The sequence below is a fragment of the Xiphophorus couchianus genome, chromosome 9, assembly GCF_001444195.1.
Source record: "Xiphophorus couchianus chromosome 9, X_couchianus-1.0, whole genome shotgun sequence".
NCBI classification, from domain to species: domain Eukaryota; kingdom Metazoa; phylum Chordata; class Actinopteri; order Cyprinodontiformes; family Poeciliidae; genus Xiphophorus; species Xiphophorus couchianus.
Genome location: NC_040236.1, coordinates 15,367,263 through 15,574,045, shown reverse-complemented (window position 1 = coordinate 15,574,045; position 206,783 = coordinate 15,367,263). Strand labels below are relative to the sequence as shown.

The following is a 206,783-nucleotide window of genomic DNA, read 5'->3' as shown; positions in this document are numbered from 1 at the left end:
CAGACATGTCCTTAGGTTGGGAAAGGAAACAAGAGTACCTGGAGAGAATCCACACAAAGAACATGCAAGATTAATGCAAAAAGATCTTAGGCCCAGGACCAAGACATCAGTGCAACCAACTGTTCCATGGTGGAGACAATAAAAATGATAAGACGAAGGATAAGAATAATTTATGGGCATTTTTGAAAAAAATAAATAAAAATCTGAATTATTCAGATCCTGTGGTTCCTAAGTTATGTTTTCTCAACATATTTATATTTGAAAATTTATTTGATTAAATACAACAAAATGAAGCATTTGCATCTTAAGCTGTCTGTTTAAAATATGTAAACTATTAACTAATTAATAAATAAATTGATAATGAGAGCAAAACTCATGATACGACTATTATTACAGCCACCAAGAGCATTGTTATTATTATTAATAGTATTAGTAGTTGTTATATTTAGTTAAAGCTTTTTATTATTATTATTATTATTATTATTATTAATAATAATAATAATAATAATAATAATAATAAAGTGTTTTTATTACTGTTCCGTAGCCTCAGTACTGGTGCTAACTCGTGTATCCAGCAGAGGGCAATGTGGTTTCATTTATTGAAAACATTCCGTCGCCGACATTTACACAGTTAAATAAATATTTTTAGTGTTTGACAGAGATTTAGAGAAGATGTAAAAGCAGGCTGCGAGTTTAGACTATTAAATTATATATATTTTTTTATATAATTTCTGCCCCGCTCTCTGTGACTGTGGCAGCACCCACTCTCACTGTGGACGTGGTCAGTTGGCGTGTCCCGACTTGGAGTGACGGATCAGCAGACCTATGATTCCCCCCTCGACGCTTTTGCTCTTTTTTTTTTGTTTGTTTTTTTTGCACTGGCCCATTTTCTGACAAACTGTAACGTTAACTTTTTTTTTCCTACACTGTGACCTGCTTACACCTCCAACGGCAGACGTGCAGACGACAGCCGGCTTTCAACATGTCTGTGGCGGGTTTGAAGAAGCAGTTTTATAAAGCCAGTCAGGTTTGTGAAACTTTTCCAACCGTTACCGTTAGCAGCTAGCCGAACGCATGTAGCATTCTGAGCTAACAAACAAAGTGAGGCTAACGTCCGCTTCGTTTATGTTACGGTGGATGTTTTTGACAACTTGTTTTAGTGGGTGAAAATGTTTAAAGTACTTTTCATTTGCTCTCTTTATTTTACCGTAAATTTAATAAAAGCCACTTATACGTCAATTGGACCCAATTAACTGGTTAATAACGCGTTAAAAATGTGGAGTCTGCCCTGTAAATGTATATATATTGTTTACAAAATGCAACAATTTAGATTATGTAGGTAAGCAAACTGTGAGGAATCTTGGACGTGTTTGCTGAAGGAAGAGTCGTGTTGTAAAAAGAGAAAACAACATCATAAAAAAGCAGCGTAACTCTTAAGGGCTGATCCAAGGAAATGTGGTTTTATGACCTCTTTTTAAGTAGTAAAACATTTTCTCGAATGTATCATCATATTCAAAACACAAATATCCCATTTTCAATGATGTTTAGTATGTCTGACTGGAAAAAAACAACTTGATTTTCCTTCCATTACACATGAAAATCTACGTTAGTTTTCTTGTCTCAGTTTTAATGTGAATGTTTTTAATTTGGGGCATCTCTCCCAGTCATGGGAGGAGACTGTTTAAAAAGATTTTTTTTGTGTCTTTCCTCCCTACCCCTGCTGATCTAAGCAGGAAAGACATTTGGTTTCTGCCCCAGCTTCCTGTCAGGAACAAAACCCGATCCCTGTAGTTAAGGGGAAATATTGTGATTTAGCTGTCGTGTAGGACAGGGCCTGCTGTAGTGAAAATGATTAGCAGAAAAAGAGATAAAGTAGGTCCGTGCATGAGAATTGTTCCAAGGGATGGATGCAGCGAAGGGAAGGTGGACAGTGTGTGCTTTCTCTTTATTTCACTGCATTGCAGCGGCTTTTCTTGCCAAAACTCCGTGCAAGGCAATAACACTCCACATAGCTCAGATTTTATTCACAGGAGGAAAGTTGGCTGTGGAAATTATATATATGCTTACAGGTTGTTTTGTTTATTTTTTTGTCTTTCACTGTCTCTGCATTTTTTTAAACAATAAATATCAAACCTGAAATGTCTCTCAAGGGTGATATAATAATATACAGGTAGAAAATTCTAATAAATAAATCAGTGACAGGGAAATATACTGGTTAAACACAAGAAGTGATTTTTCACAGAAAATGAAATTGTTGATATACATAAAGCTTAGACAAGAGTATTTTTGTATGGCAGGCTTTAAGATTTAACAGTAAATCATTTTGGTTTCTCAGACATAATGATTCTAATGTTAACCTGAGCAAAACTGTAATTTCTGTTGCATTACATTGAATTTCCTTGTATAAATGTATGGATTAACGACATGATGAGTTGCAAAAGAGTGGCACACACATTGCAATTTCTGTATTCTTTTGTATTGTGTGATGTCGATCATTCTAAGAGCTAAACCACTGTTCAATCTGAAAGGATTAGACTAGATTAGTGGGTGGTGTGTGGATCTGATTTGGGATTAAGTTGGTTTGCAGGAATGATATTTGTAACATAATCCTCAGATTGCTTTTTATTGTCTTTAATCATTCCTGACAGGTGCAGGATATAGTGTGACGGCATGCTACAGATGCAGGGCAGCCATGATGATAGGGATTTGCAGATTATGCAAATGTTGAGAATATTGAAGAGGTCTTTCCGTTACGTTTTGTGTTCTTATATATAGATTTTTTTTGAACATCCTACAAATCAATTGAAACACCTTTGTTTTTTTGGGTTTTTTACATTGTTAAGTTTGCTTCTTAAATCTGTTATTACCTGACATGAGTAATTTGCCAGTGTTCCAACCTTTAAATTCATCACTGATGTGTTTAACTTGACGACACTGTGGAAAGTTTACTAGTGACAAATCCATTCTTTGTGTGCTAAAACATGAGAGTCTTAAATAGAGCAACAGCGTAGGATGAATAAAAGGTCCTAAAAAACTGTTTGTGGGCATTTTTGTGCAACTACAACAGTCCAGCCTATAGAAATTGGTTATCTGGAACTTTTTTGATTTCGCAATTTTGACAAAAATCTTAGAAATTTAGTGTGCTTTAAGATTCAATTCATGATATTTCTAAATATAATCCAGTGTAACTAATTGCGTTCAGAAACCGTCTAATTATTAAATAATCCAATTGTATAATTTAATCTCATAATAACTCAGCTGAAGAAGTTGACAGTACAAGTGGGACATTTTCTCAAATAGACAACTATTAAGTGCACTCTACAAATCTGGCCTTTATATACGAGTTAGAAGAAGATTTACATTTTAGAGTTAACCACAATCCATATAAAGGACACAGACAGAAATTGTTTTGACCATCTGAGACTAAGATTAAACCTTTTGGTCATCAGGCAAAATGCTTCATGCCACAAAGCAAGTTACCCTGCACACCATCCCCTCTGTGAAACGTTGTTATGCTGAGTGAGTGCTTCTGCAGGAACAGTAAGAGAGATGAAGCTGATTAGAGGAGGGAAACCTGTGAGAGGCAGTAAATGACACGAAGGCTGGATGGATGTTCACCTAAACAAAAAGCTAGAGCTGCAATTGATTGACATTCCAAAAAATTACATTATTTTTTGTTTGTAACGCAACTAGGGGTGGCCATTTATTGTATTGTTTTGCTTTATTGTGATAAATTCGTTGTCATGATAAGAGTTTTGATTTATCTTTGTCACAATAAATTCCAATTCATGATATTTATAAACCACAGTTTTGCCACAGTTTGTTCAATGTATGCATTGCCAATAAGTTTGAAAATATGATTACCATGTGCAGTTTAGTGACACAAATCAAACTTTTTGATAGTGTCATAACGAAGCACATTACAAATGGAAATGTTTTTCAAGAGTATTATTTATGTTTTTGGGGCTATGATTGCTGACACACAGTCATAGTCATGCAGTTACCTAAAAAAAATATAATAAATAGTTTTTATCGTGGCTTGTATGACAATATTACTGTCATAAAACTTCCTAGTCCATATCGCCCACTTCTAAATGTGACCAAATATAGAAAACCTTTTCAGGTGTCAATAAGAAACCTCAAGACGACTGGCTGGGAATCAAAACATTTTTCATTAGTTTAAGAAATCTGATTTATGCAGATGGAAAGCCTTATAGATTTTCTGATTCTGAAAAAGTAAAGAATGCTTTAGCTTGAAATTACTCAATTTTTATTTGAGCATTTACAATTCACATCAGCAAAATTGATGGGATGTACAGTAGTGTATCTATTCTTTTTTTTCAGAATGTATAAAAAAGCATAATGTTGGAAAGTATGTACCTTTCTCAATATTATTTGTAATCCACATTGACTAGTTGTTTGGAGTTGTTCCTTCCTCTTTGCAAACTGAAGAGATCATTAATGATTTATCCTTCTTCCTAGAAGGGTGTTAAAATCCATCCATCCATCCATCCATTGTCTGTTCACCCTTGTCCCTAATGGGGTCGGGAGGGTTGCTGGTGCCTATCTCCAGCTACGTTCCAGGCGGGAGGCGGGGTACACCCTGGACAGGTCGCCAGCCTGTCGCAGGGCAACACAAAGACATACAGGACAAACAACCATTCACACACACACACACACCTAGGGAGAATTTAGATAGACCAATTAACCTAACAGTCATGTTTTTGGACTGTGGGAGGAAGCCGGAGTACCCGGAGAGAACCCACGCATGCACAGGGAGAACATGCAAACTCCATGCAGAAAGACCCCGGCCGGGAATCGAACCCAGGACCTTCTTGCTGCAAGGCAACAGTACTACCAACTGCGCCACTGTGCAGCCGGGTGTTAAAATGTGAAATTTAAATGTGTTGCTCCCAAACCAATGAGTGGAGATGGAAAGGTCAACTTGGTTAATTTGTGTATTTACTGATGAGCAAATTTCCTCATGGGGTGAGACATTTTTACCTCTTGGGTCCACTGACTGTAAATGTCCTCCACAGAGATAACGTTGAGACAGATACAGCCTCAGTTTCTTATCAACACATTGGTCAAAACAATGGTGCCGTCCATAGTTATAGCTCTGGCTGAAACAGGAGACTTTTCAGAGAGCAGAAAATGACCTGGTTTCACAGCACATGAAAAATACCACAATAACTACATCTTATTTTCCACTAGCGGAATGACCCTGACTTAAACATTTTAGAAGGCTGATGTTTTCACCAGAGTGCGGGAAGCCTACCGAAGGAGTGGACGTCAGCTTTCTATCAACCTGAAAATGCTGGTGTGTGTGGACACACCAGAGCTTTTTAACATGTAGTCAGCTGAGTAATTTCCTCCTGACATCTAGTTTTCTCAGGTGGTATGTTGGCAGAGCTCTATCATTTTTAGCATCGACTTTAAAAGTGATTTTATTTCACCCCTCCTGCACTGCTGTCTTGTTTTCATATTCTGCACTCCAAACTCCTCGTTTTGCATATCATAACTTCAACATGGATAGCATAATGCATGCTGTAGTTATTTCCTTAGTTTGACGTTTGTGAGCTTTAAACCACTGAAGGTGTTTTGGTTTTCCTGGTGTGTCAGTTCTCTCTGTAGAAATCAGCTTTGCAGGCTTTGTCAACTGAAAAAAGAAACAAAATTTGATCAAACCTTTGTGATAAGGGAGAAGTATTTGGACTTATGAAGTTATAAAGATGACAAAAGATTCCTGTTAGACACTAATCTCTCTTTGCAGCTCTTTGGTTTGTTTATACCAAAACGCCAACAATAGAACTTTTGTGCTGCATACTTTTATGGCTTTTGTTTGCATATGAGTAATAATTTAACTCAGTTTCCCCTGCAGCTTCACTATCTGACTGAATCCCTCAGGTCTCAGGTCATGTGCTGCCTGCCTGAGATACATAAATGGTGCAGATTGAAAATATCAGCATAGGGCACTCTTGTTTGAAAAATATTTAAAAAATTTAAGGTGGAAGAAATGTTAAATAACTATGTTAAACTATGTGACCAAAGCTGAAAGTTTTAAATATCGTATTTGTTCAGTTAGCACACAGAGGTCACAACTTTGAGTTACATAGTAGATGAATAAGCCAAATGTTTTTCTCTCTTTAAAAGATCATTAAATTAAACCTAAGAACATGAACATTACTTCTTAAACTATGAATTGGATGTTTACATTAAACTATTCTATACTAGAGTTTGTTCACATCTTAAAATACTGCATGGTAGATCCTATTGAAAACATTTCCTTCAAGGAAAACATTATTTAAATCCAAATGGAGCTTAAACAGTTTTTCTTTATATATATATTTTTACCAACAGGTAAGGGTATGTTTTTATTTTATTTTTGCCTGTTTTACATTTACTCTAGTGCTATGGAAAATGTAAACCACATTGTGCAGAGTACGTGTTGTTCAGAGTTAGATTTCCTGTTCACAGCCTCAGCTTGACTTTAGTATTTGTACAGCTTGAATTGTTTCCTGCAGGAGAGGAAATTTTAATGTTAACCCTGGTGTTCTAAAAAGAGTAAAACAGATCTGTTTCAAGCTGTTGTTTGTGTGTTTTGCACTGTTTTAAAATGTATTGTGATGTAGATTTATTGCAGAAAGTGATGCAAACTACAAGGGGTATTTCGGGGTGGATTTTTGCTGAACAGATCTGAAATTTAAAACAAAAGAGTGATGCGTCAGGGGAAATTTGGACACAGTTGTCTGTAGCTGAGGCTTTTATTTCTGTTTCAGACTACAAGATGTTTTAGAATGTAATTAAAGAGAATCATAAGAGAGTGCCTGTAAGATGCTACTTGTTAGAGATAAAAGTATTTAAGTTAACTGGTTAAAGACTCCTTTTATCTTTTTTTTTACACAAGTCATTTTGTTTCATGGGTTTTGCTACACCGATAAAAGGTTTCACACATTGAACTGTGCATCACTGATGCAAATGTTGCAAAGCCACTATTTGGATATTCATAATGCACTTCCACCTTTTTTCCTCTCAGATCAAATACCGCATATGTGGTATTACTAAATTTGCACTTTGTTTTGTCACGTCTCATCCTTTCTTTCCTGTCACTCTTTCTTTCTGTCCTCCAATCTCTCCCCTGTAGATGGTAAGTGAGAAAGTTGGTGGGGCAGAAGGAACCAAACTAGATGATGACTTCAGAGACCTGGAACGGGTATGAGATAAAGTATACGTCAAAGTTGTGGAACTGAATGATTTTACATAGTACACAAGCGAAAATAGGACATTCAATGCAAATGTTGCTGGTTGATGCAGTTTTATTATTTCTTTGGTTGTTAAAGTTTAGGCTTTTGACAAAATGGAAAAGTCCATAAAGTATAATTGTCAACTGGACTGAAAATGTAAAAAAAAAAAAAAAATAGGCCAACAGGACTTTTTGCATTAAACACAATTTCTACCTTGTTAACAGACACTTTGCTCCTTTGCTCATAACTGTTGGGTTTTCCATTGTAAGCCAGACACAACAAGCAGTTTAGGGACATAATAGTGGAAAAGATTCTGAAACATTTGGTGATTTTCTTCCCAGATATCCAGCGTGTTCTGGAAAAAAAAAAAAACTTCTTAGAAAAAATAACTTTGGAGGTCATGTATCACTGCAAACATTACTCTTGTTAGTAGTATAACTAGCATTTGGATACATCTAAGTAAAGATTATTTCCTTATCTCCTTGTCGAATTTGGCAAATTACAGATGCAACATGATGTTTTACCTGCTGTGTTTTACAGAAAGTTGATGTGACCAGTAAAGCAGTAACGGAGGTGATCTCCAAAACATCGGAGTACCTTCAGCCCAACCCAGGTTCGAAAACAAAACCGCTGCCATTGATCTATCTATGCAATTGTAACACTTCTATTGAAGTAATTTCCTCTTTATTTTACCTCTATAGCATCACGGGCCAAACTGTCCATGTTGAACACCATGTCAAAGATTCGTGGTCAGGTGAAGAACCCAGGCTATCCTCAGGCTGAAGGCCTGCTAGGAGAGTGCATGGCCAAGTATGGAAGGGAACTCGGAGAAGACACTAACTTTGGTGAGATGTGTAGATGTCCTTGTTTTTGGTTGTAAATTCTCAGCAGTATTTAATTATAACTTCCATAGTGTACCAAATAGATGCATCTGGTTGTTAAATGTTAATTTACGAGTTGCATGGGAGCTATTCACACAATGTAAATCAGGTTCTTTTTGTCTATTCTAACAATTTCACATACATGCCTTGGAGATTTATTTATTTATTTACACCTTAAAGGTTTAACTGAGTGTTTGTCATATAATATTACAAATTATGTTTGACTCTTAAATGTCTTTGTGATCCAGGCGCTGCTCTAGTGGATGTAGGAGAGGCCATGAAACGGTTAGCAGAAGTGAAGGACTCTCTAGACATCGATGTTAAACAGAACTTTATTGATCCATTACAAAGTTTGTGTGACAAGGACCTTAGAGAGATTCAGGTAAAAATATGCTTTTGATAAGAAATATTACATTTAAAAAGTTCTTTTGACAAAAAGCACAGGCAACTAACCTGTAACTGTGACCCCATTCAGCACCATCTGAAGAAGCTTGAAGGCCGTCGGCTGGATTACGACTACAAGAAGAAGCGTCAGGGCAAGATTCCAGATGAGGAAGTTCGACAGGCCCTGGAGAAGTTTCATGAGTCAAAGGAAGTAGCTGAGACCAGCATGTACAACTTGCTGGAGACTGATGTAAGCATTTCCCACAGTTAAACCGTCTGGTTTTATTTTTAATACAACAGAGTTTGTAACCTAATCCAGAGGTTCAGTTGTTTGTTTTTTTTCTGAGCTTTTTTATTTACCCATTTTAGTTATCCTTCTACTCAAGTTCCTCAAATTACTGTGGAAGGAAATAAAATAGTTGTTGAAGTAGCAGAGTTCTGGCTTCTCACAGAAATGTTTATATCATTATGTTGTTTACTTATTGTACTTTGGTATTTACTGCGGATAATTTACCAGGTTCACGGAAAACTGAACTTTATTTATGTCATCAAATCATTTGCTACTCTGAAAGTTTGTATTTTTCTTTCTCTCCTTTATGGTGTTTTGTCAAACACACCCACAGGACAAACATAAACTCTGCTCATTAGATCAATAAAACTCAACCAAACACACCCACTCTGCATATGGAGTAACTATAGTATTTAGTGGTTTACCTGTGATCATTTTACCTATCAGGCAGTGTCACAACACTTGGAAGAGTCAGATACTAAAGACTTGTAAATGGCTGAATTTAAGGAGTCCATACATGTGATGGTATATATCATGTCTTTTGTTTAGTCTTCAAATCAGTCATTTAAGATTGGGTTTTTGTTTATACAGAGTCTCAATTCATACAACATTAATTTTCACCAAATCAATACTATCTGTATGCTTGAAAATTTGGTAGCTTTAAAGTGCAGCCAAATAACACATTACAATTTATGCCCTACTTTAGTGTTCTGATTTTTGTCCTACATGACTAACTCTGCAGTGGGTTTGGGGTCGATTTCCTTTTTTTTTATTATTATTAAGCCTCCTAAAAATATACAGAAGTATACAGCACCACAGTGGCGCAGTTGGTATAGCTGTTGCCTTGCAGCAAGAAGGTCTTGGGTTCGATTCCCGGCCAGGGGTCTTTCTGCTTGGAGTTTGCATGTTCTCTCCGTGCATGCGTGGGTTCTCTCCGGGACGTTAGCTGTAGATAGGCACCAGCACCCCTTCCGACCCCACTAAGGGACAAGGGTGTACAGAAAATGGATGGATGGATGGATCATCCATCTTTGAATGGATGCTCTGAACAGAACATCCTGCAGGCTGGTAACCTTCCATCTAAGGGTCCAGTCCAAACATACACCTGTAGCTCTAGGGAGATTTAGTTATATTTCTGTAGTCACCAAGTCTTCAAAACAAGCTGTATCTGCACTTCTCTTTCTTCCTACGTTTTACCCAGCACAGCTTCTCTTGGTCTTTCATGCTGTAGAAATCTGACTTCCTCAAATGTTGCTTCTGCTAGCGTTTAGCTCGTTGACTTTTTTTCCTCTTAATTCAACCAGCAAACTTTCCAGCTAATGACAACGTTGGCAATACAAAATGCACCTATGAGTGTGTTTACCATAAAATCACAAACGTTACACCAGGGGTGCCCAAAGTCGGTCCTCGAGGGCCGGCATCCTGCACGTTTTAGTTCTCTCCCTGGTAGTACCAACAACCTTTTCAGCATGCCAATGTTCTTCTTAGGCCTTCTAATGAGCCATCATTTGATCCAGGTGCGTTAAACCAGGGAGAGAACTAAAACATGCAGGATGCCGGCCCTCGAGGACCCACTTTGGGCACCACCGCGTTACACCAATAACAGAAATTAGGATACCAGTTTAGTCAGAGAGATTCAACGGAATTCTTTGAAAATGCTGTGATTGGAACTCTAATTTCAGCTTTCTTTCTGTCAGGGAGTGGGAATGTCTAACAACGTCTGTATTAGTAATTCTGTTTGCTAAAAGTTAAGTTTTGATCTTCAGACTTCCTATGATGTTATCCTAAGCTCTTAAAAACTGGAGCATATTTTGTTGTAATTAGTAGTGTAATAGTTTGAATGACATTCAAAAAAATGCATCATTTTTGGTTTCATCACTTTGTACTACATAATTGATATTCTAACATTCGCAGAAAGTGGCTCTCCAGACCCATAGCTCCTCCGACGAATGGAAATAATCATAGGCCTGCCATTGCATGTTAGTTTTGGCTATTAATATTCCGGTTTGCAGCGTTTGTTACGTAAACACTTCTCCCTATGCAAAGAAAAAACACCCAAATAAAATAGCTGTGCAAGTTAACATTAGCTTACATTTGTCTGGATCTAATTTAGTTCTGAATGTGGGAAGATACTTTTGCTTTTGAACCTATTGTTTTCATGTTTGGTCTGTTTATCTCTTAAAATGACTTATGCTATTTCATAAACTTGGCAACAGGAGTCTGCGTGTCTTTTATGACATGTTTGTTTGTGTGTGCAGATAGAGCAGGTGAGCCAGCTTTCATCTCTCGTTGAGTCTCAACTTCAGTATCACAAACAAGCCGTCCAAGTGCTGGAGGAGCTCTCAGATAAACTGCAAGAGAGGTTGGTGCAGAAATCAAATCAAAAGATGCACAAATCCAAAACAACACTTTTTCTTCAAGTGACTGTCGTCTCTGCTCTGAGACGCTACAAATCTGTACAGTGGATTTAAGCTAATTCATTTATAAGGATTGTTTCCAATGTCTTTTTAAACAGGATGATTGAAGCTCAGTCTCGGCCAAGACGAGAGTACACACCTAAACCCAAACCTATCTTTGACTTCGGCGAGAACAACCACTCCAACGGAGGTTATACATCTTCAATGGCGCCCCCTCCCTCCCGCAACTCTGGTAAGACGCAGATTACAAAATCAATAAATTCATTACCCGCTTCAGATTTCAAAACCTCTGTGAAATGTGACTGGTTAGATCTGTAACAAGATCTGCTTTCCCGAAGTTCCAGCAATAACAAGGCATCCAGCTGTTTCTATAAAATAAAAGAGATGGTTGCGTCAGAGCATTGTGCCTTTAATAAAAATCCCTGAAATCTTACAGGAACACTCTGTGTGTTGCCAACATGATTGCTCAACAACTGCAGCTAATAAGTACCATGAGGCCAAAAGAAAATAGAGAAATTCCTCTCGCCTTTTTTTCTTTTACTCTTCTAGTCTGATGAAGGCTTTTCTGAGCGTTTGACTTTTTGGATGCTGCAGTGACATCACTTAGCTGTTGACCAATGTCAGTGTGAGCAGTTGGTGACTCTGTCCCACCCTGTTATCTGGCTGGCCTTTCTTCCACTGACCTTGTTCCTCTTTCCTGTGACATCAGCAGAACGGTCCTTTCTCTTTGCAACATTGTCCTTTCGGAAGCTAGGATTGTGTGAGTCACCGACTATGTGTCCAAGTTGCAGCCTTGGAATGGTGCATGAGTGTGTGTGTGTAGGGGTGCATGTGTATGAGTGAGATTCTCATTAGATTTTCAGGAAATAGATGCTTGTTATCAGTGGTGTGTATTCTTTGTGTCTTGTTTAGCAAGTGTGTGGTTTTGCTTTAATCTCTCGTCCTATCCTGTAGATGCCAAACTACACTAAAACAAGGTGTGATTTTTATTACATTTTATAAATCTAATTACGTATTTTTGTTCTATTAATGTTAACTCTTAATTTTAAAAATATTGCTGTCTGATTTTAGGATATTTCGGGGAGGAAAAACGGTTAAAATTTACCAAAGATCTCTTCTTACTCATTTGCCGCTGCTTAGTTTTGAATCTAATATATTAATGCTGCATTGCCATTTTTATCTGAATATTTGTCCTCTGTTTTTATAACATCAGAGCTGTGACACAGACTGCTCTTCCACCCACTTTGTGTAGCCGAGCATATAAAAATAAGGCGTTTAATATAAATAATAATTTATGACAGAAAGGCTACCTGAGTCTACTCTGTAGTCAAAATTAATGATTGAAAGGATTAACCAGCCAACACATAACACTACATCAGAGCTTTTCTCTTCCCAAATATAATGTTGGATACATTTATTTAGTTTGAATGCAGCTCGTTGAAGTGGATGTTTTCCAAAATGATGCACTTGTGAGCAAATAATAATAAAACAGAGTCAGTGATGATCACTCAGTTTTTTTGTATCCTGTAATTTTTGGTAGTTTGGTTTATTTGTTGCTCAAAGAGTTACGGTAGTGTAAAAAGAGACATATTCCTATCTTTGAGCTGTTTCTGAGAAACTCGTTTCATTTTACTGTTCATGTGGGGGGCGGGGGGGAAACTGGTTTTGTTTGTAATTTTTAAAGAAATGTTGGAATTGACCAAAATGTGTAAATGAGGACTTTACAAAATTGGTGAAAAGAATTATGATTGCACAAGTTTAGGAAAATGTGTAATGTTATTGTTCAAAATTGCGATGACAATTTTGATTGCAAGGCAGATGTTTCTCCCTCCTCTAATCATCATTTCTTTACCACTCTTTAAACTTTTGCATGCTGGTCACCAAGCTCTAGATCAGCTGTGGACAATAAAAGATTTTCCTAGTGGCAAAATGCATTATTAACAAGAAGAGTTTGAATGCACAGTGCCTAAAATGTTGTAGCTCAAATGCAGTACCCAGATTATGACATTGCATATACTGAAAATGCGATAATAATAATCATAATCATGATAAACAAGAATTGCAGTGATCCGACTGTTTTTGTTTCCATGTCAGCTACAGATTTGCTCTATTTCCCCAGTTCCTCTGAGCAAACCTATCTGCTGCCACAACAGGATTAAATTTCTCCCTCAAAATTTGGAGCTAAAGTTTAGCTCTGCTGTGGTGTTTTGTAACCTACTGTTGACATCGTGTCAGAAAGCTACTCCAAAGAAGGCCATATTGCAGACAGGCTGTTTGTTCGTTGACGCCAGACAGCTGAAAAACTCGACCTCTTGGTTAAAACTTTAAATTTAATCTTGCCAAAATACACATCTATTTCTACATATGACAATTGTATTATTTGTATATGTAGGTTTTAGCATCTAATTGTGTTACAACTGTGAGTTGTTAGCCTTAGTTTCACATTAAAATGAGTCAAAATATAATCAGCAGCCACACAGGACCGTGATGTTCTTAGCCTGGTATCCTGTTCAATAGAGCTGCACAGTATACTGTTTTACAGTTGTCATATAAACATCAGGCTTTGTAATATTCTAATCACAAGGCAATATTTGGGAGGATATTATGAGCCTCAGGCATTCGCATGCCCTCTTATTGGTAATACATTTGGCAGGGATTTAAACCTCTCGTAATTCCTATACGTTGTTGACCTTACATAGCTGATATGCTGAAGCTCTTGGAGAACAGTGGGAACATTGTCTAGTTGTAACCATAAGTCATACATTATGCTAAATAATTTCCAGATGTTTTTTTAAGTCCAACTGTGCAAGAATGATGTCATTAATGTTTAATCAGAAAATTTGTTTTGATCTCATTAGTAACTTCAATGTTAATGCAAATGTTTAAACCTGGAAACTCTCTAAGTTCCATGTTTGACATATTTTTAAGACTCCACCTGTGTTTGCGTTTGGTTTTGTGTTTTATCTGAAGCAAAGCATGACTTAATGGGGTTGTAACTTAGTGACTTGCATGCTGAAAGATGAACCGTCATATCTAACAATGTATTAACTTTTCCCATTTAGGATCAAATATTTACAAATGTTTTCAAAGCTGATCCCATTTTTCTTTTTTTTTTTTTTAAATTGATGAGCTAAGACACCCATAATACTGTCCAACATGTTTGGTATTGCAAATGTGTGTTAACACCTCCCTAAAGTTGTCTGTATTCTCTTGCACAAAGTGTTATTTTTCTGCCCCTGTGAGCTGATACTGTATTGAGTGAATGAGTGAGTGACCAAACTCTCCCCATCTCTAGCCTGCCCGGCAGCATGTTGCGTGAACGTGATACAATGAGAAAATTGTTCAGCTGCAAAAAAAAGCCTAGTTTGTCTGTGTGTAAATTGCTGCTGATCTGCGTGAGGTCACAGAGACGAGCGAGAGAAAGTGAAGAGAACAGCAGCAGAAATCTGGTTTTCAGGGATGTTTATGCTCAGAGATTCTTCCTGGCAGATCTCCTTAACTTGTTTTAAAGCTGTGTTAATGTTACACAAACATCAAAGGTTTAAATATCCTGCTAAAGACGTGGTGTGTGACTCAATTCTTTCATAACTGGATCTGCTTTGGAACCCTTGTTTTTCTCTGTAATTCTCATCTTTTCTTCTTTCCCGTCCCTACCAGCCCCAGAGCAGCCGAGCTGTAAGGCCCTGTACGACTTCGAGCCAGAGAATGAGGGAGAGCTGGGCTTCCACGAAGGCGACATCATCATCCTGACCAATCAAATCGATGAAAACTGGTATGAAGGCATGCTAAATGGCCAGTCGGGATTCTTCCCTCTCAACTACGTGGATGTCCTCGTTCCATTGCCACACTAAAACAACGGAAGCGCTAAGAGAAGTTGAGACGTGTAAACAGTGTGGTGAAGAAGACAAGTGGAAGACATGAGACAGTCTACCAGGGTTTCATTTTCACTTTGAGCTTCCTCGCCATCACCAGGAGTGAGCACTTTTTGTAAACACAAGATCTGGATGTGATGTCAAAGCAGAACACCAACCTTTTCCACAGAAAAGTAAAAAGCAGCCAGACTATGACTGAGACAAAACATTTTTATCGTGCATCTGACCGTAAACAAGAATTTCCTGGGGACAAACTGTTGACAAATAGATGAGCAATACATTTTTCATCACAAATAGGTGACAGAAATGATTTTAAGTTCCCTTATTACCATAAGTGGATTCACAGATCCTTGTTGTTATTTTTGTGTTACTGCAGTCTCTGTGACACAGGTGGGTGATCAGCCTAACAGTAGAGTAGCTTTATAGCTCAAACTTCACAGTGACTCTCATGAGAACTTGACTGAATAGTATCATTGCAAAACAGAAAATATTTGTGATTCCATCAGAGTACTGCAGTGCAAGCCTTGACGCCACCTTCTGGCCTGACAGAAAATTACTTTCACCTCCACTAAATTGATATTACCCATGAATAGATACTATTGCAGTAGCTGTGTTACAAAAAGAAGCTTATTGGCAAATAATCACATTTGGACTGTTTTAAAATCTTGGCCTTACTTAATTTTTTTTTTTTTTATTTGTTCGTTTCAAGTGACTGTTCAGCAGCTAACATATTTAACAGTAGTTACCTTTATTTTCAGTGTTTCCGTTGCGATGCCTTCACCATTTTCAGGAATCTGACTGGTTGACGCCGCGTGCAAGGAAATGTAATTGCACCTTGGGCTTCAGATGAGATTAACATGTTACAGACATTCTCTATGATTATACACAGACCCAAAGGTAAATGCAGAGGTTGCACCTTTTTGTCAGTTTGTTTAAATAAGGAGGCAGAGCCAAAAAGTCTGTAAACATGCAATAAAAACATTAATTTTAGTGTAAATGGTTGCTTTGCCAATAATCTTATAACACAGGCATGTATTTATGTAGTTTTTGACCTTCTTGTCGAAGCATGTTCAACTTTTTTTTTCTCTTTTTAAGGCCTTTTTGAGCCCTGTTCTTGGCACCACGTAACATAATGCAGTGCCTGAATACATGACGCTGCTGGCAGCGAGCTAGTCTTTTATATTCACCACTAACTGTCCTGCTTTTGCTGTCTGTCCTCATGCCTCAGAGAATGTGAATCCGATCATAGTCTGAACCTGTTATTCTGTACGTTGGACATGATAGATGTGTTATTGTCTCTGGCTGACTGTTCAAACAGGGCTGGCTTCTTGTTCTGAACTGTCCAGATCCGCCGGTGAAATCTTATCCAACATTCACAGCTCAGTGTGTGAGAATGAGGAATATTTAAAAGGGAAAACATCGAGGGAATTGGCATGATTTTAAACCGTTGTCCGATTGGATGAATTTAAGCCACAATTGGCTGCCAAACGATTTATCTCTGAATTGTAAAGGTGGAGTTCTAATTGTGAATGTCAGTTCTGTGCTTTTTAATCATTTTCAGTGTTTTGTGTCTTATTTTGTCCCTTTCATCTCTACTCAGCTGCCTGACTCTTCCATCTCTGTGTGTGGTCCTCATTCAATACGTTTACATGCTACGTCTCAATGTTTGTATGTAGTTCAAGGCTAACGGACATGAAAGGTGCTGTAATGATAACATTATTAGTCAAGAGTCCAACATGCATGTGATAGTGCCTTTGGAGAGCAAAAGGGGAACTAAGAGCAACCAAATCTTACCTGTTTACTCAGAAATTGTAATGAATTGTATTGCTTTTATTTCTACCCATTGGCACTTTTATGTGTGCATGCGTGCACGTTTCTGCACACTGATGACACTACAGACAATTTCCTGGACATGTTCAGACTGATCAAATATTTCATCAGTAGCTCCATGGAAACTGTTTTCTATCTTTTTAATATATTCAAATCTTTTTTTCTTTTTTAAGTCACACTTAATTTCTTAAAGGGCTATGTAATTGTTTAACCAGTCTTACATTCTCCTTAAACTGCAATAAATGAATCTCTATAGTGTTATTTTTTATATAAGAGACCTTAAAACATTTCAAATAATCATTGCATGTACACCTATATTACACCTTGTATGTACCCTAGATTTAATTTACATTTTGTTACGGATACAGATTTTACCTGCAATTTTTTTTTATCACCACAATATTTGTATGTGCTTCCTTCTTATTTTCTGTTTACCAACTTCTTACAGAAAATAAAAGACAAAAAAAAGTAAATGTTGAATATTTATATGTTTGAATCAAGTCAAGAGGAAAGTATCAAGTATTTAATTTTGGATTCAGACATTAATAGTTGTTAGCATAAGTATTCAAATCCCTTAAACAGAATTATCTTGTCATGCTCCAACTACAAATATTAATCTATTTTCAGATTTTATTTTAGCGAGCAACAAAACATGCATTTGGATTTTTGTGTTAAACTTTCAAGTAATTAAAAACAAAAAAGTATTGCAATTACATGTGCAAGATATTTGGGGTATTTTGCTGCCTGATTTACACATATAGAGACATTTTTGGCCATACTTTACAAAATAATTCAATCTGCAAACATTAGTTTTTACATGTTGCTACAGTCTGCACCTACTGAATTTAGGTATATAATTTGGTTCATGAGCGTAATTTGATTCAAACCATTTCTTTGTAGCCCTGTCTGTTTAAAGTTACCCTGTTTGAAGTTAGTCGGTCTCAGATGCTTTGTTGCCTCTTGAAATGACCTTTTAAACACAGTTCATCTTCCCAGCAACTCTGCTTGGCTTTCGTGTTTATGAATCCCCACAGCATGATGTTGCCACTATGTTTCAGAGAACAGCGCCGCCTTCCACTTTTACAGCCGGTGTCATTTAACGCCCTACATGGTTTGTGGTAAACTGCAAATAAGATTTGATTATGCCATCAACGTTTTAGATCCCTGAAGCTCTTCCACAGTTGCGATGGTTATTTGAGCTGTTTCTCTACATAATTCTCTACTACCCCAGCCTGTGAGTTTAGATGTGATGTCCATGTCTCTGAATGTTTAAAGTTCTGTACTCTTTCCACTTTATAACACAATTTTCGTTTGTACTGCTCTGTTCCTTTGTTATTGCACTGGGTTTTAATTAGGCACATCATAGTATAAAGTCTTTATTACAAATGTAAAACATTTCTGGATTTAGTTTGGAAAAATCTGAAAATTATGTATTTTTCTTCCACTTTGTAATTATGCTCTACTTTAAGTCAGTCAATACCATAAAAATTCTCTTCAAATGCATTGACGTTTTAGGCTGTGACTAACGTAGTAAGTCACAGCGTAATACTAACGTAATAAACTTCAAGTATGAGAACATTGTAACAATACATATACAAAATGAACAAACAAACAGTAAGTCATGTTTAAATGGTTCCAGTGTGTATATTTTAATCCTTAGTGGGTCACCAATCAGCAGGCTTAAGGCATAGCTCTGTCCGCATACATGTAAACCACGTAGTCAACAGTTAGTAATAAATACAGTACAGTTCAAGAGGAAGCAAATATCTGTCTTAGCAAAGAGTGCTCATGTTCCACACAACCTGATAAGAAGACGTTCACGATACAGTGCACCTAACACACAAACACGTCTGTTTTATTGAACTAGAGGATGCAATCGTGCCACAACCCTTAAATATGAGTTCAGGAGTACAAAAGGGATCTACTGCAGAGTAGTGTTTAGGTCAGACACCGATACCATTGCATACATTGTTGGTGTATGTTTCACTATTCACTGCGTACCCACAACTACTATCCCCATTGAGTCTATAAAGGCAATTACAAGACATTTAACAGTGCTAATCATCCATATCTTAATATCTGAGCATATGTTCAGATAAAGTCACAGGTCAGTACGTAGGTCCATTTTTGACAAGCTGAAGGTCTACTGTCCATAGAGTGTCCAGTTAAATTTTTTATTTTTATTGGATCGTGTTTGATTCGATTTTTATTTTTATCCTTATAAAATGCAGCTCAACCACAAACAGCAGCTACGTTCACATATCTAGCACCCGTCCGGTCCCGGAAGTGTGTTTAATGCTATATAAAAATTGTCACTCAAGCATGAGATCATCCAAGACATCTTTGTATTTTTCAAGCAGAATTTAACTTCAAATCGGTCAAGTCAGTGACGGCATTTGAAATGCAGCGGCTCTAGACGGAGGGCAATCGCGTCACACGTGCAGATCAGACCTCAGTGCGTGGTGCTCAGCTGACTATAGACATGCTCTAAGATCTGCGAGTAGGCCTGGTCTTTGGGGGCGTGGCAACTCAGAGAGCCCTGCAGAAACAGACTCATTATCAAACAGACTCTTGGATAAAGAGTTACTGGCAATTGTTTGATTTCTATATGCATTACCTTAACCTTGTCCAGCATGGTTGTCTCAGGACACCAGTACTGGTTGAACTGGACCAGATCGGGCGCCGTCCTGTAGTAATCAACCAGAAGCATCTGCGGAAATTTAAAAAAAATTAAAAATCATGAATCCCCTTAACTGTGACTTGGTGCACCTAAAATTAAATCATACAGTTTTGGCTTTATATGTATGGGTCGGCATCAACAGTACCATCTCATTGAGAACGTCGCTGGTGAGAAAGTTGTCCTGTACGTAAGTGACTTCCACAGCGACAGGGATGCCGTAGTCATTAGGCCTTTGCTACAAACAGGAGGGGAAACGATTTTGAAACACATGAGCAAAAATGTCTTTATCTTTCTGAATGAACATACCAAGACTCACATGGCAAACCACAAAACAAGAAGGTGAGAAGTGAAAGTTAGTTTCCGACCTCAGGTGGCGGTACGACCCAGAACGGCGTTATTGTGGATGCCACGCCTTGGTTTCCGTGGTAATACGGCCCTGCAAAAGGTTAAATTCAATTTAAGATTTTTAAGTTTAACTCAAGTAAAAACAAGAATGCTTATACAGGAATAAACTCACTTTCATTCACTCTTTTGCTGCAAAATTAATCACAAGTCCATACAGGAAACCAGTTTCACAGCAGCGTTAAAAATAGATATTTGCATATACTGTGTACAAAGAAACATCTTTTTCTCTCTGCCTGTCTGGCATTAGAGCTGCTTAAGCATTTCCTGTTTTAGATCAGTTAGAATGATCAAAATAATTGAATATCATGAGAGTTTTATACTACTCTCAAATTCAGACATTTAGATGTATTTGCTCAGTATTTTTGCAGAAATGCCTTTTATACTGTGACTTAGGCACAGATCTTTTCAGCTGTGCCCACAAATGACTGAGGTCGGGGGTTTATCATGATAACTCCAAATCATCCACATGTGTCCTTTCGCCACTTTGTAGCCAATTTGGAGGAGTGATTGAACTCATTTTTAAGTTTTAATTTCCACGCTGATGCCATAATATTTTTGTCCTAGATCAGGGAACACGCTTGATGGGCTCTGCAGTCACTGTTAAATCAGATCAACAACCGGCCATGTTCCCGTTGAACTACACCACATCTAAAGTGGTTACTGACCACAGATGATGCCCAAACAGGGCTGGAAGCCGTTGTTGGAGCCCTGCAGCCTCAGCTGGTGATCCATCTGGGAGTCGATGTCCTGCAGGGACGGCAGGGCGGGACCTCGCGGGTGACTGTGGTACCAGCCCACCAATGACAACCCACGCATGAACAGGTTCTGACAGATCTGAAAACAAAGGCAAGCGTCCTTTTTATTAACTTGAGAGCACATGGTAAAACAGCTGCCTCTTAATTGACTTTCAAGTTTATAAAAGGAGGAAACTTAACTATTAAAAAAGAACAAATCTGCAAAAGTAACTTTTTTCTCCTCAAGGATACGGTATACATTCCTGCTCCAAAAGTTTTTGGAGCAGGAATGTATACCAAAAACTTTCCAAAAAGATTTTGGCATTTTTCTGTTCTGTTAATTACCCCACTTTTTGGCCCAATATCCCACTTGGAGACCAGTCGCTGTGTTAACATTCAGCAATGTGTGCAGTGGTTTGACAAGAGTGCATGTTGAAAAATAATGTTTGCTGATGTCTCACCTCCTCTTCAACAGCTGACGCGGTGTCTCTGTCTGCCAGCCTGGTTCGACAGGGGAAAGCCCTTAGGACTGTCAGCACTACAAAACAGAGACATTGTTTACACAAAGTTTGACCTTCTGCCATAAATTTTTTCCGAGTATCATCAGGCTCACATTGTGTGTTTGTGTCCCATCGCCCTCCGAGGTACCCTACCACCTCACTGGTGGTCAGGTGACAGTGGAAGTCCTGCAGAAATGCAAACAAATATCTGACTTTGCCACTTAGCGTCTCACTAATCCATATGCTGCTCAGAAGAATCTGAAAACTGACCATTAGCAGCAGAACATTACTGGAGACGGCTACGTTGAATGGCTGGAATCTGTTGATGGCCGAGAACGCCGACAGCTCCACAAGCGTGTGTGGATCTCTGTGGATGTTGCAAAGTGTGCATCACATCGCAATTATATGTACTGCATATATATATATACATATATGAAAAATACTACTGTAATGCAGGCAGTACCTGGCTGCATCCCTGGTGCCTAAGCTGCAATATCTGACGGGAATCCTCTCCCTGTCAGCTCGACGTGAAACCATTACGTCTGTAACAAAATGAAGATGTTAACAGCTTTTAATGGAGATCAGATAGGAGAAGATATGAGAAGAGAAGAGACCATGCAAACCAGGTTTGTTGTTCTTGTTCTTCTCATCGGCCTGCACGGCTGCCTTCCCTTCCTCCTCATCCTCGTCATCATCTTCCTCACTCACCATGCTCTGCAATCATTAGAAATGCAAGGCAAAACAAATGAATAAATGAATTACATTATGTGTAAATATTGCTACTTATGTACTGCTTGTGTGTTACTTTTTCCACAACCCCCCAGCCTCCTAAAACCTGCATTGCCATCTAAAAAAAGAAATCCCCCAATAAAGATGAATAAAAAGCTTTTGAATAAATTAAACTAGTATGTAGGTAGAATGATCTTACACAGAAAAATTAAATCATTCAGTGGGTGAAAAAAAAATGATATCATGCTAAGAAAAAGATATGCTTAACAAAACCTCTTTGACATAGTAGGAGATTTAAATACATATTTTATTGAAGTTGTAAGGTTATCAACACAGAGATGATTCTTGCTTTTAAGAATGTCTTCCCAACTGAATAAGTTGAATTAAATTTTTGTTTAGGTTTTCTTTTGTAACTTATTATTTTAAAAACTTTGTCCACATTTGTCATGTCACTTCTACAGCAGATTGTTGCAATAGCTGAAACTATCAACTCTAAAACTGTTCAGAAACACTTAAACCCAAATGTGGATTCAGATGTTTGATTTCAACTCTAGAGTTTTAGAGACCCTTGTCTCTCCTTACCATGTCTGCGCTGGGTTGATACTTGTGCAGCCAGGTGGTCTTGTACTGAGCCAGCTTCTGCCCCCGGTAGCGCACGGACGCCCAGCCGCAGCCGGACTTCTTGGCCGGGTTCACCAGACGCTTACAGTGTGTCGCCCAGGCGCTGGGGGAGTTGAAGATCTGACCCGTCTCCACCCATCGGATCTTGCCATCGTTCAGCAGATCCCCAACAAAATTCTTGCCCTGAAGAAGAGGGAGATGATGAGATTACATCCATGGCTATATTCTTCACTCTAAAGCGATGATGTGTGTTATTACCAAGTAGTGGATGGCCAACACGCCGTCTCCAGGCTCCACCAGCCCGTCCTTCAGCAGGACTCTCAGGGTGATGCCCCTCCGTGTCAGCAGGGAGCCCCTTCCAGAGCTGGACCGAAACTCTGCCTCCTCGCCTCCACTCAGCTCCTCCTCATCCTCCTCGCCTCCATCCTCCACCACCTGCGGGGAACCTGGTGGTTCTGATCCTGAGGACACAGACAGAAACAGTTCAACCCAGAAAATGTGCTCAGGTCACATGTAAAAGCAAAAGCAAGCATCATGGCTTGTTATGAAGCATGAATACTTTTAAAAATTATTCATAAGCTGATAGTAGGAAATTCTTATATATCAAAGTTAAATTATGAGTAATGATCCATTGTTGTATTGAGTATGACTTCAGTGTAATGGCAGCCTCCATCACTGCACTGCCGTATGCTGCTACATAAATAGCACACTTAAGGCAACCCCAAGAGTCGCTGTTAATCTGCAGATGATCTAAATGGGCATTTTATTAATTACAGCTAAACTGTGCTGGCATTTATTGTTTCCACTTCCCATTACAGGGCAAGGCTCTGTCCGCAGGAAGAGGCCTGTATGTACGCCGCTTCTGCTCCCCCCCCCTTCTGTTAATTTCTCTCAGAATCACAATTAAAAGCCCTCTTTCATTATTCTCACCCATGCCTGTGAAAGCGACGGAGAGCGCCTTTAAATCCAGCTCGGTCCAAAAGCCGCTTTCTCCCCGGACACTTGAAGCTGGAGCTCTCCGGGGGCAGCCTTTCACTGAGACACTTCGCCTCACTAGCTCCGGCTATTATTCAAAAACATAAAATGAAGGCGTCTGTGGCTCTGCAGTGTAGTTTCCTTGTTGTGTTGCTTTAATGTCAGTTCCCCTCCCCTTTCTTTCTCCCTCTCCCCGTCCTTGTCACTCTCCCTGGTTCTTCTGAACTGAACGTGCTGGTCTGACGTGCAGCCGAGCCATTATTTACCTCTCCGTTACCATTGCTAAAAAACCAAGCATCAACTTATATGTGGTGGTGCTGAATAACTATTTTGAAGAGCGGTGAGAACAAAACCGACAGGTTTAGCGGTAAATCTGCGTTTCCTGCGGAAAAATCAAGAGACTCGCGCACGTGAAACGGCCGCTATTTGTATTTTTCCCGACGAGAAAAGCGCGTCTAAGCCGCTCTAAGGCGTCTCGGTGCTCACAAGCACAAGGCAATATGTCGACATTATGATTTCTACGTGGTTAAATGACAAGCCTCACCCGTGTTACAACGTTACACGGTGCTTTCCTTCGTCAACACTGAAATGTGTCTTTCTTTTATCTCCGAAAAAGAAGCACATTTACCGGGAACCAGCCTGCGGAGGGCAGCAAACCTCCAGCGCAGCGTCTTCCCCGGCTTCACTTCCTACCATACCCCCATCTACTGGTAGCACAGGTGAAGTCGGCCATGGCTGCTGTTACGGTGCCTTGAAATGGTTTTCGTCCCCTTGAAGCCTTTGAACATTTGTCACATTTTGACAAAATGCCAACTGAAAATAACATTTCACATACTCGTACAGGCAAATGGACCAGATGTTGAGTTGCTAGTTATGGTGGGTTATTCAATGTCTATTTAGTAAATATGCACATAAGTAATAGAAAACTTAACTGCAAACTTCTTTTTGGTGAAATCAGTTATTTTAGCAGAAACAAATCATCGGGGAAAAACCTTGTCCTTATACTTTGGTTATTTGGGACGCAAGTTGCCTCTCTCTAAAGATTACTTCTTTTTTTCTTTTTTTTTTTAATTTAAGGAGTACAAAAGTTTCTCATAAAAACCCAAAGGAACAAGAACTTTAACGTGTTGTTTACTTTTGCCGATGATTGCAAGATCAAACTATCATTAGGCCTGTTGGGACAAATCAGTAAACGGGACAGGAAAAACCCGCTGGGTGGATTTTTTAAACTGAACTGGTTGTTGTTATTGTCATTTCTGTCCTTGTTAACTGGTTTACAGGAGTGCTAGAAGCTTGAATTTAAAACTTCCAGTTACGAACCCCCTGCTTTTATTTGACCTAATTTAAAGAGCTGCCTCACCGATGACAAAAACGTGTTTATCTTAATAAAACTAAGTAAACTAAGTTACGTTAGATTTTAACGTAAAAATGGGTAAGTCTGTTCTGCAAGGCTTGGAATAAATGTAAGATTGTCACTATTGGCAGAATTAAACTCATCAATGTGGAAAACATGCCTCCCTTCACACTTGAGAACAATCCTATTACTGTAACCAATGCGGTCGGCCAGTTCACTGGGTAAATTACCCTGTTTTTCTTTCATCTTTAAACTAACTGCTGGCAAAGAGGAGCAACTCACACTTTCTCTTTTCACCGACAAGTACCTTTACTTGCCAGATCACAGTTTGAAATGCAAAGTAAGAATTGCTATGAACAAGTGTGTGTGTGTGTGTGTGTGTGTGTGTGTGTGTGTGTGTGTGTGTGTGTGTGTGTGTGTGTGTGTATAACCTATATATATACATATATAGTACAGACCAAACGTTTGGACACACCTTTCTAATTCAATGGGTTTTCTTTATTTTCATGACTATTTATAAGGCAAGAAATCCCACTTATTAACCTGACAGGGCACATTATGAAGTGAAAACCATTTCAGGTGACGACCTCCTGAAGCTCATCAAAAATATGCAGAGTGTGTGCAAAGCAGTAATCACAGCAAAAGGTTGATACTTTGAAGAAACTAGAATATAAGGGGTATTTTCAGTTGTTTTACACTTTTTTGTTTAGTGCATATTTCTACATGTGTTATTCATAGTTTTGATGCCTTCAGTGTGAATCTACAATGTCAATAGTCATGAAAATAAAGGAAACTCATTGAATTAAAAGGTGTGTCCAAACTTTTGGTCTGTACTGTGTATATATATATATATATATATATATATATATATATATATATATATATATATATATATGTAGGTGTTTACTTCTGTTGTCCCCTTTGATTCAAAACAATACAAAATCAAATATTCACTGGAATTAAAGGGCATCTTTCTATTAGTACATTTTGAGATTAACACAAACACGGACCTGTACAAATCTGAATATTTTTCCAATTTATTAATTAAATCAGTGTTTTGTTTTTTTTAAAGTTACGTAAAGTTATGCTTTTCCTCTAATACAACATTAATTGACACTTTACAAAGTTTTATTTAGTGTATTTATTAGTGTAAAAAGACATTAAATAACAGCACATCAAAAGCAATGATAAGATATAATGTATAAAGAGAGTCCGTTTTCCGCATCGGATATGACGTCACTACTCGAGAGTCGTCTCCTTATAGCTGATTGGTCAAGCGCAGTGATACTTTGTGAAGGTGGCGGGAGCGACAGTGTATTCATGAAGTGAAAACATTCCTCTTTTCCTTTGGATGGTGTTTAGCTCCTGTATGCGGTGTTTCATAATGAGCAGGTTGCGTTCAGCAGTAGTTAAAGGCAAAAAAGGCCGAATGGAGACGGTGGAAACAACTATCCAAACCCGGAAGAAGTCAAAAACACCAATGAGAAAAGGTACCTCGATGATTTGATAATAATAGTAACAACACAAACCAGGTATTCAACGTGACATCCACACAAACTGTTATTCAGCCTTCAGAGTTTGGTGTCGCTTGCAATAGTACGGGCATATCCTGCAAATAGTGGATAATAGACAAAAAAATTAAACAAAAAAACACCGGACTGAACTTTGATTTGTGCCCGAGGCTGCCTCATCTTCACAACATCTTGACATTGGGGAACCCGTGTTGTCTTCAAATCTGACCTTTTCCTAGAAAAAACACCCGCTTTACTCTGATCGTCTTCCTTTGTTAATTTACAGTGTTAAAGATTAGATACAGACTCTTGTGAACTTTTAAGGTGAATATTGCTGCATGATTTAATAACTTAAAATCAGCAAGAGATGACTGGACTGCCGAGCCTGGAATCATATCATAGTGTCATAATTGACCTTATGTACAAAATCTAGAGATTTTGATGGTGAATTGAATTTGCTGGTAATATGTTTTGTTTGATTATTATGTTTTTGTTTGTTTGTTTGATTTCTCCATCCCACCAGAACCAACCGTAACTTCATTCCCACCATCTTTATACCACACATTCTCTGATCCTGCTGAAGTTGTGTTTCTGCGCTCTCATCTCCTGCGCTGGTATGACAAAGACAAGAGAGAGCTGCCATGGAGGACTCTGGTAAATAATTCTTACTGGAAAATGTTATAATCTAAATATAATATTTAACATATGTTTAACTACTGTTCAGTATATGTTTATGGCACCTAACAAGAAGTCATTTATTTTGGTTGTTGTTATTCAGTCACAAATATTAATAAGATAAAATGTATTTATTTTAAGTATGCTATCAGTGCAACATTATATATATAAAAAAGAGCTGCTCCACAATATGTTTTTTTTTTTTTTGCTAATCTTGCTACTTGATTATTTGCTTTCATTAAGTATCACTTTTTTCACGTTATATTACTGTTAGACTGCTTGAGGGGTCCTGGGTTATAAAACTATGTGTAAATATTGATCATTTAGTACATGTTTGCTTTAGCATGTTGGTTTTAATTAAACTAGCTCTAAATAATGACACCATTAATTTTAAAATTATTTGTCCAGATTTCGTTTTTCTTGGATCATGTTGTTTTATTCTTTAAGATTTGTAAATTCAGTTAAGCAGCTTTAATCTCAAAGTTGCCCTATCTAACTGGCTTCATATTGTAGGCTTTGACAGAATCAGACATCAACATTAGGACATACGCAGGTATGAAAATGGATGCGTTCAAGAAAATATGAAAGTTTAAAAACCAGTGTACTACACTTTCTTTAATTACTATAATTGTTGAACTATAATTTTTTCTGCTTTGGGTTTATTTCTACAGTATGGGTTTCAGAAATAATGCTTCAGCAGACTCAAGTTGCCACAGTGAAAGACTACTATAACAGATGGATGAAGGTGGGTATTTTAAACTAATAAAATACTTTTGGAAGTTTAATATAAATGCTGTATATTTTGCGCTCCAGAGGTGGCCCACAGTGCAGGATGTCGCAGCTGCTACAATAGAGGTAATCATTTTAATCAGTAGAGCTGGCGCATGCAGAGCTGGTGATTTTTACATTTAATGCATTCATTTTATTGTGATACAGGAGGTAAACCAGATGTGGGCAGGCCTCGGCTACTATTCCCGTGGAAGAAGGCTGCATGAAGGAGCACAGAAGGTTTGTCCACAATCAGATATTTGAATGCTTCTCCTAATGTATTTACTTTTCCAGTAACTTTGGAAAAGTACCCAGAACCCTTTTCCAGTTACTCGATCACATTGTGATGATTTTGTTTTATTTGTTGTTTTTCCTCAGGTGGTCTTGGAGCTGGAGGGACAGATGCCTCAGACTGTGGACGACTTGCTGAAACAGTTGCCTGGTGTGGGACGCTACACGGCGTCCGCGATTGGATCTATTGCTCTGGGCCAGGTTGGTCAGGACAAAGGAGTATCTGCACATCAAGCTTCATGAGTTCCTGTGGGTCAATGCTATTAAAGCTACACTGACATGTGACCTTTTATTTCAACAGTATACCAAAGAACATCACACATAAGACATGGAATATAAGCCTAAAGGCTGCCTTTCTGCTTTAATTGTTTATGTGTCTCATTTATGGGCAGCAAATACATTTCAAAATGAAGCAGTGTTTAAAAAAACATTGTTTACGAAAAGGCTTATAAGGAGGCTGTTATATGAAGAACTAAATATTTTACTTTAGTGACACTGGCCTCCTTCTATTCTTTCTTAGAATAAACCAAAACATATATGTTGATGTTAATGTGACTGTAATGTGACTGTAATAACGGTTTAGTCAAAATAACAATAAATAAAAAAAAGTAAATTCTTAGAACCGTTCAAACCTTGTCCTTTCATTTTGATTTGATCTGAGCAGTGATGTAGCAGTCAGTGCTGTTCATTTGCACCCATTTGCATCCATTCCATCTTTAATCTTAGAATTAAAGATATTAATTAGACCTAATTAGACTTGATATTCAGCAATATTTGTTTGACATAGAAAACTATCACCTTCAAGTGTAAACCACCACAGAAATTATAGAATTGTCACTAGAATAAGTTCAATTTGATAGAAGCTTTATCATTTACCAGCAATACCTGGTATGATCTGTGTCACTCAGGTAACTGGCGCCGTGGATGGGAACGTGATTCGGGTTCTGTGTCGCCTGAGGGCCATAGGGGCCGATAGCACAAGTCCTGCAGTAACGGAGGCTCTTTGGTGAGATTTAAATTCACAGATCAAATAATCAGAGACTACTTATGTAGAGAACCCAGTGTCATCTCGTGGTTCCTTCAGGCATCTTGCCAATTTGCTGGTGGATCCAGAGAGACCTGGAGACTTCAATCAGGCCATGATGGAGCTTGGAGCTCGAGTCTGCACCCCCAAAGGCCCGCTGTGCAGCCAGTGTCCCGTCCAGTCTCACTGCCGCTCATATCACAGGGTTGGCTCACTGTTTCAGATGGGCTCAGGCAGAAAGTCTGTAAAGTATTAATTGTTTATATATTATGTGTTGATGCAGGTTCATGTCAAACAGGAGCAAAATGCTAAGAAGCTTTTGGGAAAGCTGGACATGCCTGATATTGAGGACTGTAGTAAGTCTCCTCTGCTATCCATCTGACCTCTTGGACACAAGTTTAATCATCATAATGAACCAAACTTCCCTTTACTCTTCTCCTTCTTCCTCAGTGAACAGTGGCACTTGTTCCTTGTGTCCCTCTGAGCCGTGGGACTATCAGCTGGGCGTTCAGAACTTCCCAAGGAAGCCGGCCAAGAAAGCTCCTCGGGTGGAACGGACACTGACGTGCGTGGTGACTAGGCCAGGAGAAGCAGGTGGTGAGGAGTACCTGCTTGTGCAAAGACCAAACAAAGGTCGGTGCTGCACGATTTTGACGTTGATTAACAAACCGTTGAATATAGTGAGTGACACTTAAATCTGGCGCCCAGATTTTACCTCCCTGTGTCGTCTACAGGTCCACTAAACACCCCGATTAGTGGATGAATGCAACATTAACCAGTGGCGTTTGTGTTTGCAGGTTTGCTAGCAGGTTTATGGGAGTTTCCAAGTCTTCTGCTGCAGGAGGACAATGAGGTGAAACAGAAGAGGGCGCTGTGTGAAGAAGTCAACAGAATACTGAGGAGCTGTTTGAATGAACATCTTCTCCAGTATGTAGGAGAGGTAAGCTTGATTTTTACCACCAAGGTTTAATACAACTCTCTGTTCAACGGGAGCTTTTTGTGCAGCTGTCCTCTCCTCACTGTCCACCTGCAGGTGGTGCACATCTTCTCCCACATTCACCAGACCTATGTTGTTTATAGCACATGCTTAAATGACAGGGATGTTACACAACAGATGCCAAATGAAAAGCAACAATGGCTCACCAGACCTGGTCTGCAGGACGCTGCTGTGTCCACTGGGCTGAAGAAGGTTTGTGATTTGACTGAATTGATGGCCAGTCACTGAAGGGCTGTTGTGGATTCAGTTTTGATTTATTTATATTTTGGTTGTTTAGGTTTTCAGTCACAATGTGGCAATGTTCTTCTTCCAAAATCACGATTATAATAATGGTCACGCTAAAATATTCAGTGTGACATAGGAAAATATGCTTCAACTGCTCATAACCGAAGCAGAAGTAAAACAGGAAATTTTACTTTGGCAGGCTTGATTAAAATATTAGAAGCTTGTGCTTATTTTATTTATTTATAAAAAGAATATTTTGGTGATTGTTATTTTTGGCTTGTATTCTGTGTAAACCACATGAGAGTGGTAATATACCCTTTTTTGGCAGATTGTGAAGCTCTTTGATACTGCAGACAGTTTAAAGGAAAAAACCTCAAAGGTAAGTTACTCAAATGTATTTTCACATTGATTTCTGCCTAAATCTTTGACTTTTAAATTTGTGGGAATTTTGTTTTTCAAAGCGTTTCTTACAACCTTATTGACTATTTACAACAAAACATTTAAAGGGTTTGTGATCGCGCTTCAGAAAGTTGGCAATTTACTTTTCAGGCTCAGTTTAACTTCTATTTAGCCAGAGGAACAGAAGCTGCCTAGTTTTTCACCCTCACTTATTACATAAGTACCTATCACCTAATTTGCTTAAATCCAATAAATATTCAGGTTTATACAGCTTGGTGTTGGAAAATACACATTAGAAGGACAAAATCACTTACCAAGTAAATGTGCACATTCAGAAGTCACCCATTTAGTAAACAAGTGATCCTGTGTGAACTTTAAAGGTTTGTTATAGGAACATTAGTGGACAAATGGTATCATGAAGACAGCAGACAGTTCAGAGATAAAGTCAGAGAGACGTTCAAAGTAGGGTTGGGTCTTTAAACTGTCTCAAGCTTTGAAAATTTGAGCACTGTTTAATTAATCTTTTGAAAATAGAAAAAGCCGTAACATACAGCCAGAGCTACAGTAGAAAGGTTTTAATCAAATTGAATACACTTTGTAGAGTAGTCTAAAGTCTGGACCTTAAACCAATTGAAGATGTATAATTTTTCTCCCACTTAATAGTTAGATTGTTAGTTTATCACACAAAGTCCCAAAGTAATATTACATTGAAGGTTCCGGTTATAATGTAACAAAAATAGAAAAGCATTTTAAAGTATGACCATTTTTTGCAAAATATTGTCTGTGCATACTATCAAGCATTTATGGATGTACTGTAGCATGGTTTGTTTGGATTGAAATACTATTAAAGATTTGTAGATCAAAGGCAAATATTTGTGAATCATCGAACGCCATCTCTGCTTGCCTCCTTTAGGATGGAAAAAGACGGAAGCCTGAAGGACTAAAACATGACAGGTCACAGAAAACAAAAAAAAGTAGACTGACTGCAGCTGATGGTGGAGGCAGACAGCTCTCACTTAGTTCCTTCTTCAAGACAGTGAAAGAGGAAAGTAGTTAGTTCCTAAAGTTGTCCGCGTTGACTTTAAATGTGCATGTTTTTTCATGCTGAATCTCCTTTCCTGTATCTTTCCTGTATTAAATCAGAGCCCAGACAGAGGTCAAGGTTTTGAGCTTTTATTATATCATCTGTTAAATGCATATTGTTAAAGGAATTGATGTATGTCAGATGTTTTTATTACACATTTCTACTCTCTTTTTACACACAAACACAGACCATGTTTAGTATTTTTTAGCTGTGTAAAAGATAATCTCATTCCTCCAATTATAATAAAAGTTTTGAACATTAAAATGCAAGTTGTCTGGTAAACATCAATTGTCATTTTTTCTTTTTTTCTAGAGAATTTTTTTTTTTTACTACAAATCCTTTAGTGACCTTTCTGGCAAATATAGCAATAATAAATTAGAATATTATTGAAAAGTTAATTGATGCCATCAAATTAATTGAAAACCTCAGTAATTAGACTCTTTGCACTCAGAATGATTTTAAGCCCTTTCTTATATTTGCTAATTTTGATGACCATTGTTTTACAGCTAAAGAAAACCCAAAATTCATATTGTTTTATGCTGAGGTGGGTCACACTATAGACTGGTCACTAGCTGCAATCCATAATGATCCAAATTAACTGAAACAAACACTTAAAAAAGATGTGTAATGGATGTTATGCGTTAATATGAGCAGTTAGTTTAATGAAGTTTAAAAATGGCTAATAAATTAATCTTTATGTGATGTCCTAACATTGAGATATTGTCGTATTAGTTTGAAGGAAACGGCGCCCTCCAGTGCGCAGAAAATACAATTAACTACTGACAGGAAGAAACGCACAGGAAGTGATGTCATCGCTTATATCTCTCAAAGTAAAATTAGAAGAACCTGTTTTGGAGAACACCTCCAAAGTTTTCCGTTCACAAAACTTTAAGATAGGGTTTTAGTACATATATCCCACTTGAAAAAATTCCTGCTCTTTTTTTAAGCGCCCTGTAGGTTTTTTTTTTTTTTTTTTCCCCCGGTGATTACACAAAAACTTGGAGCAGCGTCCAAAGGTTGCCGAGCGCTGTCATCAAGGGCCGATAATTAAACCCGGTTTGCAAAGTGAGTGTATGTTTAAATTCAAGACGTATTGTGAATTCCTCACCCTTAGTAACCCGTGTTCCTGTGTTGTAGATGGATTCAGCATGGAACCGTGTCCTGTCTGTGCACCGGTGGATTTTGGAGAATGGAGGTATAATGATTTCTATCTATCCAAGTTCCAACCTACTTTCCCATCCAGTTATTTTTGCGTATGCATGTTTTGCAGCAGAGGACATGAGTAAAAAGGACATGTCTGAGTGGGACTTGGGCGCTGCAGCTGTGCTCTCCGGATTGACCAGCCGCACAAGGAACTTTTTGTGGCTTGCCACATGATTTGCCTTCATGACTGATATTATATCAGTTTTCCCTAATGGCAGTGTGAGAAACAGGAAGCCATTAACTTCCCCGACGAAAGTCGTTCTTGTTTTTCAGTGCATTTTTTGAATGTGTTGCCAATAGTACATTATTGGAAGTATGGTGGCTTGAAAACGTCCCTATACCCCTGTTAAAGTAGGAGATTGGTTATGAGGTCACTGTGTAATTTTGAAATATGTGGCACAGAATGTTACACTTGTGTAATTCAATCGATAAAACAATACCTTTTTTAGATGGAAAAAAAAAATTATAAAGGTCCTAAAGCCCAGTTTTAGCTGTGTGCACATCCTCAGATTAAAACATTCATGAAGCATCATTTGAATCAGCTGCTTTATTTAGTGTTCTTTGGTCGGAGTCTATACGCATCATGCATTTTGACTTTAAAATATTTGCCCACATTGACTTGTAAACGTTTTCCAAATCTATTATACCCACAGCCCTCATCATGCGACTCCACAAATTTTCAGAATAATTTAGTTGTAAGTTTAAGTAACCTTTCGGAAGTTTGGATGTTTGTTTTGGTGGCTATGTACAGCAGGCAAGAGGCGGGTCACACCCTAGACAGTACATCACAGAGCAGATATTACTATATTTGTGTTAATTGATTTTTGTTTTTTTGCAGCAATTGCTTTTCAGTTTTAAATATATAGTCATGTAAAGGAATCAGTTTTCCATTTTCTGTAAAACTGCTTCCTTCACTGTGTTGAAAGCTGTTGAAGTGGATTGTTATACATCTGTGTGCCTTGGTGTTCTGACTTGTGCCTTTTTCGTCCTCCAGACAAGAGGACGGACCCCTGGCCCCTGGTGTACTCCCCTGTCCCGGTGACTCTCATCTTCCTGGGTTACCTCTGTATGATCTGGGCCGGTTCTCATCTGATGAAAAACCGGAAGCCTTTTGAGCTCAAAATAGTTCTCATCGTTTATAACTTTGCCATGGTTGGCTTCTCTGCATACATGTTCTACGAGGTGTGTGTTATTTTGTCTCCCGTTAGAGGACAAATCTAGTTATTAAAGACAAAGGCAGTAATGAAAATATCACTCTGTTCAAACATTTCCAGTTATCTTACTTAAGTTTTGCCTCCACTTTGAAGTCTGTGTTTTATATGATTTAGGAAAATTAGAATGCATGTTGACGGTTTTTTGAGTGTCATCTGCTTGTAGACTATTACTCTGTGCAGGTTCATTTTAAATTCTCTCTGAGCACAAACTTTTGTTTTAAATTTAGTGCTGTTTAGAAATTTAGAATTTCATATTCCACTTAGATTTCAGTTAAAATAAAATTTTTATTCAACATAATGCATAATTTCAAACTAGATCCCAAAAGCCATTAGTCAATGCATAAAAGAAATCATTCTAAAAGTGTAGGGACTTAAAGTAACATTTAATGTCTCAAATGGAAACAAGTAACAAAAGGTAGAATGGTTTAGAGCTCACTGAGACTCTCATGAAGACAGAGATTGTGTTAAAATATTAAACTTCATGAAGTTTGCACAGTAAATCTGAAAACTGATCAGTGATCTCTAGCCTTTTCTGCCTTTGTAATTTTTTGCAGCTTTGCAGCACCTATTTTAGGCTCTGTCTGTTGCAAGGTACACAGAGCAGCTCAGTTTTATTGAAAAAAGTAACAGTTGATTTTTTTTATTAGCTGATAATTACAGTATGTGTTGATAGTAAAAGCCTCCCTGTGTTGAAGTTGCTGATATTGGAAAATAGAGGTTTCATCACAGTTTATCTACAGTATGTGCCCATCCGGTGAGGTTTCAATTTCTAGAACAGGTCTTATGATAAGTCTTGTCACTAGTAAATAAGTAAACCAAAGAGGTTTTGCGATTCTGCTATTTGAAGTCATTTGAATTAAAACTGGAACTTTCTGGTCAGTGGAGGAACATGAATGAACCACATACTAAGAGCAAAATTGTCTGTAGTTAAGCATGGGGTTGGCTCAATGGTTTTCTGGGGATGCTTTGCTTCCTGTGACATTGGAATCCTGTAGCACATGGGGGACAAGATGGATTTAATAAAGCATCATGGAATTCTGGGACAAGAAGGTTTAATGAAGCTTTGGCATCATTAAACTATCAGACAGGGGACAGTGGTCCCAAACATATCTCAGTCCGCCAACGCTTGGCTTCAGAAAAAGTCCTACAGGAGCCATCATTGTAGACTGACTTGAACTTTTCAGTGGGATTTAAAAAAATGATGATTCATAAATCCAAGATTATTACTGAACTGGAGGTCTTTACCCAGGAGCAGTGGGTAACTATTGCTAAGTATGTCATGAAGTATGTAAATATTGTTGAGGCTGCTGAGAGCATTGGAAGTTGCATTTTGTGTTTAATATGAAGAAAATACTGGTGATAATTGTGTTGACCTATTTTAAATGGTTCTTGTCTGATTTGTTGATTGCAAACAGCTGCTACTCTTTTATTGCCAATAAGTCTTACTTGTAGAGGGTGATGAAAAATGTTCTTTGCAACTGTTCTGGCTCCAGTTCCTTGAAGCTAATTGCAGAATCTGTGTTAAATTAAAAAAACAACAACACTTGAGTGAATTTCATTGGTCAGGGATGCACAGATGCTTATTTTTAGACGAACTAAAACAGGACAGAAAATTTATCAGTAAACAACTTTAAAAAAAATATCAAATCACTTAATCTCCCATCTCAATCTCTTGACTGTTTTCAGTTCCTGGTCACATCGTGGCTCTCAAACTACAGCCTGCTCTGTCAGCCTGTGGATTACAGCAATAGCCCACTGCCCTTGAGGGTAAGGGTTCATATTTTAGTCCAGCAGAGCATTAGAAAGACACAGTGACTGTCAGTAACATGTTTTTTTTTGTTTTTTTTTCTGCAGATGGCCAGGGTTTGTTGGTGGTTTTTCTTTTCTAAGATCATAGAGCTCCTTGACACGGTACTTTGTTTCTTCCCATTTTGCTTTATCCCATTTGTTTTATTGAGTTTGAGTGCAGTTGTGACTGGTTTTACACCCTGTGTTCCTGTGGAGCAGCTCTTCTTCATCTTGAGGAAGAAGAATAGTCAGCTGACCTTCCTTCATGTTTACCATCATGGCAGCATGATCTTCAACTGGTGGGCAGGAGTAAAGTATGTGGCTGGAGGACAATGTAAGTGAGGTTTGAATCCATATTATATTTTAATAGGATTCGCATGATTGGCCAACACAAAGTTGGAAATAATTGTGAAGCCAGCCCTTACCAGGCTTGGATATTTAATTTGATGTTATACGGTTACTCTTTGGGTTTTTTCAATCTCACCTACACATTTTGCTTATTTTCTTCAATTGTTGGGGTTTGTGTTTGTTTTTCTGCCCCACACTCCACAGCTTTCTTCATCGGCCTTGTCAACACCTTCGTCCACATCGTCATGTACACTTATTACTGTCTGTCTGCATTCGGTCCTCACATGCAGAAGCACCTTTGGTGGAAGAAATACCTCACTATGCTGCAGCTGGTTGGTTGCTTCAGAACTTTCTGGCTGTTGCTTCTGTCAGAGGTACGATCACAAAATGCGTCATTTAATCTGATCTGTATCCCCATTTGCCATTGCAGCTGCAGTTCCTGCTCTTCTTCCTTCACACCGGCTACAACCTGATCACCGAGTGCAACTTCCCAGACTCCATGAACATAGTGGTGTTTGGTTATGTTCTTACCCTCATAATGCTCTTTTGTAACTTCTACTATCAGAAATACGTCCTCAAGAAGAAGCAGAAATGAGGCAACATCAAACTCAGTTCTTTTTTTGGGAAGCTATGTCATTACCCAGAGTTTTCCAGAAGACAGCTGCAGTATTATCCCGTCCACTAGAGGGCACAACCAGCTCACAAGTCTTAAGGTTTTTTTTCTGAACAGACTCATAAACGATGTGAACTGTTTCAATTCTCCTCTGTGTGATTTTATTTTCTTAAATGACACTCAAATGGTTGTTGTAAACAAACTGTACATTTTATACACATAATAATAATAATAATATTATTAATAATGATAATCATTATAATTGGAGGTGTGGTTGTCTCTGCAGTATTACAGGACTAATGAGCCAGAAACCTCCATCCAAAATAAATTCAAACACAGGAAGAAAACATTTAACACTTACAGAAATGCAACTTTTTTGTCACTGATAAAAACATCACAGCAAAATGATATATTTTACACTTCAGTCCACAAATAATGGAGGCTGTAAATTAAAGAGAAAAATGTGGTTCAAATGGTGAACAACACATCTCATGTTATTTGAAATTCATACCTTGAACTGAAGACAATCTGGTTCTGTTGTAATTAGTTTCAGTAAAGGATGAGAACTTTGCTCAAATACATTTCCAGAACATGATATGAAAAACTGTATGTAAACATTGTACATTTAAAATTTCTGCCTTGAGTTGTGAGATCTATTCATCATATCTGTTCACTTTGATTTTGCCGATGCAGCTGAATTTGAGATGGGGCAGGGGCAGAAGAAATACGTGCATTTTATTTTGCTGTACATTGTCAAGTTTTCTTCCCCACAATAAATTGGCTGAAATGAAACCTCAGATATATCCCGATCTAAAGCGACCTCAAATTGGAAAAAATGATCTACCAATATTTCACTTAAACTAACTTTTCACATTACAATTTGTCAGTTATGATGTTTGTTCATCATTTTGTACATGTTTTTTTTTTATCATGTAAATCATTCAAAGAATTTCCTTGTTGCTGAAATGTGCTATACAAATAAACTTGACTTGAGCTGCCTTTAAAAAAGTTTCTACAGCAAGATTTATTTCACAAATTAACCTAAATTTGCTTTAATCATTTATATGGAGATGAATGACAGTTACATTGCCTGCAAAAGTATCAATACCCCATGAACTTTTCTGCTGAGCTGTCATGAGGACACCGGCATCCTCATGGACCCACTGGATTACGTGTCTTGGAGGTGACGGTTAAAGGGTTAACCCTCCTGTTATGTTGCGGGTCAAATTGACCCGTTTTAGTTGGAAGTATTTTTTTTGCGTGAACCTTTTTCTATTTGTCTTAATAGGTGCACTGTACATATAAATTGAAAATTTATTCATTTTACACATTTGTAAACCCCCCCTGCGTCTACGTTTTACACAGATACTGTTCGGTCAAATTGACTGCCGGGTCAAGAAAACTAACCTTTATGTGATAGACCAACACAGAGTAGTGCATAATTGGGAAGGACAAGAAAAATCTATATTTTCTTTACAACCAAAAATGCATTTCTAACCTGGCTATCTGAATCAATAATTTGTAGAATCACCTTTTGATACAACAACAACTGCAAGTCTTTTGTTGGTATGATTGTCACAGTTTTCAAATATCAACAAGGAAACCTTTGTCCAATATTTCTTGTGCAATAATCCAAGCTCAGTCTGATTTGAGTGTCTGTGAACAGTAGCAATTGTTACCACAGGTTCTCAGTTAGATATAGATCTGGATTTTGACTAGGCCATTGTAAGACACAAATATGGCTTGACCTAAACCATTCCCTGGCAGCTCCGACTGCATGTTAGGGTCATTGTCCTGCTGGTTGGTGAGCCTTTGCTCCAGTTTCAAATTTTTTGCAAACTTTACCAGTTTTTCTTATGCTCTATTTAGGTCCCACAATCTTCCCATTAACTCTGACAAATATTCCTGGCTATGATGAGTAAGATTACAAGCACACCATGATGCTGCCACAACCATGTTTCACGGTAAAGATGATGTCTTTTGAGATGTGCACGGTACGGTGTTAGTTTTCTGCTACAATGTCTATAGCAGAAAAGTTAAATTTGGTCTCAAAGTCTTCTGCATGTTTAGATCTGGACTTTCTGGGATATGGGAGAAATCTTTTTGTTAGGTGAGTGAGAATTAAGGAGTTGAAGACAAACTTCCTTTTCAGTTCCAAACATTAAAACATAAAACATTAACAGTTATGCACTAATTTGTGTCGGTCTTTGACAGATTTGACAAAATGCGGAAAAGTTAAAGGGGTATGTAAAGCTTTTGTAGGCATCTATGCCTAATTGCAAGTTATGTTTTTATACCTTTAAATAAGGCAGTGCATCAAGTATCATTTTTATAGGCTGTAATGTTTGTTTAGTTCAGTTGGTCACTGTCTGGTGGATATGTCAGAATGACCTTAGAAGAGGTTTTGTTTTCAGTTTTGGGGAAAGAAACAAGGGCTGAAGATGAAGATGCGCTTGGTGAGTTGTGCAGCGTAGCGCAACAACAACTCATAGATTGGATCTATGTTTCCGTGTAGACCGACGACATGTGGCTCAAGTTGCGGTCGAAGCTGCCCACCTGAAAGAAAATGCTGTCGTCGGTGCTGGAGGAATACTGGCACCCTGAGCCCCCCTGCAGCTCCTGGGTCCCGCCGAATCCTGGTGTAGATGTTTACAATATAACACTTTAAGAGCACATTTTCACTCCTGGTATGAAGATTAGTGGAAAAAATATAATTTTTTTTTTACCTGTAGGTCCAGTGTTGTTGGTGGGCAGGTGAAAGCCATTGTGCTGATGGGAGGAGTAGTTATGAGCATCTCCTGGGACGTGGACACCGCTGACCGTCTGCTCCATCCTGTAGGAGTCTCCAAAATGGAAGCAGCTCTGAAAGCTGGCTTGGTATTCTAAGAAATGAAGGCGGGATGTGGAGGAGAGGAAAGAAAATTATAGAAGCCACACTTGATCAGCTGCCACCAGCATTCACTGTACCTCTGATTGGTTCTAATGTCTGCCCCATCCGGCTCAAACCTAATGTGGATCTCACATTATGACAATGCTATATTTGTGCTCTGCTAACTCTGCCAGCCTTATACTGTGCTGCATTTGTCCCCGCAGCCTCAGCTCATACTCGGAATCAACCGCAGGAGTCTTGATAATGGGAAAGAAGCCTTTCCTGGAGCACTTTTACGCAACTCCCCGACCGCAGCGTGGTTACAGAGGCAGCCGTGTGGAGATCTTTACAGGAAAAACAGTGTTTAGGACATTTGGGGGAAAAGGCTCGAGAGTGACAGCTGAGACGGCCGAATGCATGAACCAGCAGTTTGTTGGCCAATCCAGCGATGGTAATAGGGTTCCGGCATGTGGTTCTCTCAACTCTAATCTTTTTTTTTTTTTTTACCTTAACAGTGCTCTGACAGACACAACTTCCTCTCAATAAGGGCCTTTGATGTGGATCTACTGATGTGATTTGCATTTGAAAATCATTGCTGTGTTCACAATTTTAGCTATCTTGTCCGCTAACCCTGTTATAGCACGGATAGCATTAAAAAACAACGGAATTTCTGTAACAAATTCATAATCTTTTTGTTAGCTTTACCGTCAGTGGCAGGTTGCTGATGGTGATAATGTGGGTAGGGCTTGTGGTGAGGATGAGCATGTTGTTTCTCCTGTGAAAGAGGAGGTGGAGTTCCTGTTGCCTTCATGCCAGGAGACAGGAGGGGGCCTGACAGCCTGCTGAGACAAAAACAAAAACACAGAGGACATCAAACCACTGATGTCCTCTGATCTGCAACTGCATAATTCCTGAGAGTCTCAGAAATCTCCAATAAAATGCTTTGTGCCTTTATGACATCTTAGCCAAACCAGGAGCTACATGTTGGACTGAGTACACCTCATGATTTGACAAACCTAGCAGAACAGTTCCTGATCCAAACACACTCACAGGGAAGTAAGCTGTGCAAGCATGTGGAAATTTAGGTTACCCACACATAATCCTATTTCTACCAAGTATTATGGTCTTTAGGTCAACAAACATCATTTAAGAGAACACACACACACACACACACACCCCACCCCCCCCGCACACACTCCAACACACACACACACACACACACACACACACACACACACACACACACACACAATTATGACTGCAGTAGTCATGATTTCTAGATTCATGTCTCCAAGAGCGTATTAAACAAAATCAACAATATTCCCTGGTAAAAAAAAATCTATCGGAGGCAATCCAAGTCAAAGGGAGAAAAGCCCAGACCGTGCTGGAAGCGGAAATGTTTTTTTTTTTTTTAGAGGAATTGCAAAAAATAATAATAATAATCTAATTCAGTTATGTTCAAAAAAGTGAAAATAATGCAAATATGAATTACACACCGTGACATATTTCCACTGTTTATTTCCGTTCACTCCATAATTTCTCCATGGTGTTTTGGTTTGGTGAGTTTTTGGGCAATTCAGCACTGTGATAAAATGGTCATAAAACCAGGTCTGGGTACTTTTGGCTGTACACAGAGGTGACAAATCCTGCTGGAAAAAGAAATCGGCATCTCCATAAAATCTGTCAGCAAAGTATAGTATAGAGTGCTTTAAAGTCTCCTGGTGGATGCCAGTGCTGACTTTGGACTTGATAAAATACAGTGGACCAACTCCAGCAGATGACATGGCTCTAAGGCCTCTGGCATCATATCGGGGTCAACAGTGGCTTAGCACAAGAAGTGCGACAGTTTCAGCTCATATGCTGGAAACATCTCTGTATGGTGACCAATTGAAGCATTTACTACTGCTGCAGTCTAATCCTTGGGAATTTCACAAATTTTTGAATGTACTTTGCTTCAAAATCCATTTAAGGCTGCTGTTATCACTATTTGTCAGTTTTTTTAAACAATTTTTCTTCCACATAACTTTCCATTTGTATCCGTGGTTACAGCACTTTGTGACACCCAGCTTCTTTGTCAGACATTTTTTGTCTTTGATAAAGTCTTCCCTATGATGGTACAGGCCATAATCTAACACTTATGTATTAAAAATTATCATTTAATCTGTACCACGAGTTTCACATTTTAAATTGAATTACTTAAGAAAAAATAATCTTTCCATATTTTACACTAAACTTTTAAAAACCATTCTAAACATGGCATAAGTTTGAAGATTACTGTGTAAGCATCAGCTATAAAATCTTATTTATCAAGTCATTGTAAAATATTTTTCATTTTACAAATTAAGTAAAATGAAAAATATTTCTAAAACTAAAGAGTACATCTTTATTGACAGATTTTCATAGGTACTAATTTGTATCTACAAGCCTAAAAAAACCCAACCTTGCATACTCTGAGGATGCTGCGGTATCAGTCGTGCAAAACAAAGTTTGCCTACAACTCAGAACAATCAACTAAATAAGTTGATGTTAAACAGTTGACATTCAGTTAATGAAATAAGCTCAAGTCCAGACTCGGAGGTAATAGACGTGCCTTTAAAATGAGTAAATTCAGCAGCTACTTACGACTGCATATCAGGAATGCCAACACATAAACTGCTGCCGTGTTACTACGTGCCGCAACGCTGCAGAGGCATATGGTTTGCAGTAAGCTCTGTACGAACGTGATGACAGAGCGTTGCTCCAGGCGGCTGAGCCCTCAGATGACTGTTCATTCGCTGGCCTGGCTGGAGCCCACTGCATGACCTACTGCTCTGTGCACGAAGGCCGTCCCACCCAGCACTCAGGCGCTGGCAGGGGTCTGAGCAGGACATTTGGATGGTGAAGGGGGAGGGTAGTGTCAAACTGCAGGAGAAGCAACTTTACGTCTTCGCTGCCAATACTGGATCTATTTTTAACAGCCGGAAAATTTAGCTTGAGGCTCACCGTATTTACCTTCTATCAATAGAGATCTTTGTAAACCTGTAAATATTTTTAGGAAAGGTCGTGGCTATTTTCTAAGGTCACGCTTTTGCTCCTTTATGTTGTCAGTTTTTTAAGACCTGTAGATTTAATGAAAGATCAATCAGGCATCCAGCTAGACAAATGCAATTACATTTCCTTTAATTTAATTTTTAACTCAGTTTCACAACATAATTAGGTAGTTATTCTAAGTATAAATTTGACATGTAGAAACTGTATTGTTAGTATGGTCCATTAAATAATTTCTATCAAATAATGAAGTCTATTTTCATTCTTTAACTAATTTAGGTCAAAGTTGTGATTAAATTAAAATACTTCATTAGAATGATTTTATTATAAAAAAATTTGTTTTACTGCAGCATCTCAGAAATGCTGTTTGAAGATGGTTAAGAGACTGACATTATCCACAGTGAAACAAATCCTTTAATGACATGGGCTACCAGGCAGCTCAGCAAAGAAGAAGCCATTTGTCTGAAGCATCACAAAAAGCTAGATTCCACTTTGCTAATGCACACTGGGACAAAGATGTTATTTCTGGAGACTTGTCCTGTTATATGATTAAACTAAAATTGAGCTGTTTGGCCGTAATGACCTTTACATTCAGAGGGGAAAAAAGGGAAAGCGTCTAATCCTAAGAAAACAATCCCCACTGTGGAGAATAGAGATGGCGGCATCATGTTGCATGAGTGTTTTACTGCAAGAGGGAGTTGAGCACCTCATAAGATATCATCATAAGGAAAGAATACTGGGCTGACACATTTAAGCAACGTCTTGAGAATAGCCAGAAAGTTAAAGCTTGGGCACAAATGGGTTTTCCAACTTGACAATTACCAAATATTAGCTACAAAGTGATTTAAAGGCAACAAAATTAATGCTTTGCTGTGTACCTCCCAAAGCCCTGTATATTCAGGCATAACTAAAAAGGTTTATATGAGCAAATCAACCAACAAACCTGACTCAGTTCTATCAGGAGGAGTAGGGCAAAACTCAAGCTATTTACTGTGAGAAGCTTGTTGAAGGATAGCTAAAACATTTCATCAAAACTTTACAGTTTAAAAAGCAAGTCAAGAAAATATACACAAACCTCAGAATTTTACAAAAGTTAGAAAATGAGACAATTTATCTTGCTTTCAGCAAATAATAGGAATAAGAAAATATATTTAGATTTGATGTCTGACATTTTTTGGATACAATATTTGTTAAAATACGGTGGGAACTATGTATGTTTACATATCTTTTTGTATAAATGATCAATGAAAATCTAACAAACCTTACAGAATTTCTACTTATATAATTTTGCCACAAATATTTGGAGAGGTTAGCTATTCTGTTTGACAGAAACTAAAACTGGTTACAGCACTGGCAACTCAAAATGTTTTTCATACAAAGCACAGTTGCGGAGAATTTAAACAATTTGCTTTCCTTTTGCTTTCCAAAAGTTAAAATGACATCAGGAAACATTACATTTGACTTCTTGTGCATCACAAACTGAGGATGCTTGTGTGGCAACTTGTCCGACTGCAGCCCAGAAGAAGCTAGCTGTTAGCAATCTTTACTAATTCATGTGTTGGCACAGTCCCAGAGTACAGCCATGTGTTCCTGCAGAGAGCAGTGTTCCCCTGGGAGCTGCTGTCAGCGCAAACTCAGGAAACAGTTATACTGTTCATATTTTTACAAGCTGCCTCTATGTGCAGCTAAAGTGAATCACAAGCTAATCACTGCCAGCTGCTCCGTGCCCTGATTTTGCTTGTTTGGCTGGCCTAAAAACATTTCAGGCTCCAGGTATGAGGAAAATCTTTTATGTGTCACATTCATCTAGCGCCTCAAATTCATTCTCACTGATCGTCCTGTACAACTCTGTTTTGTTTTTTTCTACACTCCACTCCAGTCCTCTTGGGATGACAAAGCAATCTGATTACTGGCCTTAGGATTTGTTCAATCTGGAGTTGGCAGATGAATGAAATGGAAAATATTGCATTTGATGGCCAATATTTCATAAAAGCAGAGAAAGTCCAGAGTACGAAACGTCTAATGCATGGCTGCTACACCTTTTCTAGGTCAACGTTTTATAATTTTCCAGGCACAAATTGGCAAATTTCTCAATCTGTGAGTCATTGTTTATGTTAATCAAAAAAATAATAATTCTCAGAATTATACAAACTTCTACAGTATTCGGGAAAAAAAAAGGAAAAACAACAATAGGACCGATGGACATTTGAAAGACAGATTGACATGGATGGGTGGACTGCGGATTAACGATGTATTGGTTGATGGATACAGATATTTTCCTTGTGTTATTTAAAAAATTAGCACACTGGTTTGAGGAAATGTTATTTAGATGTTCAAAAATGTAACATATTCCGAATGGGGAAAAAATAAACATTGAAAATCCAAACATTTCCTTTGTATCTTGTGTTCCTGTATCTGTATCCAAACCTATAAAAAACAAAAACCAAAGTCCTCACTTTCCACACTTTTCAAGCCTGTGCAGAAACCCTGACAATGGCCTGCTACCTGTGTGCTCAGCTCAAGAGTGCAAATGGGGACAAATACTGAAGACTTTAAAACTTTAAAACTAAACGAAACATCCCCCTAAGCACATTCTACACCTCTGTTCATTAGATTTTCTCAGCAAAATAAGAAAAAAAGCCAGAACACTTGTATTTCGTTATCCAGGTGCAGACATCTAAACTGCTGTTCATAAACATCACAAAGAGTCTCATTAAAAGGAAGCCTGAAGATTCATGAACTGTTCTGCACTGCTCCTCGTTCGTCTTCGTTCACTTGCAGCTAACCTAACTGTCCCTCTAGGGACTTGGGATCAGACCTCAATCTCCCTCTCATGTCCTTCTTTGTAGCCAGCCTTTAAGCCCCGCTGATGGATGACAAAGGCTTCTTTGGCACATATTGTTGGGAGCATTTCTGTTTCTGGTTAGAGAATTAAAACACTGCCTTGGAGAAGACAATGGGATTCTGCCTGAAACTAAGCTAAAGCTAAGCCAATCCTACAGGACTGAAGAATAGAAGAATGTCCTGAGCTCCATCAGGTTTCTGGTTATAGTTACAGAGAAAGAGTGTCAAAGTATCCATCTTTAATAATTTCCACTATTTCAAAAAGCTGCCAGTAAGCCGCCTGAGTCTTTCTTGAGTAAGCTTTCTGCATAGTTAATTGAATCTGGAATCTGGTAGTATTTTGATGTATATAAATAGATTTAAGCAGAAATTCATTGAGCTGAATATTTTACCTATTAGCATTATGCTTTTGCAGTAACTAGGGCATAACAAGCTAATAATATCAGATTAATTTAGTTAAAGCTGCTCCGTCAGCTGCAGTTTTGTAAATGTTATCTTAATAAGACTGATGGATGTTTTCTTCGTGCTGTTTTTTCTGACAATATTTCTTCAAGCCAGCCAATTTGTCATTTCTTATAGGGGATGGGAAAAGAGTAAAAAGTATTCTTTCTGTCAGCTGTTTGTCAGTGTCCAACAGGAATAAACACTAGGTGGTGCTAGACTGCATGCCCTTTTCTCTGGAAAAAAGTGCCCTTTTGGAATTTTATTTTATTTTTTTACAGTGTCTAGTGTCTTTATAAGCACGTCATAGCTGCCATGTCTCTTTTATTTCTGCTCCCATAAGATTGTTTAAAGGAGTTTTGAGTATAATGTTTTTCTTTGGTTGCTCTTGTATTACTTTACAATAAGTAGAACACAAATGTACATTGTACCTTAAAAAAGGCATGTTTACTTGAAAACTGCTATAAACATATGAATTTGTTTTGTTTTCTAGTCTTTTATTTCTACAGGTTTTGAAAACATGGCTTAAAAACCTCGTTATATCTTGATCCCAGGAACAAACCTGGCATTAACTGCAGACCACAAAATGAGCGACAGACCACATACTGCCATTAGTGACCTCGAAAAATGTTTTCCATTTTGGTTTGTAATGCTGAATCTCCTTTTCAGGATCTTTGTGAAGATAATGGCTGGAAAACAGGCAGTGAAGGCTTATAAAGGACTCCCTTCAGAAAAGGGACTTAATGTAGCTCTATGCTGCCACTTTAATTCAATTAGCCCGTGTCAGTCACTGCCTAGGTATCAAACCGCCTCAGACTAATATTTACAGAGGGGCTCTAATATCAATACGCAGGTGAAGGTAGTTCCCCCCGTCCTCTCCATCCTGCAATTATATAACCACATATGGCTGCAGCAGTGAATCACAACATTTACCACCGATCTCTTCAACAGCCGGCCCAATGATTGGCCCACGCCGACTGCCAAATCCATTCTGACCAGCGTAATCTTAATATTAGCCTTAGAAAAATGACTCTTGTATTGACTAAGTAAAACTGTCTAAATGAGTCATTTGAGCCAGAGTAAACACATTTAACCAGGAGGTCAGAGGCTGCCACACAAGAGGCAGGTTAAGTTTGATAATTTTCTCAAAATGTTTAATGTCCTCCAAAACCTTTTGGGAAAAACAAGTGCCGGGGCTGATATTGACCTTGGCAGCAGGCCAAATACCCGAGGCTTTATATGTACATCAATGCTCCATCTTCTGACAAATGTAAGTAGACGTCTTATGCAGGTCGCTCGCTTTTCAACTCCTCAACCCGCCCACCATCCATGCTGTGTGATCATGAGATAAGAACGACATAGCGTGTGTGTGTGTTATGGGTTAAATATCTAGATCTGACTAAATCTGGTAATGTGGAAATTGCTGCAATCTTGTCAGCACATCTGAAATATGTGCACGATAAAAAACAGACACCAAGATCCAAGTGAACAAGTTAGATTACCTACTTGGGGATTTAGGTTAAACGTGAGAATAAAGGTGGCTTCTCCCACACAAACATGACCATGATCACATGTTCCTCATCAAGAAACCCAAAACAACAAGACCAAAGTCTCAAATCCAATATGTCACTCCTCCTGTGTAACTCAGTATCCTCTTACTCAGGTCCTTCTCACTGTCCTCGCAATGGTAATTGTGCATGCTGTTGAGAAAAGAGCTGCAGAAACCGCAACGTAATTTTGACAGCGTTCTCCTCCTACTTTCAAAGCTTGAAACAACACACCACCTTCCAGATGCTTCCAGGCTGTTCCAAGTTTTACGCCACGCCTGCCTCACCACGATGGTTATACTGGATGCTAAGAGGTCTGCTGTCGCCCACAATCACAAGCGGTCTTGCGTGTTTCCTGGACTACTACACGTAAACTCACCTTCCACATGCAACTACACACATGTAAGTGCAAACAATACACATGTAAGAAAAAGATTGAACCTGAGACACTCAAAGTGTGGATCACTTAAGTTAAAGAAACAACAGGTTTGTGAAGCAATGTCTTTTGCAAGATATTTTACAACCCAAACCCAGCGTTTCCCAATATTTTTGAAAAAAAAAAAGTTTTCTCTCTGGTTTCTTTGTGCAGTTCACGCTCAGCTCTCTGAAAACACCTGGGTTCCATTATTCTGCTCTCTGGGGAAATCATCATCTCTAATAGGAAACATGCTGAGTAAAACAGGTACAAGAGAAAGGAGGGTGGAGCACCCTTCTGCATCATAGTTGAACTTCTGCAGGTTTTTTGTATTATCTGCGTAATGTAAAGCAGAACAAATGATCTGAATCAAAGCTGGAATAACAATATTACACATATAGTTATTGTTCACTTTATTAGGTACACTTTTCTACTTCTGGAATGGGCCTTCTTTTGTCTTTAGTGCCGCCCTAATTTGTTGTGGGAAAAATGCAATAAGGTTTGGAAAAGTTTCCTCAGAGATTATGGTCCTTATTTACATGATGGCATCACAAAGATGCTGGAGATTTATCAGCAGCACATGTATGCTGTGAATCTCCTGCTCATCCATATCCCAAATATGCTCTATTGGATTGAGAGCTGGAAGGATGAGGCCATTAAATTACAGTGCACTACTTGTCATGTTCAAGGAACCAGTTTGAGATGATCTGACTTTTCTAACATGCTGCACAATCCTGTTGGAAGTAGCCATCAGAAGATGAAGATAAAGGCATGGCAAGCAGCAATAATCAGGTAGGTTGTGGTATTTCAAAATACTCAATTGGTCCCAAGAGGCTCAAAAGTGTGTTAAGAAAATATCTGTTACACCATAATACCACTTCCATCAGCCTAAACCGGGTGAATCCATGCTCTTATGTTGTTTACACACCTAGTGTTATCTGCTTTAGGGTGTGCTGTGAAATGAGAGATTGTATTTGACATGCCTTTGTTATACTGAGTAGTTTTTTTGTCTTTTTATCATCTCGAACAAGTCAACCCATTCTCCTGTGACAGGAACAAAGCATTTAATTCCGCAACAACAGGGTATTTTGTCGTTTTTACAGTTCTGTTGACCTAAGACAGGGGTGTCAAACTCCAGTCCTCAGGGGCCGCTGTCCTGCAACTTTTAGATGTGCCTCTGCTGCACCACACCTGAATAGAATAATTAGGTCATTAGCAAGGCTCTGGAGAACTGATCTACACAAGGAGGAGGTAATTAAGCCATTTCATTAAAGTGTTTTGTACCTGTGGCACATCTAAAAACTGCAGGACACCGGCCCTTGAGGACTGGAGTTTGACACCTGTGACCTAAGAGATATGACATCTGTGACTGTAAATCCAAGAAGGTCAACAGTTTCTGAAATACCCAGACCAGCCTGCATACCACTAACAGCTGATTAAATCATTTATATTCTGAAGCTTAGTTTGAACTTCTGCCAGTCATCTTGTCAGTAATTCAACATACTGCCTTGTGATTGGCTGGCTGCTGGCTTAGTTGTGTTTATGATCAATTGAACAGATGTACCTAATAAAGTGGCTTGTATGTATAGGAATGTTCCAATACCTTTTTGAAACAAAACCCATATGCTTCTATTTTAGACTATGACAAAGACCCATCACCGTTTGTGATACTGTAATAAAATGCAAGTTATTGTTTTATTTAATGTCATTTAACTGAGCTTGATGAATAGCAGCATTATGGCCAAATAAAGATGAATACCTGCAGGAGAACAGAACAATATGCACCGTATGGCAGGATTATCCAGAAAGGCACAGCTGAGGAAAAACCAGATGATACGTCACAGTGCTTGACAGTTCACTCTCATGCAAGCATAAATTGGGTCCGCCCCAAAACAGAGCTGGTCGTGCGTCAACGCTGACCTTGTGGTGACCAGAGCTACCCCTCTTCCCAGGAGGGGTGTTCTTAGAGGTTATGAACTTTGTTTCCAGGACAAAAGCCAAGCGGTTGTCTCAGCAGGACCACGAGGCTTTGGCCCAACGTGCTCCAAGCGGGTTCGGCCTGGATTCAGGATGAGTAATATGTGAAAGACAAAGGAAGGGCGAAAAGTGTAGCGATGGCGGGAGTTTACAAAGTGTTGCTGATCCTACGTATTCTTGAGGCTATTTGCAGGCAGATAGCCTCACAAATGATGCAAGGCTGTTGTGTAATAAACTATTGCGGACACAAACTACAGAGCAGGTTCAGGGCAAAATAGGTCTTTGCGACCCAAAAGGATTTGAATGCACACAGTGGACAACTGCACCAGAGGTATGCATGTTAATGGTCATTTTAAGAATTTGAAATCTAGTCAATTTTTAAATATATTGAGTCCTACTACTTGTGTTTGAGCTTCAGTTCCATTTTGTCAATTCGTAATTGTTTATATGCAGATTAGATATAACGACATTAAAATTAAAATGTTTTTTATCCTTGCGGCTGTAAGCAGCCATCAAGTATTTATAATAGGAGCAGAGGCGACGTCACACTGTGTGCAAGAGACAACAGTTATTACAGGCAGTGTTTTACTACTTTAAAGCAAGTTAGAACCTATAACTTAGCATAACTTGCTGTAACCAAGTTATGCTATTACTTGGTTATGTCATAGTCAAGTAACTATGTGACCTTTAGTTGTTAAAAAAATGTGTATATCTCAAGCATGACTTTAAACTATTTTTAGGAAGGGTGGAGTCAGATGTAGTTTGTAGACTGAGCTGTACAGCAGCCTTGCTTTTCACCAGGTGTTTGCTAATTGCTACGGCTAGTCTGGAGGAGATGAATAGGGGAGGCAGGAAGAAGTTGTGTGTGGAAATAGGTGACGCTTTGTGGGAGTGATCACTCAGCCATGGCTGCTATGGGAAATTCAAGGAAAAAATCAAGGCAACAGTTCAGGTAAGTTTTGAGGAGGGAATAGAATAACTTTATATAAAACTCAGACAAAGTCAGTTTTACATAGAACTGACATCAAGCAAAACAAATTGAGTTGGACTATTAGTTGTCGCTTCACTATTGAACTGTAACTGAGTTAGCTGGTGGGAGATCAGATTTTCAGGAAGTGTGTCGCTACATGAAATGATTTGGACTTCATACAATCTTGGACTGTCTATGACAAAGCAGGTTTCTTTTTTGATGTTGCCTGCATGTATGTTCAAAGGTTTGACTCAATTTGACTTTTCTTTTTTTTTTCTTCGCAATGTGACTAGTTTTAGTACATGGAAAATGAGTCAGTTTTGGTCATATGACAGGATACTGACGAGATTATGTTTTTTTGTATATTTTTCCCCTCATTATTCAGGACAAGCTCAGTTTTTTAACAGATTAATGTTTGTGCTTCCCACCCCGATGACACATTTATAATTCTCTAATCCCTTACAGTGACCCATATTGAGCGAGTGTGACGCATTTCTACATCTACAAGCTGTTTGTTTCGCATCCAGCGGGACGTGAGGGGGCGAGGACTCACCCATCCCTTGCGCCATCCAGGGATGCCAGAGGGGACAGGTGATGAGGGCTGCCGAGGTCCCGATCCAGCCGGTGCTGTCGGGAGGGCAGGTCTGTGACGGAGGCAGGGTTGGGGGCATGGGAGAGGAGCTCCACCGAGGCGCTCTGATGGGGGTTGCTGGAGCCAGCGTACAGGCCTGAAAGACAAACAAAGCTAATTCAGTAAACGTGCCAGATAAACTCCAGGGTTCTGCACACAGTCTTTTCCTTTGAGCAAATTAAAAGCCATTTCATGGTTACAGGGTTTTGTTTTGACAACCTACATCCAATCACTGTGCTTTGTAGAAGAAAATGTTCTTTGTTTGTGCTGTTTGTAATTTAAGGTACATTGTTTGTGCTGCCACAGGAACTTGGCCTGGTTAAGCTTTTTCTTACACATTATCCAATAATCAGCTAAATTAGAACATATGTTCGAACAGTGAGCATGAAAAGTAGAACTTTGTAAAAGTTACCAAACGAAAATGTCAAAATGTTTCATTTAGAAACGCTCTGTTTTAAGGTTATTTAATTTATAGTTTTTGGCACAGTAGTGTTAGGGGGAACCGTTATTTCATTCCCAGGCTCCATGGTGCCAGCTTTTCTTCTATTTCAAGAGGAAAAGTGTTGTTAAGTGCAAATCATTCCACAAGCTTTAAACTGTCAATATCAAATTTCTCTTGATATTTTTCTCCCGTAAACGACTCTTGCCCAGTTTCAAAATCCCAAGGTGACATCTTGAAATCTTCTTGTTTGCTCTGGCTAGAAATTTCAAGCCCGAAGGTGTTGAGTTTGAAGGATAAAACATAGAAGCTGGAACCATCAAGTTTTGGCCATTTGTGTCTCAGCATATTTTCTCCAAAATTGCTTTTCATTTCTTACCGCTTTGTGCATACGTCTAAGATTTACACAGACAATTCTTCCTACAAATCTGCTCCGCTGCTTCTAAGCTTTCAAAAACAATAATTTTCCAGCAGTTCAATTTCATCAACTTAGAAGAAGTGTTCCTCTAGAGGCCCATTCGGCCCAGAACTTCCCATTCCTGACAACAAATCTAGTTAGCATTGAATCAACTTGATCAATTCTTTCTCTCCTGTGACTGTAAATCTACTGTGATTTCTTTCATGGCAGTCAGTAAGTGAGCAGTAACTGTCTGGAATAGTTAAACTGCAACAGAAATTGAAGCAAAGGAGAAGATGAAGGGAAGAAAAAAAACGCTCTTGGTTTTTGCAGACAGATCTGATACTACACATGATTCATTAATAATAAGTCACAAACCTTCAACGTTTTTACCTCTAGACTCATCAATTGTTTTCACACGGGCAAAAGATTTGACAAATAAAATCTCTAATTGCCAAAGTTTAATAATTTTTTGTTTTTTAGTTGAGCAAAGAACCATTTACTATGCAAGTTTTTCAAGGAGCGTTGAACATATGCCACCGTGTGCGACTAAGAGTTAGACTTCACATCTTTTTCGTCAATTCATACAAAGCAGACAAAACAATATGATTATTTTTTTCAAAGTCTTTTGAAAATAACTCAAATGCATTGTAGGCATATATACTTTGTAACTGCATTCCATTTGTTTAGTCATTATCCTGCTGGAAGATGAGCCTTGATACCAGTTTCATTCTTGTGCAGCCTCAAACAGCTTTCTTCCTTGTTTTTATTTCTTTTCGTCTGCTCATCAGCTATGAACAGCTTCACTGTCCCTGCAGAAGAACAGCATCCCCACAGCATAATGGTGCCACTGTCCAGGTGTTACCAGGTTGATGCATATTGTGGGCTTTCACCTTACGCCCTGGACATATTGTTGAACTATGTGGACAAACTTCAGAAACCTTCGCAGAAAAGATGCCCTTACAGTGAGATTGCATCACTCAAAAGTGAATAATATTAACTAAAAAGATGAGTTTTGAGGGCGATGTTGCACTGAATTTTATTTCAGGGTATCAGAGTAAAGGGGCCATAGCAAGTATGCATGCCACACTTTTCAGATTCATAAAAAAAAATCCATGAATACCTTTCCTCACATTCCAAAATCATGTCAGCCCAATAAAATACATAGACGCCGTATACTGATGCAAGTCTCTGCAGCTATACAATCAGAATATGCCAACCTCTATTCTCAGCTCTGATAAGTCGACGCAGGTATATCAGGGAACACCATAATCATCCCCTATAAAGCACAGAGGGGTTTCTCGTAAGCCCCTCTGCAGACATGTAAATAGGTGCAGACTTATAATCAGCTAACAGGAAAGCACGTTTAACTCTTACTGGAACCATGACTCACTTTCTGCCCTGCAAATGTTAATGACTGGATACCTGCCAACCCTGCCCCATTTCTTTCATGCTTCCTATAAGCCATCAAACAAAGTGAAACTCATGTAAATTGGAATCCTCAATCCAAACCACAAGGCTGCAACATCTTTGCTGCACTAAGTAGTGCCTAATTTGGTGCTTGCTTACGAGGAAGCCCCTTGGAGGCCTTTAAACCTGTTAAAGCATGAGAACGAGCAGCATCAACCTAAAGACGACGGAAAGGAGCAGCAGTTTAAGAGCCAAAACTCTGTTTGACATTCAGGGAAAAGTTGACCGTTCACTGATGTCAGAGCAGATCCAGCAGCAATAACCGAAAACAATAGGGAGCCTGGACGAACTACAAGCAGAAAACAGGGACAGATGTGTCCATAAACGGAAGCTGCGGGGCATCTCTTTTGTGTCTCCTAGATTGCTGTAATCCATTTATTTCTCTTGCTCACTCAGTCCACTGTGATGTTCGCTTTTAAAGGGAGCCAAATATGTCAAGCAGAAAAATGGACATTTAAAGACCTTACAAGCCTACATAAACCTCCTGTTTGCAGTCTTTTGCACTACATGATAAGCAGCAAGGATAACGTGACTGCAATGAAACACAAATCAAGCTCAACTGTGACGTTGCAACATTTTCTTTTTAAGACTTAAGCACGGTGTAAATACTCAACTGTTGATCGGAAATAATATGTAAGTAATTGAAAGCACTGTAAGCATTTTACAAATCAAGCAGCTGATTCCAAACCCTTCATACTTTTCTTTATAAAACATTTCTAAAGAGTATTTTATTTTATTTCCATTTTACAATTTTACAGCCATTTGTGTTGTGCTATAAAATACATTGAAATGCGCTGCTATCATTAGTCTTCATGAGCCCCAGTGTCACTGTTGCAGGTCAACTGGCCACAAATATTTGATTTGATTGGAAGAAATGAAAGAATGTTTTCATTCATGACAAGAAGTTGACAAGAATATAAAACATTTGGTTGGGGGATAGGGCTGCACAGTGGCGCAGTTGGTAGCACTGTTGCCTTGCAGCAAGAAGGTCCTGGGTTCGATTCCCGGCCGGGGTCTTTCTGCATGGAGTTTGCATGTTCTCCCTGTGCATGCGTGGGTTCTCTCCGGGTACTCCGGCTTCCTCCCACAGTCCAAAAACATGACTGTCAGGTCAATTGGTTTCTCTAAATTCTCCCTAGGTGTGAGTGTGTGTGTGCATGGTTGTTTGTCCTGTATGTCTCTGTGTTGCCCTGCGACAGACTGGCGACCTGTCCAGGGTGTACCCCGCCTCTCGCCCGGAACGTAGCTGGAGATGGGCACCAGCAACCCTCCCGACCCCATTGGGGACAAGGGTGAACAGAAAATGGATGGATGGATGGATGGTTGGGGGATCAAGTTTTAGTCTTTGACAAGGATTGCATGTTGTCCCGGACTAAACATTGCATGGCAGGCACTTAATAAATCTGTCTAGATTCAGTGGCTGTAGAGAAAGTGAGGATGGTTGCAATTGAAGAAGCTGTCAATTGTCAGTCAAACTCTGCAAACACAGAACACCGTGTAAGTGCCTTTGCTGCCCAGTTATTCAAGTCGGAATTTGGAGAACCTTCAGCAATCAGTTTAAAGTATGCAGATTTTAGTCAAACATCAGGAAGAAGAAAGATTGAATGCAGTTATAAACAAAGACATGGAGTACTCCGTGGTACAAATGCAGAGCAACTCAGTTTTCCTCTCAGAGGCTGATTTTTTTGGACAACATTTCAACATTTATTGCATTCTCCACAGAAATGAACTCCTTGTCATACAGCTGACTGGTTGGGATCAATCACAATGCAGAAAACAAGTAAAAGTACAGCGACAGGGAGATGGCAAAGTGACCTGATGTCTGTTCTTGTCAGGCTCCATGGAAAGCTTCTGTAAATAAACTTCTTTTTCTCAGTTCTGATGACAGGAAAATAAAGAAAGAGCATGTTTAACCATCTCTAATGATGGCACATCTTCTAACTAGACAATAAAAAGTGTGTTAAAATTCATTTAATTAATAATTTTAAAATGCTTCATTAAAAGCAACAAATAATCAGGGATTTGTTTCCTTAGCATGAGTTAGTGCCTTCATAGGCAAGGTGTTACTCTGCCGTCTGCGTACCTGTGAAGATGTCTGGACAGAGTGCAGGGGAACGAACATCTTTGCCGTTGTAGATCTGATGCGAGGAGCTGGAGCTCTGCAGCTGCTGCATGGAGAGACAGTCGCTAAGGACATCCTGCTCCAGGTGCGGGCAGGGCCGCAGCTGAGGAACACAACAGGAAATGATTACAAAAATTATAGATATTATATCATATTTCACAAATTAAAGGTTACACATTCTTTTAAAAAAAATTCTTTAGTTTCACCAGAATGAGATTGTGTTGTTAATGTTGATAAATGATTGAGAAAATAAATGTGTGTTGTCTGTATTGAAAAGAAAAAGGAAAGGCAATTTCCTTTATTCTTGATGTCCTTGACTATTTATGGGTAATTGATCTCGGTTTTAACCACAGATTTTTTTTTGTTATCTTTCATTGCTTACCTTAACTGTGGTTACTGACAACACATCACAGCAGAAAATGTTATCACAGTACTCAATATAACACAAAATTAGCTGCTTTAATTCTGCTTTTGTCTTATTTTGACATCGTATTTTACTGTATCTAAAAACACATTTTACATGGGTATAGGTGTGAATAATTGAAGAGAGGTTAATGAAACATCCCTCCCTGCCCTGTACACAAAGTCTACTGTTTATGATGCGAACCCATTTTCAAAAGCATGTGATTACTGGGATGAAGGGTATTAAATGTGGGTACAGAATACAATACGTTCGTGGTGGCGGTTGGAAAGTCTATTGGTGACCTCAAGAGGTCAAACAACTGTTAACTGAACTAATCAGAAAACTTCAAGCATTTGGGATACTGTGATATATAAATCTTCATCGCTGCAGAATGCAGAGCGTAGCATGAAGTTAAGAAACATCACTTTTCCGTCTTCCTGTGACACCAGAGCATCATTTGTTTTTGTAGAAGTGTGGTATTTATGGCATTTAAGTGGCAACTCCCAAACTGTAGAATTGTCCAAAAAAAGCTTGCTGTGGTACGAGACGTGTGGAACAGCATTGCTGGAGCAGAATTTACTCATAGCCATGTGTATTCCTACTGCATTGCATACAAAACAGATATGAGAATATATACCTGGGAAGCTTTGGAAAACACAGAACTGTGCATCAGCTGACTAGTATTATCTGTATCAACATGCTGTGTTGAATGAAAAATATTTGATAACTTCAACCTAACCTGTATCGTTTTATTAGAAAGCTCTTTTCTAAATATTTTGTAATTTCGATGCAATTAAAAATAGTTTTCAACACATGCTGGAGCAAATGCTTTCAGGTGGGCAGATATAATGAAGTTTGTGAAGCAATTTCTTAAAAAAAGAGAAAAATTTAAACCACCAAGTCTCATCATTGTCTATCGTTAACTCCAGTTTCTGCTCCACTACAAAAATCAGTTCCACATTTTGATTTTGTGGCTGGAAGCATCCTTTATCTGCATCATTAAGACCTCTACTCTAAACGATTTGTTTATCCGACAGAAACCATCGACAAGGAGCCAAGTGGGCAGTAATTTTATATCTGCTTTTTGTTAGATCTTTGGTGTTCCCATAAGAGATTTCATAACATTTTAAATATGGTTTATCTTAACAGTTTTACAGCTGGCATCCTCCATGTTTGGTTTCATTCTGTGTGTCAGTAAATGTGTACACATGGGTCCTCCTGGGGATTATTATGAGTGTCCTGCAAACCATTCATCACGTGTAATTGAGGCTCTGTTTTCTCCACAGCGACACTCTCAACAGTTTGCTTTTCTGGGCCAACTCCAACAGTGGAGTAAGAGCGTTTGTTTGACATTTGTCCATAACATCTAGGCCGCTGGGGCATTCTGCACTACAGCTTATTAACAACGCTACAAGCACACATGTGTTTCCCCTTTTACGACGTAAAGCAGAGGAACACATCATCCAGCCTGCCGCTATCCAACCCTCTCCACAACAATGAGCTCTTTCTCTCTGTTATTTAGCCACTTCCAGGCAGGGAAAGAATGAACTTTCAGAACATAAATGCGATGAAACGTGGTCGACCTGATCTATTGAGAGGGGAAATTATTTCCAAAGACACTTAACCTGTAGAAAAAGCCCATCTAAACAGGACCAAGTGATTCAACATTTCATCAGAATTTGTGGACTGCACTTAAGTTGGTTTCCTGGTATGACCGTGACTTTTAAGAACAATTCATTCATCGGGGTGGTCATTCACAAAGCCTTCCTTGACTAGTTTGGATCTGTGTGTGTTTTGTTGGAATATCCAACTCTGTCCAAAGTTCAAATATCTGACCCAAATTCTCAGCCAAAGACGGATGGAAATTGGTGATGGTGTTTAAGAACAGGCCAGAAACCACCAAGGCTCAAGGCTAAGCGGGAAGATGTTGCGACACCTCTGTCCACAGTGAAGCAAATTTTATATCAGTGCAGTGGGACAATTAAGAAATAAGGCCCTGCTCCAAAATTTAGGAGCTTTACTTAAATAAGTAGCTGAGCAACTGTCATGCATTTAGAGGCAGCGTCAACTTCATCTTGAAACTAAAGTTTTGTGGATGAAACTTGGACAAAATTGAATATTAAAAAAAGGGCAATGATCCCATTGGGGATGTCCAGCCTTTTTATTCCATTAAGCATCGGGATGATCACTCACAACCTCAAACCCACTGGAAGTTTGTTGACTATGTTCAAAAGTTTCTTTGCCTGGAAACAAACCAATTTAAATGATCGATGCAAATTCTAAAAAGAGGAACTACCAAATATCAAAACACAATTATGCCTGTTTATGTCTAACAGAGGTACATAGTTTCTCTAGAACTTGTTTTGTAAAAATTTTTCTAACATTATCTGTGGTATATGCACATATTTGAGATTGTGTACATTGAAAAAAGTTTTCAAAATTTTTTAAAATCATTGAAGTTGTTCTTCAACTTCAAATGCATAGCTAAAATCACAAAATTCTGATTTTATTCATGTTCAGACACCACTCTGTCTATGTAGCAGCAAACCTTCCAGAATTATCTTTGCTTTGCACTTTTCTCTATTGGTCTGTTTGTGAGATGCTTCTACTACTTTACTAAAGATCTAATTGCATCTAACTGTGAAAATTAGATTCACAGAAATATAATTTTCTGTGAATCTTTTCTGTTTTTCTGGTCTTACTCTAAAGCAGGAGTTTTCAACTCCAGGTCTTGAGGACCAGTGTCCTGCAACTTTTAGGTACGAGGTCATAATCAGAACTTGACTGCAGAGGAAAATCAGCCATTTGATTCAGGTGTGTGGGACCATTAGAGTTGCAGGACTCCAGCCCCTGAGGCCTGGATATGAGGACTTCTGCTCTAAAGGGTGAATGTCCAACTGAAATCCAAAATAACTACAAGAGGGGATAATGTCAAGGTCTGATTTGATTCAAAGAATATATATGTCATTTAATATCTCCATAAAACAGAAGTTGTATCAGAATTTTAAAAACTAAGATCAATAATTGGCCAAATTTGAATAAATGTTATAAATGATGTCACTTAATGTTCATCTGAGGAAAGCATTTGAGCTCAAAACATCACCATAGGGCCATTAAATCGGCAGATGTTGAGCTGTCGACAAAGGTCTTGTAAGTGACTAAGTATGGGAGAGAGAGAGACCGCCATTGTGTTTTTGTAGCACTAAATCTATAATCAATCATTCTCATACAGCAACCAGACTTTATAGCTTATATAGAGTCACTAAAACGACCATGAAAGTTGTAACTATAGCAAACAAATTCACCAACGCAGACTTTAATTTATTTCTGCTTTCAAAGAAATAAAAGGGAGACAAGAGAGACCAGCTGCAGCTGAAGTGTTGTCTGGACATAATTAATTAGGATACTTTGAGAACCAAATTATCAACAAGTAATTCTAAAACAGAGCATACGTATGCTAATGTTAGCTTACCTCTCCATGTGTTTAGAAACAAAGGAATTAAGCATTAGTATGTTAACTCAGGTTGGAACAAAATATCTGTGGTTGTCAAGAGAAATGGAGATGCAAATATCACTGATGTGTGAATATACACAATACTACAGAAATGTAGAGCGTTTATTTAACTAAAATTTAAAGCCACCCATGTGGTAATTATTTGAGTAATTTTAATATTGCAACAGATTAGGACACTGTCGATAAATTCCTGACGTTTTCTATCAGGGACGAGAAAACCTGATTGGAATACCGTTAAAATAATCCTGGTAATCCAATGGAATTTTATGTTCTCATAACATCACAAAACCACCAGAGGCTTCTTAGATCGAGTCATCCACTCTGACTGAGTCACCTGGTTCAAAGGGCTTTGGTCGTCCAGGTAGCCAGAAAGCCGGAATGAGTAAGAGTTTCTATGTGGAGGATCCAGCAGATTTACAGGATTACCACTAACCCTGCAGCAGCCTGACCACGTCAGCTAGATTCTCGAATCAAAGAGGCCATAAAGAAGTGACTATTTCCACTTTATTTAAACTGCATGTGACAACTCACAGGAAATTTGCTCGTATAAACTTTGATGACTTTCAAACCACAAGAACGCAAATTCCTCTCAGCTGGTGATCGGATGACTGCATCATGAAGCCACGATTCCTAACCCTAACCTATGAGATCATTATTAATGTTACAAATGAGCTTTATGTACAGCCTGCTTTGTTTAATGGCTCATCAAAAATGTTGGGAATCTTTACAGTAATTAGTTTTACCATTATCAAAGCAATTTTAGATTTATGGTAAAAATAAATATACCATACATTGACTATCAAATCAGAATGTGATAACTTTCTCTCTAATTGTACCAACAACATTTCACTGTTTGTAGACGTCATGTTTGATTAATTATTGTGCATTTTCTTGAAAAGAATGCACAACAAAATTAGGTGTGTTGTGATTACAAATAGTAGACTCTGAATCAGATATTGCAAAATGCAATACACTACCTATTGTAGTTCAAAATTGGTAACCCCGAAAAATTTAGCTTTAAAACAATCTCTTAATTTTACTAACACATTTCTAGTGAATGGGAATATTATTAATGTTTTGGAGTAGCTCAGATAGTCATCCAAATCTGTTAAATAACTGGCAGGAGGCCTTGCAACCTTAAACCCTCGGAGCTCATCGCCAAGACAAAACACTGAAATACCAGTCAAACATGTAATATGGTTGTAAGCCATTGCAATAATGTTTTCATTTTTGTGATGTCAAAACAGATTTTCCCCCCAATTAATGCAAATGTTATTAATAATTTTTGACATGCCATCGAATAAAATGTAAATAAAACTAATAATCCCTTTGAACAAAATTTAGACTTTTTTCCAATCATGCAATTATCTTTTGAGAGACGCCTGTCTAATTTCCTACTAGAATAAAACTTCTTGGTTAAATTAATATCATTTTAAATCTAAATCGGCAGAGGAATAATTTTGGGGTGAAGTACATGATTCCATCTCACTACTCGGATATACATACTTGTTCTGGTTTACCCACAATGAAAGACTCTTACCTTCTTATGCACCTGCTGCTCTTTGGCTGAGTGGATTTTGACGTGTTTGCGTAGAGAACTGGGATCCGTGTAGCGCTTGGTGCAGCCCGAGATCTGACAGGCATATGGTTTCTAAAGGAACAGAAAAAATATTTAACATCACAATATTTTTCCAAATCTTATACATTTAGATATATTTTTGTTTAAAACATAAATATATAGGTAAAAAGGAAAGAAAGCTACAGGAAAATTTAAGAACTGAAATTCTAGAAATACATTAAAATAGTAAAAATGTAATTTGTTAGAGAAAATGTAGAGTCCTACCTTTTAGCTGAGACAGACACACAAGTTGAAGAAAAAAGAAGGCGAAGAAACAGAATGAAAAGAAAAGATCATCAGGTGAGGAGATTTTAACACAAGAAAATCCTCCTTTAAACTTCACTTCTAGCCATATGTATGCACATTTTCCACTGTGCTCTTTTCTCTCACTCTGACGTTACAAATCCATACTGTCCTAGATCACACAAATGATGTTACAAAAATAGTAATGTACACACACTTAAAGATGTAAAAGCTCGAGTGAGTATGTCAGGAGACGATCCGCTGTGGATAATTAACTTAATTAGCAAAAAAGAGAAAGCTCTGGAAACATTTCCATAACACATTTTGTTGATCAATGGAGAGTTTTGTCAAGCTGAAGCTATGGTGTTTTAGGTAAAAGATACCAAATAAGCAGCGCTAAACAGAATAAGCAAAAAAAACAAACGAACAAACAAAAAAAACGTGCAATCAATTGCCCTTGGGCTCTATTTAAGTGATGATTTTGCATGTGCTACTAGCTGTTCTCGTGGCAAGTGTCACTAGAGCAGAGAGGTTGTAGAGGAAAATAGTTTTATAGTTTTTAAATGTCCCAAATCATTGACTAGCAATGTCTCCTGTTTGCCACAGACATTTTTGCATGTCAGTTTGCGCCTGCTTTCAAACGTGCTAGATAAGGACGCAAAAATAGCACCTTAAATTCGGTTCAGGTTTAGTGAATCGTTTTAGGAGTGGCCTATAAAAATAAAACTCACAATAACACCAAATTTATACTCAAATTTCCTTTTGTCATTTTAAAGGCAAACTGGGAAAACTGTAATTAGCTCTGCCTCTAGCAGTTCCATTCACCTTCACTTTGATGTTTACTAAGCCAAGTTACACTTCATTTAGAGTGCAGAAACACGAGTAGAGTAAATAATCCAGTACAAATTTTGAGTAAGGTAAGAGTCATTAAAGCATAAGAGTGACGCGTTTTTGGCTGCAGCATGCTCACTGATGACTTTAGACGTGAGCTGGTGTGAAGTCATCGGCATCTGGGTCCATCTGTTAACAGTATCATTTGGTCAATTGGGAAAATGTGGGTGGTGGAAGAAAATCTACAACTAATTTAAAAAAAACCCACAAGTCAGCATTAATTTTTCTTTTTCTTTGAGAGTTCTGAATGATTTAATAGGAAAAAAGTGGGAGCGGCAAAACTTGCAAAATAAACATGTACGGATGACTAATAAAAATCTTTCCTGAATTTTATTTTAGCATTAAAATGCAAATGAAGGGTGAGCCGACACCCTCCACAACAAAACCACTGTTTCTGTACAACATAAATGCATTTTGTTTGAAAAGCAAATATGATTCCCTGCTCTTTTTAATTCTTCTATATTCCCATCACACTATTGTTCAACTACCTCATATTTCATTTTATTTCACAGAGTAGGTATGAGTAAATAATTTGCACTATTTTGTGCATCTGATGCTGCAGCATAGTTGGATATCCAGCTAAACCAGGCTTTTTGGACTTTTAAAAAAAATGAACTTAATTGCTAGCTAAATATTGTAGCAACACCCCAATAACAAAGTAACATCAAGCTCAGCAACTGTATGCTGAAGCTCTGTCTGCACTGATGAAGAGCTGCCCACCTTGACATGCTGAATGCCTTAAATAGCTGAATTTTCTGGTGATATTTTAAGTGTATTTAAGTGCATCAACCCAAATCAATTTAACGTAACATTCAGTTAGAAAAACAACAAAGTGACCATTAATATAAAGCCATAGCTAGCAATCAGGCTGTTATATTGGTCACTTTGTGGCTAATGTGCAGTGCATCATAGTCTACATACAGGAGGAGGGATGGCACTGCTTGGATGACAAGTTTAAGTTGTATTCCAACTCCAATCTGACTCTGAAATTTAAGCCTATTCCACTGGATTAGTCCATGTTGTGCATTAGTTAGAACATTTTATTTATTTCTTTTTAAACTAAAAATATTTTTGCTAAAGTGTGATAAAAAACCTGCAATTTTTTGTAAAATACAGAGAAAACTAATGGGGCATTCATCTTATAGGGAGGAAAAACAAATATACCAGAAATATAGTGGAAGCAAAGCAGCTAATTTACTCCATGGCTATGTTGGCATGAGAATGCCGGTCAAGCCAGCTATAAGTTGGTGGCGGTACAGCCACCTAATGGGTGGCAGCGATGAATGACTCAACCGTTCCACTTCCATACTGTATGCTCTGAAGAAACAAGCAGACCTCTGTTTTTTATTGCATCCTGAATCCAAGTCCTCTTCAGTGGGAGCCGCAGCCTGTGCTAATGGTGATGATTATTAAAGGACCTGCAGCATGTCTCTACTGAAGTAGGGAGTAAGAAATGTCCCACAGTCTCATTGATTTATGAGAAATTACACTCTGTCAAAATGTAGAAATAGGCAGAGAAGTTTGGCAGTAGATTTTGAATGTAGTAAAATTAAATGACTAAAGTTTAATCATCCTGCAAACACATACTCGGGGAATATTTATTGCTACTTACACCACAAATAATTTTTTGACTTTTTAATATGACCTAATTCAGCTTGAGTTTCACAGACAGACAAAAGGAGCCTGTATCTGGGCGACTGCACACGACTTTTCAGTGTGTGTCAAGAAACCGGCCACCCAGGTGATTTTTCAGCAGGTCAAACATGAATTTAAGAATATTTTCTGACCGTGTCCAGGTGAGTGCGCTGGTGCTTGGCTCGGTCACTAGAGTTGCTGAATGCCTTCTGGCAGCCAGGGTGCTGGCAGAGGTACGGCTTCTCGCCCGTGTGGCTCCTCAGGTGGATCTTCAGGTTCTCCAGACGGGAAAATGCTTTGTTACAGCCCTCAAACTGTGGGAGGAGGAGAGACCGCTTACAAAGAGAAAACAGGGGGAAACAAACCAAAGTATGTGCCTGAGTGATTCAGAAATAAGTAATTCCTCCCTTTTACTTATTTTGGAGCTTCTAATAAGGATAGTGTTCATTCTGCAAGATATATTGACTGATTAAAAAAGACTGGAGGTGCAACTGTGAGCACTTCTTTCCACATCTTTTGAAAGCATCTGCCAATCCAAGACACTTTGTGAAAACCACTGAGCACCTGTGCTCCCAGCCTGTCATGTTAATTGCAGGGGAAACTGGAGCACGCCATACAGTACGGAGTCGTTTATGTTGGCGTAATGCATAGCAGGAGATAAGTATTCTGCAGTGTATAGTCCATTACTGACAAGTGACAGTGACTGTAAACAAGCTCATATCTGACCCTGCTTGGCTCATTCGATCCCAAGCACTCACCCAATGAGCACCACAGATTTGTTAACGTGTGAATCATTCATGAGACTTCTCATGTATCCACTTCTGGGCTTGTAAAGAAAATGGAAAATGTAACACACAAAAACAAATTGTGGAGGGTGAAAGTAGCTTTCGCTGTCAAGACTCTCTACGGGGAGTGTCATGTTAGGAGTGATAAAGTTTTTAGGTGGAAATAACACAGGAGGCTCCACTTAATATAACTTTTGAAACGTACAGGAGCCTCTTAATAAATTAACCCTCTGATGCATGAATTATAAAAGTACAAAAAAAACCTTCAATGACTTTATTCTTGAGTGCAGGGATTTACAAATGTGTCCAACCTGCAACCTGAGCACAAAAAACAAAATGTATGAACTTAATGTTGGCTCTTTAAGCACCGACTTCAACTGCTGTCCACACATTGTGAATCTCCAAACACTTGAATGGGCTTTGCTGCACAATCCTCTCAAAAATCTGATTATCCCTGTTGCTTGAGCAACTTTTGCTACCTCACGCTTTCTTTCCCCTCAACTTTCCATTAATGTGCTTGGATACAGCACTCTGTGAACTTTCACCCTCTTGACCTCAGAGACTAAAAACATAACATTTCTGTATTAAAATGTTTGCGTTTTCTAAGAAACTGAACTTTTGGTGTCATCAGCTGTAGGTTATAATCACTGACATGGAAAAAAATTGACACTTATTAATTACTATAATAATATACATATGTAAATCCATTTACTGAGTAAATACCTTCATTGGTCCACTCTTGTTATCCCTCTAAAGACGAATTTGTCTATTGGAAAATATTGACAATTAGCATGTGAAAATGAAGGGAGCAATCTCCCCATTGCTCTTTTAAAGGTAAATAGCCAACTGTAGTGAGTATCTGATCAAATATCTTGACAGATTAAGCAGCTGACATCAGCTTGTCGTGCCACCAGTGTTACTTTATAAAGATAAAAACAACAGAGGTTTAATATTCTGTGTAGAATACATAAATAAAATAAATATAACTGTAAAGATGTTCTATTTCATATGACAAAAATAAAGCACGAAGAACAGTATCCATCAGGCCAACATTTAAAAATGCATTGGTAGGTTGAACTCAGTAAATGTAAAGTTGACATCTTGCTGCTAAAGCTCACGTCTTTTTCGTCCGTTCTCGCCTGACCTTTAGTTAGGCCAACTGACAACAGGTCAGGTTGCAGCTAAGGACAGAGCAGCAGCACTCTAGCTCTCTCTTAGCTCAGCACTCATCCCCGGCCTCCTTCATTCACTCAGGCAGTGCAGGTTGGGCCTTCTATTCACCAAGGCTCCATTTAAGAAAGACGAAACCCAAGCCCGTCATGGTAGAACCGTCTTAGGTGACAGCACTCATTTGTGGGTTTCTGAATGCAGCGGTGTGGCTCAGTAAGAGAGTCTTAATCTGTCCAAACCAAGCAGTGTGTCACACAGCTCCACAAAGAGTTTGTAAGATCTCTGAGTTAATAAGTTTGGAAACAAAACTTTCATTCAAGATAATCAAAACGACGCTTTCACCTCTCCACGCCTGCTGCCAAAAAAAAAAAAAAACAACTAAAAAAGGTGCATGCAAAAAGCTTTTTTAGGTTAATTTTACTCAAACAAACATTAATGTACCCAAACACAGTACAGTATGAGGACTTGTTAGTGCTTCCAAACAGAAATAAGCTTGACATTTTTAAATCCTGTCCAAGTCCTGTTGGACATTAATGTTGCCAGGGCTTGACGTTTTGCTGCAATAGAACACAAGTCCTCAGAGTGCAATTCACATCTGCAGCTAAGCCAAATACATAATCTATGTGCATATTAATACATAGGCTTTTAGTACATAAAAGCCTAAATGTGGAGCTCAAAAGGCAAGTCTACACAGTAAAACAAAATAGTTAGAATAAGTGTGTAGGATCTGATCTCATAGACAAACACAAAATGCTGGTCTGTCAGGGAATTTAAAAAATATGTATAAGTATTTGCCTTCAGCCTCTTAGTCAATAATTTGTCAAGCTACTTTTCACTGCAAGTATTTGTCCATTCTTCTCTTGAAAATAGTAAGTCAGATTCCTCAACTGTGAGGAACATTTGTTTTCCTACTTTAGCTCTGGTTGTGTTTAGGTTTGTCATTCAGTCTTTGTTGGTCAAAAAGTTGTTGTTTTTTTACGATCCATCTTCCCATTAGCTCTTATCAGTTTCCCCTCGCTGCTAGGAAGGCATCGCCTCAGCATGATGCTGCCACCACCATTTTGTGGTCAGGGTGTTCAACGCTTTGAATATAGTTTTTATAACATAACAGTTTTATAACCTTGTTTCATTAGGTTTGAAATGGGGCTTACAGGTGAAGGGTTGTAAATTAGCATTAAAAAACTTTTTAGTACTTTTGTACTTGGAAAACATATCTAAAACAATGTATAATTTTCCTTGAACTTCGCAGTTTTATACAAGTTTGTGTTGAAACTAAGACGTTTTTACTTATAATGTGACAAAGTGAAAAAAAAAGGTTCATAAATATTTTTGCAAGGCATCGTAAAATGTGTCTGGAAGACTATGAGGCTGAGAATTAAGTTTTGGAAAACAAACCAAGCTCACATTTAGGCACCAAAATTCCATATTCATGGAAATTTGTTTTCACTGAAACAAATTTGAGGATAAATTAGTTAGAGGTCCATGGAGGAAAACCATGTTACTCACGTAAAGCGTATTATTGATCTGAGGATAAAATTTGTAGAGAGACCATCCAAGCATGAAGTTTTCCTGGCGAGTAAAACAAAAAACCTCATAAGGCACCAGCATCTTCAGGAATAGACGTTACCCAGAAACTCAGCAGAAAAATAAATCTATGCTAAAGTAAACCATTTCAATGCAGCCAATCTGCTGGTTTAAATTACTTCTTTCAGAAAGTGTGCTGACTGTCAACTTCATTTTGGAGATTTGCTGTATTACAGTGCTGGTAAAATGAAATATGCCACTCCTGCTGGTAATGAGAGAAGAAAAGAGTGTGTAATAAGAGTCTCCGTCAGACCGAAACATATGTGGTCCCATTTTGTCAGCCAAGACAGTTATGTGTTGTTTTTTTTTCACCCGACTACACTAATCAAAGTTACAGCTATAATGATGATAAAAGCCTCTTAAGATAACATGTGTACACCAAGAAGCATAAACTGTGTCAGTAAGGTGGTACACCATTCATAAGAAGCTGACTCAAATCTACCCTGCACAGAAAGCACCGCACGGTTGAAAGTGGTATAAACAAAGTTAGTGTTTGACGAATGACTGGTTTTACCTTTGATATTACCTATAAAAACAGTTTAAATTGTGCTAATCACATTAATTGCTTTAAGCATGTTTAGTTTTCCTCTCTGAAAACCCTCCGTCCAGGGTAAACCAGAAGGCAGCCACACGAGGGGAGTGGCACCGGCACTCTTGAGGGCTTTCAGCCCCATTTGACTCCGTCCTTAGACCTGAGTGGGTCGCTCAGCGGCTCTGTAAACATTGGGGATGACAGCGGGGTCTCGACGTGGCTGAAGGGAGCACGAGCGAGGGTTAAAAGCCCGGGACAAGCGGCTGATCACAACAGACAGATTATGGACTCTGCGTTCAGAGCAGAGGTGGTGCGTCACGCCTCAGGCCTTCATGGGAAATTACTCTTGACTGGCAGGGAAAAGACCAAACAGTGTCAGGAGTAAAAGGCAGCAGTGTAGGACTCGGCTCGCAGGCAGCGGCTCATTAGCAACCTGCTGGAGCTGCGGCTGATGGGAACAAACCAGCCGTTGTGGACAGCTGCTGGGTGGAATACAGCTGCTGACATGTTTAACGAAAATCTGATGTAAAGTCTAAATGAGTGACGCAAGAAGACATGTACACGAAGAGGATCAGAAGACATAAAGAGGCTCATCTGTTGAAAAGTAATATTTGCGCAATGAAGTGGTTGCTACTATCGTTGAATACATTTGTTTATATTTTCAATTCGGGTTCCTAAATGTTCCCTTTCTACTTGCTGGTTGCAACAGATTTAAGGTATTCACTTGGTGTCCCCTTCAACTTAAATATATTTCTGTGTCCCCTTGATGCTGGAAGACTGAACTTGGATTTGGGAAAAGATTCACAACCAACTAAATAAAGTTTCGAGTCGAGAAGTCAGCAGGATTCTTTCACTGGAGTGCTAATTTATTTTTACAACATTCTACAAAGCTGCAGTCTCTTTGTTTGTTGAAACTGTCTCTATGTCATGACAACATGGTATGAGACAAACAATCTGTGAAAAAAAAATCAAGCTCCTCTGCCTCCTCCAAGTGCCCAAATCTGTATTATTACTTCAAGAGCCTTTTTTTTTTTTTACCCCTCCAGGGGGTCTTTTGTGGGCTCTAGTGTCCCTTATATGATAGTAGGCTGACAGGAAACGGGGAAGGAGAGGGGGGAAGACATGCGGCAAATATCGTCGGGTCCGGGAGTCAAACCCGCGACGGCCGCGTCGAGGACTCAAGGCCTCCAAATACGGGTCGCGCTAACCACTACGCCACCACGGCACGCCCTTCAAGAGCCTTTTAAGTGGATATTTTCTTGGATCTCGGAAATTCTGACTTTTAGTACAAAATAAATTAAGAAAGTTATCAAATTTGATTTAAAAAAACAGAATATATACCGTATAGATAGCACTGTGTAATAACTGGGTGATACAAAACATTTAATTTGCAATTCTGACAGTTTTATCTTAATAAACCAACAGCAACCTCTGTTATTGAATCTCTGCTTTAATGGATAAATTGTGTTATGCAGCTGATCAGAGCTGGCTAATTAATTAGCAAAATAGTTAGCAAATAAAAAGTGTCAAAGACTGCAGCAATGATATTATTAGTTTAGGTTGTTCAATAATGACATACAGGGAAAACACAGTAAATGGCTGCAGATTTCACAGTGTTTTAATGTGACAGTCATCCTCAGTCTGAAAGCTGGCAAAGTGATCTGACCAACTACATTCAATTATTCGAAGGGGCATCTTGATTTGCAATTAAGTTACAATCACTCATGTTCTAAAGGTCTAAGATAGAGGAAATACATTCTCTAAGCTTATCAGAAAAATCCTAGACTCTTTACAGGAAAGCAACACAGAAATAGAAAAGTTTTCAATCAGCCAACAATATATAAACTGCCACAGCTCAAATTAGGATGTATAACAGTTTAAGTAAAAAATAATAAAAAAAAAGGTTTGGAAGAAAGAGTTGGTTTATCAAGAGGAAAACCACCAACACTTCAGGATCTGTACAGAGGGGAGGAGGTGCAGCACAGTGCCCCAGATACAGATGAGAAGAACATGTGTGTTTAATCTTCCTGCTTCCAAATGCCCTGTGGCAACCACAGCAAAGTGCAGAAAAACGTAAATGAATGAAATTATATCCATATGATCTGAGACGAGCTAAGGAGAGACGAGTTTCTCATGCACTTTGTTAGGATGTAATATTAAAAGCAGCTTAGGTAAAACATTTGCATTACATAGTTTACACATATCATTTGATTTCCACTCCACATCAAGACCTTTAAGCAATCAGCCTTGTCTGCTGCGGATACGCCTTTAATTAGAAACAAAAATATTATTGGGCATATTATTTTGATACGTCAAAAAGGAAGGAATTGCTTTATACACAATTGTTTTCCACATTTATGGAGCCTATTTTCTTCTGTTATCCATCTTTGTTATTTGTGAGTAAGAATGATCACAATTCTCCAAGAAAAAAAAGGTTGATGAAAACAGGAAAGGAGTGTTGTCCAGATGCACACAGTGCAAGAACTCAGCCGATAAATTGGTAGGAGGAAGTCATCATTTAAATGACCAAAGAAATTGCTGTTAACAGCCTGTTTGCACTCATGCCTGAACTGTTTTTTGGTCAAATTAAAAACTATGTTGATGGCACAACAGGAAACAGTCCTATGATGACTAAATGGGGCTCACATAATGACCCAGCTGAGCTGTTTTGTTCTTCCCAGAGGCTGTTAGTAGATGATTGAGGAGGAAGGATCTTAACCTTGCGTTTCTGCAGCAAAGACTTGTCAAAGTGGTAACAATATGCTGAGGGTTTATGGAACCACTTCACCTTAAATGATTCAGACTGCCCAGAACCCCTGTCCAAAATAGCGTACACCTGTGCAGCCCTGCATCAAATTAGAGAGCTAAAATGTAATTTTCTTTCAAATGGGCTACCTGGGGTTTACAGGTTCACCAGATTATGGGAAAAAGGAACGCAGTGTTACATTCTCAAGTAAAAAAAAAAACACAATTACACAGTTTAGTATTTTGCTGTTTTAGAATAAATCCAACTCTCCCTCTGATCACACAGACATGGTTTGATTTGAATTTTTATTTTATAACTACTTCTTGAAAAAAGTAGGCATATTTTACAGATGGCTAAACTAAATTTAACTAAACTAAACTAAATTAAACCAGATGAGTTAACTAAAAGTGGAGTTGATGCATAAACACACATAGAATTGTCATTTCTATAAATGTATATTTTTCTATTTCTATTTCTAAATATCTTGACAATATTTCTGTTTTTTCTTCCCCTTAAGTCTAAATTATGAACTCTGACACCACCTAAATTGACTCAGCAGTTATGTGAAATTTACAGTGCACAAAGCAAAAGTACATCCTGCTATATAATTGTTTCTTTCAACACTAATTCAAATCGTCACCTTACTAAAATAACGTTCTAAGTCATTTTTTGCCAAAAGTGATTTTTGCAAAACATAAATAAACAAATAAATAAATGTAAAAATAACCTCTTCTTTGTGCCAAAAACTTATCTAGGTTAAAAAAAAAAGCTGTAACTATTTTAGGAAGGTGACAAAATGCAAATAGAGTTTTTGTGGGAAAAATTTTATCCAGTTTTTAAAAGAGTCATCACCATGGCTGCGTTTTTCGAAGAAATCCTGCAAACAATGGTTCTGTCATTCTCTCTTTGCCAGGACTGTATGCTGAAAATGAAATGAGTAAAACTTCAAATGCAAAGAAGAGTCAATACCTTAGCCCTTTTTTCACCACAAACAGGTGCACCATGGCTACTCCAGATTTTTAATTAGAGTTTCTTCTAGGCTTGTTGCAATAAGCAATAAATCAGTTAATTGCATGATAAAGTAAAATGAGGTCAATAATTCCCATTTGCATAATTTATAACCTTTCTCTTTTCTCTTTTTGCATAAAAGACTGGAGGACAAAAGTCTTCTCTTTGGTTCATTGGTCTCTGCTTTTTACAGAGACTTTATAATTCATTTTGTTTGTCGTTTCTGTTGTTTTGTTTATTTATTTTGGATATTCAAAATGTCTTCCAGTTTGTTTCAGTGTTAAATATCCATTAGAATTAAAAGTTTATTGACCTTTAAGAATTTGTCCTTGCATCATTTTGTCATTATCATTATACAACTTGAACAGCGTCTCAAAACAACAATATTACTGGTTATTGCAGTAAATTTTGGGAATATTTATCATCCAGCAAATTTGTTACAGTGGCACGCTCAAAATATTAGTCAAAAATTATTTTAACCATTCACAGCAACTGATTAAAATGTAACACAAAGGATCCAAGGCCACAGCCATAAGCAGCCACTGAGGCATTAATTATAAACCCGTTCAAGAAATCCAAACCCGCCTCGAAAAAAGAAACACCAGAGCTTACGCAATGAAAATCCTAAACATGATCTGCGTTCCAAGCCGGCGTCTGGACTGGTGTTACTGGCAGTCAATGCAGGATCCTGCTGCGTTCTTTGACACCAGCGCTCATGTCTATTCAGCGCCTTTCACTCACACCTGCCGCCATTTTCACTGTCGCTTTCTCCAGCCGTCTCCCTTTCACCCCCTTCAACCTATAAACTCCTCTTGTTCTGCTGCAGAATGAGGTGCATGTCTCCATTTCATTTTAGGGCCATTGTTGGGATGATGGATGCTATTTCATACGCAGCCAGCAAAGAAAATAATAACATACTTAATTGATCTACTTTATCTTCTGCTAATCCGCTTTACCAAAGAATGCGTAATCAGATTTGCCTGATTGGCATGTGGTTTGAGTTGATTTGTTGTTGGAACCATCATCAGTTTCTTTCCTTAGAAAGTACATTTGGTTTTTGCCAATAAACGGGGGAAAACTGGCATCTGTGGATATTGCTACAGGACTGGAAAGATTTAAACTATTCCTGCTCTAACTAACACTAAACCGCAGCATCTGCTAGGACAACCAGTAGCTATTTTCTAACTGCATGAATGTGTTTATAGTTTCTTTACTTAAAATATGAATTCTTTCAGAGGCCAGAGAACTATTGCTGCACATAATCACATTTTACTTCCATTTATACGCACCCTCTCACCTGCAGTGTACTTTTGTTATTTCAGCTGATAAAATGGATGTATTTTTTTATTTTTTTAAAATCTTGCCTACTGACTGTACATTTTTGTAACAAACCCAAAGTGATCCCATATCAATCAGATCTGGTAGGTAAGGAAATAAAACTATTCGCTCTCTAAACAGTTTCGGAGTTGACACAGCTGTTTAGGTTTAATGCCTGCTGCAGCAACTCTATAACTCTGACGTGGCAACAAATAAACACTGCAGAAGCCCAGCGAGTTGCCAAGCCAAATACCTTCATGCCAACAGCTCTGACATTTAGACAGAAAACATGCCTGCAAAATTAAACAATAGGTCAACACGGCGTTATGATCAACACCAGCTCAGGAACTCAAGGAGAGTGGAGGAGAAGAAAGTGCATTTATGCAACCACTCTGGACCGGGACCAGACCACAAGGACTTGTGCCAAAAAAATGTGGTGCAACTGCGATGCCATGGTGCCCTCTCGATTTGTTCAGTCCTCGGTGTGCCAAAGTTGTGTTCTTTTCTGCTCTCTGCGGATTTCAGGGCCCAGTTTGCAGTTCTGTGGATATGGCTGGTTGAAACATATCAGACTGTGCCGAACGTTTACTGTGTCGAGTCGAATCACAGCTCATGCGCTCTCAGCAGGCCCATCACCATTAATTTACATTTCAATAAATCAGATTACCACATTTCTGTGCATAGATATCTGTTCTTATTTAATAATGCAGTCTCCATTTACAAGTCAGTGTCTTCTGACCTACAAGAAAACTAATATATACAGAATTGCAGAAAGGTTTAAACCACAACTGAGTCCTTCATACTTTGTTTCCAAGGAGTCATATTTCTGTGTCTTCTTTTAAAGTGGTCTCTCCAAACTGATCTCTAAGCTTGCAAAAGAAAAGGTTTTTCTTTGGGTTTTGACTTGTGTTTTTTTGCTCATTTTCTCTTAAGCTCAACAGTATGTTGTGGAGTATGGGCTGTACTTAAAAAGATTAGGAAACTCGATAAATAGAGGGCCAAAGAAGAGTTGTTGGGTAAGATCAGCTTATAGAAGATAAACAGAATCTGAAAGTAATTTCTTCATTAAGTGGAAAAAATCCAGCAAAGGCTGGACAAAAGACATAACAGTTTTTTTTGTTGTTTTTTTTATTATTCTACTGAGTTTGAGAAAATTGTTGCCAAATCTTTTTCTCTTTGTGAAGCCCCTTGTTGGTGGTATTTGATTTTTGCATTTCATAGATCTGAAGAAACTGTCTCTGTGACAGATTGCTTGTAACAAAGCCTCAAGAAAAATTAGAAAATTATTTGGAAATGTTTCTGAAGACAAGATATCGGTTGCCGGCTGGTGACCGGAAACTCAAAAACTCAAAAATCCAATTTTTATATTTTTTTCCCAATCAGCAAACGCACCATAAGTAAGCATTAACAGATCACTTAGCCACAACAGTATTGAGTGTAGAACTTGTGACTGAGGTAACCAGGCTCAACATTCTCTATTTCTATCAGTGAGGTGTTGGAGGATGCAAAACAAAATGTAAAGAATTGTATTTTCTACTGAGGTGATGATAACTAACACAGTGTTAGACAGATGCTGCAAAGTATCTCATTTTACATATGAAATATTTCCTATAAAACAAAATATATTATCTGTAATATTAGTCCAATCCTTGTACAGTCTGATCCTACATAATCTGTCAGTTGGAAAGCTTAAATAAAAACATTTTCCCCTGAATATTTACAATTCATTTTCTAGTAGAACTGTACTTTGAGTCATGTATGACTTACATTCCAGCGTTGGCTTCATTTCTGGAAAATAATACAAGTAATACAAAGATATTTTCTTTGTTTTGTCTCACACAATCGCTTTACGGCAGTGGGAAAGACTGCTGCTATGGGAAGCTGGTAGAGCTTTTGCAAAAATAAGAGGATATGCTTTGACTTACAAGTCTTTTACTTTTACTGCAATCCTGCCTGGATAACAAAGCCAATCTGGTACTAAACACTGCATAAACCTTCTCACATCGATGTAAAACGGATTCCAAAGCTGAACAGATTGAACGTGAAACAGATGTGTTTGAAAGTGAACAGAAAGCAGAGAAACAGACACGAAGAACATTGGGACGTTAAAACTCCATGGGGGCGGCGGTAAGGCCCATCTTAAATATCTCTGTAGTGCCAGTTCTGCTGGGGTCACACAATCATAAAGGGAGGCAATAAGAAACTGGATCATTTTGTGTGCTGTGTCCTTGTGTGCCCCACTATGATGGTTTTAGTTGTATTTCTTCTCTAAATTCATCTAAGCTCCCTTTCATCATCGATCAGTGAATTAGATGAGATTTCAGTGTGATCTCACCGCTTTAATAAACATTATGTGCTATATGAGACCACAATACGTGGAATTCATCACTGATCCTTACATTCAAATCTATCTTAGGTCTCACTATGTCAAGGAGGAGCTGCAGACCAAACTGTAAACACACAAATCTCAGTCTCACCTTATGGAAAGTTTGATTCAAACTCTCGGTTCATAAATTAAAAATGCATCTCAGGCCTCCATCAATGCATACCAACTCGCTCATCATGCGTAACGGCTTGTGATGAATTCTGGCCAGAAAAATGTAATTTCTGCGATGACATCAGAGGAGCTGGATTGGCCGTCTGGCTCCTCTTCTTTCAGCCTTCACATCTCCTTGCAAACATTCAAATTAAATCCGGCACACCGACCGCAAAACACAGCAGTACATAATTTAAACCTGACACCCTAAACGTAAACACGTCTTTCGCTACGTAATTTACCCATACTTCCCTCTGTGTTTATTTTGTACGGTAGCGGCTCTGTTCTCACATACTTTAGCCTCAGCTCTGGGTTTGCCTGCTGTGGTGTGGTGTGCAGCTGGCTGGGTGTAAGGATACCGCTGTCCTTGGATTATGCTGTGACCCAAAGTCTAAAGTAGTCCCAGTTGTGTCGCTTGCATTTGCATGTTTGGTTGAAGGTTTTACGGGTAGTCTTCGCTCTGGATTCGGATGTCTGCAATGGCCTCTGCAACACTAACAACTTTGGAAGCGCTGCAGATAAATTCCACACTTGCACAGAACCAGCTAACTGCTGGTAAACGTTCAAGCTATTTGCAAAGGGATTGTTCTCAGCATAAACACAGCATGTAATGTGGGAGTTAGTAGCAGCATCATAGGAAAGAAAAACTGTAGCTGTATTTGACTAATAATATCCTACAGAGCAGGGCTGTAATTATGAGTTGGTCACAAGTGTATTTTCCCCCACCGCTAACAAATATGATCTATGACAGAAAGCACTACAAGTGAGACCCAATAAACCCTGTTGCCTTAAAAAAAATAACTGTGGAGTAATGTACAAGTTGGCTCAAGACTTCATTTTCTCTTTTATTCTGTCTACTACTGTAAATGTCAAATTTTTCTATTTTTAGATCTTGAAAATAACATTTGAAGAGAACTTTGACACTGATTGTTAGTCAAGTTTCCGATATTGTTAGGAAGTCAATGGAATAGGGGTATGATGGAAAACGCAAGCAGAATCAACTAACAATAGGTTGCTTTTATGCACTTGTTAGTATTATTTTTTGCTGAAGACAATGCTCCAGACCTCAACTTTGGAAACAACAGCCGTTAGCAGTACAGACAAAAAAAAAAAAGTTGGAACATCTGAGCAATGCCAGGAGGAAGAGATAGTCACATTAACGACATTAACAACATCAAAAAACATTGCTAAAAACTCTCCTAATCAGGTGCAGCATGTGCTTCCTTTGGGACATCTTCAGCTTATGTGGGAACTCTAACAGAAACAGACTCAGGACTAACCAAGACAAAAAAAAAACTCAGAAAAATGGCTCCACAACTGTTATAGCATCTAGCACAGACTGGCTTTAATGTCATAGTTTCAAATAAGGCTGCATCAGTCTGGATAACTATACAATGACAATGCTGTGTGACTTTGCTTTAGATTTTTAGTCATAAGCAAGTGTCAATGAACTGATTTATTTTTAATTGCAAGCTTAAAGATAGTGACTTCTACTAGTACTTCTAAACAGTTAGTATAGAATGTCTGTAATGCCAAAATCATTTGTTGCAACGTAGAGTACAATGCTCCAGGATGAGAACCACCCGGTGGTGTATTTCCTCAAGTCATAATGAAAGTTATTTGTGCTTATTGTTTCATCATTATGTCACTGTAAAGCGCTTCTAGCAATGTTATACTATAAGATTAATTACATGCTGATATCAACTCTCATTTTTTTATTGTTCATGTTTTAGTCAGGGTGCATACTTGTTTTATTTTCCCTTATTTTCAATATAAGGGAAATGTGCTCAGAAAATAATTGCAAAGACAAAGTGAATGTCAGAAAGAGGTGCATTTGTATTCAGATGTTCCACTGTTTTTGGAAATGTAAGATTAACTTTGACATTTCCTCACTTGCGTGAGATGTATGAACAGGATCTCTAATACCTCAATATTAAACTTATGAGTAATTTTGGTGATGTTTGTGTGATTATAGGAGTACATTTACTTGGGTATGTGTATGCTTATGACTTGTGTGTTGTATGCAACTTTTTTTCCTAACTTATGCTGCTTAGCATAAGTTAGGCTTATGCTAACTTATTGCTTTCGCCATGCTTACTGATAGCTTTCCGGCTATGTTTGTAGGTTCTTTTAGCAGCTCACCTGGAGAACCTGGACACTCGCTATGGCTCTATATTTGATTTTTGAATACATAATGTTGTTCATAAATCCTTTTAGGATTTTTAATAAGGTATACCAAAAAGATTTTGGTGTATTTTGACATTCAGATATCCCGCTTTATTGAAGAACCTGTGTTTTTTAACCCTGCCTAGCCTCCTGATCAACTGGGAGAACCAACACAGCCACCCTGTGGTTTCAAGTCTCTTATGTATTAGTAAACTGATCTGGCTCAGCAGAAAGGTTAAACTGATTAAGGCTTTGGATGGGACACAAAAATGACACAAGCGTTTTGTAATGTGCATCGAGCCACTGCTCTGGGTCGTCAGGTTTCCAATACCAGGGCGTGATTAAATGCAGAGGAAATGGGCAAACTCAAAATACTGCATTCCAGACAAATGCAATTAAAGTGTATCGCATGTAGCAAATCCTGAATGCTTTGATACCTGCTTATGTGGTTAGAAGCAAGGTAGCTCCAGCTCAACATCTGCAGCTACGCTTTAATACAACTAAACATTTTTAAAATGCTCCATTTCTTATGCCTTGAAAAAATTAAATGTGAAGTTTTAACGAACAACCATTAAAATTTAATAACCACATGGAGATTACCTAAGTCAAAGCGTAAATATCCAACAATAATGATATCTATAATTCTGGTCTACATTTGCTAATAGGGAGTGGAACTGTTTATTAGTTACTTATCATGAAAGTCGATAAAATATAACAGTCTTTACATAAAACTAATTTGATTGATATAAACAAAACCAATATACAATATTTTTCCCCCACTCTGCGGACAACATTTCAGAGTATTGAGGTATTCTTTACGATTTATATTACATTTAGAATCGATTGATAAATAATTAAAATAGTAGTTGGGTAATTACTGACACACTCAGCATTAAAGTTAGAGTTGCTGTCATTTTACTCTTTTAATATGCCTAATAGCAACATTTGGACAAAAAAACATGCAATAATTTGTGCTCAATCTACAACATCCAGGTAGGATCTTTTTTTTTTTTCCATTTAAAAAATTATAAATGTGCTTAATGCAACGTTGAGGCCTTTTCTCAATGTTGGTGAAAATAAAAATTACTCAGAAATACCTTAAGAATCTTCTATTGTTGTGATCTTTAGGTTGTTTAAACTTTTTATTTCGGTTATTGTCTCTTTAAATTTCTTTATTATTTGTTCATATTTATGTGTGGTTCTTTCAGTGTATTACATGTATTATAGTTCAGTTGTTCTTATTGTTTGTGTTTTGGATTTTTTTTCTTCTTTTTGTTTCTGTTGTATTTAGGTTTCCTTTCTCCTTCCTTTTCTTCGTTTTGCACCTCACCCTTTCATTCTGCTCCCTGTCCCAGCTGTTATTCATCTCCTCATTTGCCTCTACTTGCTCCTTTCCCAGCTGCATGTAATCACCTGTCGTTAACTCCTCCAGTTCTTTGTCATTTCCATTCCCTCTGCAATATACAGCTTTTTCCGTTGCACTCCATCAACTTTCCATGTTCCCCATTACACCTGGTTCGTCATCACAAGTTATTTGTTAAATTTTTCATTACAACAGCATTTTCGTCTTTGTGCGGTCTGCACTTTGGTCCTCCTTTAATCCTGCAGCGTGACATTTATGTTACTAAAGAGTTTCTTCCCTCACTTATATGCCTTTATATAACACATTGAAAGGCCTGATGGGATTAAAACTATTCGCTGAAATGCAATCTTTAGGAAACCTATTACAAAATCACACATTTTTCTGTGGTGCTGCCTTTGATCCTTGTACACCAGTAATCCAAGTCAAAAGGTATTTAAAGAAACCTGAAGGCTAAACCTGCACATTTACAGTCAAGAATTTGTGAAATGAAAATGACTAATCTCTGCATAGTCAGTACGCATTTAAGTCAGGATAAAACAGTAAAAATAACAACTGTCTGTAATTACAGAGTGCAAACTTGGTAAGAGAGCTGGATCAGCAAAATTACTGGAAAAAAATTATCTGGTGGACCGGTTCACATATATCGGACCTCCCAAGAGGTGAGTGACAAAGAAACTCTCTAGTTTCTTCACCTTGTTTGCATTTTGTAGTTTCAACACATGTTTTTATGACTCAAACGGTTTGCTTTGACACCCATTTATCAGCTCACACCAGTGCCCAAACCAAAGGTGGCAGCAGTGACAAAATCTCCATCCATCACTGTGCTGTGCCTGGATTGTTAGGTGCATTTAAAGATACATGTAAGTTAGCTAAAATTACAAAACTCAGAAACAAATCCGAACAAATTGAGATCAACAAGAGAAACATTCTCAGGACTTGATTTTGAGACATGCTTACCCTGCTACCTAAAATATCAGAGGACTAATCGGTTCTCTGACATTTTCTTTTTAATTTGAAGATCAGATCGAGATGGTGCCTAGTAGATGAACAAAAAACATTTAAGATCACAAAGAATCTTTTCATAACATGACCTCTGCTGTTCACAAAATCCAGCCAAGACTCTTTCATCTTTTTCAGCAGTCCTTGTCCGAGCTTATCCTTTGCTTGCAAAAAGCAACCTCAATGATTTCAAACTACAATATTAAATTGTGGCTGCATGAGGATGGTTGTAATCCCTTTCAAATTCTGTGTTAACAGAAAGCTTTTTGGAAAAGAAATCACTTTTTCATTCAAGCAAGTTTTTAATTATAAGCATAACACTAACAATGAGGAGGCGAGGGATCAAGGCATCAGGGCTCTAATACTTGATTACATTTCTGCAAAAGACTGACTGGAAAACTTTCTGAACCTGACAGGAAGTTGGCTCGGCCTGCTCAGCTGAACATAAGCAACATTCATTAATTCAGAGGTTTTGTGGCAGAGTTACTCCACCAGCGGTTTCATCACATGAACTGTAACATATGGACAGTTTTGAGTTACTAATAGCAAGATGAATGGACAGCAGTTCAGTCATGGAGACAGCAGACAGCTACAGAATGGGATTATAGGTTTAAAATTAAGAAGAAATAAGGTCGTGTACCAACTTGATGAATTAATTTGCCCGGGGGAAATGACTGACAAAACTTATGTTGAAATTTATTTAACGAGGAGCAGAAGGCCTTAAGTGCTAAAAGTTGATCCCTGCCAGGTTCTTTTTTTGGTCCTGATTAGCTCTTTGCATCTGAGCCAATACTGCAAGTTTTACAGGCAACTTAATATGAATTGTTTTTTTACCTCTTACATGCTGAATCAATGCCTTTCCTAGGTATTGTCTCTGATTAATGTAAATGAGCCATAAACAGACCTCTTTATTCCTACGACGCTGAACGATACAGTGCAGAAACCATATCAGGCATTTCTAATGCACAACATTTTGTATTTGGTTTCCAGCAGTGCCAAAGCATATTTTAATATCTGAATAATATTAGGGGGAAAAAAATATCACACAAGCCCCCTTTAGGATTAGTACGTCACAGCATGTTGCCTTGTGCAACTGTTTTTGTTAAGAAGGACGAAGCAGACAATCAGAGGCTCAAACTTGTTAATATCACCTTCACTCTGCACCCACACCCAGAGCCCAGCTCTAGTTTCAGCCCAGGGTCCAGAGGAAAAGTTTGCACATGTGCTGAACCACACTTTTAATTAGCTAATGGAACTCCCTGTTTTATCTCCTGCACCTGAGCTGATTGCTCACAAAAGAGTCCATTTACCCCTGAAAACTCACACACACACCCCCACACACGCCGCAACCTGGCAGCTGTCTATGACTCTGACATCAAAGAAAATTTCACCACTCTCTTCCAAAAATCAGTCCAGTAAATCTAAATATATATGTTAACAGCTTTTACATCAGTGGAAACCCCCTCCCCTCCAAAAAAAACAGAAATTCAGTGATTAATGCTTATTTTTCCAGGACGGCTGAACATCCAGCTTTCCCCAGCAAGTGCCTTGGGATGCATGTGTGTGTCAGAGAGCACATGCTTTAGTGTTTGTTTGTATACACACATGTACAGTCTGTTCTTGTACTAATGCTCATTAGGCTGCAGGTCATGGCTAGGCCTCATTATTTGTTTTTATCAAGTATAAGAACCCTCCAGATATGTTTTCAACTCCAGAAAAAAGGTGTGTTAGAAGTCTTAAAATAAATGTACCTTGTGTAGAATAATTTCACACAAGAAAACAATTTGGAAAATGGAACCTGACTAGATTTATTAAGAAAATAACCCAGGGTGGCATCCTGTCAGAGAGCAACACAAACACTGAAAAGAGAATCTGTCAATTGTCCCCTGAAGGATTTTTTACTGCTTTTTTCACATCTACATTCAAGAGGAAATGGGCCCTATAAAATATATGGCCATAAACAAAGAATTGGTAAGGATGCTGAAGCTGGTGTCTAAGTCCTAGTTTTCTAATTGGTTAGAAAACCAATTAAATTAAATTAAAGGACTATTTCATTATTTTATTGAGGAATCTGGTCTTCACCTAGCTCAACGTTTAAAATACTCAGATTGAGCAAAGCGGATTATTCTACAGTAAAGTAATACTCTTTAGAACACAGTTTATAATTAATGACACCTTTGACTATTTGTGAAACATAAAGATTGCGTTAGGTGATTTATTTTTGGATCTACAATAACCCTGAACTTCTGATGTGTCAAAGGAATGCAAAACGACTGTCTAGAACAAATGACTGGAAGTGGATACAAGCTTATTTTCTCAGTAGAAGTAATAGGTACAGAGGGGAAAATGGTAGGGGATAAAAAAAAAAAGACTCTTACAACCAGAGACCTCCTCCATACCTCTTATGTATGGAGGAAGTCCTATGGTCCTGTGGGCCTGTTTGTCTTATTCTTGTGAACCTTGCAGAGTGCATAGAATCATTGCCTCTAAAATAGCAGGATGTTTAAATAATTTTAAAAAAAGTGCTGGACTTTGGAAATAAGCAGAAAAAATGTCTACTTTCTTGCATGACCATTTTGGTTTCCGGCCGTAGATTCTACAAAAGACTTGAGCAATGAGATGAAGAGAGAATGTAGAGAATCCAGAGAGATAGCAGTAGACTGTCATCTCTTTGACAAAAAATGTTTTGGATTAATCTTGAAGTTGTTCTTACTCTGTGATATATTACAGAACCGTCCTGTTACTTGACATCAACCATATTTCTGTACTACACCTGAAATTGAAAACACAAATGTAAAGACAAGCTGTATTTTCTTTCGATGCAAGACAAACCAAATAAAGAGCGTGGCGCAGCACTTTTGCCTGAAGTCATGTTCCCATGTAAGTCCTCGCACAGACTCTCATCCTCCCTGCTTTAGGAAGATATTTTCCGAACTCTACAGCTCACGGTCGCAGCCTTCAGACACAACAGATCCTACGGGCTGGCCTCTGACAAAGCAGAGCAATATCAAAGTCCGAGACCATGACAGGGTTCCTCCTCCTGTATATATTTTTAATATTTATGCAGACACATAAAAAAAATTTAATAAACTAAACTAACAAGTGAATTAGGTATGAAACACAACAGGATATTGCTGAGAGATTATGTTGTTTCCTTTTGGGCCACATGTCCCTCGGTGCTGGCCTCTGCACAACAAGCCAGGACCAGCTTTAATTGGTGGGGGAGTGGGAACCAAACTAACTTTCATAAGAGTCAGCAGAGGTTTTCGTGACCCTCAAAATTGAACATCTACACATGGAAGGACCTGGTGTATAATTTTGAATGGGTAAGTCCTTAAAATACTATCCAGGTACGGAGTGTGACAGGCCCACTCGGGGTTCAAAGCACGGCTCATATGTTGTGATAATGACTTTTTCTTGCCAAGACACAGCGTGAAGCAAATGCTGTCCAGCTGGATGAGGAAAAGGGAGATAGAGTATATACTGTTTGCAGCGAGGCCGAGAGGAGAGAGAGGTGTGTTATGTTTGGATGTCAGCGGAGCCCTGCTTCATGAGTGCCTGCTGGAAGCTGCCGCTGGAAAGATAATAAAAGGATTAGACCTGTTTTTTCTGTAGAGCTGGGTCCTAAAACAGAATGTCTCAACTGTTTCCTCTACACGAATAGCTCAAATACTCAAATGCCTGAGTCTATTGCATGAGCACAACAAAAATAAGAGGCATCAGGGCTAGTGGCAAAAGGTCCAGGAACCCAGACAAAAAAATAAGGGATTTTGGGAAGTTTTGAGCTAAGACACAAATACATACAGACGCTTTTGGTTTCATATGTGCAGAATATTTGCTGAAAGTGTTAGTCTAAGCTTACTGAAGTGGGGTTATGTTTAAAAGACACAAGCAGTTAATATCTTACTTACAGCCGCTAACTCTCATAGCATTTTCATTCTGTATCCATGCAGGTTAATTTGTCCACGAGTCTGTCTGAGAGGGACTAAAACCACTTCAACCATCCTAAATCAACTACAATCTCAAAATCATCATCAGGATGAGGTTATTTTCAGAACCTGCAGTCAAAAATTTGGACATCCCTCACCATGAAATACCAGTGGAGGAGGTGCGCCACCACTAAGCTTCCTGTGTGCAACATGAACTGAGAACACAACATGGATGTAAATTGATGAAATACTAATGCATGCAGAACAGTTTATATAAACTAATATAATAATTTTGCCTTTTATTTCAAACACAACTGCTTTACATAGGCTTGAAACCACGGTCCCCCATTATATAAATCTTCTATTGTGGACCTCATGCAAGGAATCCTAAAATGTTCAGCACTTTAAATACAAGCAAAGTTGATGTACACTATATTTGAGATATTGTATTAATCAACATTTTTCTTAGACGAGCACCAGCTTCATCTTCCTCTCACAGTTCATAGAGGTCAGTGGTTTGTCTTTGCCTCCTGAAGCAGATCAATAACATTGATGGATCGATTGCAGCCCATTCTGTGTTGGAACCTTTCAGATGATCTTGAGGGATATCAACATGTGTAACTGTTCTAATTGCAAACATTTTACAGTAAGTGTTTTGCATAGGAAGGTCATTAGTGGTCTACCATCTCCATTCCCATGTAAATAATGATTATATAATCTGTGAATAACTGTTCAAAACAAACATGAAGACAGTTTCAATGTTGATAAAGATGCCATTCACATTATCAGTAACATAATGGAGTTATTTGAAGATGCTAGCAATCTCCATTGGCTTGGCCTTATTTAGACTGTCGTTATATGTTACTAATGGTATCAAACAGTCTTGACTGAGAGACTTGTTTACTACAGGTAAAATATTAATTCCTTATAACCTCTCAAGAGAAGTCTACTTAAAATATTCAGAACTTTGCAAACAAACGTTTTTGTTTTTTAAATAAATTTCTTGGCCTCTGTGTTTATCTTTTGAAATGTTCTTTCCTTCTTGGTGCATTGCAATCCTACATAGTGTGCCAGCATCAATCCTCCGGACTGTGAAACTCAAAGCAAACAATGACCCCATTTTAGCTTTCTCAGTTTGTGCATTTATGCGCATGCAAGAAGGGTGATCGAGAGGTTAAGGTGTGTTGCAGAATTTTCAGTGTCTCGTGTCTCAGACAGAGTCCAGAGGTTTGTCCACAATGAGCCAAATTGTTCTGAACTTCACATATGGCAAACATCCCCAAAACAGTGTCACACCCTGGAGTGTGTATGCAGGATATATCCACGCATTGCACATTTGTGATTTGACAGCACTCATGGAAAAGATACATCTGCAACAATAATAGGTCAGAAAACCAAAACAAAAAAATAAATAGCAAGCCATGAAATACTACTTAATTGGAAAGTCAAACTACCTAAGAGGACATTTAGAAAAAAATTGTAATCAGTCAGAGATTCTGAATACAGAAAAATCTGTTTTCCAGCTGGTTAAATGTATCAATATTAAGGAATACAATATATATATATATATATATATATATATATATATATATATATATATATATATATATTTAATAAATAAATACTTTTTTGAGTCTACTGCAAATCAGGCAAAGGTTAGTGGCACAGATTTAATTGGGCTTATTTTAGGGGTTTCAACTTCCTTACACACCAACGGGCCCCTATTTTAGTCCAACATATATACATTTTCCATGCAAGAAATACATGAACGTTACACAAAGTAGCCAGACAATAAATAAAGATAAATCATAATGTAAGATCCTCTGCAGTGCTCCGTAAATGAGTGAGCAGCTGATGTAGGCCAAGGCGCCATGATTATGGGTAGTAGACTGGACTGTTGCTGCTGGCCATTTTGGTACCCTAAACATAAATGCTTTGTGGTGCTCCCATCCCAAACTGGCCTTAAATGCACAAAAACATGCAACATATTCTATAGTCATTTATCTCCCAAAAATGAAGTGTTAAAAACACAAAGTCCTGATCTAAAATATTTTTGAAATTACTTTAGCAGCAAACTGTCAGTTCAGTGGACCCCCGGTATCTGCAGGTGTTAGGAACCTTAACCGCCTGCAAAAAGCTGAAATTTGTGATTACCGAAGACTTGTCCAAAACCACATAAAACACCCTGGTTTAGTAGTTCAAACTACCAAATATGCCTTTGTATCCATCAATGTCCACAGCAGAAACTATCTTAGCACAACCAGAGAAGCTAACATCCTTGGGCTTCCTTACATTTGCTCTTGAAGGTATACTGCCAATTAGCACCATGGAAAATAAATGGAGCTCCTGAATTTGGCTGCTTTGCAGACAACAGACAATAGTGTGCCAAGTAGCATTGTGCCAAGATACGTCAGCTTCCAAAGCTGTGTGTTCTTTCAAACATTCTAGATGTGCTCTACCAAAAGATCTGCAAACAGGCAAATTTTTTGTGAATGAGTTTGAGTTACATTCCACAGAAAAATCCACTAATAGATAAACTCTGACTGTTAAATCGAAAAGAGGCAGAGGTCCACTGTAGTTCTTTTCAGTATGAATTTATCAGCCTCTTTTATTCTTTTGGAGGAATATTCCCACATTGTTTTTACCTATATTATTTCAGTTCCTTGAAGGTTGTATGCATTTATTTTGGTACAGCAGTTTTCTGGAATTGCAAACATCCAACACCAATGAAATGCAGAAACTGCTGCTGCAACAGAGGCGATCGCCCTGAAAATTCCCAACTATTTTACCCAAGGAAGCACCAGGTCTGTTAATTTTCAATAGAATATAGTTGAAAATTAATACTAGAAGATTTAAAACTATTTGATAAACATACAAGAACTCTCTATTTACCAGGTTAGTATGTTTAGGAGTTTTCTACCTTAAGCTGACAAGAGCTTAAAATGAAAAACATCATATTGAGCAAGATGGGCAAATATTGCAGACCATCTCTCTGCGGCTCCCTTTAACCAGATTACTACATTTCTACTCATGTGTGGCTCGGATTTGAAGCCAATTCATCTCATACTTGTGAGACAGCTAAAAATTTAAAGCTCCCATTTAAACGGATCAAGTGTAGGCATTGTTTGGTTATGTTTCCCATATGTATTGGATTTTCAGAATCTGAATCTGTTCTCAGAAAAACAGCAGAACACTTGTGAAAATAAACAAGACTTCAGCCCTACACAAATTGTGGACTAATAGTGTGTTTGGAACAAATCTGTCCAAAGGTTGAAGGAATTTTCCATTTGTAAACGTACATGGAGGGAGTGACAGCTTCATGCTGATCTGTAAGAGCACGTGTGGAACTGGAGCTCTACCAATAAAAAAATAGACTCTCAAATCTATTTATTTTTACGGAGTGGACGGAGTTAACCATACAGCAGCCCGTGTAATTGTACTTTTTTGTGGGAAAAATTATGTTTGACTATAATGTTTTTAATAAAAAATGCAACCTCACTGTGCTCTGATAAATAAATCCATTTCTATTTTTTTAATCTACAGTTACATAATTGGTGTGTATTTTTCCTATAAATACAGTTGTTTGTTTTTTTTTCTTTTTTAAAAAAAACAGTGTTCTGAATACATCGGCCTCAAAAACCAAAAAAATATATTTAAGAAAATATGAAAGGTGACAATGAGGGAACACTGTTATTTTAAACATATTGGTTGAACGTATGAAAAACGGCGAGTGACTGAGGGTCACTGCGCGTAACAGAAACCCTGTAAATTCTAGACACTAACAGGTACCATAGAATTGCACAAAAATCCGTGAGGGACGACGGAGTCCCAGGTCGAAATTCCGTGAAAGAGGTGTTTGGAGCCTCGTGCTGGAAGCCTGTTGAAAGGCTGTTTACATCGTTTTTAACTGCGTGACTGTGAGCGTGAGAGGGAATAAAAATAGCAACAGGTATTTCGTTCCATATAACACAGTAGGAGTGTAACAGGTAAACCTTTTATGGATGCAAAAGCAAGAACCCCCCCACTTGATGACTTTGTGTTTCTGTGTTTGATATGATGTAAAGCACTTCGAAATGCCTTGCTGCTGAAATGTGCTATACCAGCGTTTCCCAATTCCGGTCCTCAGGCCTCCCTGCCCTGCATGTTTTAGGTGTTTCCCTTCTGCTACACACCTGGATTGAATATATGGGTGATCAACAGGTTTCTGCAGCACTTGATGGTCATGCAATCATTTGAATCAGCTGCTCTGGAATAGAGGCACATCTAAAACATGCAGAGCAGGGGGGCCTGAGGACCGGAATTGGGAAACGATGTGCTATACAAATAAAATTTGATTGATTGATTGATTGATTGATTGAACGTCAGACCACCATTTCTGCAGAATGGTAATTGATTGGTTTTTTTGGTGACTCACCATGCACTTGTTGGGTTTCTCTCCCGAGTGGACCCTCATATGAATCAACAGCTTGTAACGGGCATTGAAGGGCTTGTAGCGGCGAATGCAGCCGGCCCAGAAACAGGTAAAGTCCTCTCCTTTGCGTTGGTCAATGTGGACTTTCTCAATGTGCCTAACGAGCTCCTCCTGCTGCTCATAAGCAGCGCTGCAGTCGATCCAGCGACACACCTGCTTATCCGTTTGCACTCCTCCTCTGACGTCTTCGCGCTCCGAGGCTGTGTGGGTGGCAGGGGGGCCTCCGGAGGTTTGTTTTAATGCCAGAGAGGAAGCTTGTGTTGTCTGCTGACTCTGGTGCTGTAGCGGCCCCCCATGATTGGGGCCCGGGTATTGGTGCAGGTGATAAGGAGGAGGCATGGCAGATCGAGATGGGTGGGGAGTGTGACGGTGGTGCCCAGTGTGACCACTTAGGTGATGATGGTGGTGATAGTGGTGCTGGAAGAGTTCATCTTCACTTGGAGAGAAGTCATCAAGAGGTTCCTGCTTGAGAGCTGCCCCACATCTTTGACCTCCATCCAACAGGCAACTAGCATCAGAACTGGAGCTCAATGTCCCCGACATAAGGGCCCCACTCATCAGTAGTCCCAACCCATCCAAGCCTCTCTCTTCACTTTCCTCTGCTGTTCCTCCAGACCCAAGCCCCCGCAGCATGGGGACCTGCTCCTCGCAAAGCCCCAGGCTCTGCCCTAGGCCTGTCTCCGGCTCCACTAATGACGCCGAAGAAGAGGATGATGAGGAGGAGGCGGACAGGGACAGGAGGCAGGTGGCAGGTGAGGACAGTTGACAGCTCTCCTGTAGTGATGACTGCTGGGGGCTGCTGTGACGTGGGGGATTCCGGGGGGCCTCCCGCTGGCAGCAGATAGAGGGTGGGGATGTAGAAGAAGAGGAGGAGGACGACGAAGACAAGCCGGCGCTACTAGCGTTGCTGGGGGAGAGGTTAGCGAGGAATCCGTTGACGCAAGCAACCATCGACATCTGGGAGGAGGAGCAGATGGCTGCGGTGATATTGATCTCGTTGGAGGTCGTGCCAGTGGCTGATGGTGAACCCGTTGGGGCGACGCTGCTGGTGCCAGCAGCGACAGTAGACTGTGAGGCCAGGGAAAGGCAGCGTCTCTTCATATCGCTAGCGCTGAGCAGACGCGCTGAATGATGGGAGCCAGTTGGGGACAAAGCAAGTGGGGAGGAGCCATCTCCATTATTAAAAGGTTGCACCGCGTCTCCTGACACAGCACTACCTGCACAGCTCACCGTGCATACGCCTTTACCGTTAGTGCTAGCATGCAGGGCCGCAGCTATATCGTCTCGCGATGTCTCCAAAGCTTGATCTGCCCTACAGGCCGGAAACGCAGCCTGAGACTGGCCTTGAACACTGGAGGTCTTGTGTCCGATTGAGTTCTCCTGTTTAATCGGGTAAGGGGCAGAGGAGCGAGCCATGCTGGCACCAGGCGGGGCTCTCTGGAAGGCAGCGGTGCTTCTGTAAGGGAGAGGCAATATGAGTTGTACTAGTTTTATTTCCATTGACAGACAGACTGATTCATTCTTCTCAAAATGTTTCAGACAAACCTTATGTTCACCATGGCGGAGTTACAAATGAAACAAAACTGCAAAGTTATGTTACAAATCATGGAGAACAGCCTATCTATGATCCAGAGTTGTTTTATGAATAACTGAAATAGGATCTTCTTGTAGTGAGAGGATATGAATGAGCATTTAAGACAAAGAAGAGTGAGACGGGGGAGGTTAGGGTGGCTTCTGAGACTGAGAGGCCACTGGCTAGTGTGTCCATCTGACAGGCTTTGATGACACAAAGGGGTTAAACCCAACCCAGCATTGGGGATAAATAAGGAGTCACCTGTTTTGGTGGCATAATTGCACCCTATGAAGGGTCGCCGTTTACAATACTGTGTATTATGGTGGGAATCTTTGCCCTCCTCAATGGATAGCCCGGGTCATGTTTCTCCATGCGTTGCTGTGATCTCCGACATAATCATTCCTGTCAGCTGGCTCATTATGGATTTTGTCCAAAGCCCCTGAGTGATGTGAGAAGAGCTCGCTTTTCTCCTGTCTGTCTCTATCGTTATCGTCTTTGTCCCTTCCCCTGAGTTTCTGAGTTTACCAGGGAAGGAAAAGAAAAAAAAGAGCTAACGCTAGTCAGGACTGGAGAGAAGAACTGGGAGACCATGTCATCAGTGTCTTTAATAAAAGAATTGGTCACCTCTCTTTTTATTCAAAAGCACCTTTACCTGTTTGGCTCTATAGATGATATTGAGAGACAATATGAAAGAATAGAATGTTGGTGTATAGGCAACAAATATGTTAAAGCTGCTATCAAGAAATCTACTATGATATTCTTCAAAACATTAAAGATTTGCATTTCGATTAATTGCATTTATGTAAATAATGTATGTATGATCACTTGTGTCAACATAATTTATCTGCATTTTATCAGAAATACTATGTTCATATTTTAAAAAAGCAAGCAGTTGTGACAGTTTTACCTGCTTTCATGGTGCGGGCCATCCTGCAGAAGGAGGTCGGATGCTGGTCTGCTGCAGTGGAGGCTCGGGGGGTAGAGTCCTTCTGAGTGGCCCCCCGCTGGCAGTGGCAGACTTTGCCCACATCGCATTAGGGTGCCCTCTGCATCACTCAGCTCAGAGCTGCCATCCTTCTCTGAGCAGTAGGCCCCATTAACTGGAAGACAAACAAGAACAAAACAGCTAAACAGTCTGCTTCAGATCTGATCAGAGTGTATGTTCACTATTTAGATAAGGACACTATTCATCCCTGAAATGTGCTGACATCACAGTTCCCTTTCTGCAAAGCAAACCAGCGACTCTGTGTCACTGTAAAATAATAATAATTAAAAAAAATCTGCTTATATTGCAGCCAGCAGATGACTGAGCAACATCTGTTGATATTGCAGATATAAGCAATATAAGCAGCTATTGCTCAGTCATCTCCTGGCTTTGCTGGAAGAACAATGAGTTTGAACTTGGAGTCGTGCCTTCAGTGGTATGTTGAAATCTTATTATACTGTGTAGGACCTCTTGAGGAATAAATGTTGGCTGTCATTTCAGTAACCCTGAGTGATCTATGGAGTGCTTTCTGGCAAAGTGCAACCTATATAGTAGTAATAATCATGCCGAATAGATTAATCACTCCCATCACTGGAGTACTTTAGGGATTTTTATTCCAAACTGCAATATTTTCATTTTGGATAAATAAATGTAGTTTGTGAAAATTCTCCTACCAGTAAGCGTGACATAATTGCACAATTTATAAATGCTGACCAATTTGTGTACAATGTCTTGCATAATTGCTCGTATCATTTTACGTTTTTTACACTTTGTCACATTGTGACCTCAAACTTCAGTGTATGTCTTTAAGATTTTACAAAATAGAACAACACAAAGCAGAGAATGATTGTAAGACAGAAAATTGAATAGGTTTCAAAGTGTGGTATACATTTTCTTAAGCTTCCTAAGTCAAAACATTGCAAAACCATATTTTGCTTCAGTTATACCTGCAGGTCTTCTGTGATGTGCTCTAACAGCTCTTTGTGAATCTAGAGACTAAAATAGCTGCAATATTTGTCTTCACAAAATAGCTCAAGTTCAGTCAGATTGGGTGGAGAACATCAACAAAAATCAGTTTTCAAATCTTGTGACAACCTTTTAATTGGAGTTTGGTCTGGACTGTTTAACACATAATTATACATAATTTAAGCTATTCCATTGTACCTCTAGCTGTACATTTGCAGTTGATGTTCTGCTCAAACAACACTGATTTTCCTGCAGCCTCTTGCAGGTTTTCCTTCAGCATTGCCCTGAATTCTTCTTCTTATCAGTCCTAAACAACTTTGCTGTTCCTACAGAAGATGAGATTGATACTGCCACTGCCATGTTTCTGTGGGTATATCATGTTCAGAATGATGGGTCTTATAAGATTTCTGCCAAACATCGAGTTTTGCAGGTGGGCCAAATAGACCAGTTTTGTTCTCATCTGACCAGAGCATATTCTTTTCTTTAAAGGTTTTTTTTTTGGCTCTAGCGGCCTTTATTTGAAAATGTTAAGGGAGGAAAGTAAGTAAAGAGAGATAAGGAAGACATACAGCAAAGGTCACCAGGCCAGGCATCGAACCTGCGACTAAGGCCTCCTTATGTGGGTTTTGCTTAACCCCTGCGCCATCAGAGCACTTTCTTCAATAGTTTTCCTGTCAACAGATTCCCTCATTGGAGATGTGAAGCGCCTAGAGTTACTGTGAGCCTCTTGGCTCCTTCTTCGATTAATGTTGTCTTTAATGTTGTCTGTTTAGGTGGACGGCCCTTAGTCAGTAGGTTTGCTGTAGTTGTTCCATTTGTTCAGGTGACAGACTAAAGTGCACTATGAGATCTTCAGACATTAGGATGCAACGTTTTCGCAACCTGATCCTTGACGTGTCTGATGCGTTTCTTGGTCTTCATAATGCAGATTGTTATTAATGTTCCATACAAAACATTTGGGTTTAACAAGAAATTAACTTACTCACAGATATGCTCTCTTTACTACTTTGGAGTCTTTTTATAGACAATTTTGAAAACAATGTGTCTATTTTCATTCCAATTAACAATTATGACTTATTTTGCTCTGGTAAAATTTAAAAGAAATTACTTCAGACATTTTGTGAAAACAAAGGATTCACTAGTTAGATTATCTTAATATCGAACCTGTCTATTAATATTAGAACTATTTGCTTTAAAGATAAATAGATTTAAGTCATGTCTGCGATAAGAATTAAAACAATTACACAAATGTGGGATTTGAGAATGTTGCATTGTTGACTTTGAAAGTAATTCCATTACATGTTTTATTATTCCTAAAGGAAGATTTTGGATTATAGTATCCAAAACCTAAGACAAGATACGAAAAGTGTGTGAGGATGAAAAGGTTTAGTGTGTGCGCGTATTCATGTGTGTGTGTTTGAAAATGCTTGTGACCGGTAAGTCGATATCCCCACACATTCATGTGCAGACACGGGCCACACGTTCCCCGCTTCAATTTTTAACTCAATTTCACAAATTTAATTTTCTCTTAACAATATTATTCACAATGTTATCCCACAGCATGAGCCTATATTGATAAAGTAACTCAAACGCCATGTAGGTGAAAGAAAACAGCAGAAAAAGTACTGGAGAATAATTTAAAAAGTGGGATAAGAAACAACAATGGATTAAATGCATGTTTGTGGATTACTTTAGCAAAAACACAAGCATATGAAAAAAAAGAGTCAACAACTAGAATTGCATGTTTTGCAACGCAAGAAGAAAATGGAAAAATCAATAAAAGAAACATAAAAAAATAACAAAAATAAAACAGGCAGGGAGGGAATGTTTTTAAATTTAGGAAAAAGGTTAGAAAAATTAACAAAAAAGGAGAAAATAAGAACATATGTGGTCATGTTCCTCTAGAATTTTACAAACATATTCTTCATTTATTCTGTCCACATTCTCCTCGGCATTTGTCTTGTCATGGTTCAAAGCAGAAACACAAAGAGGCAGAGAGGAAGCATGAGCTACGCAAACAGTTCACCATCGCCTGGGGACTGCAGCAACACCGCTGGTTTCACTCAGAGCCGTTAACAGAGGACTTTCAGCCCTCGTCTGTTTTTAAGCAATAAAAATTGTTCTGCTTGGCAAATTCTCAGTGTTCTCATTTTTTTTCCTTCCCCCATTCTCCTTTTGGCTCGATATTTGCCATTTATGTACAAGTTTATTTCTGTATAAAGGTTTCAAGACATGCCCATGAGAAGCCAAGTTTTTCTTCCTTCTTTAATAGTCAGGAACAATCAATAAAGCGGGGCAAAGGGTACATGAATTAGGTTGAAGATCACTGATATTAGCAGCTGCGTTTCATAATTACACATTTACTGCTTGCATATAAAGTAAATAAAAAAGCAACCAAATAAAAATGCCAACATGAAAAGTGGTTCATCTGACTGCCAGGTGGTCAATGAGGCCTGAACTGAAAGCTATCATTATCTCACAACAAACTATAGTTGTCTCACCTAAAGCACTGCTTCAAAATATGTAGGGCATTTCTGGCTGTAGAATATAACTTTGATGTTTTGCCAGAGTAAGTTTCTTTTAAGGAACAAAAATATGAATAAATCCATTTGAATAATTTAGAATATCGCCAATGTTAAGAGAGATTTGACAGGTAATTATGAAGAAGAGGGTGATAATATGAAAGAGGATTGGGTTCATCCATTCATATATAAGTCACAGACATCGAGAGGTGATCCACCTCTTTCTAATAGACGCGAAGGGGCGACCAAAACTGGTATGACGCTTGCCACTTGTTGCTAATTTAATTAGTTTCCATTTATTTTTAGTATAGAAGTAATTTAAAGAGCATTCTGAAGTTAGCAATGCTAACAAGAGTGCAGTAGCCACTATTACTTTTGGAAAAGTTTCCCTTTTTTTGCCTCTATATATTTCTGCATAAAGGCTTCAAGACGTTGAGTAAAACTTTAAGGACGGTGTAAGAAAGAAAACTGACCTTCTGTTATCAAGAGGTCAACTGCTCAAAAAATCTGACTTGGTGAGAAAGCACGCCACATTATCTGCATCATTGAATGAAACCGCTGCTGTCTTTTCCTGCATAAGTTTGTACCTTAGATTAACGTTTCTCAACACTGGTCCTCACGCCTTTATGTGCTTCCTTTCTGCCAAAACCCAGACATACGTTATTGGCTGATAAACAGGCATAAAAAGCACTAGATGGCATGCAGAAGATAAAGCAATCATTTGAGTCAGATGTGAGAGAACATAGACGTAACTAAAACATAAGGATTGTGGCTATGAGGACCAGAGCTCAATCATTCAATCAAGTCTATTTGTGTCGCATATTTTAGCAATGAGGCAGTTCACTTTGAACCACCTTCTTTCATTATTGTTTTTATGATTTAAAGTATGCTTTGAATAATAAAAACACAAAAACAAATAAAACACATAAAAGTAAATAAAAACACATAAAAGTCATCAACAATTGAAACATTACATTTTGCCAAGTTGAGAGACATTCAGATAAATTCAACTTGTCTTTTTATTAGTGTTTAGACTCAAGTTCTGATATACTCAATCAACTTTTAATTTTTTAAAGAAACCCTGATCATCCATGTAATTTCTCTGATTAAAAAAAAACAAAAAAAAACTTTGTTAGAAATATGGAGTTTTGTTTGTCACATTAGCTTGGGAGCATCTATGTTTCTGCAACAAGCTTAGCATTGAGATGCTGTTTTAAACTAGAATAGCTTTGATGATAGGCTAACTCCCTTTTGCAAAACTTTAACGCAGTGACAGTCTTTTCCAGTCTCCCATCGGATTGTTTTGTGCAGCAAAAGTTAAACCCCAGTGGGCCAAGACAAGCAGCTTTGTCATTTATAGCTGTTGTTTTCAGAAGCTTCTTGTGTCAGATTTAAAGGCAAACCAGGAACACAAGACAAAAGTGCCAGCTCAAGACTTTGGTATGGAAAAAAAAGGAAATTAATTGTGTTAACATTTTTAACTTAAAGTCCCGACCCTACTTTTTATTTATCTTTTTATCACAACAACTATGTAGAGAAGCAATGAAAATATTAAAAGGATTTATTTAGTATTTATAGGTTTATATAAAATTTTTTTGTGAGCTGCTTTGGAAAGACTATCACTCCAGAGGTAAAACCGTTTTACACCGCTTAATACGACAGTCTTTATTTTAGGGTCCAACATTTATTTTAATGCCAAAACTATATGTACTCAGATTATCCATCATAAAGACACTTTCTGAGTGTTTAGGGCTTTAAAGTCAGAGTGGTAAATGAGTGTTAAAGGTCTCGATTCCTTCCCTTTTGCTGAAAGTCAGCGCCACAGTGATTTAAGGCTTTGCTACATTAACGAAATCAGTCACGCTCCGATGGAGGAAATGGCATATGGTGGCTTGGATGGGACCCAAAAAGAAAATTCAGTTTATATTGAATGTGCCATGGTAATTCAGTGCTGAGCATTTCATTGTGTGTTGGAGCTTGGTTTGATCAGGAGGTGGAGGGAGCATCAGAGGCCAAGAAGAAATGTGAGACAGGCAGCAGGACTGACAGGTGAAGGGTGTTCGACCAGATGAAAGATTGAGGGACTTCTTTTGGAGATCAAAAGATTGTTTTCTTTAGTTTGCACTTTTTGGGTGGGCTGCTGAGCATGACCACTTTGAATTTATCAAACTTCAGATTGCTTTTTGGCTGTAGGTTGGGATGTTTTTCATATTATGCTATGGGAAAACCTGAGTAATAATAATTTAAAAAATCTCTCTCAGTCATCCATTCATATTATACCATTGAGAAACTTCAGTGAGTAATGTTTTGATGTTAGGATACCTGCTTTGTTATGCTTTTTAATATCAAACAAAAAAAATAACTGGAATCAGCTGATTTTAAGTTTGAATAGGTTGAATGGTGAATTAAAAACTCAAAAATTAAAAACTTTAAAACCCTAGTTTCACTGGCAAAGCGTGGGTAATATTTCTCAATACACCTGCACAGGAACTCCTTCTCTCTCAGTCCATTTCCTGTCAAAACTCTGTGAATAAATGCCATACTGTGTTTTTCATCCCAGTTTATCAATTTGGAAAGTTTTCAAGTCACAAATTATACAACAGTTACAAACAAGCTGGTTGACAAGCTTTTTCAAAAATAAAGAGATCTGCTGACATTTTTGTTTCAGATATTTATATTAAAATTGTGAGAATGTTGTGTTTTTACTGCAGATTATTCTAGCCCACACCTAATTGGGAATCAGCCTCCACACTCGGATCGGTTTCATTTCTAACACCAACATATACAAATCACCAATTTCATGCTATATGACAAAACTACTACTTCTTAGTCAAAACTGAGCCAGAAAAAAAAAATTGCTTTTGGTTCAAATGGTTGTAATTCTGCTGATAGAAACTGAATTTAGCAGCATCCAGAAACTGCTAAGCACATCAGAACAAGCATGGTGGGATGGGGCAACAACATACACATTTGCAAGCATTCAGGCTCAATTAGGAAAAAAGTATTTAAGGGCGTGGAAAACAGGGACGCAGGATGCAGAAAGAAGAATGGTGAAAAGAAGATGCGGGACAGTGCCAGAAACACTGGGGGCAAGTGTTTCTTTCGTTAAAGGTAGACTGTATACAGATGTGCTGGCTCATCCTCACAAAGAGCCACTGATGTTGGCAATGCCAGCTAAAAACGCACACACAAATAAGGACTCTATTGTGCGAAATGCAGCCCTAAAAAGAAATGTAGCTCATTTCAGAGCAGGCAAGACACAGTGTTCCTAACATGATAGCTATTAACACCCTGTTACTTCTAAAGTGGTATCTTCCGCTCCATAAATGTCATCACATGGTATCAATTTCTCACTCTGGCTCCTCTTCTGTATAATTAAAGCACCACGTTCCAAGCATCAGAAAAGGATGACAGTAAGCCGAGGAGTTCAGGAGGAGACCTGAGATTAAACCTGCTTTGTGTTTCCACGTATACTTGAAACCAGATATTTACATACGCTGTAAAACAACAAAAAAGAGTTAATAAATGTTTCAAGTCAGTTTGGATTACTCAACTTTTTATTTGCTAAATGCCAAAATAATGAGAAAGAAACTTTTTTTCCCCAATGATGGAAGTTTATATGCTTAATATTTGGTGAATTATTTTTTAACGATATGAAATGGGACTGATGTTGTTGAAGATTATGGTTAATTTAGAAGACCTATTATGTCTGTGCTTGGTCTTCTTAATCAGTGTCTTGAAATGACCCCCACAAACATGATGCTGCCATCCCAATGCCTCTGAGTTGGGAAGGAGGGCAAACGCCCCCATTCTCCTCCAAATGTAAAATTGGTCATTATGGACTTATACTTCAGTTAAAGTTTCATCAGACATGAGAATTCAACTAAATTTAGGCCTTATCCCATGCATACACTGGTAAACTGTATTACGGGTTTTATTTTGTTCATACAGTAATAATTTCCTCCCAGATTGACCCCTCTGTCCAAGCTATAGGACACTTTTCTTCCACTGTGAGTAGACAAACATGGCACTGTCCTAGAAGGTTCAGCAATGTCTTTACAAGCTCTTTTTTTTGTTCTGGGATTAATTCACATAATTAACATCAGAACACAGGAATGATCTATTTTCTGTGTGATTTGACTGCTGGATATTCACTTGGTGTTTATACTTCTGCATACTTGTTTGAATAGATTAACGTAGCATCTCCTGTGATGTGGAACCCAACCATAAACCAGATATGTAGAGGCTTGATCCTCTCTTTCTGATATTCTGCCTGATTCCTTGAAATATTCCCCACATTGTGACACAAAGAATCAATTTGTTTGAGGTATTCCCATAAGTGACATCCACAGGCGTGCCTCAATCTACCTAAAATTTGTGAATTAGGAAGCTTACAAATCCATAATTTAGTGTGTGTGTTGACTGCTGATGAAGAAAGTAAGATAAAAAATATTTTTTTAAAATATTGTCTTTTTTTTCTGGCATTTTGGAAATTGACATAAGGTTGACAATCCTAACTGACCTAAAACCTGGAAAAGGTTAGTCCGATTTAATGTCAAACAGACAACATGTGGCGTAGGCCATGTGTCTTTTTACGCAGCACATGCAAATTTCTGATTCAGCTGCATGCTACATCGGAAGAAATGTATTAAACCAGCACATTCACATGAATAAAGCAATGTATCCGTTTATGTATATCATTGGATAAACATGGCTATTTGAGGATTTGTTTGAGGACGTGTTTGATTATTTCTCTGGCACAGGTAGTGGTCCAGTCAACCTCTTACATGCCTGATCTGATGCAGTCCATTCATCACACTTGAATGTTTTTGTAAAAATAAAAGAAAACATCAAGTGGGAGAGCAGCGCACAACGTTATGAAACTCAATCCATCAGGTCAGTGAGTAGAAATGTCTTCTTAATCCTTGTTCTGCTGATTAATGCAGCTACTATGACCATAGGAAGCTGAGAAATGAGGCAAAACGCAGAAACAATGAATGCATACCTGAAAATTGTGACAATGAGAGCCCCACTCAGGACTGTAGAGGAAAGTTTGGGGTTACTTAGACTGCAATTACAGAGATCGCAAGGCACACTTTGCATAACTGCATTCATTTCACATCGGAGATTACTGCCAGGGAGGCTGAGTTGTAATTGTACACCTATTCCCGCTGCCTCAAGGGCTGATGATCAGAATCGAAAACGAGTTCGGCTGTGTTGTGCCTTGGCTAAAAAGTCTCCCTGACCTCAGTGACTAATAAATGACTAATAAAGAGCAGACATGTGTCTCCAATCTAGGAGAACTAAACCCCCTGTGGAACGGCATAGCTATTATCCCGAGATATTTTGTTATGACTGCATTACCATACAAAGCATTCCAATCCATACAATACTGAAGAGCCCCAACCGCATCCTCCTATTGTTATATGTTGCTGTCTCCCTCAATGAGGCTTTCCTATTCTCAGTCTTTCTGCTGTAATTATTTCCCCACCGACAGAGCATCCCACCATCTGATCAACAGATGCTCTGGACAGCATTATTAAGTGTAATTGGTGGTAATCTGGAGCGATTTTTTATTTTGGTGACACATCATTTTCTATAATTCTTGCCTCTCCCTTTTAAGTCACCTAAGCGTTGTGTTAAGTGCCAGAGTGAGACCGCACTTGTGCCAGCGCTTAATGCGTTCAAGTCTTTGGAGACATGCAGGCCCCAATGAAAAGCAGATGTGAAGATGGATGGATGCTTTAAGAGGAGTAAAGGGGAGCGATCGGAGGTGTGCAGCACTGTACAGAGGGTCGGCGCGGGGGCGTAGGGGGCTGTTAGTCAGTACGTCGGGAGAGTGATGCATACATCTGAACTCAAGGTACAACGAGCTGCCAGAACCGCAAGACGGATGCCTCTGGAAATCCTGGGTGACACTTCAAATGGCCCCACTTTGGCTCCATAAATCAAAACATTCAGCACTTAAAAACTGATAATAAAGATCATTTTATTCCTGTCTGCTCCCAACAACAACATCTGCCACAGTTCTTTTCTCCCATCAAGAGACAGGTCAACACGCATATGAGTGTGGCTGCAAGGACTTTGTCTCGGGATGACATGGTTTGTGCGTCTTGTCCAGTGCAGATGTTATGCATTAGCTCCTAAAGCCTTCCCCGGCTTCTCTGAATCTCATAACTCATGTCTATATTTGTGTCTGCGGCATAGTCCCGGAACTTATTTGTTTGCTTAGTAATGGATGTACGATTAAAACCCGAGGGCACGAGTAAATGAAAAATAACAACGTCTAGGGAAAAAGTGCCTCCTAAAGCAGGTGCAGAGAGCGAGAAGACGGGGGAAAGAAAACTACAATATTACTGCTGAAGCACAAAGATATGAGTGTTTTTGTAACGGGGTTATATGCCTGAGAACACATGAGAATTTTCATAAGGATTAAATTAATTTGTTGTGGCTGAATCTCTCTGCTCAGAAGCTTGCATGTCAATTCGTCCTTGTTTTCTCATGGTCTGCTTGGTCATATATTACAGTGACCTTTAAAAGTATTCATGTCACAATATGTCACATTACAACCACAAATGTCACTGCAGTATTGTGAAGTAGAAGAAATTTAATTGATGGTTTTCAAAATTATTAACAAATAAAAACTTAAAAGAGTGGTATGCTTTTGTATTCAGCCTTCACTACTTGTTGTACAGCTAAATGGAGAGGTTAGGCTGGGGGATACCATAGACATGTGTTATGCTGGTCATAAATCTCTAAATGCAAATTGTTTTGTGGGAAAAAATAACATCCCTAACTGTCTCAATCCTTATGATTAGATATGGCAGTGGCAGCATTATGCTTATCTTCAGTAGGAACAGGAAATATAGTTGATTTACTCAGGGCAATCCTGGAAGAAAACCAGTAAGAAGCTGCAAAAAACCTGAGACTTGGGTAGAGAGAGAACCCTATGTAAATATATAGCCAGAGCCACAATAGAAGAGTTTCCAATAAAGTATGCTTTTGTTGTCCTAGTCAAAGTCAATAAAAAGTCCAGACTTAATCCAGGTTAAAAACTGATGCCAACCCTTCAAAATTGCTGCTCTCACACTTTTCATCCACTCTGAGTGAGACTATGCTACTTTGCAGAGAGGAATGGGCAGAAATTTCACTCTCTAAATATAGAGTTGCTAGTGATATACTCTGAAAGAATTGCATTTAAATGGGGAAACATAAATGCACCCCACACTTTTTAGATTTTCATTTTGTTGTTATAGCTCATAAAATTCCAACATGATACATTACAGTTTGTGGTTGTAGTGTGATGAAATGTAGAAAGATTCAAGGGAGGGAATACTTTTGAAAGGTGCTGTAATATCCACATTTCTGCAGCCAAATATACAGACTCAAGCTCAATATACACAATTATCACCAAAATTCACATTTACGATTCCTCTGACAAGAGCAAAAACTGTTGGCTAAAACGCAATATGACTTATTAGAAAGTGAGAACAGACATACAAACAGTCCTCTATGTGGAAATGACTGGTCCACACCCAACAGCCCCAGTTTGGAGATACACTGATGAGCACAGTGTAACAAATAATCTCTCCTGCCTTTTACAGAATGGGAGCACCTGATGGGAAACAGGAGTCCAACATTAAACAAGGGTCTTCAAATGGAGAAGTGCAAACCACAGTCAGGAACGCAAACAGATAGTTGGAAGTAATAAACCAATCCACCACCAACTCCACTGATCCACCCCAGCCAGCCCACTCCGGTGCCAGACTCTAAGCCCACCACATCCTAAGACCAGCACCTTTAACAGAGCTAAGAGAGAGGGGAATACTGGCAGCCAAAACACAAACACAGCGGAGAAAGTGTCACTGGGTAGAGGTGGAGATCTTTCTCTTTTCTGCACAGCCTGAAAGTGAATTTCGTAGTAAAATGTTACAAAAAGCTGCAAACCAATCACTTTACTGATTAACATAATTAAAACTTTACCCTAGTGCTTGTCACCCCCTGGTGGTGGCACCTTGACAGTGTTGGTGCTTCAAAGTCTATTGAAATTGATGGTAAGTTTTAATGCTTTATTTCTAACTGCAGGCCTTTAGGTGCAATAAGAGGATCATACTGTAAATAAATAGAGAATGTGTTTCTTTAAAACACCTCAATAAAATTTTCATCTGAAATGCTTATTATGCACATAGAGTGGCTTTGAAATTACACACCCTTGTTAAAATGCAAGATTTTTGTAATGTCAAAAAATGAGGCCATCATAAATTTTAAACCTACTTCCACTTATAATGTATTGTCTACAATTCAACAGTAGAACAAAAAGAAAATGTAAAAGGAAGTTGCAATGACCTGGTTGCATAAATTTGCACATTGTTGAACTAATATTTTGCTGAAACAACTTTTGATTCATTTGCTACTTTCAGTCTTATGGAGTTCACACTTGAGAATTATATTGAATCTGACTAATTCGAAATAACATTCTACTTTCCTAGTAGGATTTCTGTTTTCTGGAAGTTACAACACATCTGAAGTATATCATGCAAAGCTATCAGTCTGGAGAAGAATACCAAAGGTTACAAAGTATATTCTTTATAGATCATCACACCATGAAGACAGCCATTTATGACTAAATAAAATATGGGACACTAGAGACAGTGCAACTTGATGCTTCTCCAAAAATCTTTAAAAAGACAAGCATGGAAATGGGTTAAGAAGGCTGCAGAGAACCTGACAGTAACACAGATGAAGCAGCAGGAATTTAAAACAAGGACGTTTTGTGTTTTTCATGCAACAATAGACTCCTGTATTCTCCACAAGTCTAAGAAGCAAAGGAGAAAAACTAAGTCCTGGGTAAAATCTCCTAAAACCGTGTGAAAGAAAGAATGTTGTTAAAGGCCCATCAGGGGACGTACACTGCAAATTAACTAAGGCTATAAATGTTAAGTGTTCTGTTTTTGTTTATGCTTAACACTTGTCCCCATGCAAATAAAGAAGAAAGGAAGGGAGAAAGAACAAAGGAAGGAAAATAAGGAAGAAAGAAATAAGAAAAACAAAGAGAGTGAGTGAGTGAGTGAGTGAGTGAGTGAGTGAGTGAGTGAGTGAGTGAGTGAGTGAGTGAGTGAGTGAGTGAGTGAGTGAGTGAGTGAGTGAGTGAGTGAGTGAGTGAGTGAGTGAGTGAGTGAGTGAGTGAGTTATGGTCAGAGAAGACTAAACTCACAGCTTTGTGCAACAAAATTGGAAAGTATTTTTGGCACAGAAACTAACACTGAACATCATAAAGAGCAAATTCTGCCCACTTTGAAACATGGTGTTGGTCTGTTGGTTTATGTGGAGTTACTTTAATTAGGCTAAGACACACAGAGCTTGTATTTGTTTTTTGTTTCTTTCAAAGTGCTAAAATTATTAACAGTTTTAAATACCAGTCAGTTTTAACCAGAAACCTTCAGGTGTCTGCCTTGAATGCTGAGGATGAAGATGGGTTTCACATTTTAGCATCACTGTGTGTACAAGCGTACTTCCAAATCAACAGAATTAAAGTTTTGGTTTGGATTAGTCAGACTTTCACCTAAAGATGGCTGTTAACAGCAGATAATCTCACAATTTAACGGGTTCAGAGAACTTTTGCAAGGGAGATATTAACAAGTCAAGATGTGGCTTCCTTTCAGTCACCTTCCACATACTGAATGCTGTATGGAAACCTGTCTTCAACAATGTATTGGTTTAAGGGAGCAAAAACTGATATAACTGGATTATTGTACATTTTTATGTCAAAACCGATTTCTTTGTTTCTTCGTTGGTTTCTTGTTTAATTGCGCAAGCTGAATGTGTTACAGTATGTGAGAGAAGCTTTGAAAAGGATTCATCATGTTCTTACTTTAAAAAAAATAAAATTGGCATATAATTGAGAGGAAAAATGAGCAGAAAATTTGCCATGCTGGGAATCGAGCCCAGGACTCCTGCATCAAAGAGTTTTGCCCCATTTTCTTCAATCCCCAAAATTTGGGAGTTTTAATAGTGACGTGACACTTCAGAGAACCACTCTAGATTATTCTCGGTGTAAGATAGTTTTCCTTATTTATTTTCCAACAGCTGAAGTTGTGAGAAACACAAAATAGAGAGGTCATGAAGAAGTGGCAATAGTGATAAACACATTGAAACATAGCTTTTTTTTTAATTTTCATTTTTCTAAACAAAAAGTTTTTTCATGTTAAAACACCTACAGATCATAAGAATAGCACCTCAACAAACCAGCTGAAACAACTCTGTGCAGAGAATCTCTGCAATAAATACACTGTGCCCACAAATTTGTACATGGCCAGGATTTATCGCAGACAATCAAAGTTTTACAAGCGGCACTGAGCCAAACCACATCCTCTAATTTAACAGAGAAGCCACATGACTCCAAACGCCAAGCTCTGCATGAAGCATCGGCCAGACTTGATGGACCTGAAGGACCCCCAAACTAAAAACAACAGGAAGCAGGAGTGACAGAAATGTCTAGTTTGGTGACAGACGTGTTTGTAGAGCCAAAACATGGCTCCTAGGTCAAGTAGAGAGAGCGGATACATTGGCATAGGACCAGGAGAGGCTTCAAAGTCGCACAAGACAGTTCTGTTTGGAGCATCTGATGTGTGGGAGGACGGGTTAGCCAGTCTGGAGTTTTAGAACTGACTTGGTTAAAAAAGAAATTTCTTTAACAACAACCTATTAAATTCTACAAACTACAATAAAAAATAGACATACTGTATATTTTAGAAAATGAAAACACCTGTGTATGTATATAAGTATCACATTTAGACACTATCGTTAGGTGTGTGTATATGTGCTAAAGCTTACTTGACTTGTCTCATGAGAATAGCCAGTGTATATAAATCTGCCGTAAAAATAAACCCATGGATTTAGTACAAAAGCCTTTTTTCCTCAAACCAAAGCGGCCAGGTCCTCCGAAATAATACTGGTAAACATTATTCAGGGTCATCCTGACAAAAAAAACAGAGAATCAGAAAAGTAAGTGTTTTTGCCTTTCTTCTTACATTCTGAAGAGATTGAATAACAATAAAAGAGTTTTTGAGAAGTTAGCATATTTTCTTTTCTTTTCTTTATCTTACCCACTGACTGCTGACAATAGGCATCCACCTTGTATGCAGGACACTGGAGTTTTCTGCAGCTAAGAGACTCATTGGCACTGAGATTAGACTGATGAGGAAAAATGTGGAGCAGTTCTAAACCTAACGTACTGCCAGAGTGCTCTGGATCACAACTGGGCACAAGGAATACGTCACAGAAGCATAGACTGTAACAAAGATGGCTCCACTAACACTCCAGGCTGGACCCAGTCAGAATCTGAATCTGAACTTAGTGAAGTTTCGCTAAAGTAACCAAAAATAAACTACGCTCTGCATTAAACTAGAGGAAAAAGAGAATCTAGTGATGATAAAAGTGTTATTTTATTTTCCAGAAATACATAAAAATCAACTCCAGTAATATTTTTGGTTTTGTCAAGTTGAAGGAGTAATCTTGGACATTATTTATTTTAAAATCTTCCTGAAATGTTATAAACATTTGATATGCGTCAAAAAGTTTTAATTACTCTTTTTATGTTTGTTTCTTTTTTGCTTTCTTGTTTCAACTTAATTAAATTGGGAAATTCTCTAAACCTATTTCAGGTTTTGTTCAGATTATTATTACCATTGTTATTATTATTATTAGTATTATTATTATTGTCAAACAATAAATCACTTAATACATGCAATGATTTTACATTGATAATACAAATGGTACAAGCTTTAAAAAAATTTAATTTTTGTTAGCTTTTTTGAAAACACGTCAATAATTTACGGAGCCCTCTAGGGGACATGGGGAATTTTTTTTCTTTTGCGTTACCTCGCAAAACTTTTGCGTTACCTCGCAAAACTTTTGCGTTACCTCGCAATACTTTTGCGTTCCCTCGCAATACTTTTGCGTTACCTCGCAAAACTTTTGCGTTCCCTCGCAAAACTTTTGCGTTACCTCGCAATACTTTTGCGTTCCCTCGCAAAACGTTTGCGTTCCCTCGCAAAACCTTTTGCGTTCCCTCGCAAAACCTTTTGCGTTCCCTCGCAATACTGTACTGGTCAGTTATGCAGCATAATTGAATACTGCAAGCCTTTCTTACGGTGGGCGCCGTACTTTATGCTTTAATATAAGGTTATGTGAGGTTTTTCCGTGAATGTTAGTATCTTTTTGTGAAATATCTGAAGTTTTATATCTTTCTTTAGGATAGAAAGGCACCACAAACCTACGATATAAACAGAAACCTTCCGTAAGTAGGAAAGAAATAAAAATACATTATAATTTGGACTATTTCTGAGTTATTATCGCCGGTAATAAATCATCTGACAGTTTTGATTGTGTCTCTGTTGTGTTCGTAACCTGAATGGTTTAAAGAGCTGCTTTCAGTGCCGCTCCATCTTCGCCTTAACAGACATAAACATGCAGTAAAAAATAAATCGATTTTCAATCAGTGTTTTGCACCAAACAGTTTTTACTGTTAACAAGTTTTTATTATTAAAAACACGACAAACTAATGATGGTAAAGGGCCGCACTGGGTTAACTCGGGGAATCTCATCTGTCCGTGTATCAATCAACTCCAAACCTTTTCTTTGTTCTGTCACAATTATCGATTTATTCCATTTTGATTATTATGCTCCAAACTTTGCAAGGACTGACCGCCCCGCTCACCGCTTCCTAATACACACAAAGCCAGTATCCTTCCCATTCATACCTGGTGACGTCACTCCCACGTCGACACACCTAAGTGTCAAAGCCGCTGCTCCTGTCATATCAATAATTACTTATTTCATTTATATGGCTCTTACAGAGCCTCAGTGAAAACTTGTTTATTATTATTAACTGTTTGGTGCAAAACATTGATTGAAAATCGATTTATTTTTTACTGCATGTTTATGTCTGCTAAGGCTAAGATGGAGCGGCACTGAAAGCAGCTCTTTAAACCATTCAGACTAGAACACAACAGAGACACAATCAAAACTGTCAGATGATTTATTACCCGCGATAATAACTCAGAAATAGTCCAAATTATAATGTGTTTTTATTTCTTTCCTACTTACGGAAGGTTTCTGTTTATATCGTAGGTTTGTGGTGCCTTTCTATCCTAAAGAAAGATATAAAACTTCAGATATTTCACAAAAAGATACTAACATTCATGGAAAAACCTCACATAACCTTATATTAAAGCAAAAAGTACGGCGCCCACCGTAGGAAAGGCTTGCAGTATTCAATTATGCTGCATAATTGATCAGTACAGTATTGCGAGGGAACGCAAAAGGTTTGCGAGGTAACGCAAAAGGTTTTGCGAGGGAACGCAAAAGTATTGCGAGGTAACGCAAAACTTTTGCGAGGGAACGCAAAAGTTTTGCGAGGTAACGCAAAAGTATTGCGAGGTAACGCAAAAGAAAAAAAAATTCCCCATGTCCCCTAGAGGGCTCCGTAATAATTACACCGTGCCCACAATAGCTGGATCTTAAAAAACTGGTGGAGGAAATTAGTGTTAGCATACTAACTGCGCTAAGGAGAAATGGCTATTTTAAACCAAGAACATGCTACAAAAATTTATTGTACCCCAAGACACTTTCTTGTGGATAATAAAGTCAATAAAAAATGTATTTAAATGGAATAACAATATTACATTAAAACGGCACTAGCATGATGCTAACACTAAAATGCTAATGTTCCTCAGTTCATTATCCTTTATCCACTAATAAAGATAAAGATAAATGAGTGGCAAGAGTGACGCAGCAAATACCAAACCATAATAGAACTTAAGAAGTTTTACTGTGCTCTTTGCATACTATAAGTTTGGAGATGAGTGTTGAAAGTCATAAATCAATAGTGCAAATCATTGCACATATTTGCTCTCTTATATTGATATTTACCAAAAATGTCAACCATAAACAAATTATTGCCCTGATATTGATAATGCAGTGCTAAGAATAGTTAAGTCAGTTAAGGCCTTAACAACCAATTTACTGGGTAAATATTTTTTTTCCAGATCTTAAAGCAACACAGCCTATTCAGTTTACCAATCTCCTGTCAGCAGCTTCTCATTGTGGTCCAGAGGGCTGGTGGTGCAAAACTCACAGATCTCTTCAGCCAGAAACCAATATTTACAATCAGACCCAGATCTGTAAGGGAATTCGACTGAACACAGATGGCAGGAAATTCCTCGGAAATGACACTGGCCAAATGCAACCACACAACACAAGAGTATCTCCATGGAGCAGACACATCAAGGCGCATCTGACAGACACTCTCTCTTCTTCTCGCCCAGCACCACCTACTACCATCTATTATAGCTTGACAAGAGGGGGAATTTATGCGACTTCTGTAAAACAAGAGATCGCTTTGCAGCAATTACTGTATATATTTTAATGGCTTAGAGGCTGCAGTGGGGGAGAATCAAATGAGTAGTTAGAAAAACGTCTGGAGTAAAACTCCCTTGAAGGTCGGTGGTCCGACTGAGAGGCTGAATTTAAGTGTTTGTAATTAGATCACATTTGGATGGGGAAACATTTGAAAATGATTATTCCGTTACCTACACACACAGCAAGCATATCCTCCTGTTACACTCAGAGGGAATGCTCGTTGTTCAAAACGAGGGCCAAACCAGATGTTTGGAGAACCAGAAGAAGACTCCAGTTTCACTTCCTACTTCTTTCAAACTTGTTGTTCTAGAGCAGACAGGAATAGAGGAATAATAGAATAGGGCTTAGTGAAAAGGATATGTTCGGAGTATGCATAATAATTCCTTTGCCTTTTGAAGTTCCTGTTTGAAGCTGGAGTTTGTGCCTCTCCGCAGTATCCATAACAAATATCAGTCGAGATGGCTGGGGTTTAAATTTAGACTGAAAAGTGAGCTCTCTGAGGAAAATAAAGTCTTTAAACAATTAGAGATATTTTTAGGATTTATTAAGGTATCATCTGTCACTGGCTTCTAAATTTGTAGCTTTGTCTCTTACACGTATCTCATGCAAAAGAAAGAATCCATATGTGTTACCAAAAGACTGGTCAGAGCTAAAAGATTTTGATTCAATGGTAAAATTTCTTCCTGAAATTTTCTTCCTGAAAATTTCTTCCTTATTAGAGGAAAATTACTCTAGCTTCTCCACATGGCTTCTCCATAAAGTTTTAAAGCCTTTTTTATTTTTATCCTAAACAGAAGGATAAAATTAATTTCCAAGATTGGATGGCGGAGGCCCACAAACAAAATAAGGCCAAATGCCTGGAGCTGGTGGATGCATGCAGGGAGAGCGGCTGGGGGGCTTGCTGCGGCCACCTGAGTTGGGTTGCAGGGATTTTCAGGGCAATCTGTGCACCGTGTATTTAGGTTCCTTGGCATCTGAGGGTTGTGAGAAAAAAAGACCCACTAGAAACATTACTAAGGCTGCTAAAACATAAAAAAACACAAGGTGACTGTGAAGCAAGAGGGGAGATGTTTGGATTAGCATGATTAGCACTTGGACACATGCCGGGGACTGTACACCCTCGGTTGGGTAGCCTAGGTGAGGTACTCTGATGATTTAAGACGTAAAATACCCAAAGAACCTGACTTCATCGCTGACGATCTCTAAAAACTGCTTTCCAAGGTGTTCCAATCATTTCCAAAGTAGAATTTCACATTCCAGTTTTATATAAGCATACTTCAGAAATATCTACAATCAATTCCATTTTTACTAAATGAATTTTTAAGATTACCAGGTAACCGCTGGACTGACGTCAAAACTGAAGTGACGTGAGCTCTTTGTTTTGTTGTAGCATTTTTACCAACTGAAGTCTATCAAGTGCTTCATGTTTCAAGTGATAGTATATATTTTAAACTACATTTTAAAAAAAACGAAAAACATGGTGCAAACATACGTAGGTCCTTGGGGTACCCCACAGATTATCTGTAAAATCAGTAGAATGTGGAATTGTTTTGCTGCAATTTTATCTAGTTAAATAATAATTTACAATGAAATACAAACACAAATTAAAAAAAAAAAACCTTGCTGTGAAACTGTGAAAAACAAACCATAGGGGTAGAGTAGTTTGCCCTACAATCAGATCGCCAGTTTGATTCCCGGTTGACCTGCCATTGTTTGTGTCCCTGGGCAACAAACTTACGATTAAGGGAAAATCAGAAGCGCCAAAATTGCAGCCTCATTTCTGTCAGGCTGCTCCAGGGCAGCTGTAGCTACAATCCAGTAGCTTGCCATCATCAGTGTGTCAATGTGTCTTTAGAGGTTTGGAGATATAAAAGGCTATTTGGGCATTATAAATAAAATTGTTTGTTATTATTATTTGAATTAGATTAAATTTAAAGCCAGTCTAGCAGGAAAGTTAAAGATGATCAATTGTACATTAGGGTGAAAAATCCAAAAGTTTACATTACAAATATGATTTTGCTTACACTAAAGCTTTGCTTTGACTATAACAAAAAAGCAGTTCAAGCTAACACTAATAAAATGTGCAAATATGCAGCACTTTTTCACAAAAGGACAAAAAACTGTTTTTAAAATGACAATACCTTGTCTTTTCTTGACTCAAAGGCCAACCAAAAAACTGTGATTTTCATAAATATACAGAACAAATAGGAAAGGGCCCCCAGGTTTTCCACTGAACAAACCTGTGTTGAGTTTCAAACCACACATACCAAAGGAAGTCAGCAATACTATTCTTTTATAGTGTGGGGAGTCCTCATTCACCAATGGCTTGGGTACTGAGGATCACCCCCCCAAAACCACGCAAACACACACAAATCTGAGAACACACAGAAACACAACCATGCCCTCGGGGTAACTCGAGATGGACAGTCCACCAGAAATTATATGAGACCAAAAACATCAAACAGAGATCCATAATGCTGCTGTGAGCAGAGTGACAGGGCTGCAGCTCACTTCATAGTAAATCCACAACCTCAGGAAGAGCTCTCTGTTGGTCACCGCTTAAGAAGTGACGGCCAGACAACTGAGCCCTCGCAGTCGCAGGGACTGAGGCACAGCAGGACCCATAAAAAACCCAAACCGGTACCAAATGACACCTATGGAAACATATTAAATCATGTGTGGTGGGAGGTCAATAGACAGCTATTTACACAGACAGGAGCCCTGTGTGTTGGAACGGACAGGGCCACCATCAAAGAGTTTATGAGCAAATATATTCTGAGAGCGTAAGCATTTTAGATGCCCAGGCACTCAAACCCTCAACTGTTTTCTCTTCTCCTATTTAACGGCTGTAATAAGAATCCTTTTGTTGGGTTTTCTGCTCTGAATGGGTCTCTGCCTTGAAACAGCCACAGAGAGACATCCTTTGTGTCATAAATACCCTTAAATGATCTGGAACCTAAATTTATTTTTTAGTTCGTATGCACCACTCAATCTACATCACTACAAACCTTGCATATAAATCATATTAACATTATTTAAATAAGTCAAACTTTAATATAAGAACAGTCAGGATAAGGCTACGCAGAGCAATTTCAGCTGAAGTGAGTTTAGATAAAGATTTGATTTCAGGTCTATTTGATTCCTAAATGCAAAGTTCTGACAAAGAAAACTGAGGAAAGCGAAAAATGTTAGTTTGTATTTGTAGTTCTTGACCAGAGGTTATCATCACCAGGGAAATATTTGATTGTTCCCAAATTCACGGAACAATGTTGAACTTAAAAGTACAGCCAAAGTCATAAAGACTAACTTTATAAAGAAGAACAGAGAGTCCTGCTTTGGATCGCATGGCCTGCTCGGATCGCTGATCTTACCCTCACTGAGCAAACCTGGATTTATTCGGAGAAAGACTACATACTGGGACTTCAGCTTAGAGGCTATTTCTAGGATGCTTGTAAAGACGGTCTTTCCTGTAGATTTAGGCTGATCCTCTGGCCAAAATGAATAGAATCTTGTCGTTCTGGACATAAATTTGTGAGCATATTTGTAGAAGAAAATATGTTCTAATTGGCCAAAGAAGAACACTAAATTATACTCTGTTTTATTCTGCATATATTTGAAACTCAAAGTTTTTCTGATGCCTGTACTTCACCAAAGGATAACCTTAGTATGAATTCAACTGTTCTGTGAGGGCCTCATGGGTTTATTAGAGAGTGTTAGTGAATAAACAGCATCAAGAAGACCAAAGAGACAGATCACAATAAAGCTGTAGAGAAGTTCAAAGCAGTTAGGTTATTTGAAATACACCAAGTTCTCCACATCTCCCAGAACATTGTTCAATAAATCACCTGAAAATAAAAATAAGAAAGTGTGACACTACTGCAAACCTACTGAGACATGGCCATTGCACTAAACTGAGGTTGGATGAGGAGAGCATTGATTAGAGAACAAGCCAAGAGGTCCACAGTAACTCCAGATGAGCACCAGGGAACCACAGCTCATTTTAGAGAATCTGTCAACAGGACAACTGTTAGTTTTGCACTTTTTGTCCCCTTTTGAAGAGCAGCAAGAAGAAAATTATTGTTAAAAGAAAGCTGTGGAAAGTGCCTGAACGGCCTATAACCCCTACAAATAATTCTGAATATATCATTCCATGTGAAACATGGTGGTGGCAGCATCATTCTGTGGAGATGCTTCTGTTCAGCAAAGGCAGGGAAGCTGATCAGGGCTCTTGGGAAGAAAGATGATGCTAAATATTGGGCAATCCTGAATGAAATCCATTTAGAAGTTGCAATACACTTGGTGTGGAGTTCTTCCTTCAAATGACAAACTTTTAATATTTTTTATATTGAAAACCATGTGTCATTATTTTCACTTTATGATATTATGTACTTTGTGTTGATGTGTTGGTATATATTTAAATGGATTGCAGGTTTCAGTTTTAATGTGAAAAAACATTAAAATATTCAGGTAAAAATATCTACATCAACTTGTGGGATAAATTCAAATGGAAAAGTAAAGAAGCTTGGTCTGTTGTTCTTTGGATTTGGTCTGTGGTATGTAAGTGGATTTAAAGGAATCCTTCTGCATTTGGAGCTTGGCCTGTATCGTGTGTTGTTGTTTGGTTGCTTTTGGCCAGAGAACCTGAGAATGGAGGGAATCTCGAAGGGCTCTGGCCTGCACCATGTGTCAAACATTTTACATTAGCTGGCACTCATTGTGAAGCTCTTTTATGAACCGTAAAAGTCTTCATTTTGCCCCTGACCTGTTTTCCAATACTGTCTCCAAACCCATAAAAGAGTTTGCTTTTCATTTATTTTTATTTGAAGAACTTTGAAATGCAAATGTTTGTTTCCCTGCTTGTAAAAGTTGAGAGAAGCCATCTTGAAAGAAAAAAAAGTGATGCGAGGTATGAATTCTAGCCATTTTACATCATCCCTAACATAAACATGTGGGCTCTCTGTGCAAGTCTTTTTGTGCTGTTAAATGAGTGTATTTTGGCAAGCTGCAGTGTACATATATTGAAGCGTTGCCTCTCTCGCTGGACTCCTTCACGGCTCAAAGCACTTGAGGCTTGTAGAAGACTGGCATCTTTACAGCTGCCTCGACTGGCCATAAATTTTTGTCATATGACAGGACTGGAGCTGTAAAAGAGGACGCTGTGGTAAACTATGCAATTACATTTACTGTTGAAGTTATCAAGGCCATGGCTAACAAGGCCTGTTGACTCCTGTTAATGTGCGGTTTTAGGGACTATGCTGAACTGCTTTTCAATTGAAATGAAAGTAGCTTTTTTGTTCATGGTTAAGGCTCAGACTCGTTTTTTTTTTCTTGTTGGAATAGGTTAAGAGTCATTTGACAATAATGATTGTTAGGCTAAGGCAAGTTCTAATGTAATTTGAAGTTATCAAGCTGCAGTGTTTATCTAACAAATGCGTATTTCCCAAAGCAATTCCAAAAGTATTTTTAAACCTATACAGTGAGGCTTAAAGTCATAAAAAGACGGTGATTAATGCTGCAGCTCCCTGTCTGTCTGTGTCATCTGACCCTCCTGCTCTCCAGACAGTTGTCAATGAAAGACAGTCACTGAAGCATGAGTCGTTTAATTCAGAGCAAAGATCATTAAGCTAAAGAACAACTTCTTTGTGATTAACTGGAACTGCAATGAAATACGGTAAAGGTCAAATTATCAATGAGTCATATCGATTGAGTACCTTTGGCTTCAATCAATCTGTATGAAGCATGGCCAGCAGGCACAGCACTTTTTCAAAGGGGGAGTATTATGTATTTTCCATTTTGCCATTTTATAGCACAATCAACTAACTATGTTATCCTCAGTTTTTATAAAAATGATATATATATATATTAGACATAACCCAAAATAAATTTCAGTTCTCAGTTTAACACCTTGAAATTGGGCCTCTGTCTCTTTAAGAAGCTCCAACTCTTTCCAACACTCTTCTTCATGTCATCACGATGTTTCACCATTATGTCGTTGTTAGGAGTATTGGACTGAGAGGTAGTTCATATGATGAGCTCAGCAGACTGATATTTCCACCAGGTGTTTCCTAATCGTTGCTGTTGCTAAACTCTTCCTTAAATCGATGTGGTGATAAATAGCAGCAACTAATGATGCATGGGAAAGTCAAAATGTCATAATAAACTGAATAATTGTTCCAATCAAGTCATGGCCACTGACGAATTCCTAAGCCATCATGAAGGTGAATATTTACTTCTTTTTTTAAAAGTGAAAGCCCTACATGTTCTTTCTCTTCACTGCCATAAAGGATGCAACTTCTATTTTCTTACAAACTCAGCAATGAATTAATTTGACAATAGAGACTCTGGCTGTAATTCTGAGTTGCTGTAATGTCATGCCTATCACATTGCAGATTGAGATTACTTCACACTGGAGACTAAGTTGAGCTAAAGTATTTTTAATATAGTTGGATAGGCATCACTCAGGTATATTCTAATTTTTGGTTTTCTCTCAAATCTGATCTACCATTTCCCACTTTATGTTATTATAATTATTCTCTTTATTCTAAGAAAAGGTATATTCTTTGATAGAAGTAGTAGTTTTACATGCAACAATACCAAAGGATACCAAAAGTTAACCATGCTTATTTTTTAAAAACCTAACTTTTATCTGATATTTGAAATTAAACTCAGTCTTTGTATATCCTGCTGCTTAATGCTTTAAAAACTCAAAAGGATAGAAGTTCTTGGTTTAGATTGTTTCAATAAAGAGAAAACTACTTTTTAATAGTTGACCTGCTAATCAATGGTCAAGGGAAAATCAGCTATCTGATTGCTGTAACACTAAATATATATCATAGCCCATCATTCATCATACCTTGAACAACTGGTAGAAAAACGTTTGGTGCTTTCATCTCTTAGCTGGCATGAAACACAAAGATGATGCAACCTCCCATCATTTTATTCACAATTCAAGCCAGACGGTAAAAACCCTGCCTTTTTGGTTTATGGTTGTCAGAATGAATAATTTTTTTTGTGAAATGCGGGATTTATTTTCACACTGTAATAAATCACAATTTCACCTGAAAAGAATGCTTTGAGAAGAAAACAAATTACGATACTTTTAAAAAACGTAAAATATTTTTTAACATTCAGTTTAGTGTCTCTGTGCTTATTCTTCTTCAAATAACAGATTCTGTGTCGTTTCACCGATCAGTTCTGAAAAGCTTGCAAAGCGGAAGGTTGAGCACTCTTCCACAGAATGGAAAGCGCTGTCAAAGTCCAGTTAGCACAGCAGAGCGCAGTGGGCTGTGTAATGCTAAAGAACAAGCAGCAGGTATCTGTTAATCAGGCGTCTGAATTAGGCCGGAGGCCAAGGCTGCGTTCAGGAACAGCGCCGCTGTTTTGACTAAATCTGTCTCAGCAAGAGCCCTGTCACGGAGACTCCAACATTTGTAAAAGATTAGCGGCCCAGTCCTGATGTAGAGCGCTCAGGTCAGCTAGAGTGCAGCGCTCGGACGCAGCTCAGTCTTTGGGCCTACCTCCTCCATCTGCAGCTCTGAAGCAGCACTTTCGCTTGTCCCGATACATGAGAGACACAATCAGGAATGTGATTAAAGATTTCAGAAGCGTGGTTTGGAGTTCAATAAGGGGAGAATTTACAGAAGCTGTTAAGCACATTGAGATCATGCCACTGTGGCACATATAAAGCAGCTTGAATGTTGTGTTTTAGCTGACTTCTATTGCATGACAGCATGCCATCACGTGTGAACACTTCCAGTCTGACTGGGTTTAATAGGGGAACAACAACAGAACACATGCTCTCAGCCTATCATTAGCCAAAGGCTGAATCAAAACCAACTGTGTAGGAACAATAAAATAATTTGTCAAGGGAAAAGGGTGCAGATAAATCCTGCAGAGCCTTTTCCAACTGGCTGAGGCTCTAACGCACCAGGCCAAGTGTTCAGCACCTGGCTGTCAGGGCTCCGACGCCGCCTAATTCATTTCAACTTTCAGATTCATATTAGATCACCGTCACCGCAAGCTGAGGGAGCCTGATTAGTGTTTTTATTGGTATTAGCCAACTTGTGCTGCAATAGGACTTTTTAAGGGCAAAAGTTAGATCAACACAACAGACTGAAGACAGCATGCTCTCGTTTTCTCTGTCTGCACTTTGTAAATCTGTGACTGAGCTTCAGTGAGGACACTTTGGGAAAAAAGCCAGGACACTCATATTTAAAAAAAAAAAAGACATTATCAAAAAACTCCAAGTGATATATACAGGAGACATTTCCTGCTATGAAGAAGGATATTTTGGAGGGAATTGAAGCTGCGTGCTGAATCCTGGAAATCTCAGTATATCAGTTTCAAGGTGAATGAAGCACTGTGTGACGGGGTTATGGTTTTCACATAAATGTTTAACCCCATAGTGAGGTGAGACGGTATATTTATCAGGCCAGCTACAACAGGTATGAGATGACTTTCATTAGATGCAAATCATATAAGGGTTTTTTTCAAAGCATTTTATGTAGATGTTGATGCAAGAATCAAGGTTTCAGTTAAAACTGAAACTAAAGAACAAAATAGGCCGATTCTCCATTGATCAGCTCTGGTCAACAACTTAAATATTAAGAAATCAGTCTTCCCCTCTTTAAATGCATCCAAACTAAGAGCTCCAATCATTTCCAATCAATAAATACAATACATAATAATTTCATTAAGATTAATCAAAAAAATCAGACAGTGATTATTGTCACTTTAATGGGAGAATCTTGTAGTTTCTTAAATTTGTATTGAGTTCAAAACTACAGCCTCTGTCAAAAAACCTGCAGCACATTTATTACTCTGGTATTTGTTGAGAATCGGAAATAGCCAGATAAGATGTCCAAACCAACCAATAATCAATATCGGTCCAGTAAATGCTGATCAATGCATCTCTAATTTTTTTTTTTATCTTAAAATATTTGCCAACATACCGAACCTGTTCACTGATTTTATTTTTAAACTTTACAAATATAATTATACTCAAATATATTTTACAAATGACTAAATCTTTCATTTAAAAACATCAGCTGCTCTGTATTGTACATCAATGCTGAGATTTTTTTTTTTTCATTTAAAGCGTGCGACAAGCGGGCGATGAGAGTAGCAACAGGCTTTGACCTCAGCACCCTTCAAAACGCAAGCCAAACACAAAACTATTATTTAGCGTCAATGCTGTAATTAGCCAACAACAGAATGGCTTTATTAATTTTCATTCTCAGAGTTCAAAAAGCCCATGTTGGCCCCAAACACCCGGGCAGAAAAACACTCTAATCTAAACACACTAATCAGCTCCCCTTTCAAACAGCCCACAACGAGACTGGTAAGTGTGGTAAGTGCGCAACATGATGTTTGTATTAAAGAGGTGTATTGTAGAAGCTGACTTCTTGGTCTTCTGGGGAATGTTAAGCATGTTAATAAAACGTACATACTGAGGTTATTACTCAGTGCAACATGGTCCCATTTAACACAGTTTCTGAGCAACCCACATGAGGCCAGTTACTAACGGAGGGAAGGAGTCCTGCATTTACCCTCAGTAATTACACTTCAAACAGCAGAACATCCTTTAAAGACTTTTCAGAGTGACTTTGACGAGAAAACAATGCAGACCAAATAAAAAAACAAAAACAACCCTACATATTCAACTTATCCTAAAAAACAACAACAACAAAAACAAAAAAACAAGATGTTTCAGCATAATGTAAGTCATTGCAATGCAATGCTTGATCTTTTGTCAATTCTGGATATGCGTTTTTAACAAATTCACCAATGGCAAAGTTTTTGGTGCCCCTGTTGTCGATATTTTGTACAGACCCCATTTGCTAATAGAACAACTCTTGGTCTTCTGTATATTAATGGATCATACAGAAAGAGTGATCTTTCACCATTCTCAATAGATCATAGTTTGTCCTTTAGTGAGCTCTCCTCTCTTCAGATGAACTTTTTCTGTCGTGGTTTTCCCTAATGTTTAGAAATATTTTCCAGCTGAACACAGACCAACAGTCAGTTTTTTTGGCATGGTTCGACACATTTTAAAAATGTGATACTTTAAAGAGTTCATGATATTTTACACTCAAATAACAGTCTCGTTTTGGAAGAGAAACAGGCCCACAGCGTCACAGATCCACTTATTCACCATAGCAAACACACCTATGTTGTCAAAAGTATAATCTTAATCTCATCTGACAAAAGTCCGATTCCAGTTAATGTCCAGTTGACACATGGATATCTTCAAATCATTGCATCTGGAGGCTTGTTGATGTCCAGTTGGAACTTTTAGCTCTATAAGCAATGCGAATTACAAAGCTGAGCCTAAGCTGTAATAAAAGCTACAGCCATCCTGTCAATCTCAATCAACTCTTTACCAAATGTTTTCCTTTAATGGTGTAAAACCTGTCCAAGTTTAAAGATATATATTCTTTAACTAAAGACCTATCCACGTGATCAACACCACATAGGTTTTCTCTAACAATCTCTCCTTAAAACGGGAATTCAACAAATCTAGACTGATTCAACTTGGCTCACCGCTGAGTCCGTAATCAACAAAAACTAATCTCTGCCAAGTCTTAATGCACATATGATCATTTTAGTCAAAATCAAAACAGTAAAGAAGTGAAACACGCCAAACTGGAGATTCGCGTTTCACAGGTAAACTGAGAGCAAAGAGCGTTTTTCATCACAGCAGGAAGTTACATTGGTGCATGTGACGACAAAATAACTCGTTCTACCAGAACTCTGTAGTAACGAGCTCTAATAAAGTATATAAACTGCACTGTTAGACTTTATAATGTCTTTCATAGTCCTCCTGGGCTGCACCAGCCAATGAAGCAGTGAGCTGGCTGGGCACTGCCCCGTGGCAGCTTCCTGGCAGAGACCGAGACAGAGCAAGAGAGGATAAAACTCCAGCTTTTCTGGCTGCTCTCTCCTCTGCATTAATGAAGGCATTAAAAGAGCCTCAGCTTCATCATGTTTGCCTGTTTGTTTTTGGCCACTCAGTTGAAGCCAATATTTGATTGGCTTCCTGATTGCTTTCCAACATGACTGGCCTCGTAAAGCAAAGGGGAATTTAAACAAGTCCAGCCTCAGCATTTGGAGGGTTTCAAAATGAAGCAGACTTGAATGATGGTGTGTTTACAGCATTTTTATCTGTTGTGATTGTTGATTGTATAAGCTCGTAAATATGATGCCGATAGGGGAGCTTTCTCAGCAGCGCTCAGACTTCAGCATCAAACAATCTCTGTATTTTCCACCTTTCTTAGAGGAGGTGAGTAAAGTCTCCCACCATGTTTCAGTTCCAGTTTCCATAATGCCTTTTGCAAAACTCTTCATACATCTTGAACCTTTTAACATTTGATCACATAACAACCAGAAACTTCAACACAACTTACTGTGATTTTATGTAATGAATTGTCATGACGTTTTGTGAAGTGGAAGAAGGATTATGGTTTCCAAAAATTTTTTACAAATTCAAATCTGAAAATTGAGATGTAGATTTGTGTTCATCCCCACTTATTGTGACATTCTAATATCCCATCTAAACTGGCAAATAGAATCAGAAAAGCAGCCAAGGCAACTTTAGAGGATTTTCTGAGATCCACAGCTCAGGTGGGATAATCTGTCAACAGGACAGCTATTGGTTGTGTATTCCAAATGTGGTCTTTATGGATAAGTGACAAGAAGATCCAAATCCATTGTGATGCACTTACCAGGCGGCATCATGATCTCCATTAGGAAAAACCGAGGCTGCATAAATCTTTAGACTAGGCCAGAGGATCATCTAATAGGCACAACGACCAAAGCTAGAACAGAATGGAGAAGATTAAAGCACGTTAATGTTTTAGAATCGCCCGATCAACGTCCGAACCTCAAACCAATCAAGAATCAGTGGCAAAACTTGAAAACCGATGTTCACAGAAGCTCGTTCATGAGATCAAGCTAAGTTGCAAGGAAGAATTTGTGAAAAGTTAAATCTCTAAGTCCACAAAGCTGGTAGAAACTTTTCAGTTCCAGCTGAAGTAAATGGTTGTTATATAATTTTGTGACACAAGGGGCCGGCAACTCACAGTTGTTAGATTTTGTTTTCCGTAATCTTCTACGTCCACATCTTCCCTCACATTAAACCCCCTAAAAATACACTGAAGCTTATACTTCTAGCGTGACCAAATGGGAAAGATCTTAAAGAGCATGAATACATTTGAAAGGCCTGTGTAGCTGCCAGCTCTCACGGCCTCCAGCTTTCAGCCCCCACCCAGCAACTCCTCCGGCAGAGTCAGCACCTCGACGGACGGCCGTCCTAGCTGCTGCAGTCAGAGCGGAGCGGATTTTTCTTTGATGAAACACAGCAGCGTCAGGCCAAGAACAGCAAGTGGCACCGCCGAGATGTAAATCAAAAACCCACCCATGTGCTAAGTCACACAGAGAGAGGTCTGCGAGAGGAGTCACTGCTGTCTGAAAATGCATGAGTAATGCACAGTCTATAGACATGTGGTCAGCTTTGAGGCATGTTTGTCAGAATCAGAGAAGTCTCTTTCCATTTCTGAACAAAGAGTGAACATTCCCGTGATTAAGGCGAAATGATTCAAAAAAAAAAAAAAAAACTTGGCAACTAATTCCTCTTTTCAGCAAAACGTTTGTGAAACTTCTGCGAGCGCTTCTGAAGGCAAGCTAAAAATACTTTTTTATGAAGACATATCTGAGCCAACACTGCAGTTACTTTTTTTTTTTTTTTAAGATTAAGCTGAGGCCCAGAGCACATTTCTGTTGGTATTCAAGAGGTATTTCGACACTAACTCAAACCAAATCATATTTCTGCTGTGTGACTATTTGGATTTATTGGCAGGATCAGAGCCAGAATGCCTTTGGTTAGCGTAAGATGCCATACTCATACCACGCTGGTCACAAAAGAATGGGGAGAACTGACCTTCCTTACACTGGAGACAGAAAACAACAGAAAGCTAAAAATGCACAGATTTGAGTCTATTTCAGGGTTTGAACAAGCAAACAAACTGCTATAACCGCCCATAAATCTCTCTCTCTTTGTCCAAGTCCAACTACTGTTAGCTGAGGCAACACTCTTCCCTTCCCTCTGACACACATTTCATGTTTCCATTCGCATCGTGTCCATCTCCGGCAGAGTCTGATTGAGATGATTCAGCCAAAACAGATGCCAGACCATCGGTGTTCTCCGTCTCTCCCGCTTTGGTGAATGTGACTCAGGAATCACTTCAATTCCATTACCAAGCATTCCCCCATAGTAACTCAAGCTGACATGAGTTTACAGGAATACCGCTGCAGAATCATCACCAGGCAATGCGCTTTGTGAATCAGTGGAACATGCTGCAAACATTACACCCTGCAAGAGCCCTTCCCAGGCAGCGGGGCTCACATTTGCCCATAATTCACTGCTGAGCTCATGCAGCACGCAAAGCCGTGGGCCGAGGCTCTTCGGCTCTTGGGAATGTAGTGACGGGTGCGAAAACTCGGGGAAAGAATGCTACCATCATGGTTCTAATTTGAGAAAAACAGACACGTCCATGTTCAAAATTTTCACACGACTTCGGCGGATAAACCATAAAGAACTGATTTGTAGCTGTCAGTTTTAGTTTGAATATTCCCTTTCATCTAGGTGCTAAATGTCTTGTAATAGCAGTAGATAGTTTACTTAAAAAAAAAAAGCAGAAAAGAAAAGCAACTCAGCAAAAGTGTTTTCTGTTTAAAGGTTTTTTTATTTGTTTGTTTGTTTTTGGTTTTTTTGCAGAAACCAGATTTACTTTCTTCAACTGCTTTTTAGCCTCCACTGCATCTGCCAGGGTAAAAACAGATTACAATAATTAGAAATTTATCCTAGAAAAATCCTTCTAGGATAAAGCTCAGGGTGGAGCTTTCTGGAGGGACGGTTCTGGACAGTTCCTTGAACTTGTAAGCTTGAACCTATATGCTTTATTTTAGTCAATACAGTTTAAACAACTCCACAGTTCACATTTTCTATTAACTTAAATGCAATACCTATTAAATCACTGATTTCTGTGTGTGGAGGATAGAATAATGCCTTCCTCCCATCCCCCACCTGATGATGCACACTCGCAGTCAGCTGCTTGACAAAGGGCTACTTTTGCTCAAAGAAAAGACAAATAAGGGCTTTTCTGATCATTATAAACGCACAGTCATATTGTGGAAAAAATAAGGAATACCATCCATCAATATTATCAAAATTACATTATTCTAAAAACTACAGTAGGTGAGCTTTGATTGCCATATAATATTGTAACAGCTAATAATAACACCTGTGTTTGAGCTTACAAAACAGGAAAAACTGAGGGTTCAGGCACTCAGGGGCCATGGGATAAAAGATAAAGGACCAAGGTAACATAACAGGCACAAACCTAAAATGACCCAGAGCTACAATGAAAGTGCAAATCTTTGTCACCGATCTTCCTTAACAGTAATAATGATGCACTTTTTGGCACCAAATAACCAGCTGTCATTATTGAGAGATACATTCACTTTGTCAACCACATAAAGATATTTATAGGATAGATTGGACAACGTGTAGCAATGCTCTGAAAATACAAAATGCAAATTTGAGTAAAGGTTCTACCATGAGTTGCACAAAAGCATTGCATTTATGCATTTATGGCATAAATTACATTAAAGTAACTTAAATGTGAGCTTTCTTAACACAGCAAACCTAAGTAATAATTTTTATGCTGTAGCTGCTCCACTACTATTAGGAAACTTCTGATGGTTTATTTTGGCACAGTTAACTTTCCGTACATTTTCTTCTTTTTTTTAAATTTGAGACTTGTATATTTCTGAGTAAGACTTTACTCCAGTTTTTGCTGCCATAGTTAAATTGCTGAGCAGACATATCAGATTCAGTAGTTAGCCTGTATTATGCTGACTTTTCTACTCCACACAAGCTTGTGCTCAAACAAAAGCTGGAGAGAAATACAATGATCGACCCACCAATTTTAGATGTAACAACAGCTCTTTGTGCTGCAACCTGAACTATTCTTGCTACACATAACTATACATATTTTCAGATCCCTCAAAATTTATGCATTCTGCAAAACCTTATATAACTAAACCTTTACTGAGAATAGCTGAAAACAACTTTAAGACTCAAATCCATTGCAATACATGGAAAATAAAACCCAGTTAACAAACTAAACATTTCCTGAAATTACATGCATATAAACTTTCTATGTGACACGAAACTAAATATTTACACACAGGAATGTTTTAAAGCAGAAGAAGGCATTAGGATAAATGTTCAGTTAGACAAAGCTGTCATATATTGCTGATTTTGTTTGCTAGTTTTAAACACAATGAAGTCTGAATTCTAGAAAAAGTCAAGACTAATAAAACTACAACAATTACTGTATGTAGTGTTGTTTAATTTCCCACTACACAAAAATCTGTTTTTTTCTGCTTAGAAAAAAAAGAACGGCACTGTTTTGATTAGAATAGCTGACACAATTACAGGCGTTTAATGGTATTCTGCTTTCCAAAATGTTGCACACTCGCAGCCAAAAGCTATTCACAAGCTACTGGAAAGCTGTCATTAGGAACTTGACAGTGCAAAGGCTCAAAGCGGAGCGGTAATGGCTGGTTGTTTCTCATAACAGAGTATCGCCCTGCAGCCTGACATCGACAAATCCTGCTGGAAACTATGTCAGTTTTGAGGAAATCTTTACATTTTGGCCAATGCCACTTCACCACAAAAACACATGCAAGTGTAGTATGAAGGTATAAGTCGTTTTTGATAGTTGGGACAACTCCAATTAGAAGTTGGATTCTCGCACTAAGTGGTGCAACGTGTAGACTCCAGAAATATGTCACACAATGATGCATGTAAATAAACAACAAAAGAGCCAATAACGATTAAGTCTTAAACACTCTAATGAGAGGGAGGGAGTGTGTAACAAACATTTTCCTCAAAAACGCTCCAAGACTCTGCACCGTCGCTTGGTGCCAGGAGAAAATTTATTAGGCTGTTAAATAATAGAATCCATGTTTCATTCAAGCCTTCAGGCTTCAGGTGGAATATCAAATACTCACAATTGCAGGTACAGTAGGAACTAGATATTTACATACACAGTATACAAACACTCATAACTACTTTATGTCACTAACATGTTTCCTGTTTTACATCAGGATTACCAAAATTATTTCCATTTCCTACATGCCAGAATTAATTGAAATTATTTTTAATTTTCTTTAATGTTCTGAAGTTCATTCATTTCCTCAGAATTTGGTAGCTCTGCTTTTTAATACTGTATGACTTGGATCAAATGTTTTGGGCTTCCTTCCTCAAGCTTCTCATGTCTCATAGTTTGCTGGACTTTTGACCCATTCCTCCTGACAGAACTGGTTTAGGGAAATGAACTGGTTTGACAGTTCGGTTCCCTACGATCCGAACTGAGTCGGATCGTAGGGAACTTTGCTCACACACACAGTTTTTTGGAATTTTCTAAGCAGCCGACATAAGAACTTTGTGACGTCTAGTCCAAAACATGGACTTTGTGTTCCCCTCAATATTTGCAAATGTTGTTTCCACATGTTACCATCTGGTTGATGAAGTGCACCAGTCGCTGCCGCAGCAAAGCCTCCACACAATATGAGGTTGTCAATGACATACCTTACAGTTGAGCTGGTTTACAAGCTTCACCTTTTTCTTCCAAATGTAACAATCATCATTATGGGCAAATACTTCCCATTTTTGCTCTCTTTAACCACAGGAGTAAAAATATGAAGGTTGTTTCCATGTTTGCATTTGTATACTCTAGTCTGGCTTTCATGCGGCTTTTGGAGTAAAACATGATTATATCTTTGGAAAGCAAAATCTCCCTTAACAACATGACAACTGCACATTCCCGTGGTGTTTATAGATACCTAGAATCGCTTGAACAGATGAGCACAAGACACCTGAAAATTAAAGCCAACCACGAAGCAGTCTTTTCACAGTCATTCACAGGCCATTGTAAATGTGGAGACAAAAGTTTGGCATCATTAAAAAAATATATGTCTAAACGTCTGACCTTGTAGCCTTTATCTCTGAGGATTACATGAAACACCATCACTCACATCTGAATCACTTTCATCAGTCAGTTATAGTTTACTTTTCACAATCACAGGATGCATATCAAGAGGTCAGAAATCTCCAGTCTGAGGCAAGTTCTTCCTCCACTGTCTTATCTTCATAAAAGTAAACATGAGTCTGGATTTGCTCAGAGATTCCTTTGCTTTCCCCCTTATAAATCTAAAAATGATTGATAATGATGCTTAAAATCTGTGCGGTCCCCAAATGGGAGTATGTAATACGATCAGTCTGAAATGGGGCGTGATACAAAAGACTGATGAGTACTGAGATCATTTTCATAGTCAGTGCTCACCGAAAGAAACTATAAAATCAGACAAAAAAAAATGACTTGAGGCTACAGAGAACAAAGTTAAAAAGGTCACATTTAAATTTATGCAACAATAAAATCATGGGAAATTTTATGATTCTCAAACAAAAAAAAGAAGAGAAAGGTGATTTTTCTTTCTCTCTTTTTTTTTTAAATATCACACTAAAACTTCCCAGACTCAGCACAAATATACTCATCTGCTTCAGTTTTAATCCACACAGCATCATCCATAAACACATCCCCACAATTTACGGGAAGCTGGTTCAAAGGCCTTTTTCAGAAGACAATGAGGCAATTCATTCTGCTTTTCAGGACGCTGAGGGCACAACTGCGCTTCGAGAGAACTCATAAATGCCGAGGCGCATTCAGAAGACATATGGTTTGTGTTTGGAGGAGAACAAACAATAATCAAATCTGTTGATCCTCTTCTTGCTGAGAGGAGGAGGGTTGCTAATATAAAACTCTGTTCAGGGTAATCATAATTTAGGGAGTGTAATTACCACCACCACCCCCAATCCTCTCACATCAACCCGCTCTTTGTCAGGATGCATGGAGAAGGCTTCCACAGAGACTTAAAGGTTTCAGTCATAGAAAGAGCTCATTTCATCTGCATGATCCTTGTTTAAAAGATTTTAATCCCCGTGTTAGGAGAATTTTTAAATATTGTCATGAGTTTATTTTAGGAGTAATACCTATCACAACTCCAACGTGCAAAGCTTTCTGTATAACGGAGGTAAGAAAGTAAAATAAAATAAATCTACTACTTCCGAGAACGTTGTTATGCCTTGTTAACACACTCAGGCTATAGCTCCACATGGCTTTAGATGTGACAGGGAGGATACTTTGATTCTGGTGATATTTACGAACAGCCAAATGAATCCCAGGGAGCTCTGTGTTTAATTATCAAGCCTAATCTAAAACTGCAAAAACACATCTGCATCACAGGATGCTTTATGGGGCAATTCAGCTGCAACAATAATAAGAACGTTTCGGTAAGTTCAAATCCAATAATCAAATTTGGTCCATTTGAAATGATACAACTGCAACATAAACGCGTCTGAATTTATTTCAGTCGCCACTGCCATAAATAATCCCTTCAGCATCCCTGTAACATTTGCTGGCGCTGAATGAGCCTACCTTGGAGCGGCGGCAGAGGGAGGCACAAGCGCGCACTTTTGGCCGTCAGATGCGCCCTTTCCTCGGACTGAGCGATGAGTCGCTTCGGGCAAGCGGAGCTCATGCTGTGAGCGTCGCTGGAGTTCCTGTAGATCTGCGATCCAAAGCCTTTCCGCGCGCACATCTCCTCCGCCTTGCCGCCGAACACTGAGAACGTCAAGCCGGTGATGTCCGGGAAGGTTTGGGTCTGACAGCGGCTCACCATCCCTACCTGCGCTGAGGAGCGGTGCATCGATCAGTCGGCTTTCCCCGTGCAACCCTTGGACGCTTCTTCACATTCCCTACGGACGTATATAGCAAGAAAATAAATCACAATAATAGTTCCAAAACTCAAACACAGCCAGTCAAAAATGGTTTAGCCGAGTCAAATAAAAAACAGTAAAAGGAAAATGTGGCAATATACCTTATTCAGTCGTTTAATAAGGGTCATGATAAGTTTAAATATCATGTTAAACTGAACAGGAGAGCGTCTGAAAGCCTGATCCATAGCATCGTCTTTAGTCACTCAGCATCCCATTCTGCCGCTCTCGTTCTGCGAGATTGACAGATCGCTGCGCTGATCTGCAGGATTCAGGAGCGCCAATAAGGGCTGGGTGCGCGTTTCTGTGGGAGGATAAGATCTGGGTCGGAAGCTGTAGCAGCTGTACTAATTATGATAAGATGCATATCTTATCATATAACTTCATGCTACATTGTTGGTGGGCAGTCAAACTACTGATATTGTCTCTTTTTATTCTTCCACTTCAAGTTTATTTTTTACCCTTTTTTTTTTTGCCAGCGGAAAGTTCAGCCCAAACTTTACGCTAGCAAATGTTTTTACCGCCCAAATCTTCTGCTTGGAGAATAAAAAGCAGAATAACTTCGGACTTTCTTTGAAAACCTACATTTCCCAAGCAATTCTTTAAAATTAATATATCTAATTTTTCTAAACTTAGTTTGGTTCAATTCAAAAAGATCCTAAAGAAGATTGTATTAACTATATATATATATATATATATATATATAAACTACTTAGGTTAAAAATATATTCGTTAAACATACTCACTGCAGAAAAATGGCAATCGAAATAATTTTATTATGTCTCATCTTGCATCGATGAATCTCTTGAGTCTGCATTTTTCAACGAGATGTGGCTCAGCGCCGCCATCTAGTGGCGTTTCAGAGGAATAAAAAACACTAAAAAGCTGAGGTTAACAAATCACCTGCAACACAGATAATTTGCGTTTTCTGAGAGCAGCTTAACCTGCGTTATCAGATGTAAAATAAAGTACATGCACTACATGGGGGGTATTTGTGCTGCCTTCAGGTACAGTTTGAATTAGTGTTATTAATTTAGATTATTTGACATGTTGTTTTAAACATGCTAAATAAACAAATCTTCTTTTATTAAGATTAGTGATGGGGCACTAAATGTTAATCTCTCTTGTGTTAACACACCTAACTTGCCAGAGCTTTATGTTCGATCTAGATATTAAAAGAATAGTACCTGCATTACAGCCTTAGAAAGCAGCCATAAGATTAAAGAGCTGAAGTTCTGAATCTGAATGGTTCTGATGATTTTATCTACTTTCTTTAAGTAATCAGGCATTCATAAATCTGACCCTGTAGTTGGTACAAGACTTTGTGTGGCTATGAGAGCCCTCAAATATCCTCTGTGCAGCCTGCTATTGTAATACATTAAACTATATTTCTGTTGTTGTTTCCAAATATTGTTTGTTACTGTCTTTGTAATGTTGAGTTCATGTAAGTAGTTCAAGTTTAGTTTAGTTTAGTTTAGGTTGAACCTGTCCATTATAATAGCAGCACATTATGTATTCAGTCTAGAAAGTAAAATCGTACTAAATGGCAAGTGGGACAGATTTGGTTCTTATAGGCACTGAAGATTTCGGTAGCAAAGAGTAAAAAATATCAAAGCTTATTCAGTCAAGATTGGCAATGAAAAAAGATTCTGATTCCAGGTAAAGCAATACAGCACATCTTGTACATTAGAAACATCTAACTTTAATCTATTCTGTCTAATGGATGAGGAATATTTCTTTATGCAACCTGTACTCTGAAGTCAGAATGCCTGAATTCAAAGTGCAATTTGGCTACTATGTTAAACTGCAGAAGTACAATTTATTATGTCTTCCTATGATTTTGTTGTATCTGGTTAGATTTGTCACATGCTGGTCATTTGTATATGGATGATTTTATTGTTGGAATGAATAAAATACCCCATTTCAAGGCTTGTATTGCTTTAGCATGGTCAGGTACTACAATGGAAAACAGCAGCTGGAAGACAGGTACGATGTAATTGCCAAGCTTTTACCACCTCAGTGCATTTAGAGACAAACTGCTCTACAGATACCGTGCACATAATTAATACATGATCTTGAGAAACAATCACAAATAGATTATATAATGTATTTGTGGACACTCCAAAAGGTTTTAGAGTAAATTTAGTGATGTTTTACTAGAAAATTGCATTATTCACCAGAGGTCAGCCCATTTTGAATCTTGTTTCTACAGTATCTAGAGGGGTTTACTGTATTAAACTATGTTAAATGAAGATTTATATAAAGTTATACTCACATACCTAGACAGCAACACCTAAAAGTAACTTGTTTAACACACATTCAGATAACATTATCTCATTGGTGATACTATGGATAGTTATTGTTGTATGCTTCAAAAGTAAATTAATGGTAGGTTTTAATCTTCTTTCTTAATTTAGTTTACTTTCAAATGGATCCTTGAGAGTAATTATATGCTCTCAAAGATGTGAATACTCAAAAAATAAAGCTATTTTTTGTTGTTTTTATGTAGTTTTATAGAATTTGTTTTGTTTTTATGGGTTTATATACCAGTCATGTTTAATATCCTTATATTTTAGTTTTTTAAAAAAAGAAAAAGGAAAAAAAAACTTCAAGTGAAAACATTAGGCTTTCCGGAGATCTTTCAATGTTTTTTAGGTTCACTCGTTGCCTTTTAATAGCAAGTTTCTATTTAAACCAATTTGGTGTCCAGTTTTTAGAGATTTCCCATTTCAACGTCTCGTTCAGTTTTTCTCAAAATGCAAAAAAGGAAGCAGCGGTCTACTTCACGAGATGCCACCTAAATACAGCTCGGCATTTTTTTTTCTTAACGCAATAAATTATAATTCAGAACATCAACATGAACATGAGTTTTATTACAGCGAAGAAAGCTGCTCTCTGTATGGCATAGATTTGGCGCGACAGATTCGGCGTTTTCTCTGTGTTACTAGAAAAATACGAGCATGCAGAGAGTCCGTGAAGGCATCGGTTATAAAAGTGTGAGGTAACAGGCAGAGTTTATTATTGCAGGACGGGGAGCCGAGTGTCGCACTGACAGCGGGGTTTTTATCTCCCTCCCTAAGGAAGGGACGATGTTTCTGCAAAAGTTGTTCGTCTATTTAACAGCACCCTGCATGTTCTGCTATATTATAGCTCTGAGCGTCATCCTCAATATTTTAAAAGTTCTCTCGCCAAACCTCGCCAGGAAGCTCATCCTGAAAATGGGAGAAAAGGTTACCATGACCCAGAATCCCAGGTTTACCTACGAGGATTGGGGCCTGACTTATGGATCGCTTGCATTTATTAAAGTTGCCTCTAAGACTATGTGGCTTTCACTGGGACAAGAGGCTTTTGTTGGAGGAGAAGCTCCAGACTCACCTGTGATCAGCATGGATGGGGAGAGAACCAGCATCTTCAAGTACCTCAAAGGTGCGTAGTTTGGCCCTGACATGCATGCGCCCGTGCCCGCCTTTATCCTCAGTCGCTATAATTTGTGCTGCCTCCTGTCTGCAGGCAACAGGCCGCTGGTGTTGAGTTTTGGAAGCTGCACCTGACCCCCGTTTATGTTCAAGCTTGACGAGTTCAAGCAGCTCGTCAGGGACTTCGGGGACGTGGCGGACTTTCTTGTGGTCTACGTCGCTGAGGCCCATTCAACAGGTGTGTGAAATCTAAGAAAGCACGCGACATCATCCACGAGGAAGGTATTGGGGTACAGTGCTTAATTTGGCTTTAACTTTACACACATGCGCAGTTCATTCATTCTCACGCCCCAGCCACAAGCTTCAATGTGCTGTTATGTAATCGACCAAGACAAAGTAGTGCACAAGTTGCCAGAATGTGATGATTTACAATTAAAATATCAAAAATGGGCTTTGTATGCACTCCACTTAATTCTGATAGACCACGTGAAAAAATAAAAATAATAAAATAAATCACAAGTGTTTGTTCTTGTAGGGTTCTCATATTTACTAGAGGAAAACAGCTTTCCAACCTACCCTGGCCTTACGTGAAAATATAATTGCTAATCTGAATGGAATTAAGCCATTTCACTTACAAAAATGAGCAAATGTTTCAAGTTTTATGTGTGCAAAGCTGTTGGAGACATCCTCCTAAAGACTTGGAGCTGTAATTGCAGTGAAAGGTGGTTCCACAAAGTTTTGATTGGGTAGGACTGGTTGCAAAGGCACAAGGTGATTTTTAGATTTTAATTTGTAAGGTAAAGGTAATTTTATCTATATAGCACATTTTCAGCAACAAGGCAACGCAAAGTGCTTACAAGGTAATACAAAGAAAGAAAATAAAATAAAAAACAAATGTGTATTATTTGCCTTTGACCTCACGTATATAAAATACTAATTTTGTACTTTAAATACTTAGGAAATACTGGAGTTGCAATTGCAACTTTGATTGACAGATCCCTGCTTGTTTTACGTCTTTCGCCATTTTATATCCTAGCTAACATCAGAAACATTAAAGTACCAAAATTAGGTTGTAACTCCGGGAACATATTGTAAAAGCATTTATGATCCTCATTTATGTCCTGCTGCACTCTTTATGATTTAAATGAAATCACCTGTGTGTGTCTCTCAGATGGGTGGTCCTTTGGCAATAACTTTGACATCAGTGAGCACCGGAGCCTCGAAGAGAGGCTGTCTGCAGCACAGATCCTGCTTCAGAACGACCCTCTGTGTCCTGTGGTGGTGGATGAGATGAGTAATGTCTCAGCCATCAAGTATGCTGCCCAACCTGAGAGGCTGTACGTGCTGCAGGCTGGAAAAGTCCTTTATAAGGTGGGAGCTCTGCACATCTTGCACCAGAAATAGCTGACATGTGTGACACTTAAACAGCTGGGACACTGGCACATGTAAACAAAAATAAGATGCAATGATCACACACAATATATGATTGAAAGTTGTGCAAGGTAAACATGAATAAAGTAGGTGGTCATTTTTATGTAAATTATCACCAAGATGCAGTGAAATACCAAGAAAAACACAAACAAGTGTGATTTCTAATGTTTAAAATAGTTGTTGCTACAGAAGTCAGTACAGGAGCTAGAGGGTTTTCCAGGAATCTAAAATTAAATATCAACCTCCTTCTGTTGAAAAGACACGAGGGAAATATGGAGCTTAGCCAAAATATCCTGTAAGACGGGAACATTCTGTGCAGCTCCTCCTTTTGTCATGCCACTACCGAAGCTGAAGTTAAGTAGATGTGTGGCTCTCCTCGCCCTGATCACACGGCGTTGCGTGATTAGGAGCAGTGAAAACAAAACAGATGTTTATGAAGAATTCTTGGTATGCAGTAATATTGTTGATGACATCAAAACGGAAAGATCTCTTGCCAAAGACGTTTTTCGTGACGACTTGTTGCTCTGCTTCTGCCTTCGGTGAAAGTTAAAGGTTTTAGCTATGACGCAGCTGTAACGCTTTCTCTCTTTTTCTGCAGGGCAAAATGGGGCCTTGGGGCTACAATCTTCTGGAGGTGCGTTCAGTCCTGCAGAAAATGAAATAAGTTGAAACTCATCGCTCCACCAGACTTCTCGGGAAAGCTCCTGTTGTTGAAAATGCTTTGTTTGACTGCAGCTGATTGGAATCTTCTAATCTGACTGTGTTTTTAACTCTTTATTGGCCCTGAATCAAAACACTGTCATCTCTATGTGAACTTGTGCCTCTATGGCATTTACCACTGAATAACGACAGCTATTATAATTCCTTTGCTCCGTTGTCGCCCCCAGGCTCCCCTGCCACTTTCATATATACGTTCTTAGCTCAACCTCAGCTTTGTGTTTCTTAGTGACGGCCGCAGATGAAACCGCTGGGATCTGTGACCAGATGAGGTGAAACACGGAAACGGTCAGCTTGGAATTTGTTTATAAAGCTTGGTAGGAGGGAGCTGGAGTCTTAAATTTAAAATATAAATTACTAGAACTGCTAATTTGTTTTCTACTTCTCCAGTCAGTGTCAGTACACCAGTATATTCTATAAAAAAATCAAAGATTTAAGAAAAGATTTATCCACTCATCACGTGTCTTTCGCTTAGCTGTAATTGGGTTTCAGAGCTCCGTGGAGAAAATCCAAACATGCCTCGCTAGTGACACTGAAGATATCATGATACATTTGTAAGGACTTTGTTACAAACCAACAAAAAAGTAGTGGATAACAGAACTGGAAGGAAAGGTATACATGGTTTTCAAAACCTTTAACAACTGAAGCCTTAAAACTGTGGCATGCTTCAATTGGACTGGTTTCTGTTTCTCCTGAACAAAGATTCTGCACAACACAATGCTGCCACTGCCATGTTTCAGCATGGGGATGATGTCTTCAGGTTAGGTTTGTGTTGACATGTCAACCAAAAACTCCAGTATTTCTTCCTATGACTTTCTTCTTATTTTTTTGACCGTTGTAACAGGAAGTCCCTTAAGATAAAACTTCTTTTTGGAGGAAAACCTGCCCAAGAGGTACACCGGTGAAAAATAAATAAAATAGAAATAATTAAAAGGTGCTGAAAAACATTTGTTAGATTGCAGTAGCTATGTTATGTCGAAAGATCCTCCTACCTGAACTACAGATCTCCTCAGCTCCTCCGAAGTTACCAAGGGTTAAGCACCCCAGGCCTGAACGGTCAGTTTAGGTGGATGGCCATGTCTTGGGAGATTTGTTTTTGTGTCGTACTCATTCTGATCTCAGATGATACAGTGAACAAAGCCTGGGATATTGTTTTATAACCTCATAACGACTTTATCACTGACCTGCCCGCTGTGTTCCACATTCTTCAAGTTGTTCACTAATGTTCTACTGTATTAATTCCTGACAATATGGAAAAGTTCAGTGACTATACATACTTTTCCAAATTACTGTAGATCAGCTGGGAAATGAACCCTGATAGAAACTAACTAAAGGTATATACTTTAATCTTGCCTCGATTATTGTGTTAGTTTCCCACAATATTGCCCGTTCGAAGAAACTAGCTGTATGGTCCTAGTCTGAGTCACCGTGACTCACCTGATACCACCAGCCTACTGGAACAGAAAAAGACTGCTGCAAATTCACAGAGGACTTATTATTTCTTCACAGAAAGGCTCTCCAGGTGCTGACTGTCTGGAGGCAATAACAATACAACAGAGTGTTTGTTATCAGCAATCTGAATCTATGCAGATGTGCATGTTTGTGTTGTGAAGCTCCACATTCAGGTTGTTATGCTGGTTATCGCTTAACAGACTTATCTCAGCCGATTTCTGCATTCAGCACTGTTGCTGTTATGCAACAAGCGTTTGCTTTTTACAGCATATCAAAGGGCAAATCTGTTTCGCAAATCTGAATCAGGGGACGAAGCACAGAAAAACACCCTTTATTACCAATATCAAAATATTAGAATGCTGATGTATTTTGCTTAATTTCCATATATTTTGTCATAAAATATGATAGTTTGAGCAAAATAAAAGGTCACATTGTTGCTGTATGTGTCTCAGCTAATTCTGTGAGGTCAATAACACTACATTAAGATGACATTTTGTTTATATGTCTCCCACATGGATATGATAAAAACACATTTTTATGTCCTCGCAGCTTTAACAGCACAAAACTGTGTAGCTCTAAGTTTGGTCTGAGTGTGTTTGGCTCTGGCCCAGCCTGCTCACATCCTGTGGAGGCAGGCCCACAGCAGCTCAACCCGGCTGACTTCCTTTTGTCGGGACAGGAACCAGAATACTGTCAGAACCTCCCAGCAGTTGTCCTGTTTGGATACAAGCTTGAACCTTAAAATGTGAAGACCAGCAGCCTCTCTTCCCTGCTCCGAGTCCCTGCATGACATGCAGGTTCTACTTTAGTCCACCAGAGGGCAGTTTGTACGTTACATAAAATGTGTGTCTGTTTTTAATCTTGGGCCGAAAAGCAAGAGTAAATTTGTACCAATTGACTTTTAAATGTCTATTTTCTATCGTTCATCACAGTTTTCAAAGCCAGTTTTAAAAACTGCATTTCTTGTACTGTGGATGAATGTCTGAATTATACATGTGAACTGTGATGATCTCACACAGGATTCTTTACTTACTTAATTTCTACAAAATAAAGTTTAAACCCTCCTCCCCCTAAAAAAGCCTATTTTTATGTACCTTTCAGTTTCACATGTCCAATCAGGTGAACAACATGCCTTTTAGACATTTAATGTATAGTGAAAAACGATATTGTCGTTTGATACTAATATTGTTTGACGTTTTGAAAAAAGAGAAATAAATTAACTTCTTCTCCTAATATCTTGGCTTTATTCTTTCCTCATTCAGATCCTGGTTTAATCTTCAAACCATCCACTATCCTCCCTTACTAAACCAAGCGAACATTTCTACCCAAACAACAAAAATATGTCCTATGACACTAAACAAAAAGGTAAAGAGTCAATGAAATTAATTACAATAAAAATCTTACAGTGCAAACAAGGAACACAAGTACTAGACATCCTCGCAAAAACAAGTTAATTTGATCTGCCATTTAACTTTTTGGCATTCAAACCAAAAATGGCAAATCCTGGCAAAGCTCCTTTAGCGTCCGTAGCATCACCATCGCATGCAGTGAATCCCAATCTGTCATTTTCAAACTGTATTTCATTTTTGTTGTACTTATCCACACTATCTTCATTACTCTTTATATTATGTACTACACTTCAAGTTTGTATAATAAAAATATATTCTGTTAAACTCTACTTAACTAATTTGCAAACATTGTTTTAAATTTAAAAAAAAATCTAAGTTGTAGTTTTGTAACATTTATTCCAGTTTAGGTATTTAGTCACAGTATAAAATACAGCCAGTGACGCATGATGTTCGCTTAACTGGACAGTTTATTCATTGCAATTTTCCACACAATTAATTGGTTTTATTTATAATTAGTTGTTTTGCCAGTCCTGTGCAGTACAGGACTGACAAAATGTTCCTGAGTGTTCAGCAATTCTGAGTGGCTGCCAGGTATGCAGGTTTTAGGGAACGTCTGTATAATTTTACACAAGTTGCCCAGAAGGTGGCAGTGTAGGGACTGTCAAACGGGTCAGCACCCACACTCATAGAAGAGAGCTTTTGAGTGGCTGCCCACTGTGGAGGCCACTAAAAGGTTTGAATGTTATACACCAATGATTCCTCTTACTGTTGCGATACAGTGGAATTGATGAAAACCACCATAAAGAATGTAAATTAGTTTATACCAAGCTTTCATTGTAGCATATAGAAATAATCTACATGGTTATCTTTTTCCATTCCATGATTTTAAAAACCCTGTTCAATAAATCTGTAGATCTAAACGTAATGTTGTGCAGCCAGACTTTTTGACTAACTGTGATGGATACAAAAACAAGGCCCACCTCTGCGTTTCTCACACCGAACTCTGATGAGCCCAGACCTGATGAGGAAGAACTTCCTCCGTCACAAAGGCTTCCACAGTCCAGGATTTCCTCCAGTTGCCTTTAAAGCAGACACTGAGGAAGTTCATTAAAGGTTCAGAAAAGAGCTACAACAACTCAATAGTTGATTTATATCTACTGTTAAAGCCGTCGTTACACACTAGCGGACGCATTACAAATTAGAATAACATCAAAGTTAGTTTAAGTAAATCAATCTAAAGAGAAATTCTACTATTCCTTTACACGATACTGTATGCCAAATATTTATTTCAGCTAGTTTTGACACAGCTAATAAACAACCCCAAATTCAGTTTCTCAGAAACTTAGAATTATCACATAAGACTAATGGTCATTTTAAAAAAATGATCTAAAATAGAAAAAAATTGTGGTCCTACTTGAAAATATGTTCTGCATGAAGTTTTTCCATCAGTTGGTCGTGGCTTCATGGATGAGATCAGCCTCTGGCTCTGCTGAGGTGTTCAGGAAGCCCAGGTTGTTTTATCTCAGCCTTCAGTTCATCTGATTGGTTGGTTTTGGCGTCTCTCAGCTTCCTCTTGACAATACAGGTGAGTTTGCTGGTCAGTCCATCACAGAAACGCCACAGTCATCAAAGCAGATGTTAAAACTTTTTGCTTCGACGACAATAAAAAGAAAGTATGCACCTCTGTAATGCTTGAGAGCAGTAGGAAACATTAAGTGGTTTGAAATCCTGGTAGATAACTTCGCCGACTTTGGAATTTAAAAAAAGCAAAAAACAACAGAGGACCAACACCAGAGAACGTCACGGCTCTACAAATCACTGGAAAGTGGAAACTTGCTTAAATCTTTGCCTCCCCACTCTTTCTGGGACCTTGATTTTCCAATAAATATAAAATGCCCTTTCATCTGGAAGAAAAGAACGTTTTCAGAATTGAGCAAAAGTCTAACCTTTCTACTTAATCACTTTTCATGTCGTCTCGTGTTCAGTAGAGGCTTAACAAGGAATGTACGAGTTGTAGCCCATGTCTCTCTGTGTTGGCTCCTAATGCAATGACTCCAACTGCACTACACACGCCCTTTTTATTAAACCTTTCCCTTCCACTCAACTTTCCATTAATATACTTGAGCTAGAGCTGCAAAATGTATCCCACTGACATCATTGCTGCTTGGATGCAATATACGATAGAACATTATTTATCAATTTGACCTCAGTAAAATATGATTATTTAAATGGACACCAACTAAAGCAGGGGTCTCAAACTCTAGTCCTCGAGGGCAGCAGACCTACAGTTTTTAGATGTGCCACAGGTACAAAACACTGGAATGAAATGGCTTCATTACCTCCTCCTTGTGTAGATCAGTTCTCCAGAGCCTTGCTAATGACCTAATTATTCTATTCAGGTGGTGCAGCAGAGGCACATCTAAAAGTTGCAGGACTGCAGCCCTCGAGGACTGGAGTTTGAGACCCCTGAACTAAAGCCTTCACTGGATGATTGGTTAATGGGTGAGATGCTGAAACTCACAGAAAGCAGTGGGAAGATTGTAGAATTGTTAAGAAAATGTGGGTTTATCATAATCGAGATTGTAACTTTTAGCAATGGTACATCATCCTGATATCATGCAGTGCTATCTTGGATACAGCCAGGTCAACACCTCTAGTGCAGGACAACCATCTAGTCACCACAATATTCTGCAGGCTATTAAAATTACGTATCAATATTCATGTTATAGATCATTCAAATTTCCTGAGAAACTGCATTTTGGGTTTTTGCTAGTTTCAAAAACATAAAAATCACTAGAAATGAACATTTGATATGTTCTACACTTGCAGGTTTATATAGTTTTGAATCTATATCAGTATCACCCTTTGAAATGAATCACCAAAACAAATTAAGTTTACGATGGTTTCCTAATGTCTTAAGATGCACCTCCATATGTCTGCAGCACATGACCTACATTCAGCCCAAATAAAAACTCACACGGTGAAATAAGTTATTGTAAAATTATATTAACAAGCAATCTTTCCTCAATTTGAAATAAAAAAATATCAGCAAATAAAGGCAACATAGGACAGATGTGTATAATGTGTAATGTTCACAGGGAAAAAAACAAAACTAAACCAAATAAAACAAAAACTTCTCATCACATTTACAAGACTGATGCTAACTTTATAATGACCCCTACTAGAATCAGTTTAGAAAACTTTGACTAAATGAATAACTGAGGCAATATACGTAGTCAAAGTGGGATTTTTTTTTATCAAAATATAAAAATAAAAAAAAAGTTGATGGGCTAAAAGGGGGAGGGGAAATGGGGGCAATGGCGACGACCAGTGATATAAACAAATGGGCCATTTTATCGTAACAAAGCCAAAAACAGACAAAAAACACGGAAGGCTACGACGATGAGGAGCACAGAGTGTTAAGCACAGGCAGGTAAGGAGATACACACCACATCTTAAAGCAGGTGTCCACATAGAGAAGAGCAGCACTAGGTAGTATGTTGTACACAAACCCTCAGCACTCATGCACTCACTTCCTATGCCAAAGTCTGGCTTCCCCTGACAGCAAACAGCAGCCGCAGCAGTCCAGCTGTTTGAATGAAGCAGCTCAGACAGTAGAGCCGTTTAGCTGTCAACAATAGGCCGGAAAAGGATCAAACTGGATCAATAGGATATGAGAAAAAGTAAAAGCCACATTTCTCTCACACATTTTACCCTTAAAATCTCTTTAAATAGAAGGATTGGTTCAGAAGGGAATAGTACATTATTATTATTAAAGGTGGCTGCTGGGGGACATGGGGGAAAGGCAAATTCAGAATCCTATGTCACCCAACATAGTGAGATGGTATGCATGGCAAAATATATATATATATATATATATATATATATATAAAAAAAAAAAATTATAAAATAAAAAGGACAAGACAAAAACGTTCCAAGCTCACAATGCATATGCACACTCTCCAGTGTTTAAATGACAAAAGCGGATATTTCCTGCACATTTTGCACCACGAAGCGATCATTGAAATGTACAAGAGGTAAACGTCAACCTTTTTTTTTTTTTTTTCCTGTTCATTGAGGAAGGTTGATGGGACTCGGTGGCATGGAAGGGGCTTTTGCAAAAGGAACATAAAACGTGTCATGTTTGCATTTCAGTAGCTGGTTTCTGTCACATGTGGCTGTAATAGATGGAGAAAATCATCCTTCATTTTGAGTAAGGAGCAGTGGTCGCTTGCATTCTGGCATTAGTGTGGAACCAAAATGGCGCCTGTCCCTGATTTTGGCGCTGATGTGTTTTGGCCATGTTTCGGTTGCGAGTTCAGATCCTTGGAATGATGGCAAATAATGCTGGGTGGGGATGGGGGGCAATGGGACGGCGGTGGAAGGAGAGGGGGTCACACACTCATCGTCATGGTGGGAGAGTACTGTGGAAGAAACAAAGAAGAGGATAAGGACGAATAACGACACAGGTTTTCAGGCCAACGTGTTCCCTGAAGCTTTACTGCTACCGTCATTGGTGAGGAGCCTAAAAAAGAAAAGCCACTCACGTTCTCACTCTGGAAGGAGTGGAGGAAGTTTCCACTCAGCTCTCCGTCATCCCGTGGGGTCCCGGGAGGATTGCTAATGCCACTTAAATTGTTTGGGGAATTCTGGAAGCAAGAAGATCACAGTCTGCTTTTCTTTCTTCTTAAATGTACAGGACAGCATTCCACTTTAAAATAGATAAAGGTCTAAAATGAAAACAAAAAAAACAAACAGAAGAGTATGGCCACATGATTTACCTTGTTCATTCCATCCATGTCTCCAGAGCCTGCACAAGAAAGCAACCATGATAAGAAAAAAGAAACATGTGCCGAGTTTTGATATTTATGGAAGTCAAAGCATTACAACATGTGTGTGTGTTGATCTTTAATAGCTTGTAGTGTTACCTAGTGATCCATTCATGTGGTGTGGTTCCATCCCAGCCATGGCTCCCAGGGGCCCGTCAGAGCCCGGGCCCATAGGGAACTGAGGGGGTAAAAAAGTGACAATGACTCACTTACACTAGCACCACAGCACAGGCTGTTGTATTAATGCAACTTTACTACATGCTCCAAAGCCAACTACGGTTATTGTAAAGTTAAAAATTAGATGAGCAGCAGGAAAGTTAAATGTTGTAAAGCAGTAACGACGCAAATGCCCAGCACAAGAAGAAGAAAGAGCTCCAAACCAGAGCGGCTCAAAAACAGAACTGGAGAGTTCCTTTTTTTCTTCTTGGTGCTACTGAAGGAAAGTTAAGTGGAGGGAAAAAGTGTAATAGAAAAACTTGAACAGAAGGCCAGTTACCAGTCCATGTGCTAATAAAACTCATGAGCTGGGTTTTGTTTTTTAAAAATCAAGTCTGATTTTTAAAAAAAGCCACTAAAACTTACAATTAAAACTGATTCAGCAGGGAAATGGAATCAGTGTTTCTCAGGGTTTTTTTATGTTTATTCACAGTTATAATTTAAAATATTTCAAAATCTGTTAAAACACTGACGATATTTCAGTGTTTCTACATATTCCAATCTGTTTAATTTAATTTGCTCAGTCACTTTCTAGCATAATACTGGTTTTTATCTGACTGGGCAGCTTTCAGCAATTGCAATACCACTTTCTAAAGTAATATTCACATTTCTAGGCATGCAGTAAATTCAGGCCTGTTGTAGGATGACCTTCATCACAACAGTGAGTTTTAGCAAACTACTTATTCAATATGCCTTTTGCTGGATGAAGGAGCTGGAGGTAAATAATGACATTTAATAGAATAAAACAGTGTTAGGATAAACTGTATTCTGTGAAAGGCTTGCAGAAAAAGCTGAACATAACTTTGTCATAACCTTGCAGAAACACAATTTTAGTATCTTGTTTAAATAAATTCTCCATGTGTGATTCCTGCAGGTCATTGCCAATCAGGCATCAGCTGGTCTGAACTGCTTTTAAGTATTGTTTGAAACAATAATTCTAACAATTATTGTTTCAAACAATTATTGTTTGACGTGTCCAGAACTGGTTCTAGAACTGGAACTTTGGAGTTTTATTCAAACACTTAAACCCTGAAAACACAAGAAAGCATGAATCCTTCTTATAGGAAATGTTTTTTTCCTGCATGGTCCCATTTCATTCACAAGTCTGACTTTTTAAATGGTTATCTGTAAAAAGATGCATATTATAAAAGCCACCACATCAACTAGATGAAATTAAGGTGGATATTCTTACATTATTTCGGTTGCCTGGTCCAGTGTTGATCATAGTATACAAGTTGTCACCAGAGTTGTTTGAGTCTGAGGGGATAAAATGACATCATACATGAAAATGTGTGGCAGGAGAACACGTCTGAAAGCAGGCATTTCATATGAGAAGTACCAACCTGCAGGGCTGGGCATAATGGGAGTTCCAGGAGGACCTCCACCGCCAGATGCCCCCTTTGGAAAAACAAATGCAGACACATTACAGGTATTTATTCAAGAAATAAAACCATTTCTGTAAAATGTGCCAGACTTGAAGCGTCCATCCTCACCCCGTATGCGCCAGGAGAGGGTGATGAGTAAGGCATCTGAAACCAAAGACAGAAACATTATAGACTGAGAGAGAGAGAGAGAGCAAACCCTTTCTACACCTCGAGTTGTCATCATTTATCATCCCATCACTCTAATGCCATTACAGCTGGCTGTTCAAACGTCTGTGGAAACTATGACACATAATACCACAATTACATCCCCAGACCAGAAGAGAGATGGGGGAAAAAAAAAAAAAAAAGCAATCCGAAACATAATTTCTCTGACCGTATGCGTGTGTTTTGTGGTGCAGTCCGTACTCACAGTGTTGGCATTGTTAGGATTGGGCCATGGTCGACCTGTCGCTTGGCCCCTAAAAGGTAAAAATCTTGGGTTGTTTTTTTTTTTTTTTTTACTTATGCAGAAAATTGTGCAAAAAATCTTTCAAAGGACCAAAGATCTCACATGTTCACTCCTGGCATACCAGGACCCATCGCGTTGTGTGGAGGCCTCATTCCACCGCCGAAGTTCTGAAGAGACATCCCAACTTTTAACAATAAATCTCATTTCAGACAACATTAGATGCAATTTGGTTGCTGTGGTAACACAGCTAGCCACTAATGTCAACAAAAAGAATTAGCTTATGGCTTGGCGTCTGCACAGAAACTGACAAAAAGGACGTCGTGATCATGAAGAAAGCAGCAATGTATTCTGCACAAACTGAGAGCCTACCTGAGGGCCGGGCCCCATGGGCCCCATGCCACGAGGGCCACTCATTCTCTGCATTGGCCCCAAATTAGGATGGCCTGGAGGAATAAAGGGGACTTTTAGTAAACCAGACAAAAATATGAATAGTAGATGTGGTGCAAATCTGTACCTTGTGGTCGTGTAGGATCCATGTTGGGCAACATGGGATGAGGACCAGGTCCTCCGCCAGGGGTCTGGGAGAAACAAAACACAAATATGGTGTAACTAGGGTTTTAAGTTAAAATATGCTAAGCATCACAAAAACCTGTTTTTTTTTCTAGCTAGTTTCAGGATTCCCATTTGTCATGTCAAAATCTAAGACATTTCAAACTTCACAATTAATCTGTCTTTTCTCATCTATTCCCTAAAGTACGAATACAAAAACTACATAATGAATTTATAGCAAAATGTGTACAGTGGTCAGAGTTTAAATACAGGATATGCAAAACATGAATGCCGAAATGGAGGAAGAAGGATGCGTTCACACCAACCCTGTTTAGTTAGCTTTAATCAAACTCTTGTTCGTTTGCCTTGAAAGTTTGGTTCGTTTGGGGATATGTGAATACGTAATCAAACTAATGTGGACCAAAATAGCAAACTCTATACCGCTTTGTTTAAAAAAACCTTTGTCTCGGTTTGATTTAAGTGAACTCTGCCGCAGTTTGAATGTATATATGGATGGATTCAGACCACTCCAAAAGCTCCAAAAAGCTTTTAGAGTAGACTATAGCGCAGGGCATTCTGGGTTAATACAACCAAAACAAATGCGAGAGTCCAGCTTTCATGGTCTTTTACCAAAGACAAAACCAACCACTAAAATTTGACACTACGCAATTTTTATTTATATTTTGTGAAAAAGGAAGTTACGCTCATGTCTTCTTCAGAGATTTTCAAGTCATTTCCTTCAGTAGTTCTTGGTGTAGCGCCACCACTGGCAACCAAACCCTTTGGTCTGGTTGGTTTGACACAGTGCAGTGTGAACCCAAACCGCACCCGGTGAAAATGTAACAAATGTTGAAATTTTGGTCCCCAGGCGAACCGAGTCTATCAACCAACCAGGTGTGAAAACACCCTTAGATCAGAGATCCACCCTGCTGTGAAAGAGGTGTGTACGCTACCTGGTTGGGCATCCTCATGGGGGGACCTCTCGGGCCTCCAGCGAAACGAGGCGACATGAAGGACTACAACACAAACACAAGGTTTCTTTATTCCAAACATGAAATTCAGGTAACATTGCTCTAATTTCCTTTGATGAACTGTGAACTGTAAAAGCTGCTAACGCATCGGAAGCTTGAGCAAATGTCGGAGCATGAAGCATCACATTCGAGAATCTGTGTTCCCACATGATTGCAGACAGAATAACAAGAGAGAAGGAAGACCAGAAAGAAATGAAGAAGGAAAGAAAGATAGCATTACCTGACTGTGTGGTCCCATCATACTGTTAGGGGGAGGAGGCTGAGGGTGAGGAGAGCCCTGGGGACCAGGTGGACCCTGCAGCATCACGCAGAATGATGAGGCAGGGAGAGGGGAGACAGAAAAGAGACAGGGAAGTGGGGGGTGAGTCAAAAAAGCGAAAAGGAGAATCCAAGAAGGAGCATCGAGAGAAGCAAGGTTACTACAGGGCAGAGGACAGCTGAAATGCCAGAACCAAAGCGTGGTGCCAAAACGTACAAAGACATGGTGCTCATTTTCATGTACAAAGCAGAGGAGAACAAGCAAATGATAGCCCGGAACGAGAGAAAAGAGACAGTGATGGAGAGGATGTGGGCTCTTTCGCCTGTCACTCAAGGCATTAAGAAGCCTGCTGCATACAGCATGTTATCAGCGCTAATTTCCCTGAATTAACAGCATCAATTAAGCTGTATGCAATTAGCTTTACAACAACACTAAATACTGGCACTTTGGCACTAATGTTGCTGATCTGACAGAATGAGAGAGGCTAATTGAGCTGCCTCATTTGCTTTTTGCTATGGTTAGTGAGACTGTGTGTGTGCTCATTTATGGTTGTCAAAATGACTTCTGATATTAACCAGAGGGCGGGAAAAAATGATTCACTGAGTCGTTGTCGCTTGTAATTAATTAAAAAAAAAAGGAAAGAAGTCTATTGGATTAGTGATGAATCGCTTCCCCAACAAGTCAGTTCCACACAGGTGCCTGTAAAGACTTTATTCTCTAGAGTTATCGATTTACACTAGGTGCTGCACCTTTCGATTTCTCCATTAGAGGGAAATGGCCGGACCACACCCGCCTGTTTACAACACAGGAGGGGTTGGGACTGACAGAACATCCACGTTTATAAAAAGTCTGCCAAGCTAAGCAGAGTAAATCTAACACATTCAGAAGCGCTGGTGTAGAAAGATTGTACAACACACTAAATATCAGGGTCAAAACATGGAAGACGGAGACATGATGAAGATCTACTTATTTAATTCTGGCGTAAATAAAAACGTTTGAATCAGTTTAAGTGTGGATGGACTTACTTGGAAAAAGCCCGGTGGCATCGGTCCCCCTGGCATGCCCTCACCTGGAGGCATCCCCCCCATCACGGGGCTGGGCGCTGCTGCAGCACTCTGACAAGCATCAAAAATGAAACCGCTTATTGTTCTGCGCAATGTGAGCTCATGGTTACACAAACTGCTGCTTTCATGAGCCTCATATGAACACGTGAATGAAAACCCTCCATGTATTTCCTGTAGGAGCTTAACCAACTGACATGTTGCAGTCTCAGAGCCTCAATAAGGTATTGATGGGGTCTTTATAGAGGTCTGAGTCCTGCTGATTGGGATCCAGCCCGATCAGATAAGTATCAGAGGGATGCACTGAGTCAGAGGCTCCAAAGTGCTGCTGCACAGCAGGGGCAAGTTGGGCCTATTTCCTGCTCAAACCGCAGCCCTAATTCACTAATGTGCCATTTGCTTTGGTCACACGCTCCTAATTGACTGAGTTTTTCTTCCCTGCAGCTGAAACAATCCGAGATGAGCTAATGTCTTCTGAGCTGTGGGGTTTAGCTTCCAGGGAACAGCAACTGAAGCTGATCTTACCCCAGATTGTTGCGGGTAGACGGAGGCGAACAGGCAACAAAAACGACAAGAACATGTGTATCAGCATCCACGGTGGCAGAGCTGTGCTGTAGCGTCTCACAGGCCTGCAGACATCACTGGTCAATAGCCAACACTCTCCTTTTTATCGACTGCACCCTCCCTAATTATATCTGCTCAGGCGGCCCCTGTGAAATACCTCAGTGAGGAGAGAAGTGAGACCACAGGGAAATGTCGGTTCCCTCAGAGACGGGAGACACGCACGCACGCTGTTTTTTTTTTTTTTTTTTTTTTTTTTGCTGAGCTCTGATCCCAAGTCAAAGATTCATTTTAATGAAAAACAAGAGATGTAAATTTGGTGACAGAAATCTGATCTTTTCCAACTAGTGAATGCACCCAATTGTACCGAGTAACCGTGACAACAACTCCTTCCGGGTTGTTAGAGGGAAGAAGACTCAAAGTTCAGTATAAGTTTTAATGTGAAGTTATTGCAAGCATAAAGACGTTGAAATGCTATTTAAAAGTATATATTTGCAATGACTTGTCAAGACCTCTATGCAGTCTATGTCTATGAGAGAGAGCAACATTTTCAACAGATAACAGGAAGGCTGTACAGGGCATTTATCATATTGTTTATCATATTAAATTTCCTATGATAACAATTTGGATTTATCTTTGTCACAATAAATCCAATTAATGAGGTTTAAAACCCCCACAAAACTGTCTGTATTGTCAGCATTGATAGTGTCACCATTTTCTCCACTGCTTGTTCAATGAAAGCATCAATGAATAAACTATGGTTACCTTGTGCGGTTTAGGGATACAAATCACGCTTCTTTATGAGACTGGAGTCCTAAAGAAGCGCATTACAATTGGGAATGTTTTACAAAAGCATTATTTGTGTTTGTGAAAAACAAAAAAAACACAAATAATGCGTTAAGTGTGTTTCTAAAAAATAGAAGTAAATACTTATCGCCACTTTATCGTTATTGCAATAGTACTACAAAAATAGTGAGCTAAAGCTAAGTTCATATAGCTAAACCCTACTAAACAGAATACAACAAAGTTGCCATTTTATCCTTTAGAGCCGTCAGGATTGACATTTTGTAAGGAACAGAGACTGTTAGCCAAGCAAATCGACATAATGCTGAAAAAATGAGTAAGATGTTAACTCCATGACAATTTTGTCTTTGTTTTAAAAATATCAAAACCCTATCTTATGGATTCAGTGGAATAAGGTGTCTGCTTTATCACTCACACTGTGTGACATTGCCTCTGCTCTCATAGTCATAATAACCCCTCAATTTTCAGGAAGAAACTGTAATAGCCTGAAATATGCACTGACACATCAAACGCTAACACAAACCAGAAATCAAAAATTGCCACTAAATTCAGGTCGGAGTAATTTCCCCCATTTCTGCTGTGACATACGACGTCTTCTAAAAGCAGCAGCTGCACAAACCCTGTAGAGACGGGATGATCAGGCCTCATAAAGGTCTGATCCAGCAAACACAGACGTGTTTTCTTTACCATCTCTGCAACTTCAGTCAATTCCGTGTTAAAAATGTATGCAGCTACAACAAGTGACATTGTTTCATTTCATACGTCATATTCATATGGAAATATTTAAACACACAGCTGAGATGATGTTCTGAACTCGAACTGGATTAGAAAGAGCAAAACTTAACAGAACTATTTAGCATGTTCACACTGGTTTATTATACTGCAATCAGTGCCCTCAAACATTTAATCACGAGGCTTGTTGTTTATCTTTGTGGAAAGCATTCACTTTATAACACACAGACCTGCAAACATGACGTCAACAGAACATGATATTTACATGCAAGCATCCTGGTGTCCATTACGTCAGGATTTAACGTTGCCGTTTCTGTCAGGTATACTATCCAACCAGCACATTTTGAAACACTTCCTGTAAAGCAGATCGTCTTCACATCGAGAAATCAATAAATATCTTTTGGACCCGACGCTGAAGTCTGCACCACGCAGGAGGAACCCACACAACGAAAACACCACGAGAATGAAACAAAATGCTTTTGCATAAAATATAAAACTCAACCCGTTTCACAAGGCGAGAACTGCTCAGACCAGTCAGAGCGAAGGATGACGTTAGGACTGCACCCATTAAGCAGACGTGGAGAGAGTCATCCAGTAATATGGTTATCTAACCTGCGAGGACTGGCAGGTGTACCAACAGAACAGCACTGTGGGAGATTAATTCAAAAATTACATAATAATCATTTTTTGCCATAGTGAAAATCTGGCGCTAATAATGTCTTTGACAGCATGAAATTCAGCTGCATCTTTGTCATGCTATTGCTATTCTGATGGTAGCATTAACTAGTTCACAAAGACACCCAACACAGGTATCTAAATGCATCAAAATTGTTTGTTTTTTTCTTTTTTTTTTGTGAAGACAGAATAATATTTTGAGATTTTCCTCCCTAAGCCTTGTACAGGTTTGCCAGTGCTCTGCAAAGTTTATGTGGGTGTGTGCTCTGCTTCTCTGTGCAGCCACAGCAGACCTCCCCCACCCCACCATTCCCCGCTCGCTGCGGCTTTTCAGTGACAAGACACGACTAAAAATAATTGAATCATTTTGCCAACACAGAAAGTGAGAAAAGCAGACAAGCTAAAGCAAACCTGGGAAAGAGGCTTCCAATCTAAAGATCAGTACTGTGAATAGATAATAATCGTCTTCTAAAGGCATCTCAGACAAAACACTTTCTAAAAAAAACAACAACTAAGAATTAAGAGTCACAGGATTGTAGGGGAAAATGTAGCATTTCTATAGAGTCAATTATTTTGTCACATATTTTTGCCCAACCAGATTTTGACAAAGCTTGGTGTAATAACTTTTATTTATTAGTCTGCTTACGTTACATATTCAGTATGCTAGTGTATGGATTAAACTGGTTACCTGCACTTAACCAGCAAATTACATTACAAAAATAAATAAGGCATTTACAAGTAAGATGGTTAAACTAAGTTTAAACATAAACACCATAATTAAAGAGTATTTAGTTTTAAGCATCAGTATTTCTGTACTTCAAAAACCACTGGAGATTTTGGTTGGATCGAATATTTTCCCACCAATTTTCTAAAGAAATCTAGAATCTCTTTTTTTGTTTTTCAGGTGGTCGACTCCACAGCTGAAGCATAAAATGATTTTGAATGCTTCGTCACTAAATCTATTGAAACTATTTTCAATACATTATAACTCTAATGTATTGATTTAATGTTATTTTTTAGTCCTATGACCATTGAGGAGAATACACTATAAAGTGCAACACTGAAAAATATAGAAGTAAAAAACTATTTTAATGCAATTTGTCTGCAAACTTAAAAGAATTAAGAAGAATAAGCGTCACTTAAATAAATATTGGCCAAAAAATTTGGTTTTAATTTATTAATATAATCAACCAGTGCTGTTATGACCTATAACGAGGTCATAACCTCTCATAATTCAAACAAACACAACATACAATCACAATAACTACATATTCAATTTGAGCATTTTTTAAGGTTATCTCCATAATAATTCCACTAAAACACCAGTAACCACCTAGACAAACTGGTACATTAAGCTAAATGTGTACAAATTGGTTTATTTATGGGGACAAAATGGAAGTGGGAAGGGATGAATGGAAATGTGTGAAAACAAAATGGGGGCGATCAACTGGCAAAGGAGTGAAAAGACCCAGAGCAAACAGAACCTCATTCAAAGCCCCTAAACAATGAATGTCTCCGTGGAAATAAATCTAGACCACATACCGACATTCCCTAAATACATTGAACAAACTCCTCCTGATTTAGTCAAGGTAACAAGTGAATTTTGTCTAATTGTTATACTGCTTATGTCAATTTCAATAATTACAAGGGTTGCACAATATGAAGCAAATATATACACAGCTCAGCTCTGAGAATATTGATGAAGATTAATCAACATTTTCTGCCTCCTTTCTTCAACTTAAACCCCTACACTGAGTCTGTCATTAGTCTGTGAGCTCTAGTATCTCAGCCACTTAATGTATAAATCAGGTTTGAGCATTAAGGCCCATCCGGTGGGTCAAATATATTTTTAGCTTAATACAGCAATTCAATTAATTGCACAACTCAAAAACCTGCAGAGCTATTTATACATTTTTCTTCTGGAAAGAGTGTGTTGAATGTTCTAGCCAAACAAAACTGGAGACAAAGGCTGATTTACAGTTCTGACTTCATTTATACGGATTCAACCCCCATGCTGGCCATCGCGACAGAAACCTTCCTGTGCGCTAAAGCAGTAAATTCCTGTAAAGATGAAACTTTAACATGTCTACCAAATGATTACACAATGCAAATGTTTAAAATTCTTGCTGCAGAAGAGCATACAACAGTGAAAAAACAAACAAACAAAAAAAAAAAGCAATGTACATGGGGAGATCCAGGCATTTTTCGCTAGATCTTTATCACATGCTTGTAAACCCCACAGCTGTGCTGGGTGGACTGTCCCAAACTGACTGATGCTGCTCGCTGTTTAAACGAGCTTCGTCTCTACAGACTTTCTGGAATCAGAAAGAGGCAGATGTCTTACCGTGGCCTGAGGCGCAGCCCCCTTGTCTGGGGCCTTCTTTGCAACAACCCAGGAGGCTATCCTTCCCCCCTATAGTCATGATTCAGCACATGTACATGTGTGTACTTCAAAGCTCTCAAGGCGTCTCAGCCAAATAAATACTTAGATCACTGAAAGATGTTAGAAAAGGGCAGCAATGGCGGATGTGATTCTTTTCCAACAACAAAGAGATTAGGGTTGGCAACTGAGCATGTTGGAGGAAGAAAAAAAAAAAAAAGAGGAGTGTGAGGATGACCAAGAAGCTGTATGGAGGAAGCAGAGAGACGAGCAGAAAGAAGAAAACTCTAACATTTTAATCGGACAAAGGAGAAATGATGTGGGTGTTTCAGCCGCTGTAGAGACCACCCAACAGCCTGCACGCCTTTAAAAGCCTCACTTCTTCCACTGAAACCGGCGCTCAAAAGAAACCAGCTCGTATGTTTAGCTTGTAAATGTTTAACCATCAATCAACACCATAAAACCCGACTGGATGCTCTCTCTCCCTCTATAGTCACTCTCCTCTGATTCTCATCTCTCTCCTCCCCCCAGTTTTTTTTTTTTTTATTCCCTCGGCTCCTTCGCTGTGGTGGATGCTGGGCATATGCCACAATGCCACTCCCTTTTCCTTTTTCCAATCTGCCCTCAGCTTGGTGACAGCCATCAATCAGCAGCTGCGCCATGGCGACGGAGCCCTCGGGGAGCGCTCGGCAGACCCGGAGTGAATATGCCGGGGCTTTACGATCCCTGCTGGCTAACAGAAAGGCACTCACCTCCCCCACACCGAGACAAAGGCAAGGGTCCAATGACTACTACTGTCCACAAGCGCGCACACACACAGAGACCCATACTCGATTGACCCCTAATAATCACAAAGAGACAACATCGGAGCACAGCGCAGCCACAAGATGTTGGAGAGGAACTCGCAGAGCTCTACACTGTTTTACCGCTGCTTCGTTGGCCTAATGTTTTCCAGGAGAGGAAAATTGTCTCAGTCAAAGCAATTTAAAGGTCTTACACCAGGAGTGGGCAATTATTCTCCCCAATGGGCCAAATAAGGAACTGTGGCTGTTGTCAAGGGCCAAACTATCGGCTTGATGTGATTTTCCCCAATTTAGGTTTGCTAAAAATAAACTGTAAATGTAATTTTTCTGGCAACAGTGCAACGAAGCAAGCTGTGATCTACCGTCACGACAACTAAACATTTGTATTGACTTAAGCATAAATGTTTATCCTTTACATCCTTTTAAAAACATCTGCACTAAAAGTTGTACTTTGTGAAAACAAGCCTGCTTTACACCAACAGAACATCCCACTTCTGATTTTGCACATAAATATTTCAGCTTCATTTCTAGTTAAAAACTCCACCTCCTTTCCTGATCTGCCTTTTTTTCAGTATAAATTGATGTGTCTTGGAGAATCTTGCTCTATTTATCAGAATGACAGTATAATGTAGCTACCAAAAACACAAAACAAAAGAATTCCCTTCAAAATAAAAGCAGCATCTACAAAGTCGAGTACAAGATTAAGACTTTATTCATGTTAAATTTCATGTTTTTATTTGTGTCAGTCGAGGACACAGGTCTTATTTACACTGCGTATTTAAAACATTGTTGATACTTTACAAAAATAAATTACTTATAACCTTAAAGGCTTTCCCATCGTGCCATAAGATTTAAAAAACCGATATCAGAATCAGTTTCCCCTTAAAGGACTCTGATCAGTAATAGAGAGAAATGGTTCATGCCCTTTTGTTCATTTAATTCATTAAAACTGAGAACTCAGAATTTTGATACTGTTAAGACATCAAACAAAATGCATACTTTAAAGCCCTTCTTTAAGTTTAAAAAAAAGGAAAACAAAAATCTCAAGTTTAGAGATATATCCTTCGTAACTCCTTCATTTTCTGCTGCATTCAAAAGTAGCATCTCCAACAAATAACCTGTGAGATTTATTCTCTCAGATATTATAGTTCTTCTGAGTAAAACAAATAAAACCAATTAGAAGTTGGTGTCAATCAGAAAAGTGTGACCAGCGCATCTCTAAAGTTTAACACTTTTTTGTCAATGTCAAAGCATAAAATACAAGAAAGAAAACAAGCAAGAAGAAAAACATGGCTGGCTGTCAAAGTAAATAACTTCTCCTGAATGACTGGAAATGATAACCCACCCACCAACAATCCAATCTGCAAAGACATCTCGGTTTTAACCCTCTGCTGACCACAGCTCCACTCACAGTCATGGGTTACCCTAAATTATGCTCAAAACTCTTAACCTCAAATGTTCTTTCAGCACTCATTCTGACAAATCCTGAACTTATTTAATTTACTTAGTGTGCAATTACTGCTTAACCTTCCAAAAAGAAAAGAAAAATACAAGTTGGAGAGAAAGGACGGAAGCCGCAAACAAGCAGTCCACACTTTCTTCAATCGGAAGAAGATTTTTTTTTTTTAGATGTTCTTTTTTGAGTGCTGGTTCAAAGCAGGAAACAGCAAATGAAAGCAACCACTGCCCCGTTCCATCTCCAAAATAGCATAATTATCAACATGCAAAACACCCTTATCATGCAAATATGAAAATATTGCAATAGGAGAAGCAATGTACAACCAAATGAGGCACAAATTGTGAGTGACGTCTCATAAAGGGAGCACACAGATCTGCCAACTGCTGCTCTTTCAGATCCATTAGAATTATGACTCTGCATGCACTATGTTTCAACATGTACTTGAGCTGACACACTAGCAGGCAGCCAAAGATTATTATCAAAACAAAAATGAAGTTGTGTGCAGAAATATTCTAATAATGTGTCTAAACCTTTTTCCCCTTCCACAATGGAGGCGGGGATTAGAGGAACAGGTCTGACTCAGGAAATGCTGACTTCAGCTTCATTTTCCTAGAAACCTATGAAGCTCGTTGTTTGTCCACTGACAAAAAGTGGTCCAATCTGCTCATGTTTTGAAGCACAACTGTGCAGAATGATAAGAAAGTACTAAAAAAAAAAAACATACTTTAAAAAAAAATCATGCAGAAAATATTTTTATTCCTAAAACAGACCAGAACTACCCACAAGTGACCAGGTATTGTGTACGTTCAAGAACTCATGTTTTGTTAGGACAGGAACATATGAAGAGAGAGATAATCGTTTTCCGAAATGAGATGATTAAAAAAAAAAAAAAAAAACCCAGACTTTAGCTGCAAATGTGGTGTTTTGATTATATTACATTATATAAATCAAAAAAGGAGATGAACCAATATAGATAACCATAACCAGTTTTCTTTGACTCTGACCTGCTGATTCTAACTTTTTTTGGTGAAAAAAATAGCTGCAGATTGATTAATGGGGACAGTTTCTTTCAATCCAACAGAGAATTTTCCCATTTTAGACGTCAAAACCTTTATGTTTTTCTGAAGCTCACAAAACCTGCATTAAAGAAAATTAAGTTAGTTGATTTGTTTGTAGGCAAAGAGTGGATTTGATGCATTTATTGAACAGAGGAAAAACCGTATAGATTTTTTCAGTATTTGATCTTGAGATCAAGGGAGGAAAAGGATATCTGGCTGATTGATTGATAAACCTCAAGGTGGAAAAAAAGGAATGTCTCTACGACTTCAAAAAGAGCTCCATGTGATTGCTACTCACATAGTCATGGAAGGCCTTTGCTTCGCTGGAGTGGTCACATGTCTCTCTCCTCTCGGGTGCAGCACAATACAAGTCCCAGAAAACACTGTAGACAAGAGGAGGGTATGAGGGGGTGCGGGAGGTCATGAAGCAACTGAAACACCACAAACAAGCCTTGGACACTGTGCTACAGTACGACGAAATGAGACTCACCACCACCAGGAATGTAGGAATCCAGGGGGCTCTCCAAGGGTTATGTTTTTCTCCCATCGGATCTATGACAGGTTTTTACAAACGATCAACAGACTTCAGTTAAGACTGATCTTTTTGTTAAAAAAAGCATTTCAATAAAGTGTTGAAAACAGGGTTGAACTTTTACCCCCAAATTCCACATACCTCTGATAAAAAGGTCTGTGCAGACTTCTGTGCTCCTATGTGTAACAAATATTCATAGACATATAGAGCCAACCTGTGTAGGAAAACAGAATATTTTTAAAAAATTGAAAAAGTGATAATAATGTGTGGCTTGGTCTTATAAACATATTGCTATAAGGTTAATTCTTCCTGCAAAATGAAGAGTAGGTGAGCTGAGTCGACTACAGGCCCTGGGAACAATGGCTGCCAAATAGCTCAAGCCAAAAATTAAATGGGGACTGGAAAACAAGCCAAGCCTGTTGAAGGTTTGCAGCATTTAATGTTGCCTAGCTGGTAAATAAACTATATAATTTAAAGCATAAAAAGCAGTCCGAGAATGCTGTGTGTTAGCTTGTGTCTTAGTGGGACTGATGGGGCTGAGGGTGATAAAAAGCGAAGCCTATCCAGGCAGAGAGCGCAACAGAGAAAACAATGCACTGTAGCGCCGCGATGTTATTGTTTTCTCATTTTCCGTGCTCTCGTTTCGGACAACCCCGAAAAACGTCTCAGAGAGTTCGCTTTAAACACAAACCAGACCGCCCCTGGAGTCTACGGTGGCTGTGCGGAGAACAACAGCAGAAAGCTAAAGGCAGAAGAAACACAGCTCGGAAGAGGAATGGCGAGCAGACAAGGCGGTTCATTCAATTCCATCCTCGGCAGGAGGAAATCGCCTCTTGCTAGCCTATATCCAGCAAACAACACAAAGCAACTTAGCGGGCGGAAAAATACGGAATAAATAAACGTTTCTCGGCTTACTTTTCTCGCGCTTGGCTGTCCGACGGCACCGGGGTGCCTTTGCCTTTGGGGAACATTGTTTTGTGTGGGAGGACGCCCGCCTTCTCTTTCTTTTTTTCGCTATTTCATCTGTCAGACCATCGCGGCCGCCAACCGCACTCCTCCTCGATCCAACGACTCAACCGAGCCTGGTCCGGGGGAAGAGGCGGGGCCACCGCGAGCGGCAGGACAGGCGACCAATGAGAACCCAGCGATCTCATTAAGACCCGCCTTTTTGTGCTCTCTGTTTACAGTTCTGACGTCGATAGCTTCAGTTTCAAAGAGCTCGATTTAAGGAACAAATTCACTGTTCCCTTACTAATTGGCCCATAATTAACAACACACTGACTATTCTGGTTTTTTTGTTAATAATTTTTAACAAGAGAGTAGATATTTGTGTTTCAAATGTCGTTACATATGTAAACCATGAAGCAGGATGTAGTTTCTTTTATTTGGTCAATCAAGTAGTAGAGATTACACAACATGTAAAAGTTGTTGTTAAAAACTTGTGCTCAGTAAAAGAAAAAACACACCCAGATACAAACAAGATTAAAATCCATTTCCCAACACAATGCAACATTTGTATTATTATCTTGCGGTTCCCAAACTTTCAGCTTCTGACGTTACCCAACATGTTCCTTTTAAATGTTTTCTAACCTGTTTTTGGATTATATTTTTTTCCTCACAACATTTCTAATATGTACATCCTTTCTTTTCATCAGTTATAGGTTAATTCCTGAAGAGGACCTCAAGACGCTTTACATAGTTGTGATCCAAACTTTGGGAACTGCTGCTCTTTGTAATAATGTTATTTGTATTTAGCGACTGTTCAATGTAACCCAAAGTATTTCCATACAGACTAAGTGAAGCAGCTATGTTGCTCAATGAGCTACACAGTCCAAAGAAATCTCATTAAATGAATTTAAAATGTAGGAATGGGATTGGTTAAACATTTTCACAGTTTTTAAGTCCAGTTTGAAACAACATACTTTGATACAATTACCTGACTAATGACTAATAAGAATTAATATCAGATTATGCTTAGAATGTCTAAAATAAACTTTACAGACCAAACAGAAAACAAACAGCGAATTCTATTGAAGTTGACTCAGTGAAACAACTGAGAAAAGCCATAACAACCATCAACATTATTAGACAGACAAGAAAACACTCTATTGTGTGCTATGCAAAAAGGAGAAAGAATGTGTTTTTCCTTTTCTTTTTGTATTTTGTAAGATTCAAAGAGAATTCCACCTTTTTGGTTTGTGCAAAAAAAAAAAAACATAATCTAAATTTTACATATCCTTTTATTTCAAAGAGAACATATGGTCTGTTACAGGAAAGGTTATCATCCATTATAATCTAAGGTGCAGGAGTGAGGGAATCATAATTGCTGAACAAAGGGTTTTGCCGCAACATCTGCAGTTGTTCAGGCATTTTAGGCAAAGTGTTCCTAAATTTAGAAAGACAATTCCAGAAAGGGAAATAGGGAACATATTGCCAACAACCAGTCACTATTCTCAAGCAGTGTCAAACATTCCCATCATCTATTGCTGCTGAAATTAAAAAGAAGATGAGGTATTTAGCTTTTTTTTTTTAGGAAACAAGGAAGGTAAAGACTTTAGTTTCCACCTGGTCCCTTCCACTCCAAAACGCTTCCAAGCAGTGCTGGAAGCTGATGCAACCCAGTGGGAAGCGTGCCTCCACCCCATCTTGTTTGCTGCCAGCATCACATTTAAAATGCAGATTTGTTGTCTGTGCTGTTTCCATGGCGGGATAATTTGCAAATTGCATTACAAATGTAATATAGTCTCAAAGTTTGAGCTGCATGTGAATTAGTGTTTAAAGTTAAGTCCCAAAGGAATACTTAAAAGATAACTTTTGATACTTTTAAATGAGTTAACATCACCTCTATTAAAGCACGGTGTCTGGACTCCAGTTCCACCTTAAAAAAGTGTTCACACTGTAGGCTCTGTAGGGGGGTGGTGTCCCTGCCTCTCCCCTTCCCTCCAGCGGCCAAACTTCTTCATTAAACTCAAGCGGCTTGTTTGCGTGCTCAGCGGCTGCGTGTTGGAGGATTGTGCGACCAGAAAAAGATCCACGGTTCGGGTTCGATGAGCTCTGACAACACCTCCGCTGGCTCTCATTGGACTTCAGCTGAATTTAATACATCGAGTAAGTTCTTTTCTGTGTTTTTCCTCATTTTAAGTCATATGTTTAGTGTCAACTTAGAAATATGAGCATGTATAGTTCAAGAAGCGCCGTTATAAGTTTGTAGTGAATGTTATTTCTGTGGGAATTAATCCAGAATTGCCGACGCAGTGGAAACAGGTGACTGTGTGTGTGTGTGTGTGTGTGTGTGTGACCCTGTTTAGAAGTATCCCAGCAAATGCCTTCCCTGAATGCCCCATTTATCTGCATGTCTTGAAATAGTTTGTCTGCTACACTAAAAAGGACGTGCCCCGGCTTGCAATAAAAAGCAATTCTGTGTGTACAGTTGCATCCTCAGTGTAGTTAGTTGTAATTACATAGAAATTCAGAGCGAGATTTAGTGGAGGGTTAGAAATGTTGCGCATTTAGTGAAACGTATTTGCAGATTATCTGAAGATTATGAAAAGCTCTGCGTTGACTGAAGAATGTGTGATTCTCAGATGTGGCAAGAGATCACATTAAAACTTGCTAACTTCTCACTTTTATGTTGTTTACTCAACTTATAAACATGTTGTGCATGTTTACATCATTTATAATGTTTATATAGCTTTACTTTTGTCATGTAAGCTCTCAATACAGTACTTCATACTCCTTTAACTTTTCTCTCTTTTTAATTTTTTTTTATTTTTACATTTTATCACACAGCAGCTGGAAACATCTGGCAGAAAATGATACACGTGTTGTTGTTGTTTTTTCTTTTTTTTAATGTTACGTGTAAAAAATATGTTTGTTATTTATTTTGTCTCTTTCTGTCTGTGTAGTTGTGAGTTATGACATCAGAGGGGAAAGATGCAGGCATCATGCTGGACCCCCAACTTATCCAAGAGACCGGGGAAGTTTATAGAAACCCCACAGAGGTGCAGATGAGTCAAATTGTGCTGCCCTGTCACGCCAATCATTGCGGGGAGCTGAGTGTGGGTCAGCTGCTGAAGTGGATGGACTCCACAGCCTGTTTGTCAGGTGAGGAATGAGAATTTATTGGGGCAAGACACTTTACCCACCTTGCCTGCTGGTGGTGGTCAGAAGGGCCAATAGCACAAATTAGCAGCCTCACTTCTGTCAGACTGCCCCAGGGCAGCTGTGACTACCACCAGCTTCCCATCAGTGTGTGAATGTGTTTGTGAACGGGAATGGCTGATTTCATTGTAAAGTATATTCAAGGGTCCTGAAAGCGCCATACAAGTCTGAGGTCATTTCATAAATTCAATTATATATTTTTTCATGTATTTATGGTTTTTGTTGTACCTATTTTTCACAAACATTCACAGATAATAAATTCTGTTATCCAAGCGCGATAGCAAGCCATCTGTTATCTTCCGGACATCAGTGAGTTTTGATGGACAATAAAATAAAACTCGGTGAAATTGAAAAGTTCTGCTGCTGGTGCATTCAAAGATTTAAGTGAATGAGTAAAGCTAGTAAAAAATATTCTTAATTTAGTGTAATCCCTCCTTTCCCAGCTGAGAGACATGCAGGCTGCTCCTGCGTCACTGCATCGGTCGATGACATCCACTTCGAACACACAATAGGGTAAGGTATTATCAACCATAAAGTGATCAACTTGTGTCATTCGTTTAAGATTTATTTACCAAACTACCTTTTGAATTGTTTTCTTAAAAAATAATTGAAATCAAATATGCTTCATCCTGTAATCCTTCATATTTAGCAGTGATGACAAGCGTCCCAAATTTATAGTTAGTTTTCTTACTGTTGACTTAAAATAATATCTGAGGGTAAAGAGGGAAAATGCTGTGTTGTGTATAATCATGTTGTTTGTAAAGAAGCGTCCATGTATGTCTCTTTCAGAGTTGGACAAGTTGTCAGTATTATTGCCAAAGTCAATAGAGCCTTCACGTCTAGCATGGAGGTTGGTGGACGTCTTGCCATACTTAAGTTGAACAGCCATATTCGTACATAAAAATGTAGTAAACGTGTGAATTTCAGGTGGGCATACTGGTGACTTGTGAAGATCTTTACTCTGACAGGCAGTGGAAAGTTTGTCATGCCTTTGCCACTTTTGTTTCCAGACGAACTGAATCTGGAAAGGTAACGGAGCGGGGACTGAAACAATCTCGAGCACACCAGCACTTTTTTGAAGCTCGCTTATCTTCTTCTGGCCTCTTTGGTTTTCTGTGCACAGGTACAGCTCAAGCAGGTGATTCCTTATACACAAATGGAGCAGATGGAGTACAGCCTAGCAGCAGAGCGGCGGAGGATGCGACTCATCCATGCTGAGATTATCACAGACCTGCTGAGCAGCAGCACAGCTCAGCTGGGTAAGGACACAAGGCTTTTAGAACACACGGTCCTCGAAGGTCAGAAAAATTACAGCCTTTTCTTTTTGGGTCTTTTTGGGTCTTTCATTAGGGGAATGTCAGGAGTATGACGACGCTGTGCCATCTGAGAAGACGCGAGTGGAGAGCGTGGAGCTGGTGCTTCCACCCCATGCCAACCATCAAGTCAGCACGTTTGGAGGCCAGATCATGGCCTGGATGGAGAATGTGGCTACAATTGCAGCAAGGTATGCAGTTTTTTTTCTTTTGAAGAGCTTCATTTTTAGAGAGGCTTGCAAAAATATTCAGAATATTTTACATTCTTTTATATTTTAACCCCAAATTTGATGCATTTTATTAAATTTATACACAAAGCCACCAGAAAATAGAATTTTGTGGAAAAGGGGAGGCATACATTTTTTTTCTTACAAATACAAATCTAAAAAGGTGTGGCTGTTATTACTATTTAGGCTATTTTATGTCCTGATATGCTGAAATAAAATGCAAACAATTTAATCCTCTATCATGAAGGCCAAGGGACCAGATACAGATGAGTACAAAACTAAACCTTTTGAACACACTGCCCCTGGCAGCATCATGCTGTGGGGATTATGTTTAGGAGGATGAGTGAAGTTGATCAGAGGGAGGCGAATCTGGAAGGAAACCTGTTAGAGGCTGATGAAGGCTTTAGTCTGACACTAAACACCTTACAACAGGAACATACTGTAGCTGTAAATGTACAATCAGATCTACAATGGAGTGGTTTTGATCAAAATATATTCATGTACTGGGATGAATATAGGAATACATAAGAAAACAGAGTTGGGAACCTGAGGCAAGACGTGATGTTCAGAGATGCTTTCCATCCATTCTTTCTGAATCTGAATTATTTTGCAATCAAGCTATACCAAGCTGCTAGAGAAATACCCTCTAGAGGCCTACAGCTGTAACTGCAACAAAATCTGATTCTTAAATACATAAGCACGCCATGCTTTTACATTGTTATTTGAAAAAAAAAGTAAAATAAATGCATAATTTCCTTTATACCTTACAATAATGGAGTACTCTGTCATTTGTGATAAATTTGTGATAAATTTTGGAAATTTATCACGTAAATTTCCAAAGAAATGCATTGAAGTTATGGGTTTTGGTTCAATACAAAAGAAATTGAAGGGGTCTCAATACTCTTGTACATACATACTCTGTAGAATATATTTTGTTATCTGTATGACTGGATTTTTGAAAAATATATATTTAAGTCAAAAAAGGTTCCCACCATGTTATGATTTGTGAGGAGCAAAGAAAAGGAACATTTCTGTCAACATTCAGTGTGACTGTTTTATGTAAATGTAGCTAAAGTGTTATTTTTGAGACCTATGACCATCATCACTTTGAGATCTTTAGAGATCCATGCTGCTATTGCTATGCTACATTTTCCCAATTTAATATTGCACTTAACACATTCATGTCCTTAAATACATGAGTGGATGTGAAAAAAGAGATGATATGGATGTGTATCTGTGCTATAGAGCACAGATACACATCCATATCATCTCTTTTTTCTGTTTTGATCCAGCCGATTGTGTAACGCCCACCCAACACTGAGGACCATAGACATGTTCCATTTTCGTGGGCCGTCACACATTGGCGACCGGCTGGTGCTGAAAGCTATTGTTAACAACGCCTTCAAACACAGGTGCGTCTCCACATTACCTGACAGATTTCAGTAAACAATGCCTGAATCAACTGAGTGATGTCAGCACTATTCATTTGTAGAGCCTTTGATTTCAGTCTGCACTTATGTACGGTTAGTGTGTTTGCAGCTCTGAAAATGTATTACTGATGCTGTGTAGCATGGAGGTGGGAGTTTGTGCAGAGGCCTATCAGGGTGGAGAACCTCTGCGCCATATCAATAGTGCCTTTATGACCTTTGAGGTGCTGGACAGTGACAGGAAGCCCCGCACGCTGCCGCACCTGCGACCCGAGCCTGTGGTATGTTAACAAAGTTTATTATATCATTTGGAGACCTTGCTCTGCAATGTAATCAACATTCATTTGTCTGGATTAAATTGGGGTTTCATGTGTTTTAAAGGATGGAAGAAGACGTTATAAAGAAGCTGTTGCAAGAAAGAAGATTCGCCTTGACAGGTAGAGCCTTGAATTGAATGTTCACATTTTCTCATGTTACAGTCATAAACTTCAACCAATCCTAGTATTATAACCTGGATAGACCAACACACTGCACTGTTTTTATGAAATTGAAGAAAAAGGTTGCAATGTGTTCAAGCATTTTTTCCATAGATACCTTAAATGGGTTATTATCATTTGTATTCAGCTTCTGACTCAATACTGTACAAAACAATGTATTGCTGCAATTACAGCTCCAAGTCTTTGAGGTATGTCTACCAGGTTCCCAAATCTAGAGGTTGAAAATGCTTGCCTATTTTACTTTGCTAAATAGCTCAGTTGGATTGAATGGAAAGCATCTTTTAACATTAGATTTCAAATCTTTCCACTGCTTTTTAATTCAATTTAAGTTTGAACTTGGACTAGGATGTTCTAACTCATGAATATGCTTTGATCTAAATCAACCTATTGTTGCTCTGACTGCATAAATACAGCTGTCTTGATGTTAGGTGAACCTCTGCCACTGTCCTTTCACATCCTCTAACAAGTGTTCTTCTAGGATTATTTAGCGTTCATGTCCGTATCAAATTGTGTTTGATATGTGGCGAAATGTGAAGAAGTTCATTTGCACTGATTATTGCAACATATGCAACAAAACAAATACACACCTTATTACAATTGTGCTCAGTTGATGCTTGGTATAATGAGAATGTAGTCATTATCAGGATCTACCTCAAACCAAATTCACACTATAGCGCTAGTCATTATTAGGACTTGCGCTATAGTGTGAATTTGGTTTGAGGTAGATCTTAGTTTACTGAATCTTAAACTCTTGATATATATATTATCTTCAAATCAATTCAGTTTGCTTATGCAGCAGTTGGTCTGTTCTCTGTAAAGATCATGGTGCAACCACAGTGTTGCGTGAATATGGCGTGACAAAGCTCCTTGTTTGCAGTATTTTTCATAAGAAAATGACTTGGCTTGGCTGCATATCACAACTGAGCAGACTTTGGTGGAGAGTTTACTAAGAATAAAAAGCTCATTGTTCAGTTGTTGACCACTCTGCTTCCAGCATAATCTGTTTTTCTTCAATTTAGTAACCAAAGGTGTTGGACTCACCCAAATAAGTGTTTATTCTGGTCAGATTTGGTCTTTGATTTGTGCCTTAATGTTTACAGAAAATATATCATCTCTTGCAAGCAAACCCAAGTGCCTCTGTCTGTGCCCTGGGATCCAAGTAACCAGGTATCTTAGAGAAGCAATCGAAGCCCACCAGATATGGTGCTTAAGCTCAGGAGTTCACTCAACCGTTTGGTCTTCCAGATGTACCTGAGCTACAACAACGTATCAGCCCTGAAGCTCATGGATACCCGGAACAACTGGGTCTTAACTTCAGAGAAAAATAAGGTCAGTGTGACCTTAGCATAGTATATAGGTCAGTGTATAGTTAGCCAAGTTAGGATTAGCTTTCCAACTTACATTCTGCATTGAATTATTTAGAAATAGGAAATGGTCAGATACAGCAGAATGTTGATACTATGAATTATATATTTTAAATGCAAAATTGCTTGTTGCTATAAAATATACATATTTCTTCTACAACATCTTTGAACAAATCTGACCCCCCAAAAATACACTAAAGTAGTGTATTATGAAGTCATTTTACCCTGGGAAAAGAATGGTCAAAGGGCATCATTAAAAGTCCAAAACTAAAATGGCAAGCTTGGAGTTTATGTAAATTTCTCACTGGCACTGTACATATTGATACCTTAACAACTTCTGTTTGTACATTTTGATAGGTGAGACTATACACATTGGAGGAAAACCACATGCTTTGTGTCAAGGTGGAGATGTACGTCAGCGTCCCAGCAGAGCAGGTGTTCCACCTGTTGTCGGACCTGAGGAGGAGGAAAGAATGGGACCGGCATTATGAGTCAGTAACATGCACACATTTCAAACATGGTGCTTTAAATACAGCAGATGAAGATTAGATTGTCCCAGTATCTGTCTTATCTCAGCCACCAGCAGTGAAGATTTATGGTTTTGCACAGGATTTTTCATTAAGAAAACGGTAACTTCCAGATGAATGCTTACTTGTGACATTACTGTCAAATCCTCAAAAGCCTGAAAACTTTTAATATGTTTCTAATACATTTTTTTTGTCAATGTGTCAACCACAGGGAGTGTGAGGTGATCAACCAGGCAGATGAGGATGACACTCTTTATCGCGTGGTTACTCCCTCTGTCAGCAAAGGGAGCAAAGGGAAAGACTTTATCTTGCTTGCATCTAGAAGGAAGCCATGTGATTCCAGGTGCTGCAAAAATGTCATTTTATGTTCTCTTTTTCCAGCTCAAAAATGATTTCATAAGGTTGGCTGATATTTATACCACAATTTTGTTCACTGTTTTTTAGTAAATAAAGTAAATAAACCTGTAACAATTTAATATATTCAATATGTTGCCCTAAAATAATTTGCTCACTTTATTTTGATAATAATTTTGTCTTTCTTACTTTGTTACTTATTCAAAATGTTACCATATTATGAGACAGGAATAAATATAAGGAAGTACACTCTACATCAGCATGTGATAAACCCTGGTCCTCAGGGCTCACTGTCCTGCATGTTTTGGATGTGTCTCTGTGCTCTACGTATATTGCTCCTTCATAGAATTAAATTTTGTCTCTCTCAGGGACCCGTACCTGATCGCTCTGCGTTCTGTCACTTTGCCAAATCACCCGCCTACAGAGGATTTCTCCAGAGGAGAGGTGCTCTGTGCTGGCTTCACAATCTGGGAGGAGTCCAGTTCAGTCACCAAGGTTAGCCCAATGTCTGCGGCACAAGCTCTAATGCTTACAGCACATTGCTGCAGGTATCAAAATTGATCATCCATTTTTGTTTCAGTTCACCTACTACAACCAGGCCACACCAGGTGTTCTCCCCTACATCTCGACAGACGTGGCTGGCCTCTCCTCCAGCTTCTACAGCACGTTTTCCGCTTGCAGTCAGTTCCTGGAAGCCAACAAAGACAGCCTGAGTGCTCTGCCATCTTCTTCATTTTGATTTAAAACCCCTCTCCCATAAGCAAAGAAGGGGCATTATCAGTTCAGAGTAGCATTGTTTCACAGCTCTAATCCTGATTTAACACTGCTTTGGATGTGCTGGGCTTAAATATGTCATAAAATAAGCCATTCTGAGATTATGAAGGACTGCTAGTTTGTACTTTGCATAGACAAGTACAAAGAAAAAGCGCACAAATGATTTTATGCCTCTGTAGTTATTTTTTAGCATTATTTTTTTGAAAACATGTGCAATTCAGATTTCTAGATATATGATTTATATTTTGTGAGCCATCACTTCATAGCAGTCCAGTCGTGTTGTCAGGTGGTTATTTCACTGTGACTTAACACCGTAAAGAATTTTTTTTAGATAAGGTCAAGTGTAATTACTTTGTCACTTTGTATGTTAATATATTTGAATTCAATGATAGGAAGTTTACATGTGGTTTTGGGGTATAACTTTGCTGTTTTCATTTGAGACAACAAATTTCACTTGAACTAATTTTATTGTATTGACATAAGCTTTGAGGATAAAATGTGTTGAGTTACTTTAATCAATAAACTTTTTAAAGCTGTTAAATACATTCTCTGAAACTTTTCATGTGCACCACCCTTTAACTTTGCATTCCTAACTTTCTTAAACCATTTTATATAAAAGCTTCTGATATAGTTTCACAGGTCCAGGAGAGGAATATGAACTAGTTTTTGTCTAATGCAAATCCACCTTAATAGAAAATGGGTGTAATTCTCAGTAAAGTGTGAACACAGCCAAATCCAATCCTCTTAATGATTACAGGAACTAAATCTGTCCAGAATCAGCACACCATTCCTGCAGGATCACATCATGATCCTTCTGTATTGCATGTTGAACTCATGTTTTCCAACTAACACTTTCCTCAAAAAAAGCCTCAGTTTCCCCCAGAAGACCTGCCTCTTATGGTTTCATATACTTGAACTCAAAGTTTTGTCATGATGTACATTATTCAGAAATGCTACAGCATGAATGTGTGAATGTAGTGTAAATTGCTCTGGAGTCCTCTGGACTAGATACAGCGCTATACAAATACAGGCCATTTACCTATTGTTGGTCAGAAATAGAGTAATATATTTTTCAATTAAACTTTAAAATGGTGCATTAGGCAAACAAAAGCATTTTTTTCCATTACTCATTTCTGTTTTCACACACTAATCCTGAACGAAGTTAAAGACAGGAGCAAGTTCATTACATTAAACAGCATCTACATGTCAAAAAATTAACAAAGTTATTTTAAATCATATCGTTTTTTTTCAATCTTTATTTTATCTAATATTATTTCAAACAATTAAGGAATTTTAGCTGGAAACCTTGGTATCATTCAAACAGTGTGCACCAAGCTAAAAATGATGTTTATTCCTAATCAATAGAGCTAAAAGTGCAAATCAGTTTACAAAGGCTGCACCCAGAGCAAAGTGGATTCACTCATTATTGTGTTTGTTGTTGGAGGGAGCTAATTTGTTGGAATTAGGGACGGAGTCCACTTTGTGTCGGTAAATCGGGAGCCAGGGAAACCAGCCTAACAACATTAATACTAAAGGCAGTGGTCAGGATCGCAGCAAATGCTGAGGGCAAAAAAATTGTACTGTGACTGGTAATTTGATGCTAAAAATTTTATTATAATTTTGTGGTTCTGCCTTTTCCTTTCATGTCAGAAGAAACAAGAAATAAGCTATTCTCTACCAAAGAGCTTGTTCCTTTTTAATTTTTGAGACATCCATTATTTTCTATACTTTAATTTCTAAAGAGACAAACAAGTGGCTTCCCCCCACCCACTCCTTTTTTTGTTCATTTGTTTTTTAATATTACATTTATTTTAAGAAAAATAAATTTTTGCTTGATCTTGACCTATGAAACATTCAGGCTTTATTAAAACATTTAAAGCTTATGAGATAAACCAGCTTTGGGGCAACACAAAACAGATGAGGCATTAAAAGGTTTACTTTAAGTCAGATCGTTAGGCATTTTGCTCATCTGACAGGTCATTTTTATGCATTCTGTCATGATCACGGTCAAGTAGTGGACAGCCAACACGGGGGGAAAAAAGCAGCCAATGGCATTTATAAACTCTTTCGAAAACTACAGAGTTCTGCACCCAAGGATTTAGTTGTTTGGAAGGGAAAAATGGTAGAAAAGATGCAAAAGTTGGGAAATAAAACTATGTCAATTACAAAGATTTTGTATACATTTATTTTCATTTTCTATTGTTAGCAAGACCTGGGAATAACTGCAGTCAATTTATATATATCCAAGGCTCAGTGAAACGGTGCAATTTGTGCAAACTGTCTGTTTAAATATCATCAGAAATAATTTGTATTGTTTTGGCGGCGAATTAGCCGCGCGCATGCGCTGTAAAGACAACTAACCTCGTGACCAAACCCGGAAAAACAGGACTGACATAAACAGAATAAAGTCCCGTGAGTTCAAACTAAAAACAACATTTTCGGTTCTGTACTGACTGTATTTACTTTACAGTAGAAGCGCCAGCATGAACCAGGCCTGCAGCAGGAAACTACAAACCGCAACACGAGAGAAGCTCAGGAAACTGAACTCGCTGCGTGGTGAGCTTTATTTTTCATTCATCTTACTTCGACTGGAGCTCAGTAAAAGTAACATGTTGGCTTTCCTGAAGGTCGAGAGATTTTACCGGGTGAGTTTTGGGATGTCGTGGCTGTGACTGCTGTGGACGGGAGCCAGAAAGAAGCTTACGAGCTGCAGATCAGAGAGAAGGTTGACGGGAAAGAGCTTCCCGTCGGAGCTCAGTACAAGGTCTTCTCAGATCCCCCTGGGTGCAAAATAGGTCAGTGAGCCGCTGTCTGCGTTATTTGGTTGCACTCTTTTCGCTTCTGTTAGGGTAGTGTTTAAAGTAGTGTTGTTTTGCAGGGAATGGAGGCTCCACTCTGTATGCTCTTCAGCAGCTGAATGACATCTATGGAAAAGCTCTGAGCAACATGAGAATCATCCTGATCCACGCAGGTTACCTATATTTTTCTAACTAAAATATAACTACTTATGCAAAATGCGTTGGTTTGGTTGTAGGGATTTTTTTGTGTACGCCTTTTGTGAAGGATATGATAGGTTTAAGAATTTCTTTTAAAAAAGAAGGGAAAAATAGTATTTTTTTCCCCTGAAATTTTGAAAGATACATTGAGATATTATCAGGATTATTACAAACATATATTTAGGATTCTCATAAGTGCTCCTAGAAAAGGATTTAATTATTTGAAAGGTCCCATTTACGCATTTAGTTGAATCAAATTTATTGGAGTTGGACAATAAATCCCTCAAACCACATTATTTGTGGTTTGGGGGATTCATAGAGTCACTTTTAAGTGATTTATTATTAATAATAAAAAAGCTAATTAACAAAGACAAGACCGAAGTAGAGACCTGCAATATATCAAATATATTGTCATTTGTCATTGCAGTGATAATGTCTGTCTTTAACCATGTCTGCACACCAATCATATAATTGGCCAAATGAATAGAGTCTCACTTTGCTATTTGCCCATATTTGATGTAGATGGCTGTAGCACAGTTGTCAAAGCTTGCAGTGACAGATGAGGGAGGAAAATTTGTTTTAATCACAACAGTACAGTACAATTTAGTTACAGTCATGTTTTTTAATAGTGGCTAGTTCAAAGCTTGTTTTTGCAAACAACTCCATTGAATGCACAATTTCTGTTCCTATAACACAGTTTATCTTTTCTCTTTTTTCTTGACTGTCAGCTTCCTCCATAACGGTGGAAACGTATCCACTTCCACCCTAAGGGAAAGATTAAACTGTTTAGGAATTACAAAATTAAACACTGAATATATTCTATATTGAAAGTAAATAATTAAAAAATATTTTAATAAATGTCAAATTTTATGAAAATAAAGAAAAAAACTCACCAACATTTGTCACTTCCACATGTTGTACCTTCAGGTGGCTTCAGCCAGCGAATGCCCAGTGCCAGCGCTCTGGGAAAGATCTTCATGCCTTTACCACTGGGGAACCCCATCTACCAGATGCTGGAGCTGAAACTGGCCATGTATGTGGATTTCCCATCACAAATGAAGCCCGGCTTCTTGGTGACCTGTGCAGATGACATCGAGCTCTACAGCATACCAGAGGGGGAGAGAGTCAGCTTTGATAAACCAGGCTTTACTGCTTTAGCCCATCCCTCCCCACTCTCTGTGGGAACCACCCATGGCGTGTTTGTGTTGGATCCGCGTGAACGTTCCTCGTATCCGGAAATGGAGAATGCCTCCTGTCTGTGCTTTCTGCACAAGCCAAGCATCGATGAGATGCAGGATAGTGGAGCTGTTTGCACGAATCAGAATGGCCTGTTTTCCATGTCTGACAGTGAGTTTGTCTACACAGACAGCACCTATTACATGGACTTTAAGAGTGCCAAGTCACTTCTGAACCTGCTGAATGAGTTGGGTCCGTTGAACTGTGAGATCGACGCATACGGGGACTTTCTTCAAGCTCTGGGGCCAAAAGCCACAATAGAGTACACCAAAAACACGGCTAATGTCACCAAAGAGGAGAGTAGTCTGGTTGAAATCCGACAAAAGATCTTCCATCTACTTAAAGGGATGCCCCTCAATGTCATTCTCCTCAACAACTCTAAGTTTTATCACATCGGGACCACCTCGGAGTACCTCTTCCACCTGACGGAGGACGAGGCGTTCAGGGGCGAGCTGGATCTCCTGTCATCTGCCTTCAGCGTAAATGCCAATGAAAACTTCTCTGGTTGCTGTATCATGTACAGTGTCCTTGATCCCAGTTGCTCTGTGGAGGCTGGGTCAGTGGTGGAGTACTCCAGACTGGAAACAGGGGTGTCTGTGGGTGGGGGGTCCATCATCAGCAGCTGCTGGGTCAGTCCAGGCCTCTCTGTGCCAGCTGGGGTTTTCATGCACACATTATGCGTTACCCACCAGAAACAAATCAGGTTTGTTACTGTCTTCTTTGGTATTAAGGACAACTTAAAGCAAAGTGTGGCTTCTCCTGCATATGTGGAGGAACTAGAGTTTTTTGGACTTAACCTTGCAAAGTGCCTGTCCCACTGGGGGATGGAGAATGAACGCCTCGAGTTCTCAGGAGACTCATCGAACTGTAGTTTGTGGAACGCTTGCTTGTTTCCTGTTTGCTCTGAGCAGCAAAGCTCCTTCTCCGTGTCTCTCAGAATGCTGCAGGCCGTCCTGAGTGGCTCCACAAGCCCCCCTCCCAGAGACACAACTCTGATGTCAATGCAGGACTGTTTACAGTGCAAGAACCTGGAGGAAATGCTGAAGCTCAAGAGGAGGCTACATCATGACATCAAACAGAGGAAACTCAGCATTTAAACAACCATTGTTACAGATATTGAATTCATTTAAAATGTTTCACTTTGTTGGTGAAAGTGAATGTTTTGACATTTTATAACTTTGTTTCCTTTTAAAACAACAATTTCCGTAAAACCACTTTAAGTGAATCATGCTTTGCTTCATACTTTTATGTGTGGATTTACATTCATTAAATTGGAACAATTCACAATTGGAATTGTGACAAACAAATTTGATCGAGGATATTTTTGCCTTGCCATCATGAATTTTAATGGTCATAACACATTACTATTATTGCACTATCTGGTGCTGCTGCAACATTTGCCAACCTATTTGAAAAGTTCTGTTAATTCTTCCCCCTTTTTGAAATGCAAAAATTGCTGTGATTATCAAATGGCACAGAAAGTGATTTTCTTTTTTTCAATTGTCATAGTACACCCCCACTAGTTGCTTCATTACACTACAGTAGCATCTGTTAGTCGATGTTCATCTGTGAGCATTTCAGTAGAAGCAAGTCATAATGCTGTTAGAAATTCAAACCTATAATAAAAATGAATAAAATCCTAATTTTTCTGTCACACATATTGTCCTGTCTCCTTCTCCCCTGTTTATCATGCTGTTTTTGACGCTATTGCTCACCGATCACATGCTTTGTTAAATACAGTCCGTAAACAAACAGAGTGAAAGGAGATCGGTTGTCATAGTTGTGAGGCCTTCCTCTCAGAAGTGTTTATTTTTAGCTCTCAGCTATGATCCGTCTTTATCTGGACCGGGGCAATTGTGCCAGAGTGTGAGATTGTGTCCTTCTCTCACTGTAGTTCACAAAAATAAAAAATAAAAAACCTACACGGCACATTTAAGAAAAGACAAGTTCAATGGGAAACTACAAATCCAGACCATCTCAGACATGCACAGGTAAGGCCTTTTTAAATGTAATCTTTGCATGTACAGAACTTGTTACGCTTGTGTTTTATTTTGAGCTCTCATCACTGTTCATCGGAGAAAGACAGAGGAACTGCAGAAGCCTTTACGTGTGTTCCATTGCTGGCATAATCACTTATTAAAAGTTGTTTACACATTGATTCACGTATGCTACAAAAGTGACGTGAAAAGATGATCATGTTTGTGACAAATATGGTGTGAAGATGAGTGGAAGAAGAAAGTGGGCGAGTCGTACTCTGTGATCATTGAGAAGCTGGACGACGACTTCCAGCTTCCAGAAAGTGCTCTGGCAGACCTCCACCTTGCTTTCAGGTGACCAACATTCCCATCCTTTCATACAAAATAAAATTGAATCTGACAAAATCTGCAGCTTTGTTGGACATCAGCCTCACTTTGTGCTCCGTTGAGTTATGATTTTGGGATTGTGGTTGTCTGTGACGCAGCTCCGATGAGGCTTTCCAGAAGGTGAACGTGAACTACCGAACGGAGAAGGGGCTGTCGCTGCTGCATCTCTGCTGTGTGTGTGAAGGTATGCATGACTGCTGGAGTCTATTAATAACGCCTCTGTAAAATGTGACAGTGGATGGAAGAATTACTGTGGCGCCCACTGACCTTATTGTGTGCAGTTGACCGTTCTGTTATCTGCAGCAAAAATCAAAGACAGGTGGAGAAATAAAACGCAGAGTAGGGTAGATTATATTTCTTTACTCCTTTCTGTAAGATTTTATTGACTTAAGTATCGATTATTAGTGTGTGTTTTTATCCCTGTGTACCCAGGAAATAAAGCTCACATGCGTACCCTCATACTCAAAGGCCTGCGTCCTTCTAGACTCACCAGGAATGGCTTCACTGCACTCCACCTGGCTGCTTACAAGGTGAGTCATCTTGTACCCTCTGCCTTCTTTATATGTATTTAAAAACTTTTTAAAGGCTTACCACATGGTGGAGCTTAAGTGCTTAAAAAGATGTGGCAGCTGCTTCAAAGTGGAAATATTTGACAATGACCTTAGGAGCGCAAGACATTATGCAAGGTCTTGGTGTGTTTCTGTGCTGCAGGACAACGCAGAGCTGGTGACTGAACTCCTGCATGGTGGGTCAGACGTGCAGCAGGTGGGATACGGGGCCCTCACAGCTCTGCATGTTGCTACATTGGCTGGGCATCATGAGGTGAGATGAAGATGCACTATTGTACATCTTTCCTTCTCTGTTTGCTCATTATTACTGAGGTGCTGTAAGTGCCACAGTTTGTTGCTTTCTCTGAAGCCAGTAATACAATTCTGCAGCCAGAAGCTGGAACAAAGACAGACTCGTATCAGCATATCTTTCACCTATGGAAGCCCTTTTCAGCCACTCTAATGGGGGAAAAAAACTAACTAACTTGTGTCTCATCATACTAAGATACTATCTCATAATTATGACTTCACTATCTCATTTTATTGACTTAGCTACAGTATTTTATAATATTGAGATAGAGAATTTCAAAAGTATTTGTACATCTTGAATTTTTCAATATTCTCTAAAATATTCTTTAAAACCTTAGGAAGAGTTGTTGAATTTGTTTCTAGTCCCATCATTTACTGCTAACAAAGTGAACCTTTAGGTTCCATTAGGAGAATAGAGGGGAGAGTGTAAAAGGTAAAAGCAGTGTCAATTGTTTTTAAATCCAGTTGGGCTTCAGTAATGTTTAGATCTCTTTGAAAACACATTTACTTTCTTTGGGCTTCCACAATGTTAAGTTAGTTAGAAATGTAATTGCATCCCTTGTAGTAGCAGCCTAGAAAAGCCTCCCTTATCAGTTAACACACAATCTACTGACAACTTTACTAAACTAAATGCATTTAGCAAAACCTGTTCTGGTTCAAGGTTTGTTTTGGTATTAGAAGAACCTGGTAAACTCCATTTGCCTTGTATCTGTATGAATGAACTTATTTTGATTCATTGCTATGTTCTCATGCAGGCTGCTGACATACTCCTACAGCATGGAGCTATTGTCAACGTTCAGGACGCTGTGTTTTTCACTCCGCTACATATTGCCTCCTACTATGGTCATGAGCAGGTTTTTGTCTCACATTTCTTTGCAGAACATGAACTGAAACAAATAGTTTGCTCTCCTGATTCCCCGTATGGACTCTGCTTTCTTCCCAGGTTGCGAAGCTACTGCTGAAGTTTGGGGCAGATGTGGACGCCAGCGGTGAGGTGGGGGACCGGCCGCTGCACCTGGCTGCAGCCAAAGGCTTTCTTGACATCATAAACCTGCTGGTGGGAGATGGTAGCAAAGCTAATGGTGAGACCAAAGAATCCAAACTAATCTGCAAATTAAGCATGGCAAGTCAGAGTCATATATTTTTAGCTATGCTGTGCAGCAAAATCAGTTTGGACCAGCATATTTTATCCTTCAGAAAACCACTTGGGGCTCATTTACAAACATGCTCAAGCAAGGAAAATTGTTGAGCTTCTCCCACTGCTTGCTGTCTGTTAACCAGTAAATGCCAGAGACAATGAAGAACACATTCCTCTCCACTTCTGTGCCCGTTTTGGTCACCATGAGATCGTTCATTTTCTTCTCCAAGGGAGCGGCGAAGTTCAGCCTCATTCTGTCAACATCTACGGGGACACACCGCTACACCTGTAAACGAATGCTCCACAGATCTGAGTCTTGCAACAGTTTGCCTTTGTCAACTCGATTTCTTTGTGTGAATGTGTTTAACCAGGGCTTGCTACAATGGCAAATTTAGTGCGGTGAAGGAGATGATACAGCTTTCTGGTACGGAAAGTTTCTTAAAGGAGAACATATTCAGTGAGACGCCACTTCACAGGTACAGACGAGCAGAGCTGGTTCATGTATCGCCCGCTGAGCAAGCTGTGAGGTGGTAATAAATTTCTGCTTTATAACGCAGTGCATGTACTTACGGCAAAGACCTGGAGATGGTCAAATTCCTGCTGGGTCAGAACGCCATGAGCATCAATCATCAGGGCAGAGATGGCCACACAGGTGATCTCTCTGTTGCGCTCAAACTGACGTGACTCTCTTTAGTTCAGCAACAAAATCCAAACTCACATCCACATACTTAGCTCTTCACAGTGCCTGTTTCCATGGCCACATCCGCCTGGTGCAGTTTCTTCTGGACAACGGGGCCGACATGAACCTCGTGGCCTGTGATCCCAGCAGGTCCAGCGGGGAGAAAGACGAGCAGACTTGCCTGATGTGGGCTTACGAAAAAGGTGTGTGTTTGTAAAAGCTTTAAAAAGAATTCATGATGCTTAAGCTTTTACATTTTTTTTTCTCGAATGCATTCATTTTATGAATGATAGACAAACACAAAGTTGTGCATAATTGTAAAGTGGACAGAAAATATTTTCAAAATTTCAAACAAATATGTCTGAAATGTGGCAGGATTTTGTATTCATCCAGAATACAGAATAAAATCCAGCGTAATCTGTTGCATTTCATGAATCAGCTACATAGAGTCAACCTGTATATAAACACAGCTCAGAGATAAAGTTGTGGACACATTTAAAGCAGGGTTAGGCTACAAATGGTGTGAAAGTGGAAAGAATCTGACACAAGTACACAAGTACAGATGTCCCAAGACTTTGTGCCCCAACTTAACTGAAACTGTGGACATGATTCAAAGAAGTAGCCAAGAGGCCCGTGGTAAATCTGGAGCTCACATGGGAGAATCTGTCAACAGAAAAATTGACAGCACAAATCTGACAAATATGGAGGAATAACAAGATGGAGACTATTTCTGAACAAACCTTGTCCCTTAGCAGTTTGATATAAGTCGCATAGGGAGCACAGTACAAATATAGCAAAAGGTGATGACAAATACACTGATCCGAAAACATACAATGAACATCACTGTGTTCATTATATGGCACTTATGGTGCTGAAACCTGGGAAGAAAATCTGCAGAGAAGCAGGAAAACTCTTGAGTCTCAAGTGGAGGGTCACCTTCCAGGAGAAAAAAATGACACCAAACATAAAACCAGAGCAACAATGAGGTAAATCCAGTTGAGAATATGTTTCAGGACCCGAAGAGTTAACAGATGATTTTATGTGCATCTGTGATTATGGGGAACTGTGATTCCACAAAGTACTTATTCAGATGACTGAAAATCATTTCGCGGCACACTTTTCAGACACATATTTGTAATAAAAAGAAAAAGAAAAAAATATATATATCACATATCACATTTTTGTTAGTTCCTTACAATTATGTGCTGACTGGTTGGGTTTGTCTCTCTCATTAAATCCCAGTAAGGCACATCAACATAAAGTGAAAGAATATGAAACAATTCAAGGCAATATGAAAACCTTTCTTGGACCCTTCCTGCAAAATGTCTATAAAGATCATTTAAAAGCCAGTGATTGTTTTGTCACAGGTCACGATGCCATCGTCACCTTACTTAAACACTACAAACGTCCAGATGATTCCCCTTGTAATGAATACTCCCAGCCAGGAGGGGGTGAGAATTAACCCCGTTAATTGTCAGCTGTAATACAATCCTAAATAATCTCCCAAAAAACGCCTGATTTTGTACATTTTTCTTCCAGACGGCTCCTATGTTTCAGTGCCATCTCCGCTTGGAAAAATCAAAAGCATGACTAAAGGTAGTGAGCTGGAACGAAGCACATCAGCCTGTCATCTCAGAGGGCTGCACACACCGTGTCTGTTGCCAAGGGAATGGGCTCAGATGCTAACACACACACACACACACACACCCCGCACGCCTACACACAGTAGACAGGCTTTCTTGTGAATTATAATACCGGGTAAAATTAACTGTTGTCAATCCCACTTAAAAGAATAGGTTTACAATAAAATGAGACTCTGTTTCTATGAGACAAGTTAACCAGAGTAAAAAAAAACATTTTTTTTTAAAAAAAGCACTTAAAAAATTAACTAAAGCAGCATGTGTAATAACAGCAAATATGACACAGCGTCTGAAGAGCCGTGCCTTCTGAACAGGTGTTTGGAATAAGCCAATAACTTTTCCAGCTCCCTTCACTATCGTCTGCAGGGCTCTTTTGTCTATTTTACTGCATTAGAGATCAATCTCCGGTTGTTTACGGCTTAAAATTATAGTCAAATTAGTAATTGTAATAGTTCCACCAAGGTTAAGCTTTTTGACATTATTAATATTTACATTGACAGGTAACAGGCTTTCTGAGCTGTTACCATAAGAATAAGATCCAATCTAAGATTATTTGGTATAAGATTTTGTTTAAATAAATCCTAAATCATTGGCAGGTTTTAGGTAGCCTGTAACTGCGACAGATAATTTAAATAAAGCATTTTCTTCTGACAGGAGTTAATGATTCTTTTTTTTATTATTGCTCTTCCAGAAAAAGCTGAAGTGCTTGTGCTCCGGGCCAGCCTTCCATCTCATTTCCACCTTCAGCTGTCTGAGCTAGAGTTTAATGAAATTATCGGATCGGGTAGGTCCATTCGTCTTTGTTTTCCCTGTCAGCTAATGTGCTTGAAAATCTGATAATGCTATTGATGAGCGCATGCGTTACATTCGCAGGCTCCTTTGGGAGAGTCTACAGAGGCAAATGCAGAAACAAAATTGTCGCCATAAAACGGTATTTTTCGTCCCACTCAGACAGGAGAAGGGATTTAGTATCCAACAGAAAGTGAGGAGTAGTTTGATTTCTTCTTCTTTCTGCTGTTGTTTTTAACAGGTACAGAGCCAACACGTACTGCTCAAAGTCTGATGTGGACATGTTCTGCAGAGAGGTTTCCATCCTCTGTCGCCTCAATCACCCCTGTATCATCCAGTTTGTGGGAGCGTGCCTGGATGACCCCAGTCAGTTCGCCATCGTTACCCAGTACATCTCTGGAGGCTCGTTGTTCTCCCTGCTGCATGAGCAGAAGAGGTGAGGACATGTACATCATAAATGCACAAACATATATCAGATCACAGTGCATTAATTTATACTCTGGCGTTTAACAAAACCACTAATTATTATTCCTTGTCAACATGGTCAGTAAAACAACGACAAATAGTTGCAACCTGAGTGGATGGTAGATCTTGACAGTAAAGTAAAACTAATGAAAAAGAAACACAAGCTATAAAAACTTCAGAGGAAGATACAAATTGACCTTGAAAACAAAACCAAGAAAAAAAAAATGCAGCACGATCACAAATAAGTGCAAATTTAATTGTAAGAACTAAAAGCACAACTCAACAAAAAGGATAGTAGGACATAGATGAGGAGCATTGTAAGAGGAGAGCTACAGGCCTCCACAGCAGCTACAGTACGAAACTCAGATTCTAACATTAATTTTGTGTAGCACTCTAGTATTGGAGTGCAAACACAAAAAAGGCAGCTGAAACCAAATCTCCATGAAGAATTTTCAGTGTTAAAGCTAATGTTAGCACTATAGGACAGATATCTGCTGCAATAAGTTCAGAAAGTAGAAATTTAACTCCCATTTAAAAGTGTAGGGCCGTTTGAATATGTTTGTCCATTTTTGTTTTGCTTTAAATAACGTCTTCAAGAGGTGTGTTATTAGTGTTACTGAACCTGTTACTTTAAATGGTGATCAATAGAAATCGTAAATAAAAGTGAATTAAGCAATGAATCGTACTTCACAAATGTTCACAGAATAAAAATGACTATGAAGAACTGACCGCTAATAATATCCTGCTATATACATAAAAGCAGAAGGTATTTAAATATGATTCCTTGTTGATTAACATACCTTCAGTTCCCATTTATAAGGTTACCCTAATTTGTCATAGAATGATAGATGGAAGAGAACCTAGAATCCTGAACAACAGATACACTGTATATTCTTTGATTTCTACCGTTCATTTAAAGCAATTCAGCCGGGTTAATTATGTCAGAAACGCCAGAATACACAGGTGGAGGCCTCGACAACCACCTGGATCAATGAATACCTGACAAACAGTTCACAGTTTGTGAGACTGAAGGACTGTGTGTCTAACCAGCTGTACAGGAGCACCACAGGGCACTGTACTCTCTCCATTCCTTTTCTCTCTTTTCACCTTAGACTTTCAGCACAAGTCCTGTCATTTAAGGACAATGTGTTGGGGCATTCTTCTGTTTTACAGTCATGTTGGTATAAGCAATCATCATCATGTCTCTATTTTTTCTGTGTAACCATCACCATGTTACTAGATGCAAACTGGGGTTTATATTCTGGACCAGTTAGGACACTTCAGTGTAAGAAGTAAACTAGAGCAGTTGTATTGTGTTACATTGATTTCTAAATCAATTTATGTGTTGACACCTGCAAACAAATGTATGTTTTCCAACTAAATGGAAGTTGTGGAGAAGCTCAGTGCATTAAATTAAAGTTATAAATCCAATTTTGTAAATGATCAGTATATCCCAGGCGATAATTTTGATGTAAAAAGAGGTCAAACTGCAGGCGGTAATTATTTGGTGTTGTGGGATAAGCACATGTTTGTACAGTGCAGGTGACAAGTTCGGGTCACATTATCAGCCTTGCTCGCATCAGTCCACCAAACTCTGCCCCTCAGCCGGGATCATCATTGATCCAGATGAAGTGTTCCGCTAACTGTGTGGCCAGGTGCTGTCTTTATAGACTGTCCTATTGATCTGTGTAAAGTGCTGTGTGTGATTGGCAGAGGCCATTGATCCGGCACTAAGTGGTTGCTGCTTTAATGATGTGTCAATGGACAGGCTCATCGACCTGCAGTCCAAGCTCATCATTGCCATCGACGTGGCCAAGGGCATGGAGTACCTGCACAACCTCACCCAGCCCATCATCCACCGGGATCTCAACAGGTTGGTGTCACACTAATAACACGTGCGGCGGGATACCATCTTTGGTCCTAAAATAGCTACTGATGTTACAAACGGCATGTCTTCCTTTCAGTCACAATATCCTGCTCTATGAGGATGGACATGCAGTGGTGGCTGATTTTGGAGGTCAGATTGTCTTCTATTTGAATTTAAAAAGAAAGATGAATGGATCCAGGATGGATATTTTAGATCTTCTAGTTAGGACATCTCCAATAAGAACTTTATACACCAGTGAATGTCAGAAAGGTGGATGAATGACCAAATAAAACAGAACAGAACGTCCCTTGATTGGTTAATTAGTGCACCTGAACACCAGCATCTGATACTTCCCCAACTATGATGGGTGTACTTAGCTTTTTACAGTCGTCTTGTCCATTTTAACTTCTTCTTTGTCTAATAAATAATGAATGAAAACACATTTTACACTGCATAACATGTAACATGAATCTCTTTCCAAGAATATGTTTGTATTTGAGAAAAATAACAAAAAGAGCTATTTCTTTATGACAGACATCATACCGATTTATGTGAACAACAGAGTTATTGATCTTTGTTTTGCCTCTGAACATCTATCTCTTCCTTTACAGAATCGAGATTTTTACAATCGGTCGATGAAGATAATCTGACCAAGCAGCCAGGGGTCAGTGGTATTTGCTCCTTTCATCCCAATTGTCCTCCCTCTCCAGTCAGATAGCTCTCATACAAAACCAGCCACTTTAAGCGGAAATAAAACTCGGTGCTGTTATTTTGTGGAAGCCCAAGCCAGAGATTCTGCTGGCACCTGCCATCAATTACCCAGCAGCTAAAAAAGAAAAGTGCCATCATGCAGAATTTGTCTGGATGTGCTGACTCAGTGCTACATAGTGCTTTGCCTGCAGTTTGATGTTAAGTGTGTTGCATCTCTGGGGAGCCGCCTGTTGTCTCCAACTACTTGCCCTCACTAGGACTCTGTGTTTATCACAGTAATTGACCCATATTTCACCTGTGTGGATGTATGTGTTTGACCTGACATGACGTTTCAAAACGCATCATTCATATTCTTCTCTACTCTGCAAACCGAGATTAAAGAATCGCTCTACCTGCTGTCCTCTGGGTGTGCAGAACCTGCGATGGATGGCTCCTGAAGTGTTCACCCAGTGCACCCGCTACTCGGTGAAGGCAGACATGTTCAGCTACGCCCTCTGTCTGTGGGAGCTGCTCACTGGAGAAATTCCTTTTGCACACCTGAAACCAGGTAATTTTCCATCCTCTAAGCAATATCATAACTTAAGGAAATACGTTTTTGTTGCATAGTTTTTATGTAAAGTAGTTTTAGGATCTGTGTTATAAACTCTGACAAAAAAAAAGGGTAGTTTGTATTTTAAAAGGTGTATACGACACCCTCCACTATCACTGAAAGCCCTGTTAAAGATGTGTGGTCCAAGAAAATTTCCAAAAAAAATCCAACTTGTAATTAGTGGGAAGGAAAAAAATGCCATTATAGGGTTAGGGTTAGATCCATATTCTTTCACATGCTAAGTGGAAGAATATAATGTGACACAGATTTTCATAAATATCTTGCTATATATTATACTGCTCCCCTGCACAGGGAGCAGTATAATAAAGGAAATGATAAAAATTCTCCAGAGCTCAATGTGGGAGAGCTGCAGCACAGTCACAGAGTGAAGAATTTCTGAGATGTGGGTCACAAAGTCTTTACTAGCAACAATTAAATGCCATCAACACATCAACCAGAACCTGGAACCCTGGATGAACAGTCAAAGATTCCTCTCTCTGTTTTCTTCAGCCCTTACTACCAATGTGAGAGTAGAAGACTAATTGACTTGTACAAATGTGAATGTGAAAAGTGCTGCATTTACATTGATGCTTAGCTATCTAAAAACAATTTGATGATTAAGAGTTCCTACACAGCTGGTACATTTCATTTATTACGATATGAAATTGGTAACTTACATATTTATTACCAAGTTCATTGTTTATAACATCTCATGTTCAAAGTGCCATGTTTGTGTTTAATCATAATAGAAAGCAGAAATAAATAAAAAATTCAGTTGGATTCCTGCATCATTGAAAGGTTTACAGCAGAAATGCATTGTAATAGTTGTCAGCAAAAATTGTTTGATTTTACACCAAAGTCTCAAATGTTCCTCTTACCCTCAGCTGCTGCTGCTGCAGACATGGCTTACCATCACATCCGGCCTCCTATTGGCTACTCAATCCCCAAACCCATCTCTGCTCTTCTCATGAGAGGCTGGAACTCCTGCCCAGAAGTACTTACTTTGATTTCACTTTCCACTGAGTTTATCTCTAATTATCAGAATTAAGAAGGGGCATCTTCTTGCCCCCCCCCCCTAATCTTATACAAAAACAATTTTCCATCTACTATGTTTTGCACTTCTCAGGATGTACACTTTGTTATGTTAAACAGTGAAATACAATAATTTCATTAATCTCTTTAGCTGTGGTAAAGCTACTGAGTAAAACAATGCAGAGTCAGCTGGTCCTTTATACACATGCAGCACTTAATGAATGATAGTCTTGTCCCCAGATGATACACCATTACCCCGGTGTTTACACCAGGGAACAAATGGGACTGGCAGGGTCCTCCCACTGTGCTGTGATGCTTGTAATTATCTGGGACAGTTTTCCACTTTGCCTCATTAAGACACATTATTTCATAGATGAAAGGTGCTGCCGCTGTATTTCCCTTTGTGACAGATATTCTTCCTGTGTGCCAATTAAGGTTGCCCAATAAACCACCTGTTTACCTGCCTTTGAGGTAGCTGTGTCACAGCCCAAGTGTATGAGAACACAGTTATTGAATTTCACTTAAATTGAAACGTTGTTCTTAAAAACACAATTATTCATGTCAAATATGATTGTATGAATATGGTTCCAGTGTTTACCTTTATTTTCCTTAGTTTTATTTGCTGAGCTGCATACAGACTGTGGCGACCACGCAGGGCGCATAACCCTAGCAGGTCCCAGGGGGCGGTGTTTGTTCTTTTACACAGAGACAGGAGATCTAAAGCATCACTTTTAGAGCCAAAGTTCACCTTTGCTTCACATGTGGGTGGACTTATATAATAATAAAACAGGAAGACAAGCACACACACACACACCTGTGCCTTTGCTTTGGGGTAAGATTGATGCCCTAGTAGAAAAAAAAAATACAGTTTGTTTCTCTCTTATTTCAGGACAGGCCTGAATTCTCTGAAGTGGTTTCCAACTTGGAGGAATGTCTGAGCAACATTGAGGTGTGTAACAACAAAAAATATAGATTTTATGCTTATGAATATCCAATTTGCTGAGAGGAAATTGCAGGGAAATCCAGCCAGAGCAACCTCAGGTTAATCAGATTCACAATAGATTGCAGCTGTGTACACAACAGGACTGAATGCTGAAACTGAATAAATTACTCGTTGAAGGATCAGCGCACATGCTTTTTTTCTAACGTTTACCAAGCAGATTGATTTGTTTACAGGACATATGTCACAGGTTAAAACACTAAAATATTTTATCCTGGTCTCATGTTTTTACATCACTATAACATAACTTTATAAAGAAGGGCATGTACAATTGTACAATTTAGAAATCCACTAAAGCAATGCAATCTTCTGTGGTGTGTCACAGTTGATGTCTCCAGCCTCCAGCAACAGCAGCGGCTCCCTTTCGCCCTCTTCCTCCTCTGACTGTCTGCTGAGCCGAGGAGGACCCGGTCGAAGTCACGTGGCTGCCCTGCGCTCTCGTTTTGAGCTGGAGTACGCTCTCAACACCCGTGCCTACGCCTTCTGGACTCAGAGGTAGAACAGATCAAGGACCTTCTTAGACAACCAAAGATTAAGGGGTTTGCAACACAAGGGTCACTCAGAATACATTTTCTCAGTATTTCTAAATAAACAAAAGACATCCATAATGCAAATCAACAAAATACTTCCAAAGCTTTCACGGCACAGTTTCTGCAGGAGGCTTTCAAAGTGATTCCTTTTGGTTTAAAAATGTACAAACAATAAATTCCTGAGGGCGAAAATATCTGGAACACCTCTGGTTTGTGGGGGGAAAAAAACCCCTCAGTCTGTTTAAACAGTTGTAAAAGTGTTGTCCCAGTGACTAGCTCAGTTGTGTAATGCAGCAGTGAACAATGGAGTTACTTGGTTACCAAAGAGGAAACAAATGAAACCAACAAGCAAAAGAAAATATGTGTGGCATTTAGTATTGGATCAGGTTTCTAATGAATACCCAGTTTTAAAACTATGCACAAAAAAAGGGAAACTGGTAACGGTAATTAACTCAGTAAACAAAGGTGAGATTATTTGTCATGTTACTGACTTGTACAGTGCAAATGCCAACCACAGTCAGTTTGATCTTTGTATAGATTTAATATATTTTAGATTTTGAAATAACAAAACTGATAAATGACAAAAAAACTATGCAGTTTATTTGTATGGTCAAATCTTTTAAATCTTTCATGAGGGCGTTCTCCCAGAAAGGGAAAGCATTACATGCTGAATGTCTCATCTTTCCCCATCTCATCTGTCCTCTTTACTCGGTCTTTATTTCAGGACGTGTATTGTTTTGCAGCTGATTGACAGACAAAGGACTGAGGTTAGTCATTTTGTCATTTTCAGTGAGCGCCGCAGAGCTTCTGGTGGACTTTCACTGGAGGAAATCAGGAGGAACATGCAATTCTCTCCTATTGATCGAAATGGTTGGTTTGCACAACACATGAAATGCAATCTATAGGTATTTCCTTGAATAAATGGGCTGCACATAAGACAAAAAGTATAACGAACAGACATAATTTTTTAAAAACATTTGCTTCTCGGTTGATTTTGGGTTTTAGAGCTTACAATAATTAAATGATTTTCCTTGTTGTCAATAAAAAAGGTAAAAAGTCCAAAAAAGTAAAACGAAAGTGAGTATGAGCCAGCAGCTAAAATTTTTGGAAAAGGGACGATGACACGTAAATAATATTGAACTTGGGTATCAGTCAGTTTGCATCACAATGTCTAACTGCAGGGTCCTCAATGAAAGTAGTGATAGCAAAGTTTCTAGAGGTTATGCTGGAGAGGTGAATAGAAGCAGCTAAAAGTCTCACTTTTCTATACCGCAATAATATAACCATTCTTTTTTTTCTTAGGCAGGTTTTAACTACAGTATAGTAACATAGCTTTTGAGAAGTTTTTACATATAACACATGTGGCTCTACAGGCTCAGTTTGTGTACAAAAAGTGTGTTTTATAATGTCTTTAACATTACTGCTTTGAAAGATATTAGAAAGGCCTATTGTGATATAGCTGTATTTATTCTTTCAAGGTTTTTAGGTTTCTGGCTCTCAATTATGACACTTGCCCTCTAACCTATAGACAAGCATTTCAGCTGTGGATTATTATATGTGTACTCTATGATGTATTTGAAATAATTATATATTTCTGATTTATTGGTTCTGCTTTAAAAAAGAAAAATGCATGTACTTTTCATGTAACAGTGTAAAATAACAGTAGCCCATTACTTAAGAAGCTCACAACAGCCTGACTGTCGCTTTCTTCTTGTGTTTCTCAGGGTATGTTTCTGATCCCATGAGCACCATGAGGTTCCGCTCGTCCTTCAGCAGCAGCGGCAGCTTTGAAGACAATAGCTGAGCTGTTGCTCATTCACTGTATTTTGTGAAATCACTGTAGATAATGTTGCAGAAGATCGGATTTTTCCTGATTTATTGCAAATTTAAAGTTTGTTTCTCATTTATATGTGCGTAGTTTAGTTTTATGTCTTTGCATATGATTTAGAACAAATGCTGAAATACTGTAAACAATTTGCTTTTGTCAATAAAAAAAGTAGCAGCCACTTTCAATTCTCATTACATTTATTTTCATGTTGGCCTATTCACACAAGCTGTACATCAGGGATAGATATCACAAAAAATGCTGAAGCTGCACACACCTACACTTAAACATGAGACAATAAAAATATTAACTATCTAAAAAAAATACAGTTAGGTATTAGCAGCAAGGATCTTTTTGACATTTCACTTCATCACCACCAAGCTAATCATCATTATCGGTCTCCTGTTGCTGATAATGTCACTAGGTAATCATGTCAGACTGTTGATTGAAATGGCCATTACCAGTTTGAATTACAGACCCCTGATGAAAGCTGGCCTGCTCATAGCCACTTGGTTGGAAATGTAAAGTGCATCAGAGGTCGGCTAAAGATGCGGGAGTCTGACAGCTATGAATTATTCAATCATCCGTAAGCAGGAGTCGAGGTGGATCCGTTTACAGGTAATAGATGATAGCGGCTGTACTTGATACCGCCACATTGTGACTAACAGAAGAAGAGGTGGGTCTACTGTAAACATTGCGACCAGCAGTCAAAACACAAGGTACAGCTTGTTCTTTCTGGTTATTCAGGTGCGACGGATGTCTAAGTACTTATTCCAAAAAACATACAGGCAGTAAGAGACACTTGAGGAATTCTGTCAAACCCAAACCTGTGTCGTATTTGCTCTTGATTGCTGCAATTGATTATCGATGGATCTTAAGTTAAACAAGATTTTCTCAAATTAGCGATTAAAATATCACATTATCGTTACTGTCCACCTTCAGACCCTGAAGTGGTCAGTCAGGATAAGAAGTGTGTCCAAACAATGAGAAAGTGCTCAGGCGCTCTTTGCTCAGGGTGTGTTTGATGTCTTCGATGATTTGCGTGTCTCTTGTCTCTCCACTGAAGCGTCGCTCTAACATTTTAGTTTGGACATCTTCATCGCAGGACTCTTGCCTGCTTCCATCAGCTGAGTGAGATGTTGTGAGCTTCGTTATTTGATGCCCGTCTCTGCTGATGTTGTTCAATGTGTTGTCTGTGTCGCCCTGTCCGTTCAGAGAGTTTGATTGTTCTGGTTTGAATGAAGGATCTGTGGCTGTTTGTATGACAATCAAGCCTGGACCACTGTTTGCATTTCCACCACTTTGATTCTCAAAATCGCTTTTGGCTTTGAGAGAACTTGAGAAAGTTTCCACTTCAGTTGTAAAAGGTATGTTTCCCTCTTGACTTACTTGGTCATCTCCTTGTGATCCCCTACTGTCATGTTGGTCAGGCTCTTTACTTGTTTCAGGGCTTTTCTTACCGGCCTCCTCACTGCCTTGTAGTCCACCTTCAATAGCTTTAGCTTGAGTTTCTTTTCTTGAGTCCTCTATGTCTCCATCCTCTGAGATCCTTCCCATCTTTGTTGGGCTCTCTGGTCTTAGTAGCTCGGCAGATTCTTTTTCTTCACCATTTGGGTTGGATACCTGTGCATCTGGGACCTCATTCCTCAGATCTTCTAAAGGCTCAACAAATGTCTCGAAAAACTTTGATGTTTGGTGCATTTGTATCCAGTTTGTGACCATATCCGTATTGTCATCTCTTGATAAAGCCTCTGGGGTTCCTTCACTGACAACATCTTCTCCCTCTGTGTTTGGAGCTAGAGGTTTGCGCAGCACACTTGCTCCTTCCTCTGATGCCTTGCTTGCCTCCTCTGTGTCCTCTCCATTCTCTCCGGTTTCTAGTGCTTTGTCAGTTATAGACCTAGATGTTCCTTCATCTTTTTGCTTAGCTGTTTCCTCCACATCAGCAGCAGAAGAGATTTCGCCTAAAGGAGACACCTCACCGATATCGCTCTCAGCGTTGTTTAGGATCAAATTGCACACCTTGTTCTCATTTTCAACTTCATCTACGTCCTCATTGGCATTTCTCTCTTCTTGTATTTCTGCTCCAAATGTCTCTGGCTCTGAGACCCTGCTAGCAGCTTCATCATGCTTCACCATGCTGCCATCCGTTTCTTTGGCATCGCTTTCCGGTACACCAGTCTCTGGGGTCTGATCAGTCAAGCTGTCTTGTTTTTCGGCATTGTCTCCAGACTCCATAACTACCTCTTTTACTTCTGTGCTCTCAATTTCTTCATCTGGCTCATCCGTTTGTCTTTTCTCGTCAGATGTTACAGCATTTTCCTCATCCTCTTGAGGTTCACGCTCAGTCGCGAAAGAACTCTCCCCATTTTTAGCGTCTATTTCTCCTCTTTCACTTTCCTTCTCTGCTTCTCTTTCACCAGTCTCAGATTCTGCAACAGCTAGAGTTGGCTGATGCATTTCAGTCCCTTCTGCTGCTTTACTTTCACTGACTTTCTCTGACTCAGCAATCATTTCAGAACTTGTTTTCATTTTTTCTGTATCCAAGTCAGTATCTTGACTTTTCTGAGGTACTTCTGTGATCTCAGATGTTTCTCTTTCCTCTGCTACACTGTTCTTGGTTATATCTTCATATTCTTCATTGGTTTTATTCCCTTCAACTTTTTCCTTCTCACCATTATCCAACATTCCTGCTTCATCATCTTTTTCTCGTAAACCTTTCTTTGTCTCACTCCCTTTTTCGCTAGCTTGACCTTTATCATCTGTCGTGGCTTCAGGTTCGCCCCAGCTGATTTTACCCTCATCTTCTTCATTACCATCTTTCTCAGTCTCTCTAATTTTGTCTTTATTCTCCTCATCTTGAATTTCTTCACATTCGGTCCCCTCTGGTGGGTTTTTAGTTTGCTCATTACTTTCATCAACCTTGCTTTCATCATTAATTTCTTCTGCTTTATTTTCAGCTTCTGTTATCTCCTCTAAATGTGTAAGGTTTTGCCTCTCTGCTGTTTCATGTTCTTCCACAGATTCGTCTCTTACCCCACAGTTTTCCTCTCGACTGTCGTCCTCTCCCTCTTCAGTTCTCGACAATTGCTGTTTTGTTTCTACATGAATTTTATCATTAATGCTTCGGGTTTTCACAGCTTCCACATGCATCTCTACTGTTTTCTCAGTTGTGGAGTCCCCACACTCCTCTGGTGATCTGCTTAAATTCTCCACTGTGACTTGAGCTTCCTCGCTGTCTGCCTGCATCTCGTCTGTGCCGGTCTCAGGTGCCTCTTCACAGCTGAGGGCCTCTTGTTCCTCTGACGATTCTGCTTTTGTCTCCATCGTCTCGCTTGTAGCCTCTGCCTCAGCAATATCTGGCACTGCTGGCTCATCGGCCTCCTCACTTGGCTCTAATACTGATGACTCATCCTCTTCTCTGCTTTTTGCCCTTTGCCCCGACTCATCATGCTGACTGTCAGGTTTCGCTGAACCTTTTTCCACTTTTTCTTCATTATTATGGGTAGCCTCAACATCACTTCTTTCAAAGGGATCCTCTATCTTGTCATCTTGTGCCACCTCTCCGTCTACAGGGAGGTGGGGTTCACCTGGTTCCTCTGATTTATCCCTCTGTGTTCTGGCTTCATCCTCTGTGGGCTTTCCATCCTCCCCAACCTCACCGACTCTCTCTTCTTGAGTGTTGTCACCATGGTCCGATATCTTGTCCTCCTCTTCTTCTGCTTCTGTAAACACTTTTTGTTCCTCTACAACTTCATTGGTAACATTTTCTTCACAACTCGTCTCTTCTACCAGAGTCTTCAGATGTTCTGAAAACAGAAAAAGCCACTTAGGGTATTCAATTAAATGCAGTCTAATTGAGATTATTTAAAATGACTTGCAAAAATATTCATATCTCCATTTTGGCATTTTAATCACAGACTTTAATGTACTGTATTTGTATTTTACATGATAGACATTTTTCAACGGCCCAATCGGCTAACAAAAGGAGAAGTTGATTGTTCATGTTCTGTGCTGTGCTAGACTTGTAGTCTGCCTGTAGTTTTAGCAATAGCTAAAACTACAGGCATTAGTAGTTTTATGCAAACTACTAATGCATAAAAAAAGCCATTCAATCTGAGTTAGTTACACTTCCAAATATTGCAGCCGCCTCGTTCAGATCGGCACTTCTCTCTTCGCAGTGAAGGATGGTTGTTTACAGTGCAGGCAATTTCCAGATTTTGAAAATCACATTTTCTTTTTCTTCCACTTCTCAGGTATGCCTTACCTGGTATTGGTTTACATAAATCCCAAATAAAATACAATAAAGTTTGTGGTTGACAGACAGACATGAAAAAGATCAATGGTTGTGATTACCTTTGAAATGTACAATGTGTAACGCCGAATTACATCAATCGTCATTTTCAGATATTTTTCAAAACAAGTTGGTCCAATTCACATCCAGTTAAATTTAATCCAAATAGGTACAAAATTCAGTACAAATCAATCCCATTTTCAATTGCAGAAACAAATCCAACTTTTTCTCAGGATAGTTTATTAAAAGAGTTAAAAGTTTGGTACCTTTGTTTTCTTTGTCAGGGGCTTTATCCACAGATACCTCCTCTTCCTCGGTACTAGTGTCGCTCAATTCAGGCTCAGAGCTACTCTGAGACTCCTTCAGGATGGCTTCTGCCAGCTTCTCCTGCACAGATTTGGCTTAGGAAGGGCAAGGAGACAAGGTGCATGTGACTAATCAGAATATATTAATGTTTGAGCACAGACAGAGAAAGACAGAGTAGAACTCAAGAAAAGCACACCCAACTATGAAAACAATTATTTAATCATTCTTGGCAAACACAAGAAACCTACACAGCATGCAAAAAATGTTGCAACTTGCACATGCATTCACAAATCCACAAGTAAATCATTCATTCTGTTTTTAAATTTTAAGGCAACTTGAAATTATGCCAAAAAGAAAGTCTCTTTAAGTTTGGCTTACGGTGTTCGAAAGGCTTGCCATACAAGAATAGTGTAGACAGCTTTATTTACTTATACATCCTATTTTTGCAGAATGCATGTGTGAAATATTTACAGAGAGTAAAAAGCTGCTTGATTTGTTTAGGTACGCATCACATGAATATAGAGCAGCTCTTCACAGCTGCATATTTTAAGCATACTGAAAGATTATGCCACATGCAAATGTATGCATTTTTCCTCTAAGTGACTGCTTCCTTCCTCCTTTCTGATTGCAATTTCACCTCTTATAAGAGCTCTTGTTTTTGTTTCCTGAGCTTTGAGCAAAGTTTTTTTAATGTACTCAATAGATGATGTTCCCTAAGTACTACTGATTTAAGAAAATAAACAAAATATAACAGTTTTTAATCTAAAACACTAACAAGAATGATGCTATAACAATAAAAAACAGCACACAAGATGAAGCTAATCTTTTTATTTAGTTCAAATATCTTCAGTTCCATCTTGTTCGTTGCACTCACCCCTCTCTAGCTCATCCTCAGTTGTGATCTCATATTCAGAATCCTCTACATTTTTGTCTTCTGAGGGGACAGAGCTCAGTTCATTATCATTCCCCCGGAGGACGCTGGTGGCAGCAATTTCAATCCCTGTGCTGTCCATGGCGTCGTCCAGTAACTCTGAGTTATTGACCGAAGCGGACTTGACTATGCCGGGAGAGGTTTCCTCGTTTATCCATTTGACTTTTTTACTTACAGGAGCAGCAGCTTCTGCTTGGTTGTCCTCTTTAGTATTATCTTCTTTCTCCTCATCTTCTGAGGTTTCTGTGGTTTCAACACCAGTCTTCTCCGTACATCTACCTGACATGACGGAGACTGAACGAGACCTGTTCTCTTCTGAGCAAAAAAAAAAAAAGAGATGGAGTGTTTTAATTTCTCTGCTTCAAACCTCAAATGTAAACATGAATACCAAAATGCAGTGATGATTTTTTCTGAACACATGAAAACAGCCAATAAAAGTGCTTTCTAATTTAGTATGGTAGCAGTGCCCTATACATGTTCTAATACCTCTTATTTTTTCTGTAGTTTTTTATTTAAAGCTAATTCCGTGGCATTTATTGGGGTTTTATGTGATATACCAACACAAATTATGTCTTTTGCAAATAAAAATTAACCTTCGTGTCACTTAATCTCAGCATAAATCTAGTTGTTTGCCCTCAGATGTTCATTAGAGAACACTACTGAACATCATCAAAAGAAGAGATTCAGTGAGAGGAGTAGCCATTGTAACTCTGGAGGAGATGCAGAGATTCACAGTAAAGGTGGAAGAGTCTGTTGATTCTGTATTAGTCACTCACTCTACAAAAAGGTACAAGAAGTTATGTTTGCAGTGCAAGGGACACAAGAAACGGATGGAAGACAATGTTCTGCTCGGATGAGACCAAATCAGATGTGTTTTTTGTGACCATGAAATATAATTGGTGTGGTGAAATCTGACACAACACATCAACTCTAACACACCATCATTCATTTCTTGCAATGTTGTTTCTTCCATAGAACTTTCATTATCTGCTTCAAAGTCTTCTTCATAATCTGAGGATGAGAAAAATAAACATAAACCACATGTATCTTTCAATCAGGAGCCATTATTTAGTTTTTACTCAATTGTTTTAGGTATTATACCATTTATGATGTTGCTCTCCACAGATGCTGACTGTTCTATGACTGTTGTGTCCATTTCAGGTGATTGATGGCTCGTGTGCTCCTGTTTTGAAACAGCTCCTTCCTCAGTTGCCTCTGCCTCCATTTCATTTTCGTCTTTAAGGCTAGTGGCTGACTGTTTTCTGACTGTTGTGTCCATTTCAGGTGTATGACTGCTCTCAAACGCCTGGTCTGACGCAGCTTCCTCCTCACTTGCATTTGATTCCTTCCCAGGTTCATCTTTAAGGCTAGCGGCTGACTGTTTTCTGACTGTTGTGTCCATTTCAGGTGTATGACTGCTCTCAAACGCCTGATCTGACGCAGCTTCCTCCTCACTTGCATTTGATTCCTTCCCAGGTTCATCTTTAAGGCTAGCGGCTGATTGTTCTTCTTTGACTTTCTTTGGAGGAGGAATGGGCTGTCTGTCCATGCTCATTGCTAAGATGCACCTAAAAAACAATCCCCAAAAAACAAAGACATTTGGTAGCAGTTAAATACTGACCTGTGTCCTACTTGCACCCTCCTTCTTGCCCCTTGTTATCCATGATAACCTCTAGTGCCCATGATCATCTACTCTATAGGATGTAGTGGGGAATTACTGACATGGGAATCTTTCATATAACAATCTCTTTCTTTTTTCAGCTGTAGTGCACATGTCAAATCTAAAACTCTCACTTGTAACAAGGAGACGCCCCTTCCATGCTACAGAAGCCAAAGAGTCCATGCCTTCCTCCGATTCGGGAGCCTTTACTGTGTTTATATTCACAGCAGGAGCTTAGCCGCTCCACTAGCAACCCGTTCTGGTAGAAGGTCAAGCTAAAGGAAAAACCTTTGTGGCGCCTTGAAAGGAACTGGAAAACATCTAAGGGGAGGAAAGATCAAAGAAAAAAAGAAGAGAATCATAAAGTAGGTGTGACATATTAGTATATTTTGTCTCGCTCTGCAAACACTAACCTCCCTCGCAGAGTTTTCCCTGGTACACACACAAGTTTTCTCCTCCACAGTGCTGCTGTAGCACTTTGATTTCATCCCTTAAAATGGATGGGTGGTCAGAGAGATGAACCAGTTTGCCAAAGTACACCATGGTCACACGCACTCGACTCTGGTGAACTGAGGTCCTAAGCCAAGGGGGTTCCTGAAGAAAATAAAAGATGATGTCATTTTATCAAAATGGATGGATGGGCACAACTTTATGACAATAAGGCAAGAAATAATGTGTAGAAATACCAAACATTAAGTAAAGTTTATTTTCTCTTTTCATTCTTATCCTGACTTCGATGATACTTTGATCAATTCACCAAATCATGTCGGAGCCATGCATTCCTGAACCACAAACCATAAATTAATGGTCAAGAAATCAATGGCCATACGTAACAAGTAAAACAATATTTGACGATATAGGCTGACATGAAATGCATATCGTTGATTGGATGGACTAGTGATTTATTAAGTTAACTCAGCAGTTAACTCAGCAGAAAGCACTGACCTCAACTCCACTGGAAGAAGTGCTGGGGCGCAGTCTGCGGCTTCTGATGGTGCTGCTGGGGGTGACTTTTGGGGGTGTCTCTGGGGGCACTGGTATTATAAAGTTCTTGGTGACTGGGAGACAGAAGCGGTCGAGACCAGGGTAGTTGTCTTTTGGGGTAAAACGTCTGCGGGACTTGAAGCTCCTCTGAGTAAGAAGTCGTGGAAGTCTCAGTAGGTGATGATAACAACTGGCTACTTTCAATGCAGATTAGACACTCACAAGGCAGTTGAACGGCTGGCTCTCCAGAAAGGACGTACTTTTTCTGTAAGGTGAGATGTGTCTGGGTAAAGCTGTGTAGCTTCTCCTCTGGATGGGCTTTAGGCGCACTGGCCTCTGCATCTTTCCAGGAGCCGTGTTTGGTCGAGGCACGCTTGGCTAATTCAGCCACAGAGTTTGCATCAGTTATTGCACAGTCACTGAATACTTGAACTACCTAACACATTCCATTTTCTTTACTGTGCCTTACAAAATCATTCATACCCATTGAATTTGTTTTGGCATGTCATTTTGGTACAGCCAAAATATTTAAAGCATTTGAGAGGATTTATTTTTTGTGACAAACCAACACAAAATTGAGCATAATTGGGAGCTTAATGAGACAAAGTTTCCACTTTTTAAAAATAGAACTATTTTTCTATGCATTAGTGCTGCGCTATAGGTCTCAGCTGGTTTCTTCTCTGATTAATGCTTTCCTCTTGGTCTTATCAGTTTATGTGGAGGGCCATATCTTAATAGCTTTGCAGTAGTGCCATACTTTGCTTTTGTATTTTCATATTGGATTGAAAATCCTCTATGAGATGTTTAAAGTTGTTATTTATTTATTTCAAAGGGAACTATGCACATTCAAAATATCCCAGAGCTGGCCGTAATGGCTAGTTTTCATCATGGGATGTTGTTTTCTAACCTCACCCGGTTTCAAACGTCTTTACAGTTGCATCAATGGCCTGTCTGCTGTGTTCCTTAGTCTTCACTAAAATTCACCAATGTTCTCTACCAAACCTCAAAGCTCTTCACGGAACAGCTGGATTTATACTGAGAACAAGGTAAATACAGGTGGACACACTTTTTACAAACTCTGTGACTTCTTAAGGCAATTCCTTACCCCTGGATTTTTTTTAGATTGGTTAGACGTTTGGACAGGGAATTCAGATGTAGCTCAAAATTAGGATTTAATTAGTTAAAACTTTTGAAAACCATGTCAGATTTCCCTTCCACTTGATATATTACATAAAATCACCCTAAATGACATTATACCATAGATGTAGTTTGTAGTTGTAAGATGAAAGAATGTGAAAAGTTCCCTTGGGTATGAATACGTTTTACAAGGCACTGTACAAATTTGATTGTCTCAAATTTATTGTTTCATTTTGATCGTATAATTCAATCTAGTTTCTGAAATGGCATCCATACAAATGAACAGTAAATAAAGGTGGCAGGGAATGATGTAGTCATAATGCTGTTTAGTTCTGCATCTTTTCATTTTCCCATGGATATCATCTCTGCTGCACTTCAGACAAGGCTCAACCTGCTGAGCTGTGAGATGTTTACAGACTTGAGAAGAGGGGGATTTCATACGGTAAGCACACAGATCAATGACAGGATTACTGCTGCTGTTTGTTCTGGCATCAGGCCTCGTGACTTTTAAGGTTTTAAAAGACAGCACACAGCTAATCCTCAGCTTCACACAGAACACAAGTCTGCAGACAGAGCAAACAAATGCTGACATCCAGACTTAAGTATCAGTGTTGATTCTAGCATGTCAGCTATCAGCAAAAAGAGGAAATCCTTTTTATGTTTGACAGAAATTCTGGAAGAAAGAAGAAGTGATTAAAACGTTAAAGATCTACAGCTCAGCCGATCATCCTGTTCATTTGTCTGCTGTCTAGACTGATACGTTGTTTTTATTGCTAAATAAAAGTGCTACTACTTCGCATCACAATTATATAAATATCTGATTAAGTTATTTTAAACAACTGATGCTAGCAGGTCATCCTCACCATTATGTTTTTTTTTTTTATTTTAAAAAGCAATGTTTTTTTGTGTTTATGGTATCGCAAGTGAAATTAAAATTCCTGAAATGTTTAAAACTGCACTTAAGCATGTGAAACCAACAGAAACAATAGGACAGATTATTTCTAAAAGAAATCAACAATTACTCATCAATAAAGCCAATGTAGTGGATGTTGTTTTGTGCACATTTAAAAAAAAAAAACGATTATTACATTCTTTATTGTAAAATAAAATAAATTCTTTTTGAAAGATTCAGAGATAAGCAAACAATTTCATCTACCAAAAAAAACCTAAATGGGTTTCACAAATTTATCATAAAACGGATTAAAGTTTACAAAAATATATCTTGATTTGTAAAAGACTTTGTATGATTTAGCAACTATTGTAAAATATAAGAAATGTCTAATGTCCGCAACATGTTGAACGTCCTCTCACTGAGGATTCTGTGCTGGTGCACCGGCATGTTTTAACTCACGAAGTCAGAGGATTGAAAGTGTTTCCCCAGTGGAACTGAGAACTGTGTCCATATGGACTTGGATGTCATGGGGGGGCATGGAGTCAGGGCGCGGATCATCTCTTCCTCATACTTTTTACAGCGCTCCACCTTCCAAACAAGAACATTTATTACTGCATATAAAACGTGCCAACCAAAATGGTTTCATCTTCATCATTATAGTATTTCACTTTACATTTCTAAAATGGACGGATGCTTTTGAGACTCTTCAGACATTTATATTTGAAAAGAGTCAAATTTGGAAAAACAGGACAGCTGTTTAAATGTAAATGACGTACCTTAAACCTTTGCACTCGTTGCTTCCTTTCATAATCCGCCTGTTTCCTTTTGATCTCGATTTGGTAGTAGTGCTGCGTGGCCGAGAAGCAAGAACAATTAGCATTGCTTACTGAATGAAAAGATATACAAATGAGATGATTTTTTTTTTCCTGTTTTCCTCCCATTTTTCTCACCTCTCTCTCCAGCACCTTTTGGAAAATGGCTTGGGCCAAGCACTCTCGGACATTGTTCTGGTTGGCTGTCTGGATCAGTTTATGTTTATAATCCTTTTCCGGAACAATTCTCCCACTCCTGGTGATCTGATCACAACAGTGCTCTCAGACAGACAATACGAGCCCTTCAACGTACCGCATGCCTAAAAATGCACAGAGACGTACCAGTCCTGCTTTTAGCAGGTGTTTTCTGATTCGACTGTTGCTGAAGTAATCTGCAAGATGTTTGTCAGTGAGGCTGTTGTAGGCTGGCAAAAACCTGCAGAGACAAAAACCACACTCAACGAGAGTCTGAGCACAGTCAGACTTAACGAGGAAGCCTCAGACATTAAACCTCGTCTTGATTACAGCTAATCAAATGCTTTACTTGTGCACCGCTCTGTGTTTGTTTACTGGCTGTTGTCCTCTTGTCCTCATTAACAAGAAATCAGCTCTTCCACAGGGCGGCAAATCTGAAAGGAAGGAAGGAAGGATGGTCCCTCTTTCTCTTCCCTTCCAGAGAAGATTTGATTTCCACCAGCATTTGTGTACAACACAGCAGGATCTTACAACCGTAGGGTCGCTTACAGGTGTTTGATTACACACATAAATCGAAGGACTTGGCACACTTGACCTTGGCGGCCTGCTCTTTGTGCACCTGGCTTATGTCTATCTTTGGTACCGTTCACCGCTGTGTACAGCTTTCTGCCTGAAACCCAGGCTCTGAGTACCAACTCAGACTTTAAAGAAACACAAATGTTAAATTTAGACAGAGCGTATGTGTTAATATTGAAGGAAGTGTTATTTCTGGCTGACCGTTTTTGCTTGTCAGGACTTGTTCAGCGTAATTCCAGTCACACACTTGACTTGGTAGGTTTCATATTAGTGGACATATGGCCTCATAGCAACATGGTCTTAAAAAGAAGCTGAATTACGCAAACACAAATATATCTTAGTGAACTGGACCAAACTATATTGTGTTTTGTTAGATTTGATGAGAACGTTAAAGCTACTTTGCTGTGAAATCAGCCAAAGTCCTTTTAAATATTGTTTTTCACAGACACAATAATGTGATATAGTCAATGTAATTTTATAGTCAGAAGGTCGTAGAGACAATTCCTGATTTGCGTCTTTCTGCATGGAGTGTGTATGCGTGGGTTCTTTCAAGGTAATCTGACTTCCTCCTACAGTCAAAAAAACATGACTGTCAGGTTAATTGGTCTTTTTGAACCGCCGACTGTGTGCTGACTGTGTGCATGGTTGTTTGTCCTGTGTGCATCTGTGTTGGCCTGTGATGGACTGGCGACTTGTCAAGCGTGTATCTGGTCTCCCTCATAATATCCGCTTTATATAAGGCACTAGCCTCCCTGCCAACAATAAAAGTTTGGTTTTGGAAAGAGGATCTATTTCAATCTGTCAAAGTGTCTATTCCAGCATAAATTGCAATCTGTACTGATGCCAGTTGATCAGTGTGATTTCATTGAATAATACACCCATGGCCTGCAAATTAAAATTGTTCTTTAAATTGTTTTAGTCACATCAGCAGCCTGAATGACCTACCACACATAGGAGTGTTTGTGCCTTTCCCAACAACAGAACTTTATTTTTTTGGCCTGCTTTCCACCACAGCGTTGTTATGGAGACATGTCATGGAACTATTTAACAGAACTTCAACTGTTTTAAGCTTGTAAATAATTACCCTGACTTGATATATCAGTAGCTATTTTCTTGTACACATTTCTGGTCTCGGTGCACATCTGCTTACTTTGACATGTTCCTTTGTCTTTCCGATTTTGAAGACTAAGAGAAATGGACCTATTTGTTTAGTCATTTTTATACAATAGGAAAACAGAAAGTCCTAACTCACTAGATAATGATTAACATAAAAAAAGTATAAATCATAGCTTGGTTCATTACATAGGAACTGATAACTGTACCATTGAGTGTATAATTGGAAATTTCATTAAAAACATCATATTTATTTTTCTACGTATGTGTTTTAAACCACTGTATCAATTAGGAATATATGGGAATAAACTTACCATAATCATAATATCACTGCACAGTGAATTACTGCAATAACTTCTTGTTTGAAGACAAAAATATTGAGCTATTTTTTTAAAATCTGCAAATTATCCTTTATGCTGTTGAAAGAATACAACTTTGAAGAAACAAAGTTTGATCGTTTGAAACAAAAACTATATTTAGAACTTTTCACTATCAAAAAATGTGTTAACTTATAAGACAATTAAATTAATATTATTGTTGTTGTTGTACTTTTCCCAAATTCATTTCCTAAAAGTTAACTAAACCGTCGATCCTTTCACAGCCTTTGCACCAAAAGTGAAGTTAATGTTTTTTGTTTCTACTAAAGCAGAAATAGAAACAAGAGGCCCTAAAGTCCTGAATATGAGAAAATAAACTGCTCCTACCCTGGGGTGAATTGTTTCATGGCTTTCAGCTCGTGGTCTCTTTTAAAAAATAAAGTCCCGCAGTATCAAAAGTTTAAAGGTTGAGATATGTCGCTCTGCCTCCCGCTAGAAGAAGTCCAGGAACAGCGTCGGGACAGAGCGGTGTTAGTTAAGAAAGAGCAGTGGTAGATTTATGAGCGTAGATACGGAACACCACCGGAGATGCACCGCTCAGCACCGAGCAACTAACCACATTCACCGGTTGCCATGGGAGATCACGTGACCAGACTGGTTTCCAGTTTCAGCGTCCGATTGACAGACAAACTCAATAATACTAGTTTGTGTATAAGAGCAACATATATAGCTGGTCTTCTGGTGTCATAACGTTACATTTTTAAAGAGTACGTGTAAAGATAATGCTGAGGTAAAGGTTTCATAATATTTAAAATAGTAAAACAATAAATAAATAATTTGTGTTATTTTATCATGAAAATTTGTTTTCATGATAAAAAGATGAAAGTATTTTTGGTTTTCATTTTTAAGTAAACATCTTACTCAATATAAAAATGGACTGAGATTAATTAGCCTTTAAAGCAATAAAAATGCACAATAATAGCGCAATGCTTCATCATTAGCATCACTTGTGCAATAAGGTTGTTATGCGTTTAGATGCATAAGAACCATGTAGCTTTTTTTTCTTAATTCTCACTAAAGCAGTAAAGTAGATCTGCTTTAGGTCTGTAAAAAAACACCAAAATTATGTTTATTTATTTATTTTTAACTTTTTAAATATTCAGAAGTGTACACATCTTGCTAGTATTGGGTAAATGTTAAGCTGTTGGGGTAAACAGTCAAGTTTCTTTACACAATGGTCTCACAATAGATTGGTGGTTTTGGGTGGACAGAACTGGTGTAACTGAATCCAACATGGAGGCCTATAAACCTGATTGTAGGCCTCCATCTTGGTACATGTTGGCCAAAAAAAACCCCTGACCTTGCTTCTGGACTACTGACCTCTTCCTCTCTGAGTGGCCTTTCAGCCCATGTCAGTGCAGGACTCGTGTCAAAGCAGCTTTGTTTCCACCTTCAAACAGAATCTTCAAGATCTGTTATTGCTGTAGTGTTGTGCACATAGAAATTATTTTGCTTGTCCTAATTGGCCTTAAACATGACAGGTTTGGTCTGATTTAATACCAGAGGATGATTAGAGCTTAAATGGAAGGTTAATGAATACAGAACTGGAAGGATATTATAGTTACTTTATTGAAACTATGGTATCCCTGGACATTTATTTCTTACTGGCTGCTGATAAATGAAATGGCTGCTGCATGTTGTATTCTATGTTTGAGTTTGTTTGATAAATTGGACTTAGAACTCCCTTCAATTTGAAAACAAGAATAACAAAGGTTTTCTGCATTGTTGCATTTCAGTGCACTTTTACCTCGCTTTGCAGTGATTTATTGTTATCTAAGACGGAAAATATGCCAGCACTGATCCACTCGGTAACATCAGAGCAGCATTTATTTTGTGACGCATACAAACCTGGCTGGACAAGAAGAGTCACGACTACAGATCCTCTGTTGCCCTCTTGTGGAGAAGTAAAAAAAAGAAGTCGTCTTTCTTCCTTACCATCTTTGTGGACATACTGTAGATTTTAATAGACTTATTTTATTAATTTCATACAGTCAAAAAGTTTGATCATTTCTGAAATTGGCTGAATCCACTGCCAACATAGCACAAAAATCAACAAATGGAGAACAACTGAAAGATGCAATAACTGTGCAAAAAGCTTGTGAACAATAATAGGAAGTGTGTGATTTCTATAATGACAAACCCTCTCCACTGATTATTGTGACAAATATTAATATTTTTCAACATCACATTTGTAAATGTAAACAGAAACATAAATAATTTATATTTCCAAGTGATGCACCTTAGATATTATCCTACCTATTTAGAGATACCTTTGTTATTTTCAATCAAAAACAGATTGATTGATGTCTTAGTTAAATTAAGATTATTTGAAATTCAAATCTGCTAGAGTAATTAATACGTTTAGCCCCAAATGTATACTTAGTATAAAAATGCCAGTGAAATAAATTTACACGATGAGTATATTCAGTCTGGCAAAAAATGTATTTTGTGTTGACATCGTTGACATCTCAGATTCGTCTCAGTGTTTGTCAGATACACTCTCAGTTGGGCTGCAGTTGCCACTCAGTACATCTTGTAATATGTCATATTGTATACTTTCCATGCTGTTATAATAACTAGCAGTATTATGCATAGTTGTTGTTTCTCTGTTGTGTTTTTTTCTCTTTCTGCAGATGGAGAGGCAGACTTCAAAGGTGTGACTTGCATTCTCTCTCTGTTTCTTTTTCTGTTCCACTCCTTTCTCCTTCTTTCCTCTTAAACATTTTTCCAACCCTTCCCTTTCTTTTTTCCTGTCTGTTCTGCCTCTGTATCCATTACATTTGAAATACACCCAAAGCAATTTCTAATAAAGCATCAAGTGGAGCATCATGACGAAAGCTGCAATGCTCCACTTATAACAGTAAATCAAAAGTTGGGCCTCGCCTCGACACTCAGACAATGATTCTGAGTGCCACACAGGACACGTTTGAAAAGAAAAAATTTAAATTAAAATACTTGTAGAATTAGAAACGCATACCCACCGAAATGACTTCCTAAAATAAATAAATATGAATATGGTACAGAAATAAAGATTTGCATATAATGTAAATGCCGCCACGTTATTTAATAAGATCAGCCTCAAACTAAGTTAGTCCCTTTTAGTAAGGATGAGATTTCCTGTAAAATGTAAGGGAATATGTGGCTGAAAGAAGTAAGGGTTGCACCATAAAGAATACAACCAAAAGCTGTTTCTCAACACAGGAATTTAAACATGAAACAGAGCAACTGAAATGGACCTTTTACAAATTAAACTAAATTCTTACTTTACTGAAACCTACACACAAAAATCAATTTTAAAAGTGTTGCTCCTTTCTAAGACAATAAATCAGCATGACTTTTGAAATCAATAATTATCTTCTTGGTACAAATGCTTCTGTGGCATTTGTGATTTTTTTTTTTTTAGAAAACCAGACTGGCTGCAAGTTGATTTCTTTTTAAACAATATGTCAATGATTAACAACTGCTTAGGAGTGCTTGTTAAAAGGTCTAAATTGTTTTTGGACAATATTGAAATGCACAGAGTGATACTGAAGCACAGGCAGCTTTGTGCCGCCTCAACAGCAGCCTCTGCGTGTCCAGAAGTGCACCGCTGCCGACCCCTCACACCCCGTCCTACTGGAGACCTGCCAGGTAGGCGAGACACAGACTCTTGTGGAGCTGCTGGAGTCGAGATAGATGCACCTTCATTCCTGACAGTAAACAGCAATCAAGGCAGATATTTTCACCAGCACTAAATACCTGGCACACACACACACACACACCCACACATGCAATGGAAGTCTTAAAATAACAATTAGCATGGAAATGGAGGAGGGGTGATTATAAATTCCATTCAGGAAAAGGTCTCGGGTGTGGGGTGGGAGGTGGTGGGGCGATATCAAGGGGCGGGGGGGGAGTCCTGTCGTTCTCAGATTGGGGAGGGAGGAGGGGGGGGTAGCAGTTTTTGCAATCAACGTTAAATAGAGCAGTTTTGTGCCTGTGTGATTGTCAAGTGGGCCATTACTCGTTGATAAGAGCACTTTTTCCTTATGCCGCTCTGATTGGGCTGAGCATGCTGCTCTGTCTCGCATGCTGTCCCAATGCAATCAGGGCCCTCTTTCACCGCACTGCCATTTTCACTGCTGTGATTTCCACCCAAGCCTCACTGCCCCCCCCTCCCGCCCTGTTCCTCCACCCAACTCTACACCCCTCCCTACCCATCACCAACCCCACTCCCACCTCCTCATCCAGCTTCCCACCTCCTCCCTTTAGATTCAATGAGTGCCCATTTACAGCAAGGAGAAAAGGTCACGCTAAACTCGTTGGGTCAATTGTAAACCACCTCAAATTCGGCTGATTTCAATGAAAAAAAATGAGTGGGTGCAGCCCCCTAAGAAAGCAAAGGTCCACGTGGAAGTGGCAGAGTTTTTTCACTTTGCTGAACTAAACTAGTCACATTCTTTCATTTAATAATGCTGAGTTTTTATGAGACAATATCATAAATCAGTCAAAACCTGCATGTGTGACTCACCGCCGCTAGGTTGAAATATAAAACAAACATTATAATTACGTCTTACATTATGACACATCGTCGATTCAATGAAAAATATTAAATCAGAAAGTTTAAACAATCCAGATTTGGATGCCAGCAGCACGTTTCACAACAAGTTAGACGAGAAACAAAAACAGAGAAAAGTTAAAAGTTTGCAGAGTGTAAATGTAACAAAAAGCTTGTAGGGGATGCTTTTTTCTATCTATCTATCTATCTATCTATCTATCTATCTATCTATCTATCTATCTATCTATCTATCTATCTATCTATCTATCTATCTATAGATAGATATCTATATATATACATAAATAGATATAGATATCTATCTATAGATAGATAGATAGATAGATAGATAGATATAAATCTGAATTTAATTAGCTGAATTATGAAGCAAGAATTGAACCTGACTCATGTATCCTCCACGCCAAAATAAAAGTTCAACTGAATAATATATTTACGTTATCTTTGACGTCTACAATCAGTGGCTTGTTTTCCGCCTCCAAGAAACAGCAACGGAGAACTAATAGGCCATAAACTGTATGTTTCACATTCTCTCAACGTTAGATGTAAAACAGTTAGGCGGTAAAACAAGTTTGTTCTCATGTTGATGGATGAGATGTTGTTTTTGTCTGATCCACATCACGCAACCCGTCTGAAGGGTTAGCCAAGCAGGACTCAAAAAGTCAAAACACCAAATTGTTACACAGTACTACTCCCATCTCTTCCAACATCTGCACTCGTATCAGCTCATGGCGAATTGAAGTGAGAAAGACTTTGACCTGTCTCCGAGATAAGCCCTCAAAACGTTGGAGACCCCCTTCGTTCTGGTGGACTTTCATCCCTCAGAGCTGAGAACTGTGAGCTGCCGCTTGGGTTTTTGATGTTTGTCCCGCAGCGGTCGGAGCTCCCTCCGGTGTGGACGACTCAGTGGTTGGAGGTGTTCTGCAGTGGGCTGTGCTTGAGCAATGTTATCAGATGGAGAGTATTCATCTCCACTGGGTGGAACAGGACACATTTGGATGGAGGCACGCTAACTCCTTTATCCCGGTGAGATGGTGCGATACAATCTGGGCTCATGCTGCTGCAGGTCCGACTGTTATCCAGCCACAACAAAGCAGCTGTGGACAGAGGAAAAAAACAAAAAAAAAAACCTCACTTCTGCCTGACTGTGAGTAGTGGCTGTAGGGAAAGTGAAGGGGAGGTAATAATCAATCAGACGACGGGTTTGAAAAGAGTTAAATAGGTGAATAAGAGAATGAAAACCTAAACAAGAAACCAAGGGGGGTGCCATCTTTTTGATTCCTGTAAATCAGCTCCGATTGCAAACAATACGCTGTCTTCTGTCGCCGGATGGATCCTGAATGAACATTCATATGATTTGCATACAGCCCCAAAGCAGGTGATCCAACTATTTTGAACTAAACGGCAAATTGCAAACAACCCCCGCCCTGCTGAGAGCGCCTTTGTTACACACTTTCACGTTGTGTATTTCACCGCCAACAGGGATGGAGAAGTTCCTCCGTCTCTCAAACCATCTAACATCTAAATACTCAGAGGGACTGAGCTAATTATGACCTCAGGGTGTTTGGTGTTTAATAATGGTGATCGGGTTTTAACCACTGATTACTGACTGGGGCGATAATGAGTGGTTGCAGATCACTTAAAGTAAGCTCTTGTTAAGAGATTTTTTTGTTTTTTTGCTTTCTTTTGTTGTTTTATGTTTTCATATGTTCTGGCAAATACACAGGAAAGGCAAAAATGATTTACTTGTTAACAATGCAGTCGATGTTCTTGAGAACAGAAATACATTTTAAAAAATACTATATGGAGGTACAGCCACAGTTCCACATACATAAGGATTTCGAGAGGGATCAGGATTATTAAATACAGTGTTTTGGCAAAACGACTGATTCCAGTATGACCTTTTTTTCATATCAACGGATTTTACAGCCACAAACTTCAGTGCATGTTGTTGGGATTTTGTGTGGTCAAACAAAATCGAAAGACAAATTGAGCTAAATACTTAGAAAGAAACCTGCAAAAAGCCGCTAGCAAAGGTGAAGCTGCCTACATAAAATTAGTCTTAATGCAGATTTTGGCGTTTAAGATTTGGCTAGACATTTTAATCAGCTTAAACCATTTTTTTTTTATCCACATTCAGATGTTTCCCTTTTTCACGTTTAAACCCCAATTTGACGTTAAATTAATGGAAGGCTACGTTGTCTTTGTGTCTCTTCAACCAAACTTATCTGTAATCTACAACTTTGATGTTGTTGACGTTGCAAGAAATCAAATCAGAAACATTTTTACACCCAAAACAATAATGATTCAATATCCAAAAAACTCTTAATATCCATCAGTCCAATATGTGTCAGTCACTATTCTAAGTGACAGCCATAATACTGCAAAATAGTATTTAATGATGCTGTATAGTTTTTGATGCAGACATAAAAAAAACGTATTAAAGAACCCAGTCTTTTGAACATTTCACTGTACTTGGATAACTTAAGTACATCAGAAGAAATAAAGGCTGCATTGAAAGCATGTTGTTGAAACAAATGAACTGCTGTGAGTAACTTAATGTTTATGAATATACCAGTTATTTGATAATTATATGTTCTCCATACGACTCACTGTGACATAGCATTAAATAACGTACTGTGAAATTCTTTTAAATAAATATAAAACTACCTCAGAATCTTACAGCATCTTAACATTCAACGTCTAGGAATGCCATTGCATAAGTGTTCAGTGCCTTCCAAAAGTACTTCAAACCTTTGCTGTGTTAGATCCACGAGTGATATTTAACTAAAAAAGTAGCACGAGGTTGTGCATTGGAGAGAAAACATTACATAGATTTCACAACTTTCTACAATTAAACATGGGGGAAAAAACATGTTGTGGCTTAATATTTGGCCTCCTCTATTTTGATCTCCTGGAAATAAAATCCAATGCCACTAACTATCAGTGGTTTAGAGAACAACA

The 206,783-nt window shown here is 38.8% G+C and overlaps 11 protein-coding genes across 20 annotated transcripts; 7 read left to right on the top strand and 4 right to left on the bottom strand.

The window, feature by feature from the left end:
- Nucleotides 1-828: 828 nt before the first annotated feature.
- Nucleotides 829-17,390, top strand: sh3gl1b (SH3-domain GRB2-like 1b). The gene is made up of 9 exons (XM_028027520.1): nt 829-1,027; nt 7,145-7,213; nt 7,785-7,857; nt 7,946-8,089; nt 8,374-8,507; nt 8,601-8,759; nt 11,057-11,160; nt 11,314-11,447; nt 14,873-17,390. Exons 1-9 carry the CDS (start codon nt 983-985, stop codon nt 15,064-15,066), a joined length of 1,056 nt encoding a protein of 351 aa, XP_027883321.1. The 5' UTR covers nt 829-982; the 3' UTR covers nt 15,067-17,390.
- A 1,151-nt stretch (nt 17,391-18,541) lies between these two features.
- mpnd (MPN domain containing) lies at nt 18,542-24,274 on the bottom strand. 3 transcript variants are annotated; one of them, XM_028027517.1, is made up of 13 exons: nt 24,167-24,271; nt 22,845-23,047; nt 22,548-22,769; nt 21,860-21,950; nt 21,700-21,778; nt 21,507-21,603; nt 21,350-21,422; nt 21,198-21,274; nt 20,668-20,836; nt 19,963-20,033; nt 19,743-19,832; nt 19,535-19,627; nt 18,542-19,456 (listed from the first exon to the last, which is right to left on the bottom strand). In XM_028027517.1, exons 1-13 carry the CDS (start codon nt 24,183-24,185, stop codon nt 19,370-19,372), a joined length of 1,371 nt encoding a protein of 456 aa, XP_027883318.1. In that variant the 5' UTR covers nt 24,186-24,271; the 3' UTR covers nt 18,542-19,369. The 3 variants fall into 3 exon arrangements, with proteins under 3 accessions (XP_027883318.1, XP_027883319.1, XP_027883320.1); XM_028027518.1 differs by lacking the exon at nt 24,167-24,271 and adding an exon at nt 23,517-24,072; XM_028027519.1 differs by lacking the exons at nt 18,542-19,456; nt 19,535-19,627 and having other exon boundaries at nt 19,737-19,832; nt 19,914-20,033; nt 24,167-24,274.
- Nucleotides 24,275-26,196: 1,922 nt separating this feature from the next.
- On the top strand, nt 26,197-32,173 carry mutyh (mutY DNA glycosylase). Of its 2 annotated transcripts, XM_028028228.1 has the most exons (15): nt 26,197-26,405; nt 26,950-27,080; nt 27,615-27,654; nt 27,773-27,846; nt 27,915-27,956; nt 28,038-28,109; nt 28,248-28,361; nt 29,069-29,166; nt 29,245-29,389; nt 29,468-29,540; nt 29,635-29,817; nt 29,982-30,124; nt 30,218-30,373; nt 30,735-30,785; nt 31,719-32,173. In XM_028028228.1, exons 1-15 carry the CDS (start codon nt 26,267-26,269, stop codon nt 31,860-31,862), a joined length of 1,605 nt encoding a protein of 534 aa, XP_027884029.1. In that variant the 5' UTR covers nt 26,197-26,266; the 3' UTR covers nt 31,863-32,173. The 2 variants fall into 2 exon arrangements, with proteins under 2 accessions (XP_027884029.1, XP_027884030.1); XM_028028229.1 differs by lacking the exon at nt 27,615-27,654.
- Nucleotides 32,174-32,696: 523 nt separating this feature from the next.
- Nucleotides 32,697-37,195, top strand: elovl8b (ELOVL fatty acid elongase 8b). Of its 2 annotated transcripts, none has more exons than XM_028028230.1 (8): nt 32,697-32,954; nt 33,027-33,084; nt 34,087-34,274; nt 35,993-36,073; nt 36,161-36,217; nt 36,314-36,428; nt 36,647-36,774; nt 36,873-37,195. In XM_028028230.1, the coding sequence occupies exons 2-8, from the start codon at nt 33,027-33,029 to the stop codon at nt 37,035-37,037; spliced, it is 792 nt and encodes a 263-aa protein (XP_027884031.1). In that variant the 5' UTR covers nt 32,697-32,954; the 3' UTR covers nt 37,038-37,195. The 2 variants fall into 2 exon arrangements, with proteins under 2 accessions (XP_027884031.1, XP_027884032.1); XM_028028231.1 differs by lacking the exon at nt 32,697-32,954 and adding an exon at nt 33,160-33,311 and having other exon boundaries at nt 33,021-33,084.
- glis1b (GLIS family zinc finger 1b) lies at nt 37,194-128,767 on the bottom strand. 2 transcript variants are annotated; one of them, XM_028028225.1, is made up of 11 exons: nt 128,587-128,767; nt 128,145-128,464; nt 91,595-91,787; nt 89,058-90,570; nt 64,661-64,822; nt 61,662-61,772; nt 56,166-56,307; nt 51,699-51,873; nt 40,630-40,766; nt 39,782-39,937; nt 37,194-39,691 (listed from the first exon to the last, which is right to left on the bottom strand). In XM_028028225.1, exons 2-11 carry the CDS (start codon nt 128,413-128,415, stop codon nt 39,555-39,557), a joined length of 2,997 nt encoding a protein of 998 aa, XP_027884026.1. In that variant the 5' UTR covers nt 128,416-128,464; nt 128,587-128,767; the 3' UTR covers nt 37,194-39,554. The 2 variants fall into 2 exon arrangements, with proteins under 2 accessions (XP_027884026.1, XP_027884027.1); XM_028028226.1 differs by having other exon boundaries at nt 40,630-40,763.
- A 2,720-nt stretch (nt 128,768-131,487) lies between these two features.
- dio1 (iodothyronine deiodinase 1) lies at nt 131,488-135,937 on the top strand. Its single transcript, XM_028027425.1, has 4 exons — nt 131,488-131,908; nt 131,993-132,136; nt 133,070-133,269; nt 133,928-135,937. Exons 1-4 carry the CDS (start codon nt 131,572-131,574, stop codon nt 133,991-133,993), a joined length of 747 nt encoding a protein of 248 aa, XP_027883226.1. The 5' UTR covers nt 131,488-131,571; the 3' UTR covers nt 133,994-135,937.
- Nucleotides 135,938-139,833: 3,896 nt separating this feature from the next.
- Nucleotides 139,834-156,727, bottom strand: ssbp3b (single stranded DNA binding protein 3b). Of its 2 annotated transcripts, XM_028027423.1 has the most exons (18): nt 156,545-156,727; nt 155,771-155,843; nt 155,588-155,649; nt 155,396-155,480; nt 146,590-146,679; nt 145,526-145,600; nt 145,228-145,290; nt 144,240-144,303; nt 144,095-144,168; nt 143,828-143,892; nt 143,687-143,735; nt 143,386-143,421; nt 143,236-143,290; nt 143,085-143,149; nt 141,776-141,854; nt 141,629-141,657; nt 141,395-141,496; nt 139,834-141,271 (listed from the first exon to the last, which is right to left on the bottom strand). In XM_028027423.1, the coding sequence occupies exons 1-18, from the start codon at nt 156,598-156,600 to the stop codon at nt 141,242-141,244; spliced, it is 1,152 nt and encodes a 383-aa protein (XP_027883224.1). In that variant the 5' UTR covers nt 156,601-156,727; the 3' UTR covers nt 139,834-141,241. The 2 variants fall into 2 exon arrangements, with proteins under 2 accessions (XP_027883224.1, XP_027883225.1); XM_028027424.1 differs by lacking the exon at nt 145,526-145,600.
- A 945-nt stretch (nt 156,728-157,672) lies between these two features.
- On the top strand, nt 157,673-166,814 carry acot11b (acyl-CoA thioesterase 11b). 2 transcript variants are annotated; one of them, XM_028027421.1, is made up of 16 exons: nt 157,673-158,737; nt 159,535-159,733; nt 160,234-160,303; nt 160,580-160,640; nt 160,718-160,819; nt 160,914-161,049; nt 161,141-161,294; nt 162,623-162,742; nt 162,870-163,038; nt 163,139-163,194; nt 164,355-164,421; nt 164,500-164,583; nt 164,976-165,109; nt 165,357-165,488; nt 165,868-165,994; nt 166,080-166,814. In XM_028027421.1, exons 2-16 carry the CDS (start codon nt 159,544-159,546, stop codon nt 166,236-166,238), a joined length of 1,761 nt encoding a protein of 586 aa, XP_027883222.1. In that variant the 5' UTR covers nt 157,673-158,737; nt 159,535-159,543; the 3' UTR covers nt 166,239-166,814. The 2 variants fall into 2 exon arrangements, with proteins under 2 accessions (XP_027883222.1, XP_027883223.1); XM_028027422.1 differs by having other exon boundaries at nt 157,675-158,737; nt 162,900-163,038.
- Nucleotides 166,815-168,611: 1,797 nt separating this feature from the next.
- Nucleotides 168,612-172,161, top strand: fpgt (fucose-1-phosphate guanylyltransferase). The gene is made up of 4 exons (XM_028028319.1): nt 168,612-168,829; nt 168,901-169,068; nt 169,152-169,244; nt 170,197-172,161. The coding sequence occupies exons 1-4, from the start codon at nt 168,757-168,759 to the stop codon at nt 171,600-171,602; spliced, it is 1,740 nt and encodes a 579-aa protein (XP_027884120.1). The 5' UTR covers nt 168,612-168,756; the 3' UTR covers nt 171,603-172,161.
- Nucleotides 172,162-172,327: 166 nt separating this feature from the next.
- tnni3k (TNNI3 interacting kinase) lies at nt 172,328-186,178 on the top strand. 3 transcript variants are annotated; one of them, XM_028028315.1, is made up of 25 exons: nt 172,329-172,496; nt 172,727-172,835; nt 172,967-173,052; nt 173,301-173,398; nt 173,580-173,690; nt 174,481-174,579; nt 174,669-174,807; nt 175,007-175,151; nt 175,235-175,339; nt 175,421-175,515; nt 175,596-175,745; nt 176,910-176,993; nt 177,082-177,138; nt 177,874-177,966; nt 178,056-178,113; nt 178,213-178,407; nt 180,205-180,309; nt 180,401-180,453; nt 180,915-180,967; nt 181,429-181,561; nt 182,488-182,597; nt 183,525-183,584; nt 183,961-184,130; nt 184,890-185,035; nt 185,890-186,178. In XM_028028315.1, exons 1-25 carry the CDS (start codon nt 172,457-172,459, stop codon nt 185,967-185,969), a joined length of 2,574 nt encoding a protein of 857 aa, XP_027884116.1. In that variant the 5' UTR covers nt 172,329-172,456; the 3' UTR covers nt 185,970-186,178. The 3 variants fall into 3 exon arrangements, with proteins under 3 accessions (XP_027884119.1, XP_027884116.1, XP_027884117.1); XM_028028316.1 differs by having other exon boundaries at nt 172,330-172,496; nt 184,956-185,035; XM_028028318.1 differs by lacking the exons at nt 182,488-182,597; nt 184,890-185,035; nt 185,890-186,178 and having other exon boundaries at nt 172,328-172,496; nt 183,961-184,035.
- Nucleotides 186,173-199,829, bottom strand: erich3 (glutamate-rich 3). Its single transcript, XM_028028320.1, is given in 16 exon segments — nt 186,173-186,950; nt 186,953-189,799; nt 190,551-190,685; nt 191,465-191,877; nt 192,445-192,532; nt 192,623-192,912; nt 193,024-193,089; nt 193,316-193,502; nt 193,595-193,775; nt 194,127-194,312; nt 194,388-194,543; nt 196,654-196,782; nt 196,971-197,042; nt 197,145-197,270; nt 197,349-197,442; nt 199,595-199,829. Coding segments are annotated over 16 exon segments (5,025 nt in total). The 5' UTR covers nt 199,615-199,829; the 3' UTR covers nt 186,173-186,915.
- Between the last annotated feature and the right edge of the window lie 6,954 nt (nt 199,830-206,783).

Coding starts and splice junctions, on each gene's coding strand:
- sh3gl1b (XM_028027520.1), top strand. CDS start 983: ATGTCTGTGGCGGGTTTGAAGAAGCAGTTTTATAAAGCCAGTCAG. Junction 11,161..11,313: donor TCAGATAAACTGCAAGAGAG/GTTGGTGCAGAA, acceptor CTTTTTAAACAG/GATGATTGAAGCTCAGTCTC. Junction 11,448..14,872: donor CCCTCCCTCCCGCAACTCTG/GTAAGACGCAGA, acceptor CGTCCCTACCAG/CCCCAGAGCAGCCGAGCTGT.
- mpnd (XM_028027517.1), bottom strand. Junction 21,951..22,547: donor ATCAACCCAGCGCAGACATG/GTAAGGAGAGAC, acceptor TAATGATTGCAG/AGCATGGTGAGTGAGGAAGA. Junction 20,034..20,667: donor CTGTTTGGGCATCATCTGTG/GTCAGTAACCAC, acceptor AACCTTTTGCAG/GGCCGTATTACCACGGAAAC.
- mutyh (XM_028028228.1), top strand. CDS start 26,267: ATGGTGTTTAGCTCCTGTATGCGGTGTTTCATAATGAGCAGGTTGCGT. Junction 27,957..28,037: donor TCGCAGCTGCTACAATAGAG/GTAATCATTTTA, acceptor ATTGTGATACAG/GAGGTAAACCAGATGTGGGC. Junction 29,390..29,467: donor ACTGCCGCTCATATCACAGG/GTTGGCTCACTG, acceptor GTGTTGATGCAG/GTTCATGTCAAACAGGAGCA.
- elovl8b (XM_028028230.1), top strand. CDS start 33,027: ATGGATTCAGCATGGAACCGTGTCCTGTCTGTGCACCGGTGGATTTTG. Junction 36,218..36,313: donor TCATAGAGCTCCTTGACACG/GTACTTTGTTTC, acceptor CCTGTGGAGCAG/CTCTTCTTCATCTTGAGGAA. Junction 36,429..36,646: donor GTATGTGGCTGGAGGACAAT/GTAAGTGAGGTT, acceptor CACACTCCACAG/CTTTCTTCATCGGCCTTGTC.
- glis1b (XM_028028225.1), bottom strand. CDS start 128,415: ATGCACCGCTCCTCAGCGCAGGTAGGGATGGTGAGCCGCTGTCAGACC. Junction 51,874..56,165: donor CTGTCCAGACATCTTCACAG/GTACGCAGACGG, acceptor TTTGTCTTTCAG/GCCTGTACGCTGGCTCCAGC. Junction 39,938..40,629: donor TCAGCAACCTGCCACTGACG/GTAAAGCTAACA, acceptor TTCATTTCTTAG/AATACCAAGCCAGCTTTCAG.
- ssbp3b (XM_028027423.1), bottom strand. CDS start 156,600: ATGTTCCCCAAAGGCAAAGGCACCCCGGTGCCGTCGGACAGCCAAGCG. Junction 146,680..155,395: donor CAAAGGCCTTCCATGACTAT/GTGAGTAGCAAT, acceptor GATGCTTGTCAG/AGTGCTGCAGCAGCGCCCAG. Junction 145,601..146,589: donor TGCCACCGGGCTTTTTCCAA/GTAAGTCCATCC, acceptor GTGATGCTGCAG/GGTCCACCTGGTCCCCAGGG.
- acot11b (XM_028027421.1), top strand. CDS start 159,544: ATGACATCAGAGGGGAAAGATGCAGGCATCATGCTGGACCCCCAACTT. Junction 160,304..160,579: donor CACTTCGAACACACAATAGG/GTAAGGTATTAT, acceptor TGTCTCTTTCAG/AGTTGGACAAGTTGTCAGTA. Junction 164,584..164,975: donor TAACTTCAGAGAAAAATAAG/GTCAGTGTGACC, acceptor ACATTTTGATAG/GTGAGACTATACACATTGGA.
- fpgt (XM_028028319.1), top strand. CDS start 168,757: ATGAACCAGGCCTGCAGCAGGAAACTACAAACCGCAACACGAGAGAAG. Junction 169,069..169,151: donor TCCCCCTGGGTGCAAAATAG/GTCAGTGAGCCG, acceptor GTTGTTTTGCAG/GGAATGGAGGCTCCACTCTG. Junction 169,245..170,196: donor AATCATCCTGATCCACGCAG/GTTACCTATATT, acceptor TTGTACCTTCAG/GTGGCTTCAGCCAGCGAATG.
- tnni3k (XM_028028315.1), top strand. CDS start 172,457: ATGGGAAACTACAAATCCAGACCATCTCAGACATGCACAG. Junction 172,836..172,966: donor GACCTCCACCTTGCTTTCAG/GTGACCAACATT, acceptor TCTGTGACGCAG/CTCCGATGAGGCTTTCCAGA. Junction 175,746..176,909: donor GATGTGGGCTTACGAAAAAG/GTGTGTGTTTGT, acceptor GTTTTGTCACAG/GTCACGATGCCATCGTCACC.